This window comes from Salvelinus alpinus, chromosome 17 (assembly GCF_045679555.1).
Source record: "Salvelinus alpinus chromosome 17, SLU_Salpinus.1, whole genome shotgun sequence".
Lineage (NCBI taxonomy): Eukaryota > Metazoa > Chordata > Actinopteri > Salmoniformes > Salmonidae > Salvelinus > Salvelinus alpinus.
Genome location: NC_092102.1, coordinates 8,821,784 through 9,110,141, shown reverse-complemented (window position 1 = coordinate 9,110,141; position 288,358 = coordinate 8,821,784). Strand labels below are relative to the sequence as shown.

The 288,358-nt window shown below is 44.1% G+C and overlaps 6 protein-coding genes and 1 long non-coding RNA gene across 21 annotated transcripts in view; 3 read left to right on the top strand and 4 right to left on the bottom strand.

The window, feature by feature from the left end:
- Positions 1-67,650, bottom strand: part of LOC139542077 (ski oncogene-like) — a 75,393-nt gene extending 7,743 nt beyond the window's left edge. Inside the window, exons 1-4 of the mRNA XM_071347095.1 lie at positions 66,262-67,650; positions 2,370-2,605; positions 1,061-1,350; positions 586-941 (exon numbers count right to left, since the gene is read on the bottom strand). Of these exons, the coding sequence (XP_071203196.1) occupies positions 586-941; positions 1,061-1,350; positions 2,370-2,605; positions 66,262-67,167 (1,788 nt within the window). The 5' untranslated portion in view covers positions 67,168-67,650. The remainder of the gene's footprint in view (positions 1-585; positions 942-1,060; positions 1,351-2,369; positions 2,606-66,261) is intronic.
- A 5,077-nt stretch (positions 67,651-72,727) lies between these two features.
- LOC139542076 (uncharacterized) lies at positions 72,728-78,904 on the top strand. The gene is made up of 4 exons (XM_071347094.1): positions 72,728-72,968; positions 73,282-73,429; positions 75,260-76,038; positions 77,675-78,904. Exons 1-4 carry the CDS (start codon positions 72,826-72,828, stop codon positions 77,745-77,747), a joined length of 1,143 nt encoding a protein of 380 aa, XP_071203195.1. The 5' UTR covers positions 72,728-72,825; the 3' UTR covers positions 77,748-78,904.
- Positions 78,905-90,591: 11,687 nt separating this feature from the next.
- LOC139542075 (protein kinase C zeta type-like) lies at positions 90,592-231,543 on the bottom strand. Of its 4 annotated transcripts, XM_071347090.1 has the most exons (18): positions 231,322-231,543; positions 209,263-209,384; positions 209,035-209,124; positions 208,503-208,553; positions 154,900-154,985; positions 141,024-141,155; positions 139,865-139,955; positions 138,195-138,247; positions 136,897-137,091; positions 131,715-131,812; positions 131,288-131,374; positions 130,699-130,834; positions 130,321-130,408; positions 130,012-130,131; positions 123,512-123,591; positions 118,331-118,420; positions 100,259-100,374; positions 90,592-92,218 (listed from the first exon to the last, which is right to left on the bottom strand). In XM_071347090.1, the coding sequence occupies exons 1-18, from the start codon at positions 231,390-231,392 to the stop codon at positions 92,131-92,133; spliced, it is 1,794 nt and encodes a 597-aa protein (XP_071203191.1). In that variant the 5' UTR covers positions 231,393-231,543; the 3' UTR covers positions 90,592-92,130. The 4 variants fall into 4 exon arrangements, with proteins under 4 accessions (XP_071203191.1, XP_071203194.1, XP_071203193.1 ...); XM_071347093.1 differs by lacking the exons at positions 208,503-208,553; positions 209,035-209,124; positions 209,263-209,384; positions 231,322-231,543 and adding an exon at positions 198,045-198,182; XM_071347092.1 differs by lacking the exons at positions 208,503-208,553; positions 209,035-209,124; positions 209,263-209,384; positions 231,322-231,543 and adding an exon at positions 197,379-197,498.
- A 1,081-nt stretch (positions 231,544-232,624) lies between these two features.
- Positions 232,625-236,338, bottom strand: LOC139542073 (putative nuclease HARBI1). Of its 12 annotated transcripts, XR_011668466.1 has the most exons (10): positions 235,610-236,325; positions 235,346-235,522; positions 235,194-235,255; positions 235,025-235,111; positions 234,896-234,937; positions 234,653-234,827; positions 234,538-234,573; positions 233,885-234,439; positions 233,492-233,603; positions 232,625-233,397 (listed from the first exon to the last, which is right to left on the bottom strand). XR_011668466.1 is itself a non-coding variant. In XM_071347088.1 (9 exons), exons 6-9 carry the CDS (start codon positions 234,354-234,356, stop codon positions 233,027-233,029), a joined length of 1,071 nt encoding a protein of 356 aa, XP_071203189.1. In that variant the 5' UTR covers positions 234,357-234,573; positions 234,653-234,827; positions 234,896-234,937; positions 235,025-235,111; positions 235,194-235,255; positions 235,346-236,335; the 3' UTR covers positions 232,625-233,026. The 12 variants fall into 12 exon arrangements, 9 of the variants coding, with proteins under 9 accessions (XP_071203189.1, XP_071203188.1, XP_071203190.1 ...); XR_011668464.1 differs by having other exon boundaries at positions 233,885-234,573; XM_071347088.1 differs by adding an exon at positions 233,700-233,815 and having other exon boundaries at positions 233,885-234,573; positions 235,346-236,335.
- Positions 236,339-250,952: 14,614 nt separating this feature from the next.
- LOC139543242 (uncharacterized) lies at positions 250,953-254,140 on the bottom strand. The gene is made up of 3 exons (XR_011668635.1): positions 254,094-254,140; positions 253,184-253,306; positions 250,953-251,599 (listed from the first exon to the last, which is right to left on the bottom strand). It is a non-coding gene; the product is annotated as an uncharacterized lncRNA (long non-coding RNA).
- A 12,023-nt stretch (positions 254,141-266,163) lies between these two features.
- On the top strand, positions 266,164-280,607 carry LOC139542072 (serine--tRNA ligase, cytoplasmic-like). Its single transcript, XM_071347079.1, has 11 exons — positions 266,164-266,379; positions 269,669-269,739; positions 269,925-270,005; positions 270,126-270,284; positions 270,438-270,581; positions 270,702-270,857; positions 273,188-273,409; positions 273,624-273,753; positions 279,033-279,190; positions 279,323-279,452; positions 279,685-280,607. Exons 1-11 carry the CDS (start codon positions 266,244-266,246, stop codon positions 279,837-279,839), a joined length of 1,542 nt encoding a protein of 513 aa, XP_071203180.1. The 5' UTR covers positions 266,164-266,243; the 3' UTR covers positions 279,840-280,607.
- A 160-nt stretch (positions 280,608-280,767) lies between these two features.
- On the top strand, positions 280,768-287,763 carry LOC139542071 (PTB domain-containing engulfment adapter protein 1-like). Its single transcript, XM_071347078.1, has 8 exons — positions 280,768-280,838; positions 280,978-281,070; positions 281,236-281,307; positions 283,160-283,258; positions 283,481-283,618; positions 283,732-283,839; positions 285,014-285,073; positions 287,611-287,763. The coding sequence occupies exons 2-8, from the start codon at positions 281,023-281,025 to the stop codon at positions 287,611-287,613; spliced, it is 528 nt and encodes a 175-aa protein (XP_071203179.1). The 5' UTR covers positions 280,768-280,838; positions 280,978-281,022; the 3' UTR covers positions 287,614-287,763.
- Positions 287,764-288,358: the final 595 nt, after the last annotated feature.

The following is a 288,358-nucleotide window of genomic DNA, read 5'->3' as shown; positions in this document are numbered from 1 at the left end:
TTGATTAAATATACACTGGGTGTACAAAACATCAGGAACACCTGCTCTTTCCATGACATAGACTGGCCAGGTGAATCCAGGTGAAAGCTATGATCTCACTTGTTAAATCCACTTCAAACAGTGTAGATGAAGGGGAGGAGGCAGGTTAAAGGAGGAATTTTAAGTAGTTTAACAATTGAGACATGGATTGTGTATGTGTGACATTCAGAGGGTGAATGGTCAAGACAAAAGATTTAAGTGCCTTTGAACGGGGTATGGTAGTAGGTGACAGGTGCACAGGTTTGAGTGTGTCAAGAACTGCAATGTTGCTGGGTTTATCAAGAATGGTCCACCACCCAAAGGACATCCAGCCGACTTGACACAACTGTGGGAAGCATTGGAGTCAACACGGGCCAGCATCCCTGTGGAATGCTTTCGACACCTTGTAGTCCAAGCCCCGACGAATTGAGGCTGTTCTGAGGTCAAAAGGGGGAGGGGGGGGGGGGGGGGGGGTGCAACTCAATATTAGGAAGGCTTTCCTAATGTTTAGTATACTCAGGGTACATGAATTGGGATATAGGATAGTTGATTGATGGGTCTCTGTACCTGTTGGAGGCTGCGTTTGGCCTGCAGGGCTGAGCCAAGCTTTTCCTCCTGCTTCACCCTCATCTTGACGATCTCATGCAGGAACTTCTCCTTAGACTCCTTGGAGTCCAGCCCGCTGTCCAGTGTGTGCCTCAGGGTCTCCAGCTCCGACTCAAGACCCCCGGCCCCGGGGACATCAGGGGCCAACACCACTGCCACTGCTGCTGCTGCTACCCCAGTGAGAGGGCCACCCTCTGGGGTCAATACAGCCGACGTCAATGTACACACTGGGCCCTGTGCGCCAGGCGAGCTCAGGTCCTTAGCCGAGCTGGAGGAGGTGAAGGATGGGGAGGAGAGGGAGGAAAGGGACGAAGTGACTGGGGAAAGAGAGGATAGAGAGAGAGTAATGTTAAGTTTTGAGTCAGAGAAAGAGGTTTCCGGCCGTTGACAACCTTAATCTTTCACGTCAAACATGACATGTTTCTGGGATACTCACATTCCTCTCGGCTCTCCACCTCAATCTCAACTTCTGAGTCCTCCTGGAGTGGGGTCTTGCTGGCTGCTGCTGATGGGGGGCAGAGGGGCTCGGGGCCTGGGTGCGGGAGCTCCACGGTGGCCATCCTCTTCCGGGGCCTGGGGATGGCCCCTTCTCCTGGGGCCTCCCTGGCGCTGGGGTGGAAGGTGCTGGGCACGGACGGGGACAGTGGCCCAGCCTTTGCCAGGGGGAGGGGCGTGAGGGCAACGTTTGGGGCCACGGCACTCTCCATCGTCTTGAAGTTGTAGAAGCTAAGAGGGAGAGAAAGAAAGAGAGAGGAGGATGTGAGAGGTGGTTGGTTTTTCGGTGTCTTTGGTTGGAAGGGAAAGAGGGAAAGAATCTCGAATGTTGCGGATGCTTTGACAATGAGCTAACAATGAGCATGCGTGACACTTTATTTCACAATCCAAAATGGGTTCAACAGCCACACGTAATAGTCTGTTAGATATTCACTCCTACTAAGTGAAAAATTGAATAGATTAAGTGTGTGTGCCTGTGCACATGTGTGAATGTAATGTGTGTATTATGTGCTTATGTGATTCACTCCGAGTGGGTGCACACGGTTGAGTGTGTGTGAGTGGTGCCGTGTGGGAGGCGGCGGTACAGTCAGCTCTACCCCCTGACCTCAGCCCACCCAGACAAGCCGGTGGGCCCTCCTGATCGTGAGGCATGCCGGGAGGGAGCAACTCCATGACATAGGAATGAGCACAAAATTCCCATCCAAAATGGCTGCCGTGGTTGTGCTCTCAAAACAACCAAACTGTTGCTGCTTTTAAACAGTGGGGGGTTTTCATTGTTTTAGAGCAGGGGTGTTGAACTCATTTTGTCCCGGGGGAGCATTCGGTCTTCACCGAAGTCCGGAGGGACTCTCTGAAAACTGGTTATATTTCCTTGCCGTCGAAATGTATTTTTTTGCTCCCTGACTGTCAATAAATAAACTGTATGAATGTAGGTCCATTGACTGTGCACAGTGATTATTAGCGAGCTGAACAGTGCTGGAGCTGGACAGTGTGAATATTGGTCCATAATCATTTCTACACAGTTTCGATTTGGTTGTAGTGATTTTAAAGTATATTGAGTCATTTTAAAGTAGTTTTACTCTAACCACCCACGGGCTGGATTGGACACCCTCGCGATGTTTGATACCCCTGTTTTAGAGGCTTGGATGATTGATGTGTGTTTAAAGCATGGACTTGGTGTACTATGTCGACATGCGTGTTTCTTCAGGGTAGTGTGCTGTTGTTTGTTGTTGTGCGTATGTTGAGCTCACCTGTCTCTCAGTGTAGCCAGAGGGCGGTTGGGCGTCTCTTTGTCCCCGGCCGAGAGGTTAGGGGACCAGGGCCTGAAAGCTGACGGTCTCTGTCTGGGCTGGATGCAGTTGAGCCCCGTATTGTCTGAAGCCGAGAGGGATCTTAACCAATCGGGTTGCTTCTCTTTCTCAGCGGACAGGGGCAGCGATGGGAAGTCTTCATGTTTAGACTTCTTGGTTGGGATGGGATCTGATGCCTGGAGAGAGAAAAGAAGGGAGAGAAGAGAAAATGGCATGTAAGACAAATTGTAGGGCAATTTTAGAAGTACAAGGTCAAATCTATGTTCTATTCAGAGACCGGACGTTTCCTTTGTCCAGCGGATGGCAATTTGAGCCGCACTGCCCGCTTGGCATCCTCAGTGGCCTACCAGTCTCTAATGCCAGTGAACTGAAAATGCATCCAGAGGTGTAAGATGGCTCTAGCCTGTGTGTGTGTGTGTGTGTGTGTGTGCGTGAGAGATCCCAGTATAAATAGAGCCCAAATCAACGATTAACTCCTCGAGACAGGTGTCACAGAAAAGGCATCTGACAACTCGGATTGTAAGTGTGTGTAATTTTAGGAGCGGTGTTGACTGTGTGTGTGTGTGTGTGTGTGTGTGTGTGTGTGTGTGTGTGTGTGTGTGTGTGTGTGTGTGTGTGTGTGTGTGTGTGTGTGTGTGTGTGTGTGTGTGTGTATTTGCTATAGTTGGGAGTGCGTGAGGGTTATTATAGTGTTAGACAACACAAGACGGAAGCCTCAACTCTCACACTCGAGCTTGCAAGCCCTTCTTAACCAGCTGGTATATTGACATATGACACACGTATAAGTTATATAGAGACTGTTTGACTGAGGTTGAGCTTGTTTTGGTCAAACAACTATCAACAGTGACAGCTTTTGAGCAGTGTTGCAATAATGTTGACACTAGGATAGGCTATATTGCTTCAAACACTTAGAGTACACACACGCGCTCACACTCACACACAGTCTGCACACGCCAGTACTCCAGACAATTGTACTACAGTGTATTTCAGCAGAGGTGAGACGTCTCTCTCTCTCTCTCTCTCTCTCTCTCTCTCTCTCTCTCTCTCTCTCTCTCTCTCTCTCTCTCTCTCTCTGTCTCTGTCTCTGTCTCTGTCTCTGTCTCTCTCTGTCTCTGTCTCTGAGCTGAGGGAGTCTTTAAAAAGCAGACAAGGGCAGGTCTGTGTTCCGGACTGCCATGACCTCAGCCTCTCCAAGCTGTGGCTGTCACTAGCCTCCCCCGACCCCCCCCTTCCCTCGCAGCCCTCCTCACTGCAAGTCTCTGTCTCTCCTCTTCTTCCTTTTCTCATTCTCTCGAGCCAATGAACGTAATGCCGTGTATCCTTTACTACTATCTTACTTGTCGAGAGTGAATGACAACAGAGCATCTGGAAATGATATATAAATGTGTAATAGCTATATAATTCCAACCCCTCATCATTAGCATCATAACACAAACCTAATGTCACAATTGCTGAGTGTAATATATTGTTGTACACAAGAACAACATTGGAGAGCCCAAATCTAGCATTCGTTATATCACACATGTGATGTTCGGCCACAGACAGACAATAGCCTATCATTACAAAATCGACTCAAATGATTGAGAACGTGGAAATAGGAACTAGGACATCGGAAGGAAAGACGATCGGAAGGACGTGGCCAATGTCTCTGAGAGGAGCAGATGTCTTGCTTCCGTCTACCTGACCACCTAACCAGGGCTCTGCACGTGTGTGTCTGTGTGTGTGTGTGTGTGTGTGTATGTGTGTGTGTGTGTGTGTGTGTGTGTGTGTGTGTGTGTGTGTGTGTGTGTGTGTGTGTGTGTGTGTGTGTGTGTGTGTGTGTGTGTGTGTGTGTGTGTGTGTGTGTGTGTGTGTGTGTGTGTACTCTGGACGCTTGCCAAGGTCTTCCAGCCCAAACAGGAAATGCTGGGAGCAGTGCTTTGTGGGAGGAAGTGAAATCTGAAGGACGGGCCGAGGTGAATCGTAACAATCCTGTCTCCCACACACCCCAACACTAACTGTGTGTGTCTGTTCATGCGGTGTGTCCTACACAAGGTGGGACACATCTACTTTTATTAGAAAGCCAACAGCCCTATGCTGATAAGCCACTGCATTGCAACAGGATTGAGAGAGAGAGAGAGAGAGAGAGAGAGAGAGAGAGAGAGAGAGAGAGAGAGAGAGAGAGAGAGAGAGAGAGAGAGAGAGAGAGAGAGAGAGAGAGAGAGAGAGAGAGAGAGAGAGAGAGAGAGAGAGAGAGAGAGAGAGAGAGAGAGAGAGAGAGAGAGAGAGAGAGAGAATCTCCTGGCATGGGCTGCAAATGTGGGGCAAGAGTACATGTTTGTATAGCAAGAGTGAGGTGGAAGAAAGGGAGGGGCAAGGCTTGTGTTTATGATCCTGTCTGGATTACAAAGCATAGACAGGATGTCACACTCGAATATAAGGCCTTTGATTAGCCAAGTTGTGTGAGAGACATGCCCAGACGAGTGTCGGCTCACTGAAAATACCCGCTTTTGAAATCTCACACTTCGGTGGAGTCATAGTATCTGCACCCCCACTGCCTAGGAATAGCCCAGGGTTGAGAGAGTGACAAAGCCTTTTCTCATGAGGGCTGGCTGGGTGGATGGAGGTAAGGAGGGAGAAAATAGAGAGAGAGAGAAGATAGAGAGAGTAGCGGGTAATGCTCAGCTGCCAGGAAGCCCTCCGGATGAGTGTGTGGCAAGCATGTCTGCCAGTGTGTGTGTGTCTGTGCTCGTGTGTGTGTCTGCTCATGTGGGTGGGGCACGTCACACTCTGTCAGTCACGCTCAGTCAAGGTCTATGTGCCCTGTATGAAACTCTTCAAGTTCTTCTGTCTGCTAGCTACCACAGTGTGGTACACCAATGTAGCGTCCAGCTCAGTACAGTCAAACACTCATGCTATGGCTAGCTAGCGCTGAGGCTAACACTAGAGCAGACGAGGAAGCAAAGGTCAGCTCTGGCCACACAGGCAGGGGGCTCTTACTCAGTCGCTGAGGACAACTCCATGTCTGAGCCCTCAATGTTACACATCCAATGAGGGGGAAGTTCACTGAGTGGTTTTAGATGTTACAGAGCCAATCAAATTCCTAGTAAGTTAGAGAATTGCTTTATTCTGGGGGGAAAATGTGACTTGGCAATTTTGATGGGAGGATAATTGTCGGATCTAAAAAGGCTTGAAAGAAAATCCTCCTCGCCGAAAAAGTCCAGGCTTTGTGGTACAGTGGATAGACGGTCTGTTTTCTCAGGAGGTAGAACTGACACTCCCATGACACAATCTGTCATTTTCATTGCTCTCTCCCTCAGTCTCTGTCTCTCACTGTCCCTGCCTCCCTCTGTCTGTTTGTCTGTCTCAATTCAACACTGCATTTCTCGTGACACAGATTACAGGATGTCCTCTCCAAACAAGCAGAATTCCATTCAACAAAAGCAAGCGAGCAAAACGAAGCTAGAATGAAGGAAAAAAAGTCCCGACAACACAGGGAGGTAAACAAACAAACTGTCGGGGGTGAACAGTCAACCGTATCTCAACCCAATTTAAAATGTCAATCTCAAGATCAAAATGAAACAAAATTGCTGCAACTCTCGGACATTGCGGTTCAATGTCATACTCTGGTCTTATTCTAGTCACGTTTCAACTATACTACATCTTGGTTGTCTAGGCAAACCCTGACCGTGACATTGACCGCGTGAATGAGGTCACTTCCTGTTTGGCCTGACGACCTCACTTCCACGTTGAGTTTGCGGCCTGAGTGTGAAACCTTGTCAACAGTGTCAGTGACGTGGTTGTGTCAGAGAGAAGAATGGCCCGTGGCGCTAGATTATGTGCATGTGGCACCAAACATGTTGTGTTAGCTAGTGCAAAGCTAACATCCTCTCAGACTACGGGGAAATTAATGTCTCTAACTATCGAGTCCCACCCTGCCTGTGACCTGTCTTTGACCTCCTTGCTGGAGGGGCCACACTGTGACTGCAGGAAGGGAGGGCCTTCCTGGAAATTAGCCTAGCACCTTGTCTAGTGTTCGCTGCTAGCTCGAAAAAGGACATGAAGCGAGAGATGTCTCACTGCGCCTTAACCGCAGAAACCTAAAGTCTACATCTGCTGGCAAACAAACAGGTGTCAGACAACACGTTTCTGTGAAAAATGTGATTAAAACACACACACACCTGTGTCTCTGTACTCGGTGAGGTAAATAACTATAAACAGGTTTTTGAGTTACAGCAACACAACTCAACACTGCAGACTAGGCTCAATTTCATCTTAAGTGTCTACTCTATACTATAATTATTTAAATATCTAAGTACGGTGCAACTGGATATGTGCATTTTGGAGATTCTACTTTTCTTCGCTTTGCTGACTAAACTTGAAAGTACCTCATTTAGTATTCACTTTGATATACCGAGGAACACTTTCTCTGTGCTCAGCAGTTAAGTGAGTATGTTTAGTCCTTCTAGTTGGGCTGCTGTATAGAGAGGGTGTATTCAGTTGTTGATTGAATATCCCTGTTCTAAGGCAGTCGTGTTCAAAATATACAGCCAGGGATTTACTGACACCTGTTTCTGTGTGCGTACGTGCATGTGTGGGCGCGCGTGTGTGTGTACTAGTAGCAGCAAGGGGTGAGACGAGAGGCAGATGTTCAGGTAGCTGACTTCTGTAGCGAGAGAGAGGCGCCAGCATCTGTACTACCTTTACGTACACACAAACACCCTCATCTAGCAACCCCATCTCTTTTCACGTCTCCCTAATACAAGAACAAAAACAGCCCAATTCCACAACTTAACCGTAACCTGCAACTTCAACCTCCAACGATCCTAGCCATCCCTTATCAAATCAAATCAAATTTGATAGGTCGCATACACATGTTTAGCAGATGTTATTGCGGGTGTAGCGAAATGCTTGTGTTCCTAGCTCCAACAGTGCAGTAATTTCTAACAATACACAACAATACACACACATTTTAAAGTAAAATAATGGAACGTATAAATACCATGTAAGTCCAAAGTTAAGACTTTGCTCCTGACAGCATTCTCTCAGTCTCCACATGTCCATTTGGAAGGACAATGTTGATAACTTTCAGAAAATAAGAAAATACAGACTACAGAACATAGTTGTCTTTTTTTTTATATATGGCTGATGCACTTTGGGCTTTCCCAGAACAGAATGCGGTCTGGTGTTGTTCCTCCTCGACTGAGGTTTCCACTTCCAGGAAGAGTCCATAGGGACAGACATAACAGACCCTCCTACGTGGTTGTGCTCGGCTCGGCTACATTAGGCTAGGCTAGAGGCTAGGGCCACCACAAAAAGGGGAGAACAGGCTAGCCAGCCGCAGCTAAATTAGGCCCAGGTCCCAAGGGGACAGGAGTCTCACACACCCTAGCCACATCAGAGAGAGAGAAGGGGAGGAGGAGCGAGAAGGTGTCTGGGCAGATGGAAAGAGCGAGAGGGAGCGAGCGAAAGGGGAAAAGGGGAAGACTGAAGTAAAGGAAAAGAGGCAAGATAACCACTGCATGGCGAGGGATCATATTTATGCAGACTACAGAAACTCTCCCTTAAATACAAATATATGAGAGAAGCAAGAGAGAGGGAGAATGCGAGAGAGGGAGAGCAGTTAATGACTTTCCTTGTTCCACAGGCCTCCCATCCTGCCTGAAAGTAACTGTTCAGTGAAAATCTCACTTTTAAAAGTTAACATGCTGTTAACTCATAACTAAATAATGCAGATTTTTTTGTGCTCTGATTACACGCAAGCGCCTAGTTCAGCAGTTTAAACATGATGACTTCAGCCTTATGTGAAAAACCTTACTAGCTAGCTAACGAGCTTTCCTCTTTTGTTAGTTAGCAACCTAGCCAACGTTAGCTCTCATTTGACTGATATAACGTTACGTTAGCTAGCTAGCTAACTACCTAGCTAATCAAAACCACATTCATTGGCTAGCTACCTTTATTTGCCTGTCCGTTAGCTAGCTACCTTTCAGTTGACTGGTGTTAGCTAGATACAGCGGCTGGCTAACTGCTGGGCTTTGTACAAGCAAGCTAACATTAGCTAAGTAGCGTTAGCTAGTTAGCCACGTAGCTAACTAGCTAATCAAAATATCTGTTTGCATTTATTGATTAACCTCAGCTTGAATACCACCATATAGCTAGCTATATAGAGTAGCCTAGGTTTATTAGCATACACTTCAAATGACTGGCAGCAATACTCTTGAGTTTTGGCTAAAAAATATGTTAGCATTGTCAGAATTTCTACAAAAAGTATCACATCAATGTTTCTTAGCGGATTATTAAATTATCAATTTAATAACAACTGTTGCACCTACAAACTTAATCAATCCGTTTTTAAGTCCAACGGTAACTTTATAGATGCTATAGTCTCGTTTGAATTCAACGTCAAGAATTTGAGCTAGGTACTATAGGCGCAAGAAATACTCTTAAAACTCAACTGCTAACGTTAACCACCCTGTTAAAAAATCTGGTATGTGGATTTTTGGTAATGGCCAGACAGATCATGACGAGAGGCGGGGAGTGTGTTGTGTACCTCCAATCGAGGTGATTTGCGAATTTTCATCGAGATTGGTGTCATATTGGCTTATTTATAACCAGAACAGTGTTGACTCATCCTATACTCATATGTGGCCAAAGCATACATTAAGAAAATAACTAAACTAAAATAAACACTTTATCTGAAAAACTTTTATCTGAAACAGGCCGTTTAAAAAATGCTTGCCATTTCCTCATAGAGGATTGACGTCATCCACCTGAGGAGGATGAGCTGTCCACTCAGCAATCTACTTGAACTAATATTTTTAATGACCAGTATACGCCCTCACCATTCTGTTGTTGGGGTACGCCCTCACCATTCTGTTGTTGGGGTACGCCCTCACCATTCTGTTGTTGGGGTACGCCCACACCATTCCAACACAGAAAATCTGCTTTTTAACGCATATTGTAATTAATTGTACGTCATATTTCATAGAAATCTGGAAACACTGGACAGTTACTTGAAGGCCTAGCAGAGAGCAGTGAACACACACTCTCTGACACACACACAGACCTGGCGCAGCGCCAGTGCTTCAGAATAGTCTAAACCAGGTCGGAGAGTGAGAGAAAGAGGGAGAGCGAGAGAGGGAAATTGAGGGGGGGGGGCTCCATTTCCTATGGCCAAATTTGCTTTGGCAACTGTTTCCGTGGGAATAGTGCGAGACTGGTTCCCCTAAGCCAGAGAGGGATCGGCTCCACTGGAGGAAGGGTTGAAGCATGGGGGGTGGCCATGGTAAGCAAATACAGCTGGACTTTTCCATCCATATCTATATCCCCCCGTGCCAAAGCAAAACATGAGCCGGTCTGTCTGCTAGATGAAGCTAGCTAGCTGATTGTGGAGGGATCAAATGCTAGCCAAATGCTAACATGACACTTTGGCCGGCTGTGCATAGCTATACACAACGACATGTCCACATTGTGACATGACGTGTTATAACCCTACACCAACTGGCCATAAAATGGCTTATGAACATGCCAAGCTATGAAGCATGGAATGATGTCTGACTTATGTGAAGGCTTCAAAGCCAGCTTTGTCACCTTATGTGTCTCAACACCAGTGGGTAGTGGGCAATTAAGAAGAGTATTGGAAGACTCAAATATCACAACTAAATATTTGTTGCTTTTGACTTCTTTGGTCCCTGGCCAAGTAAGATGGGCCAAAGAGCAAAGTGTCCATTTTCACATAGGCACATGATGCTAGAAAATAATCCAATGTCTGCCTTACTATCCAAACAAGTAATGTTTTATAGCCATCTAAAAGCAAGATAATTCAATTGACTATATTTTAAAAGTTGTTCTAATCCCTGCCACACACTAATGGACAGTTTTATCGATCTGCCTCTGTGTGTGTGTGTGTGTGTGTGTGTGTGTGTGTGTGTGTGTGTGTGTGTGTGTGTGTGTGTGTGTGTGTGTGTGTGTGTGTGTGTGTGTGTGTGTGTGTGTGTGTGTGTGTGTGTGTGTGTGCGCGTGTGTGCGCATGTGTATGTGCATATCTCCTTCTTCCTGGCCATGAATGGAGAATAATTGTAGTCCCCATCTTAATGATAACATGACTGACCATCAAGTAACAGAACACAACTCATGGATAATCAAACATGGTCATGTGGCCATGCCGTCTCACCATATCACAGTGCCGTACTGCTCATAGCTATTGGGTGCTGTTGAGGCAATAGCTAGCCTCGAGAGAAGAAACAACATTTCTCAAAGGAATGCCGGCCAATTTAGGTGGGGCTTCATTGCCGTGGGTTATGACGGGGCTTTACAGTCCACTCCAGATAGTTTATTTGGCGTCAGAAGGCCTCCCCTTCATATGGAATATTCTGAGTGGGAATGGCAGAAGAGAACAAAAATGCCAGCCTTTACAGCCTCGTAAAGGCTTGCTCTGGTTAGGGAAAGGCTGAGAGGAGGAGAGACAGAAAGACAGAGGGACGGAGGAGAGGAATCCACTGAGGAAAACTATGGCCCGTTTTCACAGGAGCAGATGTGGACAACAAGGCGAGGGGAACGGTGTGTGTGTTGGGGGCGGGGTGGGTGTACAGTTGAGCCTAGTGTGTGTGTGACAGCGCACCCCCGTTTCTATTTTTTATTTTTTTTTGATTTAACCTTTATTTATCTATGCAAGTTCTTATTTCACAATGACGGCCTACCCCGGTCAAAACCTCCCCTAACCCGGACGATGCTAGGCCAATTGTGCTCCGCCCTATGGGACTCCCGATCATGGCCAATTGTGATACAGCCCAGGATCGAACCAGGGCCTGTAGTGACGCCTCTAGCACTGAGATGCAGTGCCCTCGGGAGCCGGTTGAGGTTGTATGTGAAAGGGTTAAGCCGCATGGCTGAGTGAATACATCAATTGCAGCGAGGGGTGTGTGGGCATTGCATGCTCCAGCTGGCACGGAGGCACACACACACCGCCAGTTTGATTTCCAAATATTACTTACGGGGGGCAGTGGAACACCAGCAGGTACAGTATTTTTGGGTGCTCAGGCTACTGCTGCACATGCCTCGACATGTGACGCCCTAAACCTACCACACACAGACAATCCCCAGAAAGCAGTGTGCAAGCTCTCAGACACACACACACAGGCATGTTTACACACCTATGCCAAATTTCACACACACACACACACACACACACACACACACACACACACACACACACACACACACACACACACACACACACACACACACACACACACACACACACACACACACACACACACACACACACACACACACACACACACACAAGCTGTGCCACACAAAAAAAGCAAACATGCCCACACCCACACTTCAAAGAGCTGCAGTGCGGGGTTCAGTTGTGGAGACAAGCCTTACCCCATAACAATAAATCACAGATCTGAGCACCTAAAACAAACTCCCAACTGTTCCCAACTGCACTTCTATAGACACCCCAAACAAAACACACCATGCGGTGCCCTGCACTCACATAGATAACGTTAGGCCCCCTCTCAATACTTGAAAACAGGCATTTCTCAGTAATCCTCCTTCTTTGAGGATTTCGCTGATTTGACAGAATACGGATAGGTTTAAAGACAACTTCAGACAACTTCAAGGTAGAAAACCTATCACGTTAAATCAGTGATCGCAATGGGATAGGAGGAAGGGAGGATGCATGTCTCAAGTAGTTGAGACCAGCCACAGGACTTTCCCCATGCAGTGTGCCTATGTGTTGCTAACCTTGTTGTAACTGCTTTAAATTATTGAACAGAGCTGCATTGACAACAGCTGAGCAACAAGCTGCCTTTCTCTATGTGTGTGTGTGTCTGTGTGTTTGTGTGGTCCACTAAGGCCCAGGCATGGGGCCTTAGTCAGGCTAGTTGTGAGGCAACACAGCCTAGAAGTCACAATCCCCCCTCCCCTGTCTATTAGGCTAAAGCCCTTCCTTGGAGCCTGCCAATACCAGGGATAAGGACAGACGACCAATTACAATCTTAACCTCGATCGCCCGCACCCAAAGCTGCTTTGCTGCTTTCTCCTTTTTTCCCTCTCTCTCTCTCTCTCTACCAATCTACCAAAGGGGGGAGCCGCCACACACAGAACCAGGAAGAGGAGACGTCGACTCACTCTAGAGGGTGGTGGCCATTATAGAAATAGAAGCAATAGAACAGAAGTAGTTCTGAAATGTAGGATCTGGATTGTTCTCTTTTTCGACAGCCACTGTGGCTGCCTGTCCGTATAGCCTATCGCCTGAGCTACGTTTCAATATTCACACTGGCATACCACTTGGAATGTAGTCCTTTGCTTCAATGCAAGTGGTATGCTGGTATGAATTTGGGATTCTGTGCCTATAGGGGCTGACTAAACTTGGTAGCTTGATTGTTTCCATTAGCTTCTGTATGGAATTCGGCGTAAGGAAAGAGGACCTTGAAGCAATCACTTAGAGATGGAGTGGTTTGTTGATGAAAGAGGTGGATATTGTGCCACGTGAATAGGAGTCAATGGAACTCGAGACACTGAGGATAATGAAAGGTATGAAAATGGTAAAAGGTGTGAATAGAATGAAGGGTGAGTATTCTAGGGTTCTCAGGTAATCGTACTCCACATCAAAGTAGCACTCGAGACCGATCCACGGCATGTATAAGGGGACTATTCATGTCAATATCAAGGTCCACAAGGAAGCTGGAGAAATTAATGTATTTGTTTAAAATGTATGGGGGTCTGTGTGTGTATAAGTAGTTTGTTTATGTGAACGTGAGTGTGTGTATGTAGGGGCCAATGTGCTAGAGTATACCATGTAAAGGGTAGTTGTTTACCAACTGTTAAACTGCTGTCACTGTGATGCCATTCCAGAGTGTGTGACACTAGACAGACTGGGAGGCTAGCCCGTATTGAGTAGAGAGCAGGTCAAAGAGCAGGAACCCTTACTCCCCTCTGCCTGCAGCAGCTGTAGTCTGAGCTGGAGAAATCTGATTATTGCCACCTGGCATTGTCTGCCGTGTGTGTGTGTGTGTGTGTGTGTGTGTGTGTGTGTGTGTGTGTGTGTGTGTGTGTGTGTGTGTGTGTGTGTGTGTGTGTGTGTGTGTGTGTGTGTGTGTGTGTGTGTGTGTGCGTCTGTGTGTTGGACTGACTCAGATTTCCGAAGCTATGTCAGCGCCGGCCCTCATTTTCATAAGAAAATCCTATAAATCCTCTCTCTACCTCCTTCTCCATAGCAACCCGGCGAGACACTCCGGTTAAGCGGCTCCATCTCAGCCGGGCGCCCCCGTCCTCTTCATCTTTTTAAATTCTAATTGAGGACTCTTTTCAGAATGGAGCTTTTGTGGCTTTTATGGGTCACCAAAGTCCCAGGCTCCCGTTTTTCCTACAGTTTTTCCGGTTCTTTCCAACGGATGTTGAGATAAAACCAGGGGCTGGATGTGGGATGTGGCGGGATTAGGCTCTTCAGGGATTGACCCCAGCCGGGCTGTCTGCTCAATCCTCTTGATTAAAAACCGGGGAACGTGTGATACGACAAACGGGTCTCGTTCGCGGTTTCCCGCCGGGCGCAACTAAGGTTAGGGCCTTAGACAATCCTGAAAGAAAACATCCAAAACACGTGTGTGTGTGTGTAGGTTGGGGTGGGGGGAAGCAATGCTTCACAGTCCTCACACACACAACTGCATAAGCCCTGAACCATCTGAGACAGCAAGTTTTTCAGATCTCTAACACGCCAGAGAACACATTTGTCCTAGAAGAGAGAAGGGGGGTCACTCTCCTTCCCTTTCCTCTTCTTCCTTCCTACGGGGCACGGTAGGTTAGCCATTTTACAAACCGATTCAAGTCAGCCGTGGTGGTTGACGTATGGCAGCGAGCGAGCGCGACTCCCAATGCCGATTTTGGACACCCAGACTCCTTGAGACACAGCCACTCCTGTGGAGCGTACAAAAGGCGGACTGTGTTCACTGATGGACGTGTTTGTTGTAGTTGGGCATTCAGTGGGCCGCTCGGGGCTACGGTAATGAGCTCGCAGACACGCAGGTCAGTAGATGGACCACGCTGAGTACATCATCACCGGCGCAGGAGAAACAAGTTCTAATACATAGTAGGACTAGGGTGGAGGACTCCATTATATAGAGAGGGACAAAACGAGGAAGGCGGAGGGGGAAGGCTGAGTCTGGATAAAATGAACGGAGCATGCTGTGTTGAATCCCATAGTGACTGCAATGTATGATTGTGCAGGAGAACAAGTGGGAGATGCAAAGAATATGCTGTCAGAAAAGGTTTGGGAAAAATGACAGGGCCTTTGTGGGGAAAACGTTGACAATGTGACGCGTGCTTTCAGAGATAATTCGGATATCATGTCCATCCACTTCAATTACAATTAGAGATTTGGATTGTAGAAAATGGCACATTGTCATTCGGATGTCATATCCTGTATGTAAAGTAGCCAATGTATTGCTGCTGTTCAGTTTAGCAGTTCACTGGTTATACACCCGCTTCCATAGAGCCAGCTTTTCCGCTTCCCTTCCCATTTAGACTGCAAGACAGTCAATAGTGGAACAGCTGCAGCCGCCCCTAGTCCTCCCCTCTCTTACCCAGAACAAACCCGCCTAGAACAGGCAATCATATGTCAGTACTATAGCATTAGCACAAATTCCAACACTTTAAATGCAACGAGAGTGTTTGTCCACAACTGTCATGACAAAACACTCAATGTGATGGCCAGCCAAGCTGTTTTCCATACCCTCCGACAGTCAAACACTATGGAAATGATGCGATGGGCAACTTTTGCATATAGTGGCCAGCTCCTGCGGCGCGAGGTTGGGGGGGGGAACATTTACGGTCGAGCCACTGGCATTTTGACAGTGGCTGCCATCTCATCTGCAAACCACTAGAAAGCGGGAGTGGCTGAAGCTGCCAATCCCAATCGGGAAATAGGCCCAGCCGAGAGACGTCGGGTCACATCGTCGGGAGATACGGCATGGTGGCCTGAGGAGCATGCAATGCATGGCCAACAAAGTTTCTCCATTGACGCCAATGGCTCAGCTTAACAACTCCCCCAAGAAGACAGCCTAGCCTAGCGGTGTCTTCCAACCTGCACTAACTGTGACAACGATGAGGTTATTTTTGGAAAACCACAAAAATGTCCAAGCCAACCGTCACAACTGTCAAGTACTGCACAGCACCGAGTTGACGCCACACCAAGACACTGACATTCCAGCCTTGGCTGAGCGGGAAGAAAATGTCAGCTTCTGTGCTTTTATCTGCCGCAAAGTCGCATTTCAATGTCTGCAGCAGCTTGTCTTGCTAGTCAGTGGCTTGACTCGAAGTCAAGGCTGTTCTGTGAGTGAGGCATGGTGGTCCGGGGGTTGTTACAGCTCCAACGTTGGTGTGATGGAATGTTTCTGACAGCTTTCAGACACAAGCTCACTAATGACGCTCTGCATGCCCGATGGGCAATTTGTTTTTTTTTCCCCTTCTCTCGCTCCCTTCCCAATCAATGTACCATACAATTTAACCAGCCATGCAAACAAGCAGCAGAATGCCAGCTCATGAGCTCATCCAAGGTAAATACTATTGGGGAGATGTGTGTCCAAGTTAGAACTGTGTCTACGCTAATACTCTTTAAATAAGGCTTTGGTCGTAACCAAGTCTATTGGAAAATATTGACACTTAATTCATGTCTATAAAAAGTCTGTCTGGGATATTTCCTAGGTCTAAACTATCAAAGCAACCTTTTAACTATAGTATATGTGTCAAATCTTTGTTACCAAACAGTGTTATCGGTTCGTTCTTTTCTGTGTCTAGCTAACAATGTTAGATATTAGACGTTTACATCTAGAAACTAAAATGACATCTATACTAATTTACCAGTCTACTGTCTGTCAAATCCTTGTTATGTCTACACTGTAGCCTATTGTAGGTCGAAGTTCCACCAGCCAGTAGTGGGAGGGAGAGCAGCGGACGTGAGGGACAAACCAATGAGCAGCATCATCAGGGGGGAGGTAGGGTTATTGTTAATCAATGATCAGCCAATTAATTTCCATTGATACCATCAGCCTAATGACACGGTGTAATAAAATTATAATCCGGACTTTAGCTTGTACAGATGCAAAGTTTGGTAACAGAATGACGGCACAAACATCACAAACCATCATTCTGTTACCAAACTTTGCATCTGCACTGTTCTTTAAGTAAATGTGTTTTTGTAAAATATTCGGTGGAAATTGTTAAAAGTAGTCATTGTGCATAGAGTTGTATGGTTTGTTTAACTTTGCAATGATTGTGTTTTGTTTGACGTACATTTTAAAGTCAAAAATCGGAGTCTCGGCGTTATTCTGCTACCGTGTAATTGCCATAAGGCTACAAAGTTGTTTGTGTTATTGGTTAAACAGTCGCTGAGATTATATTTGGTTATCTTTTATTTTATTTAACCTTTATTTAACTAGGCAAGTCAGTTTAAGAATAAATTCTTATTTTACATTGACTGCCTACCTCGGCGAAACCCTCCCCTCACCCGGACAATGCTGGACCGATTGTGCACTGCCCCGTGGGATTCCCAATAACAGCCAGTTGTGATACAGCCCGGGATTGAACCAGGGTCTGTAGTGACACCTCTTGCACTGAGATGCAGTGCCTTAGAACGCTGCGCCACTCAGGAGCCCTTATCGATGCAATAGACTGCTTATTTGATTGAAGCATGGTCTATAGATCAGATGAAGATCATCACAACACTGCCCCCACCCCAACGTACGGAATAATACGTTGCACAAAAAAATTGGAGCGGAGAAAATCTGCGTAGCAAGTGCCATAGCCAGGCCTACATGCTACAAAGAGCCAGCCATTTTGTGACAAAAAAGCGACATGCACATAATGCGCTATGCTCAGAATCGCTACATTGCGTGAAGTCTTCCGAGGCTCTAAGCCAACCGTGGGGAGGGACGACAGTCAGTCAGTGGCCCACATTCCCACTGTACTGGGGGAATGGGATCCATGTTCCGATGATCTGTTCAGCCCTTTGAGAACCACAGACATCTGACATGACAACCAGTCAACTGAGACAAACTATCAAAAACCAGAGGTGACGCACTTAGGTCAAACCACAAATAAACATAATTGGATAGCGGATCACGGCCGGGCTATGTGCGAGTGAGAAAAGACAAAGTCATTTATCGGAAATATTGTTCGGGTTTTAGATTGTGGCGGGGCCAAACATTCCTGGAGTCGAGGGTTCCCGTTTGGCTGTTGTTGACGTAGAGAATTAAATGTGGGTCAGCCCATTGTGAGGCCAGCTGTCAGGGCCTAGTTACCCATGGTCCATTGGTCCGGCTCATTAAAATGCCCCCACACCCCTCCCTTCAGCCCAGCCAGAGAACACATCAACTCAGCCCTGTCTGGGTCCAGGTGTCACACAGACAATTGCAGATGCCTAAAATACCTCACGTGAACAGTTAAGCCCCCCCCTGTCACTCCCCTGAGCCTAGTAAGCGCTTCCTCTCTGCTTGCCACGCACCCTTAGTCCATACGCTATCAGACAGACAGACAGGCAGGCAGGCAGAGGAATAGAAATAAATACTGCCTACTGCCAAGCTCTATGCCCTACTTCCCCCCCACACCCACATACACACCCATGTGCCAGCCCCTCCAGTGCGGTGCCAAGCTCCCTCTATGTTGCCAGCCATTATAGAGGACAGGGCGATGCCACAGGAGCCAATGTCACTCATGTGAAATCTATATCTGTAAATCAATTCTGTCTGGCGGCGAGCGTGTGCACTGACGACAGATCTGAATGCTGACGTCTTTGAAGATAGGTTTAGTCTCGGGCACTTGGGAGACACGAGCCAGAGTACTATCAATCGAGGTGGCGTCGTAATAGGGTTCCACATAGTTCACATACATAGTAGATCAACGGGCTCCAGCTCCCTTGTGACTTGCCACGTCTGTATGACAGAGGGAGAGAATATCTTCCAATAACTTTTCATAGATACCACAGCTACCTGTAAAATCCTAATTTGGAACCTTTGCCACACACATAAAAAAAACAGGATCCACTCAGCTTAGTCTGTCAGAACTGAGGAAACAGGTGGCGGATTGATGAGAAGAAATTAAAAGAAGTAGTAAAGAAGTGTATGTTGGAATGAAAGGGGTGGGGGCAATTTTAAGAGATAGTGAGTGGGGGGGGAAATACTGAGCCATCCCATCAAAGTCCTGCTACAGGGGCAGGAACAGGGGCAGGGCGTGAAGTTGGGGGCGCATTGTTTCGCCTGGCAGGAGGATAGTTGTGTCTGTCGCAGGAGTTCACCCAGAGGTGAGCGAGAAGACTGGTGCTGTAAACAAGTCTGAAGTTTATAGCCACTTTTGGGTTTGTTGTTCCTTCAGCCCATTCTACCCCACTGCTCTCGGGTGGGCCACAAAGCAACGATGGCGGCAAGAAAAGCAAGGGCAGGCCGTAAAAGAAGAGTAAAAACAGCCATGTGGTAGCTCAGGGGACCAACTGGCCCGTTAAGACTGGGGTCAACTAAAGAGCAGCTTCAGGTCAAGCCCCCATGTCCTTCATTCCCTTCCTCGGTCAGGTCAGCCCAGGAGCCATCTCGTGTTTACCTTAGCCCTGTTTTGGATTCCCCTTCTGTTCGACTAGGAAGTTCAGTCAATGTAATCTCAGGGAACTGCAGTTTAGACACACGCAGGACAGAGAAGAGAGAGGGAGAAAAAAAATGACAAAAGGATGTTGTGGTTGAGGAAAGAATAGTGAGAGAGAGAGAGAGAGAGAGAGAGAGAGAGAGAGAGAGAGAGAGAGAGATAGAGAGAGAGAGAGAGAGAGAGAGAGAGAGAGAGAGAGAGAGAGAGAGAGAGAGAGAGAGAGAGAGAGAGAGAGAGAGAGAGAGAGAGAGAGAGAGAGAGAGAGAGAGAGAGAGAGAGAGAGAGAGAGAGAGAGAGAGAGAGAGAGAGAGAGAGAGAAAAGGCCGGCACTCTCTTTTCCTCACCGGAATCTGTTTTAATTAAAAAGGATTGGTTTTATGTGACTGCCCGAGGGGAGATGTGTTTACTGCAAACATGTTCAGAAACGAGGGAGACACTGGAGGAGGGAGGCAAGAAAGGGGAGGAGGCTATGGGAGGGTGAAGTATATGGGTATTCTTTCTTGGTAGCTCACAGCTACGGGGCAAAGACCTAATTTATTGCAGGCGATGAAAGCTAAATGAATAGGTGGTTTGGAGGTCGAGTGAGAAGCAGATTAATGGACCTGGCTGGGACTACTTTTCATCAGTTTTGTGCCACTGCAAATCACAGTGAAAAACCCTGTGTGACTGTTTCGTTCAGGCCCTTGTCTCCAGACTGGAACAGTTGGATCCTTCACTGTCTCGTCAATCAGGATTCTTTTGGTAGGATGTGTTAAACACCACTTCTTTCGCCAGCAACACACATCTCCATGGGAACCGTATCCTCCATAAACACCAGTGCTGAAACAGTATTTTTACATTTACGTCATTTAGCAGACGCTCTTATCCAGAGCGACTTACTGTATTTTCATACTCTTTTGTACTAGTCCCTAGTGGGAATCGAACCCACAACCCTGGTGTTGCATGCTCTAACAACTGAGCCACACGAAACTACAACTGACAGACGCTGGTGTTAATGGATATTTTATGGCGTCAACCTCGGGGACCACTGTCACACACAGAGATGGAGATTGATGTCACCAATAAGCTATTCTGTTCAATTAAATATGTTAATTATCTCAATGTAAATGTATAACGTTCCTTCAACAGCGACGTAATGTATTATTTTGATGTATCTATTTATATTTAAAAATTGAATCACAAATTCTGGATCATCCTCCATCAATTCCAGTATTTGTTCAAGCCCAGATATGTCTAGGCGATGAGGTAGGTTGCTTGGACTGTGTGACGTAAGAATAGCAGACACATTCCTTGGTCATGGAAGATGTTGCGAGCCAAAGGGCCAACAGAACAGGACTCTGCACCATAGCAACGAGTAAACCCAACAGTTGCGGAGAAAGGCTAGACTAAACTGTTGACGCTCTCTGACTCAAACCAGAACAAGCCCTTTGATCCCTTGACCAGACATAACACATACACACAAGCATGCAGTCACACACACACACACACACACACACACACACACACACACACACACACACACACACACACACACACACACACACACACACACACACACACACACACACACACACACACACACACACACACACGTGCATGAGCGCATACACACACACACAGGCATGCAGACACACAAACACACTCACACACAGCCTTTCTTCCCACAGCCTGTACAGGGGGCATTGTGACCTGCCAAAAACCAGGGTACATGATGTTGTTGTTAAGTTGGTCAAGGTGACATCTGTTGGGCAAGGGATTTGACCAGACGGTGTGTGTGTGTGTGTGTGTGTGTGTGTGTGTGTGTGTGTGTGTGTGTGTGTGTGTGTGTGTGTGTGTGTGTGTGTGTGTGTGTGTGTGTGTGTGTTAGCAGGGCAGGGGTGTGTGGGAGTGGGTGGCTGAGAGAAAACCCACCCGGCGTGACTGGAAGGACACAGATAGTCACCTCTCCAGTCTACCGTCACAATTGGCGAGGGGGCTTTGTGTGTGTGTGTGTGTGTGTGTTGGCACAGCGTGTGGGAGCAGCGGCTCAGTTCCCTTACTGCAGGTGAGCTGCATACCAGAGCCTAGGCACAGCTAGACAGATAACAGGCAAGCAGGTACGGGCACGATCCGCACACACACACACGCGCACAACACACACAAACACTTATTGAGGAAAAACGTAATGCAGCTGTGTATGTGAGAAATACACAAATGAGAAAACAAAAGATCTCTAATTTATCCCCAAAATTCTTAAAACAAACACACACCAATCAAGAAAATGGAAGAGTGGTAGCAGCCGTGCACTCTACTCTGACCTTTCACTCACTTCAATTTGTTAAATAAAACGCACCCCGTCAATCTACTGTCTGACAACACTAATATACCTCATCTCTCATTCATTCTCTCACACACACACACACACACACACACACACACACACACACACACACACACACACACACACACACACACACACACACACACACACACACACACACACACACACACACACACACACACACACACACACACTAATGCATCTCATCTTTCATTCATGGAGGGGGAAAAGCATGAAAAAGCCACAATTCTGTTCATACTAAAACGTCTGATAAGCACTCCTATGCAACATCATAGGTTAGGGCCAGGACAGATTTAGAATGACAAAGGTCATGAGAAAATGTAACAATAACGATCATATTCAAATGCACAGAGGTCTTCTGGTGGTGCATTCCAGCTTGGCTTCGCTTGAGTTGTTTTCTCCACACCAAATATTTGAGGTGATCTTTTCCAGCATAAACATGACTCCTCCTTACGCCTGCCAGATCTGGATAGGTATTTTACATATCAGCTAACCACTTCATACGTTACAGCAATCTGTCAGTCGCTGACACAATCAATGAAATGGCACGCAACCATTGGTTGATGCATGCAACGTCTGAGTAGGGGAACGCGACCGGAGTCTGCTGAGTGAGACAGCAGCCATTTTGTTTCCATCAGACTCCATTTTTCATCCACTGTCTGAGGGAGGCTGTTACTCCTCAGTCACTCACTCCAGTCTCTCTCTCTCTACGCCCTGCAAATTCTTGGATCGAGTTTCTTTGCTTTTTTTCTTTTCAACATGTGTTTTTTTTTTTATTCCTTGTACTCTTCGGAGTCTGGCATGGCCTGTGTTATTCACCATAGAAACCGACATAACAGGCCAATACACAGCCAAGCTCAAGCTCTGCAAACAGTACCAAATAAAAATCTATCATTCAGTTGCTCTGTGCGTATGGGAATTCCCCCCACCCCCACACACACACAGCAACTCATGCCATAGTTTAGAGCTGGGAGGTTTGGTAGGCGATTTAACAAAGACGTAAGCTCATCACGGGGGGGGGGGGGTTAAAGTGTTGGAATCTGAAGGATAAAAACACAAAAGCAAGTGAAGAAAAACGGTGTAAATGAAAGATGAAATCATCTCTTTCACTTCCCAAGTCTGAATTTGGTTTAAACGTGGTGTTGGGTGCACCTTCCTGACTGCTAACACAATTAAGCTAGCCATTCAGGCAGAAAATAGCCCTCCCATCTGATCCGTTTATGATGTAATTCCTCTAAAACTTGGATATTTGTTTTAGTTACGTAAGTACTCTTGCTACAGATGGAATGAGTGACAAATCTCAGAGGTTTGCTGTTTCCTGTCCAAGAGGTGGTAGGGGTAATTTTCAAAAATTTCCCAATGCATAAGAACAAAAACATTTTAATCTGTGGAAGCACAAAGCTACGTGAAAATCCTTAAGCCTGACTGTCATACGAAGTTGTGTGTGTGTGTGTGTGTGTGTGTGTGTGTGTGTGTGTGTGTGTGTGTGTGTGTGTGTGTGTGTGTGTGTGTGTGTGTGTGTGTGTGTGTGTGTGTGTGTGTAGCCTGTGACAGTCGCACACACACAGTGGACGACACCAGCTGACATTGGCCAGCGCAGGCCCCAGCCAACCAGACGTCTGTGCCTCCAACCAATCACCTCTCTGCCCTCAGCCAAACTCTCGCCCTATGGGATATGTGTCCCCAAGAGCGGGAGATCATGATTGGTGGGCTGGGGAAGTGGACATGACACACAGACAAGAGCCAGAGAGACAAGCCATAGGAAGACGTCATAGTGCCGCTATCACCGGCCTGCTCTGGACTTTGTCAGCTCTCCGTCTGTCTCTTCCAATATCTATCGTTCTCTCTCCCTTTTTCTCCTCCTTTCCCTAATGCTCTCTTTTCCTCTTTCCTTCTTTCTCTCTCTGTCTCTTTGTTCCCCTGTTAGTATGTGGTCCTGGGTTTGCGTCACACTCCAAAAATCCCAGAAAACTCACTAGAGCTCTTACTCAAAACACCTCTCTCTGAGTTCCACTTGGGTCTCATCCATGACACCATTACATAATGGCATTTAGTAAACAATGAGGGCCCCCCCCCCCTCCCTTCGGTTATGCCAGGGCCAGCATGTTGTGTCTGGGGCGCAGGAGATGGATTCCAGACAGACTTATCGCAATCTGTTTGTTACAGCGCTAGGCACACAGAGTTACTTTTATCTGCCCTCTCTTTCTCTTTCTAAAGGCAAATGAACGAGAGATGACAGAGTTCCTGACCCAATCTTCCTTTTCCCGCGATGCCGAGCATTGTATAAAGGGCTGATAGTAAACTCTTAGAAATAGTGTATCAGTTGTTATAGGTTAAGACCAAAAAATTGCTTATAGTTTATTATAGGGTTACAATGGAAAAGTCTCTGAGCTCTTACACTAAATATTCGGCTTCCTTTCTGACACAAGCCCGTCAACACAACTGTAGGTCGTGTCAGGAACTCCAGTCCTGTGCCAGGAACTGATGTTTGGTCTAATTTGTCCCTGGTGACGCCTATATAAGCCACGCACAGAGGGAAACGGACTAAGTGGGAGAGCAGAAAATGAAAACAGCTGTCTCTCTCTGAGAAGGGAGGAAATACAAGTGTTCTCTCCAGAGCTAGGCCCCAAGATTTTTCCACTGACATGTTTCCCCAAGGTTTCTCTTTTCTTCCTTCTCTCTCTGTCTGTCTTTATCCAACTAACCCTGCTCAGAGTGCACACACACACACTGACCTAGCCAGAGAGATGGAGAGAGAAAGTGGGGATGTGAGAGAAAGGGAGGCGGCATTTCCTTTACTTTTTCCATACTCTGTATCTTGGCTAGCCGAGGGGGAGGAGACAAGGTTCCATAGCCTACCGGCGAAGATGAAAAGACAGGAGAGGGAAAGCAAAGAAAAAAAGAGGGAATATGAGGGGGAAAAAGAGAGAGAGAGAAAAAACACACTGAAGAAGAACAATAAAAAATGCATCGGAGGGGAAGCAGGAAGCAGCCTGTGGGCTTAAGTGCTGTGGAAATTATCATCAAACCGTCCCTGATCTGCAGCTAGCCGCAAACAAGGCCTGCCCCTCCCCCAGCGTCTATAGAGTCATAAAATATACATTTAAAGAGTGGAAATTCACACATCCCCTCCTGCAGCTGAGGTTAGACAGAACACAGAATGGTCTAGGATGAGTTGTGCACCAAAAGATACTGTAGTGTTATCTTGTGACAACAACTGCAAAGCGAATGCTGTCGATTGCAGGCGTGGACCTCTGCAAGTGGATGACCAACTCTCCTGAATTGAAAACAAAATGGGAGGAAAGTTACAACAACTACACTTAAAGACTTGAAGTTAGGAGGGTGTGCGTGCAAGCCTGCGTAGATAGACACAGAGTATAGACGTAACCTGTCTTAGCTAAATAGCTACATGAGGGAAGCCTAGTGGAGAGTTCATCTCAACCACTGTGACACACAACGTCGTTTGTCGCTTCACTCTCGAAGATGTTGTGGCCACGTACATGAACTTCCATTGTGTAGACGCCAAAGAGATGTGCTGTATCTAGCTATGTTGGACTAAGGCCGAGCGTGATTCAACACCAAGCCCTTCCGGCTTAAGGGCTTAGGCAGGCAACCCAACACTAGCAGATCTCCACTGGTGTGTGTAGGCAGCTAGCTACACATATCGATTTCATTGAGCAGATTAGATTTGGGGGAGTACACAGGCTCACGTCGATGCTACTTTGTGAGGGGGGGCATGAGGCGCCTGCCTAGTCTTTTGGAGTCTGGCTGAGGCATGTAGACACACACACACACACACACACACACACACACACACACACACACACACACACACACACACACACACACACACACACACACACACACACACACACACACACACACACACACACACACACACACACACACACACACAAGCCCAGGGAGTAGCTAGCAGTCAGGCAGCTGTTAGCGTTTCAGAAAAGATTAGCACCAGGTTTGACTGTCAACAATGAGCTCATTCTCCTGCGCGGCCGAGTTGCAAAACTCTCTCCACATCTGCTTTGGAACAAGCTGCCTTATTCAAGCCCCGCAGCGTGCGAGCGAACAACCCACGTACACCCCCTTGTAAAATAAAGAAGAGGGAAAGCACATGTGGGGGAAAGAGGCTACTTTCGAGTCATGCTGTGTAATGGCATGTCGTTAGCCATGTAGCTCGTAACCGACCATGTTCCCGGTTCCTTCACCAACGCATGGCTATGACTAAATGCGTAATGCTAACGCTGGTCAGCGGGGCCAAGCGGCCGCCCATAACGTGGCTTCCTGGTTACGTTCTGTGCTGGAGTGTTGTGTATCTGAAGTGCACAGCCACACACTCCTAGCGAGGCTTTATAACTGCTCAAGAGTCCATTTTGAAGGCATACTCTGATTCCTACTCTGTCTTCAATAAGCTCTTGGGTGAAGCATGAGCTTGGCGTAGGACCACCTATAGTATACACACTAGGAGGGAGGGGGTAGTGAAGTCAAAAGCACATCCAATGAGTCAGGCTTGGTGTGTGTGTGTGTGTGTGTGTGTGTGTGTGTGTGTGTGTGTGTGTGTGTGTGTGTGTGTGTGTGTGTGTGTGTGTGTGTGTGTGTGTGTGTGTGTGTGTGTGTGTGTGTGTGTGTGTGTTCGTATGCAGGCATGTCATGTGATCATGGAAGTGTGTGTGTATGTGTGCCTGAGCGTGTGCCAAGCTGGAGGACGGGTCTGCTGGCCTGCGAACCACAGACGAGGGGAACAGGTGGCACCCAGGTGGGGGTTGGCGTGGAGGGGGTTGGGGCTCAGAGCGGACCGGGCGCCGTTGCCCTTTCACGCTCCACGTGCCATCTGCCTCTGTTGGCACGGCAACACTGCAGTGACTCACCTCCGAGCGAGAGAGAGAGAGAGAGAGAGAGAGAGAGAGAGAGAGAGAGAGAGAGAGACAGTAACATCTCGTTGTGTGTGTGTTATTGACAATGGCTAATACCTACTATTATCACTAAGAGTGGTATCATTATTAGTGGTTGTGGTAGCAGAGGTAGTCACAGTGGAAGTGGTGGTAGTTGTGGAAGAGTAGTAGTAAGAGAAGCATAATGGTAGTGATTAGGGCTGGAAATTACCAGGGACCTCATAGTACGATATCACGATACTTGAGTGCTGATATGATATTTATTGCGATTCTCGCGATTCTATTTGTATTTCGATTTTATACAGCAATTTTATTTCAATTTGATTTCCCAAACATATTGCTCAATATACAGTATGTCTGCTGCAGAGAGACAAGAGACAGCATTAGAAAAGGAGTTTTGATCAGTCATGGAACTAAAAGTGCGGAAAACATGTTGGCTCACTATTTAAATAGAAGATGGAGAACAAGCTATAGAATGTTTTGGGGCAGGTAAAGCCTGTAGTAGTGGTGGTAGCAGTCATAGTAACTGTAGTAGTGGTGGTAGCAGTCATAGTAACTGTAGTAGTGGTGGTAGCAGTCATAGTAACTGTAGTAGTAGTGGTGGTAGCAGTCATAGTAACTGTAGTAATGGTACCAGTCATAGTAACTGTAGTAGTAGTAGTCATAGCAACTGTAGTAGTGGTGGTGGTACCAGTCATAGTAACTGTAGTAGTGGTGGTAGCAGTCATAGTAACTGTAGTAGTAGTGGTACCAGTCATAGTAACTGTAGTACATTTACATTTACATTTTAGTCATTTAGCAGACGCTCTTATCCAGAGCGACTTACAGTAGAGTGCATACATTTTATTACATTTTTTACATACTGAGACAAGGATATCCCTACCGGCCAAACCCTCCCTACCGGCCAAACCCTCCCTAACCCGGACGACGCTATGCCAATTGTGCGTCGCCCCACGGATCTCCCGGTTGCGGCCGGCTGCGACAGAGCCTGGGCGCGAACCCAGCCCAGCCTGGGGGCGAACCCAGAGACTCTGGTGGCGCAGCTAGCACTGCGATGCAGTGCCCTAGACCACTGCGCCACCCGGGAGATGTAGTGGTGGTACCAGTCATAGTAACTGTAGTAGTAGTGGTGGTAGCAGTCATAGTAACTGTAGTAGTAGTGGTGGTACCAGTCATAGTAACTGTAGTAGTGGTGGTAGCAGTCATAGTAACTGTAGTAGTGGTGGTACCAGTCATAGTAACTGTAGTAGTAGTGGTGGTAGCGGCATAGTAACTGTAGTAGTGGTGGTACCAGTCATAGTAACTGTAGTAGTAGTGGTGGTAGCAGTCATAGTAACTGTAGTAGTAGTGGTGGTAGCAGTCATAGCAACTGTAGTAGTGGTGGTAGCAGTCATAGTAACTGTAGTAGTGGTGGTACCAGTCATAGTAACTGTAGTAGTGGTGGTACCAGTCATAGTAACTGTAGTAGTGGTGGTACCAGTCATAGTAACTGTAGTAGTAGTGGTGGTAGCAGTCATAGTAACTGTAGTAGTGGTGGTAGCAGTCATAGTAACTGTAGTAGTGGTGGTACCAGTCATAGTAACTGTAGTAGTGGTGGTGGTACCAGTCATAGTAACTGTAGTAGTGGTGGTAGCAGTCATAGTAACTGTAGTAGTAGTGGTGGTAGCAGTCATAGTAACTGTAGTAGTAGTGGTGGTACCAGTCATAGTAACTGTAGTAGTGGTGGTGGTAGCAGTCATAGTAACTGTAGTAGTGGTGGTAGCAGTCATAGTAACTGTAGTAGTGGTGGTAGCAGTCATAGTAACTGTAGTAGTGGTGGTAGCAGTCATAGTAACTGTAGTAGTGGTGGTACCAGTCATAGTAACTGTAGTAGTGGTGGTAGCAGTCATAGTAACTGTAATAGTGGTGGTAGCAGTCATAGTAACTGTAGTAGTGGTGGTGGTACCAGTCATAGTAACTGTAGTAGTGGTGGTAGCAGTCATAGTAACTGTAGTAGTGGTGGTGGTACCAGTCATAGTAACTGTAGTAGTAGTGGTAGCAGTCATAGTAACTGTAGTAGTGGTGGTGGTACCAGTCATAGTAACTGTAGTAGTAGTGGTGGTAGCAGTCATAGTAACTGTAGTACTGGTGGTACCAGTCATAGTAACTGTAGTAGTAGTGGTGGTACCAGTCTTAGTAACTGTAGTAGTGGTGGTAGCAGTCATAGTAACTGTAGTAGTGGTGGTACCAGTCATAGTAACTGTAGTAGTAGTGGTGGTACCAGTCATAGTAACTGTAGTAGTGGTGGTACCAGTCATAGTAACTGTAGTAGTGGTGGTACCAGTCATAGTAACTGTAGTAGTGGTGGTAGCAGTCATAGTAACTGTAGTAGTGGTGGTACCAGTCATAGTAACTGTAGTAGTGGTGGTACCAGTCATAGTAACTGTAGTAGTGGTGGTGGTACCAGTCATAGTAACTGTAGTAGTGGTGGTAGCAGTCATAGTAACTGTAGTAGAAGTGGTACCAGTCATAGTAACTGTAGTAGTGGTGGTAGCAGTCATAGTAACTGTAGTAGTGGTGGTAGCAGTCATAGTAACTGTAGTAGTGGTGGTACCAGTCATAGTAACTGTAGTAGTGGTGGTAGCAGTCATAGTAACTGTAATAGTGGTGGTAGCAGTCATAGTAACTGTAGTAGTGGTGGTGGTACCAGTCATAGTAACTGTAGTAGTGGTGGTAGCAGTCATAGTAACTGTAGTAGTAGTGGTACCAGTCATAGTAACTGTAGTAGTAGTGGTGGTAGCAGTCATAGTAACTGTAGTAGTGGTGGTACCAGTCATAGTAACTGTAGTAATGGTGGTGGTACCAGTCATAGTAACTGTAGTAGTAGTGGTGGTAGCAGTCATAGTAACTGTAGTAGTAGTGGTACCAGTCATAGTAACTGTAGTAGTAGTGGTGGTAGCAGTCATAGTAACTGTAGTAGTGGTGGTACCAGTCATAGTAACTGTAGTAGTAGTGGTGGTAGCAGTCATAGTAACTGTAGTACTGGTGGTACCAGTCATAGTAACTGTAGTAGTAGTGGTGGTACCAGTCTTAGTAACTGTAGTAGTGGTGGTACCAGTCATAGTAACTGTAGTACTAGTGGTGGTACCAGTCATAGTAACTGTAGTAGTGGTGGTAGCAGTCATAGTAACTGTAGTAGTGGTGGTAGCAGTCATAGTAACTGTAGTAGTGGTGGTAGCAGGCATAGTAACTGTAATAGTGGTGGTACCAATCATAGTAACTGTAGTAGTAGTGGTGGTACCAGTCATAGTAACTGTAGTAGTGGTGGTACCAGTCATAGTAACTGTAGTAGTGGTGGTGGTACCAGTCATAGTAACTGTAGTAGTGGTGGTGGTAGTCATAGTAACTGTAGTAGTGGTGGTAGCAGTCATAGTAACTGTAGTAGTGGTGGTACCAGTCATAGTAACTGTAGTAGTGGTGGTAGCAGTCATAGTAACTGTAGTAGTGGTGGTACCAGTCATAGTAACTGTAGTAGTGGTGGTACCAGTCATAGTAACTGTAGTAGTAGTGGTACCAGTCATAGTAACTGTAGTAGTAGTGGTGGTAGCAGTCATAGTAACTGTAGTAGTGGTGGTACCAGTCATAGTAACTGTAGTAGTGGTGGTAGCAGTCATAGTAACTGTAGTAGTGGTGGTAGCAGTCATAGTAACTGTAGTAGTGGTGGTACCAGTCATAGTAACTGTAGTAGTAGTGGTACCAGTCATAGTAACTGTAGTAGTAGTGGTGGTAGCAGTCATAGTAACTGTAGTAGTGGTGGTAGCAGTCATAGTAACTGTAGTAGTGGTGGTAGCAGTCATAGTAACTGTAGTAGTGGTGGTAGCAGTCATAGTAACTGTAGTAGTAGTGGTGGTACCAGTCATAGTAACTGTAGTAGTGGTGGTACCAGTCATAGTAACTGTAGTAGTGGTGGTAGCAGTCATAGTAACTGTAGTAGTGGTGGTAGCAGTCATAGTAACTGTAGTAGTGGTGGTAGCAGGCATAGTAACTGTAATAGTGGTGGTAGCATTAAATGTTGCATCCAAGCAACGTACACCACACCAATAACAGCACACTGTCTCTGTTTTTAGGAATACAGACCACAGTGCATCAAATTTCACCAAGCAGAAGAACAAAAAACTGTGGTAAAACTTAGTTGACCGTGTCTCCAAAGACTTGACGATGGTCGCACTCTGCCAACTTCATTTGGCAATCCAATTCATGGAATTGTTAATTGCAACACTGCTCTATTTAATTGTCCAAATGAGTTAGAGGGGGTGTTCTGTAGCGTGTCCCCGACGAAGTCAGAAGTGTGCCTTTGTCTTCCTGGAACTATGAGAGAGAAAGCAAAATTGCTGTGGCATAATGCTCACTGGCTGTTTGAGTATTTGACGTGAAGTAAGACGACATTCACTCCTGGTAATTCTTTACAAAATACTTGAAATATCCAAGTGTGTGTTAATAGACAATTGACAATGTGAACAGGTTTTTCAAAATTTGAGAATGGATGTTGTTGTGTATACATGTATATTTGTATATGTATATTTAAACATGTACGTTGTGGCCAGTGTCCATTCAGACCGAAATACAATTCAACATACTTCTCAGCTCAAATCTGTCAGGATTTTCTCTCTCCTTACTTCCCTCGTTTTTTCCCTTTTCGAAAGAGAGAAGGAGAAGAAAAAAATTATATGTGCTATTTGCAAGCAAGGTCAATAAGAAAGGGCATGACAAGAAGCCAACATTCTCTTTCTCTCTACCTCCCCCTCACTCCCTCCCTCTACCTCCCCCTCACTCCTTCCCTCTCTCTCTGTCTGTTAGGCAGGCAGGGAGGGGAGCCACTGCTCAGGAACTCAATAATAACTTTCAGCAGTCTAGCCAGGAGGCTGGAGGCCCAGACTGCAGCTGTTCTGTCATCTCGAGCTCCCTCCCCCCTCCGCAGCCTGGCTCCCCTCTGTTCCCTCCTCCTGCTCCACAGCACTAATGCATTCTGCAGGTCTCTCTCTCTCTCTCTCTCTCTCTCTCTCTCTCTCTCTCTCTCTCAAAGGGCCAGGCGCCTAATTTTTCTCCAATAAAATCGCTTCAATTAGAGGCCGCCGCTAACTAACACGGGCAGCCATTATTTTCCTTCCCTCAGCTTTTCGATCTCCGTCTCACTCTCTCTCTCTCTCTCTCTCTCGCATGGCCTTTTTCTTTTTTGTCGGTCCCCATCTCTTGAAAACTCAACAGACCCACAACAGAGGAGTGGGCGAGAGGAGAGCGGAGAAGGGGAGAAGGGGAGATTGGGTGTGAAATGTGTTAGCGACTTTGAAAGAAATGGAGCGCAGCAGCGGTACTGGCAGTGTAGGGCAAACGCACCTTGTCGAGGGCTTCCTTTTGATCTTTCATTTAGAGAGCGAGTGAAAAAAGGAGAGGAGTAGAAGTGTCGAGTGTGCTGAAACCCCTCTGTTTTCATCAAAGGATTTATGATTCTTTCATTTTCCCCCCCCATTGCACTGATGAAGTACTACAAACTGAAGTAGTAGAGTGCGGGAGAAGAAGAAGAAGGGAGTGTGAAAAGGAAGTTAGCAGGGTTGCGTTTGCTTGGGCAGTTTGGGTTGTGATCTTGTGTGGGTCTAGTTGTTGTTTTTTTGGACTACGTTTGTCAATCACCCACCTTTATGTGTTTGACTAGGAGTGGTAGCTGTAGTGAATGATAACAAGGCGTGACATGAATGAACCCTGAAGGTATAGAACACTATAGGTATACAGGATAGACTGACCTGTCATCTTCTTTCCTCTCCCCTCCTCCCCTCTATCCACCCCCCTTCCCATCCTTTAACTCTCCTCTACTCTCATCTTCCACTCCTCTCCTCTTCTCTTCTCCCCATTCTACCAAACTCCTTTCCCTTCCTCTCTTCTTTCTCATCCCCTCCCCTCTTCTCCTGCTCCCATCCCTCTCTTCTTCTTTTCTTCTCCTCTGCTGGGGGAGTTTTCCGTTTTGTGGTCATTGGGTGAAAAAGTGGAGCTGTGTGCCAGGCAGAGGGAGGAAGCAATTAAAAATGAATGGAAGCTGAGTGATAAGAGAAGCCTGCAAGGGCGTGCCGCCCGCCAAACACACACGCACTCTGCGTCTCCCAGCCGTCAGCGCTTTTCCATCCGTCCATCCCTCCCTCTCTTTCTCTCTCTTTCACTCACTCGTAGTCTCTCCCTCCTTTCACTCACCCGCTCCTTCCCCCTCTCCATTGCTCATACACGGGACGTTCAAAATGGGAGAAAGATTATGTGATTCGGTCTAACCAGTTTCTTCAGAGGAAATGGCACACAGAAATAGAATGCAATTGTAGCGTATACGTATATCGTGATTAATTACCAACATACAATATATGGGAAAGGTAGTGTGTGCATCTCCCCACTCTCTCTCGCTCTGTCTCTGTCTCTGTCTGTCTCTGTCTCTCATCATGTGACACAGGCTTGCACTTTGCTCCTGCTTCCCTCTGTGCCGCTGTACTCTGTGGAGAGTTGAACCACACTCCCCCGCCTTCAAACCTTACCTCCCCTCCCCCAGAGAACCCCTCCCCCCATTCTTACTCTCTCTCCTCTCTTTCTCAGCTGGTCCTGACTGATCTCTCCGCGCCAGGAGACCCCCTCGCCAATATCCCCCACAAGTCCCCTGAGGCACGCCATATTAACAACCCCAGGGCTCATTTGCATGTTGGAGACCTTGCCGCCTGTCCCTCCGGAGAGGCCGACCCCCCCTCCAGGGGCCACTTCTAACCCTTGACCTTTCTTTGTCCCCTTCCCTAGTCTCCCACAGATGTGGCTCTCTCCCTAGGCTGGTGCATTATTTTAGCCCTACAGAGATAGATGGTTGTTGCAGGCAGTAACCCCATTGTCCTGGGTGAGACACGTCAAAGTGGGCATGGAGGGGTGGGTTGAGGAGCAGGGTGGATGGAATTCACTCCATTTTTTTGACCAATGTGTGTCTGGCTGAGTACAGTCTGGCTGGTTACAAGAATGGACATTGAGGGACAATACAGCTCTCGTCATGTCAAGTCGAAATGAAGCACAATATTGATAGGTGCAACCATCTATAGTCAAGACAGCATGTCACGGGACAGATGCTACGCAGACAGTCCAACACTGGCACTCTCCAAAATGCTGCCTCATATTAACTACTATCTACTGTGACAATAGAGACAACGGAGAGAGGAGTGGTGGAGGTTAAACCTACACAAAACAACAACTTCACTGAGACAGACTATCTGTAGCTTTGTGTGATTTGGGTTTGTTGCATCAAAGCAGAAAATAACCCACGCGGTAAGCCCTACTGGCGTCCTCTATCAGAGAGACTGTTGTGGGCGGCCATTTTGGTTTTGGTAAGCCAAGGTCGGTCGGCACCGGGGTTTCAGTACTGTGGCGCGCAGGCGCTCTGAACCCCCCTCACCACAACAGCTCCCTCTACTTAGTTCCTCCATTCGAACACAACAGCAGCACTGAGAGTTATCAGACGAATCTCTGCTTACACAGGAATCCATTTTAAGAAGAGGGGAATGAAATTCATGTAATGCAGGCTGCATAGTGGTTTAGACTATTTAGGTGGTGCACTGGGGTGTAGTTGTGTACTCAAAGTGATGTATTCACCACACTCTCCTGTCTAACGACCTTTAGAAAGTAGCTTAGAGGCAGGCCATTTTTTGGGACATTATTTTGGCCACCATGGCTATGGCCTATAGGATGAAAATCACCCACCCACATGGCATGAGTGGTCACTGAATGGTTTGATGAGCATGGAAGCAATGTAAACCGTACGCCATGGCCGTCTCAGTCACCAGACCTCAACCCAATTTGAATACGTATGGGGGATTCTGGAGCGGCGCCTGAGACAGCGGTTTCCGCCACCATCAACAAAACACCAAGTGATGGAATTTCTAAGTGGAAAAATGGTGTCACATCCCTCCAATAGAGTTCCAGACACTTGTGGAATCTATGCCAAGGTGGGTTGAGGCTGTTCTGCCTCGTGGTGCCCCCAACGCCTTATTAAGATACTTTATGTTGGTGTTTCCTTTATTTTGACAGTTACCTGTATGTGTTATGTGGTGTGTCATCTGCATGTGAGGCTATATGTGTTGTAGGTGTAGAGGGACGGTCTTGCTGGGAGGAAAGGGCCCACTAACTGTACAGCTGATTCGGGATATAAAATATACGAATTGGAATGAAAGACACTCACCTATTGATGACCAAGGACAGCACCAAGGAGACATGGAATAAAAAATAGAAATAGGAAGATTAGTTACATGACAACGTAGCACAATGATCAAAGATTCTGTTGCTTTGTGGTTTGAAAAACAGCTGAGGAGAGGAAGAGGAATGCCTAAAGTCCCATAGGGGTAAACCCCCCCCCCCACACACACACATCTCATGAAAGGTGGGCTATTTTTTTTTTGCATCTGCTACTCTATGGGCGGCAGCTTTTTCCAGTAGTTGTTTTATTTTTCCCTCCGTCTGCTTAAGTGACACGGCGAAGAGGGCCTGTGAAATTCCCGACAGGCTCATTAAAGGCAGTAATGGCTTTGAGAGCAGTGGCTCGTAAAGGACTCCGCTGCCTCCATCTCTTTCTAGAAAGTAGGGGAGAGGGAGGGACCCCAACAGTGGTGGGGGGGGGCTCAACAGCCCTCCGCTCCCCCCTAAATTACCATTCCTCATGAACGTGACACTGAGTCACGGCACTGTCAAGCACACAACTAACACGCACAAATACAAATTCACAACAACAACAACACCACGAGACAGAAGCCGATATCTGACTATCTGACTCTATCCATTTACTTCTTTTATCTTTGGAGGGTAAGCTAGGAAAGAGGTTATGACCGCAGTACCCTTTATGGCTTCTTAACCGCCCCTTCACCACCCCCTTCCACCCTTTTATCCACATAGCCAGAGGGCCATAGGCACTGAGTGAGTGGGGCTGCAGTGCGTTCCCCTGCACAAGGCTGGTTAATGAGGGTAAAACCTCCACACTCGGCTCTGCTAATTACTTCCTAGCTATACTATAACCCCACAGTTTGCATAATCACACAAGTTGATGCTTCAGTCCTCCATGCTAACGATGGTTAAAAAGGATTGGCTGTAAAGTATGAGTTAAACCTCGAATAAATATAGCCTGTGTAGTTTGCTTAGCCAGATGTTGGGGTAGCTCGGCTCGGGTACACAAAGGGTTAAGACCGAAAAGTGGCTTTCTTGCACGGGCAAGTATAATGTTAGTGTTTGATGGAATTTCAATGTTCCCTGATGGAATCTGTGTGGGTATCCGGTGAAGTACCGTATTTCTCAAAGTGTCTCAATCCCACCCTGTTTTAATAGTTAACCATATAACATCCGTTGTAGAAACCCAACGTCCTTTGCTGGGAAAACTATAGAAAATATCCCAAAAAACCCTCACCCGCCCACGCTACTGTTAGGTGAACTCAGTGCTATTGAAGCCCGGGGAAAAAAACACATCAGAGATAAATAAGTTAATATTTCAAGGTGGATAATTCTTGATTGTCGATTAAGCACTTAAGAAGATTTCCCCCTCATTCTCTTCTTTTACATTGATGCCGCTAACAGGATTGGTCTGGCTAATGTTCCCTGCTTAACATGTTTTCGGGCCGGCTGAAAAGTGCCACGTTTCATGTGAAAGGGTGGATCATTTCGAAAGACAAAAGGGAGATGATAGTCCTTGACTTTCTCTTTTTCGGGGGGCTCTTTTCTCTCCTTCACTGGGTCTCAACGGGCTTGGCTTACCCTCCACGTAGGCTCACCACATCCTCCCAGCTAGCAGGGGGACTAAACTTTCTCTGCGCTAAAGGGATTAGCTGTAATTGGGACAAAAGGCTTGTCTCCTAGGTTTTCTAGCCCTGGGACTCCCATTACAGACTGTTAGTTGTTGTATATCCTCTCAATTCAACCCCCCCCCCCCCTTAAGTTAGCTTCTTTGCTAATGCCTCACTCTGATGTAGCATTTCCTTTCAGGCTGATATATTTCAGCTTCTTTACTGCTAAAGCTAGATTCTATTGTAGAGCTCCTAATTCTTGGCCTCCCAATTCAGCTACAAACGCTAACTGACCCATTCATTAAGTCTCGCTGGTGAGGTGACGCATGCATTTGGTGGCTGTACTTCTCAGGATAAGAGTACATTTTTCTTTATCTCTGTGTGACCTTTCAACTGGGTCTGCTGTTATTTCTGCCTAGTCTAGCTCTGGTGGCGCTGAGAATGTTCACGTGTTTCCTTTCTCACTCTCTTATCCGTCTGTCTACATGGTCTAGTCAAGTCAAGTACGAAAGTGGTGGTGGTAAGGCAGAGAGAGGGAAAAAAAGTGTTACAGAGAAGAAGAAAAAAAGTGTAAGAGAAAGAGGAAGAAAGAGAGGAGAAAAGCCTGTTACTGTGACTTATCTATCGAAAGTGTCAGCAAACAGAGTTCTCGCTGTTTCTCTTTCAGACGTACAAGTCTGAGCGGAAAGGAGACTGCTGTGTAAAATGTTACTGCTGCACCCTCCTCGCGACCTTCAGCACACATTCCACGGCCAAACAATCTATAAATAATGACGAGAGCTCAACATCTGGGGATCGCTAATGAATTTGTCAGTCGCGTGTTTCTCTCTTTAACGTGACAACCTGGTGACACACTTCCCCCCTCTCTTAACCCCGGCGAACAACCCCACCCGGGCAGAAACACTTACTTTCCGACCGAAATCAAAAAGACAGGTTTGAACTTTTGACCCCCTTAGCTCCCCGGATTTGGCGGAGTGAAGCTGTGTGGAACTCTGACGGAAGGTGAGAAGCCAGGGGCAACCCAGGAGTCCACTACTTCTCCCCTTCCTTTCCCTCTCTCTCACCCCCTAAAAGCCCCATTAAAGAGCACAAAAGTCGGACTTACTGGGCTGACTTTATGGCTACCAGATGGCATGAGATGGGCCTGGGCTGCATGTGAACTAGCCTCCACCCCTGTAAAAGACTGACCAGTTGACCCTGGGTGCATATAAACCTGCCGTCTAAGACAACAAGGCTCCAACCGCCGAGACACATCACGCCAGACAGTCAGCCAGTCAGTCACACAAGGAGACCAACCGGCTCTGTCTTTAAACAGTTCTTCCTGCCGCCATTTTAACTCATGGTTTGGTGCGCACTACAGAGCTGATCTCTGAAGCTAAAATGGCTGTACAGTGGAGCCTTGGAGTGGAGTGTTTTCTCCATGCACAATGAGGGGGCGATATAGAGACTCAGTTGAAGGCCAGGTGAATGTTGGAATCATAATATTTCCTGAGATGAGCGATTAGACCCAAGGACAACTGGACTATGGGATTTTTTTAACAGCACGTAATACAGTACAGTTGAAGTGGCATATCCAGTTTGTGATCAACAGTTACACACTTAATAGCCATGTATAGGTTAATGTCGATAGCACTGAAATATATTGTCGGGCTGCTTCTTAAGCCGGCACCTTATCAGTGACCCTGATGATGGTGCTTGATAAGAGAAGCGTGTTCAACATCCGACTTGCAATACATGAACCCTGGGTGTCTTGGAGGGTTCACGATCCTCGCTGACCTCACTCTGGAACGGCCAAAGCCCCCCCCCCCCCCCTTTCCCCGTCCCCCCCTGGACTAGGTTTACGGTCTGAACCACTGTAAAAAAAAAACATTTAAAAAGGTGGGGAGGGAAAAGGTGGGGGCGTCTGGCTGTTCCTTTAGAAATGCAGCCTCGCTCTTTAACGCTATCATGAGAAGTAATGAAGGGAGGGACACTTAAAGCTTCATTACACCAAATGTCTTTTAATGACTCCAGTCACAGCCTCCTTAATTAATGGCCACGCTGGGGAGTCAGGAGGGGGTCTGGTTGAATAACAGGGACGTAAACCTTGGGTCGCCTCCAGAGGCTCAGCCCACATGGTGGGGATAGAGAGGAGAAACTGGAACTGGGAGCTTCGCAGAGGCTGCAGGAAAGGCGTTTGTTCAGGAAGGGATGTAGGCCTAGTAGGCAAGCCAACTTTTAGAAGCCAAGTATAAAATACAATCTACGGTTGGAGGGGGGTAAACTAAGGTGAGGGGTAATGATGTCATATCTGTGTGGCTGTCGTATTCGTGTGACGCCCCGCAACATTGTAATGAGCAACTGAGTGGAGTGTCACTGGAGCCAAAAGCAATCAATAAAAAATAGTCACATTTAGAGAATGGGAGAGAAATCTTTGCTAATTTCCATTTTTTTGTTCCTTACTGTCCTCCTTTCCCTCCTTTTTGGCACACATCTGGAAAGCAAGACTGTTCCAGCCCCACGCCTCGCTCCAACACACACACACACACACCCCTCTCGCTCCCAGGCACTGACATCATGTGTATCTTACTGCCTGACAGGAAACACATTAGGAGGGAGGGGGGGGGGGGGTCATCAGAAAACCGCCAGAACTTTCTACTCTTTTCTAGCCTTTCCCCCCCTTATCACACAGCTCTGGTGCTAGAAGATTCCCTTCCCCATTGACCGCAGCATATTCTCATCCACGCGAACTTCCAAACACCATTATTTCTTCATAAACATTTCAAACAGCCGACTGTGCTTAAAACGAATGGCCGATAACTGTGATGCGACCCCCCCCCCCCCCCCACATCCCACCCACACTCCTATTGCCATAGTTAGCAAATAACAACATTCAGGATATATATATATATATATATTTTTTTTTTAAAAGAGCAACTCGCTGGCTTTGAATATGAAACTTATGTCCACAGTCATTTGTACTCCTCCCTTTAGCAAAACAAGCCGAGCAGGGAAGGGGTAACCAATCATCTGGGCTGGGGGGAGAGTTTCTCGCCTTGGGTGGCTAACTCTTTCCGTGGCTTCACTGAGCACACCCCCACGGCGCCTCTACCCTATCCTGTTTCAGTTTCTACTTTCCTCTGCCTGTTGGTGAGCCACTGGAACTCGCGAGGGGACAAAATGGTCGAACAGGTGAAGGAGAAGAGGGGTCGATCGACACTTGTGCTCTGACCTTTTGAAATTATACATAGCATTGTGCTGTAATCATAATCATCACAAACACTGTCCTAATACTGCACGGAGACACACACACACACACAAACACACTCCCACACACAGGCTACTCTGCATTCATGAAGCTAATCCTAATTGGAGCTGCTGTTGGAAGAGGACACAATGGAAGCTTCATTTCACACAGTTCAGATAAGCTTGTGTAATGAAACAAACCCCATTTCCCCTGTTTCATGTGACAGAGTGAGAAAGCCACACTGCCACATTTCCTGTCCCTGCCTCCCTCTCCCTCTCTCTCTCTCAACAACGTCTCAGTGCGAGTCACGCCTGCCAACATCGGTTGGGTAAAGGCCGTAAGAGAGGTGCGAGCTCCAGCCGATACACACGCACACACACACACATCTACAAGCGCCGATGCACTCTCACAAACAAAACTGAGACTAGTCCAAATAAAGAAACACAATAATGAACACAGACACACCCACACACACTGCAGCGAGAGCAACACATACAACTAAACAAAAGAAGATTAGCGTCTCAAGTGGAGGAGGCGGTGGTGTAAATGAATTGTGCGCACTCTGCAGTTGATAAGCCCCTTCGTGCTGAGGGGCTGGCCGATTACCGAGTTCGCACGATGCTAATCTGAAAAGCTGCTTGGGAGTTGTTTTAAGATATACGACTGTGTGGCTGAAGGCTGTCCTCTCTCTCCTGTCTCTCTCCTCTCCCTCCCTCGGCTAGATTCCGAGGGATGCTAATAGCGCTAATTCAAGAACAATGATGCATGCCCGCTGCAGTGAAGAGTGGAGGAGCTGGCTCTATTTTAAGGCTAGCTAGCCCTCCTCTACCCATCCCTGAGAGAGTGTAGGCACGGCTGGAAATAAGGCCAGACTCCCTCAGACACCACCCCCTCCTGAGAGAGAGAGAGAGAGAGAGAGAGAGAGAGAGAGAGAGAGAGAGAGAGAGAGAGAGAGAGAGAGAGAGAGAGAGAGAGAGAGAGAGAGAGAGAGAGAGAGAGAGAGAGAGAGAGAGAGAGAGAGAGAGAGAGAGAGAGAGAGAGAGAATTGATAAGGGGCCAAAGGTTTCCCTCAGGAAGGGAAGCTAAGTGTCTAAGACCAGATCATAGCCTCATTACGTCCGGTTATTAAAGTGTGTGTGTGCAGGTCTGTCTGTCCTTGTAGGTGTGTGGCGATAAGTAAACTATCACAGTACAAATAAATACTTTGCCTGAAGCTTCTTCCACAGCTACTGTAATTGCTTACAGAAACAAGTGAGCTTTAAGATTAGAAGCTGTTCCCCGTACAGTGCATAACATGTGGGCTGGAGTTGGCCAGTGAGGCCTTTACATAAACGCCTCAACAGTGGCTTCGCTGGCCACCCCCTTTATGTCACAGCGAGAGGGACAGAGGGAGAGATGGAGAAAGAGAGGAAGGCGAGAAAGAAAGGATTAGAGGGATAGAGGCCGAGTCCCATGTCTAGGTAATTGGGGGTGACAGGCCTGGGATGCTGCATCAGCCTCCCAAACAACAGGCCATCTGAGAGACAGGGAGAAAAGGGATGGATGGAAGGAGAGAGTGAGTGAGAAAGAGAGAGAGATAGGGGAGTGAAAGGAGCAGTACAGGCCCCCCCAAGACCCTCCCCCCCAAAAAACTTCTGAGTCAGCCATGAAAAAAATAGGGAGAGAGAGGGACGAGTGCTAATGAACGGGGGGGGGGGTGGATATGGGATAGGAGAGAGAGGGAGAAATAAGGGGAGACGTCAGCCCCGACACGGCGTCAGGTTACATGGCTAGCGAGGTGGTAATCTAGAACGTGTCTAGGAGCCCGCAGGCTTCGTTTACCTCTCAGGGTTTCTGTCGACATGCCGGGCCCCGTGTGCGCGTGTGTGTGTGTGTATGTGTAGTGCAATGCACATGTGCCAAAGTAGATATTCCCTAACCCTGCAGAATGCGTCACACACCGACCGAGCTTTCCACCTGCCTCGCAGAATGCTGCAACGTAAAGCGTCACTGCTTACACGTGTATATGTTACACTGACCTAGTACACCAACGCCATGAAGTAGTCTATCTAATACGCAGCTGCTTGTAAGAAAACAATTATGGCATTGTCATTTTGTATCGCTGTATATTGCTATAAAACAGACTTTGTCCGTATTGTCATGTTATAGGGTAGATATACTCCATAGGCTATGCCGCCACCAACACCCAATTTGTCTGTACTGTAAGTAGCTGAGGTGAATGAACATGCCAGGCTGAGCTGTGGGAGAGGGGGGAGTCTTGTGTTTGCTCATATGCGCGCGCGCGCGCGTGTGTGTGTGTGTGTGTGTGTGTGTGTGTGTGTGTGTGTGTGTGTGTGTGTGTGTGTGTGTGTGTGTGTGTGTGTGTGTGTGTGTGTGTGGTGTGTGTGTGTGGTGTGTGTGTGGTGTGTGTGTAACTCTGACTGTGTGAGACCGAGCTGTGCTGCAGAGTCGCTGAGGCGCACAGTAATGCGGCTCCGGAGTGGGGGAGAGAGAAAGAGAGGGAGAGGGAGAAAGAGGAGAGACGTGCTCGATGCCGACCAGAATCAGGTCAGAGCAGGCACAGGAGGCCCCCTCGCAAATAGAACTGGGCTACAGCAAAGCTCTGTATTCAGTGGCCCGCCGTTCACACGTGCCCACCGCCTCTTTCTCAGGCACTTTTGTTTGCAAAGAATTTAGTGCTCGAAACAGCACTTAATAAAAATTCTAATGATGGCGATAGTAGTTTTCTATTTGTTCTATAGCGTGTCATAGCTGTCCCACAGTGCAAATGTTCTTTGTGTGCTGTTTATTTGAGCTTATGTGTAACTAGCAGTGGAAATATATTTATAACTGTCGGATGAATACGGTGACTGAGTTCATCAGGAAGTGGATAGGAGATGTTGTACCCACTGTGACTATTAAAACCTACCCAAACCAGAAACCGTGGATAGATGGCCACATTCGTGCTAAACTAAAAGCGCAAACCAAAACTGAAAGCGCATTTGACCATGGCAAGGTGTCTGGGAATATGGCCGAATACAAACAGTGTAGTTATTCCCTCCGTAAGGCAATCAAACAGGCAAAACATCAGTATAGAGACAAAGTGGAGTCTCAATTCAATGGCCCAGACACGAGACGTATGTGGCAGGGTCTACAGACAATCACGGACTACAAAGGGACAACCAGCCATGTCCTTCCGGACAAGCTACACACCTTCTTCACCCGCTTTGAGGATAACACAGTAGCACCGACGCGGCCCGCTACCAAGGACTGTGGGCACTCCTTCTCCGTTGCCGACGAGAGTAAGATATTTAAGCGTGCTAACCATCGCAGGGCTGCCGGCCCAGATGGCATCCCTAGCTGCTTCCTCAGAGCATGCGCAGAACAGCTGGCTGGAGTGTTCAATCTCTCCCTATCCCGGTCTGCTGTCCCCGCTTGCTTCAAGATGGCCACCATTGTTCCTGTTCCCAAGAAAGCAAAGGTAACTGAACTAAATGACTATAGCACCGTAGCACTCACTTCTGTCATCATGTAGTGCTTTGAGAGGCTAGTTAAGGATCATATCACCTGTACCTTACCTGACACCCTAGACCCACTTCAATTTGCTTACCGCCTCAATAGATCCACAGACGATGCAATCGCCATCGCACTGCACACTGCCTTATCCCACCTGGACAAGAGGAATACCTATGTAAGAATGCTGTTCATTGACTATAGCTCAGCATTCAACACCATAGTACCCTCCAAGCTCATCATTAAGCTTGAGGCCCTGGGTCTGAATCCCGCCCTGTGCAACTGGGTCCTAGATTTCCTGACAGGCCGCCCCCAGGTGGTGAAGGTAGGAAACAACACCTCCATTTCGCTGATCCTCAACACAGGGGCCCCACAAGGGTGCGTGCTCAGCCCCCTCCTGAACTTCCTGTTCACCCATGACTGCGTGGCCACGAACGCCTCCAACTCAATCATCAAGTTTGCAGACGACACAACAGTAGTAGGCCTAATTACCAACAATTACGAGACTACAAAGAGGAGGTGAGGGCCCTGGCGGTGTGGTGCCAGGAAAATAACCTCTCACTCAACGTCAACAAAACAAAGGAGATGATCAGGGACTTCAGGAAACAGCAGAGGGAGCACGCCCCTATCCACATCGATGGGACCGCAGTGGAGAAGGTGGAAAGCTTCAAGTTCCTCAGCGTACACATCACTGACGATCTGAAATCACACAGACAGTGTGGTGAAGAAGGCGCTTCAGCGCCTCTTCAATCTCAGGAGGCTGAAGAAATTTGGCTTGGCCCCTAAAACCCTCACAAACTTTTACAGATGCACAATTGAGGGCATCCTGTCGGGCTGTATCACCGCCTGGTACGGCAACTGCACCGCCCGCAACCGCAGGGCTCTCCAGAGGGTGGTGCGGTCTGCCCAACACATCACCGGCGGCAAACTACCTGCCCTCCAGGACACCTACAGCACCCAATGTCACAGGAAGGCCAAAAAGATCAAAGGACATCAACCACCCGAGCCAAGGACTGTTCCCCCCCGCTATCATCCAGAAGGCGAGGTCAGTACAGGTGCATCAAAGCTTGGACCGAGAGACTGAAAAACAGCTTCTATCTCAAGGCCATCAGACTGTTAAATAGCCATCACTAGCCGGCATCCACCCGGTTACACAGCCCTGCACCTTAGAGGCTGCTGCCCTATATACATAGACTTGGAATTACTGGCCACTTTAATGATGGAACATTATTCACTTTAATAATGTTTACATACTGCTTTACACATCTCATATGTACTGTATATACTGTATTCTATTCTACTGTATTTTAATCAATGCCACTCTGACATTGCTCAATCTAATATTTATATATTTCTTAATTCCATTATTTTGCTTTTAGATTTGTGTGTATTGTTGTGAATTGTTAGATACTACTGCACTGTTGGAGTTAGGAACACAAGTATTTCGCTGTACCCGCAATAACATCTGCTAAATATGTGTATGTGACCAATTAAATTTGATTTGATTCAGCATTACATGGAGGTCTGAGCATTGCACTATGGGAAAAGGGAAGCTCTGGGATAGGCTACATATCAACTATGAGACTTCTGAGTAGAAGCTTACTGTACACAGAAAATGCATGTGTTCCAAGTAGAAGTCGACTGCACATATAGTGTGTTAAGTTAAGTAGCCTCCAATGCTGAGAAGGTCAAAGTAAACGACACACACACACACACACACACACACACACACACACACACACACACACACACACACACACACACACACACACACACACACACACACACACACACACACACACACACACACACACACACACACACACACACACACACACACACACACACACACAACCCCAAACAAATTTGTTTGAAAGTGGATCCCGTTTTCTATCTCTCACGTCATACAGTCACATCTTGGCATCTGGCTACGCTAATTGCTGCGCCACCTGTCTCGGTCTCCTGTCAGAATTCTAGCCAGGCGCTAAACGCAGGGCTGCTCTCTCCATCCGGCAGTTTATTTAAATTGCCTTGAGGAACTGACCCTTTCCCCCTTCACCTTCCCCTGTCTCTCTTCCTGACGGACAGTTGACCCACACCTGCAGGCTCGGATTACAGAAAACCTAGTCGACAACTAACGAGAGAGCGCTATAGCTACGCTAGGCTATGCTAAAGTTAACGCTCCTGGGCTATTCTAAGGTAAGGCTTCTTCTCCAGTAGAGGAGGACGTTTCACCGGCTGGGCCACCCAGAAATAGACTCAGTTGTGGCCCAAAGCCAGAATACGGTTACACCTAGGCTAGCTTAGCAATGAGTTGTGTTAGCAAGATAGGCCAATGATCTCTTCACAGCAGGCACTTCCCTCGCCCATTCAGGATGGGCAAAACGGATTAGCGCATTAGCCTGTGATATGATTATTATATAATGATTACTGGGGTGATTTCATTGAGAAACTCCACGTTTCCTGTCGTGCTCCCTGGAGGGCCTGGCTGCTTCAGCACAGACAGACAGACTGACTGACAGACTGCTTCCTGGGACAAACAGACAGCCAGACATGCAGACAGAGCCAAGGCCCACCCGCCAGCTCATCTTGCATGCAGCTGTGAGTGTGTGTGTGTGTGTGTGTGTGTGTGTCTGCATGTGTGCGAGCGTGTGTGCAAGCATGTGCCTTCGTGTGTTAGCACACTGGCACGCTCCCCTCCAGTCCAACCCACCAGCCAGGAAGCAGCCGACCCATTATTTTTTAGCACAGGAAGGGCAGATTTGCTTAGCAACCACATTAGTGCTCCAATCAGAGTGGCATTTGGGATAATGTGGGGCCAAGCGTGCGCGGGGGGGGCGGTGCGTTAGACACATAAACACAGAGAGACTACTGCTTCTCCCTTAATGCGCCAGCTCTCTCCAGGCACGAGAGAGAGCGTGGTAGAGTACAGTTTGTCACACTAGCCTTTCCCTTAATGCTTGAGATGTCTCTAAGCACAGTCTCTCTCTCTCTCTAGAGAGAGAGAGAGGACTCCCCCCGCTGTCTGGCACCTTGGCACACACACTTAAGGAAATACATTATCACTCCCCCCCTCCCTCCGTTATCCCTCCCCCGTCCGCTATAGAGGTGTCTGACTGTCTGCATCACCACATCAAACTAATAGACTGAAAAAGAAAATCCTCTGCCATCTTGGCTGGTGTGAGCCGCTGCCTTGGAGCCCTGTACTGAAAGCCTTTCATAGCAGAGGACACCGTCTGCTTCCCAAATGTCACCTCATTCCCTATAGTGCACTACATTTCACCAGAAACCTATGGGCCCTGGTCAAAGGTAGTGCACTACATAGGGAATAGGATGCCATCTGGGACGCACACACTGCACTGCGGCGCTATCGTTCTATAGTGAACTCTGGGTCATTGAACTTGAGGTCAAAGCTAAACACAACCTTCCAATGGGAGTTCCTTCAGTAGTATCTCCTACCATATATAGCCTAGTGTTCACCAATGCCATTGTATTTATACAGACAGGTGTTGTAGATATAGTGAAGCGTAAACATTTTTATTTGTGTGATTTGAATATGTTACATGTTGTGAAAGTGTTACATGTAGGATATTTGAGACATAGACATGCACCAGAGGCTCCTGCACCAGAGGCTGTGTGGTTATCGACGGCTAAATAAACCTTTATCTACCTCCGGGCTGTGTTTACTACGGTAGACATGGCCAAGGCCCTGAGCCAGGGTTCAAAGTTCACCAGGCACCGCCCTGTCACACCTACAGTTGAAGTCGGAAGTTTACATACAGTTAGGTTGGAGTCATTAAAACTTGTTTTTCAACCACTCCACAAATATCTTGTTAACAAACTATAGTTTTGGCAAGTCGGTTAGGACATCTACTTTGTGCATGACACAAGTCATTTTTCCAACAAAGGTTTACAGACAGATTAATTCACTTAATATTCACTAATGAAAAACTGAGTTTAAATATACTTGGCTAAGGTGTATGTAAACTTCCGACTTCAACTGTACATATACACACACTGAGTAAAAAAGACCTGGTTAGAAAATAGACACGGTAAAGGGTGTGTTCAGCTTGAACAGTGTTCTTTGCCTTTCCAAGGGGAAACCTCCTTTGCCCTGTTGCGTGGTCATTGTGACTTAGGATATGAGGGGGAAACTGAAAAAAGTCCTTTCTACAGCAGCTTCTTCCTCTTACTATTCACGCTTTTATTGGTATCCTCCATAACTTTGATAGTGCTACTGTACAAACAGGCTGATATGTGTATTTATTAAAATATGGATATATTTTTACGAGGCGAGGCACAAAGGCGGTTTAGTTCAGGGAGCCTCAAACAAGCCAGGGTGGCTAGCACATGCTGGAGCTTTCCACCCCAGCCCCGGAACATTTTGTTCCAAATGAGTGAACTCTGGGAGATAGAAAGAGGAAGAGAGAGAGAGAGAGAGGGACAGAGACTTCGCTCGGAGGCCAGATCACAAGAGCTCAGAGTGGCCAAGTCTCAACAGAGAGGGAGGAATGGGGTAGAGAGAGAGAGAGGGGAGGGGGAAAGGTGGGAGACTGGTGGGAAAGAATGAGAGAAACAAGAGGAGAGGCAAATTGAGGCACACTAATATTCAGGTAACATTCAATGAACGATTGAGCCCTCTCGTACTATTTCCTGTACACTAGAGATGTGCCATAGGCCTATGCTATGCTCACGATCCAGCTTGCCTGGTAATACACCAAGCCTGGAGTAGCTAATAATAGGCCGAAGATAGTTGATAAAGTGAGAGGTGAAACTCCCAGAGTGACAGTCAAATGCAGAGTCACAACAACCTAACCCTGGCTGGGTGTGTCACAGTCGCATAGGAAATCACTGTGGTGTTACATCAAAACCATAGTCTCCATTCCACCGCAGCCAGGGAGGGGGGAAGAGTCATAGCGAGACACCGCAGACTAGTAGCAGCGCCCACTTATTGAGGCATCCGCATGCTTCGAATTTTGTGATGTTTTCTTCATTTTGGACTTCGGTCAGGGTTTTTTCGGCTGTCCGAGCACATTACATTTTTTCTGAAGGCAAGCCGAAGTCTACGCCCCTTCGTCGGTTATTGGTCAACAGTAGGGATTCTCAATAAAGTCTTTGTTGTCATTCAATGAGAGACGACTCGTTTTTCACGCACATTTTTTCATTGAAAAATACTGCACCAAACATATTAGTTAGATGTAAAATTGTGCGACTAAGATCCCTTCGATAAAAACGTCAAAATGAATGACAGATTTCGTTTTTCAAGCGAAGGTCTTTTAAGGGAGTATGCGAGCTCACTCTTTTGGTTCGGTTAGCCGAGTTCGGCCGAACTGAAGCATGCTAACGCCTTTAGTCATTCAGGAGGAGGAAGTGGAGGTCTCTGGATTGTGTGGGGGGGGGGGACTCTGTGGAGGTGTGTGTGTGTGTGTGTGTGTGTGTGTGTGTGTGTGTGTGTGTGTGTGTGTGTGTGTGTGTGTGTGTGTGTGTGTGTGTGTGTGTGTGTGTGTGTGTGTGTGTGTGTGTGTGTGAGGACCGTCCGTTCCTGCGTGGCCCCTGCTGCTGTTTGTCCACTGGGCGATCACCCCACTCAGGACACGTGACACGCCCACACAGGCGGCCCACTGTTTGGGGACAGGGGTGGGACAGGGGGCAAAGGGGGGTGGGGGCTAGCTGGGACACTCCAGAGAAAACTCTGGCATCAGCAACCTCGATGACCTTTGAACTGTGGCCGGCCTGGCGCACGCAGAAGGAAACAACAATGGCCTTTGACATCCCCGCTGGTGGAAAATACCAAAATACACACAGCCAGCTAGCATAGCATGGAAGCTAGGAACTGTGGGAAGCTAACTCCATTCAATAACATGCCAAAAAGCATAGCATTGAAGCTACCAAGCGAACTCCATTCACCCAGAGCTTGATACAAAAAACCTGTCTCCACTAAACAATATCACAAGAGTGGAGTGTTCGATTCAGCAGTTTGTCGGCAGCCATTTTGTCAAATTGGGCTATGAATGAGCTCAGCACATTGAAGAAGGAGATGTGTTCTGTTCTTTCCTTTCCTCCCCGTCAGTCTTTTCTCTCTAGTTTTGTTAGTTTCTCCGGCGGAGGACGACGCTAATGGACATATTAGTTGCTGGGTTTTCCCAACATGACGATTAGGTGCCTGTGATTTCATCCCTTCACTTCTGGCCCGCTCACATCGGGGAGCTATCATTTAATTACCGCTGCACTGAGGAGGGAGGGTGCATCCTTCCATCCCATCCAAATGCCGAGTGTAGTGGGTTTAGCTTGTAGCCTAGCGCTGGTAGCAGTTAGCATAGGATAAGCAGTAAAATGAAGCCTGAAATGTTTTGCTAGTGCTGTTTGCAGTGGCGCAGGGTGAATTGCTGAAAGCTTGCAGACAAGGCATAGCAGTATCCCTCCACACCACATCCGTTTTCAGCCAGGGAGGGTGGGGTGCTCTGATTCCCTGCCATTTCCAGCAGTTAGTCTGAAAACCACAGACATTTTGAGGCCGCCATTACATAAATAGTGCAATAAACCTTTTTTATTTTTGGCCAAGTCTAATTCCAACACAAGGGCAATTCGTTTATCCTCTTTTCCGATGTGTGTCCCGAGGATGTGTGTGTGTACGTGTGTGTGTGTGAAAGCATGCCATTGCATGTGTGTGCATGCATTCCCAGCCGTATGCCAATGTGTGGGTCTGCACAGGACCTGAGATGTATTGATTTCTGCAGGAAGTGGATTCTGATGTTTCATGGCACGTCCTGAGTCGGATGGCTTCTACACGAGAGCCAGGGAAGAAAGGAACCCCAGCCAAGGAGAGAGGGAAGGAGGGATGGGGAGGGGGGGCAGAGAGAGGGAGAGAGAGCTAGAGAGAGAGGGAGAGAGAGAATACCACAGTCAGAGAGAAAAAGAAAGAGTAAAAGAGAACGAAAAAGAGAACATGTTAGAGAGGAGAATAAAGAATAAATTGATCATCAGAAAGAGAGACATAACATCTCTCCCTCTGTCCATTCCCGAAGACTAAACACTCGCCCTGCATCTCATTTTCTCTTACAATAATACCGACCGGCTCGGCAGGCGCGTGGAAAATCAAACATGTACAAAACCCAAGCCTCTCTCTCGCTCACTCCTATGAAACTAACCTTGCTAAGGTATCATTCCTACCACAAAATACAGACGGATTGGATTTCCAAATCTAAAATAAATACACAGTCTCGGACGCGAAGCGGGGCCAAGAATTCTCTCCTTCTTTTGTGACCGTCCAACAAACTCCGACGGCAGCATGTAGGCCTATCTGTTGGACTGTTGGGCGTCGCGACACAGACTGTCTCTGGCTAGTGTTTGTGAAAAGGTGCATGCTGTACAGACCACAGACATACAGAGAAAGAAAGACACACACACACACACCAAGGAGTCAGTTTAATCCAGAGCCTTGCAGACCACCAGTTGTCAGGCCTGGAGATGGGGAGTGGAAGTAGGGAGGTAGGTTTTCCATCATTCTCTGCCTTCTCCAGCCTCTGGATGAGTCTGTGTGGCCCAGAGGGCAAGGTTCACCGGGAGCCTTGACCTGTGTGTGTATGTGTGTGTGTTTGCAAAGATAATTAAACAGGGCAAACAGATGAGCCGAGCGAAGGGGGTAGAGGTCACAGGAGATGGAATAAGGATAAGATGACCGCCCGCCTGCCACTGCCCCACACCCATACACACAGACACACACACACCCCCACAACACACGTGTGTGGAGGGAGATTAACAGGGACGGATATAAATGGTGGTATGCTTTATATAAACAGATGTCCTACTGCTGAAGATAGCTTTGACAGTCTCCCCCTTGAAGAACAGCTAGGGATAGGGTCTTACGCAGGGAAATAATGCCTTTGTACTCCTGGGGAGGCTTTACACTGAGGAGGCTGTTACACACTCCACACATTTTGCCTGTCTGCACATCTACAATTACATGAATTATAAGCCAGGGGCTTCAAGAGATTCATTGTCTGCCCTGGCGGAGTGTTGGGGGTGCAAGTGTGTGTAAATAGCATGTGCGGATGTTTGACTGTGTGAATATTTATGCATTTGGCGAGGACTATGGGAGTGTTTGTTTCAGTGGTGGTGAGTGTGTTTGACTGGAGTGTGTGCATGCCGTCATTTATTTATTTGTGTGTGTGTGTGTGTGTGTGTGTGTGTGTGTGTGTGTGTGTGTGTGTGTGTGTGTGTGCGTGCGTGCGTGCGTGCGTGCGTGCGTGCGTGCGTGCGTGCGTGCGTATTCATGCGTGTTTCTATGAGAGATTGTGTGAGGCGGGGGAAGGGCACAAGGGACATTAAATCAATAGGTTACACTCAAGCCTAGAGAGGTAGGGAGAGAGAGAACCATGGGATATGTAGAGGAAAAATTAAAGAAAGAAAGAAAGAACCAAAAAATAAAGAGTGGTGTGCCGTGGTCGGAGGCAGCTTCCTTCATTTGAGACCCAGGCGCCCTATAGCCAGCACTCCAGGAGGAGGGATCCCCTTTCAACACCTTGTTTTATTTAGTATCTATGCTGCCAGTTCATTTGCCAGAGTGGGCTAGAATGGGATTCATTGGGGAGATCAGTGACTTGGAGGTGGAGGTGGGAGAGGCTGGAGGGAGAGACTGCAGGAAAGATGTTAATGACATTATAAGCCATTGTTTCAGAAACTTCATTCCTGAGGCATAAACTGAGCCGGGGGGCATGGCCAGGAGAGGAGGGGGGTACACACACATACACATCCCACCTCTGCTTCCTGAAAAGCTGCCACGGTGTGACCGGCAGCCGAGTTTGTTTCTTTTGCTGCCCCGCTGGCTGCCGACAGTCTTAACGAAAAGCTCTAAACTGATCCAACGTTGCTCTCTAAAAGGTGAACTACCTTGCTCCCTTGCACCAGTCTAAATTCCACCTCTTTGCTCACTAGTTCCAGTCTAAACTTCATCCTCAAAGCCCTCCTTTACTGTCTGACTAACAGACAGAGGTAGAAGGTAGATCATTTGGGACAGACATTCTTGGGGAACCAGTTCGGTGACTTCCGGCAGCCTGAGGGGAAGAGTGGCATGTGACTAGAAGCTGCTCTCTGATCCCCCACGGTGAGCCACCAACAGCAGAATACCACCCGTATCTCTCTCTCCTCGAACCCCCTTCTCGCTGTAACTTCTCCACTTCTTGACTGTTCTCCAGTCCTCGCCTACATCTAATATTTGTATTGGAAAGTAATTACTTGAATCTAGAATCGGTCAAATTACCAAAAACGAACCAAGTAACTGTTGTTGGATCAATGTCTAGCAGTTTAAATAATATGGATAGCTAGTCCAACTGAGTACTGACATCTATAGTGGATAGTTAAGACTGGAGTACAGACAGAGAAATGTGTTGTTCTATTTGTTACTAAATGTAGCCAGGCTGTGGTGATCAACAGTTGCAGTTTCTAGTCACCGGTCAAAGTTCAGAACAAGTGCTTTGTTGGATCGATAGGGCAATTACTTCCGTCTCCCGTCGGATTCATCTTCTGTAAGATTAACCCAGGCAGAGAGCAGGCAGACGTCGCAATGAGTCGGTAGACTAAACAAAGCAAGGATCACAGACGTTTACAGATTCATATCGCTACTCTACCCTTTCTCTCCACACAAGAGAGATGCCACACATGCCACACAATTCCTGCCCTGCCCAAAAGTAAACAGCCGCAGTCGTTTAGTCGTTTCCGAGGAAATGTTTATTTCGTTTTTACCTCAGAAAGAAGAGGGTAAGCTACATTGTGGCTAGCTACATCATGATCCAGTATACTATAGGATATAAGATAATATGAATGTTTGTGATGCTACAGTGTCAATGTCCTGGGTTCAAATACTTTGAAATACTTCACATAAAATCGAAGTAGGTATTTAGATATACAGTACCAGTCAAACGTTTGGAAACACCTACTCATTTGAGTTTTTCTTCATTTTTACTATTTTCTACATTGTAGAATAATAGTGAAGACATCAAAACTATGAAATAACACATATGGAATCATGTAGTAACCAAAGAAAGTGTTAAACAAACATATTTTATATTTGAGATTCTTCAAAGTAGCCACCCTTTGCCTTTGACAGCTTTGCACACTCTTGGCATTCTCTCAACCAGCTTCATGAGGTAGTCCCCTGGAAAGCATTTAAATGAACAAGTGTGCCTTGTTAAAAGTTAATTTGTGGAATTTCTTACCTTCTTAATGCGTTTGAGACAATCAGTTGTGTTGTGACAAAGTAGGAGTGGCATACAGAAGATAGCACTATTTGGTAAAAGACCAAGTCCATATTATGGCAAGAACAGCTCAAATAAGCAAAGAGAAACGACAGTCCATCATTATTTTAAGACATAAAGGTCACTCAATCTGGAAAATTTCAAGAACTTTGAAAGTTTCTTCAAGTGCAGTTGCAAAGACCATCTAGCGCTATGATGAAACCGGCTCTCATAAGGACCACCACAGGAGAGAAAGAACCAGAGTTAATTTATTTTTCATTTAACTAGGCAAGTCAGTTAAGAACAAATTCTTATTTACAATGACGGCCTAGGAACAGTGGGTTAACTGCCTTGTTCAGGGGCAGAACAACAGATTTTTACCTTGTCAGCTCGGGGATTCGATCTAGCAACCTTTCGGTTACTGGCCCAACACCCTAACCACTAGGCTACCTACTGGCCCAATGTAGAAGTTACCTCTGCTGCAAAGGATAAGTTTGTTAGAGTTAACTGCACCTCAGAATGCAGCCCAAATAAATGCTTCATAGGGTTCAAGTAACAGACACATCTCAACATCAACTGTTCAGAGGAGACCGCATGAATCAGGCTTCCATGGTGGAATTGCTGCAAAGAAACCACTACTTAAGGACACCAATAAGAAGAAGAGACCGTGGAAATTTGTCCTTGGGTCTGATGAGTCCAAATTGGAGATTTTTGGTTCCAACCGCCGTGTCTTTGTGAGACGCAGAGTAGGTGACCGGATGATCTCCACATGTGTTGTTCCCACCATGAAGCATGGAGGAGGTGTGATGGTTTGGGGTGCTTTGCTGGTGCTTTGCTGGTAACACTGTCAGTTATTTATTTAGAATTCAAGACACACTTGTGCTTAGTGGGACTATCATTTGTTTTTCAACAGGACAATGACCCAACACACCTTCAGGCTGTGTAAGGGCTATTTGACCAAGAAGTCGAGTGATGGAGTGCTGCATCAGATGAATTGGCCTCCACAATCACCCGACTTACTGAGAATTTTCCAGAACATGTGTGGCCATTATACATTTCAGGATAGTCCGCAAGACTAGGACATTAGACACCATTATACATGCACCTGTCTGGGGAGTGGACATGACTGGTTATTTCTGTAAAATGTATCTATGGACTGTTGCTATGGTCCTACATGCATGCACCTGTCTTAGTCGAGAACATGTATGTATTTTTGAACTATTGGTGTGGCTCTACAGTTTCCATGCCCTAATATGAAACCAAACTAAAATTAGTAAAAGGCAAATTAGATAACTGTGGCTAAATGCCAGAGGGGATGATTCATTAAGAGGAGTTACTGTGTGTGACGTCAGGAGGAAAAATGTATAAGAAGTCTGTGCCAAGACTGGAAAGTTAGTTGTTTTCATGAACCAGCATGGCTTGTATTATGTTGTAATAAAAGTCTATTTGAACTCACAGGCTCCGGTATTTGAGAAGTATGATTGACTGAATATTTCCACGACAACCTCAACTCAATTGAGATGGTTTGGGATGAGTTGGACCGCAGAGTGAAGGAAAAGCAGCCAACAAGTGCTCAGCATATGTGGGAACTCCTTCAAGACTGTTGGAAAAGCTGGTTGAGAGAATGCCAAGAGTGTGTAAAGCTGTCTTCAAGGCCAAGAGTGGCTACTTTGAAGAATATAAAATATATTTTGCTTTGTTTAACACTTTTTTGGTTACTACATTATTCCATGTGTGCTATTTCATAGTTTTGATGTCTTCACTATTATTCTACAATGTAGAAAAGAGCAAAAATAAAGAAAAACACTTGAATGATTAGGTTTGTCCAAACTTTTGACTGGTACTGTATTTTACTTGAAAAGACAAGTAGTTTCATATTTTAATGTATTTGTAAATACAATTGGAAAGTATTAGAAAAACTAAAATACACAGAGTGAAATGCACTCCCATACATTTAACACAGCTATCGAAAATAGTATTTAAAATAAGTATTTTAACATATGGTCAAATACAATTTGACGACTATTTGGTTTATACAAATAACCATTCAAATTCTCAAATAAAGGTATTTGTTTTGGGCTGTATATTTGAAAATACTCAAATACACAGAAAAACTATATATTTTAAACCAGATACTCAAACACACATGCATATAACCCCCGATCTGCTATTTATATGTAGGCCTATCCCTTCTTGGCACCTTAGCTAGCAGTCATTCATTTATAAGTAAAACTCTAGGAAGGGAAGCACAAACAGAGGAGAGTAAAGGTAGAGGAGGGGGAAGGTAGGGGTCCGATAATGAGCAGTTGTCTGTGACTCAGTAGCTTGGGACAAGTAATGGGGCGAAAAAGGGGGGTGGGGAGAGCGCAATGTCCCAGCTGATGCCCTCCATAGAAAGAGATGACAAAGGCCAGCCACAAAACCCCGTAGAGGAGGGGGTCACAATACCCCCCAAAGCCCATGGGACCTGCCCTTCGACATGGCTGCGGCTAAGCATGCACAACCACTCTTTAATAACTAACCCACCCCCCAAAAGAGGGGGTTGCAGCCTCCCTCCACAACAGAATACCCCCAAGCCTTTTCATAATTCAATAGCCACACAGGGCCTGGCATCCGATGTTTGGAGGGATAGATCATGACGCCGCTATTTCCATTTTTGGGGAGGGGGGGGCTGTGGGAATTGTGACATTTGAGTCCCCCCATCCTCTGAATGAGAGATGCAGTGTAGGGAACAGCAGGCTCTCTCTGTTTGCTATGAGCATGTCTGTGGTAGCATATAGCGTTAGCATCTTTCAGATACAGAAGCTTTGTTTTACCAACCAGTCCACCCCCGATCCCCACCATCATCACATACATTACTGAACATATGCAGCCTACATACAGTACATCCACTGTGCAAAGCAAAGCGATTTCCCCTATTCATGGGTTGCATCTTTTATCACAATATTGTTCTGAACGTTAGTTTTGGACTGATGCCCGACTGAGCATTTTACTCAATGCATCGTCAATGAGCGCTAATGAAGATCTCATCAAAAGTGCATTACAGTGCCATGGAAATAGAACAACATTCAAAGGGAGGCAAATAACTAGTAGGAAAACCTTTTGTCATCATTTTGATGTCGCCAGATTGGCTTTAGATGCTGTATAAAATTGACCGGATTTTACCTAGCCAACGTTAGCATTGCTAGCTATTTTTGACAAACTTTGCTAGCTAATGACAACATTGCCATCAGTCTAAAGTAAATTTGACGACATGATAAGGCTGGCAAAGTGTTGATATTTGACTACTTTAGCAATGCCATTGTATTTCCAGGCACTATAGTGTAATTTAGACAAAACAGTGGTTAGCCTCCGTCCAGAATGACTGGGTTAATCACCACTTTAGGGCACCACTATGGCGCCGCTGTTAGAGGACGACTTGAGAGCGGTCATAACAATGGCATGATGCGACCGAGTAACGGAGGCGCCACCTATGAGAAGTACACTTAGCAGCTGCCCTCCAGTCTAATCGTGCTGTTTCAATCTGAAACAAGATTAGCCAGGCTTTGGAATTGGCTTTTCCCATTACACAGTGGGAGTAGGATCCTGCCAACCTCATGACTCTCTCCTGTGAGCTGCCTAACAGCCTCATAACAGTGCCTGCCTACACACCTGACGACGGGAGGTGTGTGTGTGTGAGTGTGTGTATGTGTGGAGAGGGGGCAGGGAGAGGCAAGCCTCCATCACCGTGGGAGACAGACAGATGGAGATGGAAATGAGTAGGCAGTGAGCAATTGCAAACCTCCTCCTACAGCTGATCCAGGCATAAAACAACGCAGACACACACGCTTGCACAATCACAAACCAAACGAGGCAGAATAGGCCATTCCTATTCAAATGTTCTCTTGTCGCTCACGTGGGTATTTGGCTAGTTAAGCATTAGATGATTAGATGAGTGTAAATTTTAAAAAACACCTCACTGCGAAGCATTATATCTAAAAACACTTTCACCAAAGCAGAATGTAGAGTTCTTTCCTTTTAAATGACTGTACTGTTGACAAGAATTTGTGATAGTGCTGTATAATACTTTTTATGTGATTGTGAGTGTGTGTGCTGCAGTGTGCGTGTTTTTGTGTGTGTCTGGCTTCCTTCGTCAGACAGCCATCTGTCCCCGTGGGAGCTGTTCTGAGGCACACTATTGGCTTACGCGAGCTGAAAGGGTGAGAGGGATCATCATTTTGGGGGGAGGTCATGTGACAGAGCGCTCTTTCAAAAGGCCGACACCGCTGTCACACAAAGAGAGTCCGAGCTGACGCAGCACAAATCGCCCCCAGCCAGCCATGCCAATGAAGCCCCCCCCCTAATCTCCCCTCTCTCTCTCTTTCCTTCTCTCAGCAATCGGCTACCTTCTACACACAGCCGCTTTCCCATTACAAACCCACACAGGATTGGACCAATAGGACTTCAATGAGCGTCATCAATTCATACTGTTTACTGACACTCCCTAATAAAAAATGTCATGCAATTTCATTAAATTTTTAATAAGCTGAAAAATAAATCAGCTGAATTTCAATAGGTGGAGGAGAGCATATAGTCTCTCGGTTGTTCATGACAAGTTATATTATTAAAGTATATGGAGGTAGTTTCTCTAGGCCTCTCTCACCCCCCAGAATGATTGAGTTTATAGCAGGCTGAAGTGTCTGAGTGCCAGTGTGTGTCAACGACAGAGTCCTTGTAACTGGGCCACTCCTTCCAACAACAAAAAAAGAAAGAGAGAGAGACAAAGAGAGAGAGAAAGAGGTAGATAGATACAGGACGTACTACTACTGTACCATAACGGCTCGCCAAACACTGCATCTATCTTTATCCACACACAGATACATGACAAAACGGCGGCGGCTCATTTTTAGCCTCTTGATATAGTGCGATATGTGGCCGTGAGTCAAAACAAAAAGTATCCACTCCGAGGGGGGGGGGGGGGGATTGTCAGCCGTGCGAACATGGAAATAGACTGGGATGTTTATCGTGCGCACACAAATACTTGTAGGGAATTCCCTGTCTGGCGGTGGGCTAATATCTTCACAGTGTGAGATTTCTTTTAGAACCAAGTACTGTTGGTTACCAAAGTGTTTGGTTTTTCATGTCGGGCATATATGCTTAATTGAAAACTTTTCCAGTCTTGAAGCCCAATAAATGCCCTACGTCATAATTGAATTCATTGGCTGACGGCTGTAGTAGCTCTGAGGCAATTGGACGAGGCGGCGGTCGTGGTTGATTGGATGGAGGTTGAATGTGTAGCCAATTGCAATAGTTTGTATGGAAGTTCCATGTGTGTTGATTAATATTTCAAACCCCAAGTCATCCTGCGAACATTCTATGTCATTAAATAAACAAGGAGGCCCTTGCCACTTACGGTAATCCGCCATCAATAATAAAAAACTAAAAATCGACACATTGTAGTTTGCGACCCGGAAATCTGTATGAGTCATCAAATTGCAACCGGACAGCTGATAAAAAACGCATGACACCGAAAATAAGTCATCGGGTTCTTCTGTGGGACGTCACAACAGTACTAACTGGCAAACGTCTTCTGGTTGCTACGAGATACCAAAACCGGTAGCCCGGGTAACCTGCTGGCACTACTTTTTCCCTTTGGGGAGTGGAAGGATACCCCTAGTCATTTACATGTGCGGGGACCTTTCCCTGTATCCCCCCCTCCTCTCTCACCGTCCCTCTTTCCTTCAGAGCGTCATAGCACACCAGGTTCTGTTCACTGCTCCCCAGTCACTCAGGCAGTCAGGTATATTAATGCACTCTCCAGCCCTCTTGACCTTTGCCGCTCATAAAGCACGTCCCCCAGATCGCCATTTGTCATATGCAGACACTCCTGACTGACCGGGAGGCAGGCAGACCAGCAGGGGGGAGACAGGAGGCAGGGGAGGGGACACACTGGAAGAGGAGAGGGAGGAGGCAGGGCAGACAATGGCTTGTGATGAGGGATTGAACTTCTCTCTCTTTTTGTCTTTTTGCTCCCTTTTCCAGCACATAGGATTTGTGCTATTCCCCAAGGACGACAGTAGTGGCAAAGTTGGTGGAAGGGGAGGGGGTCCCAAGGGAGTGTGTGTGTGTGTGTGTGTGTGCAGACCCAAGTGTGTGTGGAGGAGGATGGCAGGCAGTGAGTGAGCTTCTAGAAAAGATCGCTAAGGAGAGAGGGAGAATACTCTAAGGACTCATGGAATCTATCGACATACAGAGCAGCCACAGTAATAACACCAAATCCCTGGGAGGTTAACATGATAGTATACGAATTACTGTACGGTAACTTCCATTGAAAATGCTTCATGTGTCAGAACGAAACCTCTGTGTACTAGCCATATGAATTCATCATTGAGAAATTAAACAGAAAACGCAACAACAAAAAATGCCTGTGTAAAAAATTAACAAACGGAACATAAATCACTATTAGATCTGTTGTTTTATCAAGTATTTCCAGTGAACATTCAGCCTTTCGTAGAGAGAAACCCCGTTTGTTAAGACTAACTTTAAAAGGCTGTGAATTGAAATAGCTGCCGGCAGGGTAGAAATGAAAGGAATCGGCGCATTTAATTTATTCTCCCTCGCTGTTATTGTGCTCTTTTGAAGAATTTCCCAGACACCACAGTCAAGCATGTCACCTGTGATTCCCTGGTTGCCTCTCGTAATAATGCGTGTTGTGATGCCGTGTTGTGATGCTGTGTAAACCTATTGTCTTTGTGGTGCAGCACAAGAATGCGTGTCGATTCTGTGCACTTTTCATCTTGAAACACATCAGTTCCTCAAAGTTTTCCATAGACGAGCCTTGATTCCCACCTAATTCCCATCTAAAAAGAGTGCTTGCTTTCCCCGCTGTGTCTTCAGAGGAAATAATTACAAAATACACCTATACACTTCCCTCCGTATTAATTTGGACAGTGAAGCTAAATCTTTTGCTTTTGCATCCACATTAAGGTAGAAGTGTTCCGAAAGATATGCTATTGTTATTTACAATAAAAATGACTCAAAAATGGCACAATACATTATTCCTAATTCCTATTGGGCAAAACATAATCCGAAACAAAACCAAAACCAACTGCAAATGCATCCAACAAGTTCGTACAGCCACAAGCTTCATGTAGTCATTCCGTACTAGGAATATAGTACCAAATACTAAACGTTTGACTACTTTAATACACTAATACACTAATTGAATTTGTCCAAATACGTGTGAGAGAAAAAACGTATTCAAACGGGGGGACTACTAGATACATACGTGCTTTCATTTCTAAATGGTAAAACAGATATGAAAATACCCTCAAATAAAATATGTCATTCTGTACTATCGCCTCATATGAAACATTTGATGTCACCTCCAAAATGCTTGAGTACAAAGCCAAATTGACACATTTTAGCTTCACTCTCCAAATAAATACGGAGGGGAGATGTTTTTCCCCAGCGAGACAACATAAAACAGAGCAAGTGAGCGGCACATGTTGCATATAATTAACGTGAGCCTCTTTGCACGTGAAGTTAACCGCTAATTCAAATAAGAAACTTAATTGACTTGTATTTGAATAACATTCAAGCTACAGAGCAATTATCATCCAAATGGTTAACGGGAGGTTTCCTCCGCCACCTTATCTACACTGTGGAATCAGCATCTGTTTATCAGTATGAAATCCACACCTTAGGTCTCGTTGAGAAAGAAAGCCCGCTTAGCCTAATGTCAGAGCCATGTATAACAACGTATAGATTTAGAACCATATATAGTGTCTCTCGACATACAACTCTGCTAAACTCAATAATCAAACCAACTGCAATGAGATGGCCCTTGCACAACTAGCCCCGTGTGGTCGATAGAACTGATATGAAGTCAGACGAGAAAACGGACATCCCCGTGTCCCTTCTGGTTATGCAGTGGAGGTGAAGGAGTGATGGACTCTTCAACCGCCCTTGACAGGGGAAGACCCCGGCCGTCGATATCCTATTGATCCCGCTGACCCATCATGCTGGTCCAACAAGGCAGGGCTCACTGTACCCGGACAACTCAGAGTAGTCACAGTCTGCCTGGTCAGAGATAGAGATTGGAGGAGGGCTCATTTAGCTAGGCACTATGCAGGCTTCTGGAGAGTTTGTCATTTCTCGGTCATGCACAGACACAGACACAGACACACACACACACATGAGTCATTGGATGGGTCTTCTGCGATCACAACAGCCCTCACGACAACACCATGCAAAAAAGTCCTTCTTCAATCAATTCAACCACTACCCCAAAACCACTGGCCCATCGCAGCCGTGTATGTATTTTAATGCAGCGGCAGTTGCAGTTCCCTACTGAAAACCCTCCCAAAACGAAGTGAAGAGGGATATTCTCTCTGTGGCCATTGATATGCATGGCTACCAGCTGTTGTGCTGTCCACAGTGTGGATATGGTTCTCCGTCAAAAGGCTTAGCCGTGCCTGTGCCTTGCATATGAAACAGGACATGGTCTTCAGTTCCCTCAGGGAGTTCACTTCCTACCCCTTCCTTTCCCTCCCCCACTCCTTCCCTCCCTTTCCCCCCTCCAACAAGCGGCCCCTTCAGCTGGAGGCCAGATATCCCAAGGTGCACTGGGGACATTTTTGGGCAGTGGGAAGGGAAGTTTCAGCCCCTGTGAAACAGGGTCTGGAGCCCAGCCACACTTTTGGAGCAGTGCTTTTGAAAACAACGAGGCCCCCAGATCTCCTTGCTAGAGAGGGCTGACTCTGCAGAAAGAGAGCGGGGCCTGCCTGCTACCTGGCTTGCACTCTACAAAATGGATCTCTTTCCACTTTTGCCACCCTTTTGAGAGTCCACAAAAGAGCTTGTAGTCCAAACTCAGTTTTAGGCTTCTTCCATTTTCAAACTTAATTGCAACTGCAGACCAAAAGCATCACGATGAAAGTCCTATCTGAATGCCTCCGCCTTCACAGCCTCTCTCTAACAACTGCTCTTTGCCTACAAAAGCCTTCCTAGCCACCCCGGCGTGAGAATGACACATGGAGGGAAAACAACTTGATTTTTCTGTCCCAAAGAAACTGGACGGTGGAGGGTTGGATATAACAGTGCCGTGCAGGTGTGGGGACACGTTTCATTCATGCCTATTCAAGAGGGTTTGTTGGGGCGGCAGGTAGCCTAGTGGTTAGAGCGTTGGACTAGTTACTGGAAGGTTGCAAGATCGAATCCCCAAGCTGAAAAGGTCAAGAAATCTGTCGTTCTGCCCCTGAACAAGGTAGTTAACACACTGTTCCTAGGCCGTCATTGAAAATAAGAATTTGTTCTTAACTGACTTGCCTAGTAAAATAAAAAAAATAATAAAAGGGTTTGCAGTTGATGCTTGCATAATGAATGTGTCTCCTCTCTCTCTTGCAGGGAGTGGTGGGTCTGGAATGTAACGTGTGTCGCAACTCTCCCGTTTCCCGGACTAACTACTAGTTTTCCCCTGGCTAACTACTAGTCTTGTCTGCTGGCTTCCACAACGCGACGTCTGCCAAAACACACAACTAAACAACGTCTGATAGCCCTGCCGCACTAGAGAGCAACCAACCAGCTTGCTACAGTACAGGGAGAACCATTGAGCCATTGAGATTTTTAGGCTCAGAGTCTGAATGCTTTTGAATTCTTTTTTTTCGCCTTACGCAACCAAAAGACTGTGCTGCTGCCTGTGCATAAACTAAGCTCTCTCCCATTCTTTTTCTCTCGTTCATATCTCCTCCCAACAGATGGGGCGCATATAAATCACATCGTCTTGATGTGAAATAAAAAGCTAGGGAGGTCCTAAATCTGCGGCCGCCATCCTTATCTAAACATCCTGCCACTGATGATGTTTGCCACCCACATGTGTTCTCGCCAGAAACGATAATAAAGGCAAGCCAACATTGGCATGGTGAACTTAGAGACCAAGTCTACTGCTCCACACCCTGCTTGTAAACTTTGAACACGTTCAGCAGTTCACTGAGCTAACTCACTTGCTCATTCACTGTTGTTTGCACTCCCACAGTCAACACCGGCGTGCTCGCATCTAAAATGAAAACGGAGAATGCACTTTTATTGCAAATTCCAACACAGCCTTTTATAAGGGAAGTAGGCTACAATAAGGAAGGTGTACTGCAAAGTCGGTGTGGTGTCATTTTTCTGTCTATGGGTGGGACGTGTGTGTGTTGGGTAATGCCCAGACGGCTGCTACCAAGCAGCAGTCTGCTCCTCAGAGGAGCAAAGCGTCTCCGAGGCCAGGAAGTCCTTCGAGCTCACTTCCTGTGTCTGACTGTGAGATGGCTGCCAGCTACATTCACAAACCTTCACAAAACCACCCTTTCCTCTCGCCAACAACTCAAGAAAAAAAGGTATTGAAAGCACAATAAATGCAATCCGGTCTATCACTTACTTGCTTCTCGGAAACGCATTTCAAAGTCACACCCGTGGTGAAATGCGCTGACAAATGGAAACTTGTACAGTAGCGAGAGAAGTTTAGCAATATTATCATAATTCAAGACTCTGCAAATTTTCTCTCATTAGCATTGCTTTTACAAAGCCGCTAGATCAAAAAAAGAGTGAATCCAAAAGGACGCTCATATTAACAATTTCTAACACACGGGCGCTTTTTGAGACCCTCTAAAAATAGAAGAGACGTTTAAAGAGGGGTCCTTTAGGTTCCCCCACTCACGCCTAAACACAGATGAGTGCCAAGAGAAAGTGTTGACTGTGCATGGCAAGGCTCTGGCCCTCCTAAAATACTGGCAAATGGAAGGGGAAAGACTGTGGTGGTGTATTGTTAGACCTCTGCTGGTAAACACTTCCTCTTTGTTTGTATGGCCCACTGAAAACTGTCTTACCATAATCACCCACTCTCCTTTCACCCTCCTTTCATGCTGAGGGGCAAAGCAGTAGGTAATAAAGGGGAAGGGAAAATAGTGTGTGTGATGGGGGAGGTGAATGTCCCCCTTTGTTGGGATCATATTATGTTTCCACCACAATACTCCTGTCCCTGCTTCATCAACTCTATTCATGTTAACAGTTCATGCAAATGACCATGCTTGCCTTTCATTTGTGGAGGGGGCTCTTTTATCAGTCCTAGCTGGAGGAAGAGGGGAGGGATGATCCCCCCTCTGCCTGCCTCCCCACCCCAAAGCGCAGACTTAATCCCCCCATATGACTTAAGGCTCGCTCACATCGAACTGAATGTGGACCTAGCGTTCGTCTGCCAATCGTTCAGCGAGCTGTGTTTAAGGGACAACCCGATGTAGACGTCTGACTGCTGACATTTTTCATGTGATTCTACGTGTAAAATCGGTGCGCACTCGGTTAGCAAATTACATTTAGCGGTGCCAAGTACTCTCCGCCAGCAAACGCTATTGGTGTGAACCCTTAGAATCAAGGGTCTGCCTGTTGTAGTAGCAGTTCTAGGCTAAAGCCTATCTATCCTTCAATGTAAAAGTCAGGGTTAGGCGAACTGAGGCCCCCATACTCTTCACAGCGCTCAATTACCCCGAAAGGGTGAGCCTGGGTGGCATGCAGGAGACGAGACTCTGAGCCCCTCTCACGTGTGTGATAGGCTCCACTCTCCTTCATTTAGGGCTCATCAGATAGCCGGCAATGGAAGAGCTGTGGGAATCCGCCTGATAAATCATGGCTTATTTTGATGGGTCGTTCGTGAACGAGCCGCTCTTTTTGAACAGATATTGTTGGTGAACATCGGGAGCCGAATCGCATCGGTGAAAGAGACGTTCATTTCGCTCCCTGATTTGCATACTGCTACTACTGATTTCTTTGCTCAAAACAACGTTTTTCTGCAGAAAGTTACAAAATAATTATATGAAGAGGGTGAACCCGCACGGCAGAAACAATAAATAGTGGGGAGAGCGGGTAAATCTGGTCCCCGCTGATTTGTTTCAGGCCATCTAATAATTTGGCCAAGTAAAAATGTATTTGAACGCGCATTTCACGATCTGACATAATGGTAGTTAGTCTACCTTTGGGGATTTACATTGGATATGGTCAATTGTTTCATGGTTATACGTCGATGTTTAAGCATTTTGAATGAAGAACCGGTTGGGAGCCAAATGAGCCAGCTCTTTTAGGTGAATGGGCCAGGTCACCGAAAAGACTCGGAATGCCCATCACTAATGGCTTGCAGAAACAGTGATGGTCTCCCCTCCCTCTCGTCTTCTCATTAGAATATTAGTGCTCTGAAATAATATAATATTTTTTAGAATCACTGCATTTGGAGGGGGAAAAATCATAGTAAAAAAGTGTTTAGTAATATTTAACATATTTTGTTGTGACATGGGATTTGATCTTACTATAGTAACCCATCGGCACAAACACAGACAGATTGAAGCGATAGTAGCTATTAGTTCTTCAGCTGACAAAGTAGACGTCTTCTACTGTAATGGGCTCTCGAGGCAGACACAACAATGAACCTATCTCGCGCGTCATAATAAAAAGACAGCCCGCCATTACGCACGGAAGAGCCCCTCGTTAACGAAACATCCACATTCAAGTACCTGAGATAACTTGGCCCGACCAAAGTGCCTCTTTCTCAAACACAGCCAGTCTGCCACAATACACTGAAAAGTGCGAACTGAGAGAGCGGCGGCCCCCACCTCAAGAGATGTAAAGGGGGAGTGGGGTGCGAGCGTGCAACTGCCTGGGGGGGGGGGGGGGGGGGGCGTTTTGCTGTAGGAGGTGTTCTCCGGATTTAAGAAATGACAACTTTATTTCCTTGTCCCGTCCTTACATCACATGAGTTCTCGATAGTTGTTGTAACACTATTATAGGGTAATTTGTTGTTAAATGGGATTGTTTTTAAAGTAAGGTCAATAAAATTGAGCCATTGACACCCGCAGAGGTGTTTCACAGGTAAATAATGATTTTATTGCCACCAGAGGCGTTTAGCTGGTATTGGTGGACAATTAGTAACAATATGTGAAGTGTAACCAAATCCTGGAAAGACTCGCCTCCAGTCTAAACAAACCCATGGCAGGGACAAGTCATTGCAGTTTGCACCAATAGTATACTGTACTCTAGATAGGAGACGTTCTAGATAACATTGTATTTACAAGAAGACAACACAACAACACACCAGAAAGAGAAATGGAAACAAACGTTCAACAGTGTAACAACATTCATATAATGCAACAACAACACTTGCAACACAGTGCAACTACATTGTAACATAGACTTCAACTCACCCTTGATGCTTTCCTCTTATATTTGTTGGCGAAGTCAAATTTCTCTTTAATCTCGTCCAAATGCTGCTCCAGGCGCGCCTTCTCCTCTTTCCCCGTGTAATCCTGGCCCAATAGGATGTATGCTCTCCAGTTGGCAGAGTCAAAGCCCCAGTGGCAAGTCCTGTTTTCCAACGATTTGTGACTGTGCACCACGAATTTATGTGTCGGGTACATGAGTCTGCAGTCCATGCACTGAATGCAGGCTGCGTTTGGGCTGGTGTACAGCTCCGGGACGAAGAGACCCTTGCACTTTCCGAAACACTCGTGGTATATTTTGAAGCTTCTCTCCGTGATCTCCAGCTCCAGGGAGCCAGAGAACTCTTTCTTGCAGTGCGGCGGGTAGGTGCCCCCGTAAATCAGGGCATTGCACAGGCGCTCCGCGTCAGTTTTGGTGATGAGTCCGCAGGAAGGCGCGGAGAATGGGAGAATCCCCATGACTTTGAGGATCTCCAGCTGTTCCGCCGTGCACCGGGAGCAGTAGATGTGGAGGTCGTCGCACACCGAGTTGATCTGTTGGAGGGAGAAATCCCGCAGGACGGTGTTGAGGATCTGCGGCAAGCACAGACGTTTCTCGCCGCCGACCACGAAACAGGAGACAGTCTCCGTCTCCAAGACCGTCTCGCACCTCTCAGTGGAGCGGTCGGACGGGATGAAGAGAGGCCCCGGCATCACTGTCGGCGGCTGCATGGGCAGATGCAGCACGGGCTCGGGCTCTTTCCCATCCTTCTTGAACAGGAGGTCATGTGGCCATCGAGCAGAAAAAGCCGCCGGTCCGCCGAGGGAGCTCATAGAACTCAGATGAAACTGCTTGAGAGTTTGTTGCAGTCCTGGGTGAGGTTGGAAGCTTTGTCGAGTTACAGTCTCCATGTTTTCACTACGACTTTGAAAGCGAGAGTTCCTGTCAACTGGGGAAAACTAAAACAATCGAAAGACACGATAGGTCCCGGTTCCTTGTAAATCCAAGGTATCCCAGAATTAGTCAAGTGCGGAAAGCGCTTCATCAAACATCCACAAAAAAAGTCCCAGGTAGTGAGTTTCCAATTCCGTTGACTAGGAGCCTACTAGGCAAATGGTGACACCGGCGAGTCTTCCCATGCAGTAGACTCCCGACTGTCCATATCTAAAACGCGTCCCTCTGAAACTCCTCCAAAAAGGAATGATACGCTTTTGAAGTTCCAGAAAAAGTATCGACCGATAAAGCAAAGCCTTCTCTCTATGTAAAAGTATCGACCGAAAAAGCAAAGCCTTCTCTCTATGTAACAGGTGTAAAACACATACAAAAATCAGTTTGAAATACTGCAGTAGAGCCCGATGCAAACACTCCGTTTACCCACGCAGTTCGCTACGCCTGTGTGGAGATGGCTAGTCTGTGAGCTGGGTTGCGCTCGCTCACTCACTCACCCACTCACTCACTTGCCCCCTCGCTCTCTCTCTCTCCCCCCCCCCCCCCCCTCTCCCTCTCGCTCTCTCTCGCATCCCTCTCTCAGTGTTTGTGAGTGTCTGGCTCAATCATTGAATCCCAGCCAAGAATGTGACTGACTCCGCAGGCTGGCTCTTCCAGGAACAAGTCGACACTCCCCTACTTCTAGAAGCCTTGTACGGAATATGCAAAGGCGAAAAAAATGCACAGGGCTCATTGAATCCCTTGATTCACAGCTAGGAACGGCTGTAACCGAAAGAGAATGGGTGGAGTTTGCTACAGACAGTCAAATTTAGACTTTAAGGTTGAAATGCAAATTATACGACTGACTGCGGTTTGTTTATTTAGGTTTATCTTTCCAGGCTGGCTTATACTGTGAATTGCGGAAACTAGGGAAGAATACATATTAGGGCCACATATTTTCAGATTATAGCAACATATTAATAACTATTATTATTGTTATTTGGACGCACCATTCCAATTCCATTAATTTTACGCATAGGCTGTTTTTACGCATAGACTTGTTTAAATCCATAGATGTGCCAGTTAATTGCGCAAGCACGGCTATACTGTTCGAGCTCCCCTACAGTAGCAGCACAGTCTATGCAATGAAACAATTATGTTTGAGTCACTTTCCCCCAGGGTTTTTTAGTTTTAATTGCAATGTGCAACAACGAGAGCATGAATACGCACACTTTAAACGTATTAACAATTGAGCAGTGCAGTGGGTGTTGGCTACGATCAAGTGGACTAGCCTACATCGAATCATTCCTATTGTGCTGAAAAGAGTTGGGAAAGGTGAGAAAAATACAAACTGAACTGTCAGTGTGCATTTAAAATGTACATGGTTACTTAGGTGTAATGAACTTGAGCAATTTGTATATTTTTTTCAATGAATGTGATTGAATAAATAATATAGCCTACGCCTAGTACACTTGTGGAGTGTAGATTAGCTTTTTTACTACTACACGGTTTTAAAACTAATCGGCCTTCAAAAGATTCATGAAATTAACTGTATACCAGTCTACACCTGCATTGTAATGTTGTTCATTTGGTCGGCACTGTTGTCGTTTGCTGTCATCTCCAGTAAAGATTTACTGTGATGACGTGAGCTAAACATGAAAGGTGAGGCAATTGTTTGCCGTTCCTGTGGCTCCTCCTAGCCATGAGGCAATGTAACTGCAACCGCATGGCAATTGGAGAAATGCTCAGTCACAGAGGTCATTAGAATATAAATTAGGCCATAAATTAGTACTCTGGATATTAATATCATCAATATATTTACATGGCATATAGCAAACATAACCATGAGTAGGCTACAATGTTCATGTGAGCAATATTCTGACCCCTACATTTACATTTACATTTAAGTCATTTAGCAGACGCTCTTATCCAGAGCGACTTACAAATTGGTGCATTCACCTTATGATATCCTAGACCAAAGGCCAATGTGTTATATTGAGTTTATATGCCAATCATGACCTACCCTCCAGAGGCAATCATTTACATTTACATTTAAGTCATTTAGCAGACGCTCTTATCCAGAGCGACTTACAAATTGGTGCATTCACCTTATGATATCCAGTGGAACAACCACTTTACAATAGTGCATCTAACTCTTTTAAGGGGGGGGGGGGGGGGGGTTAGAAGGATTCCTTTCTCCTCTCCTAGGTATTCCTTAATCCACTTGCTAAATCCTACACCAACAGTCTCAACCATTTTCCACAATGGATCAGTCCAACCCTTTTTGAAACAAATGATAATTATGACAATGTTTGAGTGCAAGTGGACAAACTGGTACCCAGGCTAGGATTTTTCCATTTTCCTCAGAATCCCACCCACAGTAATTGACATGGTGGGTTGACAGATCTGGAGCTATAGTGATGAGCTATATCCTGAATGGCTTGCGGATAAGTTACCCTTTTGGAGGGACAGGAGGGACCTGGGGCTTTGTCTATTTGCTAATGGATATGAGTGAGATGCAGTGTATGCGGCGGCAGGTAGGCTAGTGGTTAAAACGCTGACTAGTAACCGAACAGTTGCTGGTTTGAATACCTGAGCAGACCAGGAGAAAAATCTGTCGATGTGCCCTTTAGTAAGGCTCTTAACCCTAATTTGCTCCAGTGATGCCATACTACTATGGCTGACCCTGTAAAAAAACAAAAACACATTTCACTGTTCCTATCCGGTGTAGGTTACTATACAGTACCAGTCAAAAGTTTGAACACATCTACTCATTCAAGGTTTTTTTTAAATTTTTTACTATTTTCTACATTGTAGAATAATAGTGAAGACATCAACACTTTGAAATAACTATTATGGAATCATGTAGTAACCCAAAAAATTGTTAAACAAATCAAAATATATTTTAGATTTTAGATTCTTCAAAGTAGCCACCCTTTGCCTTAATGACAGCTTTGCACACTCATGGCATTCTCTCAACCAGCTTCACCTGGAATGCTTTTCCAACAGTCTTGAAGGAGTTCTCACATATGCTGAGTACTTGTTGGCTGCTTTTCTTTCACTCTGCGGTCCAACTAATCCCAAACCATCTCAGTTGGTTTGAGGTCAGGTGATTGTGGAGGCCAGGTCATCACTCTCCTTCTTGGTTATATAGCTTATCCTGTTGAAAAACAAATGATCGTCCCACTAGCGCAAACCAGATGGGATGGCGTATCACTGCAGAATGCTGTGGTAGCCATGGTGGTTAAGTGTACGTTGAATTCTAAATAAATCATTGACAGTGTCACCTGCAAAGCACCCCCACACTATCACACCTCCATGCTTCACTGTGGGAACCACATATGTGGAGATCATCCGTTCACCTACTCTGCGTCTCACAAAGACACATCGGTTGGAACCAAAAATCTCAAATTTGGACTCATCAGACCAAAGGACAGATTTCCACTGGTCTAATGTCCATTGCTTGTGTTTATTGGCCCAAGCAAGTCTATTCTTCACATTGGTGTCCTTTAATATTGGTTTCTTTGCAGCAATTTGACCATGAAGGCCAGATTCACGCAGTCTCCTCTGAACAGTTGATGTTGAGATGTGTATGTTACAAAGAAGCATTTATTTGGGCTGCAATTTCTGAGGCTGGTAACTAATGAACTTATTCTCTGCAGCAGAGGTAACTCTGGGTCTTCAATTTCCTGTGGCGGTCCTCATGAGAGCTAGTTTCATCATAGCGCTTGATGGTTTTTGTGACTGCACTTGAAGAACCTTGAAAAGTTCTTGACACTTTCCCTGATTGACTCACCATCATGTCTTAAAGTAATGATGGACTGTTGTTTCTCTTTGCTTATTTGAGCTGTTCTTGCCATAATATACACTTAATCTTTCACCAAATAGGGCTATCTTCTGTATACCCCCCTACCTTGTCACAACACAACTGATTTGTTGAAACGCATTAAGGAAAGAAATTCCACAAATTGACTTTTAACAAGGCACACCTGTTAATTGAAATGCATTCCAGGTAACTACCTCATGAAGCTGGTTGAGAGAATGCCAAGAGTGTGCAAAACTGTAATCAAGGCAAAGGGTGGTTACTTTGAAAAATCTCAAATCTCAAATATATTTAGATTAGTTTAACACTTTTTTGGTTACTACATGATTCCACATATGTTATTTAATAGTTTTGATGTCTTCACTATTATTTTACAACGTAGAAAATAGTAAAATAAAGAAAAACCCTGGAATGAGTAAGTGTGTCTTAACTTTTGACTGATACTGTATATATATTTTTCACAGCTGCTGAGCCACTCGAGGCCAAGCCTGAGAGACAGTTGAGAGAGAGTGAGCGGCGAACATCTTTCCTCTTTTCAATGATTCATAATACATCAAGTCCTTCTCCTCTCTTTCGAGTTTCCCCCTCCTCTCTCTCTCTCTCGTTTCGGCTCCTCTCTGTTCTTTTGGATGAGCCTGCTTTTGTGAGCCTGGATGGTCAGTTGGTTCTGCTATTTTTATTTCCCCCGTCTTCCTTCCTGTATCCATGGCAATGGCACACAACAGGATCACAACTCCTAAATGACATAACCTTTCTTTCCAGGCGCCTGGTCGCTTTTCCCAGTGTAACACTGCAGGCAGGCATCCACAGCCTGCCTCGCCTGGGTCTGCTTTTGTGCTTTTCCCTCTGCGGTAAAGGACTACCCATGTCAGCAATCTAGCCCTCTGGAATTCTCATCTTCTGGGGCACTGTTTCAAAATTGTCCTCACCTATTTTCAAAGTGGCAGGTTTTCCCATAGTGTTATTTTTCCCTGTTGCCCTCTCTCTTTTCTTTTTCTTCCATCCTTTAAGCTTTTTTCCTTGTCTTTTCCATTACATAACCCCCATAGCTGTTCTTTCTGTTCGTCCTCGCTTTTGTCCCAAAGCTTAGATTAGAAAGTCCCACTATTATATGACTTCAACTTTCCACCACCTAGTTCTGTGTTCTAGGATGACCGTATGATAACAGGCTACAGTGGCCATTGCATAACTCAATCCTTGCATTGACCCTCAGTGACCTATACTGCTGACTACAGTGTGGTACAATAATAAAGTCAGGAGGAATTAAAAGCATATAGCTTTTTCCTGTATATCATTGTAAAGTAAAAATGATCCTTTCTTACTTACTGTTATTGTACAAATAACTACACATGAGAATGACAACAACATATTTTATAAACCTAGGAATGACATCAAGAGAGAAGTATATGAACTATACAATTGCAGAAAGTTCATAAACTGTAACTAATTAGAGCTGATATAAAAATGATAAATGTACATTTCCCAGTGGCAGATATTGTGAATGCAATATGTTGGTTAGTATTCTAGAAAGCAAATTGGCTCATTTTATTTGTGTTGATGAACAAGCTCTGCTGGTAAATAGCTTAGTGCAATTTATCAATAAATGAACATTTGAACAATCGAGTTTACTGGATGGATACAATGTTTCAAATAACTTTGAATCTGCAACTTTTTATCCGGTGTCGGAGACCTACTTGCGTTCTTCACCCGACGTGTGTGCCTGCGCACTGACGTCATCACACAAACATGGAAGTCTGTGCTGTTCCGTCAATGCCGCGAACAATATAACTGTGGCAGACTAGAGAGATAGATCATTGCTATGGCTGAGAAATGCCCAAAGTCAAAACTAAAAAGAAAGAAATTGTCTATCGAGGAGCCCCTAACTGATATATTTTTCAGGAACACGCTGATAAAGAACAAGGAAAGTTCCAGTGCATCGATTGAAAGCATGAGTTCAACGAGGTAGGCGAGCAGTCGAAGTGCAGTAACGTTAGCCATCTATCTAGCTACCCCCCATCACGATTTACTCTTTTGTTTTTATTGCAATACAGAATATGTATTACTGATACCCAGATTGAACATTAGCTTGTACAATTACTTCTACAATTGGTGACAAGAAGATCGTGTCTTCCTTGATTGCAATGCATTGTCTTCATGTCAAATAGATAGTGGTTGGTTCTCATAGACAAGTCCATATTGAATTAAGAAACATAATTGCTCGTGTTTTGCTTACTAGTCATATGTATGTGCTCTATTATTTTGCTGTGTTCTGTAGACCTGTGGTCCCTACAGAGACGTGGTGGTCCAGAGGGGACCTGGCTGCAGTTGAGAGTCTCTGGGCCCTGGCTCTGAGCTCTGCTCTTCCCTGTCTGGATGCTCACCCCTGGGACCCAGTCCCTGACCTTCCAACAGCCTCCACACTGGTGAGTTAGTCAGCCTCCACACTGGTGAGTTAGTCAGCCCAAGAGTGTGGATGCATCTCAATAGTTGTGTTGGCGCAGGACTTTGTTTCAGCCAATCAGTAATAGATTAGTACAATCAACTGGTCATCGCCTTAAATCGAGACCTTTAATAATTGAATGTAGCGTGTTGTATGGCTTGAACAAAAAGCTTTTATTTACAAAGTTAGCAATCCCACTATAAGTAGCTAATTCTCCATCCAATTGGAGACAGATTTTCATGCAAAAATAAAAATAAATCTGCATAAAGAAATGTGCATTTTCCCATCAGTGGTGTTTCCGTCAAACTGACTTGTGGATAAAAAGCAATGGTTGACGATGTAGTGCACGTCAAATTAACTTTTTCGCTTCGAATAAAAAATATACATTTCAATGTGTTTCCATTGCATTTTCAAATGTGCCTGTAGTTTTGTCACAAAAACGGTTGTGTTAAATAGCATATGTGCCTACTCTGGTCTTGGCACCTGTGCTCTAGCTAACAGCTCGCAGATACAATGCGGGTAGAGTGTTCGGATCGTCTAGTCTACATTGAGATTATTACGTATAAGAGCGAGTCTATTTTTATCTGTCCAATGGCAGCCAAGCATCATCATCCTGTCACCAGAATAAGACCCTCAATGTGTATTGGAAAGGAGCATCAAGCTCATCACTCTGCAGTTTCACCACCCTGTGAAGTTCATCACAACTTATTTCATCTGTAGCCTAATTTCTGCTGGCTTCACGTGCTCACGGGAAGTCGAAAGTCCAACCGTGATTGTGTTCAAGTGCTTTTGAAGTCAAGAACAATTCTTCAACCAATAAGATTGTAGTTAGCCTGATAACTTTAATTAGCAATGTTAGCAAGCTTATCAGCTTGCCAGCAGAGTGAATGGAGAAGATGTAGCCTCAGTGAGGACATTACTTCCTTGCCATTTGGACAGTTTACCAATAGGTTTCGATCAGGCCTGTCGTGACATTTTTTTATCCGGCATATACTTTACTGAAATAAAACCTGGTTAGCGATGATTTCTCAACTCTCAACCACCACTGTTGTGTCAATCCCACCTTGTACCATGCAGGACTAAACAGAGAATATCTCAGAAAGTGGACATTTCTCTCACGTACAATAGCTGTTTTTGAACAGCACTCTGCACTAGACTAGTAGAGGAGGAAACCAATGTGTCGTTGAGGACTGCCGAGCTGACTAAAATGGCGGTCACTGTTGACCTCCCAGACGGCTATAGCCTGCTGGCTGGCGCGCGCTGGCTCTCAGAGCTCCGGTCAGACGGTGGCAGTTCTGGGCCACGCACGCCACATGAACCAATCACTTTTGACAGGTAGCTGATGCAACCTTGCATTTGCTGAATAATTGACTCCAGCGGGCTTCTCTTAGAAAAGCCCTGCTAGCTACCAGCTAAAGGAGCAAGTCAAGCCCCTATGTGACAGACATATGGCCCAGACGAAAGACTGGATGAAATGATGTCTGATGTGCCGCCGGGATAGCAACTCCAAGGCTAGCGTCACCTTTTCTTTTAACACTCCCAGTCCTTCCTTATTACGTATTTGAACATATTAGACTTAGTCACATTTGAGAGGATCTCAAGGGCCCTGCTTGATGGGGACAAAGTTACTCTAAGCATGTCCCCGACTCTCTGGCTCTCTCCTTCCCATTCTCTCTCCTTTCCATTGCTCTCTCATCTCCCTATCATTTCACTCACCCTCTCTTTCTGCCTCTCTCCTTTCTTTCTGTCAAACCCCCCCCCCCACACACACATTTCCCCTTTCTCTTTCTCTCTGTCTTTCTCTGTGTTTCAGAGCTCTAATGTAGACCAGCAGATTGAATGGAGATGGTGTAGCCTCAGTGAGGACATGACTCCCTTGCCCTCCTCTCCCTCTCCTCCTCTGAGTACTCCCACGGCCCCACACTGTTCCACCACAGACTCTCGTCTCAAACCTTCTCTTGGGCTGGAAAAGACTCTCCTCCCAGTCCCAGTACAGACTAGCCAGACAACATCCACCATCAATGGCCCTCCTTCGAAGTCCGCTCCCTGTCTTGAGGGGACCAGTAGTAGTGGTGCTGGCCGCCCCAGACCACCAAGTCTGGGAGCCCAAGTGCCTTCTAGCTACGGAAGGGGAGGCCCGTGGAGTGGAGGGGGGAATAGCAGAGTGTCATCCAGAAAAGACACAAAACGAGGGGAAGGAGGGCAAAACACTGCAGCGGCCAGACCCCACCCTACAGCCAGGCGACCAGGAGGAGAGAAGGAGAGTCATCCCTCTACTCCTCAGCCCTTCATCATCAGAGCAGGGAACGGAGGATCATCATTACCAGCAGAAGCAAGAAAGGGTGGAGGAGGAGTAGGAGACGAGGGCGAGAAGAGGGGGATGAAGAGGCTGCAGCTACCTGCAAACCAGGTGGACGCCATGTCCTCTACCTCTGACAGCTGCACTGCTGCTCCCATGGAGGAGGAGGAGGGGGAGGTGGAGAAAAGGGAGGAGGTGTCTGGGATGGGCAGAGCTGATTGGGTTGCTGGCAAAGGAGGAGGAAGAAAGTCAATGCAGAGCTGCCCCATGTGCCTGGTGCCGTTTCCAGCTGGGTAAGTTAGGTCTGCCTGCCTCTTCAACCTCTCTGTATTCAGCACACTCATCTGCTCTCGCTCTTTCCCATATGCCTGCTGCCTTGTACTACTGTCCTTCCTACATACTCAAATTCAATGGTAGTTGGCTGCTCCTCCGCAGAGGTAAAACCTTGGTGTCTGACAAATCCAAGGTATAACCATTGACTGTACGGATTCCATTCTTTCACATATGCAGGGCATTTCAAAACGTAGCTCTAGGATATACATCCTAGACAGAATTTTCAAATGTAGATCTTCACATCCTTGATTGCATAGCCGACCATGCTGGGTTTGCATGTAAACAGTGGAAGGGAAGTGGGTTGAAGAAAAGTACACAGTAAATCATTCATTGAAATGGGTAAAAAAAAGCCAGGCTGTTTTAAGTGAGGTAGAGGCGGAGTGAATGAATGACGGGGCTAAAAAGCAGGGCTTAGGGCCAGTGGTACGAGAGCTGGATCCCTCTCCCCTCTCTCTCTCGTTTTACTCTCTTTCTGAACAGGCCGGCCTTTGTGTTGGCCTGGGTCTGGCCCCGCATCATGGTCTGCTCCCTAGCCAGCTCTGTGTACCTTGGCCTGGCCACACAACCCCGCTGTACTCCCCTCCCAACTATCTCTCTCTTTCTCTTGGCTGGACTAGCAGGAACAATGGCTTCCTCTGTCTGGAGAGATAGAAGGAAGAGGAGAGTGACCTAGAAGGGGGAAGAGAGAGGGGTCTCTCTATCTCTCGTTTAGAAATATGAAGAGCTTTTTCTCTGTAACAGCATATAACGGTGTGTGTGCATGGGTGCAGGAGGATACGGATGGCAGGGTTCTTAGAAAGTACATGATTTGGAGAAAAATAACTGCTCCAGTTTCTTCTTTCTCAGTCTCTCTCCTGGAGAGGACCCTCTGCCCGTGCATTACTCTCCAGCAGAATGACAGAGATGCAGAGAGAGAGATGCAGAGAGAGAGATGCAGAGAGAGAGAGAGCGAGAGATGCAGAGAGAGAGAGAGCGAGAGATGCAGAGAGAGAGAGAGAGATGAGAGAGAGCGATGCAGAGAGAGATGCAGAGAGAGAGAGAGAGATGCAGAGAGAGATGCAGAGAGAGAGAGAGAGATGCAGAGAGAGTGTGATCGAGAGGGAGAATGAGAGGGAGCGAGAGATACTGAGAGAGAGAATCTCAGTAGGCCTTTAAAACAGGGCAAGTAAAAAGTACAGGAGACCCAAACTGTGCGAGGGGGCCCAGCAGGAGAGCAGCAGTAGCAGAAGCAATCTGAAGTTAATAAGCTGAAAGCACTGAAGCTCAAGAAGAGACAATGAAAAGATGTCTGTTCCATCCATTCAGATTCAGTGCACTGTCAGTGCAGTCGACAGTTGTGTTGCGCTCGAGCATCATATCGATACAATACATGCGATGAAAGTTGTGATCATTGAAGGTATTACATGGCGGTTATGATTATAGTGATTATAGACTGACGTTTTAAAGTAGGCCTCGAATTGTTGCTCTTTTTTTTCTTCTGTAAGAAATATTTGATTGCTGCCTTCTTTGGGACAGATTTCTCCTGTGGAAAGAGATTTGAACCACCTGGGTTGATAAAAGACAAATGACTGAAATGCTGTCCATCCATCTCTCCAGGTTCACGCAGATGGACTGTGACAGCCACCTGGCCAAGTGTCTGTCGGAGATGACCGTCGACATGACCTGGTGATAGTCCACAGAGTCTTCTTCTGACACCAAGGATGGATGGAGGTCGTGTTCACTAGGCACAAAACAGAAGAAAAATGGACCGAATTGGGGAGGTGCTATCGGAACTTGTCGAATTAAAAATGCTTGTTTTTGCCATCCGTCACAAAAAGTTTTGCTACAGTGTGCTCTAATGAGGAGTTATTTTCACTCCACCCTGTTGTTTGGCTAGTTGGACGTTTTGATTCAAACTCCAGTGGTATCTATCCCCCTGTGATGGACGGCGGGTGCAGACAACGGTAAAATACAGTATCTGATTCTACTGATCATCTAGTCTTCAGTCGTGGGTTTAATTTGTAGAATCTTGTGTTACGGTTGGCTGGAGCAAAAACCCACACCTACCCTTTGTAAGATTTACTGACTTACTGTCCCACCTCCGCCCCTTTTCCCACCAACCTATCATCATGCACTACAAGGTTGGAATCATAGAGATGGATAGAGGGCATACCTGCCACTAAGCATTAATGAGGTGTACCACTTCCCATCGCTATGGTTGGAAACAATCTCTGATGTGTCCCATATTCCCTTCATTCAGATACACATTTTGTTCTCTCCTCCGCTCCTAACTGCATATGCTGCCATAGAAGTAGAATGAATAGAACGGGTGTCCCCATTCAAGTCAACAAAAGTATAATGGGTGGACTGGTGGCCAAAGCGAGGAGCAAAGCAGGAAGTGTACCCTGTAGAAGTAGTTGCCATGGCTCCCTGGTAGCCTAAGCAGAGAGCTCCTGTAAATACTGCCTTCAGAAATTCTTCACACCCCTTTACTTTTTCCACATTTTGTGTTACAGCCTGAATTTAAAATGGATTAAATTGAGATTTTTTGTCACTGGCCTACACTCAACACCCCATAATGTCACAATACCCCATAAGTGGAATTATGTTTTTTTATTTTATTTGACAAATGAATGAAAAGCTGAAATGTCTTTAGTCAATAATTATTCAACCTCTTTGTTATGGCATGAGCCTAAATAAGTTCAAGAGTAAAAATGTGCTTAACAAGTAACTTATGTTGCATGGACTCACTTCGTGTGCAAAAAGTGTTTAATTAGATTTTTAAATGACGACCCCATCTCTGTACCCCACACACACAAATCAAATTAAACACTTATCTGTCAGGTCCCTCAGTCGAGCAGTGAATTTCAAACACCGATTCAACCACAAGGACCAGGGAGGATTTCCAATACCTCGCAAAGAAAGGCACCTATTGGTGGATGGGTAAAAGCATGGTGAAAAATATAAAGGCAACATTTTCAAAGATTTTACTGAGTTACAGTTCATATAAGGAAATCAATCAATTAAAATAAATAAATTAGGCCCTAATCTATGGAATTCACATTATTGGGAATATAGATATGCATACAGACCCCTTGACTTTTTCCACATTAACTTATAGCCTTATTCTAAAATGGATGTAAATGTTGTTTTTTCCATCAATCTTCACACAATACTCCATAATGACAAAGCAAAAACAGGTTTTTAGAAATTTTAGCAAATTTATTACAAATAAAAAACGGATCACATTTACATAACTATTCAGACCTTTTACTCAGCACTTTGTTGAAGCACCTTTGGCAGCAATTACAGCCCCGAGTCTTATGTATGATGCTACAAGCTTGGCACACCTGTATTTGGGGAGTTTCTCCCTTCTCTGCAGATCCTCTCAAGCTCTCACGTTGGATGGGGAGCGTCGCTGCACAACTATTTCCATGTCTCTCCAGAGATGTTCGATCGGGTTCAAGTCCGGCCTCTGGCTGGGCCACTCGAGGACATTCAGAGACTTGTGCCGAAGCCACTCCTGCGTTGTCTTGGCTGTGTGCTTAGGGTCATTGTCCTTTTGGAAGCTGAACCTTCGCCCCAGTCCTGAGCGCTCTGGAGCAGGTTTTCATCAAGGATTTCAATGTCGTTTGCTCCGTTCATCTTTCCCTCGATCCTGAAACAGGATGCACCTGAGCTCAATTTCGAGTCTCATAGCAAAGGGTCTGAATACCTGAATGCGTGTTGGCCACAAATACCTTAAAAACAGGCAGGGGCGTGGATCAGAAAACCAGTCTGTATCTGGTGTGACCATTTGCTTCTTGCAGTGTGACATCTTCACAGAGTTGATCAGGCTGTTGATTGTAGCCTGTGGAATGTTGTCCCACTCCTCTTCAATGGCTGTGTGACGTTACAAGATATTGGCGGGACCTGGAACACGCTGTCGTACACGTCAATCCAGAGCATCCCAAACATGCTCCATGGGTAACATGTCTGGTTAGTATGCAGGCCATGGAAGAACTGGGACATTGTCAGCCTCCAATTATTGTGTACAGATCCTTGACATGGGGCCATGCATTATCATGCTGAAGCATGAGGTAATGGCGGCGGATGAATGGCACGACAATGGACCTCAGGATCTTGTCACGGTATCTCAAATTGTCATCGATAAAATGCAATTGTGTTCATTGTCTATAGTTTATGCCTGGCCATAGCATAACCTCACCGCCACAATGGGGCACTCTGTTCACAACATTGATATCAGCAAACCGCTCGCCCACACGATGCCATCTGCCCGGTACAGTTGAAACCAGGATTCATCAATGAAGAGCACACTTCAGCGTGCCAGTGGCCATCGAAGTGAGAATTTGCCCACTGAAGTCAGTTATGCTGAACTAAAGTCGGGTCAAAACCCTGGTGAGGACTGGGAGCACACAGATGAGCACACAGATGACCTTCCCTGAGACTCTCTCTGACTGTTTGTGCAGAAATTATTTGGTTGTGCAAACCCACAGTTTCATCAGCTGTCCGGGTGGCTGGTCTCAGACGATCCTGCAGATGAAGCCGGAGGTGGAGCTCCTGGGCTAGCGTGGTTACACGTGGTCTGCGGTTGTGAGGGTGGTTGGACGTACTGCCAAATTCTCTGAAATTACATTGGAGGTGGCTTATGGTAGAGAAATTAACATTAAATTCTCTGGCAACAGCTCTGGTGGACATTCCAGCAGTCAGCATGCCAATTGTACGCTCCCTCAACTTCAGACATCTGTGGCATTGTGTTGTGATAAACAACTGCACATTTTAGAGTGGCATTTTATTGTCTCCAGCACAAGGTGCACCTGTGAAATGATCATGTTGTTTAATCAGCTTCTTGATATGCCACACCTGTCAGGTGGATGGATTATTTTGGCAAATGAGAAATGCTCATTAACAGGGATGGAAAGACATTTGTGCACAAACTTAAGCTTTTTTTTCAGTTCATGATACATGGGACCAATACATTGCATGTTGCGTTGATTTTTGTTCAGTATAATTACACTTTGGATGGTGTATCAATACACCCAGTCACTACAAAGATACAGGTGTCCTTCCTAACTCAGTTGCCGGAGAGGAAGAAAACTGCTCAGGGATTTCACCATGAGGCCAACGGTGACTTTACAACAGTCTCAGAGTTTAATAGCTGTGATAGGAGAAAACGGAGGTTGGATCAACAACATTGTAGTTACTCCGCAATACCAACCTAGTTGACAGAGTGAGAAGACTGTTACAGCATTTAAAAAAATCCAAAACATGCATCCTGTTTGCAAAAAGGCACTAAAGTAATACTGCAAAAAATGTGACAAATCAATTCACTTTTTGTCCTGAATACAAAGTGTTATGTTTGGGGTAAATCCAATGCAACACATTACTGAATACCACTCTCCATATTTTCAAGCATAGTGGTGGCTGAATCATGTTATGGGTGTGCTTGTAATCGTTAAGGACTGTGGAGTTTTTCAGGATAAAAATATTTGGAATGGAGCTAAGCGCATGCAAAATCCTAGAGGAAAACCTGGTTTGTCTTCTTTCCAACAGACACTGCGAGATGAATTCACCTTTCAGCAAGACAATAACCTAAAACACAAGGCCAACTCTTCACGGGAGTTGCTTATCAAGAAACAGTGAATGTTCCTGAGTGGCCTAGTTATAGTTTTTGCTTTTGCCAGGCATAAATGGGACCCATGTCGTCCAAAGAGTTGACTCAAGTTTGCAAAAAAGGACCAGGAAACCCCTGGATGATCATCAAGACTCTTGGAAGAATGTTCTATGGACAGATGATTCAAAAGTATAACTTTTTGGATGACATGGGTCCCATTATGCCTGCCGAAAACCAAACACTGCATTCCACAGTAAGAACCTCATACCAACGGTCAAGCATGGTGGTGGTAGTGTGATGGTTTGTGGATGCTTTGCTGTCTCAGGACCTGGACGGCCTGCCATGAATTCTGCTCTGTATCAGAGAATGTCAGGGCATCTGTCTGTGAGCTGAATTTGAAGCGCAGCTGGGTCATGCAGCAAGACAATGATCAAAAATAAACAATCAAGTCTATATGAAAATAGCTCAAAAGCAACATATGACGTTTTGGAATGGCTTAGTCAAAGTCCAGACCTAATCACAATTGAGATGTGGCAGGACTTGAACCGAGCATACTTGAAAACCCACAAATGTAGCTGAGTTAAAGCAGTTCTGCATGGAAGAGTGGGCCAAAATTCCTCCACAGCGACGTGAGAGACTGATCAACAACTACATGAAGTGTTTGGTTGGAGTCATTGCAGCTAAAGGTGGCACAAACAGTTAGTGTATGGGGCAATTACTTTTTCACACATTGGGTGTTACATAACTGTCTCTGAAATATGTATGTAATTGTTATTTGTTCACTCAGGTTCCCTTTATCTAATATTAGGTTTTGGTTGAAGATCTGATAACATTCAGTACCAAAAATATGCACAAGTACAGAAAATTACAAAGGGGGCAAATAGTTTTTCACAGCACTATGAAAAATAGATATTTCTGTATTTAGTTTAATTAATATGCAAACATTTCTAAAAACGTGTTTTCACTTTGTCATTATGGGGTAGTGTGTGTACAGTCGTGGCCAAAAGTTTTGAGAATGACACAAATATTAATTTTCACAAAGTCTGCTGCCTCAGTGTGTATGATGGCAATTTGCATATACTCTAGAATGTTAAGAAGAGTGATCAGATGAATTGCAATTAATTGCAAAGTCCGTCTTTGCCATGCAAATGAACTGGATCCCCAAAAAACATTTCCACTGCATTTCAGCCCTGCCACAAAAGGACCGGCTGACATCATGTCAGTGATTCTCTCACAGGTGTGAGTGTTGACGAGAACAAGGCTGGAGATCACTCTGTCATGCTGATTGAGTTTGAATAACAGACTGGAAGCTTCAAAAGGAGGGTGGTGCTTGGAATCATTGTTCTTCCTCTGTCAACCATGGTTACCTGCAAGGAAACACGTGCCATCATCATTGCTTTGCACAAAAAGGGCTTCACAGGCAAGGATATTGCTGCCAGTAAGATTGCACCTAAATCAACCATTTATCGGATCATCAAGAACTTCAAGGAGAGCGGTTCAATTGTTGTGAAGAAGGCTTCAGGGCGCCCAAGAAAGTCCAGCAAGCGCCAGGACCATCTCCTAAAGTTGATTCAGCTACGGGATCGGGGCACCACCAGTACAGAGCTTGCTCAGGAATGGCAGCAGGCAGGTGTGAGTGCCTCTGCATGCACAGTGAGGCGAAGACTTTGAGGATGGCCTGGTGTCAAGAAGGGCAGCAAAGATGCCACTTCTCTCCAGGAAAAACATCAGGGACAGACTGATATTCTGCAAAAGGTACAGGGATTGGACTGCTGAGGACTGGGGTACAGTCATTTTCTCTGAATCCCCTCTCCGATTGTTTGGGGCATCCGGAAAAAAAGCTTGTCTGGAGAAGACAAGGTGAGCGCTACCATCAGTCCTGTGTCATGCCAACAGTAAAGCATCCTGAGACCATTCATGTGTGGGGTTGCTTCTCAGCCAAGGGAGTGGGCTCACTCACAATTTTGCCTAAGAACACAGCCATGAATAAAGAATGGTGCCAACACATCCTCCGAGAGCAACTTCTCCCAACCATCCAGGAACAGTTTGGTGACGAACAATGCCTTTTCCAGCATGATGGAGCACCTTGCCATAAGGCAAAAGTGATAACTAAGTGGCTCGGGGAACAAATCATCAATATTGTGGGTCCATGGCCAGGAAACTCCCCAGACCTTAATCCCATTGAGAACTTGTGGTCAATTCTCAAGAGGCGGGTGGACAAACAAAAACCCACAAACTCCAAGCATTGATTATGTCAGGATGTGGCCCAGAAGTTAATTGACAGCATGCCAGGGCCGATTGCAGAGGTCTTGAAAAAGAAGGGTCAACACTGCAAATATTGACTCTTTGCATCAACTTCATGTAATTGTCAATAAAAGCCTTTGACACTTATGAAATGCTTGTAATTATACTTCAGTATTCCATAGTAACATCTGACAAAAATATCTAAAGACAATGAAGCAGCAAATTATGTAGAAATTAATATTTGTGTTATTCTCAAAACTTTTGGCCACGACTGTAGATGGGTTATTTTTGTTTTAATACATTTTGAATTCAGCCTGTAACAACGAAATGTTGTATAAGTCAAGGGGTATGAATACTTTCTCAAGGCACTGTACATATTTCATTATTTAAGTTTGTGGTTTTTAATCTGCTGTTTTGTTTTGATAACATTGAGTTTTATTGCATATTTCTGCTGGTTAGGTCAACTATTTTTGGCTGGGCTAGCTAACCAGCTAGCTAGCTAATTGTTTTTTGTTTGAATGATGCATCAGGACACCGTACCAGCTTTTTTGTTTAATCTGGCAGCTAGTTCCTGGTCTTTTGAAAACATCAATTGAGGAGTCACCAGAAGCTTGAGAGGAATGGGAGAAGCAGTAAAATGTGTGGCTGCTTTCCGGTGCCCAGAGCTGCTGAGGTATCACCAAAGTGGGTGCTACAAGTCCAGTAGCTACACGACTGGTTCCCAGAGTAGCCCTCGTCACTAGACTCTTCATCAACATGACACTTTACCATTCTATGGCAGCCATGTAACTGCCCCATTAACATTACATGGGGAACATTAACTAAAACTGAATCTCCAGAATGAATTATGATGCTTTTAACATGACACTACAACATTCTATGGCAGCCATGTTACCTCCCCATTAACATTACATAGGTAATATTTAAACAATGCTTTGTAACTGACCTCCAGTGTATCAGAGTTCACTCTGGGTCGTTCGTAAATTGAGTGTTGTCAGATTGTCTGTTCATAAATTCAGAGCGTTTCGCTCTCGGAGCGTTCAGAATGGACACTGGCGGAGGAGTAGGGTTGATCAGAGCCTTCTGACCTCAACAGCAGTCAAGCTAACTGGCTAAAGGTGGCTAGCTTCCTAGCTACTTGCAGACACATGAGAGAACACCTCACTCTGACCATTTTACTTGACCTAGCAGAGCTGGTTAGGCTGTTTTCATGTTATCTAGAGTTTAAGGACTAACTGTGCTGCTGGCAACAATTAATTTCTTTTTTTGCCTGTCGTTTACTGACATATTCAATGGTTGTTGCGCGTTTGTAAATTCATTAGTTATTCTGCACTCTGGCACACTCAGACGAGAGTGCTCTGAAATCGGCGTAGATAGCCAGAGTGAATTTACAAACACACCCAAAATATATGGCTCTGGTTAACAATTTGAATGAACAGTCTTCATTACCATGGAAATGATTGCATCACAATACCAGGTAGTCATTGCGAGTGTACCCATGAGTTTATCAGACCATATTGCCAGGGTTAGAGTTTCCAAGCCCGTTCTAATCATTATATATATTTTTTTGTATTTTTCACCCCTTTTTTCTCCCCAATTTCATGGTATCCAATAGTTACAGTCTTGTCTCATCGCTGCAACTCCCGTACGGACTCGGGAGAGGCGAAGGTCGAGAGCCATGCGTCCTCCGAAACACAACCCAACCAACCACTGCTTCTTGACACAATGCCCATCCAGCCCGGAAGCCAGCCGCACCAATGTGTCGGAGGAAACACCGTACACCTGGCGACCGTGTCAGCATGCACTGCGCCCGGCCCGCCACAGGAGTCGCTAGTGCGCGATGAGACAAGGATATCCCTGCCGGCCAAACCCTCCCTAACCCGTACGACGCTGGGCCAACTGTGCGCCGCCCCATGGGCCTCCCGGTCACGGCCGGCTGCGACAGAGCCTGGACTCGAACGCAGAATCTCTAGTGGCACAGCTAGCACTGCGATGCAGTGCCTTAGACCACTCGGGAGGCCTATTCATTATATTTCTATGTGTGCTGCTGCTGCAGGGAGGGGGGTGTTGCTTAGGTAACCGAAGACTTGTTTGCTACACCTTGCTTGTTTCAGCAAGGAGCAACAAAGTTTCATTACGTTAAGAGTCCATGTTACCGCAGTCTTCAGTCTTCGTTCCACACACAGTATGCGGTAATTGTGCCAGCCCTAATGATAAACATTACAGTTTTAACCATGATTTGAGTCTATAAAGTGTTTGTTTACAAACATTGGAGTAAAACAAGCTTATATTTTGGGTGCTGATGGGGTATGACAGTTGAACTAAGCCCATGAGGCATTTACAAGTTATATTCTTTAAGAATCAATGGGTATACAGTGCATTCGTTAAGTATTCAGACCCCTTGGCTTTTTCCACATTACAGCCTTATTCTAAAATTGATTAAATATTTGTTTTTCTTCTAATCTACACACAATACCCCATAATGACGAAAAAAATTTTTTTTTGAAATCTTTGTCCAAAAATGGATGTTACTAAGGATTCTAGCTTTAATCATTTTTTTCTATTGGATAGAACATTAACACACAAGGAAACCGCATGCCAATAATTATGAATGAGTAATAAATGTGCTTTTCAAAAATTTAGATTCTTTAAAACTAGCGACCAGATATCTAACAACTAGGCTTTTCCATTTTTTGCAGGGTGTCTTCCAAAGCAACTGCAAAGACAAATATTGAGCGTGGAAAGATTTCCTCATGTTGCTGGGGGGGAAAAAAGCACGGGATCAGTTCACGGGAAACCATTTTTGTTTTTAATAATTACAGATATTTACAGAGATGAGTTAAAGCAGAATTAAGCACATCCAACCAGCAAACATGTTAGAACACAAATCATGGACTAAGTTTTTTTTTTTACAGATACTGAGTGGATCTCAATTGTATTGGGAGGAACTTCCGGTCTTCTGCTCCAATGCATTTTTAGAAGGAGAGGAGGCGAGGAATCAAAGAAATACAATTGAAATGAACCCTTTTTCTGGTTTTAATGGCCGTTGCTGTAGCGTTAGGAACATTTTCAAGAACTACCGGTTCAGTTCATCTGTTGGTCCCTCAAGAGACAATGTCAAGTGAATGTATTCCTGTGAGTTCAACATAAAACACAGTTCATAAATAAAACAAAAAATGGTGACACTGATGTGCTATCGAAAGTGAGATGGCTTTGAAAAAGTTTAACCTCCCCTTACGTGGATGAAGAGAATCTTGGTCCTTGAAAAGTGTGTGTGTGTGTGTGCTTTCGAGTTTGCGACTAATCGGTGAATATGCCACAGCTTCATTATCTCTCTCTGTCTCCCTCAGTCTCCCTCCATCCTTCTTTTCACCCACATATTGGCGTGCCAGCTAATTGAAGCCCTTTAACTTGGGATTATCTAATTAATCTTATTACTCCGTTATCAAATTAATGCGGGTCAGATTTCATCAAATAATTCCTATCCAAGAGGGCTTTTTCATTTCTCTAGGAAACACAAACGTTCTAATCTCAAAGCTCATTTTCGCTGGGGATTTAAGAGGCAAATTGTTATTTCGCTTAAAAGGGGAGAGTCTTATCTCTGCACTGAATGTGTTGAATTATTAATTGATGGCAATGCATTGTGGACTTCATTAGATCTCTCAATTTAAGATACTACTGGTTCCTTATTTGATATGGGAAGTAAGTTATCTTTTCTTTATGCACTTCAAGGGTCTAGTATGGATGATATTAGACTTTCCTGATTAATTTCCTCCCTTAAGGATGTACATATGTACACACAACATTATCTGTGTGTGTGTGTGTGTGTGTGCGCATGAAACATTGCTAAAACCTACAGTAGAGCTCTGCCTATTCACTAACCCCAGGTCAGTTGTAGTGCAGGTCAGCATGTACACTTTGTCTTCCCCCACCACCATGTCCAGTCCTGAACTGAACCATTAGAATCAGTGTAGCAAAGTCCAAATCACCAGCCTGCCAGTTACAGACATCCAACACGGTTTGTCACATTGTGCACTAGTGTATGCAGACAATAACTTAAAAGATTCGATCATTCAGGCGTGATGTAGCTCTATACTGTGTTTACAACCTGGTCTCAGAGCATTTCGTATTATTCTGTATGTAAATCCAAGACACTCCATTTAGTATGATATGTTACATTTGCTATGGTTACTTAAGGCCATACCGAAATGTGGTTGGTGGAAGTGTAACGCGAACAACTAGCAACCCAAAGGTTGCGAGTTTGAATCTCATAACGGAAAACTTTAGCAACTTTAACTGCCTACTATTTTTTAACTACTTTGCAACAACTTAGCATGCTAGCTAACCCTTCCCCTAACACTTTAACTTAACCCCTAGCCTAGCTAACGAACATTAGCCACCTATCTAGAATTCGTAACATATTGTACGTATAGCAAATTGGTAATATATTGTACATTTTGCAAATTGGTAACGAATAGAAATTCGTAACATATCATACGAAATGGGTGATGGACATCCACAAATTAATACATACAGTTGAAGTCAGAAGTTTACATACACCTTAGCCAAATACATTTAATCCTAGTAAAAATTCCCTGTTTTAAGTCAGTTAGGATCACCACTTTATTTTAAGAATGTGAAATGTCAGAATAATAGAGATTTGTTTAAGCTTTTATTTCTTTCATCACATTCCCAGTGGGTCAGAAGTTTACATACACTCAATTAGTATTTGGTAGCATTGCCTTTAAATTGTTTAACTTGGGTCAAACGTTTCGGGTAGCCTTCCACAAGCTTTCCACAATAAGTTGGGTGAATTTTGGCCCATTCCTCCTGACAGAGCGGGTTTAACTGAGTCAGGTTTGTAGGCCTCCTTGCTCGCACATGCTTTTTCAGTTCTACCCACACATTTTCTATAGGATTGAGGTCAGGGCATTGTGATGGCCACTCCAATACCTTGACTTTGTTGTCCTTAAGCCATTTTGCCACAACTTTGGAAGTATGCTTCGGGTCATTGTCCATTTGGAAGACCCATTTGCGACCAAGCTTTAACTTCCTGACTGATGTCTTGAGATGTTGCTTCAATATATCCACAACATTTTCTTTCCTCATGATGCCATCTATTTTGTGAAGTGCACCAGTCCCTCCTGCAGCAAAACACCCACACAACATGATGCTGTTAACCCCGTGCTTCACGGTTGGGATGGTGTTCTTCGGCTTGCAAGCCTCCCTCTTTTTCCTCCAAACATGACAATAGTCATTATGGCCAAACAGTTCTATTTTTGTTTCATCAGACCAGAGGACATTTCTCAAAAAGTACGATCTTTGTCCCCAGGTGCAGTTGCAAACCATAGTCTGGCTTTTTTGTCGGTTTTGGAGTAGTGGCTTCTTCCTTACTCAGCGGCCTTTCAGGTTATGTCGATATAGGACTCGTTTTACTGTGGATATAGATACTTTTCTACCTGTTTCCTCCAGCATCTTCACAAGGTCCTTTGTTATTGTTCTGGGATTGATTTTTACTTTTCGCACCAAAGTACGTTCATCTCTAGGAGACAGAACGCGTCTCCTTACTGAGCGGTATGACGTCTGCTTGGTCCCATGGTGTTTATACTTGCGTACTATTGTTTGTATAGATGAACGGGGTACCTTCAGGCGTTTGGAAATTGCTCCCAAAGATGAACCAGACTTGTGGAGGTCTACAATTTTCTTTCTGAGGTCTTGGATGATTTCTTTTGATTTTTCCATGATGTCAAGCAAAGAGGCACTGAGTTTGAAGGTAGGCCTTGAAATACATCCACAGGTACATCTCCAATTGACTCAAATTATGTCAATTAGCCTATCAGAAGTTCTTAAAGCCATGACATCATTTTCTGGAATTTTCCAAGCTGTTTAAAGGCACAATCAACTTAGTGTTTGTAAACGTCTGACCCATGGGAATTGTGATTAAGTGAAATAATCTGTCTGTAAACAATTGTTGGGAAAATTACTTGTGTCATGCACAAAGTAGATGTCCTCACCGAGTTGCTAAAACTATTGTTTGTTAACAAGCAATAATTTGTGGAGTGGTTGAAAAACGAGTTTTAATGACTCTAACCTAAGTATATGTAAACTTCCGACTTCAACTGTACCATACACTAAATGGATTCTCAGATTTACATACAGAATAATACGAAATGCTCTGACACCAGGTTGGTATTTCAACAGAATGGTAAGAGTAACCATGTTTTCATCAGAACCATGGCTGGCTACTGTGCTCCATAACGTTCATTCCTTTTTAAAGATTTAACCATTTGGATTACCTAAGACATTGGGCCTCATTTATAAAATCAGTTGCTATACTAAATTTAAGCATACAATCAGTTCTCAAAGTGTTAGTATGCACAATTTAAAGAGCGACTGCTTTTAAAAAGCAACGAATCCCTTTGAAAACGGCCTATGTGGCACCGATATGAGTCAGAAACAGTTATTCTAGTGTCAAAATTGACTCGTGTAAATAGGATAATTTTGGTCATAAAGTCAGTCTCGTCTAAAACGGAGTTTGGAACATCCGTGCGTCACAACGGGTAAATGAAGGTTGGGTTTTGATTTGACAATGTCCATTTGCCCACTAACATGGGGTGAACAGCTGCAGTGATTTCTCTCTATCCAATAGCATAGACAGTGAGACAGACCTGCCCAGCAGCTCTGACTTTGTTTATTTAAGACAACATGTCGCACATTTGTTTTACTTCAGAAATACTGCCCTGGATGTAAAGTTGCACAACTAAAACATCCTCTTCACAAACATCAACATTAATTACAGATTTCTTTAGTTATCTTAGATTAATTCTGGGGATTTTGAGGAAGGGAACTAGGCTACAGTGTCTCATGGGGATAAACCTTCCTCAAACGTAGAATCGGTCAGGAAGACTGAAATCTCGTTTTTCTAATGAGCAACAGAAAAACACACGTGCCAAACAGCGTGTTGAGTGGTTCTTTAAAAATATTTCCCCATTAAACTGCTTTCACTCAGCATCTATGGTAATCAACTACATTTTTATATGCTGTGAATGGTAAAGGACTATGGCAACATAGACTTCTCAAGTTTGAAGTATACAGACTTACAGTTGCCCATACTTCAGTGCTGAGGACGATGCACTATCCTTCAAAATTCTGTTGACCGACAGATGATAGTTTGAATCTTTGTGCTATCAGGGTATTGGATGATCTACAAAAATGCTTCCTACTGCATATTTTCTTGTCAAGCTCAAGGTTGTTAAAGATTTAACTCTTAAAACATTGGCATAATTTACATTTACGTGTATGCGCAATTTACAATAAAATCTGTGCACAAAAACACTTTAGAAATGAGGCCCTTGGTCTGTATGCGCGATGTGTTCCACTGGCTTTCTTCACCAACTGACCAACCCACCAGGCAGCTGAAAGGAATTGGAACAATCGATAAGTGCAATCAGAAACATGGTGTAGATTGGATCTTTGAGGCACTTCTTAAATAAAAATAAACTTTCGTCTCAGTTTTTTTTCTGTTAATAAAAATCAATGCTGAGGAAAAGAAAACAAAAAGAAAGTTCATGGTCATGAATAAAACGTGCCACTTTGCATCAATAGAAAGGCATCATCAATTTGGAGTTGCTACCTACATTATAATACACAATAACTTGTATCATCATTTTTTCCTTCGTCATTGTACATTCTTATTATGCTCGAGGCAGCGGAGCCTCCTACAAGTTAAAAAACTAAAAAAAATGAATTAACAAAACAAAGTGCACATAACTTCAAGTTCTAGTCGTAGAACTGTCATATTCCATCCAGGGATGCGAGGGGCGGGACTGTCAAATCTGTTTTACGATGGCAGGCACAGAATGAAGTCGCTTTCTGTTTTTGAAATGACATAGCCAGCCGTGCTGCTGACACAGAGAGGGAGTTGTTGGGGAAACAAACAAAAAACGTGAAGACAATCAACAACCAAGTTTTGGGAATGTTCCTGTGTCCTTTTTTATGTTGACCACCTCCAAAGAGTTTTTCCCAGGTGACAAAATAATGCAATGCATTATGGGGGATCCACAAAGAAAAAAAAGTATCATTTTCGCACTCATGTCCTCGAACCTCGTGCAAAGCCGGGAGTTTCTTGTCCTCCCTCCATCCCAGAGGGAGTTGTTCATAGATTTGGCTGAGAGGGGGTGGACAGACACAGGTGGGAGAAGAGGTCTCTTCTCCCTCATACAGACTCCTCTGCGGATAGCAGCAGAGGGTTGATGTATTCAAATCCCTCAAACTCGGACTGGTCTATTCTCTTGATGACGTCCCTGGGAGAGGAGAGGGAGAAAAGAGGAGAGAGAGAGAATGGGGAAAAGGGTCATTTTAACTCAGAACAAATAAAAAATGCTACAATGTGCTACTTTAGCCTGATTGGCAGCTTTAGACTTATTTTCTAGACATTTGTGCAAGATAGTTATACGTAGGGAGGCGACGTGGCATATGTTCACGAGAGGGTAGCAGCTTACGGCTCCAAACATCGCCGGTTCGCTTCCCATGTCAGACACTCATCTTTAAATATAGCCGTGTGACTCGTTGGCTACTTTGTCTACTCACAAATTGTGTGTCTGTTGGTTTCCTGTGTTTCATGGTTTTCGTGGCTATATGTGTTGCTTTTACCCGATCAGTCCCGAGACCCCAGCAAAAATCAGCTTTTCATTTATCTGACTTTCATTTACCTGCATGTCCAGCCCTTATATTCAGCCTCAATATGAAGTGTTTTACCATTTTCTTTTCACGACAACCAGGGCTACAAGTAGAAATCAAAACTATTTGATATAAATAGTTGTATTCATGAGTTTTATTAACAAATGTCAATAACAAAATAAGGTCCTCCAAAGCAAAAACCTGGGGATTTTTTTGTTGCTATATGAATGCTGTAAGTACAGAAATTGCTGGCTCATTGGGAAATTAATATCCAACTAGTCAGTGGCAACTGTTTGGAGTTTGCGACAGTAACTATGTGAACTTATTACAATATTATAGACACTATATTCTGGGATTTCCTATGATCTATGTAGAAGAACCCCATACCTTCTAATGACCCTCGTGTAACATATGTGACCGCCATATGTTACATTTGCGTGTTTGTGAGAGTCTCAGATTTGCATATATAGCTTTTAGTAGTTTCTAGCTCAAACCATTCAGACATTTTTGTAAAAAGTCCTAGCTCCGGGCTCCTTCGGGATCTGCCCTTGTCTCACAAACACCGCTCTAGGTCAGCCCTCCTTAATCACACATACTAATGGTTGATATCTACAGACGCAGAAGGAATGGAAAAATCCAATGGTACAATTCTCCAGTATTTTTGTATACTTTTTAGCCAGTAGTTCTGAAAGTAGCGCTCAGGAGCCAAAAGTGGTCCCTGAAAATTGCTTTGCATTCTCTCAACTAGCGACACCTGGAATGCTTTTCCAACAGTCTTAAAGGAGTTCGCACTTTTCTGCTTTTCCTTCACTCTGCGGTCCAACTCATCCCAAACCATCTCACTTTGGTTGAGGTCGGGTGTTTGTGGAGGCCAGGTCATCTGATGCAGCACTCCATCGAACTCCTTCTTGGTCAAATAGCCCTTACACAGCATGGAGGTGTGTTGGGTCAGTGTGTTATTTCATCGTTTTGATGACTTCACTATTATTCTACAAAGTAGAAAATAGTAAAAATAAAGAAAAACCTTTGAATGAGTAGGTGTGTCCAAACTTTTGGACTGGTACTGTATGTCACATATGTGCATCACGTCATTGCTTTCTCTCTTGCTATGTTGTGGGTGCATGATGTGCCTCTTGTTAGCTGTCACTCAAATGGTGAAGTGCTGAAGCTCATTGGTTAAACTTGAATTGCTAGGGGGCTGGCCCACGAGGGGGAAAATGTAGCGCAGCACAGCTTCCAGAAAAACTGTTGCTTTCAGACTAGGGATTTCGTGGTTAATTGAGGTAAGACAGTCATTCTTCTCATAGATTATGCATGTGTGAACTACACATTGACACATCCAGCCCAAAGCGGGAAGTTTAAAAAAAGACGTAGTAGTCGCCAGAGTTCTGGAGCATGTCTTTAAAGGGTATAGACATGCAAAATTCAGGAGTTACCTTTACAGCTCTCCTATTCATAGGGAATCTTTGGCATTCGGGTCAGAATAGTCCTATTTCAAGTCATACACGGACATCACTACTAGGGCGCCAATGAGGAAGGCTATGATCCACCTAGCAGCTTACAGTAATTTCAAGCCAGCAATGTTCAAAGAACCTCACCACTGCTCTAACACACAAAATCTACCATTAAACCCCAGCAAAAAAAACGTCCCTTTGCACAATGTGAGAACGTAGAAAAAAGAACAGGATGTTGTTGCCTCATCAGTGAACTCTCCCTGTGCTTATTACTCTCTCCCCAGCTGAGCCCCCGGTTGGTTCCATTAACAAAGCGGTAATCATCTATAAATGAAGTGAACCGTGTGACTGGTTTGGAGTGGCTGTGTAAAAATAAATGTACTACTCTGAGAGCGTAGCTTCTGCTGCAGCTGCTTCTCCAACAACAGCAACATGTTGTTCCTCTGCATCTCAAATGGCACCCTATTCCTGTCCTGTCAAATGGCACCCTATTCCTGTCCTGACCAGAGTCCTGTCAAAAGTAGTGCACTCTATAGGCGAAAAGGGTGCCATTTGAGATGCAACCCTCATCTGCCGTAGTAAAGAAGGCTGACCGCACTCCCCAGGAGTGGAGGGTGGAGCCACAGGAAGGAGGCCTCTTGCTGGGGAAAGAGAGCGGAATAGAGAGGCTTCCGTACTGGAGATGTAGGTTGTCTTTACACACTGGTCCTGTTTGGTTGTGGTTATTTTGCCTGTAATGGCTGAGGTGAGGTTTAATGTTGGTCGAGCTGATCCTAGACCAGTTTTAAGGAGAAGACTCATCTCCGGCTCATTGTAATCTAGATCCAGACACTAACACACCACCATGCCTTTAGAATTCCATTCAACACACTGAAATACACCCAGAAAATGCAATCCGTAAGATTCAACTGAAATGATACAAACAGCCTAAAATGATCGATGGATATTCTATCTGTGAGCACACTTGGGTGCACACAGTAGGTGCTGCTAGCTAGATAACATTGTTTGAGTGAAGTCAGCGAGTAGCAGAAAACTTGAGGCAGTGAGAAAAGGAGGGGAAAGGCACAAGACCACAAAAGAGAAACAGAGAGAGGGAACATTTGGGACACAACCAAAACAAACAAGAGTGCTCACTAGCACAAATGTTGCCTTTTTTCCAGAGACAGCTTAAAAGTGCTACCAGATGCGGAGAGAGGGAGAGAGCGAGCAACACAGAGAACGAGAGCGAGATGGAGAAAGCGGGGGAGAATGATACTGAGAAAATGAGAACCAAGTGAGAGGAAGAAAGGGAGAAAGAAAGAATTATAAGAGGGGGAAAAAGGTTGTCAGAGCTGGGAGCTGAGAGAGAGGGGGTGGGTGGATGAGGTTCAAGGAAAAGAAAGACAGACAGCCTTGTATTTCACGGTGGTGCCCACACACACACACAGCATTCATAAAACAAAGTGGGACGGACCCAATCCAATCAACCTCCTCACTCTACCTACAATACAGATCCAGGGATTTTTTTAAATTTCGACCCTGTCTATAGACAAAAAATAAAGCCTTTGAATCTCTGTGGCTAGCCATAGAACATAGAAAAGACTGAATCCTTATTGCTTTCGGTCTCGCCGTACTCGCCATTTCCAAGACTGGTGAAGTCACGGCGCTGGCAAAAGCAAATGAAATCCTCTCTCTCACCCTCTCTCCTAGCTCCTTGGCAAGGGCTCTCAGGAAGCTAGGGTTTTTTAATGCAGCAAAGTAAATCGTAACAAGGAGGGTTTACCCATTTTCTCCCTCCCACTCACTCTCTCTCTCACTTTTCTTTTTTCGTCTGCCAAACCCATCACAGAAGAGGAGGGGGCGTGATTTACATCACTCCCTCTCCCGCTCGGCAGGAGTGGGCGACATCACCCCTCTCTCCTGAGCAACACAGACAGAGGGAGAGAGAGAGAGGCATCGCGTCTCTCCTTTTGAAGTGCCGTGGGGCTGCCATGCCATGGCGTTTGAAGCCTGCTTGAGATCTCGTCTCCCATTGAACTGGCAGAGCTGCCAACTCACAACCCCCCTTCACCTCTTTCTCCTCCTCCCCAACGCTAAACCCCGCAGACTGTCACAGCGAACCTCAAATCCCGCCGCAAATTACCCCAGACAAGTGTGTGAGCCCCCAGTTGGCCCTAATGAGATGAGAGGTGCAGCTCTGGTTGATCTGACACACCTCGGCTGTCAGAACCCCAGAGATACTGTGGGCTTATACTGTGGGCTTATACTGAGGGTAGATGGATAGATGATGGGACTATGTTAGAGTTCGAAACAGACAAAGGCAGGTAGGATACAGAATTTGAAGTTCAAATTGACTTAAAAGAAACAACATATAGACTTATGTACCACAGTTTCCAAGTATTCTGAAAACTGTATGTTCCTCGAAGTGCCTAGAATTTGTATTGTTCTCAGCCTTTTTCTTCTGATTTGTACGGCCTCTGATTGCCAATACATTTATATAGAAAGCTGAATGAATAGAAAACAAACATTGAGCCTTAACATGAAATTAGTCCACAATGTATAATTTAATTTTGCTAGCACAGACTGGAATATGTTCCGGGATTCTTCCGATGGCATTGAGGAGTACACCACATCAGTCACTGGCTTTATCAATAAGTGTCACCACAGTGACTGTACGTACATACCCCAACCAGAAGCCATGGATTACAGGCAACATTCGCACTGAGCTAAAGGGTAGAGCTGCCGCTTTCAAGGTGCGGGACTCTAACATGGAAGCTTACAAGAAATCCTGCTATGCCCTGCGACGAGCCATCAAACAGGCAAAGCGTCAATACAGGGCTAAGATTAAATCATACTACACCTGCTCCGACGCTCGCGGATGTGGCAGGTCTTGCAAACTATTACAGACTACAAAGGGAAGCACAGCCGAGAGAGCTGCCCAGTGACACGAGCCTACCAGACGAGCTAAATAACTTCTATGCTCGCTTCGAGGCAAGTAACACTGAAACATGCATGAGAGCATCAGCTGTTCTGGACGACTGTGATCACGCTCTCCGCAGCCGTTATGAACAAGGCCGCAGGGCCAGACGGATTACCAGGACGTGTACTCCAAGCATGCGCTGACCAACTGGCAAGTGTCTTCACAGACATTTTCAACCTCTCCCTGTCTGAGTCTAATACCCACATGTTTCATACCAGAAACCCTAGACCCACTCCAATTTGCATACTGCACCAACAGATCCACAGATGATGCAATCTCTGTTGCACTCCACACTGCCCTTTCACACCTGGACAAAAGGAACACCTATGTGAGAATGCTATTCATTGACTACAGCTTAGTGTTCAACACCATAGTGCCCTCAAAGTTCATCACTAAGGACCCTGGGACTGAACACCTCCCTCTGCAACTGGATCCTGATGGGCCGCCCCCAGGTGGTAAGGGTAGGTAACAACACATCCGCCACGCCGATCCTCAACACGGGGGTCCCTCAGGGGTGCGTGCTCAGTCACCTCCTGTACTCCCTGTTCACTCATGACTGCACGGCCAGGCACGACTCCAACACCATCATTAAGTTTGCTGTTGTTGACACAACAGTGGTAGGCCTGATCACAGACAACGATGAGACAGCCTATAAGGAGGTGGTCAGAGACCTGACCGTGCGGTGCAAGGACAACAACCTCTCCCTCAACGTGATCAAGACAAAGGAGATGATTGTGGACTACAGGAAAAGGAGGACCGAGCATGCCCCCATTCTCTTCGACGGGGCTGTAGTGGAGCAGGTTGAGAGCTTCAAGTTCCTTGGCGTCCACATCACCAACAAACTAACATGGTCCAAGCACACCAAGACAGTCGTGAAGAGGGCACGACAAAACCTATTCCCTCTCAGGAGACTGAAAAGATTTGTCATGGGTCCTCAGATCCTCAAAAAGTTATACAGCTGCACCATCGAGAGCATCCTGACGGGTTGCATCACTGCCTGGTATGGCAACTGCTCGGCCTCCAACCGCAAGGCACTACAGAGGGTAGTGCGTACGGGCCAGTACATCACCAGGGCCAAGTTTCCTGCCATCCAGGGTCTCTATACCAGGCGGTGTCAGAGGAAGGTGCTAGAAATTGCCAAAGACTCCAGCCACCCTAGTCATAGACTGTTCTCTCTGATACCGCACGGCAACCGGTACTGGAGCGCCAAGTCTAGGTCCAAGAGGCTTCTACCCCCAAGCCATAAGACTCCTGAACAGCTAATAAAATGTCTACCCAGACTATTTGCATTGCCCCCCCCCTTCTACACTGCTGCTACTCTCTGTTAGTATCTATGCATAGTCACTTTAATAACTCTACCTACATGTACATATTACCTCGACACCGGTACCCGTACCCCCTGTATATAGCCCCGCTATTGTTATTCTTATCTCTTACTTTTTTTGAGGTATTTTCTTAAAACAGCATTGTTGGTTCATGGCTTGTAAAGTAAGCATTTCACTGTAAGGTCTACTACACCTGTTGTATTCGGCGCATGTGACAAATAACATTTGATTTGATTTTAATGAAAATGTTGACAAACTTCAGCCCAGTAATATGTGGCTTAGACACATTGGAATAGTTTCCTGCAGCCGTGGAGAAAAGCCTGGCTTGTTTGTCATACTCTGGCTACAGAGCCCCTCGGTAGGACAGCAGCCACCTCTGTTGCTCTGCCAAATCTTTTCAGCCCATTCTTTTGAAGTTAATCTAAAACAAGGATTCTGTCAAAGCCCCTGTGGACAACATGTCCACATTGATCAAAACATGGCGTATACACTGGAGAAAGAAGTCATTGTTGGAACCAAGGGCATTTTCTTTTTCTCATTGAAGACAATTCTTTTCAAAAACATTGAGTCAGGGATGTTGCATAGTACCACTCGTAAACAGACTGAAGAAACGTGGATAGCTGTTACAATATAAGATGTTGACACTTATGTTGCAGATTCTCAGGTGGCGAATGCTCTCTGGTTGTTCAATTTTAAGATCTTCACCACTACTATCATAGACTATTGATGACTTTGAATGACCGTTATGCACTGAGTATACAAAACATTAAGAACACCTGCTCTTTCCATGACAGACTGACCAGGTGAATCCAGGTGAACGCTATGATCCCTTATTGATGTCACCTGTTAAATCCACTTCAATCAGTGTAGATGAAGGGGAGGAGACGGGTTAAATACGTTTTTTTTAAAGCCTTGAGACACGGATTGTATGTGTGCCATTCAGAGGGTGAATGGGCAAGACAAAAAATGTAAGTGCCTTTGAATGGGGTATGGTAGTAGGTGTTAGGTACACCAGTTTGTGTCAAGAACTGCAACACTGCTGGGTTTTTCATGCTCAGCAGTTTCCTGTGTGTATCAAGAATGGTCCACCACCCAAAGGTCATCCAGCCAACTTGACACTCCTGTGAGAAGCATTGGAGTCAACATGGGCCAGCATCCCTGTGAAACACTTTCGACACCTTGCCTTGTAGAGTCCATTCCCCCTACTAATTGAGGCTGTTCGAGGGCAAAAGGGGGGTACAAAAGGTGGGTACAACGCAATATTAGGAAGGTGTTCCTAATGCTTGGTTTAATCAGTGTAGATATCCATGGAGCCACAAAGGGGCAGTAAAACGAGTCACACGTTGAAAGACCCTGTATAGACTCGGTCCAGAAACAACCCCTAGTGCCTAGCCCCTCCTAGACACTTGTGGAGATATGAGATGTTTTGATATGTGTAAGGAATATGTAGACAGCTCAACCTTGCTCTCTGATAGGTTGAATTTTCACCATATTGTTTAAACGTATGAAATCAAGTGTCTCATAGTGGGTAGGGGCTAGGGGTTGTTCCTGGATAGGTCCCTAGTCTCAGACTCCAGTCTCCAATCCCTTATGGCACAGAGGTGACAGACTGGATTGGACTGGTCCTGAGAGAGGAGTGCGCCCTACTGGCCAACAACCATCACTATTCCCAGAGTTTAACTGGCCTTGCCCTGTCTAGCTCCCCTATCCACTAACCGTCCATATGTTATCAAGTTATTATAACACTAGTTATAAAACACTGAAACACTACCAGCTATTTGCAGTACTCTATAACATTAGTGTTTTTAAAAAATGTGGTCATACACGCTTCATAACTAGTTCGATGACTCGTTAAATATCTAGTCGTGATCAAATATGTAGTCTTCTGTTAGGCTCGTCATGTCGGTTTAGAGGGTGTTCACTTACTCATCGTCTGGTGTTAGCTGCACTGGCTCGTTAGTGAACTGGGTGTCAAAGTTCTCCAGGCCATAGTCGTCTGCGATCTGGGGCTTGAAGGGCGGGGCCATCTGTTTCTTCTCCAGCTGCATGGGGAGACAAGCACAACAACTTGGATGGAAAATTGGAGGATAATAGCAGACAATATTGTCACTCCTATTTGCCATGTTTTCAATTTAAGCCGACCCGAAAGTGTGTGCCCTCAGGCCTGGAGGGAAGAAAAAGTCATTCCGCTACCTAAGAATAGTAAAGCCCCCTTTACTGGCTCAAATAGCCGACCAATTAGCCTGTTACCAACCCTTTGTAAACTTTTGGAAAAAATGGTGTTTGACCAGATGCAATGCTATTTTACAGTAAACAAATTGACAACAGACTTTCAGCACGCTTATAGGGAAGGACATTCAACAAGCCCAGCACACAAATGACTGATGATTGGCTGAGAGAAACTGATGATAAAAAGATTGGGAGCTGTTTTGTTAACCTTCAGTGCGCTTTTGACATTATCGATCATAGTCTGCTGCTGGAAAATTATGGATTTACACCCCCTGCTATATTGTGGATAAAGAGTTACCTGTCTAACAGAAGACAGAGGGTGTTCTTTAATGGAAGCCTGTCCAACATAATCCGGAATTCCCCAGGGCAGCTGTCTAGGCCCCTTTTTAAAATCTTTACTAACGACATGAGAATAGCCAGTGTGTCTATGTATGCGGATGACTCAACACATCAGCTACTACAGTGACTGAAATGACTGCAACACTTAACAAAGAGCTGCAGTTAGTTTCAGAATGTGTGGAAAGGAACAAGTTAGTCCTAAATATTTCAAAAACTAAAAGCATTGTATTTGGGACAAACCCTAAACCTCAACTAAATCTTGTAATGAATAATGTGGAAATTTAGCAAGTTGAGGTGACTAAACTGCTTGGAGTAACCCTGGATTGTAGAACTTTCATGGTCAAAACATGTTGATTCAAAATGAGCTAAAATGGAGAGAAGTCTGTCCATAATAAAGCGCTGCTCTGCGTTCTTAACAACACCATCAACAAGGCAAGTGCTAGAGGCCCTAGGTTTGTCGCACCTGGACTACTGTTCAGTCGTGTTGTCAGGTACCACAAAGAGGGACTTTGGCTCAGAACAGGGCAGCACGGCTGGCCCTTAAATGTACACAGAGAGCTAACATTAATTATATGCATGTTAATCTCTCATGGCTCATATTGGAGGAGAGATTGACTTCATCACTACTTGTTTTTGTAGGAAGTGTTGACAAACTGAATGCACCAAGATGTCTGTTTAAAATGCTAGCACAGAGCTCAGACACCCATGCATACTCCACAAGACATGCCAGATGTCTCTTCACAGTCCCCAAGTCCAGAACAGACTATGGGTGGCGCACAGTACTACATGGAACTCTATTCCACACAGGTAACTGAAGCAAGCAGTAGAATCAGATTTTAAAAACAGATAAAAATACACCTTATGGAACAGCAGGGACTGTGAAGAGACACACACAGGTACAGACACGCATTCGCACACGGGCGCTAACATACGCACTCTACACACACATACATTGTAATATTGTTGTATGGTGGTATCATACATTTTGTGTTGTGGATATATGGTGGTGTGACTGCTATATGATGTACTGTTTTATCTTTTGTTTTATGTGTAATGTGTCTTAATGTGTTTGGATCCCAGGAAGAGTAGCTGCTGCCCTAATAAAATACAAATACAAACAACACTGTCATTAGTGCACACCGTAGAAAAACATTTTGCAACGGACGACTAAAACAAGCATTTCTAGAAAGTACAAGGTTCAGGTAGTCCATGTTTCAGTCCGTTTTCGGAGCCTAGTAAATATTACCTGGTCCATGCTAGCCTGGTCCAGATTGTCACAGAATAGCAATTACGTATTTGAAAGGAAACAAATACTTATGTGACCCAGGTGTGACATGGACACGTTATCTTTGTAAACGTTGCACTGTACCGTATGTCTGTTTATTGGCTTTGTTGAATATACAGTATCAGTCAAAGCTTTGGACACAGCTACCCATTCCAGGGTTTTTCCTTTATTTGTACTATTTTCTACATTGTTGAATAATAGTGAAGACATCAAAACTATGAAATAACACACATGGAATCATGTAGTAACCAAAAAAGTGTTAAACAAATCAAAATATATTTTATATTCTTCAAAGTAGCCACCCTTTGCCTTGATGACAGTTTTGCACACTTGGCATTCTCTCAACCAGCTTCATGAGGTAGTCACCTGGAATGCATTTCAATTAACAGGTGTGCCTTGTTAAAAGTTAATTTGTGGAATTTCTTTGAGCCAATCAGTTGTGTTGTGACAAGGTAGGGGTGGTATACAGAAGATAGCCCTATTTGGTAAAAGACTAAGTCCATATTATGGCAATAACAGCTCAAATAAGCAAACAGAGATGACAGTCCATCATTACTTTAAGACATGAATGTTAGTCAATGCGGAAGATTAAGAACTTTTACATTTTCTTCAAGTGCAGTCGCAAAAACCATCGAGCGCTCTGATGAAACTGGCTCTCATGAGGTCCGCCACAGGAAAGGAAGACCCAGAGTTACCTCTGCTGCAGAGGATAAGTTAGAGTTACCAGCCTCAGAAATCGGCAATTAACCACCTCAGATTGAAGCCCAAATAAATGCGTCACAGAGTTCAAGAAACACACACATCTCAACATCAACTGTTCAGAGGAGACTGCATGAATCAGGCCTTCATGGTGGAATTGCTGCAAAGAAACCACTACTAAAGGACACCAATAAGAAGAAGACCGGTGGAAATCTGTCCATGGGTCTGATGAGTCCAAATTAGATTTTTGGTTCCAACCGCCGTGTCTTTGTGAGACACAGAGTAGGTGAACGGATGATCTCCGCATGTGTGGTTCCCACCTTGAAACATGGAGAAGGTGTGATGGTGTGGGGGTGCTTTGCTGGTGGCACTGTCAGTGATTTATTTAGAATTCAAGGCGCACTTAACTAGCATAGTTGGCCTATCATTTGTTTTTCAACAGGATAATGACCCAAAACACACCTCCAGACTGCGTAAGGGCTATTTGACCAAAAAGGAGAGTGATGGAGTGCTGCATCTGATGACCTGGCCTCCACAATCACCCGACCTCAACCCAATTGAGATGGTTTGGGATGAGTTGGACCACTGAGGGAAAGAAAAGCAACCAACAAATGCTCAGCATATGTGGGAACTCCAAGACAGTTTGAAAAGCATTCGCTGGTTGAGAGAATGCCAAGAGTGTGCAAAGCTGTCATCAAGGCAAAGGGTGGCTACTTTGAAGAATATAAAATATTTTTTGATTTGTTTAACACTTTTTGGGTTATTTCATAGTTTTGACATCTTCAGTATTATTCTACAATGTAGTAAAAAATAAAAACCCTTGAATGAGTAGGTGTGTCAACTTTTGACTGGTACTGTATATCAGATGAATAAAATAACAGAAAGAAAAAGAGAGAAAAGCAGGGGAGGAAAAAATATGGTGGAAGAAAGGGTGAGCCTATCAATATTGTTAGTGGGTGATTCACTGGGCCCTGCAGAGTGAGTAAGGGTTCACGTGGTTCGTTTCCATGGTTTTCCAGTCCTTCTCAGTCGTGCAATAGTCCACTGAGGACCTTACATTGTTCGAAGAAAGATGGTATACGTTAGATGGATTTTCAAAACCATCGTTTTTTTTTTTGTATATACACTCCCCTCCATATGTATTTGAGATCAAATGTTTCATTTCAGGCGACAGTAGGCTACAGAATGTCGGCTTTTATTTGAGGGTATTTTCATACATATCTGTTTTACCGTTTTAGAAATGAAAGCACTTTATGTACAGTTGAAGTTGGACGTTTACATACACCTTAGCCAAATACATTTAATCTTAGTAAAAATTCCCTGTCTTAGGTCAGTTAGGATCACCACTTTATTTTAAGAATGTGAAATGTCAGAATAATAGTAGAGAGAATTATTTATTTATTTCTTTCATCACATTCCCAGTGGGTCAGAAGTTTACATACACTCAATTAGTATTCGGTAGCATTGCCTTTAAATTGTTTAACTTGGGTCAAACGTTTTGGGTAGCCTTCCACCAGCTTCCCACAATAAGTTGGGTGAATTTTGGCCCATTCCTCCTGACAGAGCTGGTGTAACTCGCACACGCTTTTTCAGTCTGGCTCAATTTTTGTTCATAATGTGGTCATGTGCAGCGGTTTCCCGCAGACTCGGTCTCAACCTTTAAGTCTTTATTGAAGACTCATCTCTTCAGTAGGTCCTACGATTGAGTGTAGTCTGGCCCAGGAGTGTGAAGGTGAACGTTAAGGCACTGGAGCAACGAACTGCCCTTGCTGTCTCTGCCTGGTCGGTTCCCCTCTCTCCACTGAGTCACTGGCCTACTGGTGCTCTTCCATGCCGTCCCTAGGAGGGGTGCGTCACTTGAGTGGGTTGAGTCACTGACATGGACTTCCTGTCTGGGTTGGCGCCCTCCCCCTTGGGTTGTGCCGTGGCGGAGATCTTTGTGGGCTATACTCGGCCCTGTCTCAGGATGGTAAGTTGGTGGTTGAAGATATCCCTCTAGTGGTGTGGGAGCTGTGCTTTGGCAAAGTGGGTGGGGTTATATCCTGTGTCTCCTGACCCCTCCTGTCTCAGCCTCCAGTATTTATGCTGCAGTAGTTTGTGTCAGGGGGCTAGGGTTAGTCTGTTATATCTGGAGTATTTCTCCTGTCTTATCCGGTGTCCTGTGTGAATTTAAGTATGCTCTCTCTAATTCTCTCTTTCTTTCTCTCTCTCGGAGGACCTGAGCCCTAGGACCATGCCTCAGGACTACCTGGCATGATGACTCCTTGCTGTCCCCAGTCCACCTGGCCGTGCTGCTGCTCCAGTTTCAACTGTTCTGTCTGCGGCTATGGAACACGGACGTGCTACCTGTCCCAGACCTGCTGTTTTCAACTCTCGAGACAGCAGGAGCGGTAGAGATACTCTCAATGATCGGCTATGAAAAGCCAACTGACATTTACTCCTGAGGTGCTGACCTGTTGCACCGTCAACTACTGTGATTATTATTATTTGACCATGCTGGTCATTTAAACATCTTGGCCATGTTCTGTTATAATCTCCACCCGGCACAGCCAGAAGAGGACTGGCCACCCCTCATAGCCTGGGTCCTCTCTAGGTTTCTTCCTAGGTTTTGGTCTTTCTTGGGAGTTTTTCCTAGCCACCGTGCTTCTACACCTGCATTGCTTGCTGTTTTAGGTTTTAGGCTGGGTTTCTGTACAGCACTTTGAGATATCAGCTGATTGTAAGAAGGGCTATATAAATACATTTGATTTGATTATACTTGCGTGCTATTGTTTGTACAGATGGTACCTTCAAGCGTTTGGAAATTGCTCCCAAGGATGAACCAGACTTGTGGAGGTCTTGGCTGATTTCTTTAGATTTTCCCATGATGTCAAGCAAAGAGCCACTGAAATTGAAGGTAGGCCTTGAAATACATCCACAGGTACACCTCCAATTGACTCAAATGATGCCAATTAGCCTATCAGAAGCTTCTAAAGCCATGACATCATTTTCTGGAATTTTCCAAGCTGTTTAAAGGCACAGTCAACTTAGTGTATGTAAACTTCTGACCACTGGAATTGTGAAATAATCTGTCTGTAAACAATTGTTGGAAAAATTACTTGTGTCATGCACAAAGTAGATGTCATAACCTACTTGCCAAAACTATAGTTTGTTAACAACAAGAAATGTGGAGTGGTTGAAAAACGAGTTTTAATGACTTCAACTGTAACTAGTCGCCCCCATGTGAAGAACTCATAAGTATTTGGACAAATTCACTGACTGTTTTTCAAAAAAAATTAAATAGGCTTATGATGGCCCCTTCCTATCCAACAGCAATACAGTAGCCTACCCATACTGTCAAACATTTTACATAAGCTACCGGTCTATTTACTGTGTTGGCAGAATGTAAACATTTGGCAAAGGACTGTTACAGTTTCTGAAGGAGAAAACAATAGCGAACTGTCAGCAGAACGTTGGAATTCAACAATGTTTTTGCATTGACTTTTCCCCCAACCTAAATATGCTGGACTGCCCGTGAATTCTGAAACATCCTCTACGCTACTTAAAACAAATAGAAATTACAGTAGTAGCATACATAATTCAAAGTAAAAGATCAACTGTCTTGATGTTCACCTGTTAAATTTGTCTGTAGGCTCTAAACCGCGCTGCCTATGGGATCACATACATCAAACCTTGAAATACATAGACCCAATTCAATGAAGAATGACCATGGTAATTTGTTTTATAACTACTTCAGGAATATGAGCGCATCATGGACAGAAAAGGTGAGGAATTTACTCTGCAATGGTTATGAAAATAAATAGGTAATAGATTCCTGTGTCTTATTTTAGATTCCAAAAATAAAACACACTTGATTTTCACTAACAGCAAATGGCTGCATCTTAGTATTTTTTTATGAATAAGCATGTCATCATATCCCCCATTTGCACAAAATACTTAGGCCTTATTTCAATACAATACTTCAAGCACTAGAAGATGTGCGTACGCAGGTCTAAAGTTTGCGTGGAGGAAAGGACATTCAAGTCCAGTTTTTTATAAATGACAACTTTTGCGTGAAAACACGCACATTTTGTACGTACGCATGGTTCATAAATGAGGCTCCTGCTCTCCTACTCAGAGAGGAAGTGGCCCAGGAGCCCGAGGGGACTTGAAAGGGGAGCTGGAGCCAAGGATGAGCGGGGTAACCAAAGACCCTTAGATCACATCACCGTCTGACGTTGCCTGTGTGCGTGATGGCCGAGAGAGTAAGAGAGAGAGAGTGTGTGTGCGTGCGAGTGTGTGTCTGTGTGAGAGCGAGTGTGTGATACGGCAGCAGGGAGGACTCCAGAGGGGTGAGGAGATGATGATGATTACTAATTACAGCCAATCAACAGCAGGGGCCCGCAAGGAGCTCTCTCTCTCTCACACACAATTCATTTTTCACATCAATGCGTAGTTCCCTCCCGCTGAAACCTTTAGTCAGTCTCTTGTTGAGTCATCTGACAATCAAGTTATCAGGGCTGTTTAAACAGTTAAATAAAACAAAAAGAGTTATTTTGAAAACAGATGGTACTGTAAGAACAGATATGGGGAGTGCTAATAGATATCTAATTTATCAACTACATAAAATCTTATAGGAAAGGCCGGAGCCTGTTTTTCCCCAAAAAATTATTTAACCTTTATTTAACCAGGTAGGCCAGTTGAGCACAAGTTCTCATTTACAACTGCGACCTGGCCAAGATAAAGCAAAGCAGTGCAACACAAACACAGAGTTACACATGGAATAAACAAACGTACAGTCAACAACACAATAGAAAAGTCTTTATACAGTGTGTGCAAATGAGGTAAGATTAGGGAGGTAAGGCAATAAATAGGCCGTAGTAATTACAATTTAGCAATTAAACACTGGAGTGATAGATGTGCAGAAGATGAATGTGCAAGTAGAGATACTGGGGTGCAAAGGAGCAAAAATAAATAAATAATATGGGGATGAGGTAGTTGGATGGGCTACTTACAGGTGGGCTATGTACAGGTGCAATGATCTGTAAGCTGCTCTGACAGCTGATGCTTAAAGTTAGAGAGGGAGATAGGAGTCTCCAGCTTCAGTGATTTTTGCAATTCGTTCCAGTCATTGGCAGCAGAGAACTGGAAGGAAAGGCGGCCAAAGCAGGAATTGGCTTTGGGGGTGACCAGTGAAATATACCTGCTGGAGCGTGTGCTACTGGTGGGTGCTGCTATGGTGACCAGTGAGCTGAAATAATGCGGACCTTTACCTAGCAAAGACTTAGAGATGACCTGGAGCCAGTAGATTTGGCAACAAATATAAAGCGAGGGCCAGTCAACGATAGCATACAGGTCGCGTGGTGGGTAGTATATGGGGCTTTGGTGACAAAACGGATGGCACTGTGATAGACTGCATCCAATTCGCTGAGAAGAGTGTTGGAGGCTATTTTGTAAATGACATCGCCGAAGTCAAGGATCGGTAGGATAGTCAGTTTTACGAGGGTATGTTTGGCAGCATGAGTGAAGGATGCTTTGTTGCGAAATAGGAAGCCGATTCTAGATGTAATTTTGGATTGGAGATGCTTGATGTGAGTCTGGAAGGAGAGTTTACAGTCTAACCAGACACCAAGGTACTTGTCCACATATTCTAAGTCAGAACCGTCCAGAGGAGTAGTGATGCTTGACAGGCATGCAGCAATCAGTTGAAGAGCATGCATTTAGTTTTACTTGCATTTAAGAGCAGCTGGAAGCCACGGAAGGAGTGTTGTATGGATTTGAAGCTTGTTAAGTGTCCAAAGTAGGGCCAGAGGTATACAGAATGGTGTCGTCTGCATAGAGGTGGATCAGAGAATCACCAGCAGCAACAGCGACATCATTGATATATACAGAGAAAACAGTCAGCCCGGGAATTGAACCCTGTGGCACCCCTATAGTGACAGCCAGAGGTCCGGACAACAGGCCCTCCGATTTGACAAACTGAACTCTGTCTGAGAAGTAGTTGGTGAACCAGGTGAGGCAGTCATTTGAGAAACCAAGGCTGTTGGGTCTGCAGATAAGAATGCGGTGATTGACAGAGTCGAAAGCCTTGGCCAGGTCGACGAATACGGCCTCACAGTACTGTCTTTTATCGATGGCGGTTATGAGGACCTTGAGTGTGGCTGAGGTGCACCCATGACCAGCTCGGAAACGAGATTGCATAGAGGAGAAGGTACGGTGGGATTCGAATTTTGCAGCTCTTTCAGAACATCAGCTATCTGGATTTGGGTCAAGGAGAAATAGGGGAGGCTTGGGCAAGTTGCTGTGGGGGGGGGGGGGGGGGTGCAGAGCTGTTGACCGTGGTAGGGATGGCCAGCCGTAGAAAAATGCTTATTGAAATGATCGATTATTTGTGGATTTATCGGTGGTGACAGTGTTTCCTAGCTTCAGCGCAGTGGGAGGTGCTCTTATTCTCCATGGACTTTACAGTGTCCTAGAACTTTTTGGAGTTTGTACTACAGGATGGAAATTTCTGTTTGAAAAAGCTAGCCTTTGCTTTCCTAACTGCCTGTGTATATTGGTTCCTAAGTTGCATATCTCAGGGGCTATTCAATGCCAATGCAGTACGCCACAGGATGTTTTTGTGCTGGTCAAGGGAAGTCAGGTCTGGAGTGAACCAAGGGCGATATTATTTTATTGAACCTTTATTTAACTAGGGAAGTCAGTTAAGAACAAATTCTTGTTTACAATGGCGGCCTAGGAACAGTGGGTTAACTGCCTTGCTCAGGGGCAGAGCGACAGATTTTTAACTTGTCAGCTCGGGGATTCGATCTAGCAACCTTTCGGTTACTAGCCCAACGCTCTAACTGCCTGCCGCCCCATATCTGTTCCTGGTTCTACATTTTTTGAATGAGGCATGCTTCTTTAAGATGGTAAGGAAAGCACTTATAAAGAATAATCAGGCATCCTCTACTGACGGAATTATGTCAATATCCTTCCAGGTCGATTAGAAAGGCCTGCTCGCTGAAGTGTTTTAGGGAGAGTTTGATAGTGATGAGGTGTGGTCGTTTGACTGCAGACCCATTACGGACGCAGGCAGTGAGATCCTGGTTAAGACAGCAGAGGTGTATTTAGAGGGCAGGTTGGAAAGGATGATATCTATGAGGGTACCCGTGTTTACGGATTTGGGGTTGTACCTGGTAGGTTCATTGATAATTTGTGTGAGACTGAGGGTATCTAGCTTAGATTGTAGGACGGCCGGTGTGTTAAGCATGTCCCAGTTTAGGTCACCTAACAGTACGAGTTCTGAAGATAGATAGGGGGCAATCAATTCACATCTGGTGTCCAGGGCACAGCTGGGGGCTGAAGGTGGTCTGTAGCAAGCGGCAACAGTGAGAGACTTGTTTCTGGAAAGGTGGATTTTTAAACGTAGAAGCTTGAATTGTTTGGGCACAGTATGACAGAACGCTGCAGGCTATCTCTGCACTAGATTGCAACTCCGCCCCCTTTGGCAATTCTATCTTGTAGGAAAATGTTATAGTTAGGGATGGAAATTTCAGGATTTTTGGTGGCCTTCCTAAGCCAGTATTCAGAGACGGCTAGGACATCCGGGTTGGCAGAGTGTGTTAAAGCAGTGAATAAAACAAACTTAGGGAGGAGAATTCTAATGTTAACATGCATGAAACCAAGGCTTTTACGGTTACAGAAGTCAACAAATGAGAGCGCCTGGGGAATGGGAGTGGAGTTAGGCGCTGCAGGGCCTGGATTAACCTTTACATCACCAGAGGAACAGAGTAGGATAAGGGCTAAAGGCTATAAGAACTGGTCGTCTAGTGCGTTCGGAACAGAGAGTAAAGGGAGCAGGTTTCTGGGCGCGGAAGAATAGATTCAAGGCATAATGTACAAAAAGGGTATGGTAGGATGTGAATACAGTAGAGGTAAACCTAGGCATTGAGTGGCGATGAGAGGTTTTGTCTCTAGAGATACCATTTAAACCAGGTGAGAGGTGGAACAAAAGGGCTAGCTGAGGCATATTGAGCAGGGCTGGAGGCTCGACAGTGAAATAAGACAATAAATCACTAACCAAAACAACATTAGGAAGAGGCATGCGTAGCCGAGTAATCACACGGTCCAGCGAGTAGCTAGGCGAGCTGGAGACATGGCAATTCAGACAGCTAGCGGGCCTGGGCTAGCAGAAGGGCCTTAGGTGACGTCACGACAGAAGAGTCTGTTGAAGCCCCCTCGGACGGTTACGTCGGCAGACCAGTCGTGATGGATCGGCGGGGCTCCGTGTAGGCAGTAAAAGGGTCCAGGCCAATTGGCAAAATAGGTATTGTAGCCCAAGAAATTGACTGATGGACCTCTTCAGCTAGCCGGGAGGTGGGCGTAGCTCGGGGCTATCTCCAGGCTAACTGGTGCTTGCTTCGGGACAGAGACATTAGCCAGGAGTAGCCACTTCGATAGCAGCTAGCTAGCTGCGATGATCCAGGTGAAAAGGTTCAGAGCTTGCGGTAGGAATCCGGAGATGTGGTAGAGATAAAAGTAGCCTGATATGCTCTGGGTTGAGTCGTGCTGTGCAGACTGGCAGGAGTTGTCCGGGCTGAGGTTAGCTGATGACCGCTAGCAGTGGCTAACTGACTACTAGCTAGTAGCTAGTTAGCTGGCTAGCTTCTGTTGGGGGTTCCAGTTCTAAAGTATAGAAAATAGCAGATCCATACCACATTGGGTGAGGCGGGTTGCAGGAGAGTATGTTGAAATTGAGGTAAAAAATATAAAAAATATATACAAAGAAAAAATATATTTACACGTGACAAGACAAAGACATCTGACTGCTACGCCATCTTGGATACAATGTGTTGTGATTAATATTAATATGCTTAAACAACAGTAGTCAAAGTGCTGCTCAGAGCCCGGGAGTTCTGTCTGGGCCAGAGACGGCTAGGTTTCTGTTGGAAGGACGTTGCGTTGTGTACGAATTCCACACTGTCAATGGTCAACCGCCACTGAGGCACACTGTCAATGGTCAACCGCCACTGAGGCACACCGTCAATGGTCAACCGCCACTGAGGCACACCGTCAATGGTCAACCGCCACTGAGGCACACCGTCAATGGTCAACCGCCACTGAATGGTCAACCGCCACTGAGGCACACTGTCAATGGTCAACCGCCACTGAGGCACACCGTCAATGGTCAACCGCCACTGAGGCACACCGTCAATGGTCAACCGCCACTGAGGCACACTGTCAATGGTCAACCGCCACTGAGGCACACTGTCAATGGTCAACCGCCACTGAGGCACACTGTCAATGGTCAACCGCCACTGAGGCACACTGTCAATGGTCAACCGCCACTGAGGCACACTGTCAATGGTCAACCGCCACTGAGGCACACTGTCAATGGTCAACCGCCACTGAGGCACACTGTCAATGGAGGTTTCACGGGGGCTGGGTGGAAAATATCAAAGTGGTCAAATTCACAAGATTTTTCCTTTGGTGTCTGCACTGCACCACGCGTCATGGCAAGGCACGTTACTGATGTTAAGAAATGTTTTTTTCCTCCTCACTTTCATGGTGGGACCCACGCCCAATTTCCCCAAGAGGCAAACATTGTATGTTTAAACCAGCATCTCGGTGTGCATCCAAAAGAGCACCCTATTCCCTCCATAGTGCACTACCTTTATCCAGGGCCCATATGCCCTATTTTTTTGCTAGAGCCCTATCGGCCCTGGTTAAAAGTAGTGCACTATGTAATGAATATGGTGCCATTTGGGACGCAGTTAATGCTGTTTAGTCCAATATGAGTAGGAGTGTGCCTCACGGTATTAACACAATTTATTTTCATTGCATGCATGACAAATCTGATATTTTAAACTATTGGGAGATTATATATTTAAGCAATAAGGCCCACAATGCAGAGTGCCTGGATACTGCCCTTAGCTGTGGTATATTGCCAATATACCACAACCCCCCGAAGCACCTTATTGCTATTTTAAACTGGTTACCAATGCAGTAAAAATGTATTGTTTTGTCATACCTGTGGTATACAGACTGATATACTATGGCTTTCAGCCAATCAGCATTCAGGGCTCAAACCACCGAGTTTATAATAAAGGACAGGTTTCTTACACTGACAGTAGTCTAACAGAGACTTATCCACTGCTTTGTATCTTTCAAAGCATTCCTTTTGGCAACGTTTTTTTCCATCGTAGGCTATAGCCTATTTAGTGAACCGAAATCAAGTCAGGGTATCTGTCTGTCTGCTCTTCTATGTCTAGACGAGTTATCCAATCACTGCCTGTCGGTAATCGTTTTGCAGTGGATTTCCGAAAGATTTTCCACTGTTACTCTGGTAAGAGGAGAGCGCTATTCTCTTGAGAGGGGCAGTCAGAGACGCAGTTAGAGATGTGGGCCATAATGCTGCTACTGGCGTTCTGATCCCCCCCACAGGATAGTCTGGCAGCGCTGTTTCTGACGTCACTATGCTGAGTTTGGCACTGAGCTAGGGAGGCTTACGTTATGGACATGGGCTGCACTTCATTCAACAAAGTTCTTCCCTCCTCCCTTCGTTAATCCACCTGCAGGATTTATCTGATAGGACTGGGAAAGATCATAGTCGTAAGGCAGGAACTAACCCAGCGGGCAAAAGTTGTTGCAGTGATGTCACTTTTACCAACTAGAAAAAGACGCCTTTAACTGGTCATAGTAATCTGACCAGATACCAAACAAAATTACGTTTTTCAAATAAAATTGTATTTGTTAAATGCGCCGAATACAACTGGTGTAGACTTTACCTTGAACTGCTTGCTTACGAGACCTTCCCTATGATGCAGAGTTTCAAAATAATAATACAAATAAAATAGTAACACAAAGGGTAATAAAATAAACAGGGAATACCAGACCAATGTGCAGAGAGATACGAGGTATTTGACGTAGATACATGAAAGCAGGGTAAAGCGACTAGGCATCAGGATAGATAATACGAGTAAAGTAAAGAGTAGCAGAAGCAAATGATGAGTAAAAGTGAGAGTACAGTTGAAGTCGGATGTTTACATACACCTTAGCCAAATACATTAACTCGGTTTTTCACAATTCCTGACATTTCATCCAAGTTAAAATTCCCTGTCTTAGGTCAGTTAGGATCACCACTTTATTTGAAGAATGTGAAGTGTCAGAATAATAGTAGAGAGAATGATTTATTTCAGCTTTTATTTCTTTCATCACATTCCCAGTGGTCAGAAGTTTACAGACACTCAATTAGTATTTGGTAGCATTGCCTTTAAATTGTTTAACTTGGTTTAAAAGTTTTGGATAGCCTTCCACAAGCTTCCCACAATAAGTTGGGTGAATTTTGGCCCATTCCTCCTGACAGAGCTGGTGTAACTGAGTCAGGTTTGTAGGCCTCTTTGCTCGCACACGCTTTTTCAGTTCTGCCCACAAATATTCTATGGGATTGAGGTCAGGGCTTTGCAATGGCCACTCCAATACCTTGACTTTGTTGTCCTTAAGCCATTTTGCCACAACTTTGGAAGTATGCTTGGAGTCATTGTTCATTTGGAAGACCCATTTGCGACCAAGCTTTAACTTCCTGACTGATGTCTTGATGTTGCTTCAATATCCACATCATTTTCTTCCCTCATGATGCCATCTATTTTGTGAAGTGCACCAGTCCCTCCTGCAGCAAAGCACCCCCATAACATGATGCTGACACCCCCGTGCTTCACGGATGGGATGGTGTTCATGGGCTTGCAAGCTTCCCCTTGTTTCCTCCAAACATAATGATGGTCATTACGGCCAAACAGTTCTATTTTTGTTTCATCAGACCAGAGGACATTTCTCCAAAAAGTACGATCTTTGTCCCCATGTGCAGTTGCAAACCGTAGTCTGGCTTTTTTATGGAGGTTTTGGAGCAGTGGCTTCTCCTTGCTGAGCGGCCTTTCAGGTCATGTCGAAATAGGACTCGTTTTACTGTGGATATAGATACTTTTGTACCCGTTTCCTCCAGCATCTTCACAAGGTCCTTTGCTGTTCTGGGATTGATTTGAACTTTTCGCACCAAAGTCCGTTCATCTCTAGGAGAGAGAACGCGTCTCCTTCCTGAGTGGTATGACGGCCGCGGTGTCCCATGGTGTTTATACTTGCGTACTATTGTTTGTACAGATGAACGTGGTACCTTCAGGTGTTTGGAAATTGCTCCCAAGCTACCGGTATCTTCTTGCATTGTAAAGTGTTCTATCCTGTAATGCGAACAGTAATTAACAGTTTCAAAATTTCTATATGCCATGTTGCATTATTCAAGTATGTTAACTTCTGTGCAGCGTAAGTTGTGATACAGCCCAGACTCCTAGGGTGTGCAGTGGTTCCTCAGGACAGGCTAGAGCTAGCAATGAGTAAGTAGAGCAGACGCGGCGCAGCGCAGGCACGTTACGCTCACGCTATAAAGGGGGCATCGGCTGTGCTCAAAGACAGACTTATCGAAAAAGTAGCAACGTTTCGGGGTACTTTGCAACACTATGAGACATGCTGTTGACCAATGATATTGCACAGAAAAGGAGGCACCGCTGTGATCAAGGCATCTCCCCTTTTTTGTATTGAATATACAGAAGACTGACTAGAAACTAATAATGTGCGGAAACACCGAATCCCACTGTGTATGTGCACATGAGCATAATTTCTGATGACATACCGGATCCCCTAAATATTGTATGGGCCCATCTCCCACTTTGAAATAGCTGCTTGCGTCAGCTGTACGCCATCAACCTCCCCTCAACACACACAGTTGGATGGTGTATATATCAACGAATTGGCGCGGGCACTAGAACAGTCTGCAGCACCCGGTCTCACCCTACTAGAATCCGAAGTCAAATGTCTACTGTTTGCTGATGATCTGGTGCTTCTGTCACCAACCAAGGAGGGCCTACAGCAGCACCTAGATCTTCTGCACAGATTCTGTCAGACCTGGGCCCTGACAGTAAATCTCAGTAAGACCAAAATAATGGTGTTCCAAAAAAGGTCCAGTCACCAGGACCACAAATTCCATCTAGACACCGTTGCCCTAGAGCACACAAAAAACTATACATACCTCGGCCTAAACATCAGCACCACAGGTAACTTTCACAAAGCTGTGAACGATCTGAGAGACAAGGCAAGAAGGGCCTTCTATGCCATCAAAAGGAACATAAATTTCAACATACCAATTAGGATCTGGCTAAAAATACTTGAATCAGTCATAGAGCCCATTGCCCTTTATGGTTGTGAGGTCTGGGGTCCGCTCACCAACCAAGATTTCACAAAATGGGACAAACACCAAATTGAGACTCTGCATGCAGAATTCTGCAAAAATATCCTCCGTGTACAACGTAGAACACCAAATAATGCATGCAGAGCAGAATTAGGCCGATACCCACTAATTATCAAAATCCAGAAAAGAGCCGTTAAATTCTACAACCACCTAAAAGGAAGCGATTCCCAAACCTTCCATAACAAAGCCATCACCTACAGAGAGATGAACCTGGAGAAGAGTCCCCTAAGCAAGCTGGTCCTAGGGCTCTGTTCACAAACACAAACACACCCCACAGAGCCCCAGGACAACAGCACAATTAGACCCAACCAAATCATGAGAAAACAAAAAGATAATTACTTGACACATTGGAAAGAATTAACAAAAAAACAGAGCAAACTAGAATGCTATTTGGCCCTAAACAGAGAGTACACAGTGGCAGAATACCTGACCACTGTGACTGACCCAAACTTAAGGAAAGCTTTGACTATGTACAGACTCAGTGAGCATAGCCTTGCTATTGAGAAAGGCCGCCGTAGGCAGACATGGCTCTCAAGAGAAGACAGGCTATGTGCACACTGCCCACAAAATGAGGTGGAAACTGAGCTGCACTTCCTAACCTCCTGCCCAATGTATGACCATATTAGAGAGACATATTTCCCTCAGATTACACAGATCCACAAAGAATTCGAAAACAAATCCAATTTTGATAAACTCCCATATCTACTGGGTGAAATTCCACAGTGTGCCATCACAGCAGCAAGATTTGTGACCTGTTGCCACAAGAAAAGGGCAACCAGTGAAGAACAAACACCACTGTAAATACAACCCATATTTATGTTTATTTATTTTAACTTGTGTGCTTTAACCATTTGTACATTGTTACAACACTGCATATATATAATATGACATTTGTAATGTCTTTATTGTTTTGAAACTTCTGTATGTGTAATGTTTACTGTTCATTTTTATTGTTTATTTGACTTTTGTATATTACCTACCTCACTTGCTTTGGCAATGTTAACACATGTTTCCCATGCCAATAAAGCCCCTTGAATTGAATTGAATTGAATTGGTGCATGTCTGTCATTTAGAACTCACTTTTATTCTTGGTGATGCAACAAAGAGGAGGCAGTCACTTTGTTCTACACAGCAGTGGTCTAACATTCTGTGTCTAACACTCTGTGTCTAACACTCTGTGTCTAACACTCTGTGTCTCTGTGTCTAACACTCTGTGTCTCAGCGTGTTCTATTCATTTAAAGCTCCATAAGATCCCTCCTCTCCCAACACTGGTCAATTAAGACATTAACAAGGGCTGATTGCTGAGGGAAATGACTCGGAAGGAATCTCTCCACTGGCTTCCAGTTGAAGCTCGCATCCGCTACAAGACCATGGTGCTTGCCTACGGAGCTGTGAGGGGAACGGCACCTCCGTACCTTCAGGCTCTGATCAGGCCCTACACCCAAACAAGGGCACTGCGTTCATCCACCTCTGGCCTGCTCGCCTCCCTACCTCTGAGGAAGTACAGTTCCCGCTCAGCCCAGTCAAAACTGTTCGCTGCTCTGGCACCCCAATGGTGGAACAAACTCCCTCACGACGCCAGGTCAGCGGAGTCAATCACCACCTTCCGGAGACACCTGAAACCCCACCTCTTTAAGGAATACCTAGGATAGGATAAAGTAATCCTTCTAACCCCCCCCCCCTAAAAGAGTTAGATGCACTATTGTAAAGTGGTTGTTCCACTGGATATCATAAGGTGAATGCACCAATTTGTAAGTCGCTCTGGATAAGAGCGTCTGCTAAATGACTTAAATGTAAATGTAATGTAATGAATCTGATGGGAAACTTCCTAGTTGTCAAAGTTAGGAAAGCCATGCCAATCTGAAATTACTTTAATTAACCATTAGCAATACAAGTAAATATTGTTTCACCCCCCCAATAATCAAGTATCTTCTCTACCATTTTGGCAATATTAGTCACGTAAAATATAGCGTACCCACCATTTAAAGCATGACGTAATGCAAATAGACATAATGTGAATCAAAGTGAACTGATGACCGTCACACTGACTAACATGGGTTCCCACAGGTGATACTGACTAACCACGGAACACAAATTGTCACTGTTGAGTTCCCTGACATCACAAATACTCTCAGACAGATTCATTCACTTCTATTCTTCTAAGTTAAGTGGATTTGATTGGAGGCTTACCTGGTCCCAGTCTATACTGCGGAAAAACGTGTGCGACTTGATGTCAGAGAAGCCCGTTTGGACCTGGCAACCCAGCCGCTCTTTGGGGTCCTGTTAGGTGGAGAGAAACGAGTAGAATCAAGAGTTGGCATGCTCAACGCAATAGTCCATAAACAAACAAAGTGAAAATGAATTACAGAAAATCTATATCTGCCGCCAGTCATTCAAGCATATGTGGCACCAATTACAGCAATGTGATCTTGGTCAAATGTAGAGATGTAATGTTTACTCAAATTAAACAAAGTTCAGTCAGTATTTCCCTCAAACAAACTCTTACACAATTCCTTCACCCTTGAAAAATCCCAAAACAAGGTGATTATCAAAATGCCACCAATGAAAAACACACTAACTCCTGCCAACAATTCACAGATCAACGATTCTATTAACAGTTTAACTCCAACAGTTTAACCCAATAGAGTTACTTTATATTTATATACTACTATTTTAGATTATTGTCACGAACTTCAAAATGAGCGGACCAAGGAGCAGCGTACATTGAGTTCCACATCTTTTTAATACAAAGTGAAACTAGAAACAAAGAACATGAAGCCGTAGTGCCCAAACACACTAACACACACAATATCCCACAAAGCAGGTGGGAGATAGGGCTTCCTAAATATGATCCCCAATTAGAGGCAACGATTACCAGCTGTCTCTAATTGGGAACCATACAAAACCACCAACATAGAAATACACATTCTAGAATACCCTAGTCACACCCTGACCTAAACCACTATGGAGAATCCAAGGGCTCTCTATGGTCAGGGCGTGACAATTATTCTGTGGAAATGTAATCCAGAGCAATACTTTTTTGTTACAGTTGAAGTCGGAAGTTTACATACACTTAGTTTGGAGTCATTAAAACTCATTTTTCAACCACTCCACAAATTTCTTGTTAACAAACAATAGTTTTAGCAAGTCGGTTAGGAAATCTACTTTGTGCATGACACAAGTAATTTTTCCAACAATTGTTTACAGAGATTATTTCACTTAGAATTCACTGTATCACAATTACAGTGGGTCAGAAGTTTACAAACACTAAGTTGACTATGCCTTTAAACAGCTTGGAAAATTTCAGAAAATGATGTCATGGCTTTAGAAGCTTCTGATAGGCTAATTGACATCATTTGAGTCAATTGGAGGTGTACCTGTGGATGTATTTCAAGGCCTACCTTCAAACTCAGTGCCACTTTGCTTGAAATCTTGGGTAAATTAAAAGAAATCATCCAAGACCTCACAAAAAAAAATTGTAGACCAATAAACAAATGCCTGAAGGTACCACGTTCATCTGTACAAACAACAGTATGCAAGTATAAACACCATGGGACCTCGCAGCCGTCATACCGCTCAGGAAGGAGACACGTTCTGTCTCCTAGAAATGAACGTACTTTGGTGTGAAAAGTGCAAATCACTCCCAGAACAACAACAAAGGACCTTGTGAAGATGCTGGAGGAAACGGGTATGAAAGTATCTATATCCACAGTAAAACGAGTCCTATATCGACATAACCTGAAAGGCCACTCAGCAAGGAAGAAGCCACTGCTTCAAAACCACCATAAAAAAGCCAGACTACGGTTTGCAACTGCACATGGGTAAAAAGATCGTACTTTTTGGAAAAATGTACTCTGGTCTGAAGAAACAAAAATAGAACTGTTTGGCCATAATGACCATCGTTACGTTTGGAGGAAAAAGGGGGAAGCTTGCAAGCCGAAGAACACCATCCCGACCGTGAAGCACAGGGGTGGCAGCATCATGTTGTGGGGGTGCTTTGCTGCAGGAGGGACTGGTGTACTTCAAAAAATAGATGGCATCATGAGGAGGAAAATTATGTGAATATATTGAAGCAACATCTAAAGACATCAGTCAGGAAGTTAAAGCTTGGTCACAAATGGGTCTTCCAAATGAACAATGACCCCAAGCATACTTCCAAAGTTGTGGCAAAATGGCTTAAGCACAACAAAGTCAAGGTATTGGAGTGGCCATCACAAAGCCCTGACCTCAATCCCATAGAAAATGTGTGGGCAGAACTGAAAAAGTGTGTGCGAGCCAGGAGGCCTACAAACCTGACTCAGTTACACCAGCTCTGTCAGGAGGATTGGGCCAAAATTCACCCAACTTGTTGTGGGAAGCTTGTGGAAGACTATCCGAAACGTTTGACCCAAGTTAAACAATTTAAAGGCAATGCTACCCAATATTAATTGAGTGTATGTAAACTTCTGACTGACTGGTAATGTGATGAATGAAAATAAAGCTGAAATAAATCATTGTCTCTACTATTATTCTGACATTAAACATTCTTAAAATAAAGTGGTGATCCTAACTGACCTAAGACAGGGAATCTTTACTAGGATTAATTGTCAGGAATTGTGAAAAACTGAGTTTAAATGTATTTGCTAAAGTGTATGTAAACTTCCGACTTCAACTGTACATACACTAACAAAACTATAAACACATATACAGTACAACAGTTACATATTACGTTAAAAAACAAAAGTCTTGAGTAAAAAACAGCTGTCCTAAAGACAATTACACTCTTCTATGAGATATACATCGTTCAAGTGTTTAAACTCCACCAACGAAACGAGATCACATTTTTAAATGCGAGAATTCCAGGACCACGGAGCTGAGTAACTAAAACTATTTCTACCATGACTGAGCACTTGTTGGCTGCTTTCCTTCACTATGCGGTACAACTCATCGCAAGCCATCTCAATCGGGTTGAGGTTGGGTGATTGTGGAGGCCAGGTCATCTGATGCAGCATTCCATCACTCTCCTTGGTAAAATAGCCCTTAAACAGCCTGGAGGTGTGTTTTGGGTCGTTGTCCTGCTGAAAATCAAATGATAGGCCCACTAAGCGCAAACCAGATGGGATGGCGTATCGCTGCAGAATACTGTGGTAGCCACACCATCACACCTCCTCCTCCATGCTTCACGGTGGGAACCACACATGCGGAGATCATCCGTTCACCTACTCTGCGTCTCACAAGGACACAGCGGTTGGAACAAAAAATCTCAAATTTGGATTCATCAGATCAAAGGACAGATTTCCACCGGTTTAATGTCCATTGCTCGTGTTTCTTGGCCCAAGCCAGCCTCTTTTTCTTATTGGTGTCCTTTAGTAGTGGTTTCTTTGCAGCAATTTGACCATGAAGGCCTGATTCACGCAGTCTCCTCTGAACAGTTGTTGTTTAGATGTGTCTGTTACTTGAACTCTTTGAAGCATTTATTTGGGTTGCAATCTGAGGTGCATTTAACTCTAATGAACTTATCCTCTGCAGCAGAGGTAACTCTGGGTCTTCCTTTCCTGTGGTGGTCCTCATGAGAGCCAGTTCCATCATAGAGCTTGATGGTTTTTGCAACTGCACTTGAAGAAATTTACAAACCACATTGACTGACCTTCATGTCTTAAAGTAATGATGGGCTGTCGTTTCTGTTCTTGCCATAATATGGACTTGGTCTTTTACCAAATAGAGCTATCTTCTATGTACCACCATTACCTTGTCATAGCACAACTGATTGGCTCAAACACATTAAGAATGAAAGAAATTCCACAAATGTACTTTTAACAAGGCACACGTGTTAATTGAAATGCATTCCAGGTGACTACCTCATAAAGCTGGTTGAGAGAATGCCAAGAGTGTGCAAAGCTGTCATCAAGGCAAAGGGTGGCTACTTTGAAGAATCTCCAATATAAAATATATTTTGGTTTGTTTAACACTTTTGGTTACTACATGATTCCATCTGTGTTATTTCATAGTTTTGATGTCTTCACTACTATTCAACAATGTAGAAAATAGTAAAAATAAAGTAAAACTCTGGAATGAGTAGGTGTTTCCAAACTTTTGACTGATCCTATATATAAACAATATCCAGAGTATTCCACACACTCCTAGAGTATATTATACAGCATAAGCAAATCCAATGCAAGTCATTCTCTTTCTTTCCCTCTCACAAGCACACGTGTACACACATACCACAGACATCCACACATGCGGGTGTGCATGGATGTCTCATGGTAGGGTGGGATATGCAAAATGGGTCATGTTTGAGCACTCTCTGACCACTTCTAACACGGGCAAACATGTATGGAAGGTTTTGTTTGCACCGCAACAGAATCTCCCATAAGTGTTCAATTGGGCTGAGATCTGGTGACTGACTTGTATATGTCGTTGTCATGCTCATCAAACCATTCAGTAACCACTCGTGCTGTATGGATGGAGGCATTATCATCCTATGCCTTGGTAGCCAAAATAATGGCCTGCCCAGAATTTTTATGCGTGACCCTAAGCATGATGGGACGTTAATTGCTTAATTAATTCAGGAACCACACCTGTGTGGAAACACCTGCTTCAATATCATTTGTATCCCTCGTTTACTTAAGTGTTACCATTATTTTGTCAGTTACCTGGAGGTTTCCCTGAGAGTTGTGCAAGGTTGGTAGAACCTTTTTCAAAATGATTCACAGCTGTGATGGCCACCGTGTATTAACTCTGGGGTTTTCTATAATTTTTCTGTGACTGAAAATGTGGAGTAGGTTGTGTAGATCGGCAGGAGAAAAAAAAAAAAAAAAGATCCCTTTTTAGATTTAATTGTATGGCAGCAAAATGTGAAGACTGTGCAAGGGGTGTGTAGACTTTCACTAGTGACCGTATGTATGTATGTTTGGACAAACCAATTCCCTCAGCTGACTTCAACAGTGGGACGGTGTTCTTTTTCATCAGTACCATTATGTTATTATTAGCACCCTAACTAGCAGAGGCTTAATGCATGTGATGAGCTGCAAGGCCAGTCACACAATACGATACTGTCTTACTATAGCCATGCATATCGGGGATGATACACTCGCACACGTGTAGAAACAAATACACTTGTAAGTAACTGTAGTGGATGTGAAACTCGGCCATAGCATAACACACAAAAAAACATGTGAAAACGCACACACAAACTCGCTGTCTCTCAGCCAAATGGGTAAGGCCTTCAGAGAGGCTGTCATGTTGCTGTCCTAATGTGGTCTTGGCCACGTTCCTACACAAGCTGATTTCACTGAGCACTGCAAAGAGACAGGGAGAGGGGGAGGGGGAGGAGAGAGGGAGACACCTGATTGGCCGCACTGGGCTTACACTTCAGCGTTCTTCTCTCACCTTGTTTAAAAAACCCTTCAGCACGCTGGCGGCCTTCACCGACAGAGACCTTGGGATGCGAATGGGCTTCTCCAGGATAACTGTTTGGAGAGGACAGAGAAAAAGAATGATTGAGAAAGAGAGAGAGAGGGAAAGACAATCCTGCGAAGGGAGGGAGGCAAACAATTGGTGATTCACCATTCGGCCTGCATGTGGGTCCCAGTGCCTGCTGCGTACGAGCGAGTGGGCGGAAGGGGGTGGATGAGAGAAGAGGAGGAGAAGGAAGGATGAGGGGGCTCTGTTCTGTGACTGCGTCAGTCGTGTGCAGCCTTGAGACTAATGGCACTCACGACATCGGAACAACAGCCTGGACATTAAGAACAGATCCTGTAGTACAGCACGTTCGGTTCTTTGCGGCAGGAAACAGTTTGGTCATATTGTGTAGCGCCTCATCTTGTGTTGGTTAGTTGGACTCACTGCCACTCTGGGTATGTCCCAATAATATCTCCTTCCTCCTGAGGTGTGCACATGTTCATTCCTCCCCACATTTAAAAGCATTGGATTGGTGAAGGCACGGGCTAGATGACGTTTCTTAAACCAGTCATTTCCTGTTACATCCATAAAGGCAAGTGAACAAGTGCGTACTTCGGGAGAAAGGAGAGGTTATTGGGACGCGCTCTGTCGGGTCAAGTCAATCCTTGATTGACCTCAAATCCCCTCTCCGCCAGCAACACAACAAAACAGATAGATATTTCTGATTTCTCATCAACAAACATTGCATGTCTAGGAGCAGACGAGGCGGACGCAAAGCCTCTCTGATGAACAGATTACAGACAGAAGAGCAGTGTTGTTTATCCTCTTCTTCCTAAATGCCCCCAGCCGGCCGGCCCGCTCTGTTCTGTTTGTTTACACCGAGTGTCACGCCCTGGCCTTAGTATTCTTTGTTTTCTTTATTATTTTAGTTAGGTCAGGGTGTGACATGGGTATTTATGTGGGTTTTGTAGTGTCCAGGGTGATTGTAAGGTTTAGGGGGTTTATTTAGAGTAGTTGGCTTTATGTTTAGTATAGTTGTCTAGCTGTGTCTATGTTGTGTGTAGTTGTCTAGGAAAGTCTATGGTTGCCTGAATGGGTTCCCAATTAGAGACAGCTGGTTTCTGTTGTCTCTGATTGGGAGCCATATTTAAGGTAGCCATAGGCTTTAGTTTGTTGTGGGGAATTGTCTATGTAGAACGTTTGTAGCCTGTGTGTGTGCACTACGTTATTTAGCTTCACGATCGTTTGTTGTTTTGGTAGTTTGTAAGTGTTTTGTTTCGTTTTGCCTTCTTCAATAATAAAAAGAAGATGGCTTATTTTCCTCATGCTGCGTTTTGGTCCGTCTCTCCTCCACACGATCGTGACAGAATTCCCCACCACAACAGGATCAAGCAGCGTGAGCGGAACCAACAACAGCGGCAAAGTAAACAGGACTCATGGACATGGGAGGATGTTTTGGACGGTAAAGGTTGCTACACATGGGAGGAGATCCTGGCTGGAAGGGATCGCCTCCCATGGGAACAGCTGGAGGCACTGAGGAGAGCAGAGGCTACCGGAGTGAAGAACCGGAGTTATGAGGGGACGCTGAAAAGCCCGTGAGTAACACCCAAAAATTTCTTGGGGGGGGGGGGCTAAAGGGGAGTGTGGCGAAGCCGGGTTGGATACCTGAGCCAACTCCCCGGGCTTGCCGTGGAGTAAGAGGGCGTCGTACTGGTCAGACACCGTGTTATGCGGTAAAGCGCACGGTGTCCCCAGTACGCGTGCTTAGCCCAGTGCGGGCTATTCCACCTTGCCGCACTGGGAGGGCTAGGTTGGGCATCGAGCCGAGTGCCATGAAGCCGGCCCAACGTATCTGGTCTCCAGTACGTCTCCTCGGGCCGGCGTACATGGCACCAGCCTTACAGGTGGTGTCCCCGGTTCGCCTGCATAGCCCAGTGCGGGCTATTCCACCTCGCCGCACTGGCAGGGCTACGGGGACCATTCAACCTGGTAAGGTTGGGGAGGCTCGGTGCTCAAGAGCACGTGTCCTCCTTCACGGTCCGGTATATCCGGCGCCACCTTCCCGCCCCAGCCTAGTACCACCAGTGCCTACACCACGCACCAGGCTTTCAGTGCGTTTTCAGAGCCCTGTTCCTCCTCCACGCACTCTCCCTATGGTGCGTGTCTCCAGCCCAGTGCCTCCAGTTCCGGCACCACGCACTAAGCCACCTGTGCGTCTCCTGAGTCCTGTACACACTGTTATTTCTCCCCGCACTCGTCCTGAGGTGCGTGCCCTCAGTCCGGTACCACGCACCAGGCATATAGTGCGCTTTGAGAACTCAGTGTGCCCTGTTGTTCCCCGCACTAGCCTTAAGGTGCGTGTCATTAGCCCGGTACCTCCAGTTCCGGTACCACGCACCAGGCCTACAGTGCGTCTCAGCCGGCCAGAGTCTGCCGTCTGCCCAGCGGCGCCTGAACTGCCCGTCTGCCCAGCGGCGCCTGAACTGTCCGTCTGCCCAGCGGCGCCTGAACTGCCCGTCTGCCCAACGGCGCCTGAACTGCCCGTCTGCCCAGCGGCGCCTGAACTGCCCGTCTGCCCAGCGGCGCCTGAACTGCCCGTCTGCCATGAGCCTGCAAAGCCGCCCGTCTGCCATGAGCCTACAGAGCCGTCCGCCAGACAGGAGCCGCTAGAGCCGTCCGCCAGACAGGATCAGCCAGAGCCTTCCGCCAGACCGGATCAGCCAGAGCCTTCCGCCAGACCGGATCAGCCAGAGCCTTCCGCCAGACCGGATCAGCCAGAGCCTTCCGCCAGACCGGATCAGCCAGAGCCTTCCGCCAGACCGGATCAGCCAGAGCCTTCCGCCAGACCGGATCAGCCAGAGCCTTCCGCCAGACCGGATCAGCCAGAGCCTTCCGCCAGACCGGATCAGCCAGAGCCTTCCGCCAGACCGGATCAGCCAGAGCCGTCAGCGAGCCATGACCAGCCAGAGCCGTCAGCGAGCCATGACCAGCCAGAGCCGTCAGCCAGCCATGACCAGCCAGAGCCGTCAGCCAGCCATGACCAGCCAGAGCCGTCAGCCAGCCATGACCAGCCAGAGCCGTCAGCCAGCCATGACCAGCCAGAGCCGTCAGCCAGCCATGACCAGCCAGAGCCGTCAGCCAGCCATGACCAGCCAGAGCCGTCAGCCAGCCATGACCAGCCAGAGCCGTCAGCCAGCCATGACCAGCCAGAGCCGTCAGCCAGCCATGACCAGCCAGAGCCGTCAGCCAGCCAGGATCCGCCAGCCAGTCCGGAGCTGCCGTCCCTCAGCCCGGAGCTGCCGTCCCTCAGCCCGGAGCTGCCGTCCCTCAGCCCGGAGCTGCCGTCCCTCAGCCCGGTGTTGCCCCTTATCCCGGTGCTGCCCCTTGTGTTGATGTTACCCAAAAGATTAAGTGGGGGTAATATGAGGGTGGTCATTTGTAGGGGGAGATATAAGCTGGGATTGACTATGGTGGGGTGGGGACCTCGCCCTGAGCCTGAGCCACCACCGTGGTCAGATGCCCACCCAGGCCCTCCCCTAGACTTTGTGCTGGTGCGCCCGGAGTTCGCACCTTAAGGGGGGGGCTATGTCACGCCCTGGCCTTAGTATTCTTTGTTTTCTTTATTATTTTAGTTAGGTCAGGGTGTGACATGGGTATTTATGTGGGTTTTGTAGTGTCCAGGGTGATTGTAAGGTTTAGGGGGTTTATTTAGAGTAGTTGGCTTTATGTTTAGTATAGTTGTCTAGCTGTGTCTATGTTGTGTGTAGTTGTCTAGGAAAGTCTATGGTTGCCTGAATGGGTTCCCAATTAGAGACAGCTGGTTTCTGTTGTCTCTGATTGGGAGCCATATTTAAGGTAGCCATAGGCTTTAGTTTGTTGTGGGGAATTGTCTATGTAGAACGTTTGTAGCCTGTGTGTGTGCACTACGTTATTTAGCTTCACGATCGTTTGTTGTTTTGGTAGTTTGTAAGTGTTTTGTTTCGTTTTGCCTTCTTCAATAATAAAAAGAAGATGGCTTATTTTCCTCATGCTGCGTTTTGGTCCGTCTCTCCTCCACACGATCGTGACACCGAGTCCTAATGGAATGTTAACTGGATCAGTCGCTGGCTGCATCTCAAATGGCTAGGGCTCTGTTCAAAAGTAGCGCACTATGTAGGGAATAGAGTGCCATTTGGGATGCAACCTCTGTGATGGGGGTTTAGGGTTAAGGAGCTTGGCCTAGGGCCAGGGTTAGGAACACTGATGGTGACATGTGTCTAGTGGTCGCCAGAAGGAAGGGTCGGGGAGTGGTATAGTATGGCAGAGCGTAGCATAGTATAGACGGAAAGGCAAGCAGACCGAAGGAAAAGGCAGACAGACAGACAAGCGGACAGACTGACAGTTAGTACATGACATTCTCATTTGGTTACAACCTAATTGCCGTGGAACTTTGGATATCACCATGCCAACTCCGAACTCTGTCTGCATGTCTATGGTTCTGTGGTCTGGCATGTGTGCCAGGGTTTCCCAGGGTGAGGTTGGCACAGGTCAGGCTTGTGGCATAAGGCTAGCCCTCCCCTACAGAGAGAGGGGCTGGTTTCCGCTAGCGAGGTGGCATCAAGGAGACATGCTGCTTGCCCTGTGGGGGCATGAGGAGGACCAAAAGGCTGGCAGATGCCCTTTCCAATGCCCATGCCCAGACTGCCATGGGTGGGCATGGTGGAGAGAGACTGGGGGGAGGTATGGAGGAATGTTCGCTACAGCGGGGTATGGGGGGGTTGTAGCACATACAAATATAATTACTGGAACGGACATCCCATTCAATCAATTCTATTTCTATGGTATAATACATATGTCATACAAGAGGCAATTGTCTCTCCAGCGGTCTTGCCTTTCCAGATAGCTCTAGCTGTCCAAATGTCTCATACTTATTTTTAGTGTACAAATCTTCATCGGTTTTAACACAAAATACATAACATATTGAGTGACATGTGATGTGTTTGTGTGCTGGTTTTGGAGCACCAAAAGAGACATTTTGAGATATAAACAGTTAGACATATATAGGAATATGAAGTACTACTATCCTGGATAATCATGCCCTTGAGTGGAGGAGTGAGTAGCCAATGTGTGGAGAGCATTTGTTTTTACACAAAATGGCCACCATGCATCAAACCCGGTGGCTGCTACACATTGCGTAGTAGTAGTGGATGTCACACTTAACAATGTCAAGCACTTTGAGACATTAGCTGTGTTAGAATACTCATACTAACCGTACTATTTGTGACGTGAATTGAGTATATAGTATGGATATTGGTCATAGTATGGATATAGTTAATATGACAAATGTTCCCAGTAGTTGTACTAAATTCGCCAAAATATGAAGTATACACGCAGAGGACACTATTTCCGTACTTTAGGGCCCATAATGCAATTCTTCAGGAAATGGGTGTGGCTTCACATTGTTTCAAGTTTTGAAGAAAATATGCAGTCGAAGTCCAACGAGAGCGGATACAAATTAATTGCTTTAACTAATTATGACGAATGTTAAGAAAATGTTGAGCAATGTAATAAAGTAATGACTTTTCAAATAAGTTACCTTACATGTTATATTGGCTGACAATTTGTTAGCTACGCTGTCCTTACGAACCACATATCCTATCATTACAGCAGTAATATTACTGCTTGCCAGTATATTAACTATCGGCTATCTAACTACCCAACGTTTATTGACTTGATTATTCCCATCATTCTTAGCTTAGCTAAATGGTATAGTCGTTGCGCGTTCTCAATGGACATTCGGGTGCTTTCGTACATTCGCTCTGGCTATCTACTCTGATTTCAGAGCACTCTCTCTGAGTGTACCAGAGCGCAGAATAAAGAATTTATGAGCACTCAACACCTGTTGAAAATGTCCGGTGTCAGTAAACGTCGGCAAAAAAGCGTAATTAAATTGTTGCCAGCAGCACAATTACAGTCACCAAAGCTCTGGATAACAAGAAAACTGCCTAAACAGCTCTGCTAGGCCGAGTAAAATGGTCAGAGTGGTCTCATTTCTGTCTAGTTAGCTTGGGTGCTTGACTGTGTTGTAAGGTCAGAACGCTCAAATCAACCCTACTCCTTGGCCCGAGCGTCCAGTGTGAACTCCGAGAGCGAAGCGCTCTGAATTTACAAACGGACAATCTGACACTGCTCTGAATTTACGAGCTCACTCTGGCACTCCAGATTGAATTGATGAACACACCCGAAGTCGTAAAATGTCTAACTAGTCATTTGTTATGCTAACTAGCTAGCAAGAGTTTGCATAGCAACAGCATCAACTTCCGGTAGACAGGCTAACAGCTAGTACGCTCAACTGAAAGCATACTGTTCATTTACAGTATACTAACATTAACTAATAGTATGTAGTATATACTCATTAAGTATGTGTAGTATACAGTATGTTAGTATGGGTATTCGAACACAGCTATTGCTGTTAATCCATATCATACTGTAGTAGAGGGATCTCTCACCTTGGAAGAGGTACTCCTCTGTGTTCATGTCAGGATTGTCGGTGATGATGTCGAAAGGGGACCTCCCGGCCATCATCTCAAACATGAGCACACCTAACGCCCACCAGTCAACACTGAACCCTGGAGAGAGAGACACAGACAACGTAGATTCAGCAATATTTTGGTAATGACAGATCTGTTCATAATTTATTTTCACATATTTTGTATTTAATTGACGTTTTTTACAATAACTCCTAAATAGCCAATTCCCAGAGCTGAAGTTCTCCCCATTCCCTCCATGTATGTGTTTTGTTGATGGAAGGGACCCACCGTAGTCTTCCCCTCTGAGGATCTCAGGGGCTATGTAGTTGGGGGTTCCACAGAATGTACTGGTGGTGTCTCCTGGTCTGATGCCCTCCTGATAGGGGGAAGGAGGGAGAAGGAGAGAGAGAAATGAGGGGGGAGAGAGAAAGTGGTGAAGGGAAGGGGAAAGAGAGAGGGGGGAGTGGGGGAAAGAGTGGAGAAGAGAGAGTAGGGGGAAGGACGAGAGAGCAGAGAAAGACGGAGAGAAAGTAAGAGAGCCAGAGAAAGAGCGTGAGACATTCGACGCCTAGTGTATTGATCCACTTCTACATAATGAATGGGAAGTCAAGTAAGCAGCATAGTAGCAGCACTATAACAGTATACAGGTCTGTGCATGGGTCTCACCTTGCACATCCCGTAGTCGGTCAGCTTGATGTGTCCCTCGTGATCCAAGAGAACGTTGTCCAGTTTCAAATCTCGGTAGAGGATTCCCTTTTCGTGCAGGAAATTCAGAGCGATACAAATTTCAGCAGCATAGAATCTGAAAGAAAAGAAGATTCATTCAGGCATGCTTATCCTCGTTCAGAGAATTCCCGGCACCCAGACTCGGTGACACAGTTTGTCCAACTTACAGTTCTATCCTGACCTTCGCACAACGTAGAAAACATCCTGAAGCCCACATATAGTATATGGCATTATGTATATTATACAGGAAGGAGTTTCTAATGAATAGGTGATTTCTTTTCAATATTTACATTGTCCACCTCACAATTGGCATAGTGAGACGTGGTGGGCTAAATGCTCGTGATTTCTCTACCTCTGGTGTGCTTTCCTGACAAATTTAATATTGGCTATCATATTGGGACACTAATACGGCCTATTCATCTTCAAAATAAATGGATAAGTTTAGAGGAAATGGCAGAGAGACATGATTGAGGGTTCTATCCGTATGCTGTTGAAGTATCAGAAGAGCAGGAAGATGTTGTTTGTTTACCTTGCGTGTTCTTCTGGTAGTTTCCGTTGCCGTTGCATATGAAACATCAGATCCCCTCCGTTGACGTACTCGATCACGAGAAATAACCTACAATCAGAAGAAATGGGAGAGGAGAAGACATTGGTAAACAGTCAGTCTTGGAGAGTGTTTGGAGTTTGAATGCAGCCTGAGTGGCCCTCTTACCAAGATTGCCATTTAGCTAGTATTATCATTGGCCAACTGAAGGCTGCATGTCAAATTGAATGCCCATTATCTGACTAAATATGATTTTAAAGTTCTTCGTTAAAAAAACATTGTTTTACTTTGGTGAACATTTGTGACAAAAGACTGGGTAATAATGGCCAGTGGAACAATTGTAGAGAAATGGATTCATTTCACCTCTATTTAGCCTGGGTAAAAGTCATTCAGAACACATTCTCTGTCTTACCGGCTCTCTGTCTGAAAGCAAGAGTGAAGGCCCACTAAGAACGGATTGGTAGACGCCTGCTCAAACACGTGCTTCTCTGTCTGCACCCAGTCAATGTCCTGTAAGGGAAACACACAAAGAGCGAGACAGAGAGAAAGACAAAACATTAGCAACAACTTTGTCTTATCCATAATCATGGTAGACGAGCTGCTAAACAAACAAACAGACCGAGATGCATGATGCCATGTATGACAGTCTTTGTAAACTGTATACATGTATTTTATGTCTATGTGCTTTCAACTCAGTTCCCCAGAGGAAGAAGTAGTGGAACATTACCACACAAAGCAGCCATTTTCTTTTCTCATTGCATGGTACAATACAAGAAGGTTCTCTTATCTAAGCCACTTTTTATTCAACCCAATGGATTTCTACTCTATTGGTAAAAAATAGAGTAGAAATAGAGTAGAAATCAGATAAAAATAGAAGGCATAACAGAAAGCATAACACTTAAGTAATGGAAAATACAGTCTGGTCCATAAGTATTGGAATCCTTGATAAAGATGAGCAAAAACTACTGTAGAAAAGATATACAGTAATCCCTCGTTTATCGCGGGGGTTACGTTCCGAAAATGACCCGCGATAAGTGAAATCCGCGAAATAGAAAACTTTTTTTTTTTTTACAATTAGCAACTATTACATGTATACAAATACAGTGACTCACGTGTAGGCCGTTTCGTCGACATTATGGGTTTAGGAGATGTTCGAAATTACAAGATAATTTGGCCAATTTAATGTAAATTTGCCAAGCTGTTTTATGTACGTACACATAACTGCACGAGACGACAAAATGATAGCACAATTCGTAGCATGTTTTGATACAAGAAGCGGGAGTGAGTTTTTAGCGAATCAGAATGCAGAGCACAATGCACCAAAAAAAAAAAAAAAATGCATTATGAAAATCCGCGAAATAGCGAATCCGCGATAAGTGAACCGCGAAGTGGCGAGGGATCACTGTAATACAAATACTGAGCTATATTGTAAGCTCCAAAATGTTCGGAAATTATATATTTTTATACTAATACTCAGAGAAAGTACAAAAACTATGTAAAAGATGGGGGTCAAAATGATTGGCAACCCTGTTTCCAATACTCTAGCACCCTCCCCTTGCGAGGATAGCGACTGAGCATTTTTCAAAAATGTTATATGAGAACACGTTGGGAGGAGTCTTACACCATTCCTCCATACAGAATATTTCCAGATCCTTGATATCCTTCGTCTGCACTTTTGGACTGCCCTCTTCAATTCAGAGATGGCCATTGCAAAATGTTGATTTTGTGGTCAATTAATCATTTCTTTGTAGATTTTTATGTGTGTGTGTGCTTGGGGTTATTGTCTTGCTAGAATATCCACTTGTGGCCAAGTGCCATCCTCCTGGCAGAGGCAATGAATTAAGGGCCTGACTGTACATGGAAAATATGGGATAAATAAGTATCTCAAAGACAAACAAATGAAGAAATATACACATTTCAGTGTCTACATGGTACATCATTCATTTGTAGTTATTATTAAATAGTACTATTGGACTATGATCTAATGCAGAGGGGAAACCAAGAGGCACAATCACAAATAAGAACACTAGTTAGAGAAAGGGGCCCTCTTATGTTCTCTTACTCTGACAAATGAAGGAGTAAAAATAGGCAAACGACACATGCATAAACATCACACTAAACACTGCATTTAAAGGAAACCATTTCCAACCCCATAATGACCACCTAGATGTAAAGTGTAAAATGAGGAGCTCCACAAACAACTCAGTAACCTGTTGTAGTGTAGACTAAGTCATACCCTATGCACAATAAATTCTCTCTCTCACACAAACACACACACACGCACGCGCACACACAGACATCTTTACAAAAAGCTTTAGAAATCAGAGCACTTTAATTTCCGAGCCCAAGCCAGAGTTGACACAGTGAGCAGATTACAGAGCTCTGCCTGCGATTGCGCCAGGAAGACAAACATCTGTTGCTTTTTCCAGGCCGTGACCTTTTACTCCTTCTGACTAAAGTCTTTGGATGGGTGCGTCTCTGCACTCTCTATCCATCTCTATGACTTTATGCCTGTTGTTTACAAACTGCCAATCTACTCATAGAAGTAGACAATGAAATAATTCACTAATATAAAATGGAGATAGCCCTCAGTGGTTCTGGCATCGTCACAGAAGCGATCAATAGCAATTGTTGATCAGAGGTGTGCCCATCTATCCATCTCTATGGATCAATGGCAAAGATAAGAGGTTTGCCCTCTAGGTCATATATCTATAGGAATAGCAACCTGTCTGGCTTTAGCTGGGCGGATATTGGCTGCCCTGAGAGGGACAGAGACAGGATGCCAAGCTGAGGGGCTGACCAGGCTAAACCGAGGCTAGATACCCATTCAGTTCGTCATTAGGCCTCAAACATGGCCAGGACAGACCCCTTTAACATGTAAACACTCCCCTTGGTCTTTCTGGAGTCGCAATTCAACGGCTCAGACACGAGACGTATGTGGAAGGGTCTACAGGAAATCACAGACTACAAAAAGAAAACCAGCCACTTCACGGACACCGATGTCATGCTTCCAGACAAACTAAACACTTTCTTTGCCCGCTTTGAGGATAATACAGTGCCAAAGTCGCGGCCCGCTAAGAAGGACTGCGCCCCCTACCTTCTCCTTCTCCGTGGCCGATGTGAGTAAAACATTTAAACGTGTTTACCCTCGCAAGGCTGCAGGCCCAGACGGCATCCCTAGCCGCGTCCTCAGAGCATGCGCAGACCAGCTGGCTGTTTAAGGACATATTTAATCACTCTCTATCCCAGTCTGTTGTCCCCACATGCTTCAAGATGGCTACCATTGTTCCTGTACCCAAGAAGGCAACTGAACTAAACGACTACCGCCCCGTAGCACTCACTTCTGTCATCATGAAGTGCTTTTAGAGACTAGTCAAGGATCATATCCCCTCCACCTTAGCGGCCACTTCAGTTTGCATACCGCCCCAACAGGTCCACAGACAACGCAATTGCCATCACACTGCCCTATCCCATCTGGACAAAAGGAATACCTATGTAAGAATGCTGTTCATTGACTACAGCTCAGCATTCAACACCATAGTACCCTCCAAGCTCATCATCAAGCTGGAGGCCCTGGGTCTCAACCCCGCCCTGTGCAATTGGGTCCTGGATTTTCTGACGGGCCGCCCCCAGGTGATGAAGGGTGCGTGCCCACAAGAGTGCGTGCTCAGCTCCCTCCTGTACTCCCTGTTCACCCACGACTGTGTGGCCATTCACGCCTCCAACAAAATCATCAAGTTTGCAGACGACACAACAGTAGTAGGCTTGAGTACCAACAATGACGAGACAGCCTACAGGGAGGAGGTGAGGACACTCAGAGTGTGGTGTCAGGAAAACAACCTCTCACCCAACGTCAACAAAACAAAGGAGATGATCGTGGACTTCAGGAAACAGCAGAGGGAGCACCCCCCTGTCCACATCGAAGGGACAGCAGTGGAGAAGGTGGAAAGTTCCTCGGGGTACACATCACAGACAAACTGAAATGGTCCACCCACACAGACAGTGTGGTGAAGAAGGCGCAACAGCGCCTCTTCAACCTCAGGAGGCTGAAGAAATGTGTCTTGTCATCCAAAACACTGACACATTTTTACAGATGCACAATCAAGAGCATCCTGTCGGGCTCTATCTCGAATCGTCTTTCCGCCACTCCTTGTATCCTATCTCCTCGTCTCTTCAACCGTATTGGAGAAGAAGGTCCTTATCAATTGGATGAGAAGGTCAGAGGGAAGGGACCTCTCACCTTCTGTAAGATTTCTGTAAGTCTTTAGCTGACACTAGGATTCTTCTTAACCTCATTGAGCATTCTGCGCTGTGCTCTTGCGGTCATCTTTGCAGGACGGCCACTCCTAGGGAGAGTAGCAACAGTGCTGAACTTTTGTCTTAACGTTGACTGACTTTTAGAGATACTTTTGTAACCCTTTCCAGCTTCATGCAAGGCAACAATTCTTAATCTTAAGTCTTCTGAGATCTCTTTTGTTCGAAATTTTGTGAGTGTTTATGGGGCAGGGCAGCTCTAACCAAAATCTCCAATCTCGTCTCATTGCTTCGACTCCTGACTCCAATTAGCTTTTGGAGAAGTCATTAGCCCAGGGGTTCACATACTGTTTCCAATCTACAATGCTAATGCTTAAATGATGTATTCAATATAGACAAGAAAAATACAATAATTTGTGTGTTATTAGTTTAAGAACACTGTATTTGTCTATTGTTGTGACTTAGATGGAGATCAGATCAAATTTTATGCAGAAATCCAGGTAATTTCAAAGGCTTCACATGCATGAATGCATTTATACATGTATAGCATCTATAATATACGGTGTGATATCCACTAAAAACATTGGAAGATATCTATAAAGAGAGATCTATAAAGCTCTGAACGGCCATACTATGTAAGATAAACAGGGAGCGGGAGAAATGTAACCACTTTAAAAGTTAAAATATAGATGTATAATCCCGGATTGCTCCTTTAACAGTATGTTGAGTGGCAATAGAAGGAATGGTCCTTTCCACGTGGGTCATTTTGGCAATGTTGTTATGTCCATCTCTTAATTGTCCATTGAAACGTGAAGAACTCAGAGCTCAAATAGCTAATTACAAATGATTACATTACTATCATCAGAGGACAATCAATCCAAAATGTCTATCCTCTCCCTCTGTAGTAGTTCTGTCATTAATCTGGTGTGCTATGTCTAATATTAACACCATAGCTCCACCTAGAGGTGGAAACTATAACATCTCTCAATTACTCTCGTCTCTACCCATCTTTCTCTCTTCCCTACCCTCCTTGTATATCTTCCCTCTCTACTCCTTACCTCTTTTCCCCCTCATTTCATCTCCCCATCCTTCCTATCCTTTCATACCGCACCATTTGAGGCACCATTTCCTCCTTACTTTAATGACTTCTTTCACCCTGTCTCTCTCCCTTCCATCACCCTTCTGTTTACTCATCCCTACTTCACTCCTCCATCTTTTTTTTGTTTCCTTTCCCGCCCCAAGATCCTCTCGTCTTCCTATTTAATCCACTGCACGTCCAGATCCATCTCTTTTCCTTCTCTCTCCCTTCCCCTCTTTCCCTCCATCCCCCTCCCTCTCACCTCGTCGTCGTGCACCAGTTCCTTCTTGACCACCTTCATGGCGTATATCTGTTCGTTCTTCTTGAGTCGCACCAGCAGCACCTTAGCGTAGCTGCCACGGCCGATCACCCGGATCAGGTCGAAGTCCCCCAAGCCCAGCGTCAGCCCTTGGGATATCTTGATGGCTTCGATCCCATCCACCACCGCTTTGATATCCTGTAAAGGAGGTTTGGATGGGATAGAAACATTATGAAAGAGACATACAGTGAGCTCAAAAGTATTTGGCCAGTGATAATTGTTGTTGTTGTTTTGGCTCTGTATTCCAGCACTTTGGTTTTGAAATTATACAATGACTATAAACTTAAAGTGCAGACTGTCAGCTTTCATTTGAGGGTATTTTCATCCATATTGGGTGAACCGTTTAGAAATTACATCATGTTTTGTACATAGTCGCCCCATTTTAGGGGACCAAAAGTATTTCATTTATGTATATTAAAGTAGTAAAAAGTGAAGTATTTGGTATACCTAGCACGTAATGATAACATCAAGCTTGTGACTCTACGCACTTGATGGATGCATTTGTTGTTTTGGTTATGTTTCAGATTATTTTGTGCCCAATAGAAATGAATAATAAATAATGTAAATAATGTATTAAATAATAATGTATTAATGTAAATAAGAATAGAAAATGTTTCTAAACACTTCTACAATTAAAAGAAATGCTAACCTCCCCTGTTATTGTAATAGTGAGAGGTTAGCATGTCGTGGGAGTATGATATTTATGTGTTTAGCTTTCTCACTCATCATTATTCACGATTCATTCAGGACTATCCGTAATCACGGTAGCATCCACATGAATGTAGAAGTGTTTAAAAACACTCTATTCTTATTTTCAATAAAAGTGACTCCAAAATGAAACAATACGTTATTTACCATTCATTTCTATTGGGCACAAAATAATCTGAAACACAACCAAAACAAACAGCAAATGCATCTAACAAGTTTGTAGAGTCACAAGCCTGATGTTATCATCGCGTGCTAGGAATATGGGACCAAATACTTAACTTTTAACAGAGACAAAACCACAAAAATGTGTCTCTGTCCCAATACTTGTGGCGCTCACTGTAGATAAGAGTACACTGTTGAAAGCTCCTGCAGTGTATTTAGTGTAGCGTTTCGACCCAAAGGTTTCTGTCAGGCTTCAGGGAAGCGTTATGGTCATCGGTGGAGATAGATCGAGCTATGTGTCATGCACATGTTGATATGATACGAATATTTATTAGAAGAATGCATTATTTACTGTGTCTGAATAAACTCACCTCTGAGTCCTCTTCAACTTTGTCCATCTTGCAATTGTGTGGTAGGAAAGGTACTGAAGGCAAGAGAGAAATAACTTGTTACCTAAACTGTAATGCAGTCCTACCTAGAGTGGACTGAGGATTAAAAACCTTAGAGATCTCTATAGCCTACAGACATTTCCATTTAAATAGGGTGTTCCACAAGAATCCATGGCTCTATCTCGAATCGTCTTTCCGCCACTCCTTGTATCCTATCTCCTCGTCTCTTCAACCGTATTGGAGAAGAAGGTCCTTATCCATTGGATGAGAAGGTCAGAGGGAAGGGACCTCTCACCTTCTCATCCGGTGGGTTTTGAGAATGAGGCAAAGAGAGAGGACGTGAGGAATCAAGGAAATGCAATTGAGATTCTCCCATTGACTCCTTCTCAATTCATCTTTCTTTGATTCCTTGCCTCCTCTCAAGGGAGCATTGTGGGACGTATAGTTCACCCTTGTGACCAGCAGAGGGCCCAATGCTGTTCAGAGTGAGTTGCAGCTTTTTCCCGGCTCTGCCCAAATATAATTATTATTGTACTATACTGTACTGTACAACCTACTGTCTAGTCTGCTGCTGGATGAGTGACCACCTACTGGATGTTCAACCTTCACACTAACCCTCATAGAGGACCAGTACACAAAAACAAGGAAGGCCCTGTGCACAGCAGTGCATCTTGTTCAAGGTGCTGCTTCTGGCAGAAACAACTGGGTGTAAAAATCGCACACTTAGAAATATATATTTTTTCTTATTATTTTACAAATTGTGCTGTGCAGAATAGCACATACAACTTTATGATCAGTCTGTAAACAACAAAGGCATACTGATTCAAACATGCTCTCTCACTGTTTGGGAGAACGTTCCAAGCTAGTTATTGGTTTTCATTGAATAGTGCCTTTTAAAGCATTTGAAATGAGTATTCACAAAGTGTCTCATTGTAGGAGTGCTGATTTAGGGATCAGTTTTGACTTTTCATAATGAATAAGAAAGATCAGCACTCCTACTCGGGGAAGCTTTTTTTGCATACAGGCCCAGACCCAGACCCAATGTATCAAGACCATGAGACCAAGCCTGCATTTTTGTGGTCTTGAGTGGTCTCAAGACATCTTACTTGACTACTTCACATATTAAAGGGTGAGTACGTAAGAATTTTGTTCACAAATGTACCTAAATGCATATTATATGTAAATAGTTTATGATTAGTGAATGCCATAATGTAGTTATTTTGTTAGATACTTCTCCCTAATAGCTGAAAACATGTTTTTTTCAAAGCCATTTTAGCCGTCGCGATAGCTGTCCTGTCTGAACCGATTCCCAAATCACGGGAATTTGTTGCACAATGCAGAAGTTGACTCCCTCCGAGGCATGTGTTGCTAGGCAACCCCTATGCACTTGCCAGCATAGGCCTGCTCCCTCCCCCTCCGTGGCTAAAGTCAGTGTGAGAAACATGCTAACAAATGTTTGTGCTTTGAAACTAAATAAATACTGCACTCTGACCCACAAAACTGTAAGCAAGGAAAGTGAACTTTAAAACGTGATGTAGTTTTATTGGAATTTGCAGCGGTTGTTGGTAAGTAAAATCTGCTAGCTTCTGACATGACTAACTGCATCTTCAAGTCTATATTGAAAAAATACAATTTGTTTTATAGGAACTTACTTCCATCTGTATCCTCTGTATCTTGAGGGAGGAGGTCCACCTCTTCACTCTTCTCATCTAAAGGGGGCTCCTGTGATGGCATGACTGGCTCCTGCCAAGAGAAGACAGGCAAATAGCCTCACATGGTTTTGAGGCTGACAAAGAGTATCAAACAAATCATGACTAGGTCCTTGGAGACACTGGGAAGAAGGGGATTTATTTTAAGAGGTGTTCCACGTTGATAGACATCTTAGGCACATAGATGTATCTTTTTAACAAAAGACCACAGAAGTTGAGAAGTCAGGATATGTCTCACAAAAAAAGCACTTACAATTCATTTTATGCAGTTCTAACCATGAGGCTCACCTCGCTATCTAATCAACAGGGAAATCTCAGGTGCCATTTCAAAGGGGATCAAAATGTTTGTTGATAGACAATCGTCAGATTACATGAAAGAAAAACGCAGCATAGAGATCTACTAAAGTGGACATTGATTGACTATTGCCCTGGGTTTTCAGGCACCGGGTTTGCTTTAGTCTAAATGCCAAACGGGCTGATTGCAAGGACCCCTTAGATTCTGTATGTTAACCGTCTGTCACTAGAGATCAACCTCATGATGTCTCAGTATACAGGGCTGTACACTACAGTATGGGTGCATCCCAAATGCCACCCTGTTCCCTATATAGTGCACTTATTTTGAACAGGGCCCAGCTCTGGTCAAAAATAGTGCATTACATAGGGAATAGAGTCTATATCGAAAGATAGTGGATGTGAAACTCGCCCATAGTATGTTAGCTGGAGTATATTGAGAACTTAAGCCACCTGTTTCTCATGAAAGGACAGACCAGTCTTTTGCTCTGTTGACAAAGGAGGTTGGCTTTGAGTTATATATGTGTTGTGCAAAAGGCTTTAATTGCTAGTTCGATTCACGCTCGGGCAGAACAGAATTTACTCTGTTACAAATATACACCTGTACTTCAAATAGTCATGTTTAATTTAAATGTGTGCATAATTCCCCATTTTATTCCTGAATGTAATCTTATTTTACTCAAAAGTTGAATAATTAAAATGCAAAACTATGAAGGCTCTATAAATAATATGTGGTTCCGATGCTTTAACATGACGGATTGGGCAGAGTACTGTCCAATCCGTCATGAGATTCTATATCTACGGTACTCACCATATGCCTTTGGCAAGTCAGAGGGACAAGTGTGTGACAGCGCTTATGGACCAGCAGTTTGCAGTTGATACACTTGTAGCCCTGCCTCCCCAGCCCCCATATCCTTTCACTGCAGTGGCCACAGTACGCTTTCTGTTAGGGACAGACCGAGACAATTGGGAGATAGTTAGTGCAACAATCCTTATCAGTCTGAGCTCATGACAATGGGTTGACACTATCGCAGTCATTGATCAAGAATGAATGGACAACAGGCGAGGCAGACACGTGAAGGAGATCACGATAGATGCAGAGTGGTGGAGTTAGGCCTAGGCGCCATCTTACATCAACTGGGAGCATGTTTGTTTTGCTACCATCGGCTATACATTTCACAGGTATATATGCCATTTAACAGCCGCTTTTATCCAAAGCGACTTAGTGTGTGCATACATTTTCTTATGGGTGCCCCAGTGGGAATCAAACCCACACTGTTTTGTCTGGCCCAGACGCTATTAGGCTTATAACATCAGTGGTCCGGTACACATCAGAACCCGGAAACCTAGGGACGTTATGTCTACCCACAGGCATATCCACAAACACATTCGGAGCCAGTTGTTTACTAACAGTCTGAAAAGAGCGGCACCACAGTGCAATGAGTGCTGAAGTTAAAAGTGGCGTTGCCATGGAAACGCCATGCAGAGGAACTTCAAAGCTTAGCTACCCCTACCCCACCACTCCGCAGCCCAAACTGACTCGATAGAGAGAGACCGAAATAAAGAGAGAAAGAGATGGAGGGAGAGACAGCGTTTGAGAGGGAGAAAGAGAGAGGCAGCGGTTCGGGCGAGTCATAAATAAATCAAGACAAAATCTGTTTTCCCTCTCCGCTCAGCGCAGACGAGGGAGTAATTAAGGCGCCTGTTGTGAGGTGAGAAACTTTGAAGGCCGACTTTTCACGCTCCCTGTCAAGACTTTGGGGAGCGCATTTCAAAAGCAGAGGATACACGAGGGGCCATAACATATGCCATTTGTTCTTTAAAAGAGCCACAAGATCTTCAGATTCTTCTTTGACTCACCAGCTGTGTTCGATGTTCCAAAGACACTAACAAAAGGTACAGGTAGACTAGGAAGGAGGAAATACTGAGGGACTAAAAACTTAAGATGTTAGGCCTACAAAACAAACATATTTGGTCTTCTTGACTAGAAACATGCTTAATACGGACATTTTTTGTGATTTAAGAGTCACTTATAGCCTCGATGCAGTGTTTTTAATTTGCAATTTTAAATCCTCACTTTATGTCTAATAAATCAATGTGTGTGTTCATTTTTTTATAAATTATTTCCCTGAGCCTCCATCACTGAAATGATCAGTCAGACTGTACAGGTGTGGGGATACAAATTTGAGACATTTACATACAGCCCCGATTGTCTGATAGAAGTGTCTAGAGCCCACCCCCTTACCCCAAAAACATGACACACATGCTATTCAACCTGTCAGTTGGAGCTGGACCCTGAAAGCGACAAACTTCCACAAGTGTGTAGGCTACTTTGTTTTGTCACCAAAACAAAAGGCATACATAATACATGCTTAATTTGCTATATCATTGTTATACTATTTTCAATAGGTCACCAGAAGATGCAGGACCAGCCTTCTTGCATGGTGGACCAGCCTGGCCTATTTTTAAATTTTTAATTTCACCTTTATTTAACCAGGTAGGCTAGTTGAGAACAAGTTCTCATTTGCAACTGCGACCTGGCCAAGATAAAGCATAGCAGTTCGACACATACAACAACACAGAGTTACACATGTACAGTCAATAACACAGTAGAACAAAAGAAAACAAAAAGTCTATATACAGTGAGTGCAAATGAGGTAAGATAAGGGAGTTAAGGCAATAAATAGCCTATACCCTACCCTGTCTGCCGTCTATTCATTGCAGAATACCATGATCATCTACAAGGCAGACTACATGGTATAATCTTTAGTATCATCTCAAAGTTTATTTCAGAATTTTACAGAATGGACTTTGATGATACTGGATATTATAACTTATTACTTATTTTCTAACTGTCACGCCCTGACCTGAGATATCTGTTTTCTTTATATTTTGGTCAGGGTGTGACTGGGGTGGGTACGTTAGTTTTTGTATTGTCTAGGGTTTTTGACAAATTTTCAGTACATGTACTGGCTAAACCCTGCTCTTTGACAGACTTAGTAGGAATTGTCAATGGACAAGGGCTACTTGTCTATCTGTGATTGGCTGTATGACCAATAGAAGAAATTGGTATTCATTACAGGTATCTGGCCTATAAGAGCTTTGTCAGTTGGGGCTGGGACTATCTGGGCCATAGGATCAGAGTGGAGCTACTGCCTGCTGTCACGACTTCCGCCGAAGTCGGCTCCTCTCCTTGTCCGGGCGGCATTCGGCGATCGACGTCACCGGCTTTCTAGCCATCGCCGCTCCATTTCTCATATGTCCATTTGTTTTGTCTTGTTCCATACACACCTGCTTTTCATTCCCAAATCAATCTACATTTTTTTTTACATATTTAGTCCTCTGTTCCCCATCATGTCTTTGTGTGTAATTGTTTATTGTTACGTGATTATTTTGTCAGGCGCTGCACTTTTGTTTTAGACCGTGTTTGTGGCACTAGTATGTTTTATGTGCTGTCGTTGTTGACCGGTATTAAAGTGCGCCTGTTTAATATACTCCGCTCTCCTGCACTTGACTTCGCCTCCCATATACACGCCTAACACCTGCGTAGGCCTTTGCATCCACCAGGAGTTCCAAGATGCCAAGGGAACACATCCTGGATGGGTTTGGGAGCTTGTCTGCAGAAAGAAATGGACAGACAAACAAAATATGAGCTGCAATACCTCTGAACCACTTTCATATCCATACCATAATTTGCTAGATTAAAACGGAATATTCAAAGCCCTTTTACACTTTATCCTATGCTTATAGAATGTGGTGACATAAAAATAGTTCTTGGTAAGTGGTAATCCAATCAACAGCCAACGTTAACTTTTTTATTCTGGGCTATTACAGTCTGTTATTACAAATCAGTCTGACAGTACTTTGACAGTATTTCAACCTGAAGGAAGTATGATTTGAAGTGACTGAAATTATTCAGAAAGGTATTGGGAAGTGATAAGAAGATCACCAGGCAATAATTGTGTATGATCTTCTGTGTAGATAATTGCTTTCAATTATGTGGTGCTTTTCCCCCCAGTCTGATTATGCCTGGTCCTGTCTGCTCTAATGTTGTCCTGCACAGCTTGTGAGCAGCTCATGTTCCTGAGATTCTTAGCTTTCAGGAATGGGGTCATAATACAGTGGCTCCAACCGTTTCAAATTTAGAGCCACATTTGCAGGAGAAAAACAGAAAGCACTCTGTTTATCACAATCCCATTCTATGAACTGCTCTATGAACTTAGCGGCACATTTTTATTTTATTCAGAGCTGTTTCGTGACCCCATTTTCAAATCAGCCGAACCCTTTGGGGAAAGCAGCGGGGAAGTCGGGTTGCCTCACACAATGTAAACTGTAAAACTTCCAGCCTACACTTTCCGTGGGGATACAGTTAGCAGAGTAGTTAGATAGCTAGCTAGCTTCGACCGCAAGATGCTGACGTGACATACATTTACTTACGTACCTGTACATAATTAAGCAATGTCAGAATCGCAGAATAGCTAAATGTCATGTCAGTATCCTTGCTAATTGCTATCAAAGTTACAAGCTAACTTTAGCTAGCCGAATCCCAGACATAGGAGAAAAGTGTAGCTGGCTATGTGAGAAAGTTGTTTACATTGTGGGAGGCAATGTCGCCTGCCACAGCCGGATGCAATATGTATGGGACAGAAACTTCATGGAGATTGAAAGCTACCAATCCACAGGCTAGTGTAAGTGTAGCTAGCTACCCTGTCGAAGTGTGCCGAGCATTTGTCAAATCAGACAAAGTGATTGTTCTGATGGAAGACAGTGCAAAGAAACAATTACTGCCATGCAGCCATCTACAGCTCAATATCTTATGTTTGGCCGTGCATAACTATCTACATACAGTGGGGAGAACAAGTATTTGATACACTGCCGATTTTGCAGGTTTTCCTACTTACAAAGCATGTAGAGGTCTGTAATTTTTATCATAGGTACACTTCAACTGTGAGAGACGGAATCTAAAACAAAAATCCAGAAAATCACATTGTATGATTTTTAAGTAATTAATTAGCATTTTATTGCATGACATAAGTATTTGATCACCTACCAACCAGTAAGAATTCCGGCTCTCACAGACCTGTTAGTTTTTCTTTAAGAAGCCCTCCTGTTCTCCACTCATTACCTGTATTAACTGCACCTGTTTGAACTTGTTCTCCCCACTGTACCTATCATGTGTATGTCAACATGACGAAGTCAGCATCCCGGAGTCGCCTCTACACTGTTGACGTTGAGACTGGTGTTTTGCGGGTACTATTTAACGAAGCTGCCAGTTGAGGACTTGTGAGGCATCTGTTTCTCAAACTAGACACTCGAATGTACTTGTCCTCTTGCTCAGTTGTGCACCAGGGCCTTGCACTCCTCTTTCTATTCTGGTTAGAACCAGTTTGCGCTTTTCTGTGAAGGGAGTTGTACACAGCGTTGTACAAGATCTTCAGTTTCTTGCCAATTTCTCGCATGGAATAGCCTTAATTTCTCAGAACAAGAATAGACTGACGAGTTTCAGAAGAAAGTGCTTTGCTTCTGGCCATTTTGAGCCTGTAATCGAACCCACAAATGCTGATGCTCCAGATACTCAACTAGTCTAAAGAAGGCCAGTTTTATTGCTTCTTTAATCAGGACAACATTTTCAGCTGTGCTAACATAATTGCAAAAGGGTTTTCTAATGATCAATTAGCCTTTTAAAATGATAAACTTGGATTAGCTAACACAACGTGCCATTGGAACACAGGAGTGATGGTTGCTGATAATGGGCCTCTGTACGCCTATATACAGTGGGGAGAACAAGTATTTGATACACTGCCGATTTTGCAGGTTTTCCTACTTACAAAGCATGTAGAGGTCTGTAATTTTTATCATAGGTACACTTCAACTATGAGAGACGGAATCTAAAACAAAAATCCTGAAAATTACATTGTATGATTTTTAAGTAATAAATTTGCATTTTATTGCATGACATAAGTATTTGATACATCAGAAAAGCAGAACTTAATATTTGGTACAGAAACCTTTGTTTGCAATTACAGAGATCATACGTTTCCTGTAGTTCTTGACTAGGTTTGCACACACTGCAGCAGGGATTTTGGCCCACTCCTCCCTACAGATCTTCTCCAGATCCTTCAGGTTTCGGGGCTGTCGCTGGGCAATACGGACTTTCAGCTCCCTCCAAAGATTTTCTATTGGGTTCAGGTCTGGAGACTGGCTAGGCCACTCCAGGACCTTGAGATGCTTCTTACGGAGCCACTCCTTAGTTGCCATGGCTGTGTGTTTCGTGTCGTTGTCATGCTGGAAGACCCAGCCACGACCCATCTTCAATGCTCTTACTGAGGGAAGGAGGTTGTTGGCCAAGATCTCACGATACATGGCCCCATCCATCCTCCCCTCAATACGGTGCAGTCGTCCTGTCCCCTTTGCAGAAAAGCATCCCCAAAGAATGATGTTTCAACCTCCATGCTTCACGGTTGGGATGGTGTTCTTGGGGTTGTACTCATACTTCTTCTTCCTCCAAACACGGCGAGTGGAGTTAGACCAAAAAGCTCTATTTTTGTCTCATCAGACCACATGACCTTCTCCCATTCCTCCTCTGGATCATCCAGATGGTCATTGGCAAACTTCAGACAGGCCTGGACATGCACTGGCTTAAGCAGGGGGACCTTGCGTGCGCTGCAGGATTTTAATCCATGACGGCGTAGTGTGTTACTAATGGTTTTCTTTGAGACTGTGGTCCCAGCTCTCTTCAGGTCATTGACCAGGTCCTGCCGTGTAGTTCTGGGCTGATCCCTCACCTTCCTCATGATCATTGATGCCCCACGAGGTGAAATCTTGCATGGAGCCCCAGACCGAGGGTGATTGACCGTCATCTTGAACTTCTTCCATTTTCTAATAATTGCGCCAACAGTTGTTTCCTTCTCACCAAGCTGCTTGCCTATTGTCCTGTAGCCCATCCCAGCCTTGTGCAGGTCTACAATTTTATCCCTGATGTCCTTACACAGCTCTCTGGTCTTGGCCATTGTGGAGAGGTTGGAATCTGTTTGATTGAGTGTGTGGACAGGTGTCTTTTATACAGGTAACGAGTTCAAACAGGTGCAGTTAATACAGGTAATGAGTGGAGAACAGGAGGGCTTCTTAAAGAAAAACTAACAGGTCTGTGAGAGCCGGAATTCTTACTGGTTGGTAGGTGATCAAATACTTATGTCATGCAATAAAATGCAAATTAATTATTTAAAAATCATACAATGTGATTTTCTGGATTTTTGTTTTAGATTCCGTCTCTCACAGTTGAAGTGTACCTATGATAAAAATGACAGACCTCTACATGCTTTGTAAGTAGGAAAACCTGCAAAATCGGCAGTGTATCAAATACTTGTTCTCCCCACTGTAGATATTCCATTAAAAAATCTGCCATTTCCAGCTACAATAGTCATTTACAACATTAACAATGTCTACAGTGTATTTCTTATCAATTTGATGTTATTTTAATGGACAGGAAATTCTAAGTGACCCCAAACTTTTGAACGGTAGTGTATACCCCAAGTGGTCACTACTACTACTACTCTCTTGTCTGTTTTTCCCTGATGGGACAGTAAATTGTTCCAGCGCGTATCTAGGGGCGGGGGGATAGGGTGCCATTTGGCATGCACATCCTGTATGAGCCAGCTCACTGTCAGCTCCAAAATGGCTAATACACGTCTTCTCACTGGCTGGCCTTTGCTGGGCCATAATGCTGCTAAGCGCTAGGAGAGCACTAGGGAAGCAATGTGGAACGAGCCCTATTTAAAGTGCATTAGCTCGGCATGCGGTTGGCCCTGAGTCATAGCAGTTAAATCAACCTCTCAGAGACAAATTCCCCACTGCTCTGTTAGATAACAGACATTATATAGCCATCCCAGTCTGGGATATTTACATGGGATATACGGTTGTGTGTGTACAGGAATGTTTTGCTCATGGTCACACATAAAAAGGTTGCTAACAATGCAACAAAAATCTACTTAGTGCTATTGACCGCAACAAGTGGACCCCCCTTCTGTAAGTCAGCTTACCGTACACCAAAACTGACAACAAGTAAGTAATACATTTTATTGGAGAAAATTAAAAACAATCTCTCTCTCGCGTCTCATTGGAGAGCTGTGAACTGACGACTGCTTTGTTTGGGTTCTATATCCGCAGCATGCTAAAGGAGCTACTAACTAGACAGGAGCTCCAGTCAGTCATCTCCCTAATGGAGTGCTAGCTCATAGCTGAGAACGCTAATGGCAGGAATACAACATTCTGATACATTACCTGCACCACAGCTACTAAAGGGACCCCATTATGTCTAATGGTAGGCATTCACAAATAATCTTTCTCCTGTACAACAGAGGGAAGAGATGGAGATGGACAGAAGAGAGGGACAACAAGGGAGATGGATAAAGAGAGGGAGTGGTGGTGTGAGAGAGGGGGAGGGAGAGAGCAGTTGAGAGAGGGAGGAATGAAGAGGGATGGGAAAAGAATAGGGGAGAGGAGAAACCTGACCTACTTCTGCTGGATGACTTGTTTATACTGTATAGAGGAGCGAGATAAAAAGAGGGGAGAAGGAGGGATGGTGTGAGGCATGGAGAGGAGAGACGTTTGGGAAAGACTGCGCCAACAAGGACTTACTGTAAAACCATGTGCCGTGGCAACGATCGTACATATAGTGACAAACGTGACATCATAGTGACACAACTATCAACCTTAGACAAGCAATTTGGTGTAGCTAACATTTGATGTGGCCACAATAATATGGCTGACAAATTCATGTACATAGAGGAAATACAGAAGGACAGATTACAGAAGCTTATAAAAATTGAACGTTTGCCAAAACTATACCAGTCTAATGTCTAAGCACATAAACATGGCTCCAACATAACATTCAGTCTCTTCCAGTGCATCAGCGAGGGAGATGGGCTGCCTAATGGAGGTCTATTGGAGTGAGGAGACTACAGTACAGTGCTAAGTTGGCAGATCAGAGCTCTCAGTCTGGTCTAGACGTCCACCAGTAGACAAAAGCACCCAAGGTCCATCCTGTATTTTGGTAATATCTTCAAGCACACGAGCCCTGCCCCTGACTCCCATTTCCTTTCAGATGCAATAGGTACTTAAGGGCCTACCTTGAACAACATTACCCTCCTAGCCTCGTCTTCAAGCCAGAGTGGACACTAACACTGGCAGTGCATTAAAGCATTACAGCTCTATGATTGCCACAACAACGTGCAGACGCATACACTTTCTGTCTCTAACCTTAAACTACCTGTCCAGTGAAAACCTCACTTATAAGAGTTCATATTCGGTTAACTCAAACCAAAATAATGTTGTTGACTCATCCTATACTCGTATTTGTGGCCAAAGCATAAATTGGAGAAAAAAACACCTCAAACTTGTATCTCAAACAGACTGTTTTAAAAAATACTTTATTTTTTATTAGGTAACACTTTATTTGATGCTCTACAGACTATTAGTAACATTTCAACGAACTATCTACTAACACTAACCTTAACCCTTATCTTAACCCTCTCCAAACACCCCACAGGGCCAACATCCCCGTTATTTGCAAGAGGAAGCGACGCAGGTACAGAGGACAAAGAGCCGGATGCCTGGTCAGGACCCGCAGAAGGCGACTGGGAAAGCTGCCGTTACCGTCAATACAACTCGCCAACGTGGAATCATTGGACAATAAATTAGATGAGGTATGATCACGAATATCCTACCAACGGGACATCAAAAACTGTAATATCCTATGTTTCACGGAATCGTGGCTGAATGACGACATGGATATTCAGCTAGCGGGATATACGCTGCACCGGCAAGATAGAACAGCACTCCGGTAAGACGATGGGGGGGGCGGTCTGTACATATTTGTAAACAACAGCTGGTGCACGAAATCTAAGGAAGTCTATAGATTTGGCTCACCTGAAGTAGAGTATATTGTGATAAATTGCAGGCCACACTACTTGCCTAGAGAGTTTTCAGCTATACTTTTCGTGGCTGTTTATTTACCACCACAGACAGATGCTGGCACTAAGACAGCATTCAGTCAGCTGTATAAGGAAATAAGCAAACAGGAAACCACTCACCCAGAGGCGGCGCTCCTAGTGGTCGGAGACTTTAATCCAGGGAAACTTAAATCAGTTCAATCAAATTTCTAACAACATGTTAAATGTGCAACCAGAGGGAAAATAATTCTAGATCACCTGTACTCCACACACAGAGATTCGTACAAACCTCTCCCTCGTCCTCCATTTGGTAAATCTGACCACAACTCTATCCTCCTGATTCCTGCTTACAAGCAAAAATTTAAGCAGGAAGCACCAGTGACACGGTCTATAAAAAAGTGGTCAGATGAACCAGATGCTAAGTTACAGGACTGTTTTGCTATCACAGACTGGAACATGTTCCGGGATTCTTCCGATGGCATTGAGGAGTACACCACATCAGTCACTGGCTTTATCAATAAGTCCATCGGGGACGTCGTCCCCACAGTGACTGTACGTACATACCCCAACCAGAAGCCATGGATTAACAAGCTTTCAAGGTGCGGGACTCTAACCCGGAAGCTTACAAGAAATCCTGCTATGCCCTGCGATGAATCATCAAACAGGCAAAGCGTCAATACAGGGCTAAGATTGAATCATACTACACAGGCTCTGATGCTCGTCTTATGTGGCAGGGCTTGCAAACTATTACAGACTACAAAGGGAAGCACAGCCGCGAGCTGCCCAGTGACACGAGCCTTCCAGACGAGCTAAATCACTTCTATGCTCGCTTCGAGGCAAGCAACACTAATGCATGCATGAGAGTATCAGCTGTTCCGGACGACTGTGTGATCACGCTCTTCGTAGCCGACGTGAGTAAGACCTTTAAACAGGTCAACATACACAAGGCTGCGGGGCCAGACGGATTACCAGGACGTGTGCTCCGGGCATGTGCTGACCAACTGGCAGGTGTCTTCACTGACATTTTCAACATGTCCCTGATTGAGTCTGTAATACCAACATGTTTCAAGCAGACCACCATAGTCCCTGTGCCCAAGAACACTAAGGTAACCTGCCTAAATGACTACAGACCCGTAGCACTCACGTCCGTAGCCATGAAAGGTTGGTAATGGCTCACATCAACACCATTATCCCAGAAACCCTAGACCCACTCCAATTTGCATACCGCCCAAACAGATCCACAGATGATGCAATCTCTATTGCACTCCACACTGCCCTTTCCCACCTGGACAAAAGGAACACTTATGTGTGAATGCTATTCATTGACTACAGCTCAACGTTCAACACCATAGTACCCTCAAAGCTCATCACTAAGCTAAGGATCCTGGGACTAAACACCTCCCTCTGCAACTGGATCCTGGACTTCCTGATGGGTCGCCCCCAGGTGGTGAGGGTAGGTAGCAACACATCTGCCACGCCGATCCTCAACACAGGAGCTCCCCAGGGGTGTGTGCTCAGTCCCCTCCTGTACTCCCTGTTCACCCACGAATGCATGGCCAGGCACGACTCCAACACCATCATTAAGTTTGCAGACGACACAACAGTGGTAGGCCTGATCACCGACAACGACGAGAGCCTATAGGGAGGAGATCAGAGACCTGGCCGGGTGGTGCCAGAATAACGACCTATCCCTCAACGTAACCAAGACTAAGGAGATGATTGTGGACTACAGGAAAAGGAGGACCGAGAACGCCCCCATTCTCATCAACGGGGCTGTAGTGGAGCAGGTTGAGAGCTTCAAATTCCTTGATGTCCACATCAACAACAAACTAGAATGGTCCAAACACACCAAGACAGTCGTGAAGAGGGCACGACAAAGCCTATTCCCCCTCAGGAAACTAAAAAGATTTGGCATGGGTCCTGAGATCCTCAAAAGGTTCTACAGCTGCAACATCCTGACTGGTTGCATCACTGCCTGGTAAGGCAATTGCTCGGCCTCTGACCGCAAGGGACTACAGAGGGTAGTGCGTACGGCCCAGTACATCACTGGGGCTAAGCTGCCTGCCATCCAGGACCAGGCGGTGTCAGAGGAAGGCCCTAAAAATGGTCAATGACCCCAGCCACCCCAGTCATAGACTGTTCTCTCTACTACCGCATGGCAAGCGGTACCAGAGTACCAAGTCTAGGACAAAAAGGCTTCTTAACAGTTTTTACCCCCAAGCCATAAGACTCCTGAACAGGTAATCAAATGGCTACCCGGACTATTTGCATTGTGTGCCCCCCCAAATCCTCTTTTTACGCTGCTGCTACTCTCTGTTTATCATATATGCATAGTCACTATAACTATACATTCATGTACATACTACCTCAATTGGGCCGACCAACCAGTGCTCCCGCACTAACCCGGGCTATCTGCATTGTGTCCCATCACCCACCACACGCCAACCCCTCTTTTACGCTACTGCTACTCTCTGTTCATCATATATGCATAGTCACTTTAACCATATCTACGTGTACATACTACCTCAATCAGCCTGACTAACCGGTGCCTGTATGTAGCCTCACTACTTTTATAGCCTCACTACTTTTATAGCCTGTCTTTTTACTGTTGTTTTATTTCTTTACTTACCTATTGTTCACCTAATACCTTTTTTGCACTATTGGTTAGAGCCTGTAAGTAAGCATTGTATTCGGCGCACGTGACAAATAAACTTTGATTTGATCCCTTACCCTAACCTTAACTCTTTAAAAAAATATATATATATATTGAATGTTTAAAACGTACAATATACCTGCAGTGAAGCCGCTCAACAACTACATCACATTAGTCATCTAACAGACACCCATCCAGAGCGACACACAGAAGCAGCCAGGGTCAACGCCCTGCTGAAGGGCACGTCGACAGATCTCCCACAAGGTCAAACAACAGGGACCCGAGCCAGCAATCCATCAGCCCAACCGCCAGCCCTCCAAGATCCCCCCCACAGTTCCCCAAGAGCTGCCACTCAATGTTTGAGTGCATGTATGGCACTATTTACCTGTGTGTGTGTATATGCATGTGCACAAACACCTGCACGGCATCAGCCTCAGGCAAACCGGCATTAGCTGTAAAAACACTGCCCCTCACTGTCACTCAAACATACTTTTTGTTATGTTTCATTTTGAATTTCTTTTTTTCGACTTTTATCTTTGACTGTCATTCTGTCCCCCGCCCAGCAACTCCACTCCCACTTGTCTCCAATTCCACATCCCAACCCTCAGCTTCCCTCAGCCCCTCCCACCTATCTCTGCTGGCCACCTCTTCGGGTTTCTACACACCATATATACATATCTCTCTCTTTCAATTATGCTGGGATGTTTAACATACCATTTCAATCTATCTAATCGAATAGAATCCACAGATTACGAGTTGAAGATAAATATTTTTACTAAGAGTATTAGTATATTAGTAATTGACTGACCCGTTATCTCCAGATCTCCCAACAGTACTATTTCTAGAGTCAATTTTAGATCAATATTCTGCATTTTCAGCCATTCCTGAACCTGAGACATGAGGGCAATACCAAAATAAATTGTCTATTGATTCTGCAGAGCTTCGATGATTGAATGCCCCAAATATTCAACATTTTGTTGGTGGCAAGAATTCTATATAATAATTTTAGCTGAAAAGCACTAAGTCTTGAATCTTGCATTATTTTATATATCAACTCATACACCCTGTATCATGGAATCGGTACATCAAAAATCTCTTCCCAATTATTTTGCAATCTGTATGGCACAGCTGTCAACATCCTGGTCCTCAAATGAAACTGGTATGCTTTCCTATTTATGCTATTTTTATTCCTCCACCAGTTTTGATCCTTTATATTGAGCAGACAGACCAGTTCCCTATGTTTTAAAAATACTAGCCATTTCCTCATAGAGGATGACGGCCAATCAGTGGTCTACTCGCATTAATATTTTTAATGACCTTTATACACCTACACCATTCTGTTGTTGGGGTACGCCCACACCATTCCAACACAGAAAAACAGCTTTTAAACATACTTAATTACTTCTTTTTTTTATGAAATAAATTTGACTCATATTATAATGATTTATTGGTCATATTTCATAGAAATCTGGAAACACTGGACAGAAACAAGGCAACCCGTTAAATAGGCCACCATCAGCAGCCATCTTGAATCATGCATATCCAGACAGCTGTGGCAGTGACTTGACTATGAGTAATGTATTATTCAACCACTACGTGTTTGTGAATGAATGTACTGAACTAGCTGTACTACTCTGTACAGTAGTAGTAGACGATTGTTAACACTTTCACACCTTCTTTCAAAAATACCAACAAGGTCTGTTCTCATCAAATCCTTAAGTCACTGTTTTATTAAAGGGATAGTTCACCCAAATTACTAAATCACATTTTAGTTTACTTGCCCTGAAAGCAGGCTTTGGTCAAGAAGAACAGCAATCCATGCTTTGGTATTGTTTACCTGGCTGCTGTCACCAAATGCTAACTTTGTCCAAAATCTTTGTCCAAAAACCAAGTCAATATCACCAATATATATATATATATATTTTTTTTTCCATCATCTTCAATGGTAGTGTTAAACAGGTTGAGAATCCTTACACTATTGACAAACCTACCAATGACTGTGCAAATGATCTCTAAACTGGAAGTAGAGTGCTAGAGGGGGAATGGGATGTGTCGGGGAGGGGGAATGTGACACTACTACTCACCCTGTTAAAGCGCTTGGCCTGGAAGAGGTGTCCGTTGACTCGGTAGAGCTTCCTCCATCTTCTGGCCCCGCGGCGGTAGATCGATTCTAGGAGAGAGAGGAAAAGGTTGTACAGTAGCTGCATGGCAGGGAGTGAGAAAGGGATGGAGAGAAGGATGGAGAAGATAGTGGTGGATGGAGCAGTGCAAGGTCCTCCACAATCACACAGGAGCGAGTGAGTAGTCATAGAAAAAGAGACACGCACGCATGCTCACACACATTCTCGCAACACTTCCCTCCCTCCCTCCCTCCCTCCCTCCCTCCCTTTCTATCCATCCTACCCTCCCCTTTCTCCTTCCAACAGAGGAGAAATCTCTCTCCCCTGCCGTCCTCTGTTGAACTTTCTCACCTTTCCTTCTTTCTTTCTTCCTTTCTTTCTCCCTCCCTCCCTCCCATCCTCTCTCTCGTTCTCTCCTTTGTCCCTCTGTACCTCCACTTCATTATGTCCCTCCTCTCTCCCTTGAGGTCCTGGTCTTATTAATTTCTCAGTAATGTCTTGAATCCTGATGGGAATGTAAAAGGTCCAGGCTGCTATTTATACCATCTGAGCTGTCTATTAATACAGTGTATAATACTGCATAATAAACAACCCTGTATCAACAGACTAAGCACAAGGATTTAGCACTATGTAGCAAGCGTCTCAGAGTAGGAGTGCTGATCTGAGATCAGTTTAGACTTTTAGATCATAATGAATGAGGTTAAAAGAACAAAGGGGACCTGACCAGCACTCCTACTCTGACACACTTTGTGGATATAGACCAACGTGTTTTATCAAGGATCCTAACACTAAATACACCTCCCAGATAATTATCAGTGATATATATACAAAAGATAAGACTAAGTGGAATTTGTTCAGCATAATATTATTATGAGATCCAAGTATTGTATTAAAAAGGAAATTCATAGATTGAAGACGGGAGCGTGCTTCACTATCTCCTTAAACAAATACCAGGCAAATTAATTAAATAATATGCTTCACAGAAATGTGATCCATCTTAAAACGTCATTATCAAATGCAAATATTTTTGCTTATTGGCAACCATGAGATGTTAAGATGATTAAAACGCATATAAATAGATATGATCAAATAATTTGATGAAATGCAATGTATACTTGAATGTTCTATACTGTCGGTACAATTCAACAACTGCCGAGCTGAGAATAGCTAATCCAGCTATAAATGATGATGTCAAATATGATTCACTGTGACACTCATTTCCAGCAACAGGATGTTGTTACATGAAATTGACAGTTTGCATGTGTTGACAGTTTCCCTGAAGTCATATCCCAGCATGAGCTAAATTGGGTATACCAATCTGTTTGGGGGAATCATACTAATACGGGTTTCTTTCTCTCCCTCTCCCTCTCCCTCTCACACACACACATATACACTTCCTCTGGTCTCTCTCCACCCTCTCACTCACACACGAACAAGCACACTCTCTTTCTCCCTCCCTCCCTCCCTCCCTCCCAAACACACAAAAAAGCACACTTACTTTTGTTTTCTCACACGCTCTCTCTCTCTCCCTCTCTCTCTCTCTCTCTCTCTCTCTCTCCCTCCCTCCCTCCCTCCCTCCCTCCCTCCCTCCCTCCCTCCCCTCGTCTAGTCTCAACATGCATCCTTACTGGTTCGCTGGATGGGTGCGGCAGAAAGCATCCTATGCTCCCCTTTGCCTCTGTTGCCATGGCAACCCCAACCTCGCCAGATGCTAGCTGTGGTTAGTTATGTGGTTAGCGTACCATGGCCATACCTACGAACAAAATGTCCATCAAAGCAAATCGCCCCTAAAACACAACTCGCATGCCTACATTACGACATCATGATCTGTGGTTGCGCAAACTGTGAGATTTTGATGCCTCTGATCTGTTTCTACGGTTTATCTCCAGCTGGATGCAACCATTCAGTCAGTTAGTCAGTGCAACCAGTTGGTCATTCACTCAGTCATTCAGCAAGCCAGTCAGTGGCTGTTTCAAATGTCATGTACTTTGCCTTCCCGTGGTATCATTAACGGGGAACCCACACCATTTCCATTTGAGCCTAAATATCTGTTTATGTCTCTCTCTTTGTGTGAGGCACATGAGTGTCTCTCTCCCCATATGTTTGTCTATCTCACTATTGACAGTCGACTTTAGCCTTCACATATTCACCCACTGCTCCATTTCAAGCAGGCATAGTGAATCCCTAAACTTTATGTACAGCAACTCTGTATTCCTTCGGTCCCCCCAACTACACTCTCTCAGCTTTGTCTCGCTCTGTCTCTCTGAGCAGCTAGTTACAGCCAATCAGGCATAGCGAAGGGGATTGAAGCGCTAGACGAGACACTTAAGGCCGTTTGAACAACTGGATGAGGATTAAGGAGAGGAACAAACGGCATAAAGAAAGAGAGAAAACAACAGCAAACAGACCTGTAATAGCTACATATCCCTGTTGCAGAGGTTGATTGTACTGTAGGCTTTATGGATTATTTATTTTGGGCTACGTCCAAAATGGCAACCTATTCTCTATAAAGTTTTAAATGTTAAAATCAGCTTTGATTACAGATGTGAGTATTTCTGGGTAAGTCTCTAAGACCTTTGCACACCTGGATGTACAATATCTGCACATTACTCTTTAAAATTCTTCAACTGGTTGTTGGTCATTGCTAGACAGCCATTTTCAAGCCTTGACATATATTTCCAAACCGATTTAGGTCATAACTGTGACTAGGCCACTCAGATACATTCAATGTTGTCTTGGTAAGCAACTAAAGTTTATATTTGGCCTTGTGTTTTAGTTCATTGTCCTGTTGAAAGGTGAATTTGTCTTCCGGTGTCAGTTGGAAAGCAGACACTAGGATTTTGCCTGTGCTTAGAGCTATTCCTTTCATTTTTATCCTAAGAAAACTCCCTAGTCCTTGCTGATGAAAAGCATTCCCATAACATGATGCAGCCATGCTTGAAAATATGAAAAGTGGTACTCAGTAAGGTGTTGTGTTGGATTTGCTCCAAACATAACGCTTTGTATTCAGGACATAAAGTTAATTTCTTTGCCACATTTTTTGCAGTATTACTTTAGTGCCTTATTGCAAACAGGATGCATGTTTTGGAAAATGTTGTATTCTTTTCCCTCCGTCATTTAGGTTAGTATTGTGGAGTAACTACAAAGAATTGTTGATCCATGCCCAGTTTTCTCCTATCACAGCCATTAAACTCAAACTGTTTTAAAGTCACCATTGGCCTCATTGTGAAATCCCTGAGCGGTTTCCTTCCTCCCCGGCAACCGAGTTAGGAAGGACGCCTGTATCTTCGTAGTGACTGGGTGTATTGATACACCATCCAAAGTGTAATTAATAACTTCACCATGCTCAAAGGGACATTCAACGTCTGCTTTTTTTTTTTAAACGATCTACCAATACGTACCCTTCTTTGCGAGGCATTGGAAAACATCCCTGGTCTTTGTGATTGAATCTGTGTTTGAAATTCACTGCTCGACTGACGGACTTTACAGATAATTGTATGTGTGGGGTACAGAGATAACGTAGGCTTTCAAAAATATGTTAAACACTATTATTGCATACAAAGTGAGTCCATGCAACTTATTGTGCGATTTGTTAAGCACATTTTTACTCCTGAACTTATATTGGCTTGCCATAACAAACGGGTAAAATATTTAATGACTCAAGACATTTCAGCTTTTTATTTTTAACTAATTTGTAAAATTTTCAAAAAACAGAATTCCACTTTGACATTATGGGGCCATTGTGTAGTGTGTAGGCCAGTGACAGAAATCTCAATTTAATCCATTTTAAATTCAGGCTGTAACACAACACAATGTAGAAAAAGTCAAGGGGTGTGAATACTTTCTGAAGGCACTGTATATAGTGCACTACTTTTGACCAGGGTCCATAAAATGAATAGTGTACCATTTTGGACACAACCAGGGCCTTTCTTCCAGATGTACTGTTTGGATGCTGTCTGTTGTGAATAGTTGTACTCAGCCAAACAGACCTTGTCATCTCAATGAATGTCTCTGATTACATCTCCTCTGATCAATGGCAGCGGGTTCTCGGTGCAATAATGTGGAGGCACACATTGCTAACGAGGTATTTTCTCAACATCTGTCCTGTGTGTATAAAGACGGGGCAGACACGCCATGCCAGACGGAGACAAAGAAATAGATCACTCTTTTTAGCGACACTCCTCTTCAGATTCTCTGTCTAATCCTGTTATAACTCCAGGCACCCAAAGGGAATGCACCAAATCTGCCACAAATCAACAAGCTCGCTGTGTTTCCATAGATACTCGGTCTTCCCTCTTTTCCTTCATCCACATCAGTAGAATGGGGGGGGGGGGGGGGGGGGGTGGACGAGACAACATGCCACTGTGGAGAAGCAAAAATGAGCCAACGCGTGTGGGCGTCGGCGAGTGAACTACCTGCCACATTACAGGTGGGCGGCAGCCACATGTCTGATGCTAGCAGTTTGGCTGACTCAGGTCCTCTGACTCAGCTTGATATGGGCATAAGATCCCCCTCCAATCTCTCTCTATCCTGCTCTCTTTTTCTGTCACACTCTTTCTGGTAAACTGCAGTAGGCCTACTTGACTCTATGTGAGTCTCATGATGCAATTCCATAAAATGTGTTGTTACAATCTGTTGAAGAGTAGATGAGGGATGCAGGTGGTAAAGGAATTTGGTCCCATATTCCTAGCACGCAATGACTACATCAAGCTTGTGACTCTACAAACTTGTTGGATGCATTTTCAGTTCATTTTGGTTGTGTTTCAAATTATAGTAGAAATGAAATGGTAAATAATCTATTGTGTCATTTTCACTGGCGTAGCACCCCCCACACCCCCGCAGCCAACAAGCTTTTGGGGGCGGTGGTCCCCCCCAGAGATTGGGCCCCCCGGATAGCATATAAACATGTCTTTTTTGTTTAAATTTATGACAGGAAATTATAACTTTTTCTTTCAGCCTCATGGGAGTCACATGCTTGATGTAATCATTGCGTGCTAGGAATATGGGACCAAATACTAAACTTTTGACTACTTATTTATAAGAATATTTAGGAGTGTCAATCATTTTGACCCCTATTTATTTTGGAGAAAAAAATTGTATTAGTATAAAAAAATATATTTTCCCTTTTTTTTTTGCATACATTATAGCTCAGTATTTGAATTATTCATTTTACACAGTCATTATTGCTCATCTTTATGAAGGGTGTCAATAATTTCGGACCCCACTGTATATTCAAGCATGTATGTTTTTCCCACATCAGCAAAACAGAAGCCATGACACTGCACAATAGGGAGCAGTTACTAGTATGTACAGTGCCTTCAGAAAGTATTCTTACCATTTGACTTATTCCCCCCCAAAAATTGTGTTACAGTGTGAATTTAAAATTGATTAAAATGTATACTTTTTCTCACCCATCTACACACAATACCCCCAAAATGACAAAGTGAAAACGTTTAGGCAGTTTTGCAAATGTATTGAAAATGAAATACAGAAATATTGCATTTACTTATAATAAGTATTCAACCCCCTGAGTCAATACATGTTAGAATCACCTTTGGCAGCGATTACAGCTGTGAGTCTTTCTAAGTAAGTCTCGACGAGCTTTCCACACCTGGATTGTGCAACATTAGTCCATTATTCTTAAAAAAATTATTCAAGCTCTGTCAAATTGGTTGTTGATCATAGGTGCATTTTGCTAATCATTTCATTAATTTCAACTGTCCCTCAGTTTTTTTGAAGACTTAGAAATACAGTCCCTTTAGTCAAATGGACTCCCAAACAAGGACGGTGCGTCTGTGTGTGTGAGCACGAAGTTACCCAGTCAAATCTAATGTGATACAGCCTTACAACCAGCCTGCTGGAGTGACAGTACTCCTGACCTCGCACCGCCTTAGGGGCTTGTATCAACAGTAACACTTGTCTAAAGGATGAGGGTGGACGGTGTGAACACAACAAACAAGACTCGAGTCACAGAGAGTGTCGCTGGTGCCGGCTAACATTACACCGCGCCTATAGCATTAAGCAGGTAAACTAGGAAGTTCATGAGTTTGTTATGGCTGTCAGAAAGGTTCACTACTGCATATTCTGCATATGGTGTCCTGTATGCACGAGGACATGGCTAAATAGGAGCTACATATGGGGCATCGGGTAGGTTTTTTACCTGCTACATCGGATGTGTAACTTTTTGCCGGCATGAGCAGAGTCACCCTATTGCCGTCCAGCGGGGCTGTGCGGTAAAATCTTGAAAATAGTGGAGCCAGGGGGTGCTTTTGCTCAGATTTCATTTAAATGAATAAGAGCATCTCAGTCTGCAAACGTTATGCGTCTAGCGTAGCAGGCCAGTAAGAAGGCGTCTGTATGCAGAGGGTGTCCCGGTGATGAGACAGCAGAGGAGCAGGGTGATGTAAATTGTCATTGTCGATCATTAGTGAGGTCATTTCTGATCATTCTTCGGCAATGTCAGAAAGAATAGAATGCCTGAGTCATTCGATAGTACCATTATTAGGGATACAATTATATTGTCTTGCTTACTGACTTTAAGTGGGCTTATTAGTGGGCCTGCCGGATTCTGTCTCGACCACAATTGTTTTCTGAATGTTGATTATCTTTTCATCTTTGCTGTGGCAAAGGAAATTCAATTACATTAGCCACAGTTAGCTAGCCACGCTAGTCAATAAAAAAAGGTTATTGTTTATCATCTCTGAGACCTATTTCCTCGCCTGCCCCGTGAAAAAAGTTGAGAGGAGACCACCACACACACACCCACACACTTCCTCTGGGCTAACAGACATGTTCTGCTGAGACACAGACAGACTAGCGTTGCATCTCCCCATTTTTAACAGACGAGTGAGGAAGATGTGCAAGGAGAGAGATCGGGAAGAGAGGAGAGAAACAGAGCGAGAGAGAGAGAGAGAAAGAGAGAGCGTTGATGTAGTAGAGAAAAAAACAGAGATAAGCCAGACAAGTAAAAAAGTACTGCACCTGCACAAGTGTATGGCAGTGGGAAGAATCCAGCCATGTTGTAAGAGTTGTTATACCCAGGCCATGCAGGTCTAAAGGTGTTCATATGCTCCACTAAAGTAGGAGAGGACAAAGCAGGCAGCTGCTCTCTAGAGGTGGTGGCAGTTGTTCCAGTGGCTCGAGGACAGGACATATACAGGGGCTAGACTCACTTCCAGACATTGTTCCTGATCCCACTAGCAGGAAGATGATAAACTCTACCAACACCCACCCTCCCTCCCTCAAGTCCCCTTCAAAGAGTGCACTCAAAGATGTTGGGGCTTTCCACATGTGGGTCACTTACAAAAACAGTATAATTAAAGAAATTATAGTTGCCTTTTTGAATAGCAGCCAATAAAAACTAAAAAAGGAATTATAGGCAACTAGCTAGTACCTCACAATAAAATGCAATCCGTTCTTAAAGCATTTCAGAATCAGCAGAATCTGCATTTTTTAGATGCAGGCAGTTTATTTGAAAAGGTCAAAGGTATAATTGAACCCCCTATGAATTTACCTGACACCCCTGTGCACTCCTTCGCCAGGTTCTCCTTTTCATCCTTCTCTGTTTCAGAAGTGTGTAAAGCCCTGAAAGAAATTGATGGGGAAAAATCCCCTGGCCCTGATGAACTAGACCCCCGTTTCCTACAACTAGCTGCAGACATCATTGCTCCCCCCTTAACATGTATTTTTAACCTCACACTTGATGTTAAGGAAATCCCCAAGTTATGGAAATCTGATTTTGTACTGCCTCTCCTGAAAGGTGGAGATCCTTCGCTACTTAACAACTATCAACCCATATCAAAATTGTCTGTACTGTCAATTAGTAGGCAGCTAAAGGCCGACTTCCAAGAAAACAACATCTTAAATGGAATGCAATCAGGTTTTAGGTCTGGCCACAGCACTGTTTCAGCAACATTGAAGGTTTTAAATGACATCCATTGTGCTCTTGACAACAAGTTACATTGTGTGTCTGTCTTTATTGATTTGTCGAAAGGCTTTTGACACCGCGGGCCATGCTGTGTTAGGGCAAAGGTTAAAATGTTGTGGAATTACTGGTCATACTCTAGATTGGTTTATAAATTACCTATCAAATCGTACACAATGTGTATTGGCGGATGGTTGTAAATCTGAGTCCATAGAGGTGTGCCCAGGTCTTCCACAAGGTTCTATTTTGGGCCCACTGTTGTTCATTTTGTATATCAACAACATTGGGGATCTTACTGAAACAGCGGATGTTCATTTTTATGCAGATGATACTGTTCTTTATTCAAGTGGTAGTAGTTTATCTTTAGCTTTTGAAAATCCCCAAAGAGCATTTAACATCATACAACAGAATTTGTATGATTTAAAGCTGGTTCTAAATTTTTGGTAAAACAATATGCATGGTATTTTCAAATGACAGGCATGTTACTAATCATGTCATTGCTACATTGGCTGGATATAACTATACTATTACTGGCGGAATAGATTTTAGTGATGTTATATACAGTTGAAGTCGGAAGTTTACATACACTTAGGTTGCAGTCATTAAAACTTGTTTTTCGACCACTCCACAAATTTCTTGTTAACAAACTATAGTTTTGGCAAGTCGGTTAGGACATCTACTTTGTGCATGACACAAATAATTTTTCCAACAATTGTTTACAGACAGATCATTTCACTTATAATTCACTGTATCACATTTCCAGTGGGTCAGAAGTTTACATACACTAAGTTGACTGTGCCTTTAAACAGCTTGGAAAATTCCAGAAAATGATGTCATGGCTTTAGAAGCTTCTGAAAGGCTAATTGACATCGTTTGAGTCAATTGGAGATGTACCTGTGGATGTATTTCAAGGCCTTCCTTCAAACCTAGTGCCTCTGCTTGACATCATGGGAAAATAAAAATAAATCAGCCAAGACCTCAGGAAAAAAATGGTAGACCTCCACAAGTCTGTCTCCTAGAGATGAACGTACTTTGGTGCGAAAAGTGCAAATCAATCCCAGAACAACAGCAAAGGATCTTGTGAAGATGCTGTAGGAAACAGGTACAAAAGTATCTATATCCACAGTAAAACCAGTCCTATATCGACATAACCTGAAAGGCCGCTCAGCAAGGAAGAAGCCACTGCTCCAAAACCACCATAAAAAAGCCAGACTACGGTTTGCAACTGCACATGGGGACAAAGATTGTACTTTTTGGAGAAATGTCCTCTGGTCTGATGAAACAAAAACAGAACTGTTTGGCCATAATGACCATCGTTATGTTTGGAGGAAAAAGGTGGAGGCTTGCAAGCCGAAGAACACCATCCCAACCGTGAAGAACAGGGTTGGCAGCGGCATGTGGTGGTGGTGCTTTGCTGCAGGAGGGACTGGTGCACTTCAAAAAAAATAGATGGCCTCATGAGGAAAGAAAATTATGTGAATATATTGAAGCAACATCGCATATGGGTCTTCCAAATGGACAATGACCCCAAGCATACTTCCAAAGTTGTGGCAAAATGGCTTAAGGACAACAAAGTCAAGGTATTGGAGTGGCCATCATAAAGCCCTGACTTCAATCCTATAGAAAATTTGTTGGCAGAACTGAAAATGTGTGTGCGAGCAAGAAGGCCTACAAACCTGACTCAGTTACACCAGCTCTGTCAGGAGGAATGGGCCAAAATTCACCCAACTTATTGTGGGAAGCTTGTGGAAGGCTACCCAAAACATTTGACCCAAGTTAAACAATTTAAAGGCAATGCAACCAAATACTAATTGAGTGTATGTAAACTTCTGACCCACTGGGAATGTGTTGAAAGAACTAAAAGCTGAAATAAATCATTCTCTCTACTATTATTCTGACATTTCATATTCTTAAAATAAAGTGGTGATCCTAACTGACCTAAGACAATCAATTTTTACTAGGATTAAATGTCAGGAATTGTGAAAAACTGAGTTTAAATGTATTTGGCTAAGGTGTATGTAAACTTCCGACTTCAACTGTATATGCAGGCCTCAACCACTACCCTGAGAGCACTTGATTCAGTATATAATGCGGCCCTCAGGTTCATTACAAATCAAAAACGTCTAACACATCATTGTGATCTCTACAGCGCTGTTGGCTGGTCGTCATTGACCTTGCGTAGGCTTAAACACTGGTATACACTGATTTATAAGGCCATATTGAGTAAAATGCCATTTTATCTCTGTTCTTTTTTAGTCAGGTCGGTAAATAAATATCAATTAAGGTCCCATTCTCATTTGCTTCTAACAGTACCAAAAATTAGAACAGGTCATGGTAGAAATAGTTTTAGTTACTTAGCACCGTGGTCCTGGAATTCTGTCCTGAACATTTAAAAATGTGATGATCTAGTTTCGTTGGTGGAGTTTAAACACTTGATCAACGTATATATCATAGAAGAGTGTAATTGTCTTAAGGACAGCTGTTTTTAGTCAAGTATGTGTACTGTATGTGTGTTTATAGTTCTGTTTAATGTTGTGTTAGTGTATGTAAGTTGTTTTGTCTGAAACGTTGTTCCTCCTGCTGCTATTGGACCAGGTCTCTCTTGGAAAAGAGAAGTTATCTCAATGAGAAAAACCTGTATAAAAAAGGTCAAATAAATTAAAAAATAAATAAAGTAGACAGACTACACAGCACGCTACAGAATGAACATTTCAACGAGTGCCCAGCCCATATACAGTACAGCCCATACTTATAAACTGGGGACTGTCCCCATTTGAACATCTTCATGGGAGACATCAGAGATATTATATGCCATGTAGAGATAGAGAATATATGTAGTGTATCCAATAGCCCCAAAGCCACTCAGATACATTTAGCCCTCCATGTTATAGCGTGACAAAGTATGTTCTTAATTTAACGGTCGTTTAATTCATTTCAACTTAACTCTCTGTGTGGAAGATAACAGAAGTAGAAGTTAGCAGTAAACTTTGAAAAGAAATCGTCTTTCAGGGCTGTGGCGATTGTCAGCATGTCCAAAGGGGACAGTGAGTGGGAAATCCTGAACTGCAGTCAACACACTGCTATGAGCCAATGAGTCAGCAGCTCTAAGATGCTGTTGCTAAGACGACACCATGGTAATGGAATTCCGTCTATCTGTCCCAACACACCATATGGATCCACTCAAAAGAAGTACTATACAAATTAAGTTTGTGATAGTATCATAGCCTGGTCCCAGAACTGTTTATGCCTACTCATTTTGACTCAATGTCACACCAAACATGTTTGGCATGACAATTCCATAAGGAGTTGGCAAGAGAGCAAAAACAGACTGGTACCCATTCTAATAGAATCAGCAGCTTTAGCAACCCAAACCATTATTTTATGCCGTGACTATGGCTTCACTGGCAGATGATATATTACAAATCAAATCACATTTTATTTGTCACATGCGCCGAAAACAACAGGTGGAGACCTTACCGTGAAATGCTTACTTCCAAGTCCTTAACCAACAATGCAGTTCAAGAAATAGAGTTAAGAAAATATTTACTAAATCAACTAAAAAGGACACTGAAATGGCATGTTGCAGGGTGTGCTGTACGAGAAAAAAAAAATACATTGCGATACAGTGGACACATACTATAATAGCTGCATCCCATTACAAGGGTTGTATTCATTAGGGCACACTCTAGCAACACGTTTTGCAATGAAAAATGTAAACAATCATTTCTTTTTGGACAAGTTCAGGTCGCACCCTCCCTCTTTCAATCCATTTTCTTCCGTTTGATGCCTAATGGTGAATGTGAACTACCATGACACCCCCGTACACTCATCATCAAAATGCCATCCTCGATCTCCACTTCCTTTGATGAAGGGAATCTAAGGGCTCCTGCTCTGCAGGCTTGAAGGTATGTCTTTGATTTAAAACGTTTTCGATAACTTATTTTCTATTCCCCTTACCACACACTCTCTCGTGCTCTTTCCCTCCATTTTATCGTCCAATCTCTCGTCATTATACTTTCCATCCATTCTTTCTCTCTCCATCTATCGTCCTCGCTTTCCCTCTGTCTCTCCAATTCCGCAACAACATGTGACACCAGTTCCCAATTATCTGGGTGCCTTTGTCTTGCCTTACAGGGGGTGCTGCTGCGGCGTCTTATGTAATAATGACTGTCCTGGATTAAGCTAGCCCTGCTACTAGTCATCATTGACACTCTGCCTTACGAGTGTAGAGGGGTGTGTTATCACCACCACTGTAACGGTTTCTGTTTCACAACCTCACCACTTAGCCCCCATCCGTCAGGCCAGGCAGCTAAATGCCACTTACTGTATTTACCAGACCCTCTTCTTTCTCTCTTAAAAAAAAAAAAAAAAGGAGAGGCAGTCTCACTCCTGATATATTTTTTGCTTTATCTTGGCCAGGTCGCAATTGTAAATGAGAACTTGTTTTCAACTTGCCTACCTGGTTAAATAAAGGTGAAATAAAATAAATATATTTTTGGTTTATTGGATAGAATATTGAGAGAAAAGAAAGGTAGAGAGTGCGCTGAAATAGCAGTGGATCTCGTGGTTCGAACCCATGCTGCAGCGTCATTTCTTTTCATTGGCAGCGACTTAGACCACCCCAGGCTACAGACCCTCTTCTATATGTAGAAAGAACACATTAACATGTAGTGTGCAGACATACAGTAATCAGTGTTGGGGAAGCTACTCTTAAAATATAGTTTGCCAAGCTACCAATTACTTTACACTGGAAGAAGCTAAGCTACACTAAAGCTACCCAAAGGAAAAATAATTTGAAAAATGATCATATGTACATCTGAAATGACTACAAATTGCAATGGCAATTGGGGTCATATGTTAACAGAATGTGTAATTTAGCCTATTAAACACAAAAACAATTGTTTTAAGTGAGAATTAGGCAGGTGTGATGCCGAAAATAAAGAAAAGGATTCCCTACTTTACCCAGATTTTATTTGCGCTAAAACAGTAGTGTGTAGTTCCAGTAGTAAGCTGCATGGCAAAAAGGTCATTAACTACTGAAAACACTACCTAGATTTGAATTTAGTTCAACTACCACCAAGCTACTGCAAAATGGAGTTAAACTACTAGCTGGGCTACATGTAGTTCACTACTCCCCAACACTGATAGTAATATGTGTGTGTTCTAACATGAACTCATACAATGCATCTGTTTATTTTCCTGCCCTAAGAATAGGCTCTCACTAAGATAAGGATAAAGATAGACATGAATCTAGACATAGATCTGTACACAGAATACCATCTACAATCTAACTTCAAAAGTAACTCACCCAACATACACTAGCTACGTATACCTCTATAAAAAAAATAACACATACAACCATCCCTTTTACCCCAAACCACTCGGTCACTCAGCCCCACCCCATGACATCCATGAAGCATGAGTCCCTGACCATCTTCCGAAAACATCTGAAACCCTACCTCTTCAAACAGCATCTTAAATAATAACCAGCACTTGCACTTAAACCCCCCCTTCTAGCTCTGACTCTACTGATAGCTACGATATTAAGGAAAATGTACTTTCTATCCCTGTGATATGTGGCTGTCCCACCTAGCCATCTGAAGATGAATGCACTAACTGTAAGTCGCTCTGGATAATAACGTCTGCTAAATAACGAAATAAAATAAGGACAGTAGAGGATGACACAAGACAGATAGACTGAGCTCAGCCAGATTGGTATCGTATCTTTTTGTCAGTGGAGATAGATGGCGACGTGGGGACTCTAAATAGGTTACACAGATTACCATCCCCAGTCTCTGTGGCCTAGAACACTACTGGGAGGCAGAGACTGTCAGGGCTGACAGAAAACAGTCCAGGAAATGTTCTTAGCAGCAGGAAATCGCCACCGCCTCCACTGGGCAAACGCTGATGAACTTCCAATTGTGGTTAATGTTTGGTCAACAACTGTTTATTTGTGGTTGTAATCTGGGATAAATTGAGAGAAACGGTATAACATGAAATAAATTGGACAAAGATGTCAGATGAACATCCAAACGTTGGTTGATATTTGGTTGAGGTCAACAACAACCGTGAATTCCACCGAACCGTGAAACCTTGAAACGCAATCATTGATTTGTGGTTGCAATCTGGGTTCAAATGAGAGAGAAACTGTCCGAGTTTATGAATGATTTGGGGAAATTCAACAAACTAGTCACATTGGTGCAATGTCATTATGATGATAAAGTTGAATATTGTAGATCATAGGCTGCAAACCTCCAAACAATATTGGAGCCACTTTAGAGTCAGTAAGGCTAATAATGTCATTTTTAAAGGAACAACTATACTGGCATTACCTTGCAGTCCAATATGCATGACCCTAGGAACAAACTCAACACGCAAGAGTATTTAGCAGCTCTAGCGAGAAAATGGAAGTCAAAAACTGTTTGTAATTAACAACTAGACTAGAGTATAGAGAACATTTTCTTCTAAGACATGCTGAATATTTATTCTCCGACACATCAAATCTTAAACTATTTGAAACAAGTACTATGTTGTGAGGGGTCCATACAGAGGCTCCAATCTTCAACGCGTACACGGGTACGGACACACACACTCTCTTGCTCTCTCTTTCTGTATCTAAAAAGCTCACACATCACACACCCCGCCGTACAAAAAAACACTATCCCCATGTACAAACATACACACATGCCAGCCATCACACATACACAGGCTCACATGCACCCTGCATATATCTGTCTGTTTCACGCAGTAGTGAGTTACAGTATCCTTCAGCTCCGGGTAGAAGTTGCCCGTTGGCACAGATCTACGATCAGCTTATCGTCCCCAAATCCTATTGTTAACCATAAGGAGAAGGACATGAAAAACTGATGTTAGATCAGTGTCTAGGGGGGCAACTCCATCCTTCTCCTACCTTTCACTCGCAGGTAGAAAAGGAGTGTTAGCAGCATCCCTCCTTTCTCTGACGGCAGCAGTATCATCCGCTCCCTCTCTTTACATCCCGGCTTTCCTCTCCTCCTCCTATTCCTCCTCCTCTTTCTTCCTCCGACACCGTTCTCCTCCTGTCTCTCTCTCTCTCCCCACTCCCTCCTCCCCCGTTCCCCACGAGGTTGCTTCTCAGCAGCAGTCTTTCTCTCTCTCTCTCGCTCACAGACATACACCCCACCAGCTGCCCCCTCCGCCGTCCAGGCATAGCCAATAGTAACCCAGTACATTCCTACTCCCTAGTCTTTGGATACGGAGTCTAAAATGTAATACAGTATAAAACAGTTCCCACCAGAGTGCAGTTACAAAACTCACCCACATGATGGCAGAGCTAGCTGTGGGTTTGACACCATCATTTGCACTGAATACATTTCCACCTTTAAATTGAAACATCAGTTTCTATTTTTAGACTAGATGCTGAAGCTCAGAAGAGAGTGGAGGAGGTGGATGAGAGCGGAGGAGGTGGAGGAGGTGGAGGAGAGTGGAGGAGAGTGGAGAGCGGAGGAGGCGGAGGAGAGTGGAGGAGGCAGAGGAGAGTGAAAGTGGTGGAGGAGAGCGGAGGAGGTGGAGGAGGAGAGCGGAGGAGAGCAGAGGAGAGCGGAGGAGGAGAGCGGAGGAGATCAGAGGAGAGCGGAGGAGAGTGTAGGAGGTGGAGGAGAGCGTAAGTGGCGGAGGAGGTGGAGGAGGAGAGCGGAGGAGAGCAGAAGAGAGCGGAGGAGGAGAGCGGAGGAGAGCGTAGGAGAGCATAGGAGGTGGAGGAGGAGGCGGAGGAGGTGGAGAGCGGAAGAGGAGAGCGGAGAGCGGAGGAGGAGAGCAGAGGAGAGCAGAGGTGGAGGAGGTGGAGGAGGAGGAGAGAGGAGGAGGAGAGCGGAGGAGAGTGGAGCAGCCTTAAGCTTATGGTGTTCATGTCCTGTGTGGTGGCGCTATTGTTCTGCACCTAGAGGCTATGGTTGTGCACTAATTTATACCTACTACACACACTCACATATTGTTACATACAGTATATGGAAGGATTTCAAAGTTATGACATTATTCCCACGCACCTGCAATGAATTAACTCAGATGTGCGAGCGCTTTTTTGAATATATGGAAAAATTAAAACAAGCATAACACACACAATTGTAAAAAGTTCACGCCTTGCATGAGGAGCTAATGAAACACCATAAATTCCACCTTTGGCACCATAAAACCCTTCTTCTGGGCGGCTGCATGCTGCTGCCAGTAACAGTATCTACCAGCCAAGTATTTTTTTTTTTGTATGCCAAGTAACAGTGAACCAGCTAATAATGTTGCAACAATGGGGAGGGTGTGCAAGCATTTTCCACATTCCTTCATACATTGTTTATTGCCGTCTCCCTGTCCGGTACCACAGGCTTTATCAGAGCAGGGCAGGGGTGGATTGGAACCAGAAATCCGCTCCTTGGGCATTTCTAACAAATTAGACAATTATTATCCTCAAGGCCCCCACACCGGCCCATTTTTCCCCCTTGAGACCACCCTTACTAGACAAATAATCAGACAGGCCAACTGGGCTAAAGATGGACTAGCCCATCTGGCATTTGCCAAACTTGCCCTATGTCCAGTCTGTCTCTGGAGCAGCACTAAGGCACGTTACTTTATCAGCCTACCACTGAAGGAGACCTCACTACCACAGCCCTACACAAACACAGACACCTATCTGAATCTGGCCTTCACACCTTCTACATGAGCAAAGTGGAACCAATGGTGATGCTTTTGGTGATATAACAAGAATGAACAGTGGAAGACATAGGAGTGCAATGCACTGCACCCAGTCTTGCGTTTTGGGCCATGACAGTTTGAGGCTTTTATTTGGGGAGGTAAATCTGATCCTAGATCTGCAGATAAGAAGCTAAGACCAGATCGGCAGTTGAGACAAACAACGCCATTTTGTGATGTTCTAAACATGCTCTAAACATCAAGAACCCCCACGTAGATCGCTGTTGTCATATTATGTAGGAGTTGAACATTGCTAGCTCTCAATCCTGTTTTTTTTTTTTAAAGAGACAGAGAGAAGAGACGTAGAGACAGATAAATTAACAGAAAGAGGGACAGAAAAAAATAGGGAGCGGGTTAAAAAGAGGCAATCATCACATCCCCCCAGCTTTACAATCCCCTGCCCACTGGAGATGTAGCCTAGCCCTAGCTATTGTTGCTGTTGAGCGTATGCTAACTAAGTGGTTCCCCAGTGGGGGCATTAACCAGTGGGCGAGCCAGGCCTTTGTGGATTAGCTGCGCTGAACAGATGTGCCTCGCGGGCTAGCACCATTCACCAGAGGTCCAATCTGAGGGAGAAACACGAAATTCAGCGACCGCCTGGTCTGAACCACTTCAAATCCTGTCCCATCAGCTCCGAACAAGGTCAGCCCAGGCCTCATCCACAACATATGGGTCAGATACATAATTGAAGACAGAAAACGATACTAACGATAGTGGTGTGTGAAGTGAATTGCAGTCAGGCCAGATACGGCTATGAGGGTGAGACAAAATGAGGGCAGGCGATAGGTTGTTTTTTCCTGGGTTGTTTTCTGGGTTATGGCCGTTCAACACGTTCCACTGATACCCAGCTTAGCGTTTCCCCTAGGCACCACCAGAGCTGAAGTCTGGCAAGCATCCCAGCAGAAGTCTGCGACAGGGCCTGAGCTATTTTTATGCCTGTCGGTTTTCTCTCTCTGTGTGTGTGTCTTGCACCTATGTGTCTCTTTTCCTTCCTTCCTCCCGCTCCTCCTCTTCCCTGTTTCTTTCTCTGTCCCCTCTCTCACTGTCATTTTTTGGGGGAGTAAAAATCACAATCTCACTTTTCATTATTGCATCAGCAAATCGACAGACTCCATAATCTCTGCCTCCGAGGCTTCAGAGGACATTGGAGCAGATTGGAGCAGATGTGAGGAGAGAGAGAAGGCTTATACTGTACTGTAGATTAAGCTGAAACGATAATCTCTGCCATGACAGAACACAGCAGGGCATTTCTCACACTCTGCACTTGACCTCTGCTCGGCTGGGTTCTATTCATTATGAACATCGTAGCAAAAAAAAGAATTGTCAAGGAAAAACGTAAACAAGCGTTTCTTATTGGATAAGTTTAGTTACTCCATCCCTGTTCCGGTACGTTTTCTTCCATTTAGTTCCTAATGAATACAACCCTCTCTCTGACCCAGAATGTGTCGACTCCCCACCAACCAGCCATATCTCCCAGCCAAATCCCCTTCCTCCCTCCCTTCCTAAATCTTGCACACTTCTTCAAATTATAGTGATGGATCGACTGGGTGAGGGAAAGATAAAAAATCTGCCAACCTGCAAGTCTTCCTCAGCCAGTTAGTTTATTGCCCTCCTAAATCGCATCCTCCCAGCAGTCAAAATATCCACACTAAAGGTCCCACCGAAAACTGTTTACCACACTGCACAATGACAACATCACAGAGATAAATGAATATAGGAGTGGAAAAATAAAAATAAAAAAGGAGAGGTGTGTATAAGAAAATTTGAGTTAGCTATACAGATGGTTCGGGTTCAGCCAAACACAGGACTACAGTATCTGAGTCCTTCTACAGTGGCAAGTAGGACACCATCCTACCATTACCAGAGTATCTGAGACATGGGAGTATTTTCTTTTCACTAACAAGACTGATGCTAGGACTTGAGAGAGGCAGATGCTAATGCTATGGGCTATGCTACGCTAACAAAGAACTCTTACAGAGCTTAACGACCAAAAGGATTTTGCTAATAAAGTTAGCATACACTTAAGGACTGTACAGACAACAGACAGGCACTCATATATTTACGCAGTAACTGAGTCCTCCTACAATGACAAGTAGGCTATCATCTTACCATTATAGCAGTATCTGACAGTTGAATTTAATCAATCATCCGATCAGGTCTATCTAGGCTCAGAGAGGGAGAGAGAAAAACAGAGTCATTCTCATTAGAAGGTAATGATGTAGGGGCGAGCGCTGCAGGCCTATACACGGCATTACATAATGAATGGACATGCTGAGGCACAAAACAAGGTACATGGGAGAGAGATGGATGGCTAGGCAGTTAAAGTGCATGGGAAAATGACTCAGAGAACGACCTTCCCTCCCAGAGCTTTGTGCTAAACGCAGAGAGCAGCGTTGCATCATCGAGTGAGCTAGCGGTGCGCATGGTGTTAGCATTTAGCATCACAATTAGCATGGTGTGGTAAACGATTTGGCGGCAGGTCAAAAAGAACAAGTGACACAATGTGTGATACAGGGTCAGACAGCTCACGTGTAATGACATCACAACCAAGAGAGTAGCCATCTGAGCTTTTTCCATCATCAGATAGGAACGCTTCACACACGATGCTGCAACTATTGATTTATGGCCTTGTCCGTGCACGCACACACACCCACTGTGACACACTGACTCAGTCTCCGGGGGATGAGTTTCATCTGCAAGTCAGCTGAATCATCCAAGCTGTTATAGACTGGTGTCAGCAGCAGTCTGAGTGGCAGGGAACGAATGGGGAAAGTGTGTGTATGTGCACGTGTGTGTGTAGCGTGTGTCTGTGGCTGGACCTGGCCTGCAATGTGCAGGGCTACTGTGATGTGAATATGTATGTTAGGCATGTCTATGTAACCAATGTGAATATGACCTTGGTGAAATCGTATTCTCAAACAATACAGCAATCCTACTTTGATTGAGAGGTATATATTTTTACATTAATATATTCCTGAGTGGCGCAGTGGTCTAAGGCACTGCATCGCAGTGCTAGCTGTGCCACTAGAGATCCTGGTTCGAGTCCGGGCTCTGTCGCAGCCGGCCGCGACCGGGAGACCCATGGCGTGATGCACAATTGGCCCAGCGTCATCCTGGTTAGGGGAGGGTTTGGCCGGCAGGGATGTTCTTGTCCCATCGCGCTCTAGTGACTCATGTGGCGGGTCGGGGCGCAATACACGCTGACATGGTCGCCAGGTGTACGATGGTTCCTCTGACACATTGGTGCGGCTGGCTTCCACGTTAAGCAGGCAGTGCGGCTTGGCTGGGTTGTGTTTTACGGAGTACGCACGGCTCTTGACCTTCGCCTCTCCCGAGTCCGTACGGGAGTTGCAGCGATGAGACAATTGGATACCACGAAAAAGGGGGAAAAATAAAATGTTAAATTACCATTTTAAATTAGTATATATTAATTCAGATGAGTCACAGTTTTTCTAGATTTGTGTTTATGTATAAAAGATGGCAATAGTATGTGTTTGGCCACTGCATGGCCTGATCTCACATAGTTTTTCAGTGAAGACTGGTATATATGCTCACAAGGGTGTTTGGAGCTCTGTAACATAAACTATACATTACAATTAACTTGTTTGCAGGTACTAAAGTATAGGCTAGCCATAATGAAAGGCTCACAGGTGTGGAAAAATAGATATCCCTTTGGTAACGTCCCTGTCCCTACTTGCGTCTATTCTATTCAACTGTATTTTTTTACGTCTATGCAACACTTCACACACTCCAATGTGGATATTTGTGTTTCTTGACTAATTTCTCTTTCATTGCCAGGTAAAACATGATAGCTCAGGACATAATGTGAAGGATGTTTCCAGAATGTCAAAGTATTTTTCTATTTTAACTATTTAACCTTTATTTAACTTGGCAAGTCAGTTGAGAACAAATTCTGATTTACAATGACGGCCTACATTTGCACACACTGTACATAGATTTTTCTTTTCTATTGTGTTTTTGACTGTACGTTTGTTTATGTGTAACTCTGTGTTGTTGTTTTTGCACTGCTTTGCTTTATCTTGGCCCGGTCGCAGTTGTAAATGAAAACTTGTTCTCAACTGGCCATGGGGTTGCGTCACCCTATGGGACTCCCAATCACAGCCGGATGTGATGCAGCCTGGATTTGAACCAGGGACTGCAGTGACACCTCTTGCATTGAGATGCAGTGCCTTAGACCGCTGCGCCACTCAGTAGACCAAGTAAGACAAGCATGTTTTCAATTAAGAATCGTGTACTTGAGGTACTTTTTTATTTAACCAGGTAGGCCAGTTGAGAACAATTTCTCATTTACAACTGCGACCTGGCCAAGATAAAGCAAAGCAGTTCAAAAACAACAACACAGAGTTACACATAAACAAACGTACAGTCAATAACACAAAAGAAAAATAGAAAAATCTATGTACAGTGTGTGCAAATGTAGAAGAGTAGGGAGGTAGGCAATAAATAGGCCCTAGAGGCGAAAATAATTACACTTTAGCATTAACACTGGAGTGATAGATGTGCATATGATGATGTGCAAGTAGAGATACTGGGGTGCAAAAGAGCAAGAGGGTAAGTAATAATATGGGGATGAGGTAGTCGGGTGATCACTTGGAGTGATGTCAGATGTCAAAGAAAGAGTGGCATTGCCTCGGCAGATTTTACTTTCTTTCTTGTCACACGTGCGCACTTGCCTTCCACAAAGGGTAATTCTGGTCAGTATAAAAGAGCCCAGTGTACTAACGAGAGAACAATGGAGCTGCACTGTACCAGAGCTACTGACAGAGCTACTATCTAGGCTAACAGCTAGACTAACAAGGCTATCTATCAAATCAAATGTATTTATATAGCCCTTCTTACATCAGCTGATATCTCAAAGTGCTGTACAGAAACCGAGCCTAAAACCCCAAACAGCAAGCAATGCAATGTATCTCTCCTACTGCTGTACTGTCCCACTGACAGACCCACTGACAGCTAGGCTAACAGAGGTAATGGACTTGTGCTGTCCCACTGACAGAGCAACTGACAGCTAGGCTAACAGAGGTAATGGACTTGTGCTGTCCCACTGACAGACCTACTGACAGCTAGGCTAACAGAGGTAATGGACTTGTGCTGTCCCACTGACAGACCTACTGACAGCTAGGCTAACAGAGGTAATGGACTTGTGCTGTCCCACTGACAGACCTACTGACAGCTAGGCTAACAGAGGTAATGGACTTGTGCTGTCCCACTGACAGAGCAACTGCTAGGCTAACAGGGCTATTTCTATTATACCTTTATTTTACCTTTCATTTAGCAGGGGAGTCCCATTGAGACCAAGGTCTCTTTTACAAGGGAGCCCCGCATCTCACAAATACACAATTATTCTAACTTGACTACAGCTTCAGTCAGGCCTAAAGCTTGCCAGAAGGATTTACCGCCAAGATGGGACTGGGGACATGGTGTTTTCACCAACCGCCTAACATTATATGACTTGGGAGGAGTAGATGCTAATGCTATGCTATGCTAACAAAGCTACGCTAACAGAGCCATCTTTACCAACCAACAGGATTTTGCTAGTAAAGCTAGCATACACCTCAGGGCCTTTTCAGACAACGGACAGGGACAGAGACTGATACATATGCATACATGAACATCTTGCATCCATCTTTGTCTGTGCAGGCCCTAGACTAGATCTACTAACAACGATACCCAGGCAGACTCTGATCAATGCTACTAGTGCATCACAGTCTGCAGGACAGGGCAGGAGGAACCATTTCTACTTCTACTAAAAGGGTGTTGGACATGTGGGAGTGCTGCAGCACATTACCTCACACTACATGACTCATAATGATGTAAAATATACATCACGATATTATCTGTGTCTCTTCTTCCCTCCCCAATGTTGCTAACAGGCTAGATTGAATATTGCAATGTGAAATTGTAGGGAAAGTACACACTATTGTGCAGCACTGTACTGAATTGTTTAATTCAGCCTTTACCGTTTAGTAACATTGTTAGACAGTTATTGCCTAACCGGTGGAAAGTCACCACATCAAGTGAAATCACCATATCTAAACTGTGTAGAGTACACACATGACCTGGGCTCATATTCACAAAGCGTATCATAGTAGGAGTTTCCCATTTTAGATCGGAATGAATCAGATTACATGAACACAGAGGACCTGATCCTAGATCAGCAATCCTATTGCCTGGCCTCTCAAAAACATATTGGAGCTCTGGGTGTTTCTCTCCACTAGAGGGAGATCAGAAATAATAGGCGACCTTAAAACCACAACAGGGGTGGCCAACCCTTCTCCCAGAGAGCTACTGGCTGTGCAGGCTTTTGCTCAAAGCCTGATCCAACACACCTGATTCGACTAATCAGCTGCTCATCAGGACCTTGATTAGATGAATCGGTGGTGTCTGAGCAGGGCTGGGACAAAAGCCTGCACACTTATTGCTCTCATGGACGAGGGGATGGTCACCCCTGCCTTAAAAGTTCAACCTCTACCCCCAAGCCATAAGACTGCTGAACAATTAATCAAATGGCCACCTGGACTATTTGCATTGACCCCCCCCCCCCCCCACCCCCCCTTTGTTTTTACACTGCTGCTTCTCACTGTGTATTATCTATGCATAGTCACTTTACCCCTACCTACATGTACAAATTACCCCCGCACATTTGACTCGGTACCAGTAACCCCTGTATATAACCTCATTATTATTATTATTTTATTGTGTTACTTAGTTGTTGTTTTTTCACTTTAGTTTATTTAGTAAATATTTTCTTAACTCTATTTTCTTAAAACTGCATTGTAGGTTAAGGGCTTGTAAATAAGCATTTCACACTAAGGTGGACACCTGCTATATTTGGCGCATGTGACAAATACAATTTAATTTGAACACCGTAATATGACAACTAATGTTACTCAACTACAGTTATGAAACACAAAATGATAAATATTAGAATCCTAGCTTGTTTTTGCCAAGGGATCACAGCGAGGTTCTTCCGTATCATGGAAGTTGTCATAAATAACAAGGAAGTGGAACTTCTGTAATTTCTGGAGAAAAAAAACTGCTGAATCACAACAAGCCACATCAACTGATTAGCTCACTTTGTCACAGTGAGCTCAAATGAAATGTTTTATTTCTCCCTCCTTCTCCATGACATAATCCTGGCTAACGCTGAGTGGCCTTCACACAGCACACCCATTCGCTCACTGGTATACGCAGGGCACATAGCTTTCTGGTAGCATGTGATTGCAATGCTAATGCCCTCAGAGGCCTGGCACAAATGCAGTGCCTCATCAAAATGAACACTGGCTGATTTCCTTCTCTCTTTCTCTTGATTCCCTTTCTCTTTCAATCAATGTATTTCTCTATAGTCCATGCTATCTGGGATCCTTAGGACGTCCCAACCCCATTGAAGTTGACGTTTTAAATGGTTATGGCAAGGGTTAGGGTTATGGTAGGGGTTAAGGTTAGGGTTTAGGTTAGGGACGTCCCACGGATTCGGGTAGCACTAACCCTTTCTCTCTCTCTCTCGTCGGTCTCGCCCTGTGCGTCCACATTGGTAAGTAAGTCATCATTGGTACACTGGCTTCCAGGCTTTGACAGCAACTCCCGTTCTCTCATGCGTGAAGGGCCTACACCAATACACAGACACTCTCACTCTCTCTCGTTGAGGCTTAAGGATGGACCAATGAGCGAGACACCTCCACAGCACTTGGTCCCTCACACTTATTCCCTGGCTACAGCAGAAGCTCTTGGAATATCGCTTAAGCCCTAGGGTGGAGTCTGTCTAAGCAGAGAGAGAGAGAGATCGATAGAGGGAGAGTTAGAGAGAGGGCAAGAGAAGGTGAGTTATAGAGAGAGAGAGGGCTTTGACCAAAATAACATCCACCCCACCATATACCTCAGCTAACCTCTGATCTCAGGGCCTTCAGACAGACAGTGGAAGACCCAGCTAGGAGCGAAATGTCAAATGTCATGGCATGCTTTAGTCACAGCAGACGGTAGGCCTACATCAGCTAGCTACATCCTCAGAGCTATGATTGTCTTGCCACTATCATGACACAATATTTTTTTTATCAGACCAGAAAGAAAAACGTTTAACAAGCTATTATGTCTTCGTGAAATAAATGTGTCACAGGCTGTGGAATAAATCTCAGTCCCATGTTCCCCTATGGATATAAAAACACACTTAGACATAACCAACAGCCCTTCCCCCTTCTGATCTGCTTTGACCCCACTTTGTCACATGCCGGCAGCAGTGACAGCTAGGTCACACCAGTCAGCCAGTTCCACTGTGTCACCCATTAACCTGCACTCCCACCCAGCTACACTGCAGCCTATGAGTCAAATCACACAGACACGCCACTGAAGCTAAGCAGAGCTGGGTCTGTTTAGTGCTTGGATGGAAGACCAAAAAGGTTCATGGTAATGACTATGCCATGTATAGCTGGTGCGGGTCATACAGGATAGAATGTGAGGAGGGAGGAAAATCCCCCCACACACACACAAACACTATGTTAGAGGCTCCAGAGTTCATTGAGGCAACACTGAAGCCATTTGAAGCACGCAGAAGAGCTACAGTGGTCCAAACATTGCTGTAATACACCAGAAGCATGTATAAAGTGAGTCTCGTTTTTTCCCCTTCGCTGCAGTACCTTCAGACCCCTTGACCTTTCACACATTTTGTTAGGTTACAACCTTATTCCAAAATTGATTAAATTGTTTTTGTTCCTCATCAATCTACACACAATAACCCATAAGGACAATGCAAAAACAGGTTTTTGGAAATATTCAGACCCTTCACTTATTATTTTGTTGAAGCACCTTTGGCAACGATTAACACCTTTGAGTCTTCTTAGGTATGACGCTACAAGCTTGGCACACCTGTATTTGTGGAGTTTTTTCCCATTCTTCTCTGCAGATCCTCTCAAGCCCTGTCAGGTTGGATGGGGAGCGTTGGGTTCGGGTTCAAGTCCGGGCTCTGGCTGGGCCACTCAGAGACTTGTCCTAAAGCCACGCTTGCGTTGTCTTGGCTGTGTGCTTAGGTTCGTTGTCCTGTTGGAAGGTGAACCTTAGCCCCCAGTCTGAGGTCCTGAACGCTCTGGAGTAGGTTTTCATCAAGGATGTCTCCATTCATTTTTGCCTCTATCCTGACTAGTCTCCCAGTCCCTGCCTCTGAAAAACATCACCACAGCATGATGCTGCCATCACCATGCTTCACCGTAGAGATGGTGCCAGGTTTCCTCCAGACGTGACGCTTGGTATTCAGGCCAAATCTTGGTTTCATCAGACCAGAGAATCTTGTTTCTCATTGTCTGAGAGTCTTTAAGTTCCTTTTGGCAAGGAATGTGCCTTTTACTGAGGAGTGGCTTCAGTCTGGTCACTACCATAAAGGCCTGATTGGTGGAGTTCTGCAGAGATAGTTGTCCTTCTTGAAGGTTCTCCCATCACCTCTATGACCAAGGCCCTTCTCCCCTGGTTGATCTGTTTGGCCGGGCGGCCAGCTCTAGGAAGAGTCTTGGTGGTTCCAAACTTCTTCCATTTAAGAATGATGGAGGCCACTGTGTTCTTGGGTACTTTCAATGCTGCAGAAATGATTTGGTACCCTTCCCCAGATCTGTGCCTCGACACAATCCTGTCTCGGCGCTCTACGGGCAATTCCTTCGACCTCATGGCTTGGTTTTTGCTCTGACATGCACTGTCAACTGTGTGACCTTATATAGACAGGTGTGTGCCTTTCTAAATCATGTCCAATCAATTGAATTTCCCACAGGTGGACTCCAGTCAAGTTGTAGAAACATCTCAAGGATGATCAATGGAAACAGGATGCACCTGAGCTCAATTTCGAGTCTCATAGCAAAGGGTCTGAATACTTATGTAAATAAGGTATTTCTGTTTTAATTTGTTTGCTTTGTCGTTATGGGGTATTGTGTGTAGATTACTGAGGATTTTTTTTATTTAATCAATTTTAGAATAAGGCTGTAACGTAACAAAACGGGGAAAAAGTCAAGGGGTCTGAATACTTTCCGAAGGCACTGTATCTGTTCATATGAGACCTCCAGAGGAACTCAATGCTGAAGGAAGGTGATGTTATATAGGAACCAGTGGGGGAACTCTTTGCCCAGGTCGATTACCCAAATATAATGGCATTGTTACCAGTCCCCAAATTAATTCCAAAGTCAGAAGAGGTGACAGATCAACCTGCATCCAACTTAATCCTAAACTTTTCCCTTGCCCTGATTCCTAGACCCTTATTGTCATCCCCTCATACAACATATGTCACCATGTCGACACATTTAAAATGGAGAGCTATCAAGGTCATCACTAAACGGCCATGTTAGCGAGGACAATAGCAGCAATGTAGAAAATAATTGAAATCAGGGCTCGTGTTCATAAAGCGTGTCAGAGTAGGAGTGCTGAACTAGGATCAGGTCCTAATTGCGCATATAATATTATTCATTATGATCTGAAAGGATAAACTGATCCTGGATCAGCACTCCCACTCATATGCTTTATGAATACAGACCCAGGATTCCCCTTATTAAAAGTGTTCCTGACTGGTGCTGAGGAGGTCCAAGGCATCATTTACTGTAGAATGCTCTGCGCTATCACTCCTGTTGTAATAAAGGTTAATATCCACAGGCCTAATCGCATGTGATAAGGAGACAAAAGTGAGCTAAAGGCCAGGTACATGCAGTTAAAGGCTAGCTAGCACAGTCTGCTCTCTGACTAGGGTGTGTGGAAAGTGTGTGTGTGTGTGTGTGTGTGTGTGTGTGTGTGTGTGTGTGTGTGTGTGTGTGTGTGTGTGTGTGTGTGTGTGTGTGTGTGTGTGTGTGTGTGTGTGTGTGTGTGTGTGTGTGTGTGTGTGTGTGTGAGCACGTCTGCCTGCCTGCATGCACACAATCAGTCAGGTGTTGATCGGTGCTTGATGGTGCTTTACTGGATCCAAAGGGCAGGCCGCACCACTCTGCTCGCTCGTTTCAAGGAGCACTTTCCGAGACGAGGCCAAACTGGACTGTATTTTTCTCCTCTCACCCAGGGGTGTCCTGTCAAATTGACTAACCGTAACTAGATTACGAAAACCCATTGTAATGTCTGGGGTAGTTTCACAATATTGAATTCTCTCCAGAAATGGAGGCAAAGTTAGACGGCCTCACCATTACTTGCCAGAATGATACTCCAGGATTATTTCAGTGTGTGTGTGTGTGTGTGTGTGTGTGTGTGTGTGTGTGTGTGTGTGTGTGTGTGTGTGTGTGTGTGTGTGTGTGTGTGTGTGTGTGTGTGTGTGTGTGTGTGTGTGTGTGTGTGTGAATGTGTGAATGTGTCTGAACAGAGACAAGAGCACGGTAACCACATAATTCAAATAACACTGTGGCGTTTACAAACAATCAAGTGTGGTGAAATGCACTTTTGACTAGACACAAAAATCACAGATTGTCCCTTTAAGATGACAGAAACATCCTAATTAACGCATCAACACGACCGCCCACAGAGTTCTAACACCTGTGTGTGATTCTGTGGAAAAAAGAGCTTGAGGGACACTGCTGCATTAGCATTTAGGCTAAATATAATTTACATTTATCTCCTCTACATCTATCTCCTGTGGATGGCTATGACTCAGGGGGTGGAAATCTGCCCTGTGAAGCGACGCGAAGGCGATGTTAAAAAAATGAATCACCAGAGAGAGCGCAGGCAAGGCAGGCAGGGCTTACGGAGTGTGAAGTGAGTAGCATGGTAGGTCGATGATGAGTGTGTTTCAGACCGTTCACACCAATATAGCAGATCGGAGGATCGGTGTTGAGGCATTGAGGTCGAAATAACGCGAGGTCAAAGGTAATATTATTATTATTCAATAGAACCCTCTCACTTTTTGTTAGGAATCATCATAAAGAGATGTGAGAGCAGAGAGAAATAGGTGGCCTTGCAGTGGAATGGCATCCGCATTCAATCAAGGGCTGTTTCCATTTAATCAAGCCAAACTTGAAGCGGGTAGTGTGTAGGAGTTCAGTGTAATGTGATTGAAAGGCAAAGTCCTTCGAACTGTTGACCTCTTCAATAGAGTGACTCACTATTTCACCACTCTGTACACTGTTTGTTTGTTCCCTCCCATTACACCCACTTAATGGACTGTGGCTTAACATGTAAAGGGCTCTGGCTGTAGGTGGCTTAACATGTAAAGGGCTCTGGCTGTAGGTGGTTTATCATGTAAAGGGCTCTGGCTGTAGGTGGTTTAACATGTAAAGGGCTCTGGCTGTAGGTGGTTTATCATGTAAAGGGCTCTGGCTGTAGGTGGTTTAACATGTAAATGGCTCTGGCTGTAGGTGGTCTATCATGTAAAGGGCTCTGGCTGTAGGTGGTTTAACATGTAAAGGGCTCTGGCTGTAGGTGGTTTAACATGTAAAGGGCTCTGGCTGTAGGTGGTTTATCATGTAAAGGGCTCTGGCTGTAGGTGGTTTAACATGTAAAGGGCTCTGGCTGTAGGTGGCTTAACATGTAAAGGGCTCTGGCTGTAGGTGGTTTAACATGTAAAGGGCTCTGGCTGTAGGTGGTTTAACATGTAAAGGGCTCTGGCTGTAGGTGGTTTAACATGTAAAGGGCTCTGGCTGTAGGTGGCTTAACATGTAAAGGGCTCTGGCTGTAGGTGGTTTAACATGTAAAGGGCTTTGGCTGTAGGTGGTTTAACATGTAAAGGGCTCTGGCTGTAGGTGGTTTAACATGTAAAGGGCTCTGGCTGTAGGTGGTTTAACATGTAAAGGGCTCTGGCTGTAGGTGGCTTAACATGTAAAGGGCTCTGGCTGTAGGTGGTTTAACATGTAAAGGGCTCTGGCTGTAGGTGGTTTAACATGTAAAGGGCTCTGGCTGTAGGTGGTTTAACATGTAAAGGGCTCTGGCTGTAGGTGGTTTAACATGTAAAGGGCTCTGGCTGTAGGTGGTTTAACATGTAAAGGGCTCTGGCTGTAGGTGGCTTAACATGTAAAGGGCTCTGGCTGTAGGTGGTTTAACATGTAAAGGGCTTTGGCTGTAGGTGGTTTAACATGTAAAGGGCTCTGGCTGTAGGTGGTTTAACATGTAAAGGGCTTTGGCTGTAGGTGGCTTAACATGTAAAGGGCTCTGGCTGTAGGTGGCTTAACATGTAAAGGGCTCTGGCTGTAGGTGGTTTAACATGTAAAGGGCTCTGGCTGTAGGTGGCTTAACATGTAAAGGGCTCTGGCTGTAGGTGGTTTAACATGTAAAGGGCTCTGGCTGTAGGTGGTTTAACATGTAAAGGGCTCTGGCTGTAGGTGGTTTAACATGTAACGGGCTTTGGCTGTAGGTGGTTTAACATGTAAAGGGCTCTGGCTGTAGGTGGTTTAACATGTAAAGGGCTCTGGCTGTAGGTGGTTTAACATGTAAAGGGCTCTGGCTGTAGGTGGTTTATCATGTAAAGGGCTCTGGCTGTAGGTTGTTTATCATGTAAAGGGCTCTGGCTGTAGGTGGTTTAACATGTAAAGGGCTCTGGCTGTAGGTGGTTTATCATGTAAAGGGCTCTGGCTGTAGGTGGTTTAACATGTAAAGGGCTCTGGCTGTAGGTGGTTTAACATGTAAAGGGCTCTGGCTGTAGGTGGTTTAACATGTAAAGGGCTCTGGCTGTAGGTGGTTTAACATGTAAAGGGCTCTGGCTGTAGGTGGTTTAACATGTAAAGGGCTCTGGCTGTAGGTGGTTTAACATGTAAAGGGCTCTGGCTGTAGGTGGCTTAACATGTAAAGGGCTCTGGCTGTAGGTGCATGCATTTGCTAAATGAGATAAGGAATGAATGGCTACTAGCTAGCAACGCAATGAGCTGCTGAGAGTAATTGGGTTGTACCAACCCACTGGGAACACTATCATTTCAACGTAGATAATTGGGTAATATTTGGTTGAGTCGTTGATCAACGAGATTACAACCTATATTCAGAACTCAAAAGGACAGTCAAAAATTAGTTGAATTTCCAATGTGTTATCACTATGCCTTCAACCATCTAAAAGCACAACCAAATTCCAATGAGAATCCAATGGCATGTGTTTATTTATACAACAATTTAATGTGATATCACTGTGCTTCATCTAATAGCAGAACCAAATTACCTGGATTACAGGAATTACATAAAATGACATAAGAACTGTATAGTTACAGTAACCTCAAAATGTGGCCATGGATGTGTTACTCATTTTAAGGTTGAATGTTACATTAGTTTGTAAGATAGCCTTAACTTTAGGCTATTTACTGTACTATAAAAGCAATATTGAAGTGTTTAGTTGACAATGCAACCAAATATCAACACTATTTGGATAGTTCCATCTGATCTACCACTGGCTTAATCCCATTCTATAACTTATTTTTGGTTGAGTCGGAGACATGAATCCAACATATCATTTGTTAACTTCACGACAAGTTAATAGGCTATTTATTGTGTTTCAAAAGTGATATTGCATTGTGTTTGGTTGTCAACGTAATCGAAGGAGATTTATCTTCTGCTTCTATGGTTCCATCTGTTCCACTGACTTAGTCTGGCTTTAATTCCAGTTTTTCAACAAAATAATATTTGAAATGTTGGATTCACGTCTCCATCTCAACCAAAAATCAAAGTTTTAGAACAGGACTAAATGAATTCAATCTTTAAATGCACTTTAAATAAAGTTTGATTTGATTTTAGTCCTATTCTTAAACTTGTGGTTGAGATGGTGATGTGAATCCATCATATCATTTATTAATTTGTAGACAAACTGGAATTAAAGCCAGACTAAGTCCGTGGCACAGATGGAACTTTCCAAACAGAAGATACATCTCCTTCGAATGGTGATGTTGAGTTGACAACCAAACACAATTCAATATCACTAAATATCATTACATTTTAAATCAACCAGAGCTTGAAATCCTATGCCTATTGTACTGTCTATTTTAGTTTAATTCTGTGTTGAATTCAAACAATTGATGTTGATGACTTTGCAAAGCCTAAATAGTGTAGGCCTAAACAGCATCATTGATGATTGATAAAGTATGGTCACATTTAATTTGGACTTGGCTAGTCTTAAACCTTAGATGGGAGACCAAGAGGTAGCTGTAGATTCATCAATTATCTAGTAGGTCCTAACCAGCTGTCACGCCCTGACTTTAGTTATATTTGTTTTCTTTGTTTTTTTGGTTAGGTCAGGGTGTGACAAGGTTGGTTTGTTTAGTTTTTGTATTGTCTAGGGGTTTTTGTCTTGTCTAGGGTTTTTGTTTGTCTATGGGGATTTTGTATGGTCTTGGGGTTTGTAGGTTTATGGTGGCCTGAGTTGGTTCCCAATCAGAGACAGCTGTTTCTCATTGTCTCTGAGGAGCCTATTTAGGTTGCCATTTCCCATGTTGGTTTTGTGGGTAGTTATTTTCTGTTTTGTGTGTCTGCACCAGACAGAACTGTTTCGTTTGTTCCGCTTTGTTATTTTTTGTTCTAGCGTTCAGCTTTATTAAAAATCATGAACACGTACCACGCTGCACCTTGGTCTACTCCTTCTTCCTCAGACGAACATCGTTACACCAGCCTATAGTTTTTTTCTGATAGTGGATATAGCATTGAAAAGTTGACGTTGTTTTAAAGGTACAAATTCAATATATTTTACACAAGGTTTGTCTATGTTGAAATCTGTTTGGCATGTTTACTTTTTTTCAAATCTAATGTATTTTCCACATCACAATACGTTGATCATTTACGTTGAATCAACAGTGATTCAACCAGTTTGTGCCCAGTAGAAACCCCTCCCCCACTGTCAGAGAGAAAAGTGCCCAGTAAAGCCACTCATGCACCTGACCTACTAGACCCCCTATTGGGAGGAGAAAGACTCTCTGTGAATGATGATGGGAGTGGTGTCTGCTCTACTCTGTTCTTGCCCCCCCCCCCCCCCCCTAATTAAGCTGTGCTAGGGAGGAGAGGAGAAGCGACTGGGGTGACCTCGACAGAGAAATTGAGTGGTTTACCCAGTGTTTATTAAAGGGGGAATCGTACGAAACAATGTGCTCATTGAGGGGAAATGATGGAGAAGATGATTATGATGTTACTTGCACGGTAATAGTTCAGACTGGCAGCACAGCTTCTGTAAACCTTTTACAACCCCCTTGCTTATACGTATGCATACCAGGGTTGGGGGCAATTACTTTCCAATTCAGTCAAGTCAGATAATCAACTAAAATTCAAATTCCACATTTTATCAATGATTCTCTATGAAAATAACGTGGAACTGACTGAATGGAAATGGAATTGACCCCAACCCTAATGCATACAGTGTCTTCGGAAAATATTCAGACCCCTTGACTTTTTACCCATTTTGTTACGCTACAGCCTTATTCTAAAATTGATTCAATAAAAACAAATCCTCAGCAATCTACACACAATACCCCACAACGAGAGAGTGAAAACAGGTTTTTAGAAATGTTTGCACATTTATTAAAAATGAAAAACAAAATGACTTATTTACTTAAGTATTCAGACCCTTTGCTATGAGACTCAAAATTGAGCTCAGGTGCATCCTGTTTCCATTGATCCTCCTTGAGATGTTTCTACAACTTGATTGGAGTCCACCTGTGGTAAATCCAATTGATTGGACACCATTATTATTAAATGGAAGTTTGGAACCACCTCTTCTTAGAGCTGGTCGCCCGGCAAAACTGAGCAATCGGGGGAGAAGGGCCTTGGTCAGGGAGGTGACCAAGAACCCGATGGTCAGTTTGACAGAGCTCCAGAGTTCCTCTGTAGAGATGGGAGAACCTTCCAGAAGGACAACCACCAATCAGGCCTTTATGGTAGAGAGGCCAGACGGAAGCCACTCCTCAGTAAAAGGCATATGACAGCCAGCTTGGAATTTGACAAAAGGTACCTAAAGAGTCTCAAACCATGAGAAATAAAAGTCTCTGTTCTGATGAAACCAAGAATTAACTCTTTGACCTGCATGCCAAGCGTCACATCTGGAGGAAACCTGGCACCATCCCTACGTTGAAGCATAGTGGTGGCAGAATCATGCTGTGGGGATGTTTTTCTGCAGCAGGCACAGAGATTAGTCAGGATCGAAGGATCGGCGCATAGTACAGAGAGATCCTTGATGAAAACCTGCTCCAGAGTTCTCAGGACCTCAGACTGGGGCGAAGGTTCACCATCCAACAGGACAACGAACATAAGCACACAGCCAAGACAATATAGGAGTGGCTTCGGGACAAGTCTCTGAATGTCCTTGAGTGGCCCAGCTAGAGCCCGGACTTAAACCTGATCTAACATCTCTGGAGAGACCTGAAAATATCTGTGCAGCAACGCTCCCCATCAACCTGACAGAGCTTGAGAGGATCTGCAGAGAAGAACGGGAGAAACTCCCCAAATACAGCTGTGCATAGCTTGTAGCATCATACCCAAGAAGACTCAAGGCTGTAATAGCTACCAAAGGTGCTTCAACAAAGTACTGAGTAAAGGGTACTGAATACAAACATTTCTAAAAACCTGTTTTAGCTTCGTCATTATGGGGTATTGTGTATAGATTGATGAGAAAATTGTTTATTTATTCAATTGTAGAATAAGGCTGTAACGTAACAAAATGTGGAAAAAGTAAAGGGGTCTGAATACTTTCCTTCAACACTACCCAACCATATAAAATACATATCTAACTATGGGTTGCCCTACTCTGCACCTGGTGCATGGAAGAGACAGTTCACATGCCTTGTCTTGAACCTGAGACATACTTAGTCTGAATTGTTCCTCTTTCGCGTAATTTTGTCCTTGTTGGGTGTCGGAGGGTGGCGATCTATCAGAGCTTCAAAGGTAATCACAGGAACACTCTGGAGTGTCTTCGATTGGTGTGACAATCACAGTGATAGGCTGCTTTGTTGAAGAGAGTGAGATTGCATTAGAGATATACTGTAGCCGTACAAAGCGATTTAACCTTCTCCGTTCCTTTGCTCACATCAGGGCATGTATTCATAAAGCGTCTCAGAGTAGGAGTGCTGATCTAGGATCAGGTCTCCCCTATTATTCACTTCTCATTTAAAAGTCAAAACTGATCCCAGATCAGCACTCATACTCGGAGACACTTAAAATACAGGCCCCTGATATCAGCCCATTTAGGTTGTTCTTTCTAAGATCAAAGCACACGTCTACTCCTCACCAGATGTAAGGGTCCATTAATATTCAATAGGATCTTTGGGGGGTGGCTTATATAATGGATTCCTGCTTAACCAAATATAGAGCAGCTGGGTTATTGCTGTTTCAAATGTTCTCAATGTGTTTGTGTCTGAGACCAAATCACCTCTTAGCAGCTGAAATAATATCATCTTTCTGAACTCTCAGATTTGTGTTGAGGGTCCAACACGTGGCTTAAGCAGGGATAACCGAGGACTGTGTGTCTCCCCGCCTGGCTGCCTGTCTATTTTGAGATGGTTGTCTACTGCACATCCCCTACTGCTGCTTGGGGCGGTGTTTGCTCTTGATCCAGTTTCCGAGTCACTTCATTGTAGCAATCACCAAGGAGAGACTGGACAGTATAGGCTACTGCATGGGCCTCCGCAGAATCCTATGGAGTCCTTACAGACAGATAAAGAGAAAGAGAACCAAAAATAGAGGGACAGAGCTACAGACAGTATTCTCCACTGTGTGAGAAGAGAAAAACGATGCCCTGGACAAGAAACTAGGCCTGTTTTGTGAAAAGAGAGTGAGCAGAGGAGAGAAGAGAGGGTGATGGGCGTGGGAGAGGGAGAGGTGAAGAGAGCACGGTGCCAGTGTGGGAGTGCAGCTCATTCCTCCACTGACTAACACACAGCTACCATTTTCTCTCTTCAAAGGTCTGCTAACAATGTTCCTGTGTATTCAACTACCTCACAGCAAAGTTAAAGGTATCCATCAAACTTCCTTTACATATTGCTTCTGCTCCATAGCTAAAGCTGTGATTTGACGACAGTGAGTCACTTTGGATAAGAGCGTCCGCTATAACAGTTTAGAATCATATTTTGTAATGCTGCATAGCTTAATTCCTAAAACAAAGAATTCAAAGAAATAGCAAAAGGCATCTTCTATACACATATTTCATATAGTTTAGATAGTCTGCACTGTATTTCAATGTACATCTGCAACAAATCATTAGATAGCAAAGTGAAACCAAAACAAAACATTATGTATTCAGACCAATACAGTCATTATAAACAGTCTGAGACTTTCAAAGGCTTTGGAAGACTTCCATTGCCCTCAATCTAGTCCAAAGGTAGAGTCCCGCCTATCCTTATCATTTCAAAGTCACATCCTCGATCATCAAGGGAAGCCATTTTAATCATGACTGCTCACTCGAGCATAAGCCAGACTAACTACTAGGCAGACATTAATTCCCAATTTGGGGGACATATAGAACAAATGACAGCAGTAGCTGTATAGACAATATTTTACAGTGAATTGACATCAGTAGCTAGGTTTCCATCCAATTGGCGACAGACTTTCATGCGAATATTCTAGAATCCGCATGAAGAAAATATGCTCATTTTCTCACTTGTGGTGTTTCCACCAAATGGACTTGTGAGGATAAAAATCAGTGCGTGATGACGTAGTGCACACAAAACTGTACTTTTTCAGTAAAGTTTTCATGTACCGAATACAAATATAAAATTCGATTTTCAACTCTGTTTTGTCACGAAAACAGTTGCGTTAAATAGCATACAGGGCATTCGGAAAGTATTCAGACCCCTTGACTTTTTCCACATTTTGTTACGTTACAGGCTTATTCTAAAATTGATTAAATAGATTTTTTCCCTCATCAATCTACACACAATACCCCATAATGACAAAGCGAAAAGAGATTATTAGAAATATATATTAGAAACACACAGTTGAAGTCAGAAATTTACATACACCTTAGCCAAATACATTTAAACTCAGTATTTCACAATTCCTGACATTTAATCCTAGTAAAAATTCCCTGTCTTAGGTCAGTTAGGATCACCACTTTATTTTAAGAATGTGAAGTGTCAGAATAATAGTAGAGAGAATGATTTATTTCAGCTATTTTCTTTCATCACATTCCCAGTGGGTCAGAAGTTTACATACACTCAATTAGTATTTGGTTGCATTGCCTTTAAATTGTTTAACTTGGGTCAAACATTTCAGGTAGCCTTCCACAAGCTTCCCACAATAAGTTGGGTGAATTTTGGCTCATTCCTCCTGACAGAGCTGGTGTAACTGAGTCAGGTTTGTAGGCCTCCTTGCTCGCACACGCTTTTTCAGTTCTGCCCACACATTTTCTATAGGATTGAGGTCAGGGCTTTGTGATGGCCACTCCAATACCTTGACTTTGTTGTCGTTAAGCCATTTTGCCACAACTTTGGAAGTATGCTTGGGGTCATTGCCATCTATTTTGTGAAATGCACCAGTCCCTCCTGCAGCAAAGCACCCCCACAACATGATGCTGCCACCCCTGTGCTTCACGGTTGGGATGGTGTTCTTCGGCTTGCAAGACTCCCCCTTTTTCCTCCAAACATAACGATGGTCATTATGGCCAAACAGTTCTATTTTTGTTTCATCAGACCAGAGAACATTTCTCCAAACAGTACGATCTTTGTCCCCATGTGCAGTTGCAAACCGTTGTCTGGCTTTTTTTATGGCGGTTTTGGAGCAGTGGCTTCTTCCTTGCTGAGCGGCCTATCAGGTTATGTCGATATAGGACTCGTTTTACTGTGGATATAGATACTTGAAGGTAGGCCATGAAATACCTCCACAGGTACACCTCCAATTGACTCAAATGATGTCAATTAGCCTATCAGAAGCTTCTAAAGCCATGACATCATTTTCTGGAATTTTCCAAGCTGTTTAAAGGCACAGTCAACTTAGTGTATGTAAACTTCTGACCCACTGGAATTGTGATACAGTGAATTATAAGTGAAATAATCTGTCTGTGAACAATTGTTGGAAAAATGACTTGTGTCATGCACAAAGTAGATGTCCTAACGAACTTGCCAAAACTATAGTTTGTTAATGACAAGAAATTTGTGGAGTGGTTGAAAAACAAGTTTTAATGACTCCAACCTAAGTGTATGTAAACTTCCGACTTCAACTGTAAAACATTATTGAACTAGACAAATTCAAAACACAAACATGATATGAACATGAACACGTGAACAAAATTCACTAATATTAGCAGAATATCAATATTAGCAAACTAATACATAGACATAATTACAAGACTAGAAAACAGCTCTTTGCCAACAAAAAAAAAGACTACAAACAGACATTTGGGGAAGCACATTATACCGCATTGATATTCTCATTCTCCTGGATATGGCTATGGATATTATTGACCGTTACCTTCTTGGCCAAGACCATTAAATATCACTCAATAGCAGAGCACCAAAACCATTTCATTACAGCAAATGGTGGTCTGAGACAGAGGCTGTAAATAAATAAATATGTAAATACAATTATACAAAAAAACTAAATATTACAATTGAGGGTGTACTTGCTTATGTAATAACTAGATCTGGTTGAGTATCCACAGTTGGTTGCCAAGCGCAACCATCATTTGACAGTACAGGTGAGACTTGAGCGATGGCCTCGTAAAAACGTGTGTACATGACACCTGTCATCAACACCCGTGATGTGGATCCATTGCGCCTATCATATGTGTTTTACGTGTACTTTGTGTGTAAAGTAGCACATTGCAGCTGGAGTACTGTGTAAGGGCTGGGTTATACATAAAAAGTATTTCATAGACTGTGCACCATAAGTTACAGTATATGGAGAGGCTAATGTAACCTTATGATAAACCAATAAACAACATACACAGACACATACTAATTTAGCTCAGAGATCGATACAGCGGATGGACTCAGGTGGCACTAGAACATGGATACTGCAACTAAAAACAGACAAAATTGGTTTGCTGCACCTCCATATTAGATTTCAGCACAGTTGTAAGCAAACCTGCTTCTAGTCTATTTTGGCAAAGATCCACCACCATATTTGACAGTAGGTATTGGGTTCTTTTCTGCTTATTCATTCTCATTTCGACGCCAAACCCACCACTGGTGTGAGTGGCGAAAGAGTTCTACTTGCATGTCATCTGACCAAAGTTCCAATAGTAGATACCCATAGACTTCCAGTCATTGCGCTAACGCTAGTTAGCATTGGCTAGCGAAACTACCTCTAACTTCCTCCATACTGGACACAGAGACATAAAAAATGGTATACACAAGTTCATCTGACTCTGGGGAAGTAGATAAAGGGCCTCATCACCAAAATCCCGAAGTATCCCTTTAAATATCTGCTCCGAATGAAGATTTAAAGATGTCTGCAGAAAGAATGGGGTGTCAGCTACGACATGAAACCTAGGGGAAGTGGATGTACATCTGGTAACAGAATTACATCATGGATCCCTGATCTGTACTCTACCGAAATGCATAATTGTGGATATTAATATAATGATCTAAATGATGATGTACCATGAATAGGTACACAAAGTACAAAGTATGAATAGGTACACAAATGCAATATCTTTATTTTGCATATTTGGGTATTATTCTACACACTTGCTATTATTGCAATGAGCTTCTCACCCAAAAAAGACCCCATTTGGTTGGTCCGGACCCGACCAAATCATAGATGTCTATGTTTCACAAGTTTGGACATCACAGTATAGTAGAGTACAACACAGTAGAGTAGAATTCAGTACAGTACAGTACATTATACTGTGCTCTACTCTAGTGTGCTCTACCTTACTGTGTGCTGTATAATGTGGTGTCCAAACTTATGAAACATAGACGACATCTATGATTGGTTGAGATTTGGTCCGGCCAGGGTCGATTGACCAAATTGTAACTACTTTTCATCGTCCATGGACGTCGGGTGTCGGTTGGTGCTCAGTGAGTGAGGATGCTTGTTACAGGAGGGTAGGTGTGAAAGAGAGAGAGAGAGAGAGAGAGAGAGAGAGAGAGAGAGAGAGAGAGAGAGAGAGAGAGAGAGAGAGAGCAGCAGAGAGAGAGAGAGAGAGAGAGAGGGAGAGGTTGTTCAGACTGTTTTCAGCCTTGCTTTGACCACTAGATGACAAAGACAAAAAACCTGTAATGAGATGAACATAACAGCATGCCAGTGAAAGGGAGGACAGTAGCAGACTTCCCATTGTAGCCAATTCAATTTAATCACTTAATAATTAATACTTGTTACTTCTGTGAACTTTCATTATCTTCCCTCCTCATGAGGGAACGAAATTAGAAAATATCTTAACGATATGTGGGTTTTTGCAAATGGAATTACAAGGCAATGTTTCTTAAACTTATCGAAGGCAAATCATTTCTCAAAAACTAAATAGAATTATTGATGTCAGTTGGCAGGGGTCTTTACTTGACCATTATTGTGATTTGATGTAATCAAAGCCTTTACTTCTTCCTAATTTTTGAAAAACGTATATCATTTTTTTTTTTTACATTTGGAAGAAGTAAAGGCTCTGATTTCTGGTCAAACAGATGGAAAAGGGGTCTTACACAGCATCTACCAGTAAACGTCTACACATGTGTGATCTTAAACGTTGTTAACCTAGCTAGGTTCATTGTTTACCTAGCTAGCTAGCTATATGTCTTAAGCTAAAGTGTGCTGTTAGCTAGCTGGCTCCCTAGCGGAGGTTTTTATTCATTTCCCAGAGCTGTTGTCTTTTCTAGTTAGAGCCTAATGTTAGGCATTGTTGGCACTTTGTTCATTGTCGTTTAACTAGCTAACGTTAGCTGGCTGGCTCGTTAGCTAACGTTACGTGTGTACAACACCCGTTGAATATGGGTGTTGTCAGTAAAAGCATAATGAAATTGTTGCCAGCAGAGGTAAACAAATCATCGGCCAAACAAAATGGGTGGGGCTAAAGCTTCAGAGGGTGTGAACGATGCCAGAGCTCTTCACTAGATACCAAAACATTCAAAGGTGATTTTCTCAAAAGTGAGTTTACAAGTTGCTCACTTTCAAAGCAGAATTACTTTCCCATTGTTTCCTCAAATGCAGTGTATGATGTACCATTTTGTAGCTCTGAGTCTCTACTTTTATCCAATGTAAAAAACACCATTTCACATTTTCCTACATAAGACCGAATCCAGGTGGTGAGTCACATATGCCTTCATTTCTCAAAAATATAGACTCTTAGCTTTCAATATTTTTGAAAAAGGCTCAGTGCCGTTATCCTCGCAAGGTGAGGTGTTGAAAACAGGGGTGTCCATTTTTTTAACAAAATCTCTTTCTCTGAGCAATTGTATTAGTATAAAATAAAACAATTTGCCCCCAAAATTGGAGCATACAATATAGCTCAGTATTTGAACAATTTAATAGTCATTTTAGTGTTAATTTTTGACACCTGTATTTATACATACACAGCATATATACACATATACTACATTAAAGGGATAATTCACCAAAATTGCAGTCTATGGAGGACAAGGTATGACAACAATACATGCTTTGGTTTAGTTTACCTGGCCACTGCTTCATGTGCTATTTTTGTGCCACAAATGTTAGCATTTGAAACAGTGGCCAGGTAAACAAAACCAAAGCATGGATTGCTGTCATTACTTCTCCATAGACTGCTAAGAGGGTAAGGAAACCAATAGGTAATTTGGGTGAACTATCCTTTAAGACATAAAGATACAGCTACAGCTCCACCCATACATTCACAGACCAGTTTTTCCCAAATCCGGTCCTCGAGTTCCCCCGACAGCACACATTTTAATTGTAGCCCCGGACAAAAAGATCTGATTCAACTTGTCAAGGGCTTGATGATTAGTTGACAAGTAGGAAATACAAGTAAGGAATACCTAGGATAGGATAAAGTAATCCTTCTAACCCCCCCCCCCCTTAAAAGAGTTAGATGCACTATTGTAAAGTGGTTGTTCCACTGGATATCATAAGGTGAATGCACCAATTTGTAAGTCGCTCTGGATAAGAGCGTCTGCTAAATGACTTAAATGTAAAAAAAAAAAAGTAGAATCAGGTGTGCTTGTCCGGAGCCACTACAAAAACATGTACTGGTAGTGGTACTGGTGGACCGGAGTTTGGAAACATTGACATAGACCACCTGCCTTCTCCCCTACCAGTTAAAGCTAAACCCCTCACTGAGCATGCTGAGTAGAGCGAGAAAGACACAATTTCAACCCAGACATGCACATAAAAACACTATAAGCGTATCCTTTTTCTGCCTGACCATCCACAACAATCCGTCTTTTGTTTTGAGCAACGCAATAATCAGCGGAGAGAGAGAAGGCGGGAGAAAGGAAAGCCTTGTTGTTAGCTACATCTGCTAAATGACACACACACACAACCACCACTCCCCCAGAGCAAAAACAAACATTTTGCCAAAACTAACACTAACACCCCCCCCACCCCCCAACCCCCATTTTGCCCAAAGCCCTGTTATTTGGGTGCTGGATGCACTTAACTAGCCGATGAGAATCATTATTAGTGTATGGGCTAATTATCTTGTTAGGGGAGGAAGAAGGGTGAATTACAGATAGGGAGTCTATTTTGGGGGGTGATTCACCCCCTCCCTCTTTACACAGAACAATACGCAATCACACAAATATCACTCCTCCACGCTCTGTTCTGCCCCAACACAAGAGCAGCAGTCACAACAGCAAACCTATCTTTTACCGGCGAGTACAAAATGCCTTCACATAGGTAGCCATAGAACTTGAGTCCAATCAGAACAGGCACGACGAACAGGTTGCTTCGTGGTGCTGGTGTTAAGCACCATACAAAAACACACATTCAAACCAATCTGGATAGGTCTGCTTTTTCCCTTATCAAATGGTAACTTCTCACGTACCGTCATCCTTTTTAGGATGCATTTAGTTCTCCTTTGAAGAGCCACCGGCCGGGTTACAAAGAGCCCTAATCTGGGAGTTCTGGTTCCTTTGTGCCTCGGTTGGCGGATGGTGTGGTGGTGATGGAGAGATGGGGAGGGAGAGGCTTTGCTTTCCCTGTTCTCTCTCTCGCCTCTCCCCAGCAGCTCTGAGTAGCACAGCCAGGTAGACAGACACACACACACACACTGCTGCGCATACACACACTGCTGCGCATACACACACTCGCCACCGCACACACTCATGCTCTCTCACACACACACACACACACACACACAGTGCCGCACTCCCTAACAGGTCCAGACCCTTTCAGAAAACAAGGGGACTGCCAACAAGACACACCAGCCCAGAGGAAGACGAACATTATTGTAGGAAACAAGCCAGGTAAAGCCAGCAGATAGTGATCAAGGCTAGTAGGAAGCATGCATCTATAGTGCACACATCTATAGTGCCTGCCTCTAACACATGAGGGGATGAGCTAGCTAGTAACTACAACACACCAGCCATGGAGGCAGAGCACACACACAAATTACATGCAAGCTAAAATCCAGAGAATGACACTGCCGTCAAATCGATTGTCAGCGGTGGATAGATGGATCGATGGATAGAGAGATGGAGAGATTGCTCACCTGTGTCCTTCCTCCGTTTCTTTCTGCCTCCTTCAGCACATTATCCTGGCTGGTGTGTACGTCGAACCGGCAAGGAAACGTAGCTACATCCCCTCCTCTCTCGCTGTCCTCTCTCACCGACGTCGCTCTTCTTCTCTCAGTGATTTATTTAATTATTTCCTCTCTCTCTGCCTGCCTCCCCCTCCTCCCTCCCTGTAGCACAGTTGCTACAGCTGTCAGTGTTGCCTTTTTTTTGTGGCTATTTAATTCCCTGTTTCTCTCTCTTTCTGACGCCTCTCCTCCTCTGTCGACTGCTTTTCTTTTGGAGGAACTAATGTGCAGCAAGGGACAAAAGGAGGGAGTGCCTTGAACATTAAGAACCGATATTGTACGGTACAGTGATCTCTCTCTCTCTCCCTCCCTATCCCTCTATCGTTCTCTTTCTCTCTCTAAGACATCTCCTCCTGATGTAGCCAGGCATGGGGGTAGTGGTGCTAGCACTAGCGGTGGAGCATTCGTCCCCGGAGACACAGTGGTACACAGCTGAGGCTGCTGGGAAAACGCGACATGGATGCGGCGTTGAGTACGGAAGGTGGTGCGAGAACCACTGGAGAGCCCGGTGCAACCTCCGCCTGAGCGCATCCGGGCTTTCAACGCCACCCCCTCCTCCCTCCTCCTCCCTCCTCATCCAACACAGAGGGGGGTCTGTTCACACTCCCAGGGCCCAGCCGAGTGCTCAACTAAAGGCTCACACAACGAGCCTGACAAGGCCGGATCAGTAAGCCAGCTAGCGCGCTCCGTTTGGAGGGAGAAGAAGCCTTGTCTTTTGTTGTGAGCTGCGTGTTTTGATTAGGTCTGTGAGGAGACAAGCTAGCATAGGCCCTAATGTACTGCAGACTATAGGCTGTGTGACAAATCAAACGGAGAGAAGTGCTATAGCAAAAGCCGGAGAATGTAGACCAACTTTAAACGTTTATACTTATACCATTTTATACCACTTTATACCATTTTTATAGTGTATAATTAATCTTGAATCTGGCATCTGCCAATCAATATTCTCCAAAGAGCAAATATTCCGACCGTGAAGACATGTTCTATTCTGTACCATGCTGTGTAGTGAGTGTATTCATCACTGGTTAGTGAGAAATACATGTCTAATACAGCGAGTACATCTATTTATCTATTGGGCTTTTGGCGCAGAGGGGTAAAAGGCTTATAAATAAATTATAGTGATGCTACAGTCAGTGTGAGGTCGTCCACAAAATAACAGGGGGGAGAGACAAGTATTTAGAGTGGTTGTTTACCACGTTCATTAATAAACAACATTCACCTTAAAGAGCAATTTGCAGCTCAAACAATAAGATCAGCATCATCTAAGATGGGGCTGGAGAAATGTAGCCACTCTTAAATTCATAGACAGGGCTATGGATGACCATTCATGGTATATAAAATGAATGGTTTAACCATGTTTTGAGGGTATACAGTGTGAAACAAGCTTGAATTGTGGATTCTGATGGAGTATGACAGTTGAACTAAGCTCATGATGTTATATTCTTTGAAAATCAATGCAGGTCGAATAGCGGTTAAGAGCGTTGCGCCACTAACCGAAAGGTCGCTGGTTTGACTCCCCGAGCTGACTAGGTGAAACAATCCGCCAATGTGCCCTTGAGCAAGGCACTTAACCCTAGTCGCCATAACCCTAGTCGCCATAAATAATGGCTGATCCCTGGCCATGACCCCACTCTCTGAGGGCGTCTCAGTGGGAGTGTGATATTCACCCCCAAAAATATTCCAATTCCCATGTGTATAATACAGACGTGTACATCTGTGAAGTAGGACAAATGTAAGCAACCACCTAATTATTATTATATATCATTAATTTAAAAAGTGTAAATATGGATGTACCAATCGCATATTGTCCCTTTAATGCATATTCATTTCCGTCTTTGAAGAACCAGAAAAATCCAAAGGAAAAGACAATAACTGCTTGTACAATACTCTGATTCTGAAATACAGTGACCATGCCTGAATATTTTAAGAGATACACCAATAGGTTTGCTAAACGGACTGTTATTGAAGTCTGGGTTGAGTTTGCAGTTGAAAAAAAATCTGCCATCGAAAAATTCCAGGCGAACCCCCTTGGGATTCCATAATGACGGCCTGTAGTATTTCCAAACAAATTCCCAATTATGGGAAACGTCCGGAAATATATGGTGGCCCCACCCAGACCAGGGACTTAATTGCATTGACTAAAAATACATTCCTGATTATCTCACTTTCTCCTTTTCCTACTAGCCAAAGAGATGTCTGCATACAATAACAGAGATATGACAGAGACCCTGCCTGGCCCTCATACACTCCAGACTAACCCCCATTATCACATAATAAATTACTCAAAATGGGGGGGACTTAGTCATAATGTCCTTATAAGACGTGAAATAAGTACCTACAGTACTGTACGAACCCCTCATAATGTCCTTATAAGACGTGAAATAAGTACCTACAGTACTGTACGAACCCCTCATAATGTCCTTATAAGACGTGAAATAAGTACCTACAGTACTGTACGAACCCCTCATAATGTCATTATAAGACTTGAAATAAGTACCTACAGTACTGTGCGAACCCCTCATAATGTCATTATAAGACGTGAAATAAGTACCTACAGTACTGTACGAACCCCTCATAATGTCATTATAAGACGTGAAATAAGTACCTACAGTACTGTGCGAACCCCTCATAATGTCATTATAAGACGTGAAATAAGTACCTACAGTACTGTACGAACCCCTCATAATGTCATTATAAGACGTGAAATAAGTACCTACAGTACTGTACGAACCCCTCATAATGTCATTATAAGACGTGAAATAAGTACCTACAGTACTGTACGAACCCCTCATAATGTCATTATAAGACGTGAAATAAGTACCTACAGTACTGTGCGAACCCCTCATAATGTCATTATAAGACGTGAAATAAGTACCGTGCGAACCCCTCATAATGTCATTATAAGACTTTAAATAAGTACCTACAGTACTGTACGAACCCCTCATAATGTCATTATAAGACGTGAAATAAGTACCTACAGTACTGTACGAACCCCTCATAATGTCATTATAAGACTTTAAATAAGTACCTACAGTACTGTACGAACCCCTCATAATGTCATTATAAGACGTGAAATAAGTACCTACAGTACTGTACGAACCCCTCATAATGTCATTATAAGACTTTAAATAAGTACCTACAGTACTGTACGAACCCCTCATAATGTCATTATAAGACGTGAAATAAGTACCTACAGTACTGTGCGAACCCCTCATAATGTCATTATAAGACGTGAAATAAGTACCTACAGTACTGTACGAACCCCTCAATGTCATTATAAGACTTTAAATAAGTACCTACAGTACTGTACGAACCCCTCATAATGTCATTATAAGACGTGAAATAAGTACCTACAGTACTGTACGAACCCCTCATAATGTCATTATAAGACTTTAAATAAGTACCTACAGTACTGTACGAACCCCTCATAATGTCATTATAAGACGTGAAATAAGTACCTACAGTACTGTGCGAACCCCTCATAATGTCATTATAAGACTTTAAATAAGTACCTACAGTACTGTACGAACCCCTCATAATGTCATTATAAGACGTGAAATAAGTACCTACAGTACTGTACGAACCCCTCATAATGTCCTTATAAGACTTTAAATAAGTACCTACAGTACTGTACGAACCCCTCATAATGTCATTATAAGACTTTAAATAAGTACCTACAGTACTGTACGAACCCCTCATAATGTCATTATAAGACGTGAAATAAGTACCTACAGTACTGTACGAACCCCTCATAATGTCATTATAAGACGTGAAATAAGTACCTACAGTACTGTACGAACCCCTCATAATGTCATTATAAGACGTGAAATAAGTACCTACAGTACTGTACGAACCCCTCATAATGTCATTATAAGACTTTAAATAAGTACCTACAGTACTGTACGAACCCCTCATAATGTCATTATAAGACGTGAAATAAGTACCTACAGTACTGTACGAACCCCTCATAATGTCCTTATAAGACTTTAAATAAGTACCTACAGTACTGTACGAACCCCTCATAATGTCATTATAAGACGTGAAATAAGTACCTACAGTACTGTGCGAACCCCTCATAATGTCATTATAAGACTTTAAATAAGTACCTACAGTACTGTACGAACCCCTCATAATGTCATTATAAGACGTGAAATAAGTACCTACAGTACTGTACGAACCCCTCATAATGTCATTATAAGACTTTAAATAAGTACCTACAGTACTGTACGAACCCCTCATAATGTCATTATAAGACTTTAAATAAGTACCTACAGTACTGTACGAACCCCTCAATGTCATTATAAGACTTTAAATAAGTACCTACAGTACTGTACGAACCCCTCATAATGTCATTATAAGACGTGAAATAAGTACCTACAGTACTGTGCGAACCCCTCAATGTCATTATAAGACTTTAAATAAGTACCTACAGTACTGTACGAACCCCTCATAATGTCATTATAAGACGTGAAATAAGTACCTACAGTACTGTACGAACCCCTCATAATGTCATTATAAGACTTTAAATAAGTACCTACAGTACTGTACGAACCCCTCATAATGTCATTATAAGACGTGAAATAAGTACCTACAGTACTGTACGAACCCCTCATAATGTCATTATAAGACTTTAAATAAGTACCTACAGTACTGTGCGAACCCCTCATAATGTCATTATAAGACTTTAAATAAGTACCAACAGTACTGTACGAACCCCTCATAATGTCATTATAAGACGTGAAATAAGTACCTACAGTACTGTACGAACCCCTCATAATGTCATTATAAGACTTTAAATAAGTACCTACAGTACTGTACGAACCCCTCATAATGTCATTATAAGACGTGAAATAAGTACCTACAGTACTGTACGAACCCCTCATAATGTCATTATAAGACGTGAAATAAGTACCTACAGTACTGTACGAACCCCTCATAATGTCCTTATAAGACTTTAAATAAGTACCTACAGTACTGTACGAACCCCTCATAATGTCATTATAAGACGTGAAATAAGTACCTACAGTACTGTACGAACCCCTCATAATGTCATTATAAGACTTTAAATAAGTACCTACAGTACTGTACGAACCCCTCATAATGTCCTTATAAGACTTTAAATAAGTACCTACAGTACTGTACGAACCCCTCATAATGTCATTATAAGACGTGAAATAAGTACCTACAGTACTGTACGAACCCCTCATAATGTCATTATAAGACGTGAAATAAGTACCTACAGTACTGTACGAACCCCTCATAATGTCATTATAAGACTTTAAATAAGTACCGTGCGAACCCCTCATAATGTCTTATTATCATCTTACAATAATCCTGAGTTGTTAACAGCTTGCTTGAGCTTGTTGAAAACTTAAAGATACATCATATTATGAGTGATAATAAAACATAAAGGCATCAAAACAACTTGCTATACCTCATTATACTCATTATACCTGTTGGCTGACAGGTTTCTATTCTGTCGTCAACTTCCATTGTCCTCTGAGAGTTGCGCCGTATTTTCACACTGCTAGTATTTTATCTGACATAATCACCAGAACAACTCCTCCTCCTCCTCAACTCCAGCAGCATGCCATGTCTGCCAGGGTGAAACGTTCAGATTGAAGATAGAGAAATGCTCTGCCTCTTCTCCATACATTACATTTCTACCTGGAATTACCCAGAGGACCATCACTTCAAAGACGTTCTGGAGCTTTCTATTCAACCTGAAAAGTATCTAGAAATACAGTAAATGTCTCCATCTGGAGCAGTTCTATATGTGTCTTTGTCAAAATCAACCACTTAAATCAGTAATTCAACCAATCAATCAACCCAACCAAGGAACACTACATTCTACACCCTGTAGAACAAACCCACATATTCCACCTAAAGAGAGCCTACTACACGTGTAATATGACGGACAGCTAAGAGACAGACCCTCAGACACTGCTGCACCCAGGTGGACACACCCTCAGTCTCACACACCGACATAGTGCAACTGCACCACTACGACCTAACGTATCAGTAGAGTCCCCTCCCCCCTCCTCCCCTGAGCCAATAGGAAGGCTATTTCAAGGACAATTTCCTGTTTTTTTCCTCTTCCTCTTCCCTCACTCCTCCATGGCCACAGCAGCATTGAGCCAACCCTCTCATACAAAAGCACTGAAAGACTACTGTAGATAGCAATATCTACTGTAACATACCTAAACAAACTCATTGTCTCTGTAGCACAGAGAACACAAACATAAAACATGGTCCTTACAGATGCATGGACAACAATATACAGAATACATCACATGCTATATGATTACGTATGCACAGAACACAGCAGCATATAAATCACCATACACACACACACATTCAATGATTGCATGTATGTATATTACCTACAGACTGGCGGTCAGCGTCCGGTAACTGTGCTCTCCACATAGAGCAAAGGAAGGGTATGCTGTCTCTGGACAGAGCACAGGCATCCCTTATAACACACACACACTCACCAACGCACACACACTCACCAACACACACGCTGGTGCACTAGCCGGCAAAACATGCTGGCACAGCAGCATATATGCACTATAGACAACCTGATAGAGAGGGATAGAGAGAGAGCGAGAGATGCCATGATATACCACACAGCAAGAGGGACTATAGGGTGACTTACAAGACATTTAGGTCAGTTATGTTTATCTTCTACGTTAACCATTCTTTAACAATTAGAGAAAGTGATTCTCCTTTCCAACATTAGCTAAGAGGTTAACATGCACACCATCATATTGCCTCTCTGTGATGCTGAGAATAGAAAACTCAAACCAGAGGAGTCATCAACACAGACATTTAAAGAATACTGTGTCTCAGTATCAGCGCCAGGGAATGTCAGAAGAAATGGAGAGAGAGATAATGTCTCGTGGATAGATGCACTTAACATAACTGGCATTGTACAGTAGTATCGGTCAACAGACTGTAGGATGCAAGAACTAACTAGAAAACTTTGTTCCAGTGCACAGATTTTTCGTAACTGATTAGTTGGACAAATCACTATTTTGCAGGTGTTCGCATTCACTTGTCCGTAACTTCAGAGAGGGTGTGGGAGCTACGACCCCGCTTCCGCTCCTCGTTCGAATAACTTTTCTAAAATGTCTCTGCCTGAAACGAATTGAGAATCTGACACAGTTACGCAAGATTTTAGTTCTGGCTTTCTGAGATGAAAGAGGAAATAGAGGGAGAGAAACCATAGGTGTCAAAGGGAATAGAAAAAAAGAAGAAAGGAAGAGGGAAAAGAAGAGGGGGAGAGAATGTGCAGGAGTCAGCAGTGAGCTGAAGACGTCACCACCCTTTTGAGCGAGAGGAGTGTTAAAACCATGACACTTCATAGAAGGGAATGCTCTGGAACTAAGATGTGCTTCACTTTACCGGGTTGCTTCAGAAAACGTTTGAGTCATGTTCAGCCGGGCTGCTGTGCGTCCCTTTTGACATCATAGAAGTCAAAGAGAAAGTTGAATCTTTATCATTAAAGTGCATTTACTGATATAGAAGCACCCGCGTCCTCTAAGAGTGACTAAATATTTTTGTGTACCTAGCTTTGTCTTGATTTCATGCTCATTGGTTAAACGTATATACAATGCATTTCGGAAAGTACTCAGACCCCTTCACTTTTTCCACATTTTGTTACGTTACAGGCTTATTTTTCCTCATCAATCGAAATGCAATACCCCATAATGACAAAGCAAAAACTGTTTTTTAGAAATTTTTGTAAACATAAGTATTCAGACCCTTTATTCAGTACTTTGTTGAAGCACCTTTGGCAGCGATTACAGCCTTGAGTTTTCTTGGGTATGACGCTACAAGGTTGGGGTGGCAGGTAGCCTGGTGGTTAGAGCATTGGGCCAGTAACCGAAAAAATCTGTTGTTTTTCCCCTGAACAAGGAAGTTAACCCACTGTTCCTAGGCCGTCATTGTAAATAATAATTTGTTCTTAACTGACTTGCCTAGTTAAATAAAGGTAAAATAAATAAATAAACACTTGTATTTGGGGAGTTTCTCCCATTCTTTCAAGCTCTGTTAGATTGAATGGGGAGCGTTGCTGCACAGCTATTTTCAGGTCTCTCCAGAGATGATCGGATTCAAGTCCGGGCTCTGGCTGGGCCACTCAAGGACATTCAGAGACTTGTCCCGAAGCCACTCCTGCATTTTCTTGGCTGTGTGCTTAGGATTGTTGTCCTGTTGGAAGGTGAACCTTCACCCCAGTCTGAGGCCCTGAGTGCTCTGGAGTAGGTTTTCATTAAGAATCTCTCTCTACTTTTCTCTCTGTACATCCCCACAGCATGATGCTGCCACCACCATGCTTCACCGGAGGGATGGTGCAAGATTTCCTCCAGACGTTACGCTTGGCATTCAGGCCAAAGAGTTCAATCTTCGTTTCTTGACAAACTCCAAGCGGGCTGTCATGTGCCTTTTACTGAGGAGTGGCTTCCGTCTGGCCACTCTACCATAAAGGCCTGATAGGTGGAGTGCTGCAGAGATGTTTGTCTTTCTGGAAGGTTCTCCCATCTCCACAGAGGAACTCTGGAGCTCTGTCAGAGTGACCATTGGATTCTTGGTCACCTCCCTGACCAAGCCCCTTCTCCCCCGATTGCTCAGTTTGGAAGAGTCTTGATGGTTCCAAACTTCTTCCATTTAAAAATGATGGAGGCCACTGTGTTCTCGGGGACCTTCAATACTGCAGACATTTTTAGGAACCCTTCCCCATATCTGTGCCTCGATCCTGTCTCGGAGCTCTACGGCCAATTCCTTCGACCTCATGGCTTGGTTTTTGCTCTGACATGCACTGTCAACTGTGGGACCTTATATAGACAGGTGTGTGCCTTTCCAAATAATGTCCAATCAACTGAATTACCACAGGTGGACTCCAATCAAGTTGTACAAACATCTCAAGGATAATCAATGGAATGAGGATGCACCTGAGCTCAATTTCGAGTCTATTAGCAAAAGGGTCTGAATACATTCATTTTTAATGCATTTGCAAACATTTCTAAAAACCTGTATTCGCTTTGTCATTATGGGGTATTGTGTGTAGATTGATGAGTCAAAAAAGAGATTTTAATACATTTTAGAATAAGGCTGTAATGTAACAAAATGTGGAAAAAGTGAATGGGTCTGAATACTTTGCGAATGCACTGTATAGTGACCGTATGCTTTTATTTTGTATCGTGGATTCTATGCACAGTATAGTATAATAACATAGTTGCTAGCCTATTAAGCCCCTGAGGAAATCAAGAGACGTAAGTGGTGGCCGGCTGTCTTTCTAACATCTGCAGTCAATGAACAGATCAATTGGCAGTAATTGCATATTCCCCATTTGGAACCCTTGAGAACCGATATTGAGTATGTACAGGCTGGTGAACTAGGCTAACCTTTGTTTGTAGGGAATTTCGAGAGACGTATGGGACGAGACAGTGTGAGGGAACAGCTTCTAATGTGACTCTTTCTTCTTGATCAGGGGTTTCCAAACTCTTTCACTCTGGGCCCCTCTTCCAGCATTGGGGGACATTTCGCAGGCACCATGTCTATTTCTATGGGCACAAGCACTGTTTATGACACAAACTGTTCACACCCCTCATTTTGCAGTTTTAAAGCTCATTTTCTTTCAATTCTATACATTTTGCTATGTCTAATGTGTATTCATTTGTTATTTGAGTGACAAAACAATTACAACAATATCAATGGGCTAAAAGAACTAAAGAAAAAAAACAGCTGACATGGGCCAGTTGATCTGGAAGTTTCTGACAAATTGTAAATATCTCTCTAAGGTATGCAAAGACTAACCATGACAAGAGGAACTGATGATGCACTACCCAATTTCAAAATTGCATCTTGTACATTCTATTATTAAAACTTTCAAGAGCAAGTTTAAAGCCAGACGCCGACCCCTCGCGTGCCCCACAGTTTGGGAATCACTGTTCTAGGTGGTCTAATTTTCAGACAAGCAGTGTTGTCAAACACCTTGTATCCAGGGTGCCTTGGTTTCTCCCTCAGAGGATAGGATGAGGAATCTGAACTGCCAGTTAGTGGCATAAACACTGAACACCACAGAGGTAGAGGAGCATGCCATGTTACAGTACAAAAGAGTGAAGGAAAGGTGGTTAACTAACTATAAATAACTTAATTGTTTCATTTCACAGTCAACTATTAAATTAATTAACAATCAGTTAGCTAGTGCTAATACTCTTGTTTGTTTGCTAGCTAGCTACAGAAAGCTGCTTCACGCCTCTAAAAATAACGTGAATTTACGGATTGTTAGCCCTGTTAGCATGTTATCACCTCCGGCGAAACCAGGTGTAATACATGTGTATAATATGTAGCACTAGTACTCACGGTCTTCTCCTGGACATGGCATACCTGGCTTCACTGGGATACTGGGGAAGACTGCAAGAGAATGATGAACGACAACTATGAATATCCAGAGACATGCCCAATCTAAACCTCTGAACATACTGACTAATGGTTACTCAAATGAATGTGTATGTATCCTAAACCACTGAATTAAAAGTAAATTATTTGCATTGAGATAATAGTACAATTATTGCAGAGGAGAGGAAAAGTTGACAAGAGAACCGAGAGGAGGTGAAAAGAGAACCGAGAGGAGGAGGTGAAAAGAGAACAGAGAGGAGGAGGTGAACAGAGAGGAGGAGGTGAAAAGAGAACAGAGAGGAGGAGGTGAAAAGAGAACAGAGAGGAGGAGGTGACAAGAGAACAGAGAGGAGGAGGTGAAAAGAGAACAGAGAGGAGGAGGTGAAAAGAGAACAGAGAGGAGGAGGTGAAAAGAGAACAGAGAGGAGGAGGTGAAAAGAGAAGTAGAGGTAAAGCGACAGAGGAATGAGTGCAGACAGACAGAGCACTAACTGACCGTGCAGCAGGAGTCCTGAGTTCCTGTTGCGGCTGTAGATCCGGAAGGCCTCCTGCAGTTCCATCTGAGAGGAGATGGTACACGGGTCTCCTATGGGACACAAGCACAGATTATTCACTTATTTCATACACATGTAGTCAAGATCAACAGGTCATAGCTAGCGTAGCATCTTGTCTACTCTAGCGACAACTGAATTTTTTTCCACCCACCCGTGCGAGACCAACATACCCTCATCGTCGATCCACTTGAGCGTGATTGGCTGCTCCCGGGCCAGGCTGCACATCACCCTCACCTCCTCACACAGTCCCATGTAGGTTACTGTGGCAGCCAGGTCCGTGATTAGCATGTCCCTGCGCACACAGGATAAATAATATAATATTATTCAAATCACACTCACTCTTTCACATTGCTTCACACCAGGGTTTGCCGCAAAAGGAATTACACCCAATTGTATTCAGTCAATGTCGAGATGGATTAAATAATGGAAGTCTGGATGCCCAAGCTAGACATGTATTCAACACATCCACTTCAGTCACTGTATTTTCTTTAGACTTCTCTGGAGGAACTTCTTCAGCAGTGGTTAACGGTCTGAATAGATGTGTGGACAAAAAATGTTTTGTGAACAGGGAACTACGACAGCTACGGACATTCAACCATCAAACACTCCCTGACTGCCATTTGAATGTGACAAACAGATCGCAAGGAATATGAGGACGCGAAATGAGCTGTGGCGAATGCGACGGCCTGTGCAGTGACATGTTCTGCCCCACCGGAGGAGGGCGCCACACACTCAAACAAGCTGCTGCACAATGTGTGGACACTCAAGTCAACCAACAGTCACTCTCGTTCAGGTATCGTTCTCGTCTTTTATCATTACTTTATGTTTAATATCAACTCATCCCTATAAAGTACTCTCATTTGATTGGATCAATGACACTAGCACAGGCCTATGGTTCTCTGCTATGGATAGCAGGTGCTATGGTGTAGCCATTGCAACTACTATGTATGTATGGGCTATACTGACGAGTTTTACAATATGCATGTATGGTTCTCTATACAGAGACGAGTTTGAGTCCAATGGCAGACAGTGGCTTCTACAAGCCAGAAGCAAGAGACACAAGGCTACTCTTCTGCCACCTCACAGCTGCGTTCTACAATACACTATCCAGCTGCTCCAGCTGTGCTTTGTTAGTATGAAGACAAAAATGGAGGCAAACTTTGGCAATTAAGTCATTCGTATTCCTTAACCAAGAAAACCCCTGTCACACTTGATCTGCGGGAGAATTCAGTCCCTGCTGAACAAGTGTATTTGTGAGCATGTTCAGTGAAAGGAAAAATAAAAGGCGAGATGCAAAGCAAACAGTTCAAGCAAATGGCTAACAGCTACAAAAAGCTATTCAAAATAGCCCACAAGTGTCTCGTAGTAGAATATTCCCAAGAAATTTGGAGGCACAGGTGAGCCAAAAAGGTTGGCTGTACTAGGATGGTCATATGGATTTAAAAAAAATTGTTCCCTCGTTATGTTGAGATCACAACTTATTTATCTCATGATCACGACATAACAAAAGTACCTCGCATCATCCATTAATTTGTTCAGATGCACGATAACCACTTCATCAAGGAGCCCTGTGGCTGCGTTGATCACAGGGCATTTAAGCCCTGAACGATGCCTGACAGGCAGCCCCGCTTCCCAGGCTGCAAGCCGCCCCCAAGACCACAGCCAATTGCATGCAAGCAACAACGCAGCTAACTTTGCCAGTCTTGTGAACTAGCTAGTTAGCTACGTAGTCTTGTTAGCTAGTATTCAATTGCTCCCTATTCCAGTCTGCTGTCCCCACATGCTTCAAGTTGGCCACCATTATTCCTGAATCCAAGAAGGCAAAGGTAACTGAACTAAATGACTAATCACACCGTAGCACTCATTTCTGTCATCATGAAGTTATTTGAGAGGCTAGACAAGGATCATATCACCTCCACCTTACCTGTCACCCTAGACCCACTCCAATTTGCTTACCACCACAATAGGTCCACAGACGATGAAATCGCCATAACACTGCACACTGCCCTGGTCTCAAACCCGCCCTATGCAATTGGGTCCTGGACTTTCTGACGGGCCGCCCCCAGGTGGTGAAGGTAGGTAACAACATCTCCACTTCGCTGATCCTCAACACTGGGGCCCCACAAGGGTGCGTGCTAAGCCCCCTACAGGGGGGCTGTACTCCCTGTTCACCCATGACTGCGTGGTCATGCACGCCTCCAACTCAATCATCAAGTTTGCAGACGACACAACAGTAGTAGGCTTGATTACCAACAACGACGAGATGGCCTACAGGAAGGAGCTGAGAGCACTCGGAGTGTGGTGTCAGAAAAACAACCTCACTCAACGTCAACAAGACAAAGGAGATGATCGTGGACTTCAGGAAACATCAGAGGGAGCACCCCCCTATCCACATCGACGGGAGAGCAGTGGAGAAGGTGGAAAGTTTTAAGTTCCTCGGCATACACATCACGGACAAACTGAAATCGTCCACCCACACAGACAGTGTGGTAAAGGCAGCACAACAGCGGCTTTCCAACCTCGGGAGGCTCAAGAAATGTTGCTTGTCACCTAAAACCCTCACAAACTTTTACAGGTGCACAATTGAGAGCATCCTGTCGGGCTGTATCACCGCCTGGTATGGCAACTGCACCACCCACAACCACAAGGCTCTCCAGAGGGTGGTACGGTCTGCATAAGGTATCACTACCGGGGCAGTTGCAAACTACCTTCCCTGAAGGACAACTACAGCTCCCAATGTCACAGGAAAGCCACAAAGATCATAAAGGACAACAACAACCCGAGCCACTGCCTGTTCACCCTGCTACCATCCAGAAGGCGAGGTCAGTACAGGTGCATCAAAGCTGGGACCAAGAGACTGAAAAACAGCTTCTATCTCAAGGCCATCAGACTATTAAACAGCCATTACTAATTCAGAGAGACTGCTGTCTACATACAGACTTAACTGGTAGCTTCATTAAATAGTACCCGCAAAACCCCAGTCTCAAAGTCAACAGTGAACGGGCAACTCTGGGATGCTGGCCTTCTAGGCAGAGTTGCAAAGAAAAAGCCTTATCTCAGACTGACCAATAAAAATAAAAGATTAAGATGGGCAAAAGAACACAGACACTGGACAGAGGAACTCTGCCTAGAAGGCCAGCATCCCGGAGTCTTCTCTTCACTGTTGACGTTGAGACTGGTGTTTTGTGGGTACTATTTAATGAAGCTGCCAGTTGAGGACTTGCGAGGCATCTGTTTCTAATGTACTTGTCCTCTTGCTCAGTTGTACACCGGGGCCTCCCACTCTTTCTATTCTGGTTAGAACCAGTTTGCACTGTTCTGTGAAGGGAATAGTACACAGCATTGTACAATATCTTCAGTTTCTTGGCAATTTATCACGTTATAGCCTTCCTTTCTCAGAACAAGAATAGACTGACGAGTTTCTGAAGAAAGTCCTTTGTTTCTGGCCATTTTGAGCCTGTAATCGAACCCACAAATTCTGATGCTCCAGATACTCAACTAGTCTAAAGAAGGTCAGTTTTATTTGTTCTTTAATCAGCACAACAGTTTTCAGCTGTGCTAACATAATTGCAAAAGGCTTTTTAAAATGATAAACTTGGATTAGCTAATACAACGTACCATTGGAAAACAGGATTGATGGTTGCTGATAATGGGCCTCTGTCCGCCTATGTAGATATTCATTATTTTTTTTAAAGAATCTACAGTAGTGTATATACTGTATTTTATACCATCTATTGCATCTTGCCTATGCCGCTCTGTCATTGCTCTTCCATATATGTATATATTCTTATTCCATTCCTTACTTAGATGTGTGTGTATTAGGTAGTTGTTGTGGAATTGTTAGATTACATGTTAGATATTGCTGCACTGTCGGAACTAGAAGCACAAGCATTTCGCTACACTCGCAATAACATCTGCTAACCATGTGACATACGTGACCAATAAAATTGTATTTTATTTGACATAATGCACTGACTGCTAATCTGCCAGCAAGGAGCTTTATCTATGAAACAGCCTACAAAGCAGCATCCTGACTTATCAGCCTCTGAGGCTGCTATTGAAACTGATCAGCCTGCCAGGAATAGAGCTCACCCACTTAATTGAAATATTATCCACAAGAAATGGTAAGTGTCCCTGACAATAATACACATATCACTTATGCAAGCTAACAACCAGCAGCTAACAAGACAAGTTAAAGAGCCTTCAGAAAGTATCCCCTTGACTTCCTCCTCATTTTGTTGTGTCACAGCCTGAATTTAAAATCAATGAAATTGAGATGTATTGTCATTGGGCTGCACACAATACACCATAACGTCACATTTTTTTTGCAAATTAATAAAATGAGTTAATAAAAGATGAAAAGCTGAAATGTCTTGAGTCAATAAGTATTCAACCACGTTGTTATAGCAAGCATAGAAATGTCCAAATTATAACAAGCGTAGAAATGTGCTTAACAAGTCACATAATATGTTGAATGGACTCTGTGGGCAATTACATTTAAAAAAAATTTTTTTTTTTTTTTTACATGATTTCTGAATGACTACCTTATCTCTGTACCCCACACATACAGTGGGGAGAACAAGTATTTGATACACTGCCGATTTTGCAGGTCTTCCTACTTACAAAGCATGTAGAGGTCTGTAATTTTTATCATAGGTACACTTCAACTGTGAGAGACGGAATCTAAAACAGAAATCCAGAAAATCACCTTGTATGATTTTTAAGTAATTAAGTAGCATTTTATTGCATGACATAAGTATTTGATACATCAGAAAAGCAGAACTTAATATTTGGTACAGAAACCTTTGTTTGCAATTACAGAGATCATACGTTTCCTGTAGTTCTTGACCAGGTTTGCACACACTGCTGCAGGGATTTTGGCCCACTCCTCCATACAGACCTTCTCCAGATCCTTCAGGTTTCGGGGCTGTCGCTGGGCAATACGGACTTTCAGCTCCCTCCAAAGATTTTCTATTGGCTTCAGATCTGGAGACTGGCTAGGCCACTCCAGGACCTTGAGATGCTTCTTACGGAGCCACTCCTTAGTTGCCCTGGCTGTGTGTTTCGGGTCGTTGTCATGCTGGAAGACCCAGCCACGACCCATCTTCAATGCTCTTACTGATGGAAGGAGGTTGTTGGCCAAGATCTCGCGATATATGGCCCCATCCATCCTCCCCTCAATACGGTGCAGTCGTCCTGTCCCCTTTGCAGAAAAGCATCCCCAAAGAATTATGTTTCCACCTCCATGCTTCACGGTTGGGATGGTTCTCTATTAAAAGGTATCTCTATTTTTACTGAAGTATGACAATTGGGTACTTTTTCCACTCCTGAATCCAGGTGTGGAAAGCTCTTAGAGACTTACCCAGAAAGACTGACAGCTGTAATTGCTGCCAAAGGTGCTTCTACAAAGTATTGACTCAGGGGTCGGAATAGTTATGTAAATGAGATATTTCTGTATTTAATTTTCAAAACATTTGCTTTAAAAAAAACATTGCCATTATGGGGTATTGTGTGTAGATGGGTGAGAAAATGCAGGCTGCAACACAAACTATGGAATAAGTCAAGGGGTATGAATAGTTTCTGAAGGCACTGTAGCTGCTTTGTTGCTTGCATGCGATTGGCTGTGGTTTTGAGGGTGGCATACAGCCTGGAAGACAGGCTTAAAATGTCCCATGATGGCTGAGATGCCCCAAGAGCTCTTAGCTCAAGGTAAGGGACATTTAGCTTGCTAACATTCTAATTTATAAACAGATAATGAACTCCAAACACAAATGAAAGCATGATGTTCGCATGAAATGTACCATCCATAACAATCAATAAAAACATATGCGCTGATCCACCATGGGCTCTGCCGCCTCAGCCATACTGTCAATCTATCATCAAAACTCCTATTTATAGTTTATTTCGTGATCTCAACAAAACAACTTTTTTTTTCATGTCGTGATCATGAGATAATTTGTGATCTCGACAAAATTAGGATTTTATTCCTCTCTGGACTCCTCTAGGTTAGCCTAATTATAAGTGGATTGCAAATCCAGCTAACATTCATTGACATGTGGTGAGCAGACCATTCATTATAACTCAGGTTTCACTTATGTTTCTCAGCTATTGATGTGGACACCCGTGATTGTTCTTTGTTTATGACTCCAGTCAATAGCAGGGCTGGGCTCCAAACACTTAAGAGACACACCCTCGTCCACTTACCCTCGCCTTATGCCCTTGAGGGAATCCCCGTCGCCATTTTGGAGGGCGGTCCAAATGATTAGCCAAGCTAGGGAAGTTTGCAACGTAAGCCTCTCAGCCCTCGTTTTCAGTCGGCTTTGTGAGTGTATAATTATGTTCACTCCGGGCCTGAAACTCCCCATAATTCAATTCGAGACGATCCGCTTAGAAAAGTCAGCGAAAACTTAAAAACAACATCAATGGAGAAGTCAACATACATGTGTAAGTAAAAACAAATGCAAATAAGTAAGACATTTTGCTACTACGTAAAAAGTTAATATGTTTTTGTTTGGTTATCTTTTGGAAATTGTAGAAATAAAACATTTCCCTTCTTCAGAAGTTCCAGCTAGGCAGGCTAACGTTAGTTGGATAATTAATTTGCTAGCTATCATACAGTAGGCGTATATCAATCATTATATATTTAATATAAGTAGACATGCACTCATAATTGACTGTAGGGCATATAAAGCAACCACAAGCTACCGGTGGCTGAAAACACAATCATCACGAGATGAACGAGTGACGAATTTCCGGCCAAGGGTGGTCCATTTAAAAATCATTCCTTCCTCCCTCGCCCTGCTAGTGTATACTCGTCAGACGTCATCAGAAGTGTCCACTTAATTTGAGGGCTGAGGGGATAGGGTGCATCTTTTAAGTGTTTGGACCGTAGCCCAGGACTCAGCTCGACTGCCTCGTGGTTGGTACCACACAATGTAAAGTAACTACTCAGGAGCCTTGTGGTTTGAGTGTCCGTCCTGCGATTTGAAGGCTGGGAGTTCGATCTCCGGCCGAGTCGGTGCGTCTCTGCTTGGCATTCAGCATTAAAGAGATAGACTAGCGTCCTGTTCAGTGGGTGTGTTTGTACATCAAGCTGCCTCACGCTACAGAAATATGAGATCGGCTCATAGGAGCCGTTTCGGCTCGCACAATGTAAAGGTCTTTAGCATCCACTGAGTACTACACATACAATCCATTATTACTAATGCGGTATCTTTCCATATTGCATTTTATTATGATTTGAACTCGTGCCATTTGAACCACCTTCACCTGTCTGTCAATGACCCTGTAATACAGTGTGTGTGTTCATATTCAACATCAAGCGTCATTAGGCCAACCTAACCCCCCACTGTCTGAACCAGTTACTGTTGACAACACACAACCCCTATTCAGGATCATTCTAAGATCAGGTCCCCCCTGTCCATAATCTTACTCATTCTGAATTGAAAGGCAAAACTGATCCTAGATCAGCACTCCTACTCCCCTCAATAAATATAGGCAATGATCTAGTTCAGTAATTATATTTTCAGAAGATCATTTTAGGGTAGCCAGTGTTCAAATCATATAGTTGGTATTTGACAGGTTGTGGTGTGGTTTTTGGGGTTGTTTTGTGACTCTGACTCCTCTGGGGAGGGAGACAGGAACAGCTTGGGCCTCAGCAGCAGGCACGACTCCAGTTCCCCTCACAGGGCACATCCTCTGCCAACATGGCACTCCTCCCACACTGCACCAGCAAACACACTCTCTTGTACACACGGACACACATATACACACACGCTCGCTACACAGAGACACAGATGTAAGCAAGCATGCACAAACCGTACAATACATGCATACATACGCAGATGGTTAGATGTGCATGCTGACAATGGAACATATACTGTATCAATTGTCTGGAACTTTAGAATTCAAAATGCTGCTTATATAAATGCTAATCAACTGGAGCCCAATATGGCTTGATGGTGGGTCCTACCTTATCTTGGCTTTAACCTCAGAACCTGGAACTAAATCTTGCACACGCTAAATAAATAGTTTCACATCTGTCACGACAGATTATTTAAGCATGCAAAAATGTAAAATACAATGAAGTCAATATGTCAACAACAAAAAATTCTAAACTCAATTATTTGTAGGTGGACTTCACATTTGACCTTTTCAGCATTTTCACTTTGATCTATTTTTTTGTAGCAGAAACAGCAGACACTGCTCAAGGTGATTAAAGTCCCCATGCAGTTAAAAAAAAAATTGTCTATTAAATCACTGTATATATACACACAGTGCATTTGGAAAGTATTCAGACCCCTTGACTTTTTCCACATGTTCTTACGTTACAGCTTTTTTTAAATCTTTTTTTTTTTATCAATCTACACACAATACCCCATAATGACAAAGTAAAAACAGGTTTTTAGACATTAACAAATCTATTAAAAATAAAACAGAAATACCTTATTTACATAAGTATTCAGACCCTTTGCTTTGAGACTCAAAATTGAGCTCAGATGCATCCCGTTTCCATTGATCATCCTTGAGATGTTTCTACAACTTGATGAGAATATCCACCTGTGGGAAATTCAATTGATTAGACATGATTTGAAAAGGCACACACCTGTCTATATAAGGTCCCACAGTTGACAGTGCATGTCAGAGCAAAAACCAAGCCATGAGGTCGAAGGAATTGTTCGTAGTTCTCCGAGACAGGATTGTGTCGAGGCACAGATCTGGGGAAGGGTACCAAATCATTTCTGCAGCGTTGAAGATCCCCAAGAAAACAGTGGCCTCCATCATTCTCAAATGGAAGAAGTTTGGAACCACCCAGACTCTTCCTAGAGCTGGCCACCTGGCCAAACTGAGCAATCAGGGGAGAAGGGCCTTGGTCAGGGAGGTGACCAAGAACCCGATGGTCACTCTGACAGAGCTCTAGAGTTGCTCTGTGGAGATGGGAGAACCTTCGAGAAGGACAACCATCTCTGCAGCACTCCACCAATCAGGCCTTTATGCTAGAGTGGCCAGACGGAGGCCACTCCTCAGTGAAAGGCATATGACAGCCCGCTTGGAGTTTGCCAAAAGGTACCTAAAGACTCACACCATGAGAAACAAGATTCTATGGTCTGATGAAACCAAAATTGAACTCTTTGGCCTGAATGCCAAGCGTCACGTCTGGAAGAAACCTGGCACCATCCCTACGGTGAAGCATGGTGGTGGCAGAATAATGCTGTGGGGATGTTTTTCAGCGGCAGAGACTGGGAGTCTAGTCAGGATCGAGGAAAGATGAACGGCGCAAAGTACAGAGAGATCCTTGATGAAAACCTGCTCAGGACCTCAGACTGGGGTGAAGGTTCACCTAACAGGACAATGACCCTAAGCACACAGCCAAGACAACGCAGGAGTGGCTTCGGGACAAGTCTCTGAATGTCCTTGAGTGGCCCAGCCAGAGCCCGGACTTGAACCCGATCGAACATCTCTGGAGGACCTGAAAATAGCTGTGCAGCAACACTCCCCATCCACCCTGACAGAGCTTGAGAGGATCTGCAGAGAAGAACGGGAGAAACTCCCCAAATACAGGTGTGCCAAATTTGTAGCATCATACACAAGAAAACTCAAGGCTGTAATAGCTGCCAAAGGTGCTACAACAAAGTACTGGAGTAAAGGGTCTGAATACTTATGTAAATGAATATTTCCAAGTATTTTACAAAAAAAAATTGCAAAAGTTTATAAAAAGCTGTTTTTGCTTTGCCATTACGGGGTATTATTTCAATGTCTTCATTCAGACTCAATCATAGACACTCTTACTGACAATTGTGTCTGCTTTGTATGATGTATTGTACTGTCTTAACCTTTGTGTTGTTGACCCAATGCTTGTACCATGTTTTTGTGCTGCTCCCATGTCATGTGTTGCTACCATGCTGTGTTGTCATGTGTTGCTGCCTTGTTGTGTCTTAAGTCTCTATGTAGTGTTGTGTCTCTTTTGTTGTGATGGTGTGTTTTGTCCTATATTTATATTGTATTTATTTTTTTAAAGCCCAGGCCCCCGTCCACGCAGGAGACCTTTTGGTAGGCCGTCATTGTAAATAAGAATTTGTTCTTAACTGACTTGCCTAATTAAATAAAAGTATTGTGTGTAGATCCCGAAAAAAAAAACGATTTTAGAATAAGGCTATAAAAAGTCAAGGGGTCTGAATACTTTGTCTGGGCATGGGGATACAAATGTGAAATATTTTCATACAGCCCTGATTGGCTGATAGACTTGTCTAAAGCCCTCCACCTTATCCCTTAAAAGAAAAATGTGACAAACTTCCAGAGGTGTGAAGGATACTTTGTTTTGTCATCAAAACAAAAAGGCATACAGCACACATCTTAACTTGCTATATCATTGAATTGTTTTCAGAAGATGCAGGACCAGAACAGCCTTCTTGCATGGTGGACCATCCTGGCCTATACCCTGTCTATTCATTGCAGAATGCCATGATCATCTGCTGAGCAGATTATAGGCCTCTGCATCTCAGAGGCCTAACATGGCAAGTAATACTTCACTTGCTGTGTTAGGCCTCTGAGACGCAGAGGCCCGTGATATAATCTTCAGCGTCATCAAAATCCAAATGATCATTTTGGAAAATAGACTGATATTGGAGATAACTCAATTCTAAAAATTGAAATAAATTAACACTCTTGAATTACATAATTTGGAATGTTTGTTGCTGAAAGTAAATAAAGGAACGAGACTGCAATGAAAGGTTGTCTTGCTTCATAAATTCTCGCCAGTTATTACATAACATCCAGATCATAAACAAGGTTATAATGAAAGTCAAAATCATGGCATGTAAGTATCTTTTCAAGTTATTGTTTTACAACTCAAGCTCTGGAAGGTATAACGCACAGTAAAAGGAACTTCTATTCTGATCCTTACAAAATAAGGAACGCGTGTTTTAGTGAATGATGATACTTTTCTTTTTTTTTTTACTCTGGAATTTTCTGTGATCAGACACTTTCTTATCCATATGGTAAATTAAACATCTGGACCAAAACAAAAAAACAGAAACCATTGAGTCTTAAATGTGATGAGGAAATAAATACACAAGTAATATAATATTAATAAAACAATACATTTATTGAAAGATGAACATAAGGGGATACATTGTCTCATTCAAAGATGAAAACAAAAGCGCAAGTTACCTCACTATCATAATATCATACACAACTGCCTGCCCTCACCTTCACACCTGGATTGTAGTGGATTGTATGTGTGCCATTCAGTGGGTGAATTGGCAAGACAAATTGTTTTTATGGAGGATGGTAGTAGGTACGTATATACTGAGTATAACAAACATTAGAAACACTAATGTTTTTGCCCTCAGAACAGACTCAATTCGTCGAGGCATGGACTCCACAAGGTGTCGAAAGCGTTCCACAGGGATGCTGGCTCATGTTGACTCCAATGCTTCCCACAGTTGTGTCAAGTTGGCTGGATGTCCTTTCGGTGGTGGACCATTCTTGATACACACGGGATACTGTTGAGAGTGAAAACCCAGCAGCGTCGCAGTTCTTCACATAAACCGGTGTGCCTGGCACCTACTACCATACCCCGTTCAAAGGTACTTCATTTATTTGTCTTGCCCATTCACCCTCTGAATGGCACATATACAATCCATGTCTCAATTGTCTCAAAGCTTAAGAATCCTTCTTTAACCTGTCTCCTCCCCTTCATCTACACTGATTGAAGTGGATTTAACAAGTGACATCAATAAGGGATCATAGCTTTCACCTGGTCAGTCTGTGTCATGGAAAGATATACTCAGTGTATAGCCAACGCCTATGTATCAACTGCTACGGTAACATGGCATGACAACTATCCTACATTAACAGTTAGCAAGACAGCATAACAAGATCTGGGGCCGGGCTAGAGCATTTCTATGACCTGCACCACCAGCTTGGTATGTACAGGAGCCACCTCCACCAGAATCAACCTAGGACGGCTAGGAGGGAACAAGTGCAGCTGCTTCGTTGCCAGTCGATGTTCACCCATCTGTCCCGTGTGTGTTTGTGTCTCACTCATCGTCCTCTTCTTCACAAAGTAGCTCCTCATCAAAAGCCTCCTCCTCCAGGAAGTCCATGACCTCATGGTCCTCATCCTGCAGGCGTCCTCAGCGATGACCCTTTAGCACGAAATACAGGGGATCATGAATGGAGGGGAATTGTGTAGCTACAGGTTATCAACCTTCTGCAAGGTGACAAAGTTACATTTTACACTCCTAAAGTTATAATCCGAACATTTGAGAAAACATGTAACGACTTCCTATCCGACGGTCCAAAACTTAAAAACGTGAATAATACGATCATGTATGCCCGTAGCAAAGTCAAACCAGCTAGACCGCTAGCCTAAGCTTTCATAAGTCATATGATGTATCATAAAGGTTATACATTCATTCTTGCATTCAACAGCCAGAAGGCAAATTATTGTTTAGGAATCATATCACAGATAAACATACACCTATTGAGAGATCTAGCCATGTAAACTCAGCAAAAAAAGAAACGTCCTTTTTCAGGACCCTGTCTTTCAAAGACAATTCGTAAAAATCCAAATAACTTCACAGATCCTCATTGTGTTTTTCAGAGTCAGTAGAAAGGCCTCTTTAGTGTCCTAAGTTTTCATAACTGTGACCTTAATTGCCTACCGTCTGTAAGCTGTTAGTGTCTTAACGAACGTTCCACAGGTGCATGTTCATTAATTGTTTATGGTTCATTGAACAAGCATGGAAAAAGGTGTTTAAACCCTTTACCAAAAGAAAGATGCCTAGGGACCCTGCTCATCTGTGTGAATGTGCCTTAGGGATGCTGCAAGGAGGCATGAGAACTGCAGACGTGGCCAGGGCAATATATTGCAATGTCCGTACTGTGAGATGCCTAAGACAGTGCTACAGGGAGACAGGACAGACAGCTGATCGTTCTCGCAGTGGCAGACCACGTGTAACAACACCTGCACAGGATCATCCAAACATCACACCTGCGGGACAGGTACAGGATGGCAACAACAACTGCCCGAGTTACACCAGGAACGCACAAAAGGAACGCACAATCCCTCCATCAGTGCTCAGACTGTCCGCAATGGGCTGAGAGAAGCAGGACTGAGGGCTTGTAGGCCTGTTGTAAGGCAGGTCCTCACCAGACATCACCGGCAACAACCTCGCCTCTGGGCACAAACCCACTGTCGCTGAACCAGACAGGACTGGCAAAAAGTGCTCTTCATTGACGAGTCACAGTTGTCTCACCAGGGGTGATGGTCGGATTCGCGTTTATTGTCAAAGGAATGAGCGTTACACCAAGGCCTGTACTCTGGAGCGGGATCGATTTGGAGGTGGAGGGTCCGTCATGGTCTGGGGCAGTGTGTCACAGCATCATCAGACTGAGCTTGTTGTCATTGCAGGCAATCTCAACTCTGTGCGTTACAGGGAAGACATCCTCCTCCCTCATGTGGTACCCTTCCTGCAGGCTCATCCTGACATGACCCTCCAGCATGACAATGCCACCAGCCACACTGCTCGTTCTGTGCGTGATTTCCTGCAAGACAGGAATGTCAGTGTTCTGCCATGGCCAGCGAAGAGCCCGGATCTCAATCCCATTGAGCACGTCTGGGACCTGTTGGATCAGAGGGTGAGGGCTAGGGCCATTCCCCCCAGAAATGTCCGGGAACTTGCAGGTGCCTTGTTGGAAGAGTGGGGTAACATCTCACAGCAATAACTGGCAAATCTGGTGCAGTCCAATAGGAGGAGATGCACTGCAGTACTTAATGCAGCTGGTGGCCACACCAGATACTGACTGTTACTTTTGACCCTCCCTCCCCCCCTTTGTTCAGGGACACACTATTCCATTTCTGTTAGTCACGTCTGTAGAACATGTTCAGTGTATGTCTCCGTTGTTGAATCTTATGTTCATACATATATTTACACATGTTAAGTTTGCTGAAAAGAAAAACGCAGTTGACAGTGAGAGGATGTTTATTTTTTTGCTGAGTTTAGATAGCTAGTAGCTACTAAGCCAATCACAAGCCAGTTTGTTTTGGCTCAAATACCTAATGGCAAGTACACTTCAATTTGTCAATTTCAGCATGTTATTTGGTACAGTCAAAGAAAACAAATCAAGTAGCCTACCTTGGTTCGTTTTGGGTAACTGACTGACTGCAGTTTGAACAGCAGACAGTTTGGCTCCCCCGTTTGTTTATGAGCTATCAGTACCTTTATGTTAGCTAGCTAGCTAACCCATTCATAGACGTTAACTACCTTTAGCGCCTATTGACGACAGTATCTTCTGGCAGGGGGAGTTTTGTAAAGAGCCCCAGCACTCGTTCTGAATGTTAAAACGCATCGCTTACGGTAAGGTTATGAAAACATACGGAATGTATCTTTCACATCAGCGAGAAATAATACATTTTTAAAAACTCAAGGTTAATTTACTAAACACCTTTATAGGGCTATTAGGGCTCCCACACAGCCATATGTCCATGTTACTGCGCTTGTTTACGGAAAACAGACTAAGACAGAGGCGTACCTGCGCTAATTAGCTATCTCCAAACACCTGTGTGTAAATGGAAGACGGACACTACAAAACGTGTTGTCACTAAAACAATACTGTCGGCTGCAACTGTGTTAAAACAGTAAGTGTATATTTTTACATTGTTTTGATGTGACATAAAAGTAGAGGACTTTGTTTCTAGAACCATAGCGTAAATGAGAATCGGTTCATGTTTACACATTTAGATGGAGTATTTGGTTGTTTTAGCTGCCAGGCTCTAAAAATAACATGTAAGGTCCTTGGACTATAAGGAGTAACTTTAGGCTCCTTTAGTTCATTATTGAGCTAGCTAGCTAAGTTAGGTAGCTAACATTACACTATAGTGGCCTGAATACAATGACATTGCTAAAGTAAGCAAATAATTAGTAGGAAAAACCTGTCATCATTATGTTGTAAAATTTACTTTGCTAGCTAATGGCAACATTGCCATCTATCTAAAGTAACGTAAACTCACGTAAACTCGTACATCGCCTTGGTCCGTACAATTGCCCTTATTTTAGCGCCCCAAAAACGTAATACTTCCAGATCAACTGTAATCAATACCATTGTAAAGCACAATTTCTCCCCTTTCCAACATTATCAATTACATGATCTAAACACTGCCCGTTTCTGCATAATTCAAGCAGGCAATGAGCCCCGTCGGGTCTTTTTAAAAATGGCGGGTGGGGAAGCGAAACTAATGCGTGATAGTGAGAAGGAGATAGGTTGTGTGGGAAAATTGCTTTTTTTCACTCGATCTGTCCAACTTATCACCTTATCGCCTCTAAAATGTAAATAAAACACTATAAAGAGTTTATATAATGGTGTCATTACATACCTATTTGGAGGTTTGTGTCGAATTTGAATCGGGTTTTTAGGGCGGTGCTAAAGTGATCTTAGAAGTAAACAGCGGCTTTGAGAATGATGATCGCATGCAATGATGACGCAGAAAATGACTAGGTATCCCCCCCTTACCCCCGTCACTGTCCATTTCTTGTTTTTAAACGATGAGAGAAGTGCTACACCTGGTGGAGAGAGATTGTAAGACAGAAATAGTTGCTTTATGCGTGCTGTACGTTACGACATGACACGATGTAACGGAGGGTCCATCTTTTCAACTTTTCTCCAATACTATAGAGCCATTACCATGTCGATCAACGCTTGAATAGAAACCTAGTTCACACCCCCGATTTTGAAGTCAACACAGTCGCTACAGTCCCATTAGTTTTCTCTGTAGCCTCGTTTGAATGTTGCGGTTGCGCACATTTGTACGGAATGGGGTGAGTTTACGTTACGTCTAAAATAGCTGATGTTAACTAGCTAGCTACAATCTGGTCCTCCTGTCCCCTCAATCTTAGCTAGCTAGCTACATTTTTACTGCGAATAAATTTTCTGGCGACATCACAATGACAAAAAGGTTTTACTGCTAATTATTCGCCTCCTTTATTAATGTCATGTTTCTCAAATTCAATTTAAATAATTGCATTGAGTAGTAGAACGTTCATTCAGACATCGGCCCTGAAGATAACTTTCAAAAGAATATTGTGCAAAGCGTGAAACCCATGACTAGCATGTCCTTTACTTTTGATAATAGAAAAATAACTATCTAGACACTTACTTCATGAATGGTTGCTGCTGCCGGTTTCAAGCTCCATGAGGCACAACCTTGATGGAGCTGCTGTGAAATCCACGTAAGTACCCGCTGACTAAAGTTAGTATGCATGCATCGCGTACACACGCTTGCTTATGACCGAAGGCACTTGTACAAGATGGAAGAAGTACATGCACGCAATGCATGCATATCAACTGAAGTCAGCAAGTGTTACATGGTTTTGCGCATGAGCCTGGTGATAGAAATTTTTACTTTAGTACTGCCGCTCTGAAAAGTTGGGTAAACAATACTTTCCTGTGGTTATTCAGTCTCATATTTCGACCATCTGAAGGACCAACACCACAGACAACCAGTCCAGTAGAGTAAGTTCAACATTGTAGCTTGTAAGGAACATTAAGATTTTGCAGTCATTAGTTTCAGGCTGTATATACCAATGAATTGTGTATTACAGCCTGATTAATCAGACTAGGACCACACATGTCTGACGTAAATACAGTTGAAGTCGGAAGTTTACACAACCTAAGTGTTTCAACCACTCCACAAATTCTAGTTAACAAACTATAGTTTTGGCAAGTCATCTACTTTGTGCATGACACAAGTAATTTTTCCAACAATTGTTTACAGACAGATTATTTCACTGTATCACAATTCCAGTGGGTCAGAAGTTTACATACACTAAGTCGACTGTGCCTTTTAAACAGCTTGGAAAATTCCAGAAAATTATGTCATGGCTTTAGAAGCTTCTGATAGGCTAATTGACATAATTTGAGTCAATTGGAGGTGTACCTGTGGAGGTATTTCAAGGCCTGCCTTCAAACTCAGTGCCTCTTTGCTTGACATCATGGGAAAATCAAAAGAAATCAACCAAGGCCTCAGAAAAAAAATTGTAGACCACCACAAGTCTGGTTCATCCTTGGGAGAAATTTCCAAATGCCTGAAGGTACCATGTTCATCTGTACAAACAATAGTACACAAGTATAAACACCATGGGACCACACGGCTGTCATACCGCTCAGGAAGGAGACGCGTTCTGCCTCCTAGAGATGAACGTACTTTGGTGCGAAAAGTGCAAATCAATCCCAGAACAACAGCAAAGTTCCTTGTGAAGATGCTGGAGGAAACAGGTACAAAAGTATCTATATCCACAGTAAAACGAGTCCTATATCGACATAACCTGAAAGGCCGCTCAGCAAGGAAGAACCCACTGCTCCAAAACCGTCATAAAAAAAGCCAGACTACGGTTTGCAACTGCACATGGGGACAAACATTTTACTTTTTGGAGACATGTCCTCTGGTCTGATGAAACAAAAATAGAACTGTTTGGCCATAATGACCATCATTATGTTGAGGAAAAAGGGGGACGCTTGCAAGCCGAAGAACACCATCCCAACCGTGAAGCACGGGGGTGGCAGCATCATGTTGTGGGGGTGCTTTGCTTCAGGGGGGACTGGTGCACTTCACAAAATAGATGACATCATGTGGTAGGAAAACTATGTGGATATATTGAAGCAACATCAAGACATCAGTCAGGAAGTTAAAGCTTGGTCGCAAATGGGTCTTCCAAATCGACAATGACCCCAAGCATACTTCCAAAGTTGTGGCAAAATGGCTTAAGGACAACAAAGTCAAGGTATTGGAGTGGCCATCACAAAACCCTGACCTCAATCCTATAGAAAATTTGTGGGCGGAACTGAAAAAGCGTGTGCGAGCAAGGAGGCCTACAAACCTGACTCAGTTACACCAGCTCTGTCAGGAGAAATGGGCCAAAATTCCCCCCACTTGCTGGGGGAAGTTTAACCCAAGTTAAACAATTTAAATGCAATGCTACCAAATACTAATTGAGTGTTTGTAAACTTCTGGCCCACTGGGAATGTGATGAAATAAATCATTATCTACTTTTATTCTGACATTTCATTCTTAAAATAAAGTGGTGATCCTAACTGACTTAAGACAGAATTTTTACTAGGATTAAATGTCAGGAATTGTGAAAAACTGAGTTTAAATGTATTTGGGTAAGGTGTATGTAAACTTCCGACTTCAACTGTAGCTCCCAACAAACTCAGGCTGAGTCCATTGTTTCAATCTACCTTGTTGAAATGTCAATTTAGTTTGAACACAAGGGCAACATCCCTTTTGCTACTGTTAGTTCCAGTTTATCATTTATGAGCTTCAGATTTGTGACCACAACAATTGTACAAGTATGTTTTAGGCCGGGTGTGGCAGCGACGCTAATAGCATTAACATGTGCAGGTGAGAAGCAGCTCTCGAACACACTTCTGCACAGTTTGCTGAGCATTCACTCAAGGGCGTTCTACACAGGGGTTCCCTATTTATAAGAACATAGGCCTAGTAGTTATCAAGATGACTCTGCCTCATCTCTCCATCAAAAGGCAGTTCTGTGAACTGTTCTCCCTGACACTAAACAATTTAGCCGAGTTTCTCAAGGGCATTACACCCTCATATTCCTACCTAATGTTCTGCTTAAAACAATTCACCGGCAGCTCGAGACTCATTATTGAAAGGTGTATCCTCACTGGAGAAATTCCATTAGATCCATCCCATCCATATCATGTCTCAGGCATGTAATTAATAAACTAGCAATTTATCAGAGAGTAAACAAACCTATTCAGATCCTAATACCATGTAAGAACTGGACGGATACAGTTGTGGGTACTTCATGATATTTAACCATTAACGGTTTGATTCATCAAAGTAATGGCTTTAATGGATTGTCCTTTGCCCCATGTATGAACGCAACTTCATATGGGCACTTTGATTTAATTGAACATGTATAGTGTGCAGTATAGTGTGCAGGATAATTAGGTGAGAATCAAACGCTTAAAAAAGTCAGAGCATGAACCTATGCATGAAGAGATTGCCACAAGCCTGGCAATGAGCAGGGTGTAAAATGATTCACTATGACAAATCAAAGCCCTGCGAATCTCTGAGTGTATGTAGAGGCTCACAGCATGTCTCTGTGTCACTCAGACCCCATCTCAGACAGCTCAGGAGCTCCACTACACACCAGGGTCCACTGAGTAAAAGGCATATTTCACCTGAAATTAAAGTTTGCCAGACTTTTTCCATACCTTAAATGTGGTCTAAGTCAAGCTGAACCCATATACCACACCATCTGTGGTTGTAGTTCCCATATGCATTAGGAGACCTTTACAATCTCCAAACTGGAATGAAAGATATATATTTACATAGTGGCTTACATGGTCCCCATCTTCCCTACTCATTTTGACTTCAGTGTGAACTATCCCTTTAAGGAGAACTAATATGGCTACTCATATCAGGTTGCTAGGCAACTGAAAGGATTAGGCTGTCTGTGAGCCGACACTCAGCCCACCGGGGCAATACAATATTACCTCCCCCACCCCTTTTAAATACATTAAGAATTGGGAATTACCAATGCATCCGGAGAGCTCAGAAAGAGGGTTGACTCAATTCTGGGTATTGAAATACTACCTCAGTCAACTCCCCCACATAAGCACAGACTGCATCATATCCATTGCATAACTAGAAACTGTCGAGCTGTAATCTTCAAAATTTGAACAGTACTTCCTACCTGTGCATGCATGCACACTTCCTTATTCAAGTTCATTTGGGTTTGTAAAGTTGATGTGATACAAAAAGTAAACATTAAATACAATGAGCAAAAGAAAGGAAGGGCTATGCAAAACAACATAGCATTCAGTCCGAGAAATAAGTTGTTCGATTCAATATTCAGTCTGTGCACTGTTCCGACCTTTTCAACACACCGCAGGTCTGGTTAATAAGCTAATTGGGTAATGTTATGTTACTATATAAAACCAGCCCGCTTGCCTAGACCATACAGGGACACTGCCATCTTCCCTGCCTCTCTTCTTGAAACAATGATTTGTTTAGAGCATGGAGGGACCTCCAGAGCCTAATCAAGGAGGCTGACATTTTGTATTCAAAAACGGCTTATCAAAGGTCAGAGTATATCCTGAGCTTGGCTTGACTCCCATCCGCTGTAGTGACTGATCAGGATTCTGTAATTTATGGTTGACAAGACATTGAGGGAACGTCCTTATCACAAGGTAGCAGCCCATCAATAACACTCAAGTCACATCCATTCAAATTGGGAAGGGATTGGTCCATTTCATTTCGATCACTTTTTGACCGCAACCCTTTTGATTTGAACAAAACTTTCCATACATATTTCCCATGGTAGAATATATACATATTTCCCATGGTAGAAGTGGTCAGAAAGTGCCTTTTTGGACCTGAATGCCAAAACACTCAGGAGATATAGGTGCTCAAAGTTGATACATTTTGCATACCCCACCATACATACTCTGGACGGTTCTGACTTAGAATATGTGGACAACTACAAATACCTAGGTGTCTGGTTAACTCTTTACCTGATGCATTTGCACACATACCCTTGTCACTGTCCCATATCTCCTTTCCCATTGACATTTATGATAAACATTGATGGGACCAAGTGCTAAGGCTTTATGAAGCCATTATAAACCTAAATAGATGCTCCAGAAATCATTGCAAATGTCATATAAATGCTATATAAAGTGTGACAAGTTTATGCTACTTTTGACAAAGCATCGGATACAAGGACCTTTTATGCCACCCTTTATAAGTTGTAATTCGTGCGCCCATCCCAAAATTGCCTTCGAGCTACCTAAATGGCCCAAGGCTATAATGACAATTTAGACTGTTATTTCATTCACAACATTGCTTTTCCATCTGTGACAGTCAGTGTATAGCAGTTTTGAACATGTAGCATGGGCTATCAGTGTTTGGGAGGCTACTCTGAAAATATAGTTTACAAAGCTAAACAATTACTTCACACGGGAAGAAGTTGAGCTACACTAAAGCTACACTAAAGTTACCCTTATAATTATCAACACAACACAAAACTGCTTGTTTTGTCACGAACTGAAATTAGGCAAACTATTAGAATTTTAGAAACCAGGTCTGTAATGGGGATGGTTTGGGGAATTATTTAAACTAGGCAAGTGAGTTAAGAACAAATTCTTATTTACAATGAAGGCCTACCCCGGCCAAACCCTAACCCGGGCGACGCTGGGCCAATTGTGCGCCGCCCTTTGGGACTTCCAATCACGACCGGTTGTGATACAGCCTGGAATTGAACCAGGGTCTGTAGTGACACTTCTAGCACTGAGACACAGTGCCTTAGACTGTTGCGCCACTCCGGAGGCCACCTCAGAAATTTAACGAGGATCCTATGGAGTTATAATGATGAATTTAGCCTTAAAATACTTTTGTGAAACCGGACCCAGGTCTGTTGATTTCGTATTGAAGACTGTAAACCACCTGTGGAATGTTTAAAGTTTGAATTCCCCATTCACAGCAGTTTCAGTAGTCCAGCAGAACACTTTGGTTTATAGTGTTGGAGTAATTAACTAGTTCAACTTGTAATTGAATGACATTTTACAATTGCTTGTGGTAGTTGAACTAAATTAAAATATTGTTATTGTTTTAATGTTGCATTTGATAACGCTCATAATCTAACGCCTGCCTAGACTCGTAGAATCGCAACATTTTTTGCCCTCCCGCAACACCTTATAACCAGAAGACTAACGCTAAACAGAATCACATGGTTTATCTGCCCCTCTGTAACCACGGATAACTTCAGAACAAAGTTGACTACAAATAAAGTTGCAAGTGATACAATCGATGTATACAATTTTAAACCGAGTTGAACGCATTCAAATAAGTACAGCAGACTGTAGGCCTATTTAAATGATATAAATACATTTCATGTTCAATCGATGAAGTTATTTTTTGTTACTTGTAGGCTGTCTAATTTGTTTCAATATATTTAATTATGATTTAGCGCATTATTACAGGGTAAGCGTTAGAATAAGCCGCATCAATATTTACAGCTATAGGCGATATCTTTCTAGGAGTTGATCCGTCGTCAGTATTGTGGAATAATTTGAAGGTAAGACTTGAAAGGAGAAAGCTGATCCGAGAGCAGCGTTGCCTTTCTTTCGATCCTATGTTACGAATACAATCGAGTGACGGGTCGAGCCTCGAGGACAGAACCGACTTGACAAACACTCACCCGCTGTAGTGCGCTTTAATTTTCACGTACTCCGAGCCCAGGTCCATCATGGATCCGTAACTTGAATGCATTGTAATCCAGGATATAAACTACCAGGCAACTAAACAAACCTGTATCAACAGGCCTCACTTGAAGATAAAAGTTTCCATGGCACATTTGGGATTTACCAATCGATAACTACCAGGTTACGGCGGTGTGTCATGCATGAACTATCCTACTGACTGGCATGCATGGAATTCTCACGTAACATTTAAGATTCGTCATTCTGGACTCGAGCGTTTCCGATGATTGTGTTTGCTATGGTTACCGACGGTACTGGGCGGAGAAAGCGCACTGTCAGGGCTGACTGGCCTGGTCCAAAACACCTGTTGATGATTTAGGAGTAAAATATTCCAGTTATTTGGGCCATATATAGTCTTTATGAAATTACTGCTTCAAATTCAGGAAATGCACACATTTATTCTAAGCACTCGAGTTGAAATTTGTGACTTCTGACATTGTTCTTCATTAGCCAAAATGAAATGTAAACGTAAAAACAATGTGGCTTCTAGATTGAGCTGTTCGTAATCCACAATCAGGGGCCTGTTGCACAAAACTAGGATAAGGGATTAAGCCAGGATATCTTGGTGATCCTGGCTCAATTGATCCGTAATCCGGTTGCACTAAAGATGGATAGGGGGCAGGAGGATATGTTATGGTATAAATTACCATGGAGATTTATTCTGTGGAGCTAGCCTGCTCCAGACCAGGCTAAATTCCAGGATCTATTTAATCTCATCCCTAATGTCAGTCAGCAGTCACCACAAATGGAAACCAATAGTTATTTCACTGCTCACTATACATTGTTATCACATATAACTAGACCCACTGTTATTATTTAAACGTTTGTGATCATTAATTTCAATGATTTTGGATAAAAAATGATTTTTAGATGATGTTGCTATCATTAGATAATTTACAGTTTCCCATAGACTATAAGGCTATATATAAAATGATAGAATATTAGGGCCACAGAGGGGAAAAAACACAAGTCATAATATTGTAACCAGTTGTTTTAAAGGAGGACAGTTGTTAAAATGACAGATGTGGGGCATTTCGTGAAATTGTACTTCAGTATGGTTTCATAAACAAAGACATGCTGATGTGCCAGAATATTAAGTATCACATTGTCATAAGTATCAAAACTGTAAAAACAATATGTAGCTTTTCTGCAGAAAGAACCAGCCTCATAAATTTATGACTTTATCCTTTTTCTTCAGTGTGGCCCTAGTACTCTGTCATATAAACAAATACACATTCCATATGAATATAAAAACACAATGTGTAACATTATGTTCCTTTATTGAATAAGGACAAAACAAAGCAGGTAAACCATCAGCTCCTTTCGAAACTGAAGTCACAGTGACTCTACAAGATGGAAAGCACAGAATCCAAGCATATTATACAAAATGATACATACACATTCAAAGGTCTGTATATAACACACCCTGCATGTCTGCACACTAAAATAAATGCAGGACAAATCCATACACATCAACTGAACAGACAAATGAATGGATGCAGTAGCCTCCCTGCAGCCTTGTATTACACACAGTATACCGCACAAACATCATAAGAGGCCAAATTCGTCAAAAAACGAACCCAAAAAAAAACAAATTCCTCTGCCACCGCAGGACATATTTAACCAAAATTGAAAGCACACATACTAACTAAAATAATTCAACGCATATTGGTCCCTCAGCAGCCGACCACTGTCGTCATCAGGGAAGATTGCCGGATTGTCCCAGTCCATGGCTGGTGGCACTCTGGGGGCCCTCTCCTTCCTCAGGCAGGCCACATTGTGGAGGACAGCACAAGCCACAGTAATATCACATGCCCTAACAGGGCTGACCCTTAATTTGTGAAGGCAGTGAAAGCGTGCCTTCAGGAGGCCAAAGGTCATTTCAACTCTGGCCCTGGTCCTGGCATGGGCATGGTTGTAGGCCTGCTGTGCTTCCTGGGGGTCTGTGAAAGGTGTCAGGAGAAAAGGCTGGCAGCCATACCCCCTGTCTCCCAGCAACACACCAGAGAATTCACCTGTCAACACAAAATCTCATCATTACTACCTCATAAACACAGTGATATTCTTGACACAGCCATGATGGTTATAAATAGGGGTTGTGTGGCTTACCTTGTGATAGGCACTGATAGATTTCAGAGGCCCGAAAGATTCTGGAGTCATGGACTGAGCCAGGCCATTTTGCCACAACATTGCTGATCACACAGTCAGCATTGCAGACCATCTGAAATCATAAGATGAGGAATATTACACCAATCAATGCACATCACTGGCAATGCAGAGTGTTCGTCAATGGACAATATCAAAAAGTTATGTTCACCTGAACATTAATGCTGTGAAAGGATTTCCTATTCACAAAATCGGCCTCATGGGCACCTGAGGGGGCTTTTATCCTTATGTGTGTGCAGTCCACTGCACCAATGACATTGGGGAAACCTGTCACACAAAGTAATGAGTATCCTACTATGTGTTAACAGTTGTCCTGTAATTTGTAGATCCTCTTACCTGCAATCCTATAGAACTCCTCTTTGATGTCACAGAGTCTTCTGTGGCCAGGGAAGGAGATGAAGACATCTGCTAATGCTTTGATAGCCAGACACACACTCCTTATTGTGCGGCAAATTGTGGCCTTGTTCAGCTGTTCTGCATCCCCCACTGAGTACAGGAAGGCTCCACTAGCAAAAAAGCGCAAGGCCACACAAACCATTTGCTCCACACTCAGTGCATGGCTCCGTGCAGTGCGGTGCTTAATCCTGGGACCCAGTAGTCTGCATAGATACCTGATGCCATCTGCAGAAAACCTGTATCTTTCATATAGATGGTCATCAGGGAAGGCCAGTGGGTCCAACCGGTCCCTGAAGACCCTTTCTCGCCTGAAGGCTCTCCTCAGCACAAGTGCTTCTTCATCCACCACATCTCGCACGAATGGGCATGCCATTGTCAGAGCAGAAAGGAACACACAATTTTGGGCCTTCATATAGGCTAGTGGCCACACCTGGTGCTGGGGGGGTGGGCAAAAGAGGGCGATGCCTTATAACGATGACTTGGTTGTACTGATTGCTGGGAAAATAAAAAAAACCTTAGAAAGATGCCACCGTCCTGTGTGCTCACAATAAGAGCTCATATGTCATGGCTCACTTGACTTTACGAGAATATACCTAATTTTTATTTTGAGCTGTGTCATCTTCTTGGAGCTGGGGGAGGAAAGAAAAATAATGATTAATACATTTGTGTTACAGTTAGCATACAGTGTACATTGAAGGCATATCTCACCTCCCTCTCAAGTTTTTTTTATTTCAAGGTCCAGTTTCCTAATTGTCCTCTTTTTTATTTCGGACTCCAGTGCAAGATTTTCCATCTTTTTCTTCTTGTACTGAATGTCTATGTCTGCCAGTTCTATTTGGCGCCGGAGGTGGTTGCCATACAACTTTCTGATAGCTTGTGAGCTCTGTGAACACAATACAATTAGCGCAGCTGGAATTTGGCAGGATGTGGTGTCCTTTTATTAATACGCACTATGTTGCCAGGCTGGTTTTCCCACTGTATAGCATCTGGGTCCTGTAAAAGAAATTCGATTTTTTGATTTTGATGAGGACTCCTCACCATTGTAGAGTAAATAGTACTTTCACAGTCTTAACATGATACCTCATGCCTTCTGGAATCCAGAGAGATGGTCTCCTCCTCATCATCGTCTCCATCATGTGCTGTTGCTGCTGCACTGGGGCCTTCACCCTATCACATTTAATCGGATTCATATTGAAGCTAGTAGACAAGACATGCCAGGCCTACAGTATGCCTTTGATGGAGTACTCACTGGATCAGCATCGTCTGGTGCTTGTGCTGGTGGCTCTAACAGGAACACAGTGCTGCCAGACACTGCAAGGCAATAGGTAAACCAAAGTCAGACAGTCCAAATTGATTCAATATGAATGTGGTTGTATCCCATGTAGAGATGGAAGGACATACCTTGAATGAAGCGGGTGGCATCTTGGGAGGAACCTATGCTCGTCTCTTTCCCCCCAGGGATCCCCTCTAAGACGGGCCTGCCTTTATTTAGCTCCAAGGCCATGTCCTCTGCTGGGGTAAGGTCAGCCTTTGGTGACCCACCACCCGTGCCTTGTCTGTGGGTATTCTTTTTCACTGCTAAAACAGTACAGACAATGTGTGAGCAGGCACCTTCTGGGTACAATATATGCTTGTGCTTTGTTAAATATTAGTCAGGGACCATACCATTCTGCAGAATGTTCTTGTATTTGATTTTGACCTGCTGCCATGTCCGTTTTGGCCCGTTCATGTTTAATCTACACACACACACACATTTAATGGAGTCACACTGCAAAAAATTACTTGGTATTTTTGTCTTGTTTTCAGTAAAAATATCAAAAAAATTATCATAGCTTTATACAGTGTGATGGAGTTACTTTACACAATTTCACTCATATCTGCAGTGCATTTCAATTAAAAATTTAACCGTTTCATAATTACAGTACAACTGCATTTTTGGAGATGTGAATTAAATATTTGAATTGTAATTGTGATGTTTCAGCGGAGCGGTGAGTGTGTAATTGTGCACTACTTACGCATTCAGGCGGTCTGCAATACTTTGCCACGCTTTTTCTCTTTGCTTTATCACTGTGGCGGTGTTGCCTTTCTTCTTAATTATATATTTTACCTCCTCGTATGCCTCCATGAGGATTTGTGCTTCCGACGGGGAAAAGTACGCGGCTCTAGTTGCCATGGTAAATCAGTTAATCTGTGATCTGTGGCGGGGTCTATTTGAGTGAGCCGTGAGCGCGCACCTATCCAGGATTGGTTTCACCTGGCTTAATGAATCCGTGTCTGCTCATCCTGGCTTGGTCTTTGTGCAACCAATTAAGCCTGGACGCACATGTTTTGGCTTCATTGAGCTCAGCTGAGTCATTTATCCCGGATGTCTTAATTCTACTTTTGTGCAACAGGCCCCAGAACGCTACAACTTGTTGCAGATAAAAAATCAGTGGGTGATGACAGTGCACACAAAATGTACTTTTTCGCTTAAGTTTTCATGTACCGAATAAAATGTAAAGTTCAATGTGTTTCCATCGCATTTAACTCTTACGGATAGTTTTGTTGCATTAAATACCAAATGTGTCTACTCTGCCAACAGTTTGCAGATGCAATGCGAGAATATTTTGATTTGTCAAACATCGATCGTCATGTCACCAGAATCAGACCCTCCATATTTAGCCTATTCGAAAGTAGCATCATGATCAGCGTGCACTGTCATCACCCTGTTACGTTCATCATAAATTATTTCATCTGCAGCTTAATAAACTACATGGTTTCCCGAGTAATAGTGGGAGGACCACTCCATACCATTGTGACTACAAATGTGAGAGCTGGTGCTGTTTTTCTAACACTTTTTTGTACTTTTCTTTAATTGTTTTTTAAATTTTTATTTATATGATCCTTATTATATAAATATTTGCGCATAAAAGCATGTCCGCCGTCATTTCTGGCATAATTAATTTTGCCGACACAAAAAGATCGGGCCATGTTGAACGAACAAATTCTGTTGGCTGTCGTGATTTTTTTACTATATAGTATGACTTTACTCGCATAAAAACTATGTATGGAAATATGGTTTGTGGCTGTAGCCTAACTGTTACACTTGTGCGCCATCTTATGGATTGACAGTGTTAATTAATGTCTGAGAATCAAACCATTTAGGCGACTACAGAATCAGTTAACAAGTTTATTTTACATTAGTTAAAACCAACATTTTATTTGACAATTTATTAGCAAAGAAGAAGGCTATTGTGATCTGGGCCCGGTTTCCCAAACGCGTCTGTTTCCCCAAAACCATCGTTAACGTTCCATTTGAAAACGCTCTTAATCTAACTCCTACCTCAGACCTGAGCTGTGTTTGAATACCCATACTAACATACTGTATACTACATACTTAATGAGTATATACACTACTAGTTCATTTTAGAATACTGTAGACTTAATATTTGGTAGTACAGCCAGCCTTTGGTCAGAATAACTGGAATCAAGAACTTCCTATAACCATCAATGAGCTTCCTGCACCTCTGTACTGGCAGTTTGGCCCACTCCTCTTGTGCAAACTGCTCCAGTTCTCCCCGATTAGAAGGGCGCCTTCTCCTAACTGCTGTTTTCAGATCTCCACAAGTTTTCAATGGGATTTAGATCTGGACTCATTGCTGGCCACTTCAGAACAGTCCAGTGTTTTGTCTTGAACCATTCCTGGGTGGTTTATGTAGTGTGTTTGGGGTCATTGTCCTACTGGAAGACCCATGACCTTCAACGGAGACCCAGCTTTCTGACACTGGGTCCGACATTGCGCTCCAAAATACCTTGGTATTTACCTGATTTCATGATGCCATGCACACGTTCAAGGCACCCAGTGCCAGAGGCAGCAAAGCAACCCCAAAACATCACTAGACCTCCATGTTTGACTGTAGGGTAAGTGTTCTTTTCTTTGAAAGCTTAGGACCCCCTTGTGGGGGCCCTAAATGTGGAGTATGAAATAATTTTTACATAACAAATTTTTGCTATCGGTCTTTTTTTTTTACATCTGTTATTAGACAGTGGCAACGCGGAACACTAATTTAACCCACACATTTTCTAGAGGGACGGCTTTAGGCGGAACACAACAGTATCGTACCACATGCATCTGCAAGTTTTTTGTTGTTGAATGATTATGAACATGGTCTTTTGCCTGCTAACGCCTGCAATGCAGTGAAGAAAACGATATGATAACGTCTAATGTGACTGGCCCCTCTAACAGTACAACTGGCCCCAGCTTGGCCCCCCCAGTTGAAATGGGTCTCCTACCATATAACCCCCTTTCATTGAGTTGGCGACAGATGGTGCGAGTTGAAACTGTCGTGCCTTGAAGGTCAGCTTGAATCTGTGTGGCAGTTGATCGAGGTGCTTTCTCCACCATTCGAACAATCCTTCGCTGCAATCTACCATCAAGTTCTCTCTTGCGGCCACGTCCAGTGAGGTTGGCTACAGTGGCATGGGCCTTAAACTTCTTGATAACATTACGTACGGTGGAAACAGGAACATCAAGGTCTTTGGAGATGGACGTGTAGCCTTGAGATTGTCCAGGCTTGGCTATAATCTTGTGTCTGACCTCCTCAGATAATTCTCTGGTTTTCTTTCTTTTGTCCATGCTCATTACGGTACACACAGTGATACAAAACAGGAGAATGAGTCCTTTTCTCTATTCAAACTGGTTGAATATGTGAATTTTATACTGCAGGCACCTTCATCTCACCACAGGTGATTTCAATTCCAAAGTAAATGAGAATCACCTGTGTGAAATCTAATTATTTCTAACTACTTCTAGAAGGTGGCAATAAATATTATCTGGGCCATTTTAGGATTTATTTTTGGAATTAGCTAATATTTAGTAAATTATTCCGATTTTTTTTGTTTTGTTCAACTGCACACCGAAGACATATATGTGGATACCAAAATATGTTTTAATGTCAACAGTTTTCTGGAAGAAATTGTGCATTATTTGAAAAAACTGAAAGGGTGCCAATAGTTTTGGCCACAACTGTACTTCCAGACACAAATGAGATCACTGATAATTTTACTCGCCCTAGCAGAGCTGGTTAGGCTGTTTTCATGTTATCCAGAGCATTGGTGACTGTAACTGTGCTGCTGGCAACAATTTAATTACACTTTTTTTGCCAACGTTTAATGACATATTAGTAGCCATATTCAATGGGTGTTGAGCGTTTGTAAATAAATTTATTCTGCATTCTGGTACACAGACGAGAGTGCTCTGAAATCAGAGTAGATAGCCAGAGCGAATGTACGAAAGCACCCGAATGTCCATTGAGAACGCGCAACGACTATACCATTTAGCTAAGCTAAGATTGATGGGAATAATCAAGTCAATAAACGTTGGGTAGTTAGATAGCCGATAGTTAATATACTGGCAAGTTTGATGTATAAGTAGCCAACTAACGTTAGGTAGCTAGCTAAAAACATACCGGTACATAATGCTGTAATGATATGCTATGTGGTTCGTAAAGACAGCGTAGCTAACAAATTGTCAGCCAACATTACGTGTAAGGTCATTACTTCATTACATTGCTCAGCATGTTCTTAACATTTGTCATAATTAGTTAAAGCAATTAATTTGTACTTCGGCTGCATATTTTCCTAAATTTTCTTCAAATCTGAAAACCAATGTGAAGCCACACCCATTTCCTGAAGAATTGCATTATGGGCCCTAAAGTATGGAAATCGTGTCCTCTGCGTGTCAAATCAAATCAATTTTTTTGGTCACATACACTTGCAATAACATCTGCTAACCATGTGTAATGAAATGCTTGTGCTTCTAGTTCCGACAGTGCAGCAATATCTAACAAGTAATATCTAACAGTTCCACAACAAATACCTAATACACACAAATCTAAGTAAAGGAATGGAATAAGAATATATAAATGTATGGATGAGCAATGTCAGAGCGGCATAGACTAAGATGCAATAGATAGTATAGAATACAGTATATACATATGAGATGATATGTAAGCATTATTGAAGTGGCATTATTAAACTGACTAGTGTTCCATTTATTAAAGTGGCCAATAATCTCAAGTCTGTATGTAGGCAGCAGCCTCTCTGTGCTAATGATGGCTGTTTAACAGTCTGATGGCCTTGAGATAGAAGCTGTTTTTCAGTCTCTCGGTTCCAGCTTTGATGCACCTGTACGGACATCGCCTTCTGGATGGTAGAGGGGTGAACAGGCCAAGGCTCAGGTGGTTGTTGTCCTTGATCTTTTTGGCCTTCCTGTGACATTGGGTGCTGTAGGTGTCCTGGAGGGCAGGTAGTTTGCCCCCGGTGATGCGTTGTGCAGACCGCAACACCATCTGGAGAGCCCTGCGGTTGTGGGCGGTGCAGTTGCCGTACCAGGCGGTGATACAGCCCGACAGGATGCTCTCAATTGTGCATCTGTAAAAGTTTGAGGGTTTTAGGTGACAAGCCACATTTCTTCAGCCTCCTGAGGTTGAGCCTCCTTCACCACACTGTCTGTGTGGGTGGACCATTTCAGTTTGTCAGTGATATGTACACCAAGAAACTTAACTTTCCACCTTCTCCACTGCTGTCCCGTCGATGTGGACAGGGGGTGCTACATCTGCTGTTTCCTGAAGTCCACAATCTTCTCCTTTGTTTTGTTGATATTGAGTGAGAGGTTATTTTCCTGACACCACACACCGAGAGCCGTCACCTCCTCCCTGTAGGCTGTCAAGCCTACTACTGTGGTGTCGTCTGCAAACTTGATGATTGAGTTAGAGGCTTGTATGGCCACGCAGTCATGGGTGAACAGGGAGTACAGGAGGGGGCTGAGCACGGACCCAGTGGGGCCCCAGTGTTGAGGATCAGCGAAGTGGAGATGTTATTTCCTACCTTCACCACCTGGGGGCGGCCCGTCAGGAAGTCCAGGACCCAATTGCACAGTGCGGGGTTGAGACCCAGGGCCTCAAGCTTAATGATGAGCTTGGAGGGTACTATGGTGTTGTTTGCTGAGCTATAGTCAATGAACAGCATTCTTACATAGGTATTCCTCTTGTCCGGATGGTATAGGGCAATGTACAGTGTGATGGCGACTGCATCGTCTGTGAACCTATTGAGGTGGTAAGCAAATTGAAGTGGGTCTAGGGTCACAGGTAAGGTGGAGGTGATATGATCCTTGACTAGTCTCTCAGAGCACTTCATGACGACAGAGTGAGTGCTATGGGGCAATAGTCATTTAGTTCAGTTACCTTTACATTCTTGGGCACAGGAACAATGGTGGCCATTTTGAAGCATGTGGGGGCAGCAGGCTGAGATAGGGAGAGACAGCTGGTCTGCGCATGCTCTGAGGATGCGGCTAGGGATGCCACCTGGGCCGGCAGCCTTGCGAGGGTTAACACGTTTAAATGTCTTACGTCGGCCACGGAAAATGAGAGCCTACAGTCCTTGGTAGCTGGCTGTGTCGGTGGCACTGTGTTATCCTCAAAGCGGGCGAAAAGCAGGTTTATTTTGTTTAGTTCATTTGTTTTTTGATAATCTGTATGATATTTAATTTATTTTTACTCACATTATTTCCTTTTTTGGGATCCTTATTATTCACCCGCACAGTAGGTGGCGGAATGCACATCAAATTGTTGCAAATGCCATTATACCTATCAAGTCACAAGGCGAGACCCAGATGCAGACACAGGAGGCAGATGGTTGGAGTCTTACAATGTTTAATAATCCAAAGGGGTAGGCAAGAGAATAGTTGTGGACAGGCAAAAAGGTCAAAACCAGATCAGAGTCCAGGAGGTACAGAGTGGCAGACAGGCTCGTGGTAAAGGCAGGCAGAATGGTCAGGCAGGTAGGTACAAAGTCCAGAAACAGGCAAGGGTCAAAACCGGGACGACTAGAAAAAGAAGAATGCAAAAAGCAGGAGAACGGGAAAAACGCTGGTTTTCTTGGAAACATACAAGACGAACTGGCACAGAGAGACAGGAAACACAGGGATAAATACACTGGGGAAAATAAGCGACACCTGGATGGGGTGGAGACAATCACAAGGACAGGTGAAACAGATCAAGGCGTGATAATACAGAAGAAGAAGAACCCCCCCAGGGGGTACCCTGTACCCTCCTGCTTCACAAGTGTTCCCGGACGTCTCGTGAAGTTGCGTCTCTGGGTTTAGAAACTCTATGGCTTGGGGTTTGAGACATCAAGATAGTCTTTCAGTCTGTTTTTTTTCTTCAGTTTGATGCCTAACTAATGAACACCACCTGGAATGGCAACTTGCAGAGGAGGGAGAGGATACACATTATTACTACACGGCTAATAAGGAATACAAAATAAAAAGCTAGCTACATTGGGCTCCGTCTTTGTTGTGCCGAGACATTTATGCTGTCGATCTGTTCTGAGTGGGTTATTTAGATTTATTTCTTAGGTACTGCCGTGCTAAAAATCTTTAAATGGCTACAGTCAGAGTTGTTTACCGTTTTGTAATTATTTCCAGTGTAAAGGTTCACTTCCTGAAAAATATAATTATCATATCAGTCATCCAGTAGCCTATTCATAACAGATAGTAATCTAATTTCACCTCATTTAAAAAAATAAAACATTTGTGCATTTGCAGGTGTCACGTTCCTAACCTTATTTCCTTTGTTTAGTCTTGTTTAGTTGGTCAGGACGTGAGCTGGGTGGGCATTCTATGTTATGTGTTTCTATGTTGGGTTGTCAACTAGCCTGATATGGTTCTCAATCAGGGGCAGGTGTTTTACGTTTCCTCTGATTGAGAACCATATTAAGGTAGGCTGTTCTCACTGTTTGTTGGTGGGTGATTGTTGCCGTGTCTGTGTTTGTGCGCCACACGGTACTGTTTTCGTTCATTCGTTTGTTCACGTCGTTTATTTGTTTTGTAATTTGTCAAGTGTGTTTTTCGTCTTCGTTGCTTTATTAAAAGATATGTATTCAACCCACGCTGCGTTTTGGTCCGATCCATGCTCCTCTTCAGATGAGGAGAAAGACGAGCGTTACAGAATCACCCACCAACCATGGCAGCAGCAGCAGCGGCAGAAATCTCAGGACTCCTGGACATGGGAGGAGATTTTAAACGGAGAAGGACCCTGGGCACAGGCTGGGGAATATCGCCGCCCCAAAGCTGAGCTGGAGGGAGCGAAAGCTGAGCGGCGGCGATATGAGGAGGCAGCACGGCAGCGCGACAGGTACGAGAGGCAGCCCCAGATTTTTTTTTGGGGGGGGGGCTAAAGAGGAGTGTGGCTAAGCCAGGTAGCAGACCTGAGCTCACTCCTCGTGCTTATCATAAGCAGCGCGTTACTGGTCAGGCACCGTGTTATGCGGTTAAGCGCACGGTGTCGCCAGTGCGTGCCCATAGCCCGGTGCGCTATAGGGCAGCCCCCCGAAAGTGTCATGTGAGTGTGGGCATCCAGCCAGGGCGTATTGTGCCTGCTCAGGGCGTCTGGTCTCCGGTACGCAGTTTCGGTCCAGAGTATCCTGCGCCGGCTCTGCGTGCTGTGTCTCCGGGGCGCTGGGAGGGTGCAGTGCGTCCTATGCCTACGCTCCGCTCGTACCGGGCAAATGTGGGAGTGGAGCCTAAGGGAGAGGTGCGCGTAGTAGGCACTAGATCTCCAGTGCTCACCCACAGCCCGGTTCAACCTGTGCCTGCACTCTGGAGGGTCCGGGCTGGAGTAGTATTCCAGCCTGGGGGAGTGGTGCCAAGGCTGCGCACCAGAGCTCCAGTGCTCCCCCACAGCCCAGTCCTTCAGGTGCCTCCTATTAACACCAAGCCTCCTGTAGGTCTCTCCAGCCTGGTGGGTTCTGTGGCAGCCCCACGCACCAGGCTGTCTCTCCGTCTCCTCCCTGCACTGTCCGTCTACCCAGCGTCGCATGCACTGTCCGTCTGCCCAGCACCGCCTGCACTGTCCGTCTGCCCAGCACCGCCTGCACTGTCCGTCTGCCCAGCACCGCCTGCACTGCCCGTCTGCCCAACGCCGTCTGAGCTGTCCGTCTGTCCAGCGCCGTCTGAGCTGCCCATCTGTCCTGAGCCTTCAAAGCCGCCCGTCTGTCCTGAGCCTTCAAAGCCGCCCGTCTGTCAGGAGCCTTCAGAGCCGTCCGTCAGTCAGGAGCCGCTAGAGCTGTCCGTCAGTCAGGAGCCGCCAGAGCCGCCCGCCAGACAGGAGCCGCGAGAGCCGCCCGCCAGACAGGAGCCTCCAGAGCCGCCCGCCAGCCAGGAGCCGCCCGCCAGCCAGGAGCCGCCAGAGCCGCCAGCCAGCCAGGAGCCGCCAGAGCCGCCAGCCAGCCAGGAGCCGCCAGAGCCGCCAGCCAGCCAGGAGCCGCCAGAGCCGCCAGCCAGCCAGGAGCCGCCAGGAGCCGCCAGAGCCGTCAGTCAGCCAGGATCTGCCAGAGCCGTCAGTCAGCCAGGATCTGCCAGAGTCGTCAGTCAGCCAGGATCTGCAAGAGTCGTCAGTCAGCCAGGATCTGCCAGAGTCGTCAGTCAGCCAGAATCTGCCAGAGTCGTCAGTCAGCCAGAATCTGCCAGAGTCGTCAGTCAGCCAGGAGCTGCCAGAGCGACCTGTCACGCCGGCGATGCCGGAATTCCCCCTCAGTCCGGAGCTGCCCCTCAGTCCGGAGCTGCCCCTCAGTCCGGAGCTGCCCCTCAGTCCGGAGCTGCCCCTCAGTCCGGTGCTGCCCCTCAGTCCGGTGCTGCCCCTCAGTCCGGTGCTGCCCCTCAGTCCGGTGCTGCCCCTCAGTTCGGTGCTGCCCCTTAGTCCGGTGCTGCCCCTTAATCCAGTGGGGTTAATAGGGAGGGTAGCCATTAGGAGGAGGCCACGGAAGCGGGGATTAACTATGGTGGGGTGGGGACCACGTCCAGAGCCAGAGCTGCCACCGTGGACAGATGCCCACCCAGACCCTCCCCTATAGGTCAGGTTTTGCGGCCGGAGTCCGCACCTTGGGGGGGGGGGGGGGGGGTACTGTCACGTTCCTGACCTTATTTCCTTTGTTTAGTCTTGTTTAGTTGGTCAGGATGTGAGCTGGGTGGGCATTCTATGTTATGTGTTTCTATGTTGGGTTGTCAACTAGCCTGATATGGTTCTCAATCAGGGGCAGGTGTTTTACGTTTCCTCTGATTGAGAACCATATTAAGGTAGGCTGTTCTCACTGTTTGTTGGTGGGTGATTGTTGCCGTGTCTGTGTTTGTGCGCCACACGGTACTGTTTTCGTTCATTCGTTTGTTCACGTCGTTTATTTGTTTTGTAATTTGTCAAGTGTGTTTTTCGTCTTCGTTGCTTTATTAAAAGATATGTATTCAACCCACGCTGCGTTTTGGTCCGATCCATGCTCCTCTTCAGACGAGGAGGAAGACGAGCGTTACAGCAGGGACATTCTGAAAAACTGTTGGATTTCTGTCAAGGGAGTGGCTCCTAATCCGTGACCAGGGCTGCAATCCAAACAACACTACTACTACACCATCTTCGACGCTCTTCGGATGTGGCATGGCTTGCAAACTATTATAAACTACAAAGAGAAGGACAGCCGCGAGCTGCCCAGTGACACAAGCCTGCTAGACGCGCTAAATGTGTTACATCCGCGCCTGCCACGTCCTCTACTGCTCATCCTTGGTCTCCCTAACCTGCAGCCACTCCCCCAGTGCTCTCTCCCTCTCCCTCTTTCTCTGTGTGTGTGTGTGTGTGTGTGTGTGTGTGTGTGTGTGTGTGTGTGTGTGTGTGTGTGTGTGTGTGTGTGTGTGTGTGTGTGTGTGTGTGTGTGTGTGTGTGTGTGTGTGTGTGTGTGTGTGTGTGTGTGTGTGTGTGTGTGTGTGTGTGTTGAGACAGGTGTGCTGGAGGCAGAGCAGAAGCCCACCAGCTGCAACCTGTTCCATAATCAAGACCTCTACAAATACTCAGCCCTGCCACTTCCATGCGGCCAGATCGTAACCTCTGCTCAGTCAATCTGCGGTTTTAGCCGTTTGTTCCTGCATATATCTTCTTTTCCCTTGCCTGATGCTGCCTACCCTTACCCACATTGTAAGTGTAGGCAACAACATATCTGCCACGCTGATCCTCAACACGGGGGCCCCTCAGGGGTGTGTGCTTAATCCCCTGATGTACTCCTTGTTCACCCATGCATGGCCAAGCATGACTCAACACCATCATTAAGTTTGCTGACGACACAACGGTGGTAGGCCTGATCACCGACAATGATGAGACAGCCTATAGGGAGGTCAGAGACCAGGAAGTGTGATGCCAGAACAACAACCTCTCCCTCAATGTGATCAAGACAAAGGAGATGAACGTGGACTACAGGAAAAGGAGGGTCCGAGCACACCCCCATTCTCATTGACGGGGCTGTAGTGGAGCAGGTTGAGAGCTTCAAGTTCCTTGGTGTCCACATCACCGACAAACTATTATGGTCCAAACACACCAAGACAGTCGTGAAGAGGGCACGACAACACCTATTTCCCCTCAGGAGACTAAAAAGATTTGTCATGGGTCCTCAGATCCTCAAAAAGTTCTACAGCTGCACCATCGAGAGCATCCTGACTGGTTGCATCACTGCTTGGTATGGCAACTACTCTGTCTCCGACCGCAAGGCGCTACAGAAGGTAGTACTTCCTGCCATGCTTCCTGCCATTCTGGACCTCTATACCAGGCAGTGTCAGAGGAAGGCCCTAAAAATTGCCAAAGACTCCAGCCACCCTAGTCATAGACTATTTTCTCTGCTACCGCACGACAAGCGATACCGGAGCGCCAAGTCTGTCACTTTACCCCTATCTACTAATCTGTACCCCCGCACATTGACTAGGTACCAGTGTCCCCTGTATATAGCCTCGCCATTGTTATTTTATTGTTGCTCTTTTAATTTTGACTTTAGTTTATTTAGTAATTTATTTGTTTAGAGAATGCCAAGAGAGTGCAAAGCTGTCATCAAGTCAAAGGGTGGCTACTTTGAAGAATCTGAAATATAAAATATATTTTGATTGATTTAATACCTTTTTTGGTTACTATATGATTCCATATGTGTTATTTCATAGTTTTGATGTCTTCACTATTATTCTACAATGTAAAAAATAGTCAAACTAAAGCAAAACCCTGGAATGAGTAGGTGTGTCCAAACTTTTGACTGGTACTGTAGATGACATTGATTTTAGTGTTGGCAAATTGGCTTAGTCTCGTAGCTAGGACCATATAAAACGTAACTTGCTTCATAAACATATTGGGAATTCTGAAATTAAATAAATGACCAAACTATAAAACTAGCTAGTCAGTTATGGGTAACTGTAGCTGGGTCAATTTCACAAAACAGTACCATTTGGACCATGCAAAATTTTACATTTTTATTTCAGAATTTGTATTCCTTTCATGTTTTATTATAAAAAGGAAATATTAGACTTGTAGAAAAACACGTTGGCCAAGCTCCAGCACTTAGTTAGGTAATTATAAACACATTTTCTGTGAATCAGCCATATGATGAGTCCACCCTATTGCGGACAAGCACTTAACTGTCTTTAATTACTTTCATTGGACTATTTTAGTAATATTTACATTTTCATAAAGCTATTGTGTCCCCTTGTCAACTCTGTCCATTTGGTCTGGTCAAATTATAAAGAAATAACAGATGTTGTATACAATGTGTGGTTTTATACAGAACTTAATCTAATTTGGACATTATCTTTCTAAATTGAGACAGGTATTAATGATATTGTATCCAAGTTTATAATTGTGTGGTGTTGGCCATGTCTTACTCTTTAATATACATGACACAAATTCTTGATATTTGACAATGTAACTGAATTCATTTGAAAAAGATCTGCACATAACGTTTATTAACAGCCTGTGGCTCTGGCATCAGACAAATTATCTGTCCATCAGAGTACCAACAAATATCTTCCTTTGGATTTGGCCAGAAGAATTTGTTGATGCCATTCCGGTGTATGCACTTCACCTTAATGTTGTGTTCCTCTACATCCATGATGATGCCAGGGTATCCTTCATGGTCATAATTGACAACACACCACTCTCCTACGTGATTAAGTTCAATGGTGCCAGGTCGCCATGTCGTGTCAGCCTTGTCATGAGATGCAGGGAGCTGGTTAGATGCTGCAGGGTCACCCAGACTTGCCTCTTTGAGCTGAAAACAAGGACAGTCCAACATGCCACTATCCTTCTTGCACAGACAAGTAATGTCCCTGTATTTTATCTGGCCTGGTGAGACACTGATAACCTGATGAATCTTCATCGTTCCTTTAATGGCATCTAAGGTAGGCATCTGAGGTGAGAAGAGATAGCATATGATAAGATATAAAGAGTAACAAACACATTATACATTTCAATACTCAACCAACTACTGTACAAGAAAAATGTATGTTCTGTATGTGTGTATGGGGAGGAAGGAGGGTTAACTCTGGTCCTGCCTCAACATCACTCTCAGTAACGAAGAACATCTCCACAGAGGAGTTAAGACCCTTTAGGACATTTTACAGGGCCTGTGTATCTGGGATATCTTTTCCATGGTGCACTGCTCTATCTGCACATCTCTTGAGGGTCCCCCCTTGCCGTGGCTGGCCTCAAATAAATTCCAGTTGACCTCTTGAAAGCCTTGTTTGTGTGGTTCTGTGGCAAGTAGGTAGAAGTTCCCTTTTTGCTTGTATTGTGTAGCCGGCCCGTCACTAAAGAAATGAAGCCGGCTGACTTCAGGGTACTTCTGCTTCAACATAGCAAGAACCGGCTCAAGGTGGGCCCAAATGGCGGGTGGATCATGTCTCTGTGATGGTGAAATGGAGCAAAAAGCATTTGGTGGTTGGTCTAAAGCAGTGTAAGGCACTCCAGTGTGGAGAGTGGCTTGATGGTGAGATCTTCCAAAATGCACGGACTGGATCTCTTGACTGTATTTGCATGAATAGTTTTCGCTGAAGTCCATGTGCAGCAAGCATTCATTGTTCTTCAGACTCTCCCTAAGCTCCCTATAGGCCCTGTACTGCCACTTGATATTAAAGATGTTGCCTAAACTTGGCGGGCCTATCTTAAAAACTGACTGACCAGTTCAGTTTCTGTTATGGTGACCTCCCTCTTCACGGTTATCATGGAGCACTTCTCTTCATCTTTTTGGATCTTCTCCAAGGTCCATTGTGTCAGAGGAACCTCTGCATTCCCAGGAGGTTTCAGAGTTGGATGAATGGTGAGGAAGCAATCCTTACATTCACCATAAGCACATAGCTTCGATTTCGGGTCACACATACTTGAGTCGACCATGACCTCAAGGTTTTTGGTGGACAAAAGCCCAAGGCTGTGAAAAGAATTTGCCATGAACTGTAAATTCTCATGGGTTTTACACTGACAAGTTTCACGGTCAGTGTCATTGGGCGTAACAACCCAAAATGGCTTGAGGTGGCAGAAGGAGGTATTGGACAACTGACCTAATTCCTCAGACAGGAATTTCCTGTGCAGATTTTTCATTGTGTCAGTAAGAAGCCTCTTATGCATTTTGTTCTTTAGTCGTGGGATGGCTTGTTTGCGGCCGGTCGTTATACGACTTACATCATCACGGAGAAAGAAATCCTTCACTTTCCTTTTGATTTCTGTTTCTGTTCTGCTTCCCTTTCTCGTCAAAAAAGAGCAAAGATCCCCTTCAAACTCTCTTCTTTGGAAAGCCCAACACCGTAAAAGCATACTTCTGAAGTTTATACTTCTACAGTATTTTCACAGAGGTCACTTTCGCAATGATTTGCTTGTTCTTCTGTTTCCTTGCATTGCTATATTTTGTTTTGATATCTTTAATGAGAGATGTGTGAAAGAGAAGGTAATGTCACATTCTGACTTCTCAGCAATGCTTTGACTGTTGAATGAGGCGATACAGATGCCTATTCTCCCCTAATCCTTGCATACCTCTTCCTGTATTTTTCCTTTTTTTCTCCTCTCCTTTGCCACTTCTGATTTTAAAATGCTCTCTCTCTCTTTTTGGAGTCTTCTATTTGTTGTTTCTTCTAATGTGTTCCCCTTGCTGGCGTTGCCTAAAACACAAATGCATGTTTAGGATTCTCAGGGTAGAGTCAGAGATAAAGTTAAGGATAAGGGTTAGTTGATAGGGAATAGGGTTATGAGTTATGGTTAGGGAGGAGGGGGTGGGACTGCAGCAACGCACTAGCCTTGGCCCTGGCTCTGAGTATCCTTTTTGAATCTCTCCATTTCTTCCTTTCTGCACGCTGCACTCTGTCACTGAATTCAGCTATTGCCTTCTTCCATGTCTCTTTATCTTTTCTCCATTTCTCCCTCTTTCTCTAGATACTCTCTCCTTTCTGGGTCAGCATTACGTCGTTCTCTGTATTGCCGCTGAATGCAGACATTTACACAGATCAGACACAGACGGAGTAGGATTAGCTCGTTTTCAAGGGTGTTTATTTAAATAATGAATCAAAAAGAAAAGGATAGGTCTCCCCCATGAGACCCTCTCCGGGATACCGTCTTCTGGGCTCCGGGTCTTGCTGTATCCTGTCGGGATCAAAACTGCACTCCCTCCTGTTACCTATTACGGATGTGCACTTAACTGTCTTTAATTACTTTCATTGGACTATTTTAGTAATATTTACATTTTCATAAAGCTATTGTGTCCCCTTGTCAACTCAGTCCATTTGGTCTGGTCAAATTATAAAGAAATAACAGATGTTGTATACAATGTGTGGTTTTATACAGAACTTAATCTAATTTGGACATTATCTTTCTAAATTGAGACAGATATTAATGATATTGTATCCAAGTTTATAATTGTGTGGTGTTGGCCATGTCTCACTCTTTAATATACATGACACAAATTCTTGATATTTGACAATGCAACTGAATTATTTTGAAAAAGATCTGCACATAATGTTTATTAACAGCCTCTGGCTCTGGCATCAGACAAATGATCTGTCCATCAGAGTACCAACAAATATCTTCCTTTGGACTTGGCCAGAAGAATTTGTTGATGCCATTCCGGTGTATGCACTTCACCTTAATTGTAACGATCTTCGTCTGGAGAAAGAGAGGAGGACCAAAGCACAGCGTGGTAAGTGTTCATGATGAAACTTTAATAGAACAAACTGAACATTGAAATACAAAACAATCAATTGAAGGAACAAAAACCGAAATAGTTCCGTGTGGACCACACAGACACGGAAGACAACCACCCACGAAACCCAGGTGGAAAAAGGCTACCTAAGTATGATTCTCAATCAGAGACAACTAACGACACCTGCCTCTGATTGAGAATTATACCAGGCCAAACGAAGGAAAAAAAACATAGAAACACAAACATAGATAACCCACCCAACTCACGCCCTGACCATACTAAAACAAAGAAATAACAAAATAACTAATATCAGAACGTGACATTAATGTTGTGTTCCTCTACATCCATGATGATGCCAGGGTATCCTTCATGGTCATAATTGACAACACACCGATCTCCTACATGATTAAGTTCAATGGTACCAGGTCGACATGTGGTGTCAGCCTTGTCATGAGATGCAGGGAGCTGGTTAGATGCTGCAGGGTCACACAGAGTTGCCTCTTTGAGCTGAAAACAAGGACAGTCCAACATGCCACTATCCTTCTTGCACAGACAAGTAATGTCCCTGTATTTTATCTGGCCTGGTGAGACACTGATAACCTGATGAATCTTCATCGTTCCTTTAATGGCATCTAAGGTAGGCATCTGAGGTGAGAAGAGATAGCATATGATAAGATATAAAGAGTAACAAACACATTATACATTTCAATACTCAACCAACTACTGTACAAGAAAAATGTATGTTCTGTATGTGTGTATGGGGAGGAAGGAGGGTTAACTCTGGTCCTGCCTCAACATCACTCTCAGTAACGAAGAACATCTCCACAGAGGAGTTAAGACCCTTTAGGACATTTTACAGGGCCTGTGTATCTGGGATATCTTTTCCATGGTGCACTGCTCTATCTGCACATCTCTTGAGGGTCCCCCCTTGCCGTGGCTGGCCTCAAATAAATTCCAGTTGACCTCTTGAAAGCCTTGTTTGTGTGGTTCTGTGGCAAGTAGGTAGAAGTTCCCTTTTTGCTTGTATTGTGTAGCCGGCCCGTCACTAAAGAAATGAAGCCGGCTGACTTCAGGGTACTTCTGCTTCAACATAGCAAGAACCGGCTCAAGGTGGGCCCAAATGGCGGGTGGATCATGTCTCTGTGATGGTGAAATGGAGCAAAAAGCATTTGGTGGTTGGTCTAAAGCAGTGTAGAGCACTCCAGTGTGGAGAGTGGCTTGATGGTGAGATCCTCCAAAATGCACGGACTGGATCTCTTGACTATATTTGCATGAATAGTTTTCGCTGAAGTCCATGTGCAGCAAGCATTCATTGTTCTTCAGACTCTCCCTAAGCTCCCTATAGGCCCTGTACTGCCACTTGATATTAAAGATGTTGCCTAAACTTGGCGGGCGTATCTTAAAAACTGACTGACCAGTTCAGTTTCTGTTATGGTGACCTCCCTCTTCACGGTTATCATGGAGCACTTCTCTTCATCTTTTTGGATCTTCTCCATGGTCCATTGTGTCAGAGGAACTTCTGCCTTCCCAGGAGGTTTCAGAGTTGGATGAGTGGTGAGGAAGCAATCCTTACATTCACCATAAGCACATAGCTTCGATTTCGGGTCACACATACTTGAGTTGACCATGACCTCAAGGTTTTGGTGGACAAAAGCCCAAATTCTCATGGGTTTTACACTGACAAGTTTCACGATCAGTGTCATTGGGCGTAACAACCCAAAATGGCCTGAGGTGGCAGAAGGAGGTATTGGACAACTGACCTAATTCCTCAGACAGGAATTTCCTGTGCAGATTTTTCATTATGTCAGTAAGAAGCCTCTTCTGCATTTTGTTCTTTGGTCGTGTGATGGTTTGTTTGCGGCTGGTCGTTATACGACTTACATCATCACGGAGAAAGAAATCCTTCACTTTCCTTTTGATTTCTGTTTCTGTTCTGCTTCCCTTTCTCGTCAAAAAAGAGCAAAGATCCCCTTCAAACTCTCTTCTTTGAAAAGCCCAACACCGTAAGAGCATACTTCTGAAGTTTATACTTCTACAGTATTTTCACAGAGGTCACTTTCACAATGATTTGCTTGTTCTTCTGTTTCCTTGCATTGCTATATTTTGTTTTGATATCTTTAATGAGAGATGTGTGAAAGAGAAGGTGATGTCACATTCTGACGTCTCAGCAATGCTTTGACTGTTGAATGAGGCGATACAGATGCCTGTTCTCCCCTAATCCTTGCATACCTCTTCCTGTATTTTTCCTTTTTTCTCCTCTCCTTTGCCACTTAAGATTTTAAATGCTCTCTCTCTCTTTTTGGAGTCTTCTATTTGTTGTTTCTTCTAATGTGTTCCCCTTGCTGGCGTTGCCTAAAACACAAATGCATGGTTAGGATTCTCGGGGTAGAGTCAGAGATAAAGTTAAGGATAAGGGTTAGTAGATAGGGAATAGGGTTATGAGTTATGGTTAGGGGGGGGGGGGGGGGGGTTGGGACTGCAGCAATGCACTAGCCTTGGTCCTGGCTCTGAGTATCCTTTTATCCTTTTTGAATCTCTCCATTTCTTCCTTTCTGCACGCTGCACTCTGTCACTGAATTCAGGTATTGCCTTATTCCATGTCTCTTTATCTTTCTTCCATTTCTCCCTCTCTTTCTCTAGATACTCTCTTCTTTCTGGGTCAGCATTACGTCGTTCTCTGTATTGCCGCTGTCTATCAGCTTGACTAAGAGGAGGTGCCATTCCTTCAGAAAGACCATATTAAATTGATATGTATTCATTCTTAAAATACTATACATACTGTAATTATGTAATACACTTTATGAACAAAAACACATATTTTGCAACACATTACTGCAAGATATCCATTTGTCCACCCTGTTGAGCTTATGCCCAACCTGTTACGTGTACATGGATAACAGGGTGGACAACAACAGGCTGGACATTTTGAGCTAAAATTAGCAACTATGCTCCAAGTGATTGTGATGAAGCTAGGATAATGGCTGCCACTTGAAAAGGAATTTGCATTGTTTGACAAATATATTATTAAATTCGATTTACGTCTTTTGTATTTTTGCTTAACAGGGTGGACATGTTATGCTTTCCCACATCACCAACATGTAATGGTGAAATTGTAATAGTATGAAATCTAGTAACTCACCAGGTTCACCACAGTTGTTTTCCCGCCAAGGAAGTGACATAATTTCCTGTTTGTGATGTCATTGTTTAATATATATACATTATTTTTTTATTAAAGTGCCAGTAACCACAATGTAACAGGGTGGACAACGACTTTGAGGACATTCAAAAAATTGTCAATATTCTTATAAAAAGTGTAGCATTTAACATAAAAAGACTATACATAAGATAACATTTAATGAAGAAAATTTGAACATTTGGAAATATTTTTTTTTATGTATAATTTTATTCCTAGTTGTTCTCGTTGAAGTTGATTGAGCAGCACTTGGGACATTGACAAATTGCCCCCTTTCACTGAAATAAAATTGTCTAAAATGTATAAAATTTACTTTGAAGTCTGTCATTATGTTTCTATTATTGTGAAGGCATACACACAAGGATCCTTATGAAAAACAATTTGGAATGATTTATCTTGAGGACAAAAATAACACTTTTAGTGATATTGCTTGCTAGCTATCCTAGCTTGCTAGGTACATTCATAGCTTTAGGTTGGTTGTTTTTAAGCTCAATTTGAAGATTTCCACCAAGGACGTTGCCTCTCCAGTCATCACTCTCCCTCGCTTTGGCAAGGGACATTTAACGTACACTCGGATGTGACGATGTAAAACGTAATTCAAGGGCTGAGGGATTAGGGCCGAGGGCTGTCGACTTTGAATTTGAACTGCAGCCCAGATCTTTTATTTCTGAGCTCCGTATCCGTGCGCGAGCACATTTTCGTGGGATTTTGGGACCACTCATTTTCTCGTGCCGAAACCGGATTAGATACATAGTGTGGCAGACCAGGGGGTTTGGTAAAGACATTTACACAGATCAGACAGAGTAGGATTAGCTCGGTTTCAAGGTTGTTTATTTAAATAATGAATCAAAAAGAAAAGGATAGGTCTCCCCCATGAGACCCTCTCCGTCTTCTGGGCTCCGGGTCTTTCTGTATCCTGTCGGAATCAAAACTGCACTCACTCCTGTTACCTTTGTAACCGTTCCCAACTATATGGGAGTCCTCTCTTCCCCCACTCTCTCTGCGTGTGCTGCCCTTCTGGCAGCTTTATGGGCCTTGCACAGCTGGTGAGCAATCAGCCCTTGATTACTCACCAACCTCCAATCAGCCCTTGATTACTCACCAACCTCTAATCAGCCCCAATTAGTCCTGGCCAGAGAACCCGTCGAGACCTGAAACGTCCAGCAGATGGAGCCATCGCCTCGTGATGTATACACCGTCTGTCACCAGGCCTCGACGAGTCTCCCCCTGGTGGCTGACTTGCTGTATGCCACAATAGCTAGTTAAATAAGAGTTTAAAAAATATATAATATTCTCAATGTCACTAAGCAAAAAACAAACAACCAAAACAACAATAGCCACTACAATGTCAAAACATGATTTTGTCATCAGTTCAGTTTACTTGATTTTGCGGACCCACAACTGATGCATCATCATTAGCTGGCTAGCTAACGTTAGCATGCAAGCGACGCAAGCTCTGACATTAGCAGTGACGCCAGCGTTAGCTAACTAGCTAGCAATCTCTAGTCTTGTCCAATGGAAACCGATGCAACCCTGCTGGTTACGTGGCTAGCTAGATGAACAGTGATAACAGTGATGACCATATGATATTCAAGGCACTAATAAGTGCTATTGTACAGAAATAGCAAAGAAAATACTGATTGATGAGCTAGCTAAGTTAGCTAAAAATGTATACCAGTTCTCAAAGAGGATACTAAATGGAAACCCTGATGTTGTGTATTTTCCACTATATATGTTTGGTCTACATGAAGCATCTTGACACAATGACAGAGGATGAGACAAAGAAACAGAGACAGCATTCATCTGATGAAGATTCTTTTATTCTCATCACTAATGCCCAAAGGTCACAAGGTACAGGGGAGCTGGATGGATACCTTGCCTGTGTATCAGACAAAATGGACTCGCTTCATTCCTTTCCATACATAAAGAAGCTGTCCCTCAAACTGAACAAATGCCTGCCTGCCTATGCCGTCTGTGAACTTCTTTTTCGCTGTGTTGGACTGCTCTTCACTGCGAAACAGCCAGGATAGACTCGATTCACATTGAAAATCAGCGCCTGCTGAAACTGAACAGCAAGTTCAGAGAGAAATGAAAGCCTTAGAAGAGAACTCCTTTGTTTTTGCTCATGGAACACTACATAACCTAATTTACTCTGTACATGTAGCCTATGAAGACTGTGTACAAAACATTAGGACCACCTGCTCTTTCCATGACATAGACTAACCAGGTGAATCCAGGTGAAAGCTATGATCCCTTATTGATGCTAAATCCACTTCAATCAGTGTACATGAAGGGGAGGTTAAAGAATAATTGTTAAGCCTCGACACAATTGAGACATGGATTGTGTATGTGTGCCATTCAGAGGATGAATGGGCAAGATATAGTACCCGTCAAAAGTTTGAACCCACCTCATTCCAGGGTTTTCTTAATTTTTTTACTATTTTCTACATTGTAGAATAATAGTAAAGACATGTAAGGGCAATTTCCTTACTGATGCTTGTATACTCACATTTTTTCTTAAACTTAGTTGCTTAGGCATTAAGGTTGAGATTGTTTAAGAAACTAGATCATATAAGATAGAAGTGTGTGTGTGCAGTTCTAACTTGTTTTGTGTGTGTGCAGTATAGGAACCTAACTAGGGAAGTAAGCCCACATTGTTCGTTCTGGCGCACAGCCAAGAGCTGACCGGTGCGACCTATGCGACATTCCTGTTAGTCAGAAGAGAAAGAACTGGTTCCTCTTAATCTACTGAAATCACAGCAAAGTGGTGTATCTCGTGTATCTCGTGTACCATTGATAAAGCTGTTGTCCTGGTATTAGCCTGTTGCTGGGAGAAAGATTCATGCTTGTGTATGTGTAGGTGTGTGGGTGTGAACTCTTCTATCATCTTGGCAGACAGCAAAAGGTGCTTGTTGGCTAATTTATGAAGAACTATGTCTGGAGTGAACTCCTGTTGCTCTGACACCTATTGTTCTTTGTCCTCACTAGAAAATTAGAACAACCAACAGTTGCTACAGGACGAGACAACCAAATTCTGTACCTTTTACCCCAGTTTTGTCATGTTTCTCCCTATACGTACACATACCAAGATCATGTGTTTTGTATATGCTTGCATAAGACTGACTATATAAGGTTCCTGCGTTTCATGCGTCATTTGAGCTCTCACCTTCCACCTCAGAGTGTAGGGTCGACCAGCTCCATTATTGCAATTCTTATTAATAAAGATTGCTTGTTTGAAGAAATAACAAAGTCTCTCCTGATTGGTTAGAATTTCCAAAACAGACATCAAAACTATGAAATAACACATATGGAATCATGCAGTAACCAAAAAAGAAGTGTGAAACAAATCAATCTATTTTATATTTGAGATTCTTCAAAGTAGCCACCCTTTGCCTTGATGACAGCTTTGCACGCTCTTGGAATTCTCTCAACCAGCTTCATGAGGTAGTCACCTGGAATCCATTTCAATTAAGAGGTGTGCCTTGTTAAAAGTAAATTTGTGGAATTTCTTTACTTCTTAATGCATTTGAGCCAATCAGTTAAGTTGTGACAAGGTAGGGGTGGTATACAGAAGATAGCCCTATTTGGTAAAAGACAAAGTCCATATTATGGCAAGAACAGCTTAAATTAAAGTTTCTTAAAATACAGTTATTACCATTATGCGCTATGATGAAACTGAAGATTCCAAATGTGAGATTTTTTGTTCCAACCGCTGTGTCTTGGTGAGATGCAGAGTAGGTGAACGGATGATCTACGCATGTTTGGTTCCCACCGTGAAGCATGGAGGAGGTGGTGTGATGGTGTGGGGGTGCTTTGCTGGTGACACTGTCTGATTTATTTGGAATTCAAGGCACACTTAACTGCCATGGCTACCACAGCATTCTGTAGCGATATGTCATCCCATCTGGTTTGCACTTAGTGGGATTATCATTTGTTTTTGAACAGGACAATGACCCAAAACAAACCTCCAGGCTGTGGCCACGCTTCAGCGGCCACGCTTCACACCGCGTGGCCGCTGCCTGGTGGTCCCAGCGCGCACGACCCACGTGGAGTTCCAGGTCTCCGGCAGCCTCTGGAACTGCCGATCTGCGGCCAACAAGGCAGAGTTCATCTCAGCCTATGCTTCCCTCCAGTCCCTCGACTTCTTGGCACTGACGGAAACATGGATTACCACAGATAACACTGCTACTCCTACCGCTCTCTCCTCGTCTGCCCACGTGTTCTCGCACACCCCGAGAGCTTCTGGTCAGCGGGGTGGTGGCACTGGGATCCTCATCTCCCCCAAGTGGACATTCTCTCTTTCTCCCCTGACCCATCTGTCTATCGCCTCCTTTGAATTCCATGCTGTCACGGTTACCAGCCCTTTCAAGCTTAACATCCTTATCATTTATCGCCCCCCAGGTTCCCTTGGAGAGTTCATCAATGAGCTTGACGCCTTGATAAGCTCCTTTCCTGAGGATGGCTCACCTCTCACAGTTCTGGGTGACTTTAACCTCCCCACGTCTACCTTTGACTCATTCCTCTCTGCCTCCTTCTTTCCACTCCTCTCCTCTTTTGACCTCACCCTCTCACCTTCCCCCCCTACTCACAAGGCAGGCAATACGCTTGACCTCATCTTTACTAGATGCTGTTCTTCCACTAATCTCATTGCAACTCCCCTCCAAGTCTCTGACCACTACCTTGTATCCTTTTCCCTCTCGCTCTCATCTAACACTTCCCACACTGCCCCTACTCGGATGGTATCGCGCCGTCCCAACCTTCGCTCTCTCTCCCCCGCTACTCTCTCCTCTGCCATCCTATCATCTCTTCCCTCTGCTCAAACCTTCTCCAACCTATCTCCTGATTCTGCCTCATCAACCCTCCTCTCCTCCCTTTCTGCATCTTTTGACTCTCTATGTCCCCTATCCTCCAGGCCGGCTCGGTCCTCCCCTCCTGCTCCGTGGCTCGACGACTCATTGCGAGCTCACAGAACAGGGCTCCGGGCAGCCGAGCGGAAATGGAGGAAAACTCGCCTCCCTGCGGACCTGGTATCCTTTCACTCCCTCCTCTCTACATTCTCCTCTTCTGTCTCTGCTGCTAAAGCCACTTTCTACCACTCTAAATTCCAAGCATCTGCCTCTAACCCTAGGAAGCTCTTTGCCACCTTCTCCTCCCTCCTGAATCCTCCTCCCCCTCCCCCCCCCCTCCTCCCTCTCTGCGGATGACTTCGTCAACCATTTTGAAAAGAAGGTCGACGACATCCGATCCTCGTTTGCTAAGTCAAACGACACCGCTGGTTCTGCTCACACTGCCCTACCCTGTGCTTTGACCTCTTTCTCCCCTCTCTCTCCAGATGAAATCTCGCGTCTTGTGACGGCCGGCCGCCCAACAACCTGCCCGCTTGACCCTATCCCCTCCTCTCTTCTCCAGACCATTTCCGGAGACCTTCTCCCCTACCTCACCTCGCTCATCAACTCATCCTTGACCGCTGGCTACGTCCCTTCCGCCTTCAAGAGAGCGAGAGTTGCACCCCTTCTGAAAAAACCTACACTCGATCCCTCTGATGTCAACAACTACAGACCAGTATCCCTTCTTTCTTTTCTCTCCAAAACTCTTGAACGTGCCGTCCTTGGCCAGCTCTCCTGCTATCTCTCTCAGAATGACCTTCTTGATCCAAATCAGTCAGGTTTCAAGACTAGTCATTCAACTGAGACTGCTCTTCTCTGTCACGGAGGCGCTCCGCACTGCTAAAGCTAACTCTCTCTCCTCTGCTCTCATCCTTCTAGACCTATCGGCTGCCTTTGATACTGTGAACCATCAGATCCTCCTCTCCACCCTCTCCGAGTTGGGCATCTCCGGCGCGGCCCACGCTTGGATTGCGTCCTACCTGACAGGTCGCTCCTACCAGGTGGCGTGGCGAGAATCTGTCTCCGCACCACGTGCTCTCACCACTGGTGTCCCCCAGGGCTCTGTTCTAGGCCCTCTCCTATTCTCGCTATACACCAAGTCACTTGGCTCTGTCATATCCTCACATGGTCTCTCCTATCATTGCTATGCAGACGACACACAATTAATCTTCTCCTTTCCCCCTTCTGATAACCAGGTGGCAAATCGCATCTCTGCATGTCTGGCAGACATATCAGTGTGGATGACAGATCACCACCTCAAGCTGAACCTCGGCAAGACGGAGCTGCTCTTCCTCCCGGGGAAGGACTGCCCGTTCCATGATCTTGCCATCACGCTTGACAACTCCATTGTGTCCTCCTCCCAGAGCGCTAAGAACCTTGGCGTGATCCTGGACAACACCCTGTCGTTCTCAACCAACATCAAGGCGGTGACCCGTTCCTGTAGGTTCATGCTCTACAACATTCGCAGAGTACGACCCTGCCTCACACAGGAAGCGGCGCAGGTCCTAATCCAGGCACTTGTCATCTCCCGTCTGGATTACTGCAACTCGCTGTTGGCTGGGCTCCCTGCCTGTGCGATTAAACCCCTACAACTCATCCAGAACGCCGCAGCCCGTCTGGTGTTCAACCTTCCCAAGTTCTCTCACGTCACCCCGCTCCTCCGCTCTCTCCACTGGCTTCCAGTTGAAGCTCGCATCCGCTACAAGACCATGGTGCTTGCCTACGGAGCTGTGAGGGGAATGGCACCTCCGTACCTTCAGGCTCTGATCAGGCCCTACACCCAAACAAGGGCACTGCGTTCATCCACCTCTGGCCTGCTCGCCTCCCTACCTCTGAGGAAGTACAGCTCCCGCTCAGCCCAGTCAAAACTGTTCGCTGCTCTGGCACCCCAATGGTGGAACAAACTCCCCCACGACGCCAGGTCAGCGGAATCAATCACCACCTTCCGGAGACACCTGAAACCCCACCTCTTTAAGGAATACCTAGGATAGGATAAAGTAATCCTTCTAACCCCCCCCCCCCCCCCTTAGAGTTAGATGGACTATTGTAAAGTGGTTGTTCCACTGGACATCATAAGGTGAATGCACCAACTTGTAAGTCGCTCTGGATAAGAGCGTCTGCTAAATGACTTAAATGTAAATGTTAAATGTGTGATGGAGTGCTGCATCAGATGACCTGGCCTCCATAATCACCCGATTTCAACCCAATTGAGATGGTTTGGGATGAGTTTGACCGCAGAGTGAAGGAAAAGCAGCCAACAAGTGCTCAGCATATGTGGGAACTCCTTCAATACTGTTGGAAAAGGTTGAGACAATGCCAAGAGTGTTCAAAGCTGTCATCAAGGCAAAGGGTGGCTACTTTGAAGAATCTAATATACAAAATATATTTTGATTTAACACTTTTTTGGTTACTACATGATTCCATATGTGTTATTTCATAGTTTTGATGTCTTCACTATTATTCTACAATGTAGAAAATAGTAAAAATAAAGAAAACCCTGAAATGAGTATGTGTGTCCAAACTTTTGACTGGAACTGTAAGTGCCTTTGAACGGAGTATGGTAGTAGGTGCCAGGCACATCGGTTTGAGTGTGTCAAGAACTGCAACGCTGCTGGGTTTTTCACGCACAAGTGTTCCTAATGTTTTGTACACTCAGTGTATAGTTAATCAATCTAATGCAACATCTACAGCCCCTTTTCTATTTCAGGGGTGTTTGCTCATTAATGTTGTATTTCCATGATGTTCTTGACATCCATGATGCCTCTTGACATCAAATCCTTTAGGGAAAGAAGTTTGTGAGTGATAGAAAGAGGGAGTGAGTGAGTGAATGAGTGAGGAAATGTGTGAATGCGTGATTTTTCTGTTCATGCACTTTTTGTGTTGTATTTTGTATTGCTTAAAAATGTATCAATACATTTTACTTGCTTTGAATGTTTAATTTATTTTCAAATATTAATAGTATATGTTTTACAAATCCTTTACGTATTTTTTGTATGGAAAAGATAATGTGTGACAACGTTCAGGTAACCGTAGCGAAATTAGCTATAAGGTCAATGTTTTTATTTCAAAAGTAACTGAATGACTTATACTCTGAGTACTTTTTAAATAAGCTACTACTTACTTTAGCTTTTAGTTTTTTACACCAGTAATTTTACTTCTACTTGAATTTCATTAAAGCTCAGTAAGTCCCAAATAAAATATCACATTTAACTTAATTGTTTAATATATCTTGAAATGCATAAAGGAAAGCTTAATTTGCCATTTGTGTCAATTCAAAGTGATAAAAAAATATATTTTTACGAGTTATAAATACAGCAGCTTTGTTTACAAATTTGCAGGTCAGATTTCTCCAGGTAATTATGATGAATAGGCCAATTGATCATTTTTATCACGCATGTTGTATCTGTTGCGCTGATGCATCCATGACTACAGCAACACCAACAATACAAATAGGCCTATCTACATCCCTATCATCATAAACATGACTCATTATAAATGAGAGTTGAGTGATACAGAGTAAAAGTGTAATTTAGCTGACAAATGGGTGTGGTAACAGTTCAAATTGGCTCCTAGCTGTCAGTTCGTATGTCTACACTTTTTTGGGATGTAGTCCGCTATAAATCCCACAGAAGAATGATAATAATGAAAGCCTGTGCTAGCTGTCTACTGGTAAGTGAAAACCAGTGTAAGCTGGAGGGAGGCACTATAGGAGGATGGGCTCATTGTAATGGCTGGAACGGAGTCAAATGTGGTTTCCATATGTTTGATGTGTTTGATACTGTTCCATTTATTCCATTCCAGCTAATACAATGAGCCCTTCCTCATATAGCTCCGCCCACCAACTAGTTAGTTATCTAGCTAATTTCGCTGGCTATCAAACAGCTGTCAACAGATTATCACACGCAAAATGTATCAGACTGTAACGAGTGCGCTGGGAGTCGGGAAGCAAGTAAAGTTCAGGGAGTGAGTGCTTTAATAAATAAACGCAACATAATACAAAATAAGAAACACGAACAACGCACAGACATGACACAGGAACAGAAACAATAACGCCTGGGGAAGGAACCAAAGGGAGTGACATATATAGGGAAGGTAATCAGGGAAGTGATGGAGTTCAGGTGAGTCTGATGACACGCAGCTGCGTGTAACGATGGTGACAGGTGTGCGCCATAACGAGCAGCCTCTTCCTCTTGCTCAGGGAAGGGCGGAGGCTGATAACCCATGGAACACTCCAACGGCGAGAGACCAGTGGCCGAGCAGGGAAGGGTGTTGTGTGTGTATTCCACCCACACAAGTTGCTGGCTCCAGGCGGTGGGCTTGGCGAAGACGAGGCAACAAACACTCGTCTCCAGGTCCTGATTGGCTCGCTCTGACTGGCCGTTAGATTGGGGGTGAAAACCGGAGGACAGGCTGGCCGATGCCCCAATGAGGGTGCAAAACTCCTTCCAGAACCGGGACGAGAATGAGGACCGCGGTTGGAGACCATGTCCACCGGAAGTCCATGGATCCGGAAGACGTGCTGCACCATGAGCTGGGCCGTTTCCTTGGCTGAGGGTAACTTGGGAAGGGGAATGAAATGGGAAGCTTTGGAAAACCTATCCACCATTGAAAGGAGAGTGATATTGCCATCTGATGGAGGGAGACCCAGTGACGAAGTCCAGAGATATATGGGACCAGGGGGCGGTGAGGAACGGGAAGAGGTTGAAGGAGGCCAGCCGGAGCTTGCGGTGGAGTCTTATTCTGGGAACACACAGTGCAGGCAGCGACAAATCCGGAGACGTCGGGAACCAAGGTGGGCCACTAAAAACGTTGTAGTACAAAGCCCAGGATCCGACGGGAGCCAGAATGGCAGGCCAGTCGGGAGGAATGAGCCCATTCCAGCACCGGGGAATGGGCTGAGTCCGGGACAAACATCCGGTTAGCCTCCCAATCGAGTGAATAGCAGGGCCCATCGAGCTTGCCTGGAGTTGAGGCGCTTGGCGGTGCAGAGATATTCCAGGTTCTTGTGATCTGTCCATACTATGAATGGATGTTCTGCCCCCTCTAACCAGTGCCTCCACTCCTCCAACTCTATCTTCACCGTGAGTAGTTCTCGGTTACCCGCGTCGTAATTATTTTCCATGATGTTGAGACTGAGAGAGGACGGCGCAGGGATGCAGCTTTTGGGCAATTGGAGGTGTCCAGACTTGTGACAGCGAGGCAGTCTTGTGTGCATCTTGCATATGCAATGTCCACAGGAAATGTAACATTGCCCATGCAATGCAAGTATGGGAGGTATGAATACCATGCACTACATCACCTATAGGCTCACCAGACAACAACCTCTGTCATACAACCTCTGATTATTGTTCAGCCATATGGTCAAGTGCTGCAAAGAAAGACCTAGTTAAGCTGCAGCTGGCCCAGAACAGAGCCACACTTCATTGTAATCAGAGGGCTAATATTAATACTATGCATGCGTGTCTCTCTTGGCTGAGAGTTGAGGAAAGACTGACTGCTCACTTCTTGTCTTTATAAGAAACAATGTATTGTAAATTCCAAATTGTTTGCATAGTCAATTTACACACAGCACTGACACACACATTTACTCCACCAGACATGCCACAAGGGGTATTTTCACAGTCCCCGGGTCCAGAACAAATTCAAGGAAACATACAGTATTATACAGAGCCATGAGTGCACAGAACTCCCTTCCATCTTATATAGCGCAAGTGAACAGCAAACATGTTTTAAAAAAACAAATAAAGCAACACCTCCTGGCGCAACGCCTCTCCCCCATGTGACCTACTTGTTGTGTGTATGTACTGACATGTATGTGTAACTGATAGATGCACACACACACTACATGTTAATGTTTAAAAATAACTTTTGGGGTGTAATGTATTTTGTTATGTGTCGGATCCCAATAAGACTAGCTATTGCCGTTGGCTAATGGGGATCCTAATAAATCAAATCAAATACAGTTGTTCTCAACATGTTATTTATGTTTTCCCCATCTAGGCTGATGGATTTGTGCAGAAACTGCCGAATGGGTTCAGGTGGGTGTTGACAGTTATCCTGACCTTGCCTTTCTGCCAAATAAACCTGTCTGTTCCCCCAGCCTCCTCTACCATAGCAAAGAGAAGACAACATGTTAAGCTTGTATTAATTAGGATGTCATAATGTGAAAGGTCATATACTTGACCAGAAAAAAAGTTGGGAGTTTCATCTCCCAGTTGAATGTGGGTCTTTCCACAGTACTATTAGTATTTTTTTTCTATCCAAATCTACTAATTATATGCATATTCTAGCTTTTGGGCCTGAGTAGCAGGCAGTTTACTCTGGGCACCTTATTCATCCAAGCTACTCAATACTGCCCCCCAGTCCCAAAGAAGTTAAAGGGTCAATGTGATATTTCATTTTTGTTATTTTTTATAAATTTGCTAAACATTCTAAAATACAGTTTTTGCTTTGTCATTATGGGGTATTGTGTGTAGATTGATGAGGGAACATTTTTTTGTTGAAGCACCTTTGGCAGTGATTACAGACTATTTTCAGGTCTTTCCAGAGATGTTTGTGATAAGTTTAGTCCGGTCTCTGCCACTCAAGGGCATTCAGAGACATGTCCCAATGACACTCCTGCGTTGTCTTGGCTGTCTGCTTCAGGCTGTTGTCCTGTTAATTTTAATACATTTGCAAACATTTCTAAAAACCTTTCTTTTTTATTAAACGTAAAAAAAAAAAAAAAAAATACAATGATAACTTAACATGTCAAAAAAGTCAAGGGGTCTGAATACTTTCCGAATGCACTGGATATTATTCAGCTTGTGCAATCTGTGTGTCTCTTCATTGGCCTGGGCTAATGTTTATTTGAATTCAAGACCAGACTGATCTCAATTTGTCAGTGTCAGAGCAGCCACTCATTTTGGTCATTTGTGTCATATTAAAAAAGATTCAGCTAATGTCTTCTGTCATGTAATAGTATTTTTTCATTATTTTTTATTTGTTTTCATCAATAATTTATTGCCTTTTCTTGTTGGTACAATACAATTGCCCATTGATAGAAATTCTATAGCTTTTGAATGAGTTATCCACATTGCAAGGTTTCGTAATGCGGGCTTTTATTTTGAAGGTTTGCATTACCATACGAATGTGACGTCATCATTTGGGCTTCTTGCAGAATACTACTAGTCCGGTTAAATCATTGCAGTTGAGGAAGCTTAGTATCAGCATGGTGCTCGATTTGGACCAATTTAGAGCCGATAAAGGCGGTGATCCTGAAGTAATCAGAGAGACGCAAAGGAAAAGGTTCAAAGACGTGTCACTTGTGGATAAACTGGTACACGTAGACACAGAATGGAGAAAATGTAAGTTCCGCCTTCTAACTAGCTATTTGCATTCATTTAATCGGATGCCTGTTGGTGTCCAAATTGCTTGCTAATTTCGTGCATTAATAAGCGGTACTCAAAAGCCGACCTTGTAGTCACCCAAACAGAAATGGACAAATTCAAGCATGATACGCCAGTTCACGTTTTTAGATCTAGCTAGTTCACTTAATATTCTCAGCTAAAGCCTAACTAGTTGGTAGCCTGTGCTAGCTAGGTAGCTAACTAGTTTAGCTAGCTGTGCTAGCCACCTGGGATACAACCAACAATCTCCTTTTAACTAGGCATATCTGACATGTAGGTGATTCATGTTTAACAAAGCTAGCTAACTAACAATGTATGGTTTAGTAGTTGAACTATCGAAAAACTCAAACGATACGTCCTCCTATTCACACTGACTGTACAATCTGACGCAATCCCCACCCGGTATGTGTAAAACCGATAGGCATCTAAATCTCCCACAGATGTTATTGGGACGAGATGTAAAATTACGTTGATGCAGATTTGACTGAGTTTTAACATGTAGACTACTCAGCTACATTGTTATGGTATGGTGGTCGCTTTAAGGCCAGGCACCACAGGCTAATAGGGATTTGTTTTTCTTTACTTGTTTTTTGTTTTTCATCAGACTGAAACTTTACTAGTTGAAAGTATACAATAATATCTTGTATTTATGTATTCTAAGTTTTATTTCAAAATTAAAATATGCAAATTAGGCAAACCCGCCTTTAAATATGCGCTAATTTGCATAATATGAGAATTTGTTTTAAGACATTGCTTCAAGGCAGAATGTTTTTGTTTTGTGATAAGACACTCAATTGTCAGACTTACAGATCAGTTTATAAAAATATTGTAATTTCATGGAATTATTTAAAAAAAACACTGATGGATGCATATTTTGCAAATATTTACACAAAATTACACTTAAAATCAAAATGACACAAGATATGTGTGTGTATATAGATACACATACGTATGTGTGTGTGTGTGTATACACACACACACACACACACGTGTGTATAAAAAATTAACGCCTCTGTAAAAGTCTGACTAAGACCTAAGAACCTGTGTGGAATAATGTGACTGTCTTTTGAAGACTGAAGGTGTCATTTTGAGAAAATGGCCTATTAAAAATAGGCTAATATGCAGTTTTGTGCAAATTCTCATATCACTTTGCCAAATTTGTATGGCTGTTGAAATGTGTTAATTAATCAGCAATGCCTGCCCCATATGTAAGGCCCTCTTTGAGTTGTTGCTGGTGTCGCTTTACTTTCTTGACTGTGTCATGTGACATGCGCCTACGCTTGGCACACTCCATTGAAGCAGCATCAGCTCTCACAACTCCTCTCTGATTGCTTCCAGTGTCACCAAAGTGCTGTCAAGCCACAATTTGTTCATCACATTTGATGTAGCAGTGGCTCCCTCATTGAACGTGGCTACTGCCAGTATGGCTGCTCCGTCAATGCAGCTTTTGCCCACGAAGACAGTTTTGGGGCATCACGACCATATTACAGAGTTCAGACATTCATTTGCATTCTGGGTTCCTTCGTGCTACATTCTTTTGAGGAAGTTATCATTTGACATCCTATGATATACAGGTACCATTTTCTGTGCAACCTCTATTAAAAAATGTATGCCCTTCAAGGTTTTTGACAGGGTGGATCTTCATCATTTTCTAGGGCTCGCTGGTACCAGCACAAATGCACACACCTATCCCGTAGTTGGAAGGGAATCCTCTCTTGTGGATACATGAATGTCTATGATGGTATCCTCCTTCAGAAACTCTGCTCTGTCTGGGTCTATATCTGTGTATGCTCTTCTAATTATCTTTGCAGCACTTTCCATTTACTGTAGCCCTCTGAATCTGCAACTAAAGTGGGGTACTTATGTATGTCAACATTAGTCATAACTGCAGGACTAAATATCAGCATGTTACCCTATGTAAATATTAGCATATTTACTTTATGTAAAGCAAATTTCTCACTAATCACATTAGGCTACAGCCCTATGACACTGTTGGCCAATGTGACAGTCTCACTGTATAGTTATGTTTTCCTGTCACTCGGTTTTATTCACTTTGAATACATTTAGCTGGAGCAAGGAAATAAATATTATTTATACACAGCAAGTCACCTGACAATGGGCTACTCTCCCTTTTTATTTACCTGTCATTCTCCTGTCATGTCTCTGATATGAGCTGAGACGCAAGGAAGGAATCCCTAGGACTTTGCTTATTTTCTTAAGAGCGGCGCATAACCAAGTCCAAGTTCGTGGGCTAGATGAACCATCCTCACATTTTTATCAAATGCCACATCTCCCCTGGAGCACTCCTGCAGCCTGGTCAGAATTACAGAATCCCTGGTTGGTGGGGTATATGGTGATTTCCAGTCCAGTGTTTAGACACTTAGGGCAAATCAAATCATGTACAAATTGGTTTATTTGTGACGTGGAATAAAAGCCACTGTTGGCTGGCTGCTGTCTGGTTGATCGCTGCTAGTTGTCATCCTCATCTCAACTAATTTGCGCCTGGATGCGCTGTCGCCGGTTACCTCCTTTTCCCCTACATGTATTGCCACTGCCTCGATCAGGCATTTTTATTTATTTATTTTCACAGCTTTTCTCGCATTGGCTAACAGATCGCCTATTTTTATTCACATACTGTAGGTATATTTTTCAAGATTCTATCTTTTTTTTCTTCTCTTTACGTGGATTCCTCGCGGGAGATATTTTCAAACAAGGAAGTGCTGCGCGGCACGTGAGGCATTTTAACCAATCAGGTTGTCGGTAAGGGCCTTACCGCCAGTCACCGATCGGATGTCAGGATATTACTCCTCTTTAAGCACAAAGCACTACGCCTAGAAAGGATATAGCCATGTATGGACTAGCTAATGATATATCCCGGAAAACAAGCTTTTGAATGATATATGTAATTCAACATGGAGAGTTTTAAAAATAGCGTTTGAAGTTCTACATGAAACATGCTATCAAGAACGACATTCATGGTACGTCTGGTTGACGGAGTTGGGATACAATGATACAAATAAAGTGTTTGTTTTTTTTGTACATTTTATTACAGTATGGAAGTTATAGTTACAAAATATCCCAAAATCTGAAAATGTACAAATGGAAGCAAAATCCCAATTTTTGCCTGTAGTGTCTGGCCTTAATGTCTCCTGTCAGTGTCACTAACGTCAATGTCAGCTACCTGCCATGACACACACCATTTATTGATGCATGTAATGTCGACCCTTGTCTTTTCAATGCTCACCAGGTCGTTTTACTGCCGACAACCTCAACAAGGCGAAGAATTTATGCAGCAAAACCGTTGGAGAGAAAATGAAGGTATAGGGGACATCCTGTGATGCTGGTGAACAATCCAGCCACCCCTCAGTTGTTTACATAACCTAATGTTACATGGCTACCTGTTCCCCCCCCCCTCATTCTGAAAGCATGTCATGTTCTATTATATGTGCAGATAGTGTTTCTTTCTAACCGTTCACCCTGTTCCTGGGCTTTTCTGTATACAGAAGAAAGAGCCAATTGGGGAGGATGATTCTCTCCCAGGCGACGCCCAGAACTTGGAGGCCCTAACAGCAGACACACTAGCGGTAGGTCAACTCGCTAGCTAGCACTTCATCGGAATGCTGATTGGCGTCTTTATGGAAGACTCTATTGGACTTGTGGGTGCCATACCATGAGTATTTTTCATTTCTCTTTCCTCCCTCTAGCCCCTCACGGTCACCCAGATCAAGAAGGTCCGTCTGCTTGTGGATGAGGCCGTGCAGAAATCTGACAGTGAGAGGGTAAAGCTGGAGGAGGAGCGCTTTCAATACCTGCGAGAGATCGGAAACCTCTTGCATCCGTCTGTGCCCATAAGTAATGATGAGGTGGGTGTCAAGGAATTGTAATTCCCATCACCAGCAATAAGGAGGTGGATGGAAGTAAACACTAAGTCCGCTGTCTCTGTCTCATGCATTTTGTTTTGCCTCTTTTTGTTTACTTTTCTACTCTCTAATTTCCCTTCGCTATCTCCCTGGCAGGATGCTGATAACAAAGTGGAGCGCACTTGGGGAGACTGTACTGTGCAGAAGAAGTATTCCCACGTGGACCTGGTAGTCATGATCGATGGCTACGACGGAGAGAAAGGAGCTATAGTGGCAGGGAGCCGTGGCTACTTCCTCAAGGCAAGTTCTTAGTCACACACTGTCACGTAGCCAATACTCACAGGCCCGATTCAAACCAGGTGTAATTCCATTCAACTATGATCGTTATCCTTACTGACTCTTCCCTTTTTCTGTTTTTAGGGGCCACTAGTTTTCCTGGAGCAGGCATTGATCAACTATGCTCTGCGGATGCTCCACAGCAAGAGCTACCAAATGCTCTACACCCCCTTCTTCATGAGGAAAGAAGTCATGCAGGAGGTGGCCCAGCTCAGCCAGTTTGATGATGAACTTTACAAGGTATGATGTATTTCAAATTAATCTTCCTTCCATTTCTATTGCAGGATAGGGCTGATGTAAAAAAAAAAATCATGGCTCTTAACTTTAATGTTTACACAAAGATGTAGATTTGATGTTCATTTTGTTAGAGAGCATCTAGTCATCGCAGCAGTGGGTGGCGCAGCAGTGGGTGGCTCAGGGCTACTCATTTCTCTTAAGTGGAGATTTTTGCTTTTATCTCTCACCTCATATCCTCATTTGAGTTCCACTCAAGCTTATCAGTGTTGCTAACTATTGCCCACCAGGTGCCCTTGGAGTTCCTCAATGAGCTGATTTCCTGACGATGGCTCACCGCTCGTCATACTTGGCAACTTCAACCTCCCGAAGTCTGCCTTAGATTCACTTCTTTCCAACTGTATTTCCCCTCTTTGCCTCTTGACCCCGCCCTTTCCCAAAAAGGAGGAATATTAAACTTCCCGGAGGACTGATCATCCTTCCATTCTCTACCTTCTCTTCTTCTGTATGTGCTGCTAAAGCCACTTTCTATCACTCTAAATTTCAAGCTTCTGCCTCTAACCCTAGGAAACTCTTTTCCACTTTCTCCTCCCTCCATAATCCTCCACCCCCTCCCTCTCTGCGGACGACTTTGTCAACCACGTTGAAAAGAAGGTTGATGACATCTGCTCCTCATTCACTCAGCCTGTTGAGTCCATTGGTCCCACTCACACAGAATTACGCTATGTCTTGACTTCTTTCTTCCCTCTCTCTCCATATGAAATCCTGCGACTAGTGAGGTCTGGTCGCTCGACCCCATCCTCTCTTCGCCAGACGATCTCTTGAGACCTTCTCACTTCCCTCATCAACTCATCTCTGACTACTGACTGTGTCCCCTCTGACTTCAAAATGACCCGAGTCGCTCCCCTCAAGAAACCAACACTCAACTCCTCTGACGTCAACTATAGAACTTTTTTCCTTTCTTTCCAAACACTTGAGCGTGCGGTCTCTGACCAGTTCTGTCGCTATCTTTCTCAGAATGATCTTCTTGACCCTAACCAGTCAGGCTTAAAGACGGGTCACTCAAGCAAGACTGCTCTTCTTTGTGTCACGGAGGCTCTCCGCACTGCCAAAGCTGACTCACTCTCTCCTCTGTTCGCATGTCCTAGATCTATCCGCTGCCTTCGATGCCATGAACCATCAGATCCTCCTCCCCACCCTCTCAGAGTTGGGCGTCTCAGGCTCTGCACACACTTGGATTGCCTTCTACCTGGTAAGAGAGGGCTGTCCAGGCTCTTACCAGGTGACGTGGAGAGGATCGGTGTCTGCACCACACTCTCACGACTGGTGTCCCCCTGGGCTCCGTTCTAGGCCCTCTATACATCAGTCACTCGGCTCAATACTATGTGGATGACACTCGACTACTTTTCTCCTTCTGACACCCAGGTGGCAACATGCTTCTCTGTGTGCCTGGCAGATATCTCAGCTTAAATGTCAGCCCAAAACCTCAAGCTCAATATCGAGAAGATGGAGCTGCTCATCTTCTCGGAAGGCCTGCCCGCTCAAAGACCTTTCCATCACGGTTGACAACTCCATGGTCCCCCCCTCCTCCCAGAATGCAAAGAACCTTGGCGTGACCCTGGACAACACCATGTCATTCTCTGCAAGCGTCAAAGCAGTGACTCGCTCCTGCAGGTTCATGCTCTAAAACATCCGTAGAGTACGACCCTGCCTCATATCTGGACTACTCACTGTTGGCTGGGCTCCCCGCTTGTACCATGAAACCCCTGCAACTTATCCAGAACGCTGTAGCCCACCTGGTTCAACCCTTCTGAGTTTTCCCATGTTACCCCACTCCTCCACTGGCTTCCATTCGAAGCTCACATCCACTACAAGACCATGGTACTTGCCTACAGAGCTGCAAGAGGAACTGCCCCTCCCTACCTTCAGGCTATGCTCAAACCCTACACTCCAACCCGAGGACTCCAACTCTCACCCCTACGGGAGAGCAGCTCCCGCTCAGCCCAGTCAAAGCTTTTCTCTGTCCTGGCACCTTAATGGTGGAACCAGATTCCCCCTGAAGCTAAAACAGTCTCTGACCATCTCCCGAAAACATCTGAAACCCTACCTCTTCAAAGAGTTAAATATACTTAAATCCCACAGCCTCACCCCACCCCCTTTTATTTAGGATGATTTTATTTACTGTGATGTGTGGTTGGCCCACTTAGCACAGTAATCTTAAGATAGCTAACTGTAAGTCGCTCTGGATAAGAGTGTCTGTTAAATGACAAAAGTAAAATATGCTAATGTTTTTTTTTATTATTTACTCTGTGCCCTCCCTGCTTGTCGTCTCTCAGGTGATTGGGAAGAGCAGTGAGAAGTCTGAGGACACGGCCATTGACGAGAAGTATCTGATTGCTACCTCGGAGCAGCCTATTGCAGCCTTCTTGAGAGACGAGTGGCTGAAGCCAGAGGAGCTGCCCATTCGCTACGCCGGCCTCTCCACCTGCTTCAGACAGGAAGTGGGCTCCCACGGCCGTGACACCCGCGGCATCTTCAGGGTGCACCAGTTTGAGAAGGTCAGTGGACATGGGTGTGTCATGGTCAATGCAGAAAAGGCCACAGCTTTGTTGGAGTACATTGCATTTTATAGGCCTAATTGAAGAAGGAAGGTCCTGTTATTGATCATTTCAAGCGATAGACATTTTTCAGAGGAGAACATTGTTTTTTTTATAGGGCCTCAGGGCCTCAGCTAGTGATTGCCAAATACTAATCAACACTCTCTCCATTCAGATTGAGCAGTTTGTATTTGCCTCTCCTCATGACAACAAGTCCTGGGAGATGATGGATGAGATGATTGGAACTGCTGAGGAGTTCTACCAGACACTAGGGATCCCCTACCGCATCGTCAACATAGTCTCAGGTAGGTGCTACAGATAGTTCCACCCAACACACCTGGTCCTCTCTGGGACGGAGACGTAATGATCACTGGCCAATTCCATACGAGTTTGGCCAAAAGATATGTTTTGAATCTTTCTGAAATTTAAATCCATAGATGTCCTTTGGGGGAAGGATGCCTAGCAGATCTTTTGAAGTCTGTATCCAAAATGATTATTGAGAAATAATTGTTTAAAGTTTGGAAATGTGACATTTTGACCATTCCCAGGGCTTTTGTGAGACACTACAACAATGAGTCTGTAGATGCTACAAAGCCAGTCATTTGAAACCTTACCGTCTCCACTGAAATATACAGTGCCTTCGGAAAGAATTCAGACCCCTTAACTTTTTCCACATTGTTATAAAATTGATTCAATATTTGTTTCTTCTTCTCAATCTACATACAATACCCTATAATGACAAAGCGAAGACAGGTTTTTAGAAACTGTTCATTTATTTAAAAAACATACCTTATTCAGACCCTTTGCTATGAAACTTGAAATTGAGCTCAGGTGCATCCTGTTGCAAATGATCATCCTGGAGATGTATCTACAACTTGATTGGAGTCCACCTGTGTTAAATTCAATGGATTGGACATGATTTGGAAAGGCACACACCTGTCTATATAAGGTCCCACAGTTGACGGTGCATGTCAGAGCAAAAACCAAGTCATGAGGTTGAAGGAATTGTCCGTAGAGCTCCGAGACAGGATTGTGTCAAGGTGCAGATCTGGGGAAGGGTATCAAAATGTCGGCAGCATTGAAGGTCCCCAAGAACACAGTGGCATCCATCATTCTTAAATGGAATAAGTTTGGAACCACCAAGACTCTTCCTAGAGCTGGCCACCCGGCCAAACTGAGCAATCGGGGGAGAAGGGCCTTGGTCAGGGAGGTGACCAAGAACGATATTCACCCTGACAGATGGAAAACACTGGTGCTTATGCTCCCAGGTGATATTTATTAACAACGTTTCAACCCTTAGGTCTTCATTAGGCATCCATATCCCAGGTGGGGGTGGAAGGTCCTATACAGTGCCTTGCAAAAGTATTCATCCCCCTTGGCGTTTTTCATATTTTGTTGCATTACAACCTGTAATTTCAGTAGATTTTTATTTGGATTTCATGTAATGGACATACACAAAAGTCCAAATTAGTAAAGTGAAACATTTGTTTAAAAATATTTAAAAAATCCAGAAAAATGGTGCGTGCATATGTATTCACCCCCTTTTCTATGAAGCCCCTAAATAAGATCTGGTGCAACCAATTACCTTCAGAAGTCACCTAATTAGTTGAAGTCCACCTGTGTGCAATCTATTTAAGTGTCACATGATCTCTCTCTCTCTGTGTGTATTGGGGTAAACCGTGGGGTGTTGGGTTGAGAGTGCAGAGATTGACAGGGAGGCTTTAGTCAGAAAAACAACTTTGCTTAAGACAGAAAATAAATGTATCAAAGGTTTTGCTCGGTCTTCCTTCTCTCTCTTAACTGGTGTCCGTCTCTCTCCCTTCTCTCCCGTGGTGTGTCATCGTGCTCCTTTTATTTAGCCTCCACGGCTGGTTGGCATTTTCCTCTAATTAGCTGTCTGTGTCGATGCCCAGGTCCCGTATTCCCAGCAGGAGGGAGCCAACATCGCCTAACGTACCTCCCCTCTTACCATCCCCCGGGGTAGACCTCCGTGTGTGTGTATATATATATACACACACACACATCTTAGCTTAAAAAATCACAACTTTGAACATCACACGGAGCACCATTAAATCCATTATTAAAAAATGGAAAGAATATGGCACCACAACAAACCTGCCAAGAGGGCCTCCCACCAAAACTCACAGACCAGGCAAGGAGGGCATTAATCAGTGGCAACAAAGAGACCAAAGATAACCCTGAAGGAGATGCAAAGCTCCACAGTGGAGATTGGAGTATCTGTACATAGGACCACTTTAAGCCGTATGTTACGCACGCCTCTGAAGAGGGAACGCAACACCCTGCTACAACTCAACTCCCCGTGAAGTAAAAGAGGTATGGGACTGTAGGTGTGAGAAAGGACGACAAAAGGCAGAATTGACCGTTTACTAGGATTTTATTCCTTTATACGGTAATATGGGGAAAAGGGGCTGGACGGAACCAAAGCAAAGAAAGTAAATGTCAAAGCCCCCCCCCCCCCCCCCCCCTCCTATCTAACCTGCCTACCCACTACTTACCTAACTTAGCACCACCTGGTGCCCTAACCAAAATACAGGGAGTGGTCCGCCCAGGTCTTACCTAGTGTGCCTAGACAGTGAATATACTACGGGTATATGTATGCCCGCGGGCCTCTTGCCTAAGCCCTCCCTAGGTGCCCCCCCCCTGGGAACAAAATGAAACAGAATAACAAACAATTACTCAAACAAACTAAGAAACGAAGGACATCAAATAAGCTCTATCTGATAATGCAACAAATTAACACAGTACATACCAAATCGCTTTCTGATAAATAACCAACACTATATAACCCTCAGCTCCCTGAAAAACAACCAACACAGCTCTCGGCAATTGAATTCCCTATATCACAATCAAACTCTCTGCATTCTCTCTCAGCAAAAATTTCTCTTCCCTCTGAACAACAGAACACTGGCTTTTATAGCTTCAGAAGGCATTGGTAACTGGAGACAGCTGCGTCCTGAAGAGGGGGCGGGGTCAGCTCTCCAATCATCAATTGGGGCCGACCAATCAGCTGCTTGGGAAGAATTCAGGAAGCCATCTCCTGAAACACACACACTCAAATACAAACTACAACACAGAAACTGGGGAACGTAACACCGTACACTCCACAGAGCTGGGCATTACGGAAGAGTGGCCAGAAAAAAATAAGCAAACACGTTTGGTGTTCGCCAAAAGGCATGTGGGAAACTCCCCAAACATATGGAAGAAGGTACTCTGGTCAGATGAGAATAAATTGAGCTTTTTGGCCATCAAGGAAAACACTACGTCTGGTGCAAACCCAACACCTCATCACCCCGAGAATACCTTCCCCACAGTGAAGCATGCTGATTGCAGCATCATGCTGTGTGTTTTTCATCGGCAGGGACTGGGAAACTGGTCAGAATTGAAGGAATGATGGATGGCGCTAAATACAGGCAAATTCTTGAGGGAAACCTGTTTGTCTTCCAGAGATTTGAGACTGGGATGGAGGTTCACCTTCCAGCAGGACAATGACCTACGCATACTGCTAAAGCAACACTTGAGTGGTTTAAGGGGAAACATTTACATTTCTTGGAATGGCCTAGTCAAAGCCCAGACCTCAATCCAACTGAGAATCTGTGGTATGACTTAACCCATCCAACTTGAAGGAGCTGGAGCAGTTTTGCCTTAAAGAATGGGCAAAAATCTCAGTGGCTAGATGTGCCAAGCTTATAGAGACATACACCAAGAGACTTGCAGCTGTAATTGCTGCAAAAGGTGGCTCTACAAAGCATTGCCTTTGGGTGGTGAATAGTTAGGCAACAAAATAAGAAAAATGCCAAGGGGGTGAATACATTCGCAAGCCACTGTATATGGGGGCAGTACTCTGTTAAGAGAATTATGTTCTCAATGTTCATAAACTGAACTTCAATTAAAAAACTCGGAGTGTTACCAAGAATTTGTAAGGTTCTTGTTGAAATGAAACAGAGGCCAGTCTACAATAGTCAGAATGTTTATTTACGAGAGCTCTCCTTATCATTTCCTGTACATTGGTTTATTTACCTCTCATTTCGTCATAAATGTCCCTCTCAGACAATATAGTACTTCTCCTACTCATACATTGCCTGCCACCTGTTATACAATCTACTACAAGCCCAAGGTCTCTCCCCTCCCTGGGTGGGGAGACTTCCTCCCCTGTTATCAGTTTCACAGTGGTCACAAGTTGTCTGCCACAGTTCCTTGTCTACCAACAGTCCCTCTTTCTTATGGACAAACATTCTCCATCATTATACAGAGACAGAGTAGAATTCTGTTAGTTATAGTTCTACGTTAAATGTATACATCATTTAGTCATTATTCATGAAATTCATAACATACTCAGTGACATCACCTTCCTGAAACAGGATGTAAAATAAAATGTGAACATAGTTTCTTGGTCAGGGAGGTGACCAAGAACCCGATGGTCACTCTGACAGATCTCCAGAGTTCCTCTGTGGAGATGGGATAACCTTCAAGGAAGAAAACCATCTCTGCAGCACTCCACCAATCAGGCCTTTATGGTAGTGGCCAGATGGAAGCCAATCTTCAGTAAAAGGCACAGGACAGCCTGCTTGAATTTTGCCAAAAGGCACTTAAAGGTCTATCACACCATGAGAAACAAGTTTCTCTGGTTTGATGAAACCAAGATTGAACTCTTTTGCCTGAATGTCAAGTGTCACGTCTGGAGGAAACCTGGCACCATCCCTACGGTGAAGCATGGTGGTGGCAGCTTCATGCTGTGGGGATGTTTTTCAGCGGCAGGGATTAGGAGTCTAGTCAGGATCGAGGGGAAAGATGAACTGAGCAAAGTACACAGATCCTTGATTTAAAACCTGCTCCAGAATGCTCAGGACCTCAGACTCGGGCAAATGATCACCTTCCAACAGGACAACCCTAAGCACACAGCCAAGACAATGCAGGAGTAGCTTCGGGGCAAGTCTCTGAATGTCCTTGAGTGGCCCAGCCAGAGCCTGGACTTAAACCTGATCGAACATCTCTGGAGAGACCTGAAAATAGCTGTGCAGTGACGCTCCCCATCCAACCTGACAGAGCTTGAGAGGATCTGCAGAGAAGAATGGAAGAAACTCCCCAAATACAGGTGTGCCAAGCTTGTAGCGTCATATCCAAGAATACTCAAGGCTGTAATCACTGCTAAAGGTACTTCAACAAAGTACTAAGTAAAAGGTCTGAATAGTTATGTATATTTGCTATTTAATTTTTTTTTGCTTTGTCATTACGGGTTATTGTGTGTAGACTAAGGGGGGGAACTGTTTTGTCCATTTTAGAATAAGGCTAAACTAACAAAATGTGGAAAAATTCAAGGGGTCTGAATTCTTTCCGAACACGCTAAAAGTAATGTTTGATCAATAATAGTTTCTTTACCCACTCATGACAATAACCATAACTTTTATGAGTTAACTTGATGTTCAATAATAACCTTCACATTTATCCTGCGTGATTTACATTTGACACAACGGACATTTCCCATGGGAGAAGTTTTAGAGTGTCTTACTAGCCACGTTTTCTAGCTGGTCTGTCTGAGCCTTGGTGTCTGTCTGCTCCCACCCAGGTGCTCTGAACCATGCAGCCAGTAAGAAGCTGGACTTGGAGGCCTGGTTCCCAGGGTCCTCAGCCTTCAGAGAGCTGGTCTCCTGCTCCAACTGTTTAGACTACCAGGCTCGTCGGCTGCGTATCCGCTACGGACAGACCAAAAAGATGATGGACAAGGTGAGAGTACCCAGGCTTTCCATAGAAAACCCTCCCATTTATAAAGTTAATAGTTCTGGATTTGCTTCCATAATCAAAGTCACATTTGAGTGGCTTTGAACCAGTTCACATGACTCTGCCTGTGTTCTTTAGGCCGACTATGTGCATATGCTCAACGCGACCATGTGTGCCACCACACGTGTAATGTGTGCTATCCTGGAGACGTACCAGACAGAAGAAGGTATCATTATTCCAGAGGTACTCCGGAACTTCATGCCTCCAGGTGAGTCACATTTTTTTCACATTTTTTTTACAGGTTTTGTGAAGGGGCGTGCAATACGTGTGCCATATGCATGGAAGGTAGTGAGAAGAAACAACCTTTCATGATCGCAGAGTACTTAAACATGTATAGATTTGCCTCTATGCGTATTTGATGACTAGTATTGCCATGAAAGCCGTTTGTGTGTGTATACTGAATGTGTACACCTTCATTCCTATTCTATACATTTTCTTAGGTATGACAGAGATGCTGAAGTTTGTAAAGCCTGCCCCTATTGATGTGGAGATGTCCAAGAAGCAGAAGAAACAGCAGGATGGAGGGAAGAAGAAGCAGGGAAGTGGAGACCAGCTCCAGAACCAAGTGGAGAACATGTCTGTCAACGATTCCTAGACCCCATCATCCCCATTCTTACACTCCCTTCACTCTCACCACATCTGAAAATGGACTGCTCCATCCTATCACCAATACATCTATCTCATTGTGCTCTGGGTCTAGTGACCAGTCTGTCACTCTCCTCTCCCAGAGACAAGGTTCAGCCTTAAACAGACAGTTGTTATCATGACCCCTTTTCTACTGTATGAACAGAATATATACTGAAAGGGAAAGGCCAAAGTATTGCTAGTTAGTGGGAAAGGGGCTGCTAACAGCTTTGGGTCAATAGTAATGTTAGGTCTGCTGCATGCAATTATCTTAACTGTAAGATCCAAACAATATCAAGTCTGAACTCTAGAATTCTGTGAAATTTCGTTTGAGGCTCGTTAATGCAAAATGTTTTCAAAGTAAGGTGACGTGAACAATCAATCAACGTCTTGAGTCGGGCACAGCCGTGTGTGTGTGTGTGTAGGATGCTTTTAGTTATACAGTTGCTTTGAAGTTCTTAACTACATTTTAATTGTCTGAATGAATATCACCATAAATCACACAACTATCCTCTGTAAATTCAGAAGGGCTGGGGTCATGAGACATCTGGACTCTGTCTTGTTTGGGCTTTTTGTGACACACTGCTCTCCCCAAACTCAATAGGAGTTTTCCAACATTGTTGCTTGAGATCATTTGCTTCTAGTGCTTGTCAGGATAATACGATGTCTGTATGTACTCGCGTAAGACAAGGCATTGATGAAGTGGCACCACTGTAACAATAAATAATATGAAAAATGATTTTCCTAGTGTATTTTTCCCAATGATATGAAATGTCAGTGACTGCAAAAGGTTGCGGTTGATATCGCTATCAGATAGTATCTTGACTCTGAACTGAAGGACAGCAGATGAAGAGCAATAAGGAAGAATTTCATTTTGGTTAGTCATTAACCCCGCTAGACTTTACACCCAAAGCAAGCTCGCCACCTGAAGTCGTATAACTACAACCGTGTGGATAGTTACTGAAAAAAGGTAAGACCACAAATTTACCACAGTTTTGAAATTGAGTAAAGGGGCCTTACATGTAATTTACACCCAGGCATCATGAGAACCAGTTGATTTAGTGGTGTAATATCCTGAAATACTACACTTGAATTGTTTGTTTTTCCAGGAGCACATCCCTGTCATAGCCGGATTCATTTTTTTCAGTGTAAAGATGAGTGATATCTCTGACGATGATAATGAGATCTCTTTCGCAGTTAAAGTAAGTGCACACTAACATCAAGGCAGCATGAATAGTGTTATATTCATCAATATATTTCCTAATATAATACATATTAGGGACGATATTGTTGTTATGGCTTAGGGGGACCATTAGATTTTGTGAATGTTATTGCCCTCTGTGACGGTCTCTCTTGGTCTTCATAAGTTTCTGGGGCGTGTTGCGGTGGTCCGTTCTGAGGGCATGCAGATCCTGAATGAGGCTGTTCAGAGCCTGAAGGTAAACATCCATAACAGCTGTCCCAGCCATTTCTCTCTGCCTAATGTTAGACAGTTGACAATGGGTGCGTTCAGCAGGACTCAACGTTTTGGAATGTTCCGATAGAAATATGCTACGTAGAACAATCATTCCTTTCTGACATGTAGAATAAGGAATCACATTGGCTCTATTCGTAGCATTTCTATATAAACTTCCCTTTTTCAGGACCCTGTCAAAGATCATTTGTAAAAATCCAAATAACTTCACAGATCTTAATTGTAATGGGTTTAAACACTGTTTCCCATGCTTGTTCAATAAACCATGAACAAATAATGAACATGCACCTGTGGAACGGTCGTTAAGACACTAACAGCTTACAGGTGGTAGGCAATTAAGGTCACAGTTATGAAAAATTAGGACACTAAAGAGGCCTTTCTACTGACTCTAAAAAACACCAAAAGAAAGATGCCCAGGGTCCCTGCTCATCTGCGTGAACGTGCCTTAGGCATGCTACAAGGAGGCATTAGGACTGTAGATGTGGCCAGGGCAATAAAATTGCAATGTCCATACTGTGAGACGCCTAAGACAGCGCTACAGGGAGACAGGACAGACAGCTGATCGTCCTCGCAGTGGCAGACCACGTGTAACAACACCTGCACAGTATCGGTACATTCAAACATAACACCTGCGGGACAGGTACAGTATGGCAACAACTGCCCGAGTTACACCAGGAACGCACAATCCCTCCATCAGTGCTCAGACTGTTCGCAATAGGCTGAGAGAGGCTGGACTGAGAGCTTGTAGGCCTGTTGTAAGGCAGGTCCTCACCAGACATAACCGGCAACAACGTTGCCTATGGGCACAAACCAACTGTCGCTGGACCAGACGGGACTGGCAAAAAGTGCTCTTCACTGACGAGTCGCGGTTTTGTCTCACCAGGGGTGATGGTCGGAGTCGCATTTATTGTCGAAGGAATGAGCGTTACACCGAGGCCTGTACTCTGGAGAGGGATCGATTTGGAGGTGGAGGGTCCGTCATGGTCTGGGGCAGTGTGTCACAGCATCATCGGACTGAGCTTGTTGTCATTGCAGGCAATCTCAACGCTGTGCGCTATAGGGAAGACAGGCTCATCCTGACATGACCTTCCAGCATGACAATGCCACCAGTCATACTGCTCGTTCTGTGGCGTGATTTCCTGCAAGACAGGATTGTCAGTGGTCTGCCGTGGCCCGCGAAGAGCCCGGAACTCAACCCCATTGAGCACGTCTGGGACCTGTTGGATTGGAGGGTGAGGGCTAGGGCCATTCCCCCCAGAAATGTCTTGCAGGTGCCTTGGTGGAAGAGTGGGGTAACATCTCACAGCAAGTACTGGCAAATCTGGTGCAGTCCATGAGGAGGAGATGCACTGCAGTACTTAATGCAGCTGGTGGCCACACCAGATACTGACTGTTACTTTTGATTTTGACCCCCCCTTTGTTGAGGGACACATTATTCCATTTCTGTTAGTCACATGTCTGTGGAACTTGCTCAGTTTATGTCTCAGTTGTTGAATCTTATGTTCATACAAATATTTACACATGTTAAGTTTGCTGAAAATAAATGCAGTTGACAGTGAGAGGACGTTTCAAGTTTCAACAATGTTTGACTACTGAATGTAGCCGAGGTGTGCCCTTGAAGTATGACTTTACAAAGTGTGATTGATTGGTTTTGTAAGTAGATGCAACATTTTCAAGGCACATAAAACACATTTCAATCATATCAGCATTTGTAACTAACATGGTTTCAATGAACTGTTTTTTGTTTTAAAGATCATATTAATTGAAATACTCTAAATCAGTGGGTGCTCAAGTCCCTGTCCTTTGCCCTCCATTAGATGCCTGACAAAGAGTCAACAGAAAAGCTGCAGAAGAAGAACAAGGTGTCTTTGTTTTTGTCCATGAGCGGGATTGACATTTTGGAGCACAAAACCAAGGTGAGAGCCTAAGGTCCAACTCCAACGGAAGATGTGGGGGGAACTGCTTCAGTATGATGAAATCTAAAAAGGTTAACAGAAATATATGGGCCCCTTACATGTTTATGGGTTTCTATACTGCTGCATTACACAACACCTGCACACTCCTCTCCTTCCTCTTCCAAGAATCGTTCTTTCTCCTCCTATTATCATGCATTCTCACTCCCCTCTTGTCTTTTCCAGTTCATGCTGTACACATGCCCCCTCTCCTCCGTGTCCTTCTGTGCAGTCATCCCGACCACACCCAAAGTCTTTGGCTTTGTGGCCAAACACCCAGCTGCAGACATGTACCACTGTTATCTGTTCCAGAGCAAGAAATTTGTGAGTACAGTGCAATCATTCAATCTTGATTTTAGGGTACATCACTAAAAACACATCTAAGGGTTTTAAGTTGCCAATCTCTACCTTTTCTATTTTCTTGCGCCTCTCCTCAGTCTCAGCTGCTGGTGTCCATTATCGGAGATGCATTTCGGGCCACAAAGAGAGAGGCAAGCCTCAGAGGAGGCGGACGGGATCTGATTGTGGAGGCACTGAGGCACAAGGTTGGATTAAAGTGATTTACAGTGCGTTTGGAAAGTATTCAGACCCCTTTACTTTTTTCACAGTTTGTTACAACTTTATTCCAAAATGGATGAAATCGTTTTTTCCCTCATCAATTTACACACACTACCCAATAATGACAAAGCAAAAACTGGTTGGGATTGTGCCAGGTTTCCTCCAGACGTGACACTTGGCATTCAGGCCAAAGAGTTCAATCTTGGTTTCATCAGACCAGAGAATCTTGTTTCTCATGGTGTGATAGTCCTTTAGGTGCCTTTTGGCAAACTCCAAGTGGGCTGTCATGTGCTTTTTACTGAGGAGTGGCTTCTATCTGGCCACTCTACCATAAAGGCCTGATTGGTGGAGGGCTGCAGAGATGGTTGTCCTTCTGGAAGGTTCTCCCATCTTCACAGAGGAACTCTAGAGCTCTGTCAGCGTGACCTTTGGGTTCTTGTTCACATCCCTGCCCAAGGCCCTTCTCCCCCAATTGCTCAGTTTGGCCGGGTGGCCAGCTCTAGGAAGAGTCTTGGTGGTTCCAAACTTCTTCCATTTAAGAATGATGGATGCCACTGTGTTCTTGGGGACCTTCAATGCTGCAGAATTGTTTTGGTACCCTTCCCCAGTTCTGTGCCTCAACACAATCGTGTCTCGGAGCTCTACGGACAATTCCTTCGACCTCATGGCTTGGTTTTTGCTCTGACATGCACTGTCAACTGTGGGACCATATATAGACAGGTGTGTGTCTTTCCAAATCATGTCCAATCAATTTAATTTACTACAGGTGGACTCCAGTAAAGTTGTAGAAACAACTCAAGGATGATCAATGGAAACAGGATGCACCTGAGCTCAATTTCGAGACTCATAGCAAAGGGTCTGAATACTTATGTAAATACGTTTTTGCAAAATGTCTAAACCTGTTTTCGCTTTGTCATTATGGGGTATTGTGTGTACATTGAGTATTTTTTATTTTTTTATTATTCTAGAATAAGGCTGTAACTTAACGAAATGTGGAAAAAGTCAAGGGGTCTGAATACTTTCCGAATGCACTGTAGTTGGTTTAAAACTAATAACAGTTTTGTGGTTGTGTCAACTGTTTATGGGTTCTTGTGTTTTGCATTGTATGGTGTAATTCACAATTTAATATTTCTAACTACTTTTCTGCCCTTTTTCTTTTAGAATAAAGTCCTGCAGAGGGAGAATGCCGAGCTGAGGATGAGACTCAGTGCATCCGGAGATGTGAGTGAGGAAGCTGTAGCCCCCACACACCCACATACACACACATCTTCCATTGTTTTTTGTAAATAAGGTCTGTGTGGCTAGGTTACTTTCTAAATGTAATCCTTTACTAGTTACCTGACCAAAATTGTTATCAGCAACGTCATTTATGGATTACCCAAACTCAGTAAAGTAATCTGATTACTTTCCCTTTAAGAGGCAATAGAAGAACACAACAATTATGTTGCATTTTACTTTATGGGTTATGTAAGCTTCTAACCCATAGATTTCAATACAAATAATAATACGATTAGGTTATATATTTGCATGAGAAACCAGTCAGATTTCCACTCATTCCTATTAATTAAATACCCCCTGATCTTCAAGAATAGGAAATATAGATGAATCAAATTGTTTTACCTGAGCATAACCCAAAAACAAAGGACTTCTTAGCCTACTCTATTGTTAATGTATTTTTTTGTCATGGAGGACTGATTAGGCTCATTGTTTTAATTTGAAAAATAAATGCTGCTCTCATTGAATGGTATGTTTTGAGCACTATCGAAAGTGCTATTTGCGTGCGAAAAAATGAATGCCATATGTTACATTTGCTAAAGGCCTTTTGTTTACATTTTTGTTGGTGACATTGATGTCTTGAAAATGTGCAGCTGTTTACATGGCCACGGGAAGATGTTTTGGGTTGGGTTTTTCTCTGCTTTCTCCAAATAAATAAATAAATAATATACAGTGCATTTGGAAAGTATTCAGACCGCTTCACTTTTTCGATATTTTGTTACGTTACAGCCTTATTCTAAAATGGATGGAAATATTTTGTTTTACTCATCAATGTACACACTACCTCATTATGACAAAGCGAAAACAGGTTTTTAAATTGTTTTGCAAAAAAAAAGAAATACCTTATGTACATAAGTATTCAAACCCTTTGCTATGAGACTTGAAATTGAGCTCAGGTGCATCCTGTTTCCATTGATCATCCTTTAGCTGTTTCTACAACTTGATTAGAGTGAACCTGTGGTAAATTCAATTGATTGGACATGATTTGGAAATGCACACACCTGCCTATATAAGGTCCCACAGTTGACAGTGCATGTCAGAGCAAAAACCAAAGCCACGAGGTCGAAGGAATTGTCCGTAGAACTCCACAGGGAGTTTAGAAGGGAGGAACTCCCTCAAACATTTATTCCAAAGGCTGGGATCCGCACTATGCAGGGGTTGCAAGAGCATGTTTTTCACTGGCTGTCCACTGGTCGCAAAAACAATGATTGATAGGCAGCTTAAACCATTATTTGGTTAAAATACACCTAGACATTTGTGAACAGCCATCTACAACAACCACGATCCATTAGGCCCAAATAAATGAGAGAGCAGCATAATTCACATCATTCCGCTATATGAGTATACCAAACATTAGGAACACCTTCCTAATATTGAGTTGCACACCCAGCCTCAGTTCGTCAGGACATGGACTCTACAAGGTGTTGAAAGCGTTCCACAAGGATGCTGGCCCATGTTGACTCCAATGCTTCCCACAGTTGTGTCAAGTTGTTGATACACAGGAAACTGTTCAGTGTGAAAAACCCAGCAGTGTTGCAGTTGTTGACACAAACCGGTGCACCTGGCACGTACTACCATACCCCATTAGAAAGCACTTAAGTATTTTGTCTTGCCCATTCATCCTCTGAATGGTACACATACACAAAACCTTCTTTAACCTGTTTCCTCACCCTTCATCTACACTGATTGAAGTGGATTTAACAAGTGACATCAGTAAGGGATCCTAGCTTTCACTTGGATTCACCTGGTCAGTCTGTCATGGAAAGAGTAAGTGTTCTTCATGTTTCGCACACTTGTCTGTAAATATCAAGTGATATCCTTGTCGCCTGCAGAGTACACCACTGCTGTCGTCCTTACTTCCAAGCATTTATTCAAGTTGGATGTATAGGCTAATCTTTGGATGCCAACAGCATTCGCACCACATTGGAATACATAATGTAGCTTGACTTGTAGCCTACAAAAGCCTATTCCTGCTCTTTTCCCGTGATCTATCAAACGCTCACTCAGGCGGAACAAACTTAAACTTGTTCTTTTTTTTTTTTTTATGCTGATTTCAATGTCATAAAGATTTTTTTCACAAACACCCTTTCTGAATTTAAAAGTAATCTGATTACAATATTTTTGCTGGTAATGTATTAGAGTTCTTTTTTTTGTAATCAGTTACATGTAACTAACTCCCCAACCCTGTGTGTAACATGGCATGATGGAGAAGAAGTCTCCTATGCCATGCCAACTCTGCTCTCTGTGCTTTTTATCACAGGGGACAGACGGGGCTGCTAGAACCACAAACAGACATCAAATTGCCCTCACAAGGTCCCAAAAAAAGCAAACAGAAGCATAGAAATTCTCACACTTAGACATGTATCCTCACAAAAGTGAGTACTTTTACTTATAGCAGCAATACAGCTATGCTGTCATCACACCCAAACTGAATTCTGTTTCAGATCTAATATTAACAATGATGTATTTGTCATCTTTTCCAGTAACGTTTCACTGCAGTGATGACACAGCGCCTCTACTGAGAACACAGGAACTGAACATGACAGATGTTTGAAGAGGAATGGCCATGTCAAATGCATGTTGATGATACACGACTCTAACTAAACTATAATGTCTGAATAAAACAATGACCAATAGCTAGATATGTTCGAGTCTTTCTTTAATATACTTTTATATTCCAAGGATCGTGCCGTTTCTCTGGACATTTAGTCAATGGATATAGATTACATTCAAAACATTATTTTTGTTATGTAGGCATGTGCAAAACTGAAACTTCTAACAATATAAAGAAAGAATACTTGCAAGCAGGCACATTTTCCTCAGGAAATGTACCTTTAAGAACTGTTTCAAGCGCCCATTGGAATGAATCAGAGCGCAACACAATCGTTTGTGGTAAGGTGAAAGCAACCGACTATAGACGAGAGTCAAGGAGTGAAGTCAGGGAGGTGCATCTGCGACAAGCGAAAGTCGTACACTAATGTGGTTTCAACAGCAAGACTCAGTGCAACATCGCAGGGTTGTCATTGTTCATAAAATGTGTTCTTCATGTCTAAATGAACGTCTCAAACCCCCCATATCACACATTCACAAACGGAAAATATATGTGTGTACATTGTACAATCAATCGGTGAGAGAGTGCCTCATATCACATGCATTTGTACATATCCACTGTATACATGAATTGTGCAAAGTTGGTTCCTGTTTCAGTCACGTCTTTGGTCATGTTCAGGT

Excerpts from the sequence above, each read along its gene's own strand:
- LOC139542075 (XM_071347090.1), bottom strand. The coding sequence starts at position 231,392 with ATGCATTCAAGTTACGGATCCATGATGGACCTGGGCTCGGAGTACGTG. Across the intron at positions 131,375-131,714 it reads TGCTTTCAGACAGAGAGCCG|GTTATTTCTCGTGATCGAGT; the intron begins GTAAGACAGAGA and ends TTCTGATTGTAG. Across the intron at positions 100,375-118,330 it reads GCAGTATAGACTGGGACCAG|CTGGAGAAGAAACAGATGGC; the intron begins GTAAGCCTCCAA and ends CTCCCCATGCAG.
- LOC139542076 (XM_071347094.1), top strand. The coding sequence starts at position 72,826 with ATGGCTGAGAAATGCCCAAAGTCAAAACTAAAAAGAAAGAAATTGTCT. Across the intron at positions 73,430-75,259 it reads TTCCAACAGCCTCCACACTG|AGCTCTAATGTAGACCAGCA; the intron begins GTGAGTTAGTCA and ends TCTGTGTTTCAG. Across the intron at positions 76,039-77,674 it reads CTGGTGCCGTTTCCAGCTGG|GTTCACGCAGATGGACTGTG; the intron begins GTAAGTTAGGTC and ends CCATCTCTCCAG.
- LOC139542072 (XM_071347079.1), top strand. The coding sequence starts at position 266,244 with ATGGTGCTCGATTTGGACCAATTTAGAGCCGATAAAGGCGGTGATCCT. Across the intron at positions 270,006-270,125 it reads TAACAGCAGACACACTAGCG|CCCCTCACGGTCACCCAGAT; the intron begins GTAGGTCAACTC and ends TCCTCCCTCTAG. Across the intron at positions 273,754-279,032 it reads CATCGTCAACATAGTCTCAG|GTGCTCTGAACCATGCAGCC; the intron begins GTAGGTGCTACA and ends GCTCCCACCCAG.
- LOC139542071 (XM_071347078.1), top strand. The coding sequence starts at position 281,023 with ATGAGTGATATCTCTGACGATGATAATGAGATCTCTTTCGCAGTTAAA. Across the intron at positions 281,308-283,159 it reads AGGCTGTTCAGAGCCTGAAG|ATGCCTGACAAAGAGTCAAC; the intron begins GTAAACATCCAT and ends GCCCTCCATTAG. Across the intron at positions 283,259-283,480 it reads TTTTGGAGCACAAAACCAAG|TTCATGCTGTACACATGCCC; the intron begins GTGAGAGCCTAA and ends TGTCTTTTCCAG.
- LOC139542073 (XM_071347088.1), bottom strand. The coding sequence starts at position 234,356 with ATGAAGGCCCAAAATTGTGTGTTCCTTTCTGCTCTGACAATGGCATGC. Across the intron at positions 233,816-233,884 it reads GGAGTTCTATAGGATTGCAG|GTTTCCCCAATGTCATTGGT; the intron begins GTAAGAGGATCT and ends TTTGTGTGACAG. Across the intron at positions 233,604-233,699 it reads TTCACAGCATTAATGTTCAG|ATGGTCTGCAATGCTGACTG; the intron begins GTGAACATAACT and ends TTATGATTTCAG.